This window comes from Lacerta agilis, chromosome 3, assembly GCF_009819535.1.
Source record: "Lacerta agilis isolate rLacAgi1 chromosome 3, rLacAgi1.pri, whole genome shotgun sequence".
Taxonomy (NCBI): domain Eukaryota; kingdom Metazoa; phylum Chordata; class Lepidosauria; order Squamata; family Lacertidae; genus Lacerta; species Lacerta agilis.
This window is the reverse complement of record NC_046314.1, coordinates 40351362-40639719: the sequence shown is the minus strand read 5'-3', so window position 1 is coordinate 40639719 and position 288358 is coordinate 40351362. Positions and strand designations below refer to the sequence as shown.

Sequence of the window (288358 nt, the reverse complement as noted above, 5' to 3'; positions counted from 1 at the left end):
GCCTCTGAATAAATATGCAAAGGATCAGGTGTCAGCTATTCTTATTTTTGCATGTTCTTTATTAAATAAATACTTGAGAAAACATTTAGTCACTTGTGTTTTGTTTTCTTACCACAAATATGTTATTGGCAAGAATGCACCGTGGAGGTAATAGATGGCAAAATTTAATAGCAATTATGCTGGCAGACATAATTTCATACATGTGTAGATTCATTAAGAATGCTGGATATTTTGATCACTGTTGGTGGTTCAATTAAATTAATGTAAAAACTTCCGTTACTTTCCAGATCTCAGGATTTCTATTGTGAAGGATGTGGATCACTTATGAAGGAAGCCCTCTTACCATTAACCTCTGGAAGTGCTTCAAGCCAAGCTGACAAAGAGGCTAAGGAACTTGCCAGGCAAATTAGTTTCAAGGTTGTTTAACTATTTGCTGTCCCCCCCCCAGTTAATTTGAATAGGACCATACCTAGAGGAGGTTGGTTGGTGCAGCTAGCCAGGTCACAGTTCACTTGGAAAGAATGGAGGCAGCAGTAGTTGATTGATTATGTGGTGGGTTGGCCATACTGCTGTATTTATGGCTTCACAGTTTCTTCAGTGGGTTTCAGAATTAATGGTTGTACTGTGCTTTGGCAACCAAATGATGTAAGCATTGCAACTGAGGTCCAGAATTTCAGGCATAAATTGAGAAGACACTTGCTCTGGAAATAACATTGCACATAATGTGTGTGCACTTGTTTAATAACAATTGAATAAATGACGCTAGAGAAGAGAGAAGATGCATTATATAACATGCCTGATTAGAGTTTTTAACTGATGTACCATTTGTGCTCTTTTGTCCTTTTAAGGCTGAAGTTAACTCATCTAGGAAATCTGTTGCTGAACCTGCAGACTTATCGGGATTTAACCACTTGCCCAGTTCACCTGAACACCAACAAGAAAGTACAACTCCAGCATTCCAGGACACCACCCCCAATGAAGTGGTAGGTGTTTCATAAATCTGAGAAAAACAAATGAAGGCAAATACTTGGAAAATCCAAGTAATATTGATAGGATGTCACTTTAGAGCATTTTTAAAAGCTTATTAGCATTCCAGTAAAACTACTATTGCTGAAGTCCTGTCACCTTCCTTTACTCATCTGTTGCCTTCTGTCACTGCAGCTCTATGCAGATTTACCTGAGAGTAAGTTCCTTTAAACTCAGTGAAGTTTGTATCTTGATAGACATAAGTAGGCTTTTACTGTGTATGGCTTTTCAGAGCTGTTGGCCCGTAGAAAATCCTTTTCATCAGTTATTTTAGTTCTGACCTTGCATACTATATTATTTTAACTTTCCTATCAAAATCCAATTTAAACATCTTTGTAAGCTAAGGAGATATATATATATATATATATATATAGAGAGAGAGAGAGAGAGAGAGAGAATATCCTGCCTTTTTGAATCTAAACGGTCCTTGTACAGAAGGTAATTTATTTGCAGCAGTGATATGGACTTGCCCCCAGAGCCACACTTGTTTTATCCCTAAGCCCGAGAGACTTATATAAACCAAAGCAAATAGAGGCCCTGCTCTTTAGTGATTTGCAGCTTTTATTTTATTAAATATGCTTATCATGTACCTTTTTGTTTATAATCTCTCAAGTAATTTTGACTACATAAAGGGCAGTATTAATTCTGACCATTTTAAATAATTGTTTGCTTAATTATGACATATTAATATAGCCAAGAAGAGTGCTTATATAACCCATCCACTTTGGAAGTAACTGAGGCCTGGTATTGTGACAGGGCAGCTGCTTCTATGACTGATGTGGATGCAATCTAAATTCACTGACAAATTGTAGACAAATCCCAGTTAAGCTCGTGTGTGTGTGTGTGTGTGTGTGTGTGTTTTAAAGGTTGATGGAGCTGCAGATTGGTTTTTAAAAATCCTGTCAAATCGCGTCAGACCATCTGTTGCTTGGTGATGAGTATTTTCCAGCTATTTAGAAATACAGGCATGCTAATATTATGTAGATTTCCCCAACAATTTTCCCTCTGTCTGTCATATTCTTACAAAGTTATGTGATTTGATTCCCGCCCCCCCCTGCACGTTTCATAGTTCTTGAGTGTATCCATTTCACTCTCCAGTAATCTTAATTGTGTTTTGTGTTGAGAAAGGGGGAAAGTCAGTAATAGTTTGATTAACCTCACTTTAGATGACATTGTTTTCATCTAGCAGCTCACTAGTTTTACTCCATTTGTGGGGTCATCAGAATGAGTGCCACACATAAAACAACCTTCCATACTTCACACTATGTCATGGTTCAGCACAGGGATGATGATGTTGGACTCCAGCTCCCATCAGCCAGCATGTTCAGTGGTCAAGAGATTATGGGTACAAAAGGCTAGCCACTCTTGGTTTAGCACAACATTCCAGTTCATGCACAACCCGGAACTGGTGTGGTGTAGTCGTTAGAGGGTTGATCTAGGAAATGGAAGATGAGGGTTCAAATCCCCTTTCACCCATGAAGCTCATTGAGCAGCCTCAGTGAAGTTGCCAGGCAATGCAGTTTTGAGCTGCATCTTGTTTCCATTCCATTCTGTGTTCCATTCCATTGTATTCTATTAAAGCCAGAAACTTTTTTTTTTAGTCTGAAAATCAGACCAACTCAGCCACCTCAAGTCAAGAACAACATAACCAGCCTGCATCAAATAATACTTCTATGAGCCCTCGCCAGCGGCGTGCACAGCAGAGAAGGGTGCCGACTTCAACCAACTTCAATCAGGTTCAGCAGCCAAGGGTCAACAGAAACCACATGGGCTCAAATGCGCTGATTCTTCTCCTTGTTTTAGCACTGGCAGCTCTTATATTTAGGCGTATATATTTAGCCAATGAGTATATATTTGAATTATGAGTTTTGGTCATTTTAAAATACTGTGACTTGAATTCTTTATTAAAATGTTCTATGTTGGATATGTCTTGAGGATTGTTTACATGAAATTACTTTTTGTATTTACTCACTTTACGTCTGAATTTAATGTACCATGAGGTACATTAATATCTGCAAGAAAAGCACACCTTGATACTGGTGTGAACATGGACTATTAATGATTAATACAAACTGAGCATATAACCTAAGAGATGATGTACAGGATATATATCTGCATTAGCAGGATATTTAAGGAGTGAGAGGGCTGAATGCATCACTTGTGAGCTTTGGTGGGTAATTTTAACTGATAGACACATAAAAGTGTGGTTTAATGTTATGTGGGAACATAAATAATTATTCTTTTCAAGAGTGTCTATAAAAAATTGCCTGAGAAAGAACTTCTTAAATTGAAGTGCAGGTATACTTGCATAGTAAATATTACAAAACTGAGCAGGGAGGGGAAGTTGTTGATATTTTGTAAGTACATTTATTTCCTACACAACAATTTTTTTGGGGGGATCCCTTAAATTGTAGGGTTTTTATCCTCTGTGAAAAAGAGGGGCAAGAACTTTGTTTGCTTTTCTTTTTAGTTTTTATTTTCCAGAAGGTAGGATAATCTTTTGTGAGGTTTGAAAGTCATTTTCTAATATTCAATTGTGTATATTTTGCTTTTTTTAAATTTGAAGATCCTGGAAATAGTTATAAATATGTAATATTTACCCAGAGCTTATTGACTGTGACTTATTCCAGAAATATATATAAAGCATTGAACTGATTGTTTCATGGGCCCATCATTTAATGAAAAACTCATTAAAGCATTTTCAAAACCCATAAGTAAAAACAAGATATTTTAATCTAACATCATCTATGAAATCTACCTAGTGCCAAAAAAGACCCCTGAAATAGAGTAAAGACTCAGTATGAGTGGAAGCTCCTTTGTCCAATGGGCTTTCCCAACCACTCCAACTCGCCAAAAGCCACTCCTTTTGTAAGAAATCAATTTCAGCTGATTTGAGACACATTCACACACCCATACCATGCTGCTCTGGAACATCTTTGACCTCCAGCAGTAACTGTTCAGGATGCAAAGGTGTTACAGAAGGTAGGCAAGAGCAAGAAAATCCCCTTTCCAGGGTACCTGTACTTCTCTGTATCTTGCCTAGTGTAATTTGCATTTAAAAGTATCATTCTGGGCAGACTCCTGCCTGAGAAAATAAATCTTTGAATGTTTTTCCCCTTGACACAATATGCAACATTTTGTTGCGGGTCCTCACTTGTCTAAACTACAGTAATAGTAAACTCAGTTCTCCGAGTGCTGCTCCTTGTGTAGCCAGAGGAACGAAGCAGCAGGCCTGGGGCAGCCCCAGAGTTTGCAGAAGTACAATATACTTTACTAGGGAAAGCCATAGGAGTGGAATCCTTCCAAAAGCAGACCAATGAGGATTAAAGATGCTCGTAAAGACGGACATAGGATGCTGGCTGACTGCTGTAGGAAGGGGGGAATGGAAAAGGAGTGGAGAGGGAATGGAATGGCCTGCCTTAAAACATGAACATGAGCACACCGTACTGCAATATTTGGTTGTGAGTTCCACTTATAGCGCCTATTCTACAAATACATGCTATAGAATATGTGGCTTACAAAAATTGCCCTTAGAACAATCAAGATCAAGTCTGGTCCCTGTAATATAACACCTAATCTTGGCCTGAGATATGGAGATGCCACATCAAAGTAGAAGCTACACAACTATTAATATTCAAATCTCATGAATTCAAATTATTTTCTTCCTTGAATTTGCTTAACACAGAAATCCAAGTGGCGCTGCCTGGCTATGCAGTGATTCAAAACAACTCTGACTAAATAACATTTTATTTTGAAAACAAAGGATTGTTAAAGTTGACATTTAACTTCTCATTTTAATCTCTGAGGTTCTGAGAGCTGTTATAGCGGCTAGGAGTTTGACCACAGAAATCCCCTTTTCAGAAGCTATCTCACTGTAACAGCCTTAGGGAAGCCACCACACTCTCCCAGCCTCAGTCACCCATCTGCAATATGTTAATAAAAACTGGTCTACCTTATGGAGTTGCTCCAAGGATGACAGAGATAGTGAGTGTATAGAAAGTGTTTGAAAATTAAAGCTCAAAATGTACTGCATAAGCATTATTACCAGCATTTGTTATGACCTTTCAGGATCAGAAACCAACTGTGAGTGCTCTAAAGACAAACAATTTAAGCCATTTCACTTATTTTGTTAACAATCTAGCGTTTTCCTCCTGTTAAAGAAAATGGCACTTGATTTGTTACTTATCAGTTTAAGGTACCTGTATACTGCTTTTCAAGCAAACCTCACACAGCAGTTTACAAAAGATTATTTACAAGCATTGATTAAAAATAGGATAAAACTGAAAGACTATGATTTTAAAAAGCAGAGTGAACAGTTTGCCTGCTGGCAGCTCTTTTAGATGGCTAACTTAACTACAAGATCACAAACTGCAGTACAGTAACACCAGCTATGTTTGCTGCATCATAAATATGTAAGCACCTGCCTCTCATTGAAGAATGCTCTCTGTAAGGCACACAGTCTATCCAGCCTCCCTAATAAAAAACAACAGAGAGATGGTTTTGCAGTCTGGCAGAAGGATTGTGCAATTCTGAGATTAGTGGCTAAAACAAAACTGGCAGATGGAGTTGCATTCTTTTTATCCAATGGCTTTCTGCAAAAGCACTCATTTAGGACCCAGTGGAAATGTTGCCAGATAGGACTAACTTCTTCATGAGTAATGGCCAATCCCTGAGCAGCAAGGAAAGGAAGAGCTCTGAGTAGGAAGCCCTGGAAAGCAGGTTTAAAATATTAAAGCAGAAAAGCAGTTTTCTTTCTAACAATGATCACTCTGATAAATGTGAGATGCTGGAGATACAGCTGATTCAATGTTTAAACCAGCGTGTACTTACACGGCAGGCGGTTACGGGACTGAAGGACAGTGGAGGAGTGATTCCCACGGAATGCCTTATTTTGCAAAAGTAATTTTGCTGATCATTTGTTTGTTCTTCCTTGTGGAGAGCCGAAAGCACAGGAAAAGGAGATGGACAGGACAAGTAGAGCTGCCGCAAATAAGGTAAGGAGTAGCTGATCACTTCCTCAGCTTTCACTATATATTTTCACCAAGAAAATCCTCAATACTTGTAGTTCTGCTATATATTGCATGGTGTGCCTGAAAAGTACATGCACTATAACTGCTGGTGTGAAAGACAGGTAAAACTCTAGTTCCTCAAATAACACTAAATTGCATTACTGCTTTGAGAGCTATTATAATGATTCTTTTTCCAAGAATTTTAAAAGATAATGTGATTATGGATTCTCAGACATGAACACTAAATATTGAAATTGCATCCACTGCTCTGTTACTTCAAAACAACCCATAGGACTGCTTTTTTATCTTGACCAAAGCCTATTGTAGATCCGAAGGTATAAAATATAAGACATAAAATATACTTCTCTAAATATCTTGCCTGTATCAGTTTCAGGATGTGCTCCCTGAAATTATGCATGTCTACTCAGAGAGAAGAACTCTTAGTTCAGTGGTTCTTATTAGTAAATAGATGTGCAGAGGATTACAGCTTTCCTGTTTTATTTGTTTGGTGTTTGGGCTTCTTGTTTTGTTGGTTAAACATCTATTTTTCTTTATGTATAAATGCCTAATACACATATTTATAAATTCTACTTTTTGTTATTGCAAATTATTTGGTGAGCCTCACTTTTTTTTTTGTACTGTAAGCATGTACCAAACAGCTAAAAGGTCTTAGTAAAGTTTTATCAGATTTAATATCACAGTGGCATGGTGAATGGTTTATATTAGAAAAAGATAATCTTCCCCAAACTGCTAAGCAACCCCAAGTATATATTATCCTATTTATACTGAGTTATGTCATCCAGTGACAACTGCATCTTACAGGACCATTTGCCTGGTTAAGACCTTGTAAACAAAGTTGGGTTAATCCATCTTATTAAATGGAAACACTGTGACCTTCATCTTTTTATTAGTTGTGTTTTCTTCAGCCTGACACTGTGAACTTAGAGCATGTTGCTCTCAAGCTTCGCACATGAAGTGATTACTAACTTCGTCCCAGTGGGTAAGAGATTCACAATGGGTGAGCTGATTTATTTTATTGGACCGCCATTGTTGGTGGAAGATTACATTCTCTCCTGCAAAACTAGTTCACCTCATATTGGCCTCATTCTCTTGCCCTCCTGTGACATCTTTACTGTGCAAGTAATTGGGAATGTTGTTGATTACAAAGACTGATCATTTCTTTGCTGTTTAGGAAAGAATTTAAGACAGCATTTATACCCTGATTTTCAAAGGGAGAAAAAGCCTCCACAAAGCAGCTTGTTAATAATTAATTCAGATTTGAAATGTTACAACATTGTAGGTGCAATCATCCAAGCAGGGTCCATTGTTTTTACAGGGACTTACACAGAGATCCCATCAACCTCTGCTTAAATCAATGGTGCACTGTTTGAATTTCACCCTTTATATTAAAAGCTGCAGGACCATACTTATCCAGGAAGGGCCTACAGATGCATAAATGGGCACTGGATTCTTGTTCATAGTTTTGCACAATTTAAGGTTCCTAAGAGCTGACTCTTCAATACATTTTTCTTTTTATGGAGGAATACCCTTTGGTATGAAACAAGATCTCTTGCTTAGATTCCTGTCTCCTGCTCCTGAATCTGACCTGTAATAATCCATGTGTCTATTCCACTCCAGTCATAACATTTCTCACATGTAATCCTCCATGGTGAAAAGTATACACGGGAACTGTCCCATCACTATATCAAGAAATTGCTGTACATTGGTACCTATTGGTACATTTCAAAAATGGGCACTTGACTTCTATCCTATGCAGAATTTTTAAAATGAGAATAAACAGCTTTAATATACCATTTATATGTGGCATTGTGTGTATTGTTTAATGTCATTCATTCAACTATCAGAAACGGAATAACATGGCCAGTGGTCAGGGATGAGAGTTGTAGCCGCATCAGCATCTGAAGCGCCACAGCCCCAGCCCTGCTGCAAATAATGTATAATAATTAATAATAAATAAATAAATAAAATTTGTACCCTGCCCATCTGACTGGGTTGCCCCAGCCACTCTGGGTGTCTTCCAACAAAGCATAATAAAAAATCAAATGTTAAAAACTTCCATATGCAGGACTGCATTCAGGTGTCTTCTAAAAGTTGTATAGTCATTTATCTCCTTGACATCTGATGGGAGGGCATTCCACAGGGTGGGTGCCACTACTGAGAAGGCCCTCTGCCTGGTTCCCTCTCACTTCACTTCTTGCAGTGAGGGAACCACCAGAAGGCCCTTGGAGCTGGACCTCAGTGTCTGGGCTGAACGATGGGGGTGGAGGGGCTCCTTTGGGTGTATAGCACCAAGGCCGTTTAGGGCTTTAAAGATCAACACCAACACTTTGAATTGTGCTAAAAAATGTACTGGGAGCCAGCAAAGATAGGTGGTTAACTCTCACTTCAAACACTGGCAATTGGACAACATCAGCATCCTCCACCACAATTTAGGACAGCAGAGACTGGCTTAGGGGGTGCAGGGCAGGTCATGTGGCACATGTAGCTCTGTCCAACACCTCAATGCCACTGACTGTCTCGGCAACTGCTACCTGAGGTGGCTGCTGCACACAGCCTAGCAGTAGGGACAGCTCATTTCTGGATTTTTGACCTACTCTCTGGGCAGAAGCATCCTAGAGGGATCAAGGTTTCCTCAAAGACCCCTTCTTCCGCATGAAGGAAGGGAGATCCTGCCATAGAAGGAAGGAGCCAATTTGGAGAGCTGGTTGTGGCCTTGTAAGTGGCATTGGGAATGCTCCAGATGGCAGACTCTGATTAATTGGAATTCTATTTTTAATCTGCTATCAAGCTGTTAATCGATTAATGCTTTCTGCTTCAACAAATAATGGCATTATTTCATATGGCAGTGGGCTTCATAAAATCTTCCTTTCCCTATCCTTCCAACATTTCTCAGATTAAAAGTGTTGTACTTGTTTTATGCTGTTTGTAGCTCTTCGTCGTTGTGGGGCACAGAAGTGGAATAAACCAGTTTTTTGTGAGACCTGTCAGCACACAGCAATTAGCTTAAAAATACATAGTTGTTTTTTTAACCCCTGACCACTTTTACTTTAAAATTTAGAAGGCACAATTTCATTTAACATTTAGAAAGCACTAGGAAAACATTTTTTTCTGTGCACCAAACAAATACAACTCCCAATCATTATAATTATTCACAATTTCAAACATAAGCTTGCATACTAGTGAAGACCTACTAAATAAGTACAGTTAAGGTGCACGCTGTGGAAGAAGAAACATAATGTTGGAACATTCAGATTAATGCTAGCTGCGCCCTTTTACTGCCTCAAACAAAAAGCATATGGGAGGAATTGGATGGTCATATTGAGTGGGTGGATTGTAGCCAAGTGATTGGAGGTGGGGGCTTTTAAATGAAGATGTTGCTTCTTCCTCCAAGACCTCCAGCATCTCTCTGTATTCAGTTAAAATTGTTGTCACTCATTTCCTGCTATAGTGATTCTCTTCAAATGATCCAGAAAGCCCTCTCCAACTTCTGTGATCATAGCCTCAACCTCCAATCTCGTTCATTCTTTGCACTGGCTCCCTATTAGTTTTTAACATCAGGTTCAAAAATGTCTCCTCTTCTTCAGGCCTTCCCACCCCTTGCCTATATCCAGAACACACATTATATCCAGCATTTTGACCACATCAGCAAGGCCGAGGTCTTGTCATCTGGGCATCCCAGGACCTCCATACAAACTGTTCAAGCTTGCACCCTGGGGAGGCCACTTTGGTGCTGCAAACACAGCACTTTGACTTCACCCCCAGAGGCACACTCCATTGCCTCTTGCGTCTCGAGATAGATGGATGCCAATAACAACCTCAGATGCTCTACTCATATTTAAAGACAACGCTATAGTAGTCATGTGTGTGCTAAGCTCTGCACCACAGTCTCAATCACTCTCCACAAGTTAGAGGGCAAGCATGGAACGTCCTCCATGCACAACTCAGAATTCTGGAAGATTAGGGCTCTAAATTGTTCCGGGAGCTTCCATGAATGCCTGAGGCTCCCTGCTTCAGAAGTTTGCAATCTGGTTAATGGGAGACAACAAAGGGATCTTAGTGTGCTAATCCATGATTTCCCCACTGGCATGTTGCTTTGCACATTGGATAGCACCCCTGAAAGTGTTTGTGACAAGGACATACTGCCCAAAATGGCATCTCCCATAGCAACCAATTCCCGCTCCCGACTGTAATGTTTGGCGGTAGTACACTACTAATGAAGACTGGGGCCACCATTTTGTAAGTCTCCACACTCCTGCTTCCTGTTCTTAGATGGGCATGGGGAATGATGTGGTGGAGATCTTCACCTATTGAGCTTGAGCATATGTTACTTAACTCACAAATATGGCTGCCCCACAAAGGCTTACAGTGTACTAGCCTCATTCCATATTATGAATACTTCGAAATGTTAGAAATCAATCACTACTAAGAGGCTGTTTGGGGCCACACAAGTTTGGACCAAACTCAATGAACTCCCATCAGTCTCAGCTAGTGCTAGCTGGGGCTGGCAAAAATTTATCTGTTTCTGACTGTAGCAGTAGTATGTACAACTTTGCAGATCTCACTGCTAGAGCAAAGGGCTCTTGGGTCTTAATTTATTCTAATCCCCGCTCTTAAATCAGTAGTGATTAGAAAACTAGACGTTTTCCTCTTACCTAACTGACCCCTGTATACCTTTAGCTGGACTATAATTAAATTTCCACATATGTATGTTATATTCACTTTTATATCAAGAGGTTGCTCTGCTGTCTTTTTGCTACTATGCTAGTTAACTATAAGGTCACTTCCATTCAACCTGTTTACTGAGGATTCATCCTGAATAGTTTGCACAAACGTTGCATTTTGTGCAAGAACACCAAATTCACTTTTATCGTTCAAACTAAATTTGCTGGCTTGTGCTTGAATCCCACCCGCAAAATAGTGACAGTCTGGAAGTACTTCAACTTCCATTGTAATATCCAAGTTATATACTGTAGAATTTCAGTGTTGTTGTTGTTGTTGTTGTTGTTAGATGTTGGATGACTAGGAGTGACAGTTGGTGCTTTTGCTTTCTATTTTAGTCAGATATATAAGAAGAACCATGACATGACCAAAACTCGGACAGGAAAAAGTGAACAGCTCCTGAGGGTAGATGACCATGATTTCACCATGAGGCCAGCCTTTGGAGGTAACTGGAGGGGTGTTGCACTGACCTTTTCTAAACTGCACCATTTATATCTGTAACCATGAAAGCATGTTAGTGGCAGATGCAGTATGCAAGCACCGAGCTGAATTTAACTGTAGGCATGCACACAAAGAAATATGGGTACAACTTTGACTGGAGCTATGGATTTACCATGTAATTTGTGTCAGCAGCTCAGTGTGTTTACCTAAGTGATTGGGTCACAGCTCTTAGGATGTACCTCTTGGGTATCATCCCTACTGTTGTTTAATGTGGTAGCTTCCTGTACTTCAATTAATTCTCCATTGCCCATATGATGCACTCCTCTAAATCACTGCCTTGCCATACTTTCCCCACCCTGAATCTGGATTTTGTTATACCAGGGATACTCTGAAAAGGAGACAGTATGAGAAAATTCGGACTAAGGGGGAGGAAAGTGGTGGGAAGGCATTGATTTTGTGCAGAATATTACATGGACAATGGAAAATGAATGGATGCTGTTTTATTGCTATGGCCGATGGCTGACGCAAATAAAGATTCATGCATTCATCCATCCATCCATTCATAGAGGTACAGGAAGCTTAGTGTCCACATCAAATGGCAGTATAGATGGGTCTTTGTCTCATTTTGGCATGTCCACCACATCCCACCATACAGGATATATGGATCCCATATGAATATATATCTAAAATCTCTCTGTTCACCTCATGCATCTGACTTCTCCTTTCCTTGCATGTGGCAGAGCCTTTTCCTGTCCTAATAGGAGAGCACATTTGATTTGACCCTTTCAGAGTTATCTCAGTGCCAATGACCTTGTCAGAGCTAGCAGATGTTCAGGTATTATTTACTACAAATATTAATATCTAAAGATTATGTAAATGTTTCATTTGGGCTCCCTTCCTCAAACTCTCACTGTAAGCATTTCATCTAGGACATCTCTCTATTTTATAGGGAGTCCATGAATAAGCAGCTTTAGCTGATACTTAAAATAGCTATATCTTTTCCGTTGAAGAACAGCCTAATACAGTTCCTGTGATATGGTTTATTCCCCACCCAGTGTAGTACCAGTCAGTTCCTAGTGGGTGACATTTAATTGGCACATATGAACTAAAAGCAGGTTCTGCCATCTTTTGGGTGCCTGTTGGCATGTTTGCAAGATGGAGAAAATGTCGTGGGCATGACACACAGACTGCAGCCATTAAGCACACTCTGTGGCTTGATGCATTGCCTATGACATGTTTATTTCAAGCAGCATTTGGCAGCAGGAAGAGGCAGGGGAAATGATCCTGTGGGCACCAGGCTCTGCAGATAAAAATGGGGCTGCACTCCCTCTGAAGGAATGAGTTACATAGCTTGGGGGTACTTCTGGAGCCTTTGCTGTCGCTTGAGGCTCAGGTGGCCTCAGTGGTGCAAAGTGCCTTCCATCACCTTTGCTGGTGGCTCAGCTGTGCCCTTATCTGGACAGGGATAGCTAACTTGTGTATATTCTGGTAAAGGTAAAGGGACCCCTGACCATTAGGTCCAGTCGCAGATGACTCTGGGGGTTGTGGCACTCATCTCGCTTTAACTGGCCAAGGGAGCCGGCGTACAGCTTCCGGGTCATGTGGCCAGCATGACTAAGCCACTTCTGGCGAACCAGAGCAGTGCACGGAAACGCTGTTTACCTTCCCGCCAGAGCAGTACCTATTTATCTACTTGCACTTTGATTGGCAGGAGCTGGGACCAAACAACGGGAGCTCACCCCGTCACGGGGATTTGAACCACCGACCTTCCGAAAGGCAAGCCCAAGAGGCCCAGTGGTTTAGATCACAGCGCCACCAGCGTCCCTGGTAGCTTCTATGTTAGATTGATGCTGCATGTGCCTTCCTTTCCGGTTCCTGCTTTTGCAGGTTTGGGGGCACATTGTCAAAAGAAGTGCGTACACTACTTCTGCGCTGTTTAGACACTACAACTGTGCTCCTTTTTGATGCTGTTTGGTCACTGATTCAGTGAAGGAGCGAGCACAACCAAATTTAGCATGTCCTTTCCTTGAAATGAAATCTATAAAACATTCCAAATCAAAGTGGATGGGAGCCACCTTGTACCTGATCATTGGTATAATTAAAACTCTGCTTATTTTTCATGCAAGGTCAAGTTTGGGCTTCAGTCTCCCAGATTATTAATCTCTTGCCTCTTAAAGGAGATCTAAAATCCAATCACTATTTGAAAATAAAAATATAGCAAATGTTGCTCACGGAACGACAGGATTAGCCACCACAGCCTGGAGCCTAGCGGGCAGGTGCAGCAGACGTAAGCTTCTCTGCAGAGCCCTGCCAGCAGAACTTAATCCTAACCTACAGAACCTTCCAGTCATCCATGCTGAATGGCTGACGTAATGTTGTTGTGTACACAAATGTAAAAGCTGGAGTGACGTCAACCCTGCTGGGTTCATTCAGATGTAGGATTGCAGTATATGAAAGGGGCAAGTGGGGGGAGGGGAGAAGCAAGTTCTTCAAAGCACCATGACAGCCCCCACATCCTTACAAGATCTTGGCTCACAAGAAGCTTCTCTGCAGTGATGCAGCTAAGGCTAGACTTTGCAGCTGAAGCCCAGCCCAGCGCCCACTTCCCCAAATGACCACCCAAGGGTGGCAGATGATGTAGGTAGCAGCAAACACACCCCAGTTTGACAACCTGGGCTGCTGTGGGTCATGCCAGGGCCCACCACAGCTGACACTGGTTGCCAGACATCCTTTCTTTATATATATATACATCCCTGTACTTTAGAGTTTTATTTTGTTTCCCCCTCTATAGTGTTAGTTGGTGACAAATTTAACTAATCATCTGGAGCAGCGTGTCCCCCGCTGCCCCGACCCCCCCTTCTACCACTGTGTAGTTTAGTTGGAAGCAGAGACAGGATTAAAAACCTAGCAGCTTTCTAATGACCGCAAGGATTAGCGAGATCAGAAATCTCTTGACATCTTCCTGTGACTCATCACCAGATTGCTTAATTCAACAGTATGGTCTGCAGCATGGACAACCTTCTAAACCCACCCAGGCAGGGCTTGAGGTTGCTTGATTTATATTGTTTTTGATTCTATAAAAAGTGCTCCGCTATGCTTGAACATAAACACTATGTGATTTGTGCATGATGTCAGGATGTAGACTTTACAAAAGTCAAATGGCAATTTAAAACACAGTGCTAACAACTCTTCTTCTAGGAATATTATTAGCAGCTTCTACAATTAACTAACGCTTGGAAGCTGTCAGATATGTAATAATATCCAAAACAAAAGCAGGAAAAAATAAATAAATGGAGTCCAGCAATTCCATTGTTGTAGTATATCCAATTCCATTGTTGTAGTATATCTGTCCAGCTATAGAAAGTTTAATATATTCAGTTACATAGTATATTTTGGAAATTTTCGTGAGATCATACTAATATGTATATTTAAGGACTCTAGTTTTTTAAAGGATATTTATGAAATGCTGAAGATAGATATTAATAGTTAATGTATTAATAAGATATTTATATGGTGTGGTACTGTGTGGTTTCGTATGGCATATTTAATGGCAATTTTATGTAAATATTTGTATAATAATAGGTTTTTTTAATAATAGGTGGTTTTTAATAGTTCAATTTCACTCTGTCATAGGCCCTGCTATTCCTGTTGGGGTGGACGTGCAGGTTGAAAGTTTGGACAGTATTTCTGAGGTTGATATGGTATGTAATTTTCAATTAAGGTTTGATTACTTGTGCCTAGTCAGAAAACCCCCCAATATTTTGCTTCCAGGTAAATGTAAGGTGTCCCACTCTTGACTTTTAATTATTTCTTACAAATAATATCGTTATGAGATTACCACAGATAGAGATATCATTATAGGTTTGACTTTAAACAAAGAAGCAGCTATGTGTGTTATGTGTTCATAAACAGGTAAACAAGTGAGGAGGACAAGAAAGGCATTTCAGTCCTCCGGTATGCTGCTAAAGACAAACAGTGATTCCATACCTGATATTTGGTCCTCAGCAGTGGATACATCATTTGGACTTTCTCCTCATCCATTCTACTCATTTTTTTCACATGTGTGGAGTGTATAATCACAAGACACATTTTCCTCACCCTTTTTCTTCCTCTCGTTGCAGGACTTTACGATGACACTGTACCTGAGGCATTACTGGAAGGATGAGCGCCTCTCCTTTCCCAGTCATACTAACAAAAGCATGACTTTCGATGGAAGGCTGGTGAAGAAGATCTGGGTGCCAGATGTCTTCTTCGTTCACTCAAAGAGATCCTTCATTCATGACACAACCACTGACACACATCATGCTGCGGGTGTTCCCAGATGGCCATGTGCTCTATAGTATGAGGTGAAAGCGCACCAATTAGCTCAATGTGAACAGCACTGTATTGTTTGCCCAGAAATATATCGGAATAGCTCTACAATGTAATAACAATATTTGATGGTTAATATCTGACAGGCGTTTTAACTAACACACTCAGGAGCCCTTGTTCCGCTGTATAGCATGTGGCAAGACAGGAATTAATATAATATCTGAATAAGGAGAAAAACCTAGTGCATGTGGCCTCCACAGTGATCTTGGTTATCTCAGCTCCACTAATTAATCTGCAATTACACTGTAATTTTATTAATCTACCAATTGAATCAATTAAAACTTGCAGCCTGTCCCAAGTACAGAGATTGGGGAGGGTACAATATTCTATATTTTCCCTGCACCTGTGACTCAGTCCTATTCCCTACCTAGCAAACCTGACTTTTCTTTTGGAATTTCTAGGATCACGGTTACAGCCATGTGCAACATGGACTTCAGCCGATTTCCACTAGATTCGCAGACTTGTACTCTGGAGCTCGAAAGCTGTATGTGGCATTCATGTTTCTATCTGCAATGTTTTCCTAGATGTCTACTCAATTCCTTATGGATTTGTTTTGAAGTGTGCATGTTAAAGTGAACATAGGATCCATGGGATCTGCCGATGACTGTGCACCACAAGGCAAAAATGTAGTCATATAAGAGCTGATCAAGCATAGAATCCAGCATATCAGAGACTGGATATAAGTCTAGGTAAATGTCTATGTCACTGTAACCGAGGGGAAACCAGTGGAACATCCTGCAGACCACGGGGTCTAGGAGGTGGAACAGGCATTTTCAGTAATGCAGGTGTTAATGCTGAGGATCCCTGACTCTGGAAGAGATTTAATTGCTGTGTGAACCATAAAATTTACATTCATGTGTCCTCTGGAAGGTTTCCCTCAGGCTGAAAAAAGGTTCACCACTCATGGTATATGGCAAGATCCTTTTTACTATTACTGTTTGGCCATGCCATGTTCCAACAATTTTGTGTATACAGGTGAAACTCAAAAAATTAGAATATCGTGAAAGGTTCATTTCTTTCAGTAATTCACTTAAAGATGAAACTAATATATGAGATAGACTCATGACATGCAAAGCGAGATATGTCAAGCCTTTATCTGTTATAATTGTGATGATTATGGTGTACAGCTGATGAGAACCCCAAATTAACAATTTCAACAGCTGTATGCCATAATCATCACAATTATAACAAACAAAGGCTTGACATATCTCGCTTTGCATGTCATGAGTCTATCTCATATATTAAACTCCAGTAACTAATGAAAGCAGTTGCTTACATAAATGGACTTTTCCATGATATTCTAATTTTTCGAGTTTCACCTATATGCACACTACAAATGATACTGTTTCTATAACAGTGAAATTCTCATGGCTGCTGTGCAAAGAATCCTGGGAACTGTCATCTGCTGAGAGTGCTGAGAATTAACAATTTTTATGTATGTATGCATGCATGCATGCACGTGTACATGTCTCACCCATCTGGAACAAAAGTAACACTCAGGGTAGTGTGCAATGTTTAAAATTACAGTTTCATTTTTAAAAAAAGGTCCCAAGCACATCACACTTATAGATTTGTTATTCCCAAAGTCCTTGAAGGAGAGAGACGGAACCATAAGGTTACAATCCTATGTATGGCTACTTGGAAGTAGGAATAGGGAGAAATTCGGTTTAGTTCGCATTTGAAGGAGAACCTATCTCATCAACACAGCCAATCTTTGAGATTCGCACTTCTCTAAATTTTGCAAAGCAGTTCTCCAGCCAGGAAATCTGTACAAAAATGCATATATGAAGAAATTATGCATATATATAAAGAAATTGCATACAAAACTGTGTATATTGTGAGAAATTAACAGTAAACTCTTGATGATGTGGATAACTTAAAACTGTGAAAATGAGAAACAGAGCGAAGCCAAAATCGACAGATTCACCCAATCCTACTTGGGAATAACCCCAATCGAAAAGAGTGCATAGGATGAAGCAGATTTGAGTGTGAATCACATTGAGCTCACAGGATTTACTTCTTTATAAATGTATGTAGGATTGCCGCATAAACCATTTTTAAATTTGAGAACAGAGATACACTAATCAAGCATGTTTGTATAATAATACTTCCTCCTCCTTTGTCCAATGTTTGCCTGTTTTCTTAAGAACCCCAGTTTAGTTATGTGAGATTATTACTGGTATTATTTATATATAAACCACCCTTTATCTGAAGATCTCAGGGTGGTCCACAAGATAAAAATACAGGAGATTAGTATCAGTACTAGCCAGCACCCAGGTCCATTATATATTTTTTTAAAAACACACAACAGATTATTTTATTGTCCTCACACATTAAGCCATTGATTCATCTGACTATTTCACTATTTTGCTGTTGACCTATAAATGTAATATTATTTTTGTCCCATCACTACCTTCCACAGATGCTTACACAGATGAAGATCTGATGCTGTACTGGAAAAATGGGAATGAATCTCTAAAAACAGATGAGAAAATCTCCTTGTCTCAGTTCTTGATACAAAAATTTCATACAACCTCCAGACTCGCTTTCTATAGTAGCACTGGTATCAGGTTTTCTTTCAAATCCTCTTCTAAATGCCTGCCACGCTTATAACACAGCCTCACAAGTTTGCCTGGTGAAATCCTGATAAAATTTCACTGGTCCCTTTTCGGTCGTTTGTTCATCACCATCACCACGATCCTGCCTTTCCTTGAAGGGCAGGGTTCAAAGCTTTGCCCATCCCCATTTTATCTGCACAACAATATTATGAGGTAGGTTAGGCTGAGAGATAGTGACTGGCCAAAGGTCATCCAGTGAGCATCATGGCTGAGTGGAGATTTCAACTTGGAACTCTCCAATCCTTGTCCAATACTCTAAACACTATACCACAAAAACTGTATGTTCTCTGTGGGTATTTAAAAATGATTGAGCATAATGTTGTTGTAGTTCAGTCATGTCCAACTCTTCGTGACCCCATGGACCAGAGCACGCCAGGCACGCCTATCTTTCACTGTCTCCCGCAGTTTGGCCAAACTCATGCTAGTCGCTTTGAGAACACTGTCCAACCATCTCATCCTCTGTCGCCCCCTTCTCCTTGTACCCTCCATCTTTCCCAACATCAGGGTTTTTTCTAGGGAGTCTTCTCTTCTCATGAGGTGGCCAAAGTACTGCAGCCTCAACTTCAGGATCTGTCCTGAAGCATAATACTAAGGGCCAAACTATGCATGTTGATAGATTTGCATTCAGGTGTCTCTTTTTTATTCTCTAGCCTGGCCTTAATAAGCACCTTTGAAACTATTTGCTTCATGCGTGGATGCAATCAAAGCATGACTGAGCCATTTTAAAATCATCCACACATTCTATATACAGTGGTGCCCCGCTAGACGAATGCCTCGCTAGACGAAAAACTCGCTAGACGAAGGCATTCGTCTAGCGGGAGGCTGCCCCGCAAGACGAAAAAGTCTATGGGGCTTTCTCGCAAGACGAATATTTTCATCTTTTTTTTTCGTCTAGCGAAAATCACGGTTACATTGCCGCTTCGCTAGACGAAAAACCCGCTAGACGAAATTACCCGCAGAACGAATTATTTTCGTCTAGCGGGGCACCACTGTAATGTAGGTTTCAATGTGGAAATGCAAAAAAGGTGTGAAAACACTGGAGATCAGTGGATGGTACTAAGTTTACCAAAAGCTGTGCGCTCTTCTAAGATAATAATGTCCACAAGCACAAAGGCACTCTGTGTATATGTTAATGACCCCAAACCTGCTGTTAAGGAACAACATTTTATATGGTAGTTTAATACTAACAGTATTATGTGCCTCACTCCTTTGGCAAAGTCACTCTCAGTCTCGCTCCATACTGTATTTGTAAAATGAGAATAGAAACTTGTTCTGAAATCAAAATGAATTCTTTAAATTTAATCACACACAGAAAGTGTTATCTATATAATAGGATATTATATTAGTATTTCTCCCTTGTCTCTTTTTCTGTTCTTCTATTTTTGTACTTTCAGAACCATCCTTTATCGCCCCCCTCTTTGCTGGACTTTTATCTCTGTATTACATACTATGTCTCACCTAGTTATTGCTCATACCGCCATAAGGAGGCCTACCACACATTTTTAATAGCTGCTATTTTCTCCCTAACAGGTTGGTACAATCGCTTGTACATTAACTTCACGTTACGTCGCCACATCTTTTTCTTTTTGCTGCAAACATATTTTCCAGCCACACTCATGGTCATGCTATCTTGGGTGTCATTCTGGATCGATCGCAGGGCTGTGCCTGCTAGAGTATCATTAGGTGAGTGATTCCTCTCAACTTTCATAAAAGATGGCAGAGCTGGATACAAGGGAAGGAAAACTACAGAGTCACTATGGGCTATATCCAACCAAGTTACACTCAGAGTAGACTCATTGGAGTTAATGGACCTAAGTTGTGTGAGAGGCAGAGTCTAATTACTGCAGGGCCAGGGAAATTGTGGTCCCCCAGATGTTGTTGGGCTTTAATTCTCAGCAGCCTCAACTAGCATGTTCTGTGGTCAGTAAGGATTATTTGTTTATTGCATTATATTTCACCTTTTCCTCCAAGCAGCTCTTCAAGATGGTGTACATGGCTTCCCCCTCCTCATTTAATCCCCACCAAGGATGGGGTGAGCTCCCGTTGCTCGGTCCCTGCTCCTGCCAACCTAGCAGTTCGAAAGCACGCCCAAAAAGTGCAAGTAGATAAATAGGTACGACTCCGGCGGGAAAGTAAAAGGCGTTTCCGTGCGCTGCTCTGGTTTTGCCAATAGCGGCTTAGTCATGCTCACCACATGACCTGGAACAACTGTCTGCGGACAAACGCTGGCTCCCTCGGCTAGTAAAGTGAGATGAGCACAGCAACCCCAGAGTCATTCACAACTGGACTTAACTGTCAGGGGTCCTTTACCTTTTAAGGTTAGGCAATGACTGGTCCAAGGTCACTCACAAGATTTGAACTCTGGCTTCCCAGGTTGTAGTTCAACACACTAACCACTACCGGGTATACCACACTGGCTTTTGATGGGATGGCAGTTGCAGCCCAGTAACTTTTGGAGGTCAACAGGTTTCTCATTCTTGAATTACTGTATTCTGCAAACTAAAATGGGGAGAGACTAACACCCAATGATAATAACTGAAACAAAGCTCAGCTTCATAATACAGTAGATGCTTGTTGACAGTTATTTAATTCTAAAATAGTTCAGGGTGTCCAGTGTTCCTTCAAGTCAAACCCACTGATCTGCAAGTTCTTTCTTTGAAGACATGTGCCTGGTGTCTGACTGTGATTGCTTAGCAGTGAGGATGTCTTCACATCCTCAAGCGGATTCTGTTCTTTATTATCACTTCACATGTACCACATTGAGCCATAGTTTTTTGAAATCAGGTTCTGTGGCTATGAGACCTGGCTGAAATTTAACCCAATCCTTAACACTTGTGTGGGGCCTTTTCAGGGATCACAACGGTGCTGACCATGTCTACCATCATCACGGGCGTCAATGCCTCCATGCCTCGAGTTTCTTACATCAAGGCTGTGGACATTTACCTCTGGGTCAGTTTTGTGTTCGTCTTCCTTTCGGTGATAGAGTACGCAGCCGTGAACTACCTGACCACTGTGCAAGAGCGAAAGCAGAGGAAGCTGCGAGAAAAGGTGAGAAGCACTTCCTGCACACCTGACTAATATATTAGGGGCTAGTGAATGCGAACGAGGAAAACTGACCCTTGTGTGTCTGTGTGTGTGAACAATTTTTGTCTAGAGCTTTCAAGCTGACTCCGAATCCCTGACACCACAAAAGCAGGAGTTGGTGATAGTAGGAACAACAGAGGGAAGGAAACTAAGATCAGAACTGGGGAAGTCTGCAACCTGGGACTTTGGCAAAGACAATATAGGGAGGGTAAGAAGGGGGAAATTCAGTATGGCATTTCCCTGTGTTTGCTGCATTGTTTTTAGGTACTCCTGATGAATTATGACGAAGCCCTGACCAGTCAGGTGCGCATTTCAAAACTGGATTCAGCCAATATAATAGTAGGAGCTAGACGCTTGCGATACAAAATATAGACGGGCCTCTTGCGTTACACAGAAGTTGTGGCTTCTGTGACTGTAGCTTTGCTTTTATGCTTTCATTGTGTCTTCTGATTTGCATACTGCTCCGAGACTCCTGCTACTGAATGGAGCTTATAAATGACCTTAATTAATTATAATTTTATAATTAACTATTAATTAAGGGGCCGGAACAGATGCATGAATGGCATATGCATCCCATTTGCACTTTCCATGTCACGTGCAAAGGGGTAGCTCATGCATCTTTCCCACATTTAAACAAGTAAACCAGAGATCCACACATACAGCCAATGTGAATCTGATCAGGTGGATCTGCAGCTGAACCACAATCAATGCTCACTTGGGGCCCCCGTCAGCTGGCTTGACATATCATTTTATGCCGATGGGGATACACATCCCTCATCTGAAGCTGATTAGTTGTTGTGTTTTCCACTTGCTGGAGCTCCTCGTGCACGGCCTTAGACTGGTTATGCACGAGGTACCAGTTGCGGGGGAAAGCGGCCAGCGTTCCGCGTGCTTTTGAGCACGGTCGCCGGCCAAGCCTCACAGTCTGAAGGATGATGAGTAAGCCAATTGAAGACTCTGGTGGAGTGTGAGTTCCTAATCGCCTTCTTTAATGAACAGTTGCCTCGTGAAATAAATATATACCCTGACTCTGAATAGGCGGATCAGATTAAAGAAATTAAAATTTTACTTTACTCCCCCCTTAAACCCCAAAGGAAGACGGACACCGGTTGTATCTTTAGTGGCTTCGGCAGAACCCGCGTAGGCTCGTCCCCTAAGCTAAATTCCCCTAAGCTTAAAGACCCTGCGCGCCCAATCTTCCGCGAGGCTAACTAAATAAACTAAAACCGAATATCTTCCGCGGGCCTAACCCTAGGCTAACCTAAAGAAAACCTAACTAAGGCTAAACCGAATGATCTTCCGCGATCTAACTCTAACTAAAGAAAAACCCATCCAACCCGTCCAGCCCGCTCCTAGCCCCTTAAACTAAACTTGACTTCAACTAAAACCCAACTAAAAGAACATGAACGAACTCCTCTGCCTAAGCGGGGTGCCTCTGCCTTTTATTAGGGAACAAACGTGACATCATCATTAGTACTTTAACCAATAAAATCACTGTTGCTGCCCTCCAAAAAGGCGGGAAGCAAGTTTAACGCTCATTAACAACTTTGAAACATGACCGGATCTACAAAATAAAGGCGGATTAATCTCATAAGTGAACCACACTATTCATTCATGCTTTCACTTTCGCTTTTACGCGCAATTATACCAAAAGTAGACCTCGAAAAACTTATAAAATAACCAAATAAATATGAATCCATGGCGGATCCGTGAAACGTATTCCGACATATCATCTTTCTTTTTTTGTTTTAAATTAAATTATTTTGATTTAGTTATATAAAAAAGGAAGGTTAGAGATATCATAAGCATTTATCTGACATAAACATTACCATTTGCTTTGATATAAACCTTGACATGAAAAGGCAAAGCGTCAACAGTGCCGACAGTGTCCACATTAAGACTGTGATATAAACACTAGCAACACCATCAACATCCACCCTTTTCATAGGAGGAAATACTTGTACAATAATGTAGCAATAAAGTCATGAAAATAACAAACCACTAGCCGAACATAAAAAGTGATCGATCCGATACACTGTAAACCTTTTAGGCATATATAAATACTTCAATATGTAGTGTAACACAACAAATCGTCTTATAAGCATGTATACTTTCGCGTGCAGCGTAAAACAACAAATTACTCCCCAAACACAAGAGAGGATCTGGTACAGGTCCAAAATTAAAAATAACGGATAACGACTGCCCAAACATAAGAGAGGTCCCGATCCGGGACCCAAAATTAAAGTATAACTAGAGCTGGGGCTACATGGCCTACCCAGACCCCTCCCCCATTTTTTTTAATTTTTTATTTGGAAACTAAGGAGAAATGGATAAGGAAACATAAAAGGTGTGTAGCACTGAGGCTACAGAATCGAGGGAACTTTCAGGAAGACAGATTCTGGACTTACCACAGCGACCACAGGTAACGGGGAACTAGGGTCCGATTCCAGAAAGGGGATTTAAGGCACCTAAGTACAAGTGGTTTGCGCCACTAGAGGGGATTTAAGCTACCTATATAAAGGTGTCCCAGCCAGGATGAGGATTTAAACCATCTACGCAAGGGTTTCCAGCGAAACGAAATTGGAATTAAACCAGCTACATAAGGGTCTCCCATTAACAGCAGGAAACAGAGTGAAGGGAAAAGCTGGGAACCTGGTTTACTGCCAAAAGGTAGCATATAGAGGGGGAATCTTTAAAGTAAATAGGGGTACCAAAAGGGTAGGATGCCACCAGACTTGACATATATATCTTGAACAAATCCGAGAATGACCAATTCTTTGACCAAAAGGCATATAAATGTTACCACATTTTGAACTACAACTTTTGCAAGCACAACGTGGAGATTTAGGATCATTGAAAATAAACATATATGTATAAACATATCTATGACTAGAACTGCACAAAGATGATGCTTTGACCTTACATAAACATTTCCATATCATCAAAATTGTGACGCTCTAAATGGAAACCATTTCAGAAAAGCTTTGCATATATAAACATCCATATCATTAATTATCAAGCTATAAGGAAAACACATGTAACATGCGAGGCGGATATTTCAAGAAGCATACAAAGGTAGATATGCAATTTTTACAAGTACAATATAAAGTACAAGACAGGTTTAGAACTGCAAAATGGTGTTGGAGAGGAGGATGAAGACGATGAATGAGTTGCCGGTCGTCTTCTTCTCCGACTACACACGACCATGTAGAAGAAATAGTCCTGGAACTCAGGAAAAGTTCATGGAGCTCAGAAAAGTACTGAAACATCGAGCTCTGAAGAAACAACGATACCTGTAGAAGAAAGGAGGTTAAGCAAGCAAATCAAGGTGATCTGCTAGTGAATGCAGGTATGAGAATAACTGGAACAAATCTAGGCAGCCAGGAACCAAGGGGCTGCCCAGAGGCAAACAAAAGGCATAGGTTGAGGATAGTTGAAGAGTTGCTGCATTTGACAGGAAGTTGAGAAGTTAGCGAATAGCTAACAACCAGAGTTAGACATCACGGCTTGTGATGAAAAGGGAGTATCGAATTTCACGCAAAGTTTGACCAGCGTGTTTCTTGAGTGAAGAATGGAGTTGAGCACACAAACAGGTGTGGGAAATAGGGGTTCTTTCCGCAGAAGTAGGGACAGTCCTCCGCTGAGAAGATTAAGCAACAAGGGGTTGTCGTTGAAGATGCAGGCTGGCAAGTACCACGCAGGGTTACATGACTTGATCTTCAGGTGAAGAGTTCCTTGCGGAAGACAGTACTTCTGAGCACAAGGAGGAACTGCCTGAAGAGCCTGTAGTAGAGTTCTTGGTTGATGCAAGAAAAGATACTCCAGAAGAATACCTGGGGAGATGCGGAGCATATTTGCAACCAGGTAGAGAGCAACAGAAAGCAGGTGAAAAGGGTTTGCGGTTTTGGTTGGAAACAGGTATGCTGCAAGAAGTGATGGCAGCAATCTGTAGGCACGGTGAGTACCATTCAAAACCAGCCAACAGAATGCCCATGCAAAAGACAGCACGGAACATAGCAAGGAGCGTCCCATGGCTGACGATTGGATCACTGAGACAAAGGAAAGTTTCAACGGCGTGAGAGTGCTTGAAGATGCTGCTGAACAGAACTTGTAGACAGGAGAATTCACCTTACCAAGCAGTGAAATTCTCCAGGAGAACTTTGCAATAGGTTTTCTGCAAGGGACAGTTTGAAGACTATCAAGGGAACACTCTAAAGTCAATGACTGTGGAGCTTTATCCATGAGGTACTGATGGAGAATAAAGAGTTGCATGTGATTCCGGTGTAGCAGCTCTTTGATTAGGGCCTCTGCTGCAGCGAGCTTTTCTGACGTCAGCGCCCATTGGTCGACCCATACAGGGGGTCCTTCCTTCCATGTGAGTGGAAGAGCATGTACTGGCGCTGATGCAAAGGCCCACATCAAAAATGTGTATGGACAACAGTTCTTGCTTTAGACAATAAGTCTCTACCCCAAAGGGTGATAGGCACATCCATAACAAGTGGACGGAGCTGCACCATGGAGCCTGAGTCTGACTGGAAAGTAATCGGATGCACACTCTGGTGGGCGGGTTCGAAACCTCCGACTCCGAAGACTTCCTGGGTGACAGTCGTTGCCCACTGGTCAGGCCAATCCTTTCTGGCGATCACTGTGACATCTGCGCCTGTATCAAGAAGACCCTTGATCTTTCGTCCACCCATTTCTAAGACGAGATGAGGGCGTTCTTCTGTAATCTTGATTAGCGCCATTGCTGTCTGAGGAGGCAAAGAGTCTACAGGAGCTGTAGGTGTAGAAGTAAGCAAATAGAGTCTGGCAATTTCCAAACCTTTTGTTAGGACACAAGGAACAGTTGAAAATCCTGGAATCAGCAACTGCGATGAATCTGTGATTCGAACTAGGCCTGCAGTCAGTGTGACTGTGGCAGGGAGGCGATCCATCCTAGGCAGGATAAGGCAAATTGAGGTGTCTGGGAATGGACCACGAATGGATGTTGGCAATTGCTGAGCAAACCATGGATTTGAAAAGTAACAGTCCTCTGTTAAGAAGAGTGGTATACCTGGGACAGAAGATTCTTCTTGTTCTTCGTTGGCAGTGTTTGAAGATATCTTTTTGGCTTCGGGTTTTTTGCACTGCTGAAGTTGGCAACTCTGAAGCTGCTTGGCGTTGAGTTGGCAAACTTGGGGTTCTTCCGTTGGTAAGAGTTGCTGATGCTGTTGAATCTGCTGGCATTCAGTCAGTTGTGCATCAAACTGGCAGGATGGAACTTCTTCTTTGAGACGAGGCAGTAGAAGTTGTTGTTCCTGATAGTTGTTTGGTTGTGGCTGACTGAGCTTAAAAGCTGGAGGTGACACAAAGGTGTGGACATTGTTAACTGGAGTGATGCTTAAGCTTCCACAAGAGGGAGCTGTCTCACTCACTTGCATTCTTTGGCCACATGGAAAGTGATCATCAGCTGGGTTGCAACTTGAACACTGCTGTTTCATCAAGGGCAAATGTCCTTCAATGACAGATTGACCTTGACTCAAAGGTGAGTAAAGCTCAGGTGCTGCAAGGTTGACCTCAGTAGGATGTCTTCTCAACGTTGAAGGCAATTCTGCGATCAGAGGCTTGACTGTGATTGCTTGCTGCGAAGCAGGATCAACATCAGCAGGAACTGAAGGGCGGTCAGCAGAAGGTGAACTGAATGCTGTGTTCTCTACTGGAACCCTTTGAATAGGTAAGGCAGATGATGAAACCTCTGGAACCTGAATGCTTGATGAGGTCACATCTTTTCTCTGGACATCTGAAGAGTGGATATCTCTCTGGATCACTCTTTTTCCCTGATGACCTGGATAAGGAGTAGCGTTGTTCACCTTTCTGGGATGGTTGACCTTCATGATGTTCTTGAACTTGCACCCTATTGTTTTACCGGGGCCGGGGCGCGGCCCGCAGAACCGTTTCCCTGAATTGGAGATGAGGTAGGTGATGTGTTTTGTGGATTCAAGCGACAATCATTCGCCCAATGAAATCCTTTCTGACAGATGGGACATCTCTCTGGCGGCTTGGCAGCAGGCCTTGGCGTTGTTGCGCACTGCGACCGGAAATGCCCATCGCCTCCACACCCATAGCACTTCTTGACTGGCGTAGAGCTGTCTTGACGTGGCATCTGTACCGCAGCTGCCAAGAGCTGTGCTTTGTAGGAGTGGGTACCGACATTCTGGCAGACGCGTAGCATCTCAGTCAATGTGGCATCTGGACGAGCTGCAACTGCTGTTAGGGCATTCTTGCAGTCATCATTGGCATTTTCAAAGGCAAGTTGTTTTGTCAGCATGTTTCTGGCATGACGATCTTCTATCTGGCGTTCCACTGCAACAATCAGGCGATCCACGAAGTCCCCATAAGGTTCTTTTGGACCTTGCCTAACTGCAGCGAATCCTGATACTGAGCTAGCATCTGTGCGATTGGGTAGTCTGCGCCAAGCTTTGACTACAATGTCTGCTATGGTGACAAGTGCAGCATCAGGTATGGCTAGCTGTTGATTGAGATTGGAGTAATGTCCTGATCCTGTGAGCATATCTTCTGTGGCAAGTGGCGTTGCACGTCTGGCTGCTACTTCTTTCCACTCTTGCAGGCACAGAAGAGCATCTGTAGGCGACAGGAAGGTGCGAAGTATCAGCTTCCAATCAGATGGCAGAAGTCTACTAGTGGACAGTCCTTCAAGTAAACTTCTAGTATAAGGAGCTTGAAGTCCATTTTCGCGTATGGCTTTTCGCAATTCACGTAGTGTCTCGAAAGGAATAGCTTGATATCTTGCAGGTTGTCCTCCATTAGCACGAATCACTGGAAAGATGTGCATTGGATCAGCACTAAAGTCTATTTGTCCCAAAGCTGCTTCCAAAGCTTGGGTTCTGCAGATGGGCTGCATTGCTGTAGGGTCTGTAGGTGGCATCAGTGAGTTTAAATCTTCTTGATGCTTTCCAAATGATGAGCCACTAGATGGTGCTAAAGAGTCTTTGACATCTGGATGCCTTGAAGATGGCTGACTATGAAGACAAGATGGCTGACTTGAAGTTGGATGAAGACAAGATGGCTGACTTGAAGTTGGATGAAGACAAGATGGCTGACTTGAAGTTGGAGCATAAGGTTGTTGGCTCTGTACTGCAAGTCCTGGCATCTGGATCATCATTGTTTGGCTTTGCTCTTGTCTTGGAATCTGCATTGGCATTGGAGGTGCTGAAGGGTTGGTAAATTGCTGTTGTGCTGCTTGCATTGAGGCTTGGATTGCTGTTGATTGGAAATCAGCTTGCTGCAAAACTGGAGCTGCTGGCTTGAGCGCGGCCTGCAGGGCAGCAGGGTTTGCTGGCAAAAAGGCTGCTTGCTGCTGCTGCTGCTGGATCGCTGGCAAAAGCGCGGCTTGCGATGGAGGAAGCGGGACCGTTGCTTGGAGCGAGGTCCGCGGCTGCTGCTGACTTGAAATCGCTGGCTGGTAAAAGGCCTGCGATGACTGCTGAGCGACTGGCGGTGGGGCAGTCCGCGGCGGGGCTTGAAAGGCCGACGGCGTCTGCTGCACCGGCACAGGCGGCAATGAATCTGGCAACGACAAATTGGACAAGGGCGAGTGCGTGTACGACAACGGGGCCTGAACTGGCTGCTGCGAGGGGGCCGAAAATGGCACAACCGCAAGCGGCAGCACAGGGGCACTATTAAAAGCAGTATTTCCCAAATTCACTGTTCCATTAAGCAAAACATTTCTTGGAGCGATTTGTTGAAAGCAGTTTCTTACTTTGCTCCATACTAATTGTACAGGAATTCCGATTTTCGGGTTGGCCATAAATTCTAACCCGATCCTTTCCCATGAGGCTAAATCTTTCGTTCCCTCCTTAGGGACCCAGGGACAAATTTCCCCAATGGTTTTAACTAAAAGCTCTACTTCTGATTCAGAGACAGGATGACCATTTCTTTTCAAAAGGTACAATAAATCTTCACAAAATTTTACTTGAGCAGTTGAGAGTGAGGAGCCCATTTTTTAAACACTTTTCCAAAACTTTTCCTCCCCCACCCGTAGGCTTCTACTAGGGGACACCGGTTCTACCCGTAGGCTTTAACCGAAAAACCCTGGCACCCGTAGGCTTTAGCCAGAAAACCTCCGCCCCCACCCGTGGGCTTCTACTAGGGGCTACCGGCCCTACCCGTAGGCTTTGACCGAAAAACCTGGCACCCGTAGGCTTTAGCCAGAAAACCTTTCCCTCCCACCCGTAGGCTTTTGGGAGACACCGGCCCTACCCGTAGGCTTTGACCGAAAACCCTGGCACCCGTAGGCTTTTGCCAGAACCCTTCCCACCCGTAGGCTTTAGGGAAGACCTTATTCTGCCCGTAGGCTTACACTAAACTCCTTGCCGCACTACCCGGGGACCCCTTGGGGCAAAATATACGCGCGCGACTTCTATTTACACTACTTTGGGCAAGCGGTGGATTCGCGCTACTGCAGCGAAATCCTGGATAAACCGGGCCGTTATACCTCACCTCTCAATGTCTGTTTCCGAGCCACTTCCGATATGTTGCCTTTAACCGGAGTCTTCGTGGAAGCGATTTTTGACTACGCTTCGCCTCACACGGGGCACCACTTGTCGGGGTTTGGTTGCTGGAGCTCCTCGTGCACGGCCTTAGACTGGTTATGCACGAGGTACCAGTTGCGGGGAAAGCGGCCAGCGTTCCGCGTGCTTTTGAGCACGGTCGCCGGCCAAGCCTCACAGTCTGAAGGATGATGAGTAAGCCAATTGAAGACTCTGGTGGAGTGTGAGTTCCTAATCGCCTTCTTTAATGAACAGTTGCCTCGTGAAAATAAATATATACCCTGACTCTGAATAGGCGGATCAGATTAAAGAAATTAAAAATTTTACTTTACTCCCCCCTTAAACCCCAAAGGAAGACGGACACCGGTTGTATCTTTAGTGGCTTCGGCAGAACCCGCGTAGGCTCGTCCCCTAAGCTAAATTCCCCTAAGCTTAAAGACCCTGCGCGCCCAATCTTCCGCGAGGCTAACTAAATAAACTAAAACCGAAATATCTTCCGCGGGCCTAACCCTAGGCTAACCTAAAGAAAACCTAACTAAGGCTAAACCGAATGATCTTCCGCGATCTAACTCTAACTAAAGAAAAACCCATCCAACCCGTCCAGCCCGCTCCTAGCCCCTTAAACTAAACTTGACTTCAACTAAAACCCAACTAAAAGAACATGAACGAACTCCTCTGCCTAAGCGGGGTGCCTCTGCCTTTTATTAGGGAACAAACGTGACATCATCATTAGTACTTTAACCAATAAAATCACTGTTGCTGCCCTCCAAAAAGGCGGGAAGCAAGTTTAACGCTCATTAACAACTTTGAACATGACCGGATCTACAAAATAAAGGCGGATTAATCTCATAAGTGAACCACACTATTCATTCATGCTTTCACTTTCGCTTTTACGCGCAATTATACCAAAAGTAGACCTCGAAAAACTTATAAAATAACCAAATAAATATGAATCCATGGCGGATCCGTGAAACGTATTCCGACACTTCTGTGACTGTAGCTTTGCTTTTATGCTTTCATTGTGTCTTCTGATTTGCATACTGCTCCGAGACTCCTGCTACTGAATGGAGCTTATAAATGACCTTAATTAATTATAATTTTATAATTAACTATTAATTAAGGGGCCGGAACAGATGCATGAATGGCATATGCATCCCATTTGCACTTTCCATGTCACGTGCAAAGGGGTAGCTCATGCATCTTTCCCACATTTAAACAAGTAAACCAGAGATCCACACATACAGCCAATGTGAATCTGATCAGGTGGATCTGCAGCTGAACCACAATCAATGCTCACTTGGGGCCCCCGTCAGCTGGCTTGACATATCATTTTATGCCGATGGGGATACACATCCTCATCTGAAGCTGATTAGTTGTTGTGTTTTCCACTTGTGTGAACAGAGTTGGGTCCAGGCTGCTGTGCTTTTATGGCGCAACGGAGCTCACCCCCATACACGGATTCAAACCACCAACCTTCTGATCGGCAAGTCCAAGAGGCTCAGTGGTTCAGACCACAGCACCACCCGCGTCCCCCTTGATGATGAGGATGGGATGCTTCTGCCAACCTAGCAGTTTGAAAGCACACCAGTATATAAATAGGTACTGCTGCGGTAAACAACGTATCCATGTGCTCTGCCTTCCGTCACAGTGTTCCGTTGCGCCAGAAGTGGTTTAGTTGTGCTGGCCACATGACCCAGAAAGCTGTCTGTGGACAAACGCTGGCTCCCTTGGCCTGAAGTGAGATGAGCGCTGCACCCCATAGTCGCCTTTGACTGGACTTAACCATCCAGGGGTCCTTTACCTTTACCTTTTACCTTGCTTTTATGGCTAGACATATATTTTTGTTAATTGTAGGAAAAGGAAAAGTATAATTTGTGTGGTCACCATTCTGAGTTCTACAGTCATTTATATAAGTCAGTGTTACTGTATAAAAGAAAGGTTGTCTTTATCCTCAGATATTTTTCAATCAAATTTTGATTTGGATGGTTATTTGAGCTGCAGACTTCCAGAAAATAAGAAAAATATGGTAGTTAAAGGATCTCCAGTATGCCTATACAATTGGTCTTGCACCTTTCCTGCAAGGAAATGTAAGTCCAAATAGATGCAAAATTTCAGAATTAAAACTTATTGTTAATCTTATGTCACACAAATAATATTTTTCACCCTGAATTCACCTTTGCTTAATCCATACAAGGTTTCATGAGCAGATGGATAGCACACCTGTATGGGTTTAGTGTGTCCTGATAATAACTTTGGGAAACTGCAGAAAAAGAGAGAATACAATTTTCAGCTGCAACACTAATGCATTTTCTGTATAAAATCAAGGTGTAATTTTTGTCCCCTGCTCTGTTCTTGCAATGCCTGAGTTTTCATCTGCCTGTTATTGTTCTCTTTTCTCAGTTTCCATGCACGTGTGGAATACCTTCTACCAAAACTATGATGCTGGATGGTATTTACAGTGAATCCGATACCAATAGCCTAGAAGGGTACCCAAGAGGCCAGATGGTGGCTGAGGAGGATAAGCAAGACAAGATGGTGGTCCATTTGGCCCTGAATAATGAGTCCAACTCATCAAGGAAGAAAGGGCTGAAGGGACTCCGTATCATGCAAAACACACACGCCATTGACAAATACTCAAGAGTAATATTTCCAGGCACCTATATATTTTTTAATTTAATATACTGGTCTGTCTTTTGCTGAAAATGCTAAGGCAGTGATTTTCCCAGGAGATACTTTAAAGACCACTGTGAGTTTCGAGGCTTTTTGGCCTCTGAGAGAGAAAGCAATCCCGTCCAGTTCCACCTTTGGAGTGTGAGTGTATTGGAAAGGAGGCACTGCAGCACACAGTGCTATTTGGAGACCGTTCACCTGTGCCAGTTAATTTAGGCTTCCCATTCCTTTGTTAATTTTTGATAGTCTTGACTTTCATACTTGAAAACATGCACCTGTTGGCTTTGGATCTCAGTCACTACATGTGTCTTCTACAAGTGGGTGCTGGAAACAGGATGGCCAGATTTACCCTTTTAAAAGGGATCTGGAGTAGATCTGGGGTTTGTTATGAAATGTTAAAATCAAGGGAAACTGCTACACCCTTAAGGGGAATGTGGTGGTTTTTATTATAAGGGGTAGCAAGCTGACACATGTAGGGTTTGTTTTGCAGCCACTATGGACAAACTACCCAAGATAATCTGCCTGATAAGAAAAGAGGGGCTTCAGATGGTGACTGAAACTGTCTTGAAAACAGCAGGTTTTCTTAGGATGCTGTTTAAGAAGGCTGCTTTTACAAGTGAGGTTGCACATGATATCTAGGTATCCCAGTGTATTTCCACAAGCACTTTTTATCTTTCTTCCCTCCTCACAAACTCCTGCATGTTACTTCCTCCCTATCTTTATAATGATGTGTTGGCTTTTTCAGTCAGGGGTTATACATCTTCTAGGGATTCAGTGGACTAAATGCTATTGTCTTTTTGGGGAGTAGGGCTGCCTAGGTAAACATAAAGGATTATTTCTTGCAACATAAGGGTCATATTTAGGCATGGCCCACAAAGCTCTACATTTTGGTACTCTGGTTTTTCTTATTTATTTGAATTAGAGATAAATAACACTGGAAATATGAACCTGAAGCTCATTCTGAATGCAAAAACAGCAAAGAGTGGTGCCTTAAAGGTGAACAGGGTTGTTGTGACATGATATTTTGTGGGCTCATTTTTGTCAGATGTAGGAAATGTTATCTTCAGTTATGTAATACGCACACATAGGAACACATACAGATAAAATTTTTATAGACAATAATTCTGGACTTTTCTTAAAGGAGGAAATATATAATGAAGACTCCCGTGTAAATATTAAGAGAGGGATATCAAAAGCTGGGAACCATGCAGGAAATGGAGCAGAGAAGTATCAGATACATAGGCTAATTTATCTTTGTTACTTTGCAATATATAAGTACCCCACTCCAGAGATCCTTGTTTGAAGTAGTAAGAAAGGACAAAAGGGAACCCTGGAATTAATCTCCACATCCCTCAACAGATACTAGAAGCTTGTCAGAACTGACAACATTAACCAACCAGTTGTGTATGTAACCTTGTGTGCTGGTCCTGATTTCTCCCCATGCTGCAATATTTTGCACATGTGCAGGATTGTACAAAGAAGGGCAATTCACAAACAGAAGCTCATTTATATATGTAATTCATAAAAATAAAAACCTTTATGAGTCTTCTTCAATTAGAAGGAGAGGAAGGATTGCATCTTGCTAAACTTCAAAGATAACTTTGGGCACATTATTGTGCAATTCCTATACATGTCTTTGAACCCCTGGGCTCAAAGAGGCTTACTCTCAGTTAAGTGGGTATAGGGTTGTAGCTGCACCACATTGTGCCTTAGTTTCCCCATCTGTAAAATAGGGGGCGATGAACTAGCCTACCTCACAGGAGTGTTTTGAAAGCTTGATTGACTAAAAATCAATCAAGACATTTCAGATTCTTTTTTAAGGCCCAGTGTAAATGTAGGGTGTTATTTTTATAATGAATATACAGGCTCAAGTTTGCATATCACAGTAAGCCATAATTAAAGGTTTGTGGTGAACATAGTAATCTAGGCTGTCTTGCTCCATTCCCTGCTAATGCATAGAGGATGCAAACCTAAATCCCTGGTATAACATCATGTCTGAACCAGAGGGATTGTGGTTTATTCTTGACCAGCCAAGTACAAAAACTGGCTTATCATCATGATTTGTTTAGAGCAGCAGTGGCCTTCAAAGTGGTTTGGTGCTGCTTACTTGGCTTCCCAGTGTGGAGGTCACTGCATGGAGGGTCAAGACAGCTGACAGGTTGGTGCAGTGCAAGTTCAGCATCAGGACAAATCTGATTCTCACCAACCTCCCTGCTGCTTCTCCCATCCCTTTTCAGTTACCATCAACAATCTCTGTCTTGGTAAGCCATCCTGTTCTACCCTGCTGACTGCAGTGGTTTTGAGTGAAACAAATAATGATCCCTGGTTTTTATGTAGTGCTAAGCCAGAGACCATGGTTTGTTTCTTCCCAGCACTATGGGACAGAAGAGCAGGTATAATTGATTCATGCACAGTAAACCATGGTTCTGGTTTACTGTGAAGCGCAGATGTGGTCGGTGTAACTTAACTAAGCAGCCTGCTGCTAATTAGTACTGGTTTCCTATACACCAGGCATGTCCGGCCCCTGTGGAAGTTTATTTCCTGGGGTAAAATCCTAAAAAAAAACCTCAACAACTTCAATCCTTAAAAAAAAGGCCAACAACTTTGGTCAGCCCTTTGGTCGCCCCTTATGGCCCTTCACTTCATCAAATCTGCCCCTCTTTGAAAAAAGTTTGGACACATGAATCATTCGGATTTTTCAGGAATAATGGGGCCAAGCTAGCCATGGCTAGCCACAAGCAACACCAGTGGATTTGCACCAGGGATAAATGTTTTCCATGATAACTGTAATAAAATAGTGTTCATACAGGGTAATTTAACTTGCTGTGTAAATAAATATATTGGCTACAGATTGCTATTTATTTTTACAAGCTCTCTTGCTTAACCTATCTAGTGGCAGGAGAGAGTTATTCAGATGCTACATTCTGTTTTGTCGACATAATCTCTCAATTAAATGCTATGTAATGAACTTTGTTCTGAAGAGCTTAGCCTTAGGTAACTTAATATGCACATGTGCATGCATAGAATATAAAACTAAGTGTTTCTAGCAGATGGAGTTATGTGTCCTGGACATGGGTACGGGTCTGGGATTGTCAGTTACTGAAATGACAGTCTTGAGCAGAGGCATAGTATTGTTTGACAGCTCTGAGACTGTATTTGCTGTCTCTGATTCAAAATTTTAGCTCAATAGTGGATACCAATAAAGAACAAGACCTCTTAATTTCCATGCATTTGTGGTCATTCAGTCAACTTTTTATCAATCCAGGCAGTTTCTAGGCAGGAACTTCCTTGCGATATGACCCAGTCACTGATCTTTCATTGCAAATTACAAGTGAAGTTGCAACGGACTTTCCACATTCATGGGAGTATTGTACTTTTCCAGTCTGTACATCTCACTCTGTTCTGTTCGCAACAGTGGCCATGGCATAGTTTCTCTGGGTGGGGCCATTTGCAGCTCAGCACACATCGTTGCGAGTGCCATTTTATTATCTCATTTTTAAAATTTACCTTTCATGATCACTGGAACACTTTTCCAGATAAACGTATTAGGGTTGCCATATTTCAAAAAGTAAAAACATGCCCCAAAACATTTTGGCAATAATGAATTCTGATTAAAATAACAAAAACTGGGCTATAAATTTAATCACGAATGTGTGCTGTGAGCTGTGATAGGATCACTTTCCAAATATGTCACTGCCCATGTCAAAATACTGTCCTAAAGGAGCACAAAAGGCATCCATGCCTCTGAAATTTATCATACTTTTCTGTTCTGACAACCAGAAGACTTTCTGTGTTCAAAGAAAAGATACAAGAACCACAGAGAACATATAGGACTGGATGATTTTTCTTGTGGCTGCCCCATACAAACCTAGAGAACGTAGCATCACAATTCAGCACAAAATACCTCATGTGAAACCACTCTCAGCCTCAAAGAGGCATGAGAGACTTGAGTTTAAATATTGACTCAGTCAAGGATTCACCTTGACACCCAAGGAGAGTTCACTCTCTTTCTGGTCAGCAAAATAAGGATAAAATATGAGGATGAGGAAATGTCATTTGTGTCTTCATGCTTTCACCTCGAACTTATCCTGCAAAAAGAAGCATACTATTGCATTGTTGATCAAATTGAGCGGTTCCATTTATTATGCTGTAGCGTCTCTGAAACGGAAGTGTCTGGTCCAGGAAAACGGCAGGCACAGCAGTCCTACTGAACAGCTTGTGACATCTCCTGCTAATCTGCTTGCACTTCGCACTCATATGCCCGTCTCATGTGACTCAGCTATAAGCTGACAGTCACAAGGGCAGAGCTGCGACCCTGCTGAGGCCACATTACTATCCCCGAAAGTAAGTCAAAGATGACTTTGCTCCTGCTCTGAGCACAACAGACCCTGTCATGCCATTCAGAGTCATAGCAGCCTTAAGCTGCCTGCTTCCTTTGGAAAAGTCCTTCTCTCTCTCTCTCTCTCTCTCTCTCTCTCTCTCTCTCTCTCTCTCTCTGAGAAAGATAGATATAACCAATGATAAAGAGCTTACAGAAATACTATTAAGGCATGTTAAAAGCAGCATAAGGTTGGACATAATCACTGAACTTGTTGTTCCAAAACAGGTTTGTGGGGGGAAATGGGTATTCTTGTAATGTTTTGGAATTTATTATATTTTCATCCCAGTTTCCAATCAGGAACCAGCTCCTAATGTAGCTCATAATTAAAATCCAGTATAAAATGAAGCTAAAGACCCTGTTCCACACTCCTCTGAAAATATCCGGCTCTTGATAGCTCTCTTCCATTCAAAACACTCAAGAAATGTCCAGCTATTTCCTGCCTGTTGGAGAAGAGGTCACCCTGGCCATTCTGGGCCATTAGCCAATAGTCTGCTTAACAAAAGGCATGACCAGGCAAGCATTCATTGCAATGCAATGAAAGACAGAATAAAACATTGTTTTGCAGCTAAACCTTAAAAAGTTATGCTTGTTATTTTTTATTTTAAAGAAATCACTTTTTGATACAATAAACAGCTTGGTTTTGATCTACACACCCAAAAGAATGAGATAGTAGACTCCTTAGGTGGTACAGTGGACTGTAATACTTCAGACTACTGGTGGGGTGTGTGACATTTTTTTTAAAATTAGGTACTAATATATGTGCAAGCTTTCTGCAAGTTAAAAAAAAAGCCCCTCACAGAAAGAGACTGTATCTGAACTCCCTCCCTGCTGTTGCTAGTTTTCTAATTTCAGATTTATTAATTTTTTTAAAAAACAATTTACGGGGCACTGAAAAATGTGACACACACAAATGCTCTACTCACAGTCTGAAATGATAAAGTGCATTCCATCATGTATGGACCCTTCCTTTCCATTACCTCCTTGTCTACTGCATGTGTAGACCAGGCCGTTGTGGGCTTACGTTAAAGAGAGTGTGGAATGGCATAATCCTTGTGCACACAGAAACTCATCTAAACTGAAGTTGACACATTTCTAGGATGCATCCACAAAAGCCATATAGTGTGGAACTGTTACACTTTGTTCACTCAACTTTTTCTTATACGTGATGTCATAATCTGAATGTTGCCCTCCTGTATTTTCTCTGCTGTTCTTCTGTCTTTTCTCAGAGCACTTAGCATTCTATTTTTGTCTGTGTGGAAATACAGTGGTACCTTGGTTTAAGAACAGCCCTGTTTATGAACTATTCAGTTTACAAACTCCACAAAACCAGAAGTAGTGTCCCGGTTTGCGAACTTTACCTCGGTCTAAGAACGGAAGCCAAACGATGGAAGGGCACCAGCAGCGGGAGGCCTCATTAGGGAAAGCGCGCCTTGGTTTAAGAACAGTTTTGGTTTAAGAACAGACTTCCGGAATGAATTAAGTTCGTAAACTGAGGTACCACTGTATTGGAACCGTAGGTAATCACAGATGCAGATGCTTTTTTGGTATGTAAGACAGTGAGGTAGGAAAAAAAGCAGGCCTAGATAGCAACATCAATTTATTTCCAGATAGTTAGCAAAATGCATTCATAAAATGGTACATTTGTGGGCATCCATGATTTTAAAATATGTAGGTATGTGCGTTTCTACTTTTCATATCTAGCTCAATAGATAAATTAAGTATGTTCTGTTGCCATGTTAAGGGAGGGAAATAAACTGTCATCACCAACTGACAGTTGGTTAGTACAGATTAATTCCTAATGAAGACAAAAACTCTTTATGTAATGTAATGCTTTTGGCTGTGGATCAAGAGTTGCAATCATTCACCACTGCAAACCTTTAAATCCGGCTTTGTTCCACGGGGGGGGGGGGGGAAGCCCCCTAAAATATCTTCCCATATCTAAAGTTACTCTTCAACCAAGAAGAGTGGGAGATTCAAATTTGACCAGGCTACAATTTGCCAGAGAAGTGGTGCTATTTTATACTCAGAGATATTTGGAGTAATCAAGTGAGGTAGATAATGGTGCAATTAGTTACTTCAGACTCTGGACTTAATAGTCTTATGGGGTCTTTAAATTGTGATGTGTATCATTTCACTTCAAAATGTTGTAATGCAATCTGGATGCATTTGGGGACCCTCCTGCTTTTTCTGCTAAGAATCATAGAATTGTGGAGTTGGAAGGTATCCCAAGGGTCATTGAGTCCAACCCCCTGCAATGCCGGAATCTCAACTATATCATACATGACAGATGGCTACCCAACAACCTCTGCTTAAAAATATCCAAAGAAGGCACATTTACCCCCTCTCATGGGAGTCTGTTCCACTGTCGAACACCTCTTACTGTCAGAAAGCTCTTCCTGATATTTATATCTTCCATGTGACAGTGCTTCAGATACTTGAAGATGGCTATCCTATCTCCTCTCAGTCTAAACATACCCAATTCCCTCAACTGTTCCTCATAAGGCTTGGTTTCCAGACCCTTTATCATGTTGGTTGCCTTCATCTGCACACCTCCCAACTCTTCACAGAGAAAAACGTCAATTCTTTTAACAACTAGTTCACTGATAACACCAGAGAGCAAACAAATACCCACCCCCCAAAATGCTGAAACTCGACAGGAGAGAACCAAATTACCGGTACTTACTAAAAGACACTGCCTTTCCCCATATACATTCCCATTAAGTGATGCCTGTGGGGTGGCAGGTTTGCACTAAGTGAAAACTGATGAACATGTCAAACTAGTCTCCTTGTAAAATAATGGTGGGTAGGCGTTTTGGTCTGCCATAATCAAAACAAAATAAAAAATAAAAAATTCTTTCCAGTAGCACCTTAGAGACCAACTAAGTTTGTTCTTGGTATGAGCTTTTGTGTGCATGGTATCTGAAGAAGTGTGCATGCACACGAAAGCTCATACCAAGAACAAGCTTAGTTGGTCTCTAAGGTGCTACTGGAAGGAATTTTTTATTTTTGTAAAATAATGGTCCTAGCTGGCCAGGCTAAGTTCCAACATCAGCATCTTAAAGGGTGAACTATGTTGCCAACGTGACAACTAAGTAACAGTTCTTTCCAGGAAGGGGTAGGAATTTCCACACCAACTCACCTGACTGAGAGGACATCATCTTGTAAGTTAGAGGAACAATAGCCATAGTCTGTGTGTGAGTTGGGTGATGCTGGGAGCTCAAGAGACACAAAGTGGGCTGCCCTGCCCTGTGTTGAATTCAAAACCACTGCTAAGATTCCCTTAAGAACCTAATGGGGAAACAAGACCTGTTGGGATTGTGAGGCCTTCCACTGCCTAAACTCAGGTTGTATATGTGTAAATAAACCATACAGTATATCTTAAAGACTCCACAGTCTCAACTGATCTTCTTTCCAAGTAAACTGAACTCTGGGTTGGAACCTCTGGAGTTTGTAGCCACTCAGAGACTGGGATGTGTGCAACATCATTCTCCTCAGGCTTGGGCACAGAGGGTTGTAATACATAGCAGTGAACAGCAAAAATCAGATGTCTTATGTAAGAAGTATTTCTGCTGGCACAAAACCATTATTGGGCATGAGCATTGTTTATTGGACCATTTTAAAATATGAACAGTTCTTGAATCATGAGCAGTGTGTCAGCCTGATAAATGATCAAGAATGTGAATGATCAAGAGATTGCACTGGCAATCTCTTCCTATGGCACAAGATGAGAACTGTTGCAAATTCTTAAGGTGTCACTGAGGAAAAGAAACTGAAATGCACACACACAAAGGTAATGAAACAAGATGAATAAAAGGGCATACAGGATGTGCTGGAGGGGTTGCTCCCCAGTTGCATGCATTTACAATTAGAAACTATGGGAGCTTCAGATCAGCGAAAGAAAGAGGCATAGAGCTTATCCCTTGCATTTTTAGAACAAGGACAAAGGCCAGAAAACACATGTGGCCCAGAACTGATGGTGGCTAATCACCTAACAGTTCAGAACCAGACATTAGCACCAACTCTGAACACCAAACGTGATGTATTTTAAAATGTGGAAAAAAATCAGATCAGAGCAGCCCAGTTTATATCAAAATCAAATACAAACTCATTGTGCTTTACCACTGAGGGAAGAGGGCATGTACTTGCTTTTATTGACATTAGCAGCAAGGATACTAGTGGCAAAGCAAAATGTATTTACTTTGAAAACCTTGTATTGGAACAATAAACACTAGGGCAGTGAATGTACCTGCTGATCTGGTTTGGGGCCTTATTTGGCACCTCAGATTAGGCCCAGGATAACAAAGCCCAGGCCTAATTTGGGGCCTATATTTAATTAGGGTTTTAAATTGGGTTTAATTAGGGTTTTAATTAGGGTTTTAAATTGTCCACTTAAATAGGGTTCAGTAACTCTGGATTGCTCTAAGTGGACCTGGACTGCTCCAGGCAATTCCAGATAAACCCAAATCAGCCCGATTCAGTTCTGAATCTGGGATTTGTCTGGAGCTAGTACGTAGCACTACTAAATACATTGGTAGAGAGAAATAGCAAGCCTTTTAGATTAAAGTATTTTAATCTTGCCAGTTTATTTGATATGTAATAATCACACAGGACAGAATCATAAAGAACAATATTTGTAATTTTTTAAAAGTTGCTGAGTTTGAAAGGATTTTAATTTCTGCTGTGGGCAAAATAGCCTGGCCAGCAGCAACATGAAACTGTGTGGCAAACTTTAAAATAGACTGTATGAAGGCAACCTATCATGTACGAGCTAAATGGTCTTAGGTAATGTGTTTGTGTGTGGAGGGAATATAAGTCCTGGAACAGCAGTGTCCGTTTGAAGGAGCAGCAGGCATTCAATGATGCAAGCAGCCTCCAGAACATGTAAACAAAGCAGCATTCCTCCCAGGCACATTCCCTCAACTCCCCACTACGCAAATGCAAGAAGCACAAGGCACAGCAACCACTTTTTTGTTAAGCCTGGGGCAATCTCTGTCCAAGGCTATCTCACTATGTCTACAAAAATGGGAAAGGAGAACTGGATCCAATCCAAAACACCATTCAAATTGCAATTACAGTATAAGAAAGAGAATGACCTAATTCTCTGTGTTGCAGCAAATGAATCTGTAACAAGGGAGAATGACCTAGCCCATGGAGGCAGGGCAGGGGTGCTTCCATGGTTCAGCATAAGGCCTCCACACAAGTTTCTACTGTCCTGATTTATCAAGCACGACCCTAATTTTTCACACTTGACCCTGGTAAATCACCATTTGTATTTTTGCCTTTTGGGGAAGGCTTGCTGACATTTTTGTTAGTGTTAATTGCTAGCGACGTCATTCTTCAAGACTGCACTCCCTCACCAAAATCTCTAGATGTCTCAGAATGAGACAAGAATCTCTAGTGTACAAGCATGTCCGAATGTGTTTCAAATGTGCATACATGCAAATTCAGGAACATAAATTATAAGCTTGACATCTCTCCCCCCCCCTCTCTCTCACACACACACACACACACTGCAGCTGCTGTGGTATGTTTGATAATATGTGATATATTTGACAATCAAATGTGGGTCAACTATATTTAGCCTGAAGAACACTCACATGGCTTTTAAGTCAGCGACAGACAAGTTAGGCTACTATAGAGAAAATTAATTGAGCATCTAGAAGGAGGCCCTGTCAATGCCCTCCATCCCATCTATCGTCTCCTACTAATCTCCACTTCCTTATTTTGCTTACCTCTCCCCAATTCCTTCATTTTTCGGCTCATCTTTTCTTCTCCTAAACTCACAACAGCTTCCCTGTCTACTTGTTCTCCCCACTAAACAGCCTCTATCTTTCTTATGGCCACAATCCTCTCTCTCTTTTTTGACAAGGAAATATATGAGGCATAAAGAAAGGAAAACTGTATGTGCAAATATAATGTGTTAGATCTTCTAGACTAAGGGAGCAATCCTATGGGCCAGAACCTGGCATAAAACAAGCTGGTGCGATTTAAGCTGGCACAAAGTTATACCAGATCCAAACTCTGTTTAGCAGCAACTTCTCTGCCTAAGTGTGGCAAACCATTAAAATAGCATTTTATGTTGGGTTGCCAGGTTACGTGACCAAACTGGCAGAGTTTAGGACCCCCCTCTCTGGTTCTGCTCCAGCCATGTCCCCAGAGCACACATTTTGGGGGACTTACATCAGCCTTGGCTCAGCAAGTGAAGTCCTGGTTGAATCAAGATGAGTAAGTTATGGAAGTGTATCTTTGACTGAGCAGGGGTTGGGGACTTAAAACTAATTGAGCCAGACTGAATTATAGATCTAGTGCGTCTTGGTTCAGCTCACATTTAAAGGTGAACCTACCTAATTCACTCTTTCTAAAATAATATGTGCACCAAAACATAGCCATCCTTCAAAATCCGCAAATGTGCATAAAAAAATCCATGTGTTACTGAAGATAGCATGCCAAAATGCATTCTATATGGGGGAACTGCTTTGCAAAGATGTGTGTATGTTAAGGGAAGCTGCGCTAAAATGCTGGTGCATTTTCATGAGGGTTATAAAAAAAATGATGTGGAAATGTTGAAAACCAAATTTAAGATTAGAAAAATTAGAAACAGAAAAAAACTAAAAATGGACAAATTCACCCATTCTTATGCCTCAGTAGAAATGTATAGGATTGTGTCATTAATAAAACTTAGGTCCCATTGAAATCAAAGGGACATTGGGAATGGCTTAAATTTCTGTAATTAGGAGCAGCTAGCTAAGTTTGAATCTAGCCCAATGTCTCTAAAAATAATTATTAATCTGCTTTATGTTTTCCCTCCCCTCCCTCAAGTTTAAATCATTTTTGCATGCCACTGTCACAGCACAGGAATATTTTAAAATAATTTGGGGGATAAAATTTGCAGTTTTACATTTGATCCACCAGGGGGAAATAAATACACACACATTTTTTTCACCAGACTAAGAACAGCCCGCTTCTGTTGGATATGCATTTAATATCTTCCAGCAAGGCTCAAGAGTTGGTTTCTTCCCCCACCTTTCATAATCCTGCATAGTTTGCCGGGTGGGGAGGAGAGAAGCGACTCAAAAGATCCCCCCCCTCCAGTCCGAATTTTTAAAATTAAAATCCAATATGGCCTCTGGGAGGGCATCTCCAGGGCATAGCTATCAACCCTCCCTGCTGTTTCCCAAGGGAATTTCCCGCAAAAAAGGGAAAGGTTGACAGCTATGCTCCGGGGGCATAGGACAGACCAAATCTCCATCTCCAAAGCTTGAGCTATAGGTTTTAGGTGTTTAATTCGAAACCACTGGAGACTATTGATTACTTTCAATAGTCATTGTCACAGTACAGCATCATTTTCTAGGTTCATCCTTTCCATAAACAGTTGCTTGCCAACATTTTCAGCTACTGATGAAATAGAACACAGTCTAAGCAGTATTTCCTCTTTGATGTTCTCTTTAATAATACATTGGGCAGGGTCATTTCCTGCCCTGTATGTATCCCCTGCCTCTGCAGTTAGAATTCTGCCCTGCTCATCATTGCAGAAGCAATTGCCTTGGGCTGCTCCAGGGTCCTCCTAGTTCAGCTCCAAGATGGAATTAACAACTTGTATTGGGGATTCCATGGAGCATGAAATGAACAATTCTCCCTAGCAAAGGCTGCAATGCAAGGCACACCACTGGTCTGAAAGATGGCCAGCTGCTCAGGTCTGCTGCTTCTTCAGGCAGCTTTGCCTGAAGGCCATGTTTCTTCTATTCCCAGTGTTTATTGCCAGTTTATTAGCATTTCCTCAATGAGGTCAGGTTATGTTAAAACCACTGCCTTCGTGGACTGATGGCTATCCCATCAACCTACTTTTCCCCTCTTTTTATTTCCTGATTATTCTGACGCAGACACAGGCACACACACAGGCACACAGCACATATTTCCATAAGAAAATTAAGCTATCATTCCGAATTATCTCTGCTAGCAAAATCTGATCATTGTACAGTGAACCCAAGCAGGTTCACAGATCCTCAGCCTGACCTTCTTTGGCAGGGGAAAATAAGAACAGATGAAATCATGCAGAATATGAATGCTGCCTTTCCTATAGCACAAATCGTCTACCATGTTACAGTTGTGCAGCAGCAATCCCTTTCTTATCGACATCTGGCAGTTGCACCCCCCTTTCTGATCTTTCTATTTTTAATATAGTCTCTCTCTCCCTCCACCTCCTCTTCCTCTGAAGATTAAAAAACATTGCTGAGTTGTCCACCTTCTGCTGAATCATCAGTTCAGGAAAGCACTGCTGTGCCATCATAGGAGACCATGTCTGCTCTGCAAGCAATATGGAGTATGATGGCGAATCTTTACAGACTAAACATAGAAGTCAAGGATCAAGCAGGAAGATTCTTTAGCCTGCTTGAAAACAAGCTTGATCAGCAGACTCTCCTTTCCTAGATGCCTCCCTCCCAGTGCTTGTGGCAGATTTTCATTGGGACCATGGCACGGAAGGGTTAAACTCTCCCTCCTCAGCTTCCCAGGTCCAGAAGCTGCCTCCTGCATCCCTCAACTGCTATTTACATTTTAAAAACAAAACAAAACAAAACATGCATGCTAATTCAATCAGGGCCATACTTAATTTTTAAAAAAGGTTACTCCAAGCAACAAGTAGTCTATGCTTTATGGGTGCATTCAGACATGGGGAATATTGTGTTAGTTTTCCTGATTATAATACAAGAGCTTCTGCCTCATTTTCTAATATTCCCAGTACCTGTATAGAACTGTGGCTTTTTGACCAATATGTCAGCATGTCATGCTAAATTTCATTCACAAGGCAACCAACACCATTGGGGCAACATTACTCTCCCGCGCTTTCTGCTTCTGCTCCCCCATGAAAACAGCTGGAAAGAATTGTATGCCAGTATACCGCCCCAAATTCCGTCAATTTACTATCATGGTTTTCCAGGTGAAGGGGGCTACAAAAGCATTTTTCTGGAATCAAACATGGAACCAAGTGCTAAACTTGCATTATATTCCATTAGTTATTTGGAAGTGGCTTTTATGTGACCTTTATGTGGAAGGTCAAATATAATGCGAAAATTAACAGTTGGTGAAATGTCAGGGATATGTGACCATTTGGAGGCTGCTCAGAAAGCCAATTCTCCAGTGTGTAGCCAAGCCACTACAAAGCCCTCAGGCTGTGCACACACTCCTGTTTACTCTGTGGCCAGTGCACTCCCACTGTTGGTTTGGGAAGCAGTGTACACACATTATCTGCAACAATCCATCTCTCTCCTATCATTTCTTATGAAATACTGTGTTTTGATATGGTCTCCCCCGCAAACTAGCTTTGAACCCAAAAGATCAAATTGCTGCGTAATGTGTACACAACCATAGTTGCTTGTCACTGAAACTCACCTTTCTTTTGCATCCAGTATAGCTGTGGCTCTTACTCAGGCATCCCCAAACTCGGCCCTCCAGCTGTTTTGGGACTACAATTCCCATCATCCCTGACCACTGGTCCTGTTAGCTAGGGATGATGGGAATTGTAGTCCCAAAACAGCTGGAGGGCCGAGTTTGGGGGTGCCTGCTCTTACTTCTCCAGCTAGAGACAGACAATGCTTTTTTCATGAACTCCAGGTGCCTTTTGGAATATAGGATACTGACTCAATACTGTCTTCAGTTATGGCAGAGGTTTACTTTATGCATTTTAATTAATTAATTAATTTAAAAATAGTCCATTTTCCACCATGTATGTCTCAAAGTGGCTTACAACAGTAAAACATACAATGCACAACATTCAAAGTTCAAGAATTTAAAATTGCAAAAAAGAAAAGAGAATTTTTTTTGGGGGGGGACACCTGAGAAGCATATACCAAGATTGCAATTGCCACTCACTTCTTCATTCACCTAGGATATGTGTAGGGAGAAAAAGGCTGGAGAGTTTTCAAATGCTCATCAAGTAGCCACACCCATCTTTGTGGATGGCAGGATCTAGAACCAATCTAGATTAATAGAAACATGTTGAGGATGAGCAGGAACTATGTAGCCTACAATCTCTGTACACTTGCTTATGGTTTCAAACCTTCTCTCAGAAACTGGCTAACCTCTGTTACATTATTTAAAATAATCAAATATTCTAAGTTCAGCAGCAGAAGACTCAGACAAGGTGTTATGTACTGAGTTGAATAGGATCCAAACTGTAGCAGTCTGATTGGTCCTAGAACAATAGGATTGAGATTGCAGCAGTCTGACTGGTCCCAGAACAATAGGATTGAGATTGCAGCAGTCTGATTGGCCCCAGAACAATAGGATTGAGATTGCAGCAGTCTGATTGGTCTGCAGGAGCCACCCAATCCAGCTCCAGGTGGAAGTGAATCCACACTCTGATTGGCATACAGGAGTATCCCGGAATTAGCCAATCACGTGGGGCCCATTGTGTAAATAGTGTATATAAAGCAAACGTTTTGGGGGAACTGCATTCCTCACTACTATGAGCTGAATAAAGAGCATGAAAGTCACACTGGACTCCGAGTATCTTTCACTGGCGACGAAGGTGGGATCCCGCTGAGCTGACTGCCACACACAGCACCGCAGCAACGCCACCTGCCGCACAGCTGCCTCGCACCGTGTATCCAGGCTTCAGCTCCGGGTCCCAAGGAACTCAAGATGGCAACGGACAGCAGCTTCTCGCCGTTCAACCCAGCATCAGGAGACTGGGAAGGATACGCCACCCGTTTCACCTTTCTTCTAGAAGCTAAAGGGGTCACCAACGATGCCAAGAAGAGGGCGATATTCTTCAGCGTCTGCGGAGAGGAGACATTCGAAATCGCCCGGGCTCTCCTTGCGCCTGATGATGTCGCTACCGTTCCTTACAAAACAATAGTGGAACGACTGAAGGGGCACTTCTCGCCACAGCCCTCGGTGGTGGCCCGTACTGGACCGCCTCCACCCCGACAGAGCTCAGGATGAGGTAGTGGTGGGTGAAGGCAGGAACCCCCGAACCTTTGTGGCCCAGGATCCAGTGTACGCAAAGAATTTTGGGGCAGGCCCGGCATGGGTACCCGCCACAGTCACCAGGGTGACGGGCCCCGTGTCATACGAGGTGCTAACAGAGGGGGGGCAATGCTGGCGCCGCCACTGCGACCAGCTACGACGACGATTCCCAGGAGAAAACCAGGAGGAGGACAGGTCAGAGGAGTCCCAAGGGAACAGTGGGGCATTGAGACCCATAGAGCAGGAGGGGCCGGCAGGGGAGGCAGAATCAGTAAATACTGAGAGGACCCGCGAGGCTGAAAGGGCACCGGAACCAGAGCCACGACAGAGCGAGCTGGTTGCGCCAGACCAAACAGCCCCATCACAACCAGCAGCCTTGGAACACGAGCCAGAACCAGAACCCCTGACCAGGGAACAGCCCAGGCCGCAACGCACACGTAGGCGGCCAGCGTACCTTGAGGACTATGGATGCAACCTCCCAGGCAGGACTGGAACTTAGAGGGGAGGGTACTGAGTTGAATAGGATCCAAACTGCAGCAGTCTGATTGGTCCTAGAACAATAGGATTGAGATTGCAGCAGTCTGACTGGTCCCAGAACAATAGGATTGAGATTGCAGCAGTCTGATTGGCCCCAGAACAATAGGATTGAGATTGCAGCAGTCTGATTGGTCTGCAGGAGCCACCCAATCCAGCTCCAGGTGGAAGTGAATCCACACTCTGATTGGCATACAGGAGTATCCCGGAATTAGCCAATCACGTGGGGCCCATTGTGTAAATAGTGTATATAAAGCAAACGTTTTGGGGGAACGGCATTCCTCACTACTATGAGCTGAATAAAGAGCATGAAAGTCACACTGGACTCCGAGTATCTTTCATAAGGAATGCTGAAAATCACTGAAGCTGAAAGATAATTTTGGCTGTGAGTGAATATTTATACAGTGTCTAAGGTGAGGTGATGCAGAAACTCCCAGATCCATCCCCTGGCAGCTTCTAGTAGGGCTGGGAATGTTCCCTCCCTGAAACCCTAGAGGACCCTGGAGTGCAGAATGATGCAACTAGACTGGTGACAGGTACAGACTACCATCAACACATGGCTGGTGTTTAAAGACCAGCACTGGTTTCCCATCTGCTCCCAGGCCAAGTACAAGGTTCATGTACTACTGTACATAGCCTTGACTAACTTAGGCCCAGGAGACCTTAAGGACCATCCTACCCAGTAAACTGGAAGTCGATCACTGAGATCATTAGGGGGAGGCCTATTGGTGGTTCCCTATGGGCCGGAAGGACAACGCAAGCCAACAAGGAGTCATGCTTTGGGTGTTGTGGGCCAAGCTCTATGGAACTCCCTTCCTCAAGAAGTTAGGCAGGCACTGTCCCTGCTGAGTTTCAGGTGCCTGGTCAAAGTATATGGTATATCAAGAGGGTTAAGTAGCTTGTTTTACCTGAGTTTTTTTAAATCAGTTTTTAGTAAAGATTTTGTTGTGTTACAAAACAAACAAATAAACAAGGGAAAGTACATATAGTATCTCCACTTTCAATTCATAAAGTCTTACAGTTTGTTTACATTTGGTATGAGACACTATTGTCATAGACATTGTGCGACTGGGGGAAAAGTGAGGGGAGGGGGAGAGAGAGAGAGAGAGAGAGAGAGAGAGAGAGAGAGAGAGAGAGAGAGAGAGAGAGATTGGGGGGGGTAATGATCTTTTGTTCTATTGCAGTGTTTAATTACCCTGTCCACTTTCCTCACAGAAACAGTACTAACTGTCAGTATTCAGTGACTATGACTAACTCTTTAACTTTGCAGTAAAGGGCGTACCCACACTTCAATTTTCTCTGCTCTTTCTAGGCATGCCCTGTGATTTAAAGCTCTGTGCCCTTCTCTTTTTGCTCTAGAGCTTTCCCCATGAAAATTTGCACTTTAATGACAATCTGCAGAAAACCTGAATTAATGTTTTCTCCAATTCAGCTTTAGATTTGACACAGAGCATTTAAGTGTGGACCTCTGCATGAAAAGAGCAGGTCAAAAGGCAAGTGTGGATAAGCCCAAATTTATTAAAAGTCCCATATTGTATCAGTGGCCTGTTCTCATATCCCTTAATCTTAAATTTACCATTCTCCCACATGAATGATCAAAGGAAGCACTTTCTGAGGCTGAAGTTTGGAACTTAGACTTGTAAAGGAAAATTTATTGAGAGAAGACTATTTCCCTCAAAGTGGGACTTCCAAACGCTCAGATTTGACAGCACTCTTGATGTCAGCCTTGGGTGTCACATATAATACCTTGAACACATCTCCCAACACAGCAAGGACTTGTATTGGCCAGTGCAGTTACCTTACATTCACTTGCCAGGCTCCTTCGGAGAGTACCGGTAATTCCTGGACTCTATTGCCCAAGTGGAGAGTTCTAGCACAGTGTGATAGAAGAAGGAGAAACTGAAGAACTGGCAGATGGCATGAAAAGGAAAGCTGCTGGTGAGAAAGAGCAGCCTGGAGCTGAGAGATTTAGAAAGGGAGTGAGAATGAGAGAGCTGGTAAGAGACAGAGGGAATGTAGCATGATGCTCTCTGTAGGACAGACAGCATCTTAAGGGGGAGATGGGGCATTCTGGAAGGGGTGGTCTTTATTGGAGGGAGAGGGGAGAGAATGAATGAAACAGGGTTGACATGAGGGACAGAAGAGAAAAAGGAGTTTGGGTACTGAGGTGAAGAACAGTGTCTGTGGGAGTTGAGAGACAAAAGTGAAATTGAGAGAGAAAGGAGGAAGGGAGGGGAGCATGAGGGAGAAACATAAGGGAGAAAACAGAGGGCCTGCTGTTGTTTGTGAGGGTGCAAATAAACCCAACTAAATATTTGTGAGGGTGCAAAAGGTTACAGTGACAAAAGCAAGATGTGCAACAGCTGCAGGGCAAGGGCAATGTTGACAGTGTTTTGTGTGGAGATGTAAATGAAGTATCTTGGTTTGAATGTTGTTGTTCTTTTAAACAGAGCAGATCTGAGCAACATCCGGCCGCATTAGCTCATGTTGGCGTGTGGCCAATTTTCAGGAGCAGCATTTGAGATTTCTGCTTCTTGACTGCATTCTGTCTTGCTTATTCCCCTTTCTTTATACAGTATACAATCCATTTAGGGATTTACACAGGCTTAGATGCACATGAACTATATTCTGCCTGTGTTTTTATTTTTGCTCTGGTTTCAGGAGACCTGGGGTCATGAGTGTTGTGGCATTTTATTTTCTCCTATAATAACTGCTAGGAGAATTATAAGAGAAGATAAACTGCTCCAACCACTCATATATTGAGAGATACCCCTGGTCTCACTCTATTTTAATGTAGCCTCTGACTATCCCCATTTACCATCGGAAAGCCCCTAAAACAGCCAACAATGGTTTTGAATCTTCCTGCAGCTGTGCAGATATCATTATGGCACCCCTCACCAAATAATTGGGGGGGGGGCTTAAATGAGCAGGATACAGATGTCAGCAGTAAAAAATAAACCAATCAAAACCATGACCACACAAATCTGGTAAAACTGTATCAAACAGGCTGGGGGTGTGGAAGGTATCTCCATGTGGGAAAAACAAATGAATCAGCTCTGTTATAGCATCCCTCATGTCAAGCGCTTTGATTGTTCCTGACCTTGTAAGCTTTTGTCGCTATAATATTATTTTGTCCAGGAGCTAAGGTTGAGTACAGAACAAGGTAATACCACAGCATTTTCAAAAAGATAGCTTGCTTCATATTCTTATCCTAGGTTAAGACTCTCAACCATTTTCTTTCCACAAAAATGCCATCTGCTGGTTGTTTTACTGAATTTATTTATTTCTAGGGCTATAAAATATGTATCTTTTTCACCTGAGCATCCCATGGCATTTCACTAAAGATGTGGAGCCGATAATGCCATTTTTCTCCCTCAACAACTTAGATTAATTAGAACCAGGTAGCTGAAGTGATGCAAAATACGTATAACAGGAAAGAGTTTTATCAGTGTACTACTGTATCAAACAAACAAACAAACAAACAAACAAACTGTACTTCTGTATGTTATTATTAGAGGGATATATGGAAGTCCTAGCACAGAGGTGGGGAATCTGTGGCCCTCTGGAGGTTGCTGAACTCCAACTCCCATCCATCCCAGCTAGCATGGCCAGTGCATCAGGGATGATGCAAATAGGCGTCCAAAAGCAACCTGTGAAGAGTAAGAGATTCCCCATCCCTGACGTAGGTAATAAGGCACAAATAGAATGAATATAGAGACTGCTGATTCCAATTAATTTTTCCTGGAGCATAGAAATGGAAGAATAGTAACTTATGTAAAATGTGGACTATTTCAACAGTGATATGTTAAAATATATTGTCCATTTCAGGGAAAGGAGATAGAGCCTTATGAGGGTTTTTTTCCCCAGGAGGTACCCAGCTTGTGGACTTAGTACTATGGGGCTGAAATAGATGTTCTGGTAGTAGAAGCATTTTCATTGTGAAATTTATAATAATCCGGTTGTGGTTCTTATGGTATAAGAGGTACCTGGCATTGGATTTCCTTCCCCTTCTGTTATGGTTGTATATATGGAAGTTCCTGCTTTTATGTATACTGTAAAATAAAGGCAGGAGGGAAGTGGAATATTCCATGCCAAGTACACATCAGCCATGCATGCCTTTAAGATTACAAGACTCAATGTAATTCCCTCTTAGGAGGGCTTACTACCCGGCTTCTCTCTCGCTTGCAGCTTGTTCAGAAGGCTGCAGCATATTGGGTTGGTGATTGAACCTGTGATGCTTTTCCATTCCTCCATTCCTACACAACAGCAGAAAGCCAGCCTTGGGCACTTGACTGCTCTAAGTGAGATATTAAAAATAATACTAACTCTCCCATTTCCTGGCATAAAATCATGAAGCTAAGAATACTCCCTCCACACCCATATGACCTGGTCCTCTGGCTTCTCCATGCTTTTCAGTAAATCCAGTAAATGGGGTTCAACTGCACATCTGCCAGTCCCCACAGAGTACCTCTTTCTCTTCCTGCCTGCATGAGGTCTGTCTCAAGACCTTAATTACTTCTTTTATAACTAAACTGCTCTTCAAATTGCTAACTTGTGGTGGACAGAGCAACATAGTACATGTCTAAAAAGCTGAGGGAATTAACAATCCATGCAAGAAAGAAAACAAGGGAGCGACTCAGAGAATTGCCAAGTTGGAAGGGACCATGAGGGTCATTTAGTCCAACCCCCTGCAATACAGGGATCTTTTTGCCCAACATGGGGATTGAGCCCATGACCCAGAGTCTCATGCTCTGCTGAGTGAGCCAGCTTGTCATGAGAACAGAAGAAGAGCCCTGCTGGATCAGACCATAGGCCCATCTAGTCCAGCATCCCGTTGGTCAACCAGATGCCTATGGGAAGCCTGCAAAAAGGACCTGAGCACAACAGCACTCTCTCCATCTGTAATTCACAGACTGGTATTCAGAGGTATACTGCCTCCAACAGTGAAGTGTTAAGAAGTGTGCAGTGTGCAATTCTCACAGGCAAACCTAACACTCGGCTTGAAACCTGGAAGCACTCCAGAGTTCATGTGAGAATTGCAGGCTGCACACTTTATAACATGAGATAGAACAATGTTATCATAACTAGTAGTCTTTCCCTTCATGAATTTGTATAAATCCCTTTAAAAACCATTCAAGGGCCACTATTTCTTTTTGGAGCAAATTCGATTGTTTAACTATTAACTTTGTGGATAAGTGCATTCTTTTATCTGTTCTGAATCCCCCATTCAGCTTCATTGTATGTCCATAAGTTTTAGTATTATGTCAAGAACGGGAGAAAATCTCTCTTTCCCTTTACCCACATCATGTATAATCTTATTCACTTCTATCATGTTTTTTTATTTCATTTATGAATCACTTTCCACAAGACATCCCGAAGCCATTTGAAACATCACACACACACACACACACGCCTCCAGTTAAGGTTGAACCCTTGAGCATCCCCGGGCTGTGGACCTGCTCCTTACAGGGAAGTGCAAGCCCACCCAAGGCAGGACATCTCTCCACTTCCTGGACTCAAGAACTTGGGACACATTTTTAGGATTCAGCTTCAATTTACTGGCCCACATCCAGTCCATCAGTACCTCTGGGCACCAGTCTATCACCTCAATTGCCTCTCCTGGTCCAGATGGAACAGAGATAGAGTTGGGTGTCATCTGCATATTGGTGGAACAATCATCAGATGCAACAGCAGTACCGGGAAATTCAATATCATCAATTGAGACTATGATACCAAAGCCAAGGTGAAAGACTGGCAGTGATATCAGTAATCAGATTGTTGTGTTCATTCAGAAACCACCATGAAAATGGATGACTGATCCACTGAACTGTTGCACAAATACCTAGATTTTAAAAATATTTATTAAATATCAGAAATAAATAGATGAAACGTTGTCTGCCTCTTGGGTAACTGTCACCTGTTATCTGATGGTAGGGCTAAACACTCCATATCTTGTTATATTGTGTCGAGGTGCAATGCAATTGTTCTTGTTGAGAACCAGTTCAGTTTGAGTGTTGGACTAGGATCTGGAAGACCAGGGTTCAAATCTCCACTCAACTATGAAGCTCATTAGGTAACCTTGGGCCAGTCACTGCCTCTCAACTGAACCTACCTTATAGGGTTGTGGGGATTAAATGAAGAAGGAATAACCATGTATGCCACTTTGGGTTCCTTGGAGAAAAGTATAGGCTATAAATGCAAGCAGCAGCAACAAATGGGGAAAAAGGTGTGTAATGAAGTCAAATTACATTGCTGCATTTTTTTTTTGTATTTGTAAGACCACGCAAAGTGTGATGTTTGGGGCTCAGTTTCTCTGATAACACAATGTGTCAGCCTTTGCAATACTAATATGATATTGTTGGCCCTTTAAAGTCTTTCCAAAACCTGGCACCTGGAAGGCAAGCTACTACTGACCTGGGCCCAACTGTGACAGTCTGGAGTTGCTGCAAACACCCTTTCCACCATGGCAAATGCAACCAATAAGGTTTGGGATGCTGATCTCCCCTCCACTGCATATTCCATCTCCGGGGTTTGGAATTCTCTGTGACTTATTGGGAAGGGAACAACGGGTGCAGCTCTCTTGGGGTTAGCATCAAAGGTCAGCAATGTCAGGTATGGACCAAGGTCCACACCCCAGAAGGAGGCCCACTCCCAACCCCTGGATCCCACTGGCTCTACTGATGCTCCTCCTTACTGTTATTGTCTGTTCACCTGTCCCCTTTAACAAAGTGAGCAGCAGCAGCAGGAACAAGGAAATGTAGCAGCACCATCTTCTTGCCATGCCTATACCCCTGGACAGTGCAAGAATTGGGCTCAAACGGAGAGAGGCAAGTGAATGGGCAGCGCTGACAGTAGGGAGGGAATCCCCACCCAAATAGTGCTGAGTTTTCTAAATCCTTTGTTAGCATCAATACCCTTTTCATGAACTGCCAAATACTGGCAACAATACTACCCAAGCCTGTGAAAACTCTTTATCACTTTCTTTTCCTATTAGGTTTACTAGTCTACTTTGTTGAGATGATGAGAATAATAAGCTATGATTAGCTTATAAATATCCAGCTCTGGAGATGATTTGAAATTCACTCTGTGCAGATCTTTATCACCTTATAATTGGATGCTTCCTATATCCAGGCGCCCTGGCACACAGTCAGCAATAAAGCATAAGCCACAAGCCCTGCACGTTTCTTGAAGCACATCAGTAATGGCATCTCCATAAACAACAAGGACGGAGTGCTACCAGATCAAAATAGTATCTTTCATGCATACAGTAAAGCAGTGAGAATGAAGTGCTGCTATGTGATGCACCCCAGAATGGCTTCTTGTTAAAATCAGTGCTGGTACACACAGACATCTCAACAGGTGCTCCTGTTACCCTCCCTCCAGTTTAAACTGCTATGCTAGTCAGCCTTTGAACAGGCGGACAATCCTGGCTTTCCAAGAGGGGAATGACAAATATCATTTTCTAAAATACCTGAAATGCTTCACTTTAAACCAATTTGTACAATAGCCTGTTTCAAGCGAAAAAGAATAATTGTTCTGTGCAGATCCATGAATTCTACACTGTTTGAAAATCCCTGCCATCTGACGTAGAGGGATTTATAGGTTTAGTGGAAATTGCTTTCCCCACTGTCCAGATTAAATACTGTGGGATGATTTTTCGTATGAGTAAACATCCTTTCAATAATGAACAGACTGATAATGTCTTAAAAAGAGAAAAAGGATCTTCATTTTGGTTTTCCTCTTCTTTTGTGGACTATTTCTGGACATAAGACCAGAGGATATCATGTTGACTGTTCATAAAATGCAGTTTAGCGTTTTCTTGCTGTTTTGGGCATGGGTTTTGTCCACAGAATGCAGAGCTCACCGGCAAGGGAAAGAAATTCACGAAGTCTACAAGAAAGGCAGGTGAGTTGAATTGTCAATCTGCAGGGCGAGAGATGATGCAGTATTTCAAATGAACAAAACGGCCTTAATGGGTCAAACTAGCTGCCTCACATTTGTACAAGAGATCTTCCGTTCTTTGCTTTTAATGCTTTGTGTTGCTCCATTTTCATTTAGTTTTGTGCATTTTTACAACTCAACATACCAGATGAACAAATGAAAATTCAATTTACTATGGCTTTCTAGCTTTGGGGAAGAGAAGCAGGAGGAGTTTAACTGGCATTTACTAATCAATATTTTAATCAATGTATGGATGTTACTGAAGGACTGTGACTAGATATAGATATAATTTACAGGCAGATTCTAATGTTTTTCAGTTTCAAATTTTGAATACACACCCAACACATTAAGAGGTATGTTGTTTATAACTGCCATGATAATCTTCTTTGACCGTCATGCATTCAACTTTCTATGTATATGCCCAATGCCCATTATAATTATTAATATTTACTTATATTATATTGGTGTTTTGAAGGGGAAATAAGTCAAATCAGATGGCAAACTATTGTGGAAAAATAGGAAAAGTTATAAAATTCCCTCTAGATTCCTGATCTGCTTATTTCTACAATGAGGATGCGTTATTTTTCTTGGGCTGATATAATAAGGAGAAAACATACTATTGTTGGAGATAGGAAGAGATACTGATGGTCCATATAGTTTTATCTGTTCAGTATTTCTAATATTAACTGCCAGTTGCCCAGTTCAACATTTTACTGTGGGCGAGCAGGGTAAGTGCTTGTACAGATTAGATCGGAGACTATGACATTGTAGTTTTCATTGCAAAAACTGTTATCTAAGACATATGCTAAGTAAGATAGCCATAAGTCTCTTAATTTTTAAAACCAGTTTTACATATTATTTTAGCATAAGCTGTGAAAATGATTGTTAATTAATAGAGTTGAGCGTGTTGGTAGTGGGAAGAATCTAACATTTTTAAAGCAATATAACTCCACTGATTTAGGAAGGCCAAGAGGTTCAGTTTCAAAACTATTACTGCAGTATCAGTATTTGTGTTAATAGTTTATATCGTAAGATAAGTTAATTTAAGGAAGTTTGTGGAAGGAAAATCCCCTCTGCATCCCATGGAAAGCCTCTCCAGAAGGCCAGGAGGGCACAACCTGAACAGTGTGGGGTGGGCTTGGGGGTTTTGGGGTAGAGGGAATTGGCCTATATGAAGAGCTCTGCCTGATGTCAGGGTCAAGCCCCCTCCCGTAGCAACCTGTTGAACATGTGATCACACAAGGAGAGCCTGCTGTTTCAGGCCAATGGCCCATCTAGTCCAGCATCCTGTTGTCACAGTGGCCAACCAGATGCCTGTGGGAAACTGGCAAGCACGGCCTGAGCAGGAGAGCACTCTCACCTCCTGTGGCTTCTAGCAACTGGTACTCAGAAGCATTAACACCTCTGACCTTTGGGGCAGGCCATAGCCATCATCTTGCAGTGGAAGGATCCCTGACTCTCTGAAGAGGCTTTTCAGGGGATGCAGGGGATACACAGGGGGATAACTTTTCTTCTACTAACTCCCATAAATTATATTAAGATCCAAGCCTATGAAATGCTTTCAGGGCTGGTATCAAAATAGGTAAAGGAGATACTAGTCACAGCTGAATGATTAAATTGATAAATTGCCACAGATACTAAAGAAAAGTGACCTTTGTTAATTTTTACTGCCAAATAGATTAATACAGTATAAGCAAGTGGAGCAAAATCTTCAGAAACATGTGTGGCAAACACACTTAGGGTGTAGTTCTAATGCTGCTTACCTGGAAGTAGCCTAATTGAATTCAACAGGACTTACCTCTGGGTAGACAGGTTTAATATTGCACTGTCAGGCAGTGATCTATGATGTGACAAGGGTGTGTTATAATATAGTTTTTATTTGCTTTTCAAACACATACACCACCACCACCTGGCCTAGGACAGGCCTTCAAGGACATAAATCGCTGTCCTTATGTTCTCTTGTGAAATGTTGGAGGATATGTTGATGCTTAAATTGCCTGATCCGGTTCATGCCTTCCAATAATCATACTTTTGTGTATGCTGCAGCTGACATCGATCTCAATCACGCTAATTTCCATTTCAAATTGTTTTCCATGGGATGTGGGAACACAGAAAAGAAATGGAAAGCTACAGAAGTCTGTGAAAGAAAGCAGTAATTGTTGGCCCAACAGCCAATTGGCAAGACATAAAGGACTCATCAGGTGCCCTGTGTTTATTCCAGCAGGAGTTCTGAAAGATTCTATTCACTGGTTGCATATTGGAATGACATACACCTGATATAGTCTGGGCAGAGAAACTAGACACAGGAGGGGACAGTTTGTGCTTTCTCCCATGCTCTGCAGGAGACTGGGCAAACTGGACCTAAGAGCACATCAAAAATTACAGATAGGTTGTCTAGTAACAGTACAGAGCAAGAAAACAAATAAGGAAAGCAGAGAGATGAGAATCTTATATATTCCACAGAATAAAGTACTGGTTAAAACAATTCTAGCAGACTTGTTTCACACACACACACACACACACACACACACACACACACACCATGTATGTGACTTGCTAAATATGCCTGGCACGTCAAAAGAAAATTAGGAAGCTTAGATTTGTAAATCATCAACCAAATATGTACATCGTAATATGATGCATGAAGACTAAGGGTAGATCAGGATTTGGCTGTTTTTACTGATAATAAGAAGCATTCCTTCATGAAATGGGAATGTTTTGTTGGAGTGGGCAGGGGGGCAGGACCCAATGTGGTGCTGATACTGATACCTGTACTGAAATCAGGACATTGCTTTTGGAAAGTTATCGCAGACCCTGGAAAAGGGATTGTTCAAACTGGATCAGGTAATGGGTGGAGACAGGGTGCCTACTTTCCAATTCCTAATATAATAAAGCTACTTTTATTTTCTTAGGGCAGGGATGGGAAACCTGTGGCCCTCCAAGTGTTATCACGCATAGGCCTGTCCCGCCCTTCCCCTTTTCTGGTGCCAAACACTGTGCGCGCATGCACAATTGTGCATGCATTGAATATGCACAAAATGGGAGCTGCCTGTACAATACTTCCTAATTTTGCTATTGGTTTCCTTTCAATATTTTGTTTGAAACAAATTATACTGACAACAATGTATCGTGACTGTGGCCTTGCCTTTCTTTTCTGATAGTGACATTTTAAAAAACATCACCACCCAACATAATTTTGCCCCGAAATATTTTTATTTTGCAGCTCCTTTCAACTTTGCCTCTGGTTTCTAGAAAAACCATGAGTTCCATGGACAGCCCCACCATAAGGCTGCTTTTCTTCAGTTAATTCTAATTTGATGTACAGGGGTACCTCAGGTTAAGAACTTAATTCGTTCTGGAGGTCTGTTCTTAACCTGAAACTGTTCTTAACCCAAAGCACCACTTTAGCTAATGGGGCCTCCTGCTGCTGCTGTGCCGCTGGAGCACGATTTCTGTTCTCATCCTGAAGCAAAATTCTTAACCCGAGGTACTATTTCTGGGTTAGTGGAGTCTGTAACCTGAAGCGTCTGTAACCCGAGGTACCACTGTACTTAAATTGTCCCATTCTAGCTAGTGTTCCAATGAGAAGATGCCAAAACTATTCAACTATTATTTACAGCTTTTGCCAACCTGGTACCCTCCAGATAACAGCAAAATAATAATAATAATAATAATAATAATAATAATAATAATAATAATAATAATAATACTACAGTGGTACCTCGGGTTAAGTACTTAATTCGTTCCGGAGGTCCGTTCTTAACCTGAAGCATACTTAACCTGAAGCACCACTTTAGCTAATGGAACCTCCTGCTGCCGCTGCGCCGCCAGAGCACGATTTCTGTTCTTAGTGGAGTTCTTAACCTGAAGCGTACTTAACCTGAGGTACCACTGTACATCGAAAATCCAGCATAAAGATAACAACTAAAACCAGTTCCAAGCCAACATAAAGCCAGCAAGGGGATAAAGTTGGCCTGTAAGTAGGGGTAGGGAGGCACCTCAGCAACAGGTTGTCTCTGACTTATGGCTATTTGTTTCAACATCTGAAACAAGTGTATGCCTACAAGTGTAAATGAGTAGGAAGCTCACCATGCAGTAAGGAAACCTGCAAAAGCAAGGTTCCTGAGTGTGCAGAGGTGCCTGCCATCATCATCTAGATTGCCAGCACCAACATGGACACTGATTTTGAGGGGGGAATGAATCAGGAGGGTCAGAAGAGGCAGTAGCACAACCCACAGGTGTTGGACCAAGTCCAGTAAGCAGAGGCCTTCAGAATCAGACATGCTTGGACCGGAGACCCCTGAGCTAGGACCACCAGTCACTGCAGCTTCCAAGCTGGACCCCATCATGAATCCAGAATCCTTGCCTTTAAGGGCCTCCAGTGCCACTGAGAACGTTCACCACAAAAGGTAGTGTGCTCAATTAAAAAGAATGGAGAGACGGCAGTGTATCAGACTCCAGGACAGAGGGCTGAACCTGTAGGAGTCCTGGGAAGGGTAGTCAGGGCCAATAGAACAGCTCAGTTCCCACACAGCACTTGTTGGAGTTGTCTTATCTCAGGGTCCTGTCCAGGGTCCTGAAATATATATCTCTGGTCACCATTACTTCCTGATTACTATTATTGACCTTTTGAATTACACTGCCTTTGCTTGTCAGTCTTTTGCTCTTGCTACTTGCTCAGGATTACTGCTAGATCTGCTTCTTCCAGACTCCACTGTGGGCTCAGTCCTGAAGTTGATCCTTCTGCCTGTGCTCCTTTGGGAATCCAATCTGCCCTGTCCCAATTTTGTTGGTGCAGCACTGAGAAATAAGGCAATGGATATTTCTAGGGCATTAAAATATATTATTTTCCTTGTGTGTGCACTGCCTTCTCAGAAGCAATTCCCCCTTCCCCCAAGTTCAATGGGACTTACTCCCAGGTATAGGATTTTTTTGGCCTTGGATAACATTAGTACAAATGGTATAGATGTGGTGAAATAACTAAACAAAGTTACTACAAAGGCTAATGACCCTTGGCTTAAGTAAAACTATTTTCTCTCTCACTTAAATAACAGTGTTGTCTCTCAAGTAGGTTCAGTATCATTATCTGTGCCTGGCTGATGGAAAAGTGACATCAGGAGACAGGCTGTGTTGGGGCACAAAGTGGTTCAGCACCCCCTGCCCAAACATCTCTTCTGCTCTGTAAATTGTGTCCCACACACCACTGTCTGTTTCAGGAGGGGGGAACCTCTACCCTTCCAGTTCTTGTTGGACTCCAATACCCACCAACCCCAGCCATCACAGCCAACGAGAAAAAAATTCTGATCCTTAGTTCCTCCAGATGACATGTTTATTGAGCTTGCACATCCCGATCTGCTTGCACAAAGCTTACATGGAAGTTATACCACGTACAGTCTTTATCGAGCATTTGTTCTGATTTGTGGGGAGGCTATATGCCAATGAGCATTCCTTCTGATTTGCTTGCCACTATGGTTATATGGCTCCGTTGATCAGTCTTTTATCCCACACGTTGCATTTCCTTGTCACTTGCCTAACTGCAAAAAGTCCTTTAAATAAAGGTGGATTTGTTGTGCCAGAACACTCACCCTGATCCACTTTATTTGCTCAAAACTAACCTTGTGGTATACAGCTGAATTCCTCCTTTTTGAATTTCAAAAAGTACTGATGGTCTGAAGGCAACCCAGTTATTTTTCTAATAGAGCTTCCTGAATTGCCAAACAGGAGCAGAGCCTCCTTTTGACTGGGTTTTCTTCTTTTACTGCACCCACAGGTGGACTACTTATATAAATGACTGGGTGAGGCAGAATAGTTAATGGGTGATAACTAAGGTGTAACTGGAACGGAGGCTGCTTTGCTTTGCAATTTTCCACCATTGCAACTTCCTGCACACAATCTTGGCTCAAGCTAGGATAGGGATAAGGATGGGGATTTGCCTTAAAGAAGGGCTAGAGGGGTCCTGAAATGAATTCTGTTAGGTGCACAGGCTGGAAAGCCTGCCAAAGGGGAGGAAGGTGAAGTGGGGGAGAGAGGGGGGACTCCCACTACCACAGAGCAGCCCCACTTCGTTCCTGTGCTGCTACTAGAATCCCACTGTGACCCAGATTTAATCTATTTTTACCTCTATTGTTTTATCGTCTTCCTTTTTTCTGCTCTGCATTTTCCTACTGCATCATTTCTAACAGCAGTCACACCTACTAATCTTCCCTGTCCTTAGCTCTTTGCTCTACTGCTGATAGTTATTATTTCCCTTATGATTTGCTTCTCATATAATGTCCCCAAAGCAATTCAACAGTAAAAAATATATGCAATAAAAGAATTTCTTTAAAAGAATTTCAAGTCCAACACAGATACAGACTGGGATTTTTATTTTTATTTATTTTAAATGATCTGCACTTAAAAGTAATGTTGGGAAAGGAAGGTTTTCAACAGGTGCCAAGAAGATAATAGAAATATACACTACGAAAGACTGGAGAAGTGATATCCATTTGCTTTTACTTTTTGTAGGCTGAGTTTATTATTAACTCCTTCTTCCCCCTTGTGATTTTTTCTCTGTGGAGATGGCACTTGGTAAACTACTTGTTCCTCCAGCCCAGGAATGGAAACCTGCAGCCTTGAACGCATTATTGGTCTCTATTGTTGGACTCCAGCTCCCACCAGCCCCACTCAGAATGGCAAATGGTTAGGAATGATGGAAGCTGCAGCCCAATAACAACTGAAGGGCACAGCTTTGCCATCCTTACTCTAGCCTATGTACCACATTTTCTACTTGGTGACATTCCTGATGAGATACAACAAGCTACCACCACCCACTTCCTGCACTTTCTGTAAACAACTGAAGACATTTTTGTTCCAACAGGCTTTCACAGCTGGACAAGTGGGTCTTTACCATGAGTGTCCTCTCGTTAGGGTTTCAGTCTTGTTCTAAATGTACCTGTTGTTTTGTGTTTTTAACTATCATCTACCCTATGTAAACTGCCCTGAGAAATCAAAGATGATGGTGATAATTTCTTCTTTCTACCACTTGCACAACCTAAGCATCTTTCCACTGTCACCATCTTCCCACTTCTTGAATTCACCCTAATGCATCTCTCCATCTCTACTGAAAGGACCTGTCCATCTGTCTTTCCTCCCACCAACGCTCTCTCTCTCTCTCTCTCTCTCTGATTGGATTTTTTTCATCTACTTTTGTCAGAACTGGGATGGGTGGGGGAGGAAAGTTTTATGTCATTCAGAAAGATAGTTGTCAATATTGTGTTGCTTCCAGAGATTATGAAAAAATAAAAGATTATATGATTTGGCTTACTTTTTGCCTTCCTCTGCTGTACATCTTGCATTGCTTGACTGAGCTATTTAAAGTTATTTGCTCATCAGGCACCTTTTGCAACACACTTTCATTGTGGTGTGCAAAACTGAAAGTTATGCTCACAGGATAGGATCCAGAGGAAAGAAGCTTGGGAGCAGTACTGGAGTCACTGTAAAGAACTTGCAAGAGATTGTGCATTTCCTTGTGCAAAATGGAAGCACACCTCAGAATTTCAGTTCCCTTTTCATGTGCAGCTATCCGTTGCTAATTCAGAAAATGTCTCAAGAGCAACCCTAATATTATTTTTGATTAACAGTGGGAAAATTATCCAATAACTTATTTTAAGGTAATGATTTAATTAAAGTAAAATATTACCTTCACGTTCTATTTGTACCTTAGTTACACTTGGGGAAGAGATGATTGCACCAGGATTTAATAATAATAATAATAATGATGATGATGATGATAATAATAATAATAATAATAATAATAATGATAATGATAATTTATTTATACCCACCCATCTGGCTGGGTTTCCCCAGCCATTCTGGGTGGCTTCCAACAGAATGTTAAAATACAATAATCTATTAAACAATAGATTCCCTAAACAGGGCTGCTTTCAGATGTCTTCTAAAAGTCTAGTACAGTCATACCTCAGGTTGGAAACGCTTCGGGTTGTGTACTTTCGGGCTGCGTACTCCGCAAACCCGGAAGTAAAGATCACAGTGCCGCGCACGCGCAGAGTGTTCCATGCAATCTGTGTATGCGCAGAAGCGTCCTGCGCAGTTCGGGTTGCGTACTTTTTGAGGTGCGAACAGCACCCCAGAACAGATCAGGTACGTAACCCAAGGTACCACTGTAGTTATTTTCTCTTTGACATCTGGTGGGAGGGTGTTCCACAGGGCTGGTGCCACTACTGAGAAGGCCCTCTGCCTGGTTCCCTGTAACTTGGCTTCTCGCAGTGAGCCAGAAGGCCCTCGGCACTCAACCTCAGTGTCCGGGAAGAACGATAGGGGTGAAGATGCTCCTTCAGGTGTACTGGACTGAGGCCGTTTAAGAACAATTGTTTCTTAAAGTGCTTGCAACTTCCACTTTATTAAGTAACTATCACTTGTAACACAGAATTATGGACATTTCCTTTCCTTCTCATCACCTCTTTAGACCTTTTCAGTCCTAGTATTGCCAGTGCTTAAAACCAAAAATTCTCAAAGTTTGATGGGCCCTGAAGCATGGGCATAGCCAGGGTTTATGTTACAGGGGTACAGGCTTTATGTTGGGAGGAGGGCAGAACTAAGCTGTCCGCAATGCAATTGGTCAGTTAGTTAAGTATTTTTATTTACTTTATTTTATTTACTTGGCTATGCCCATGCCCAGGGGGCAGAACATTCTCAAGCATTGGGCAAAACGCAGATTAAATTTGGGGAGAGGGAATCCAACAGTTTTTGGTAGGTTGAGTTTTGGGGAGGATAACATAATGTGGAAGCATTTCCCCCCCAGGTGTATGAACAAAGCCCAGCAGTAAAGCTGTCTATTCACTCGTAGAATACAACAGGTTAAAAAAAAAGCTGATCCCCCTGACCTTTCCTGCAACTGGACCATGAGCAAAAACCTAAGTTGGTTGGCATACGTAAGATGGGCGTTTATTGTGGGGTAGGCACACCTTGCACACACTTTTTTTTTACAGCATCCACATGACATTTCTGGCATCAAATAGGCATCCCATATCCCCCCAATCCCACCAGATTTGCCCATTCCAGGAAAACCCCAATGCTGTAGAAAGAAAGAAAGAAAGAAAGAAAGAAAGAAAGAAAGAAATGTTACCAACTAGCGTTTTGCAATAGCAGAACTATCCTTTTACAATAGTAACCTTGCCCCATCTAGAAGTCCCCTCAGGTTCCCCATGTTGGAACATGCAATATGATGCCACTTGTTTCCATATTGCAATGGTCCTGTTTCATAAGTAATGTATGGAGCAACAGCTCAACATAGTGGTGTTCTGCCAAGTGCATGGGGGCAGACTGTTGCTTCATAATGGCTCTAGAGAACAAACCAAAGGCTGGGCACAGCAACTGAGCCCTTGGTGGGATAGCTGTACATGCAAATACATTGTACCAATCTGGTTTGCCTTTTGCTTCTGGCATGTCAATTTTTCCCATGTCATCTGCAATAGCTCAAGATTAATGGATAGATCTGGCCTTACTTCTGCCAGACACCAGGTCTACTGCTCCCGCATAGCTTACCGGATAGACCTGGTCTGGCCTCGCAGCCATTGGGCACAAGTACTGTATCAATAAGGGACGCAGGTGGCGCTGTGGGTTAAACCACAGAGCCTAGGGCTTGCTGATCAGAAGGTTGGCGGTAATCCCCGTGACGGGGTGAGCTCCCATTGCTTGGTCCCAGCTCCTGCCCACCTAGCAGTTCAAAAGCACATCAAAAGTGCAAGTAGATAAATAGGTACCGCTCCAGCGGAATGGTAAACGGTGTTTCCATGCACTGCTCTGGTTTGCCAGAAGCGGCTTTGTCATGCTGGTCACATGACCCGGAAGCTGTACGCCGGCTCCCTCGGCCAGTAATGTGAGATGAGCGCCGCAACCGCAGAGTCGGACACGACTGGACCTAATGGTCAGGGGTCCCTTTACCTTTACCTTTACTGTATCACTACAACTTAAGTTGATCCTTAGACTTGAGGTGCTAAACTAGTATCCTATTTACTTCTCTTTGTTTCTTTGGCTGCTTCCAGGCAACTTGTTCATTAAGCATTCATCTTGATTACTTTGCACAAAGTTTGCAGGGAGGTTATGCACACCAACATTCATTCTGGAATGAATTCATTCAGCATTCATTCTGATTAATTTGCAAAGATGCTATTATATGATGTCACATCAATGAACTGTTATCCTACAGTATCCAGTGCACTCTGCTGTCACTTTCCTTACAAAAAGAGAGTCCAATTTCTTAATTGTGCAACCTGATTTTACTGTTATGTGAGGAGAAATCAAGATCAGTTAAGAAATGCTTCTTTCAGTACATCCCTTCCCTAGGCTCCACTAATCCATGATGAGTTCACATGGTCAGTCTTTGTTTAAATAAGTCACAATCTACGCTCTTGTCGGATGAGCAAAATACAAGATGCAAACCCCATAATAACTAAAAAGCTAGCTCACAACATTATGTCATACTTGATGTCTGAACTGTGCATATAAACACAAGTAGCCCCGGCCCCCAATGTTCCTGTCTGCTCCCCATTCCCTGACCTTCTCATATTGAGCAGGAGTCCTAATCACACAGAGACTTCTAAGAATGTTCACGTGAACATGCGTGAAAAATACCCTTCATACCTTTACACTCAACATGCATGGGGAAAGCATGTTGGGTACAGGGCTAGTATGTGCGCCCCCCCTGCCATGCCCCATACTTGTTTGCATCCCCTGTTCAGGCATAACAGAGCAAGGCTTACTATGTCTAAGAAATTCAGGTAGGGTTTTATGCTACTGCTTTCTGCAGAGCACACTATTGTGCCTCCTGAAGAACGAGTATTTCCCTTTCTGGGAATAATTTATATTAGTGGCTGAGTGGAACACAAACAAAAAATTTATTTGCTAGTCAGGATGAGTACAGAGTGGGAATAGACTCGGATAAGAGATGGGAGCACTAACCCTCCAACATCATTCAGACATGGCGGGTGGAGAGCTATTATAATAACAGGGATACTGGGATGTGTGGGGGAGGGGAGGGGAAACCTGTGAAAGGTAGTTTTTAAAGCACCTGGCAGGCCAAAATCTGACTGCAGAATTGCATTCAGCTTGGTCACAGGTTCTACAGGCACCATTGGCAGGTGTTAAGCTGCTGCTAAGCCCCTCTTTGACACTTTTCTAAAGCTAATTGCCCGCCCAACCTCCTGCACACTGGGGCTTGGGCAGGGGAAGGAATTTTAAACAGGATCATTACTTTGTAAGAACTGGTTAAAACTCCCCTCTCCAAGCACTGCAGCCCTGATGAAAATTAGGAACTTCTGCACTTTGTAACAAATTCCCTGGGTGGTCTAACAATCCAATCCTATTTCCAGGGAACTCCTGTAGCTCTGTGAGGGTCTCCTATCAACTCTCAACACCCTTAACAAATTACACACCCCATGATTCTTTGGGGGAAGCAGTAACTATTTAATGTGGCATGATACTGCTTTAAATGGATAGTGCAGATGTGACATTGAGGCACAGGATTTCTGTGTGCAATGACAATTTTAATTTGTTTATCTGGAGAAGTGTTAAGTATGTGAGCCTTCATCTCTAATCTGAAGTGAAACATCTTGCACACAGACTTCTAACCATTGAGGCATTGTCTTCGTGTTTTTGTTTTCTCTTTCAGTTTTGTTCCTGGGAATTGTCTGATTACATTTTATCATCTAAGAAATGTAGAATGATCAAAGAATTCAGTTTCTTTCTAGTGCAGAGAACAGCAGGAAGAGCTAAACGAAGGAAAAACTTATGAGGAAGCAGTTTAGAGTTCCATTTTAACATGACTGCACTGGTTCCTTCCCCTCACATTGTAAACAACCAGGTAGTAAAATTATTAATTCCTCTACAAATGTAAGAACAGAGTATTTAGGTACTATGACAGCTCACTAGGTGCATAGTTTTGCTTGTCTGTTCTGAGTTGCTGCATTTGCACTCAGGGTTTTGTTCCAGGGGATCTGTTGACTGAGCATTTATCCTGATTTGTTCCCACAACTTTTCAGAGAGGTTAGATGTTGCCTGTGTATTGAGCATTGATTCTGATTTGCATGCATGAAGCAAATGTTCTACCACACTTTCCAGCATGTTTTTCTGTCACTTTCCTTATTGCAAAAAGAATCTGCTGAGGGGCAGGTTGTGTTTGTTGCACACGAGTGCAACCTGAATTTGCCAATCTGTGCTTGAATCCCACCCAATAATGGTGTCAATATGGACAATCCAATATGGACAACTCCTCCTACATGGGTCCCCCACCTCCTCCAGCCACAAGCTGACCTGCTGGTGCCAATGGCAGTCAATTGTGAGTCATGGTTTTAAATCTCCCACAATGCCCAAGAGCAACCAATGTACCATTTGCTCCTGGGCATTGTAGGAAATTTAAAAGACAGCTTGTTGTTGCATGCTGTCCAGGACATTTTTTTGCTGCCAGTGGGCTGTCCAAGTGGGTACCCTGTCCAAGGGTATCAGGAGTCAAGAGGCAATGCTTGTTTTGGTTTATCTTACTGCTGCATTTGGAAGGTTTTCAGTTCCCCTGCAGCTTAGTTCACTTGCTTGAGTCATCTATATTTGTTCTACTGACCTCCCTTCACCTCCAAGGCATCAGTTGGCACATTACACTTTGAACCTTTTTGTTTTCTTTTTATGGTACAATATTAATCTGGATTAGATGGGTTGAACAGTTACAAATGTTTGGCAATGAAGAGCCTGGTTCAGTAAAGGAATTGGCATTGCATGATGCTTGGCTTTCAGAGCCTTACAATCCTATAGGCCAATGGTGGCCAAACTTGGCCCTCCAGCTGTTTTGAGGCTACAATTCCCATCATCCTTGACCACTGGTCCTGTTAGCTAGGGATGATGGGAGTTGTAGTCCAAAAACAGCTGGAGGGCCAAGTTTGGCCACCACTGCTATAGGCTCTACAGTGTAGACAGATGTGTGCAGACAAATGCTCAAGCCCTCTTCTTCCATACAACAACCAGGAGACACTGTCTCTAGCGCCAAGAAGTAAGAAATGGGACCCCCACCTGGAGCATGACCTTAAAGGCCACTTAAACTCCCCTGCAATTTTGGATTTGAAAGATCACCTCATAAGAACAACTTAGGTTCACCTCTCCCTCTCATTGTTTCAGCAAATAGTTTCTTCCCTTTTTCCAATTCTTACCAAACCTCCCTGTATGATTACAACCCCTCGGACTGCTTCCTGGTTCAATCAAGAATGCAAGCAGTCTAGAAGAAAGCTATGACATCTTCAGGCTGACTTGAAATCACACCCCACTCAGAGTAAAATCAAGGTGGTTACTCAATTCCGTACACCTTACAAACAGCTTCTTAAACTTAAGAAACTACTCTTTGCTAAGGAAAGATGTATTGAACTGGATGCCGCTACTACATGCCAAGACGATAAGAAATTTTGGCAACTAATAAACATGGACTTAACCACCGTTGCTCCCCCTTGCAACAATATCTTGGCATAAACATTTCTCCCAGCTATACTCCGCTCCTCCCTCTAATAAAAACACAATCCTTCCGGCTGCCAGCAGGTCCTCTCTCCCCACATGGGATCCGGTCTCCCCAGAGAAATGCATACAGCTGACTGGACTGCTAAAGGGTGGGAAATCACCCAGGGAAGACATGATACCATCCGAGGTTTTTCTATCAAACCAACTCTGGTGGGCAACTACATTAGCTTCTCTTTTCACCACCATAAATTCCTCGTTCACAATTCCGACAAACTGGAAACAGAGTATAATCATCCCAATCTACAAAAGGGGGGAACCGCAAGACGCACTCAACTACAGGCCTATCAGCCTACTGGACATAACTTACAAGATCTACTCCAGACTCCTTCTTGAGAAGCTGACCAACTGGGCTGATGAAATAGGGCTTTTCCATCCAGAACAAGCGGGCTTCCGCAAAGGCCATAATACTTCAAGTCACTGCCTAGTCCTTCAATCATTGATTGATAAGTACCAAAACAAGTTAGCCTTTATCGACCTGTTCTCTGCCTTTGATTCCATTAATAGAACCAGACTCTGGCTGAAGCTTAGCGCAACCAGCATAGACAAAGGGCTCCTTCGCCTGCTAATGGAAATCCACTTAGACATATTGGCCAGAGTGAAATTTGGATCTCACAGAGCCCTATCCCGCCCTTTTCCTCTAGCTAGAGGTGTCAAACAAGGCTGCCTTTTGGCTCCCTTTCTTTTCAATTTCTATATAAACGACATAATAACAGCTATTAAAGCCCTCAACCAACCTGCCCCGTCTTTGCATGAGGCTAAAGTCTCTATTCTACTATATGCCGATGACATGGCAGTCCTCTTGTTGACGAAGCTGGGTCTTAACAATATGATGAGAGGGCTTATGCAATTTTGTGTATCTGTGAATGTTTTATTATTAAAAGATTTCTATATCACCCTCCACCAAAAATAGTCATGGGATGGTTGACAAAAATGAGATGATATAAAAACATGTCACAGAACTTAAAGCAGAAATAGTAAAACAATTCTCATAAGTTACAGAAATAGCATGTTGTAAGCATGTTTCAGCATGTGTTTCTTGATGAGGAATAATAATGTTTCATTAGTTTTGCATAACGAAGTGGCTTTAACATTTTAAAAATCTTGTTTTGGGATTATTATAACATTCTGCACAGTTAATTCTAAGGGGTGGATGTTAAAAGTTCATGCCCCAACACCTGTCTGCTTTCTGAGTCCATTTTGCTAGCCTAATTTCACGCATTAGCTCATCAAATTCCCTAAGAAAATAATATAGACTAGCCTTCTCCTGCTTTTTCCAATGCCTTCAGTTGCTTTCTGTTATTACCAAAAGCTATTTTGATAATGAATTTCCTTTGTTAGTGTGTTTGTGTGCTTACATAAGACAATGCAAACTGCACCTGAATTGGCAGAGACAAGAGGAGAGATTAGCAAATGAGTCTGCTAACATGATGCATCATTTTTCATTCATTAAGCCTGGATTTTACATGTTTAAAAGCTTACTTTGCTTGCTTTGCCCCCCACAAGTGTGCTAATTTAGAAGATCCTCTTTTAGAAGGGGCCCAACTTGAAAGAAGTCAGCAACTGTCAGGGTACATCAAATGACCTGAAGTGTCTCTCTGGGTCATATATTTCCCCAGAATGCACTGTGCATCTTTGACTCCAGAGAGTCCCTTGAATTCACTAGATTGGCTCGACAGAGCCTACTTCAGCCACTGTGGCACAAATAGGTTGGTTCAGTGTTGTCAGGGTAATGTACTCTGAGCCTGGATGGGATGTTGCACCACTCTGAGTATGCCACTTTCAACAACTCTGAGTGTGTATGCACACACGGCCATAAAGTGCATTCACAGTCTTCTGCAGACACATTTTTTTTGGTCAGTGCACCCACACCGTCATCTTCATATTGTTGTTACATTGTTCTTTTGGTGTTTTGAAAGTGCCTTTCAGTGGAACAGTTAAAAGCTGTCTTGCATTTTGTGACACATTCTGAAATGCATTTGGCTTGTGTGGAAACAGAGAACGCCTCCTATCAGGCAGGGTCTTATGACATTGTTAGGCTGCACCTCAGCCATGGAGATTAACCTGAGAAAAACCTGAGCCATTTGGTGTTCTAGTCTACCTGGAAGATAATCAAATTGTTTTAAAATGCGGCTTAAAATGTCTGAATAATTATTTTGAGCACTGCTGTTGTTGCTGCTGCTACTAAAGTGTTAATATCAGTTCACTCACAATGTTATTGTCTCATGTTCTGCAGAGCTCGAATTATGGGGAGAAAGGCAGGGGGCTTTTAATAAGACCCTTATTAAAATCCATCCATTTTAGCCAGAAAAAAATTGCTTCTGTAGCCTTCTAAAAACAGTGACTGGGATGGAGGGAATTAGAAAATGATAGCTTCACCTGTCTCCCATCCCCGCAGGATTCCAACACTGAGTAAAGGCTATGAGAACTTGACTCTATACAGCAGATGTTTATCCTTTGTTCCATGAGCATTACCCAGGGGTTCTGTGTAATTTTACAACCTCCTGCCTCTGATACTTCACTTTCCCCTCTTCTGCAGGACAATCATCTAAGTTTCACACTGCAAGTTTAAAAAAAAAAAATTGGAGTGAGATTCCACCTCAAAAAAGATTAAATAGAACATACCCCAATGTTAGTAGCTTATGCTGGAGGTGTCAATCTATCAAATTTTCCATATTCTCTGGTCATCTTCATAGAGCAGATCATATTGACACCAAATATTAATGGAAATAAGTGAAAATGTGGAATACGAACTGCAACAAGATCCTCTAATACAGTAATATAGTTTGGATACATCAAAGAAGTTGCATTACAGGAAGATTAATAAATTATCCTTCACCTTCTTATGTCACCCTGACTTTAAAGCACATGACTTTCCCCCAAAGAGTCCTGGGAACTGTAGTTCCCATCTCACAGGAGTACAATTCCCAGAATCCTTAACAAATTGCAGTTTCTATGTTTCTTTGGGCAAAGTTATGTGCTGTTGGATGTGCGTTAAATGTAAGGTGTGGATCATCCCTATATGTCAAGCATGTGGAGTGGGGCAATAATAAGATCCTCCAGAAATAGAAAATTGGCTAACCAAGTTACGGTTCAAATGCTCAAACTTAAAAATATAATAAGGATAATAAGGGAAATATAATAAGGGAAGGCCGACAGCAAGATGATTCATTGAAATGTGAGGCTTGTTTATATCATATTAGAATGTAAGGATTCAGGAGGCAACAAATGCATATAGTTTATCGAAGCAGACATAGATTTAAATATATTTGAAGTATAGTTGCACATTAAATATAGATGGCTAAAGTAATCTCTTTTTAGAACTATGATTATTTTATAAATTAAAATAAAACATTGGGTTGTCTTATATTGAATAATGTTGAATGTCTTTGTACAGTATGTATCCAATATTTATATTACACTTCTGTATTTATAGACAAATTAATTTAATAATGGATTTTTGTATTTAGTGCTTATAAAATTTGTATTCATAAAAAGGAAAAAAAGGAAAAGTTAATCTCGAGTGTCAATATAGTGTGTCAAGGATGAAATATGTGATTTAGACTAGGAAGATATCAATGTAACTTTCTAGAAGATTGTGAACATATGCAACCTATCATTTTTGGTTTTTGTTCATAGTCGGCCTCAAAGACAGAGAAGAGAAACACATGAAGAATCACACAAGCAAGGCAGGTATGCTACTAAAAATGGAACAGGCCAACGTCCTTTCCTATGCCTTCTTTCCTTTGTAACCACCCCTACCTACCCTCAGCAGAAGTCTGTACTGATAAAGTTTTCAGATCACACCCATGCCAGTGTAACTAGCAGAGTAACACAGCAGAGCTTCAAGATCTTGGTCCTTTTCCATTGCCAGCTATTTCAGACTTGACAGTGAGGAAAACTCTTTGCCACACAGTTCAGCGTGAAGTGTTTTAGTGCCTCAAGTCACAAGACAATTATTCACACTGTATACATGAAGTTAGAAGATGCTGGTGCATCATAAACTACTAATAAACTAAGTATAATAACCTGGGCTTAGCAGGTTGTAGTAAACATGGCACAAGAGACTCAAAAAGGGGAGAGATCCACACAAAGCTGCTGGATACATCAGCCAACACACATACACACAGGGGAGGCAGGGAGAGAGAGACTTCTCCTTTGGGCGAGAAGTCATGCCAGAAGTCTGTCGCCTTGAGCTTTTTTCAGGAGGCACGACTGTTGTCTGGGACCAATAGCTGTAGCTCAGTGGTAGAGCACCTGCTTTGCACGCAGGAAGTTCCTAGCGTCTTCAGAAAGGGCTGGCATGGAGCCCTGTCTGAAATTGGAGAGCTGCTGCCAGTTAGAAGATATTAAGCTAGGTGGACCAGTGATCTGATTCAGTACAAAGCAGCTCCCTATACAAAATTAAACCCAGGGGCATGAAAGCCAACCGAAGATGCTACCTCTTCCTCCCATTCTGCTGGGTGATACTGGCAATGGTGAAAACAAGCAGCCAGCCAGCAGCGTTCTTGGTCTCAAGTCTATTTCCAATGGTTACATTGGAGCAAAAGTATTTAGGCTCGAGTACCACTACCAAGTCACTGTCAACAGATCAAGTAACCAGCGTGTTGTAAACTTGAAATCGAAGCTGTGGGCCTGAGCAGCAAATTACCTCAGCCTTGCTTTCGAGATAAACCAGGCACACATCCAGCTCAGACAGCCTAGATTGTGCAACCAAATTTGCTTCCCAAGCAGAACTAGCACAACTTTAAACTTACCCAGCTAAATGCAGCCTGCACATCAGCCCTGCATGAGGCCTGTCGCATGCTTGGCAGTTTCCTGATTTGACAAGCCCAGACAGACAGGAAGAACTGCTTTGCCACATCTCCAGTGGGCTTCCCTACAATGCTGATGGGATACATTTGGCTTGTGGGGTATGTGTGTGGAGGTGGGCCTAAGCTGAGGTGACTGTTGTGAAGTAACTGATTCTGTGCTTTCGCCCTCCCCTCTTTAAGGCTCTCTTTGCCTTTCCTAAGATATCTGGAGCAGGTATCTTTTCTCTGCAAACCTGCTTCCGGCCTGGCTGGGTTCCCAACTTCCCACATTTGCTTTGGGCTGCAGCCTGTTGGCTTTTCAGCATTGTTTCTTTAATGCCTGTCACAAAACTATCTTAGACTTGCTTACAATTCACTTCTCAGTGTTTCCTGCCCCTGTCCCTGTTTCCTATTTACTTAGCAATTAGAGTAAAGATACATTAGATAGCATGCTAAACCTTACACAATGTTGTGTTTGTTCAATAGGGACTGAAGAATCTGAAACGTGCTTTAGTGCTCCTGTCACAGCTAGCTGTCTAAAAATACACCAGATCATATGGGGTTATTTTTCAAAGGTTTTGCATAGCTCCCCCCCCCCTAGTCCGTGATTGTTGGTGGGTCCAGTTACTTGAGCAGAGCTGGAGGAGATGAAGTGACATGTCAAATGTCATTTCATCTCCTCATGCCTTTCAGTCTGTAATCTTATATGCTCTTTTCTGAGAGGAGGTTCCATTGAACACCAGGGAACTTACTTCTGAGAAAACAGGCATAGGATTGAACTGCCAATGAACTCGGTGAGGTTATCCACCACGCTAGGAAATATTGGGGCTGGACTATTTTTTAGGCATTTAACCAATACAATTACTTGATTTGTGTCTCCACACACCAGACTGGTGTTCTGTGAGCCCCCTGGAGAACCCACATTAAGGAATAGTGCAGTAGTACAGTTGTGTAATTGTGCTTTTCTCTCTCTCCACATAGTCCAATATTGAAACGAAGTCCTGATATCACCAAATCACCACTTACAAAGTCAGAGCAACTACTGAGAATAGATGACCATGACTTCAGCATGCGGCCAGGTTTTGGAGGTATGACATGGAAACTTCTGTTGATATTCTCTTTTCCTCTCTGTATTTTCTTAAAAACACCTCTTAGTGATTTTTTTTAAATTAAAAGAAGTCTATAGGAATAGTCAATATCTACAAGTAAAGGTATTCCCTTGCTTTCACCCTGAAGTTTAGCTTTCATGCACCCCCCTCAGGAGGGGCACGTCCTACTTTGCCGCCTGAGGCAAAACAGGAAGGTGTCATTCCACATCACCAAAGCCTCCCTTACCTGGATCATGTGGCAGAGTCCATGTGGCAGCGGCAATGATGGTGGGTTCTGGCAAGATCACACGGAGCGCACGGGATCTTGTGAGATCTCCCTGGAAGCCAGTGTCCCTGCCTCTTCTCTGCCGGTGGTGGAGAAAGCAGGATGGGTAGGCCGCCTCTTGGCATTCTGCCACCTGAGGTGCTGCCTCAGCCAACCTCATGAGCAGGCCGGCCCTGACTAACCTCACAGAGTCACTGTGCATTTAGTTAACGCCAGGGCAGGCAGAAATATAGTAAGTGCAGTTTTGTCTCTTGCTGCATCCCGACTCTGAGAAGAGCTGTGCACGTTTCCTGTGCTTCCATTAAGCTGTTAAAGCAGGGCTGGAGAACCTGTGGCTGTCCATATGTTGTCAGGTTACAGCTCCCATCATTCCCTACTTCATTGACCATACTAGTTGGGGATGAGGGAAATGGCACCTGGAGTACCACAGGCTCCTCCCCCTTGTGTTAAGGATGAAACCAGATGGTCGCAGAGGCTGGGGGGGGGGCAATGTGACAAGCAGCTGATGTGACTTGTTTGCTTGAGTGAAGTGGTTATATTTTGATAAAACTCAAGTAATATATTTTTTTAAGAGAGCAAATCAGTGCCCTCCCCCGCTAATCCCAGATGTGGGAGGGAAAGGGTATTTTGAGGGCAGTAGGGAAGAGTATGTTCTGTGGTGCTTTTTCTTATTTCCGTATTGAAGGGCTCAGCTCTGGTTTTTAAAACGGGTTCAGACGCCTGACTGAAATTAAGCCACAAATATGTCTGTGACCTTATTTAGCTCAATATACGTTTGTGTTGTGCTAAAGTGCCTTCAGTTTGGCTCTATCATATTCCTCATATAAGAACATAAGAACTGCCTTTTGCTTGAGGGTTATTATGGATGGTTTAAATGTGATGTTTATTTGGCTTTGCTGGCTAGTTCCTCTCTCTTAACTGATGGGCAGCTGCCTTTTTGAAAAGCTTAGGAACAATGAGCTTTTGTTTGTTTCTGCAGCATATCTCTTGCAAGCTTATTGGCCTATCTGAATTGCCAGAGATTTTTTTTTTAGTACAATGTTATGTACAGATAAGTACAATTCCCTCATAAACTTAAATTATAAGTGGAAGTCTTAGGACCCCTCCAGACTGGTATTTTATTGTGGCTGTATTCTGTGGCACATGTTGGATTAAATCCACTTTGTTTGTGCATTCTTTCCCCAGTGCTATTATATTATTGCTGTCTGAAAGAGCCACAGTGCAGCAGAAACAGGATAACTCCCTACCCCACAATAACATTTGTTTATAGGAATACCAGGAAGTTGCAGGATAAGCATTTATTTGAAATGAAGTCCAGAAACGTGACTGGCAAAATACACTTTGACTGGAGGAGTGTTTGAGGAATAGAGCAGAGTATACTGAGTATACAAAAGCAGAATCCTGAGAATACAAAAAATTATGCATGCCTGTTCTAAAAATGGACATGCCTTTTATTAATAATAAATTTCATGGCATTAGCTGAACCTTACTGCCTGGTTGGGTCATATTTCTCTGCAGATGCCAGTGAAATCCCAAGACTTTATTTCACAGCAACTGTGTGTGTACGTGCACATTCATTTATTTTAGAGGTGAGGAACCTCAGGCCTTGGGGCCAAATGCAGCCCTGTAAGCCTTACCTATCTGGGCTTTGGGAGTTGCCTGAGGCCCCACCTCTCACCAGTCCTGCTTCATACCCTTTTTGAGTGTTTTTGCCTGGCTGGAATGTGCCTTTGAAGACTGATAATGCCTCTTGACTGCCTGGATGGAGAATTCAGAGGGGCATGTGGGTGTTTGCAGAAACTAGCCTACTGTACAATAGTAAAATTTACATTTCTTGCTCCACCCACTTTTGTCTCCAGCCCTGCTCACCACCACCATGTGGCCCCTTGAATGTTGCCCAGAAAATTAAAAATTGTTCCCCAGCCCCAATATATATAATATGTCATCAACTAATGCACCATTTTGCTGACCTGGCATTTTCACTACAGAAAGAATATTTTAGATTGCTCCAGGTTAATGTTTTACTTCCAGCATTGTGGTTGCGTGCTATACAAAATCCAAGCTTTTAGGACAGAGGATTAGGAAAACATGCTTTCTTATGCCCCACCAGATTAAAGAATGTTGTAATTTATCTACCCTTTCCTGGCTGACAGATGGTCATTCAAATCCAAACTACTATTTTACCCCTTGATGAGGGAAGCTTATTGTTACTACATGCTCAATATGCACAATACAAGTTCAATTAGTTGTAAAAGGTTGAGGGGTTTTTGTTGTTGTTGTTATTTTCTCCAGCACTGTTTATGGACAACCTTTATGCTTTTAGCAAATCTCATGTTCCGTAATTGCATTATTAACTCGTGTAGGAGGATTTGCGTATGCATTTTACTAAGATAATCTTTGCTGAAATTGAAATTCTAATATTTATCTCCTAAGTATAAAAAGTGGAAAGTGGTACACCTATTTGGCTGAGTTCAAACAAGTGTATCTGCACCATCATGATGGCCTGACTGTACGAAGTGTCAGATGTCTCAAACCATGTTTTCGTACAGTATTCTCCTCGCTTCTCCTTGAACATGGAACTTATTGATGGAGGCAGACAGGTAGTTACTTGGGGAAGGGCTGTAGCTCAATGGTAGAGCATCTGCTTAGGATGCAGAAGGTTCCATGTGCAATCTTGGCCATCTCCAGGTACAGCCGGGAGAGATTTTTTTGTCTAACATCCTGGAGAGCCCATCGGTCTGACTTGGTATAAGGCAGCTTCCTATGTTCCTAATTGACAGCTAAGTAATAAACCTAAACGTGTGGATCAGCCATAATTGTTTTGCGTATATCAATATCATTATCATTTTTGATGTCCTGGCTTTTTAGATATTGGTCTGCCCATGGGGACCCCCAGTGATTCTTACTTTGTGAGTAGGGGTGGGACATTCAATTTTCATCCTCTCTTGCTGGAGGAGTAAACGATAAGCCTCCTGTGTGTTGCTTTCACTGCGAGAATCAGGCACCCCCACCTCTTAATTAGTTAAGGAAAAACACAATGCATAGTTTACCTGCTCCATATTAAACCAGCCTTTGCCAACGTGGTATTCTTCTGATGTTTTTGACTACATATCCCATCAACCCCAGCCAGCATTGCAGTGTAGTCTAAAACATCTGAAAGCCTCCGGTCTGTGAAGGCCTCTAGTTTGCCTGGGAACCAGCCCAGAGGTGCAAATGGCCTGTGATCTCACCTAGCAACTGTGTGCTTTATGTTAATGTTTCATTGTTAGGAGGTTCAGCTAAGCCCTAAGTTACTTCTTGGCAGCTAATGACAAATAACCCAGGTATGATTTGAAGTCCTTTGCTGTGCGGTAACTGCCTGTGTCCTTAGACATGGCAGCCAGCAAACCATTTTGCACGCTTGCCTTCTTTGCGAGAGCCCTACTGCAAACTACTACTTCATATGTGCTGTTTTAGAAAAATATAAACAATTCTGATGCATTGCATGCTGTGTTTCTTATAGGCCCTGCCATTCCAGTTGGTGTAGATGTTCAAGTTGAAAGCTTGGACAGTATTTCAGAGGTTGACATGGTAAGTGTCATGCCCATGTTTGGATGGTTGTTCTTTCTGAACAAGAGGTTTTATGGAATGGGCTGCTCTGAAAAACAGACATCACATCAGGAGTGGGAAAAGAGATTACTGAGCGGGAAACACTTAGGCTGCATGCGCACCACACATTTTAACCACATTGTTTCCTCCAAAGAATCCTGGTAACAGACCTACAATTCCCAGCACTCCTAACAAACTATAGTTCCCAGAATTCTTGGGTGAGGGAGCACCATGACTATTAGATTGGTTTAAGAATGCTTTAAATGTATAGTTTGGGTGTGACCTAAGACATGGATTTGTACATTAGTTTCAACTCCAGTCCAATATTCCAGTGGCAAAAATGTATTTAATACAGCACAACTTTAACTATGGAATGGGGGCAGCCGAACACTTGTAGGATGTCTTTGCCATTCTACCTGAATCTTACAGTTGCAGTGTAAAACTTATTTCCATTATTATATTGAACTAAGAAATATATATGGATTAAAAAATAGTAATGTGAATTAATTTTCCCGTCTCAATTTCTGGCTTATGCTAGGACTTCACCATGACACTTTACCTTAGACATTACTGGAAAGATGAAAGGCTATCATTTCCAAGTACCAACAACCAAAGCATGACCTTTGATGGCAGACTAGTGAAAAAGATCTGGGTGCCAGATATGTTTTTTGTGCATTCCAAACGATCCTTTATCCACGACACCACCACAGATAACGTCATGCTCCGGGTCCAGCCAGATGGGAAGGTGCTTTACAGCTTGAGGTAAAGTGAAATCCACAAAAATACTTGGTTAAGCTTCTGGAAGCATGCTGACTTCATCTCTTGTATGGCTGTGTGCATGAATTCTCGGTGGGCGTAACCCAGATCAAGAGGTATCACAAGTTTGTGCCACTAACATTATCCAAGTTCAGAATAACAGATGATTTAGTGTACATGGAGAGTCATCTGGTGGATGGAGCCATTGTCAGCTTTAGATTTGGAGGGGCCCTTGAGAATGATGCTCTCAGTGGACCCTCTCCTTTGCCATGGCCATCACTCCCCATTCCCTTGCGTCTTCCTCTGGGCCCACTCTTCACCACTGCCCAGAATGAGATGCTGCTGTTCCTTCTCTTTGTGTTTGTCACTGCTTGCAGACTTAGCAATAGCAACAGCAAGTAGGAGAAGCAGGGCAAGGGTGCTCCAGAGCTCAGCTGTGGACCTTATGCTGGGCTGTCAGGGGTTAGATTCACTAGAGAAGATAAGTAAGCATAATATTTGTTATCAGTCAATTTCACAGCTTGTAACAAAAGTCAAGGATGACAAAGGTCTCCGGACAGTGTTGTCTGGGTGTTGTCCTGCTTTGGAGATTCACATGTGCCAAGTTTGGTTTGTGTAAGATCACCCTTTTTTGCTCCTAAGTCAGCAGGGTATCTCCCACCACAAATCCAGTTCACTTCTTTTCAGTGCAAGCTCAACCTGTTAATTCAGAAGTAAGACCCCATGAGTGATTTATTCCCTCATCAGAGCAGTCACACAGCCTACCCTCTGCATGTTGAATGAGATGTACTTCCATTGAATCCTTGGGACAACTAGGCATAAGCGCCAGCTTCTCCAGATGATTGAGGTGGCCCAATGCAACGTCTTGATGTCACACACATCGTACAATGTCCTGACATCGCGCATAGGGGCCCTCTGAATATTGAGGGGGCCCCATCTTCTAAAAAAAAGATAAAAAGATAGGGGTCCCCATAGTGCCTTGGCCCCCAGGAGCTGGCACCCCTGCTCTTAGGTATGTGTGCAGAGAGCTACAGCCTTAGGGAGTGAGCCTAGTTGAATGCAATGGAATTACTTCTCCGTATGCAAAGAATTGTACTGCCTTGAAATATGTAAGTGTTACGAACTAGGCATGCATCTAACTTGCGTTACTCCTGCTTCGTGTTTTCTTTTTTAAATATGTCGCTTTTGTTATGTATTGAAGTTCTCACCCTAGGCCACTAGAATACCTTTTTAGCCATGTAAAAGGAAGACATTTTAAATATGCTTATTCTGTTTCCTAGGGTTACTGTAACAGCTATGTGTAACATGGATTTTAGTCGCTTTCCCCTTGACACACAAACGTGTTCACTGGAAATCGAAAGCTGTAAGTAAACAGGATTTCTGCAGAAGGCCCAGTGCTGATGCCTCACATTTTGTTTCAAAATAGGGGTTGTGTGCTTTTATTCTGGAAGGGTGTTCCTGTGCTTTCCATAGCTGTGTGCTGGAGAAATTATGCAACCTCAGCTTGAGTGCTGTGTGCACATAATTGGTATTGCTGCCCTAAGAAGAGTGAGCACAGCTCACAATGAATTGTCCCACAATTCTTTTTTCTTTTTCTTTTTCTTTGCTCACAAAGATATAGGAACAAACACCCTGCTTCTTCTCTGTGGCTACTTTAATTTCAGTAAAGCCACCTTGCAAAAGGAGACTACAAACTCCCTCCTCTACAGGCCCCACTGGTCATGGCCCTTGCAGGTCTGTGACTGGATTGGGTGACAAGGAGCCTAAAATAATTGTGGGGTGTGTGTGTGTGTTTAAAATGTTGCGGAAAAGCCTACAGCTTATACTCCAGCAAACAATCTAAAGATAGTACGCTGTCCCTTGTTTTCTTATCTCTTGTTGTGGCTAATTACTGGGATCATAAAGCACTATGCAAAAAAAGTAGTAAGTAAAATTATTAATGTAAAAATTTGTAAAGTAACAGCTGCCCACCTTTTGCTTCCACTTGCTTAAAAAAGAAATGGATATTTACAGAGTTGAAACTGGGAATAGCGGAGAGGCAGAGGCAATACATGTCCTCCACCCCCCCCACCCCGCCTCCAACATTGACATTAAAGACTCTGCTCTCAGGTCCTTTCCTTATTCTCATATATGTCAACAGCAGCTATTCACTTAAATGAGAGAAAAGTAAATAAGAGCTCATATTAAACAGAAAATAAAACCCTGTCACTGGAATATATGGTGTATATCTGTTGACAGTAAGATAGCATTCAGTACATAACTTAGGCCACAGTGCCAACTGGCATCATTGCAATAAATGAGTTAATATTTCCTCCCTCTCTAGATGCTTACACTGAAGATGATCTCATGCTGTACTGGAAGAATGGCAATGACTCCCTGAAAACAGATGAGAGGATATCGTTATCCCAGTTCCTCATACAAGAGTTTCACACTACCACCAAACTTGCCTTTTATAGCAGCACAGGCGAGTGAATTTTGACAATAAAGCCTGGATAAGGCTCAATTATTGTTGATTTTTATGGAAATAGGTTTGATCTCTGCTTGGAGAAACTGTCTTTGGACTTGCCAGAGAGGCTGCTGTGGCATCATGTCACACGTTGTCTTCCCTGCAAAGGCTTGGCAGCTGACGCCAGATTGTGCTCCTGAACCCCAAATTTGGGTTTGTGCACAATGCTGAAACCCAGCATCTTTGGTACTGGGTTCATTCAGAGATCTTATTATTAGCAGGGTGATAATCTCATCCTGTAGCAACTGGTTTTCGAAAAGGCTGTTTAGAAAGGAGTTGCCGTGCAGTAAAAGCTTCAAAGTGATGATTACCACTACCATGCAAACATGGTAGTCATCTTTGGGGACTGTCTCTATTATTCAGGAGTACATCTAAGGTGTGCAAAACGTTTGGATAGTTGTAGTTATACGAGGTCAGCACCCTTTATAAACTACAGTTCCCAGGATTTTTTTGGAGAATGCAATGCCTGTTAAAGTGGTACAAGATCACTTTAAATGTACGGTGTGGATGTGGGCCTTTGTGATTGACTTCTACCTTCTCTGTCTCCTGTAGGCTGGTACAACCGCCTCTACATCAACTTCACTTTACGCCGGCATATCTTCTTCTTCTTACTCCAGACCTATTTTCCTGCTACTCTGATGGTCATGCTGTCCTGGGTGTCCTTTTGGATAGACCGCAGAGCTGTGCCTGCAAGAGTTCCCTTAGGTAAACGAACCAAGCCTCGCTGTGTCTGACCAGCAGGTGACATTGCAATGTCTGAGACTGTTTCTCACTCCTTTCTCTTATTTGTTGGGGGCGTCTTAGCTGGCCATGGGGGTCTATGGCAGGTGGAGTCCTGGATGCATCCACATTCATGGATGGCACTGTAGAAATAGGCTAAGAGTTGCTTATTTATTAGACACTTTTCTGAGCTAAATGCTCAAAGCAACATAAGATAGAGAAATAATATCAGTAATACATCTTGCAGAGTATGAAGCATCAATTGGAAAATTATATTTTAACATTTCAGTGGCTCCATCAGTAGGCATAGCTGTGATTATCTTCTCTGGATTATTATTTATTACATTTGTATTTGGATCTCCTAGTTCTCTCTTCCCTTCCCAATTCATTACTTCTGATATTATAGTTGTACTCTTCTCTAGCCTACACAGAGTCCAATAAATTCATGCCCATTAGGAAATAGGCAGGGGTTTATGGTGTAGTATCTTGAGAGTTTGAGTATATATTTGCAGCACTACATGTGACATCATAGACTCCAAAGGAGATGGTATCAGCTCCTGGTCCTTTTGCTCTTTCTCTCACAAATCTTTAGTCAATGGCACAGGGCCAGTGCAAAGCAGGATTCTGTCAAAGCCCAAGCAGGGAAGTTCTTTTTTGCTGACATAAATGATGAGAAGAGTCTTCACTCACAGTGATAGGATATAAAGTGGTCACTGCGCTCACACTTTCAGCAGCAATTAAACTGCATATGCAAAGCTATTTGGTTATGACCAATATTAATTGATTGGTAACAAATACAGGGTTGTGGCCCCTGGCTAAGGGCTAATTATGCACTACTATGACCTCAGATTGTCACATTTTGTGGTCATCTGCCTATTTACCTTCTACCTGTAGTTGTGTATCCCTGCTATTTCAATCCATAACTTAAATATGTAGGAATGTCCTGTCCTTTAGATAATTATTTATACTTTTCAAATGGAATGTGGAAGTGGCACAGAATGTAATCACAGCTTAAGATTTAAAACATGTGAAACAAACTGGAAACAGTCAGATTTATCCATTCTTCCTTAAAAGAGACTAAATAATTTACAGCACAATCTGCAGAGAACTGAGTCTAAGTTAAATGAGGCTTCTAGGTAATTGTGCTTTGGATTCCTGGTCTGCACTGCAGTCCTACCCAGAAGTAAACCTCAGCGTTTTCAGTGCAGCTTACTCCCTAGTAAATATGGTTAGGAATGCAGCCTTGGTTTAAATCTGTGTCCAAGGGCTGTAACATCAGCCCACAGGTCATCCATGCATCAGCTCATGCAATCCAGTGCACAATCTGCACCAGGCCACAGCCAGAGAAAGGTGACAGCATGGAAGATGATAGCACACCATTCAAATAAGGTAGAGCAGCCCACCTCAAACTAGCATTTCATTTCTTAATGAAACACTTGGCCCTCTGTTTAGGGTAAACAAAGCCAACTTGTCACCAAAATTACATCTCCAAACGGATTATTGTATGTCTCCAGGGATCACGACGGTGCTGACCATGTCTACCATCATCACGGGAGTCAATGCCTCCATGCCTCGGGTTTCCTACATCAAAGCTGTAGACATTTACCTCTGGGTCAGTTTTGTGTTCGTCTTCCTTTCGGTGTTAGAGTACGCAGCCGTGAACTACTTGACTACAGTGCAAGAGCGAAAGGAACGGAAGCTGCGAGACAAGGTAAATGTAATGTCATTTGGTGCCATGCACATAAAATGGCTGTGTATGGTGCTTTTTTCTAGAAAAATAGGTGCTGGTACTAACCATGAAGTTATTACAGTAAGTGCCACACTTTTTAACAATGAAAAAAGAGGTGTCAGTACTGCGTTCCCTTGAGTACCCCCTGGGGAAAAACACTGGCTGCGTAGATTCTAAAGATGAATCAAACCACACACACACACACACACACACACACACACACACACACACACACTGGGGGTCTAACAGTAAAACTGTGTTCTACCCAAGGGTATGTTCAAACCAGTTTTTGTTTTTTTACACGGGTTGGATCTACACATGCAACATAATGAGATGCCTGAATACTACCGGTACTTACTTTTTTAAAAAGGTAGAAATGGTGCAGCTCACTCTGTGGCCTCTGAACGTTTCCATGTTAAAAGCAGCCTGCTAGATCAGGTTAATAGCCAGCATCCTGTTATCACAGAGGCCAACGAGATGCCTATGGAAAGCCCCAAAACAGGACCTGACTGCAACAGCAATCTCCCCACTAGTGATTGCCAGCAACTGGCATTCAGAGGCACGTTGCCTCTGACAGTGGAGGTGGAACATAGCCATTGTGGCTGGTAGCCATTTATAGAATTTGTCTAATCTTCTTTTAAACTCATTCAATTTGGTGGGCTCCCACTGGTTTTCAATTCATTTCCTAGCATTGAAATCACATTTTTCAGAGCTGTCTTGGCACAGCGATGAACACTGCTCTCACTATAGGAAGGATGGTCTGGAAAAACCATCAGTTTCTTCACATGAATTTTAATGCTTATGCTATACTGTATAGCTTACACAAGTACAATGACTATCTCATATTGGACAGAATGAGCTTGAACGTGGCTTGGTTTCGTGATGCCTTGCATTAACAGAAAAGCACTTGCAAAAGTGGGGAGGTGCCCCCCATTTCCACCCTTTTCTCAGCTGCATTAGAGAGTATAGGACAGTATATAAATTCCAATAATAATAATAATAATAATAATGATAGAGGGTCCCATTCTGCGAGCATATATCTGCTCACCATTTGGAAGAGCCAACTCAAAATCTAGTATGGTGTATTTTCACAAATTTACCTTTATATCAGCTATCCTGGCTACTAATAATGTAGGAAATCATAGCCAGGTAAGAGAAACTGTGGTCAGATGAGAGGAGTCCTCACCTATGGATTTGTGACAGAAGCAATAGCTTAAGGCTGCATTATTGCTACACTCCAATATGTCAACTGCCAGTTTTCCCCCTTCTTCAGACCTTCTACCCTATACAGCCAGACATTAAGATTATTCCTGAGTACAACTATCTTCCTTCTTTCCTCTACAGCTTCCTTGCACTTGTACACTACCTCAGTCAAGGCAACTGATGGGGATGGATGGCAGCTATAGTGACGGGGAAGTGAATGAACTGGGACAGTATGTGTCTGAAAATGGAGATAAACAAGACCGAATGATGGTTCAGCTGGCACTTGGCTCAGAAAGGAATTCAACCAGGAGGAAAAACCAGAGATACAGCAGCATGAGGATTGATACACATGCCATTGACAAGTATTCCAGAATAATATTTCCAGGGGCATACATTTTATTTAACCTGATATACTGGTCCATTTTTTCATAGTTATTTCTTTAGCCAGTTTCCATGTGGGTGGGACATGTGTTAACTGTATGAAATTAATGTGCATCAAGAAAATGTGACAATAGAGACTGTTCGATACTCCTGTTACATGAAATTCACACAATGCACTCTCCAATTTATTATACTGAGACCTAAGTGGAAATCTCTGCTGAACTGCCAGTTTCACCAGGCCTCAAAATGGCCATCATGGTCAATCAAAACAATAAAAAGTGGGGAGAGGGAGAAATGAAAATTTGCAAAGTGACAAATGCTTTTATTTCAAAAGACAATATGTGATAGGCATTTTTAAAGTACAGAATATTGTAACAGTGTCGCTATGATGGGAAGAGGAATTTCAGAGCACATCTGTGTTCCAATTACAGAAACGACGGACCATGTTAATATTTTTGTTTCAGTTTGTAAATATATACAATATTGTAAAATTATTTATTCAAGTGTAAATTGCAAATCTAAACAGTGTACTGTACACTTTTACCATCAAGACTCCTCTCAAGTAAAAACATCTACTTTTTTGGCTTACAGGTATGTGTTATTGTTATTAGTCACTTATTGATGTCACACTCTAAGGAAAGTCAGGGACCTACAAGGTTCTTACGCCTTTTTCCTTATCAGGATGCCCAGTGTTGGTTATATGGATTAAACTCACTCACTTACTGAACATTTACCCAAACTGAATATCCTGGGTGAGACCCAATGTTAATCAGATTAGACGCAGTGAAATCAATGGATTAACTAAATTAAAGCTGTTGGTTTCAATGGGTTTACTCAGAGTATGACTGCCATTGGATATCATGCCCTACAAGAGGTTCCACAGGAGTTTTCACAGAGAGCTACCAGGGATGTTGCCTGTGCCTCTCTCATATTGAGGGCATGTTGACATGGAAAATAGTTTCTACAGCAGGAATGCAATTTAAACTATTGTGTTTAAAAAGTAACATTTGATAATACTCTAATTATTAAGCAATCAATATTAGTCTGCTAAAGGAGATCATATGCAGCATCACAGCTTAACAAGCAGGATCAGAGGTCCTTTTAAAATTTCCATGGCCTATGGAATTCTTCCAGTTTAAGTATATAGTCTAACAGATTTTAGTTCATAAATGTTTGAAAACTTTACTGTGTCTCCAAGAAAGGATTATCCAGGCACCTTTATACAATTTTTATAAAAACTATGTTAAGAGAACACAATACAGTGTTTCTGCGCATCTCAGGTGCTCAACAGGTTCACTGTTATAAACAAACCAAGTTGTGTGCTCAAGACTGAAATTGATTTTAATACATTACAAGCTCTTGGTGGTTTTTGCTGGAATGAACATCTTACTATAAAAGCAAGATTGAAAATGGTTGGCGACACATCTCAAGTGGTCAATACGTTGCAGAACTCAGGACTGAGCAGGTAAGATTTTCAATTTGACCTTTAAACTTCATCTGTCAAAATGGCTAAGGCAGACAAGCTTGAAGGCATGACTACACAAGAGGAAAGCTTAACTTCTTCAAGCTCATCTAGGTAACTAAGAAGCGCCAGAATTTCTCTGAGACATTTTAAAGGTCGAAAAAGAAGCATGCATTTATTAGTTTAGCAACATACCCAGAAAGCTTCACTGAGCTAAATTAATGGAAACACATAATATAATTGCTATCATCATCATCGCATACCTCATTGCCCTTGGAAAATGAATGCATTATAGTCGCAGAAGAAGCCCAAGCAGAGGGGTGGCAGTGGCAGTTGCAGCAACAGCAGTAGGACCAGCGGCATCTCCGCCGCTGCCTCAGCTCTTTCAGGCACGCCACTATCCTCTACGGTCAGCTCACTTTGCCAAGGATGGAACTGGGAGGGCGCATGAAACAAACTTGGCCAGCGGCCCTTTAGCTTAACTTCTAGCTTGAACACACTCACCTTTGAACCCTGTCTTTGTCTTTCTAACTACCTGTTATCTGGCACAGAGCCACTTCCTTTGTTGCTTTGATGGCTGATACTTAGGCCATAACATCATCAGGCCATAACATCATCAGGAAGGTTGAATCCGTGCTGGATCCAGGAATTAGAAGGGTCTCAGGCAAGCTATCTCCCTACCTGGTTTGTGGGTCACCCAATTCTGGTGCATGTCAAATAAATGCGCTCCCACCTCCCTCGATCCAGATTCAGGTGGGTGGCTAGGGCAACACAGAAGGGCCCTCGCACAAACATTTGTGTGTGCAACGGTAGAGGCCTGGCTGGAAAGCTTAAAGCCCACTCCTGCTGCTACACAAATGATGGATTGAAGAAATATGAATTGACCCTGCCCCATAGCTTGACCAATTGCGGCTGAGCTAGGTGCATAGATCTTAAAAAAGTGTAGACTTGCACATGCTGGCCAGCTTCCATTTTAACCTGAAATGTTTGTTTTGCACTTCTCAGAAGTGGGTAAAGGCAAGAAGCAGGCAGGGGAATGCCAGCACACAATGGTGCCCACCTGAGAGGTGCCAGAACTGCCCTCTTGTGTGCTCTGGCTACAAAAAACAAACAAACAAACAAACAAACCAAACCAAACCAAACCAAACCAAACCAAACCAAACCAAACCAAACCAAACCAAACCACTGAGTATGTTGAGTTGCTCAGTTGAAAAATTCATACTGTAGGCCTTACAGGGTTTAGTTAAGGATGATCAGCCAAGTAGGGGTGTGTTGCTGCATTTCTAGAGATTTATACTCAGTTATTTGGCAGTTTCTAGCCTGTTTCATAATGGAGCATACCATTTATGCTTTTAAATTATTTTAAACTTTCACCCAGAGAAGTTAAATGACAAATAAATGAATGAAATAGCCTTAATGTAAGGCATAATGTGCTTCCTCAACAGAGATTTAGAAAGCTCTGGAAGTCCTCTTTTTGCTTCTTTAAACCGTTGGGAGCCTCATTACTATCTGATGCTACATCTAAATCGTCATGTGGTGCTACTTCTTAGGGAGACATTTACTGTTAGTTTTGTTGACAATTGCTATTCTGATGGTCTGTTTTATGAGTTCCTTTGTAAGTGGCCTCTAGCAATTATTAAGAGAGGATAAATATTCAACATTAAAAAAGATACAGCTGTAATAACTTGCCTTCGTGGGTTATTCAGCTGACAGCAGTTAACCTTTGACAATGTGGAACGCTGCTGAGTATTTAATAAATTATTGCAAATTCCTTTCTTTGGCAAGCTGCCCTGCCTGATTAAATGATGCTCTCAAACCAACATCACAGGCATAATCTCCAAAGAGTGTTATTTTATCTTACTTTTTCCCTTTTGTCCCTTAAAGTTCCTGTAGTTTTGCATTCTCTGGGACTCAATTTCTCAGCTTCAGCCAAACTATCACAATGAGCAGTCTTCATCAACTTTAACCAGGCTCTTCCTATTTTTAAGTAGCATATTTGTTTATTAGGATATACCTGAGAAACACAATATAATGTGCAAGTCAATTTTATTCTTACAATCCAGAATGTACTTACACACAGCATACCAAGAAAGCTGAATGTACAAAACCAAGTGATAGCATCAACAGTGGCTCACTAGAAAATGATAAAACACGTATAGCAAAAGTACTTTTATATCAATAGTTTATAATGTAGCTCAAGTTTTTATTCAAACGAAACATTCTGTGTACAGATGGCACAGGAAGCTGCTTCAGCCCCTGAATGTATCTTTTCCTCAAATACCTGATTTCACTGCAAAACATTACACCCGCAAAGATAAACCTTTAGAAGGTATAAAAAAAGGAAACCCACCAACTCTTGAAATATACTTGTGCATGTTTGCTGTTACATTTGTTCAAGTAAATTCACCATCCAAGCTACATATACATTTTTACCAACCTGCTGTTGCAGGCTCTTCATTCTTCAAAACTGAATATACAGATTCAACAGCATACAAGATTTGGTGCAGCAGCAATAGCCAAGACACTAAAAAGCAAATATGCCTTTACAACAGCTTTGCAGCCTAAAAGTAATGTTGACTAAAACGTTTGTCTGGTGTCCTTGTCCTACTTAAGATCCAAGAAAAACTGTTGTCTACTGTAAAGTTGCATTCTATTTAAGGAAGCAGTGAAAAAGTTGCTTTTTCTTGTTAATTCAGGTTACAGCAAAAGTGCAAAACCCTAGGACTTAGCAATGTATTGTGTAAGAGGCCACAAATGGCACTAGTGATGAAGCGCACACTATCTAGTTTGGTACATTAGACGAAAAGCCACCTCCTAGTAAGGGGTAGCAGTATATGTCCTGTGAAGTATACAAAAATGGCACTCACGCTTCAGACTTTACTTATGGCTTACTTGGCAAAAAGTTTGTCCAACCTGGCATGCAGAATCACTGCATAACTATGGTACTAGACAAGAATCAGAACTGTAAAGAAAGCCTCAGCGTTATTAACAGAAATAAGCACTGGCGCACTAACAAAACTAACGTTATTGGACAAGACGTTCTGAAATTATAAACCAATGGGACTTACTGCCTTAGCAACTCACATGCACACAAAAGAAATCAAACACCAACCCGTCTGATCTTACAAAGAAAAGACAGAAAGGTCAACCACCTCAGATACAGTCTCTAACCCACAATTTCAACATGCCACATGGTTACATGGAAATAGTGTATCCCTACAGGTACTCCATGCAGCAACCGTCTGTGCAAGAGGCCTATGCAAAGCACTTCCTCTCTGATCATTGGTTGCTGGCATGGCATGGCATGGCAATGCTGCGCATAGACAGCCTCACATTCAATAAGACCCTTTTTAAATGAGAGGGCGGCTGCATAAATGGTTCCAGGTAGCCTTATGTTTATCTTATTATTATTTTTATTTTCCAAATTATTACAAATCAAACCAAATTACTATAATTTAATACAATTGCATGAATCCTCTCTTTCCCCTGCCTGAACTTCCTCGCAGCCCCCAGAGGGGTATGAAGAACAACTGCCAATGATCATGGGTGTGGCCGGAAACCCAGGTAACCTTATGCTGAAACCAAATCTTTTCCTGACACTCCAGCTTTAAAACAACTGCTGTGCAATTAAACAGCTACGCAATCCATGTGGCTTACAGCTTGATTGTTTTTTCTCACTGGATTGTGCTTTGTAAACAGAAAAAGGTAATTTGTACTCTCCCATGACAGTAGCAAGATTCCAGCTGTTTGATCTGTCAAATAACATTTATGCATATATAAAAAAACAAATTAAAACTGTGATATTAAAAACCATACAAGAAACACAGGAACTCACAATAAATCAATTTTCCTCTTTTCTTTCTTGTTCAGATAAGGAATACAGTTTGGTTGGGATGGCATCTACCACAAAAACACTGCATAAGTATCAGCCAAAATCTCCTTGCAAAGTAGGCCTCTGCTAAGGAATCAAGTTTGGAATAGTAAGCAAAATATTGAAATAATGCCCATGACACTGTTCAGCAGTTGCCATCTAAGCAAGTTTTCATTACAGAACACTCAGAGCAACAATCCAAGACCAATGGGTCCATAACAACATTAACCATGCTGACTTGCAACCTTTGGGTTAGTTCCAGACTGTTCATGTCAAGTGGCACGCCTGGATCCAACCCTTTGAGTTTACAATTTTAGCAAGTTTTGAGGCTATAACAGGAGTCTTTGCCAGGTTTTTAAAAGACTATCAGAAATATGCAGCATTCTCTAGGAAAATAGAAGCCAGCCAATCTATCTTGCTCACACCCTGCTTAGGCAGCAACTTGCACAGCTATATGGTTGGAGAAGAAATAGCCCTGAGCTCAACAAAAGATCGAGTTCACCTTTGGTACTAATGTTTTCACAAGCAAAGCTAACACAGTTGAATGAGGAGACATAACAAGAACCTTAAGAGACACTGATCCTTTCAGTCCAAGTACTGATCAGCTCCAAATCCCACTGAGGACAACTTGCCCTTGCTTACTAGAGGGGAAAACAACCTTCCAGAGCCTTTCTCCCTCTTCTGAAAAGATTAAGTTATCGCAAAAACTGTGTTTAATTGGATGAAATAAGCTAAAATACTAAATACAGCATGGTAAGATTATTTTCTTTTGAAGTTGACCCAACTCTTAACAGGATCAAAGTATTGCAGCATAAGTTTGATACAGTTATGCATATTAAATTTTGCTATGTCTACTAACTAGCCCATGATTCACTTGTGTATGATTTCTGTTCCCTGGCAAGTTATGACAGTGCAACATTTGGGGAAACAGCTGCACGTTGGTAAAAAGAAAACAGCTTCTCTTCTTACAGCACTGGTGGTGGGGAAAAATAAGTGCTGTGGTTAATAATTTCCTAACACTGTCTTCCAGTGCTTGCTAATGGATGTTAATTTTCTGCAAAACATTCCAACATTCAAATGTGGAGCTCAAAATGTTAAGTCTTCAGTACAGTTTCTAAAGGTGATGTACAAAATATACATCTCTGTTTCTCCCTAGATAGATTTGTGCATTTGAGCATGTGTGCGCTTCAGTAGAAATGCATATACCTTAAGCTCTGCTAAACTTGCTGCAATTCTTTCTGTTTATGAATAAAAATAATGTAATATATTCACTTAAACCAGTAGAGCTTTTGTAACCGACTCAGCAAAATGTGAATAGCTTTTTTACTGGACCAACTGACAGGTAAAAATTGAGAAGAAAGGCATGACAAAAAGAATAAACAATAACATAATATTGGAAGTATTTGACCCTCAAAAAGAATATTGTTTAGGCAAACAAGTGGGCATTAAGACAACATTTATATTGTTCTAGAACACAAAATTCTGTGCAGAGTTTGCTCCCTACAACACTTACAAAGGAAATTTCACATTATGCTTAAGAGGATAGGAAATTAAGTGTTTTCTTTCAGCATAAGATATGTTTATCTACTATTAGTTTAGGTAACAGGCAGTGGTGTGTTATGATACCACTAATGCAGCTTAGGCAGTGGTGTCTTACATAATTATGGCTACAATCCTGCAACATTTTCCTGGGAGTAAACCCCATTGAATTGAATGGGAGTCACTTCTGCATAGATATGCAAAGGATTGTACTTCAAGTCCATTTTGGTGTGTAGATTAACATATGCCAAATACAAAGACCAGCTTGATTAGAAGACAGCTGATCTTATCATAGGCAAAGAATAATCTAGACAGCCTAGTTAGTACTTGTGAGTTGTCTCAAATGCCTGATTTTGTCAGGTCCAGCTACTCCAGTAGGAATAGTTAAAGGGAGAAGAAAAAGGAACAAAGAACATAGGAAAATCCCTTCCAAGATGGAGTTCCTGCCACTTCTCTTTTGCCATACCTTGGGCTGCTGACTAAGGATCTGCAGTGGAGTTGGCAGGAAATGCAGATAGGAGATTGTCCCAGGTATATTCTCTAAAAAAGTTTTACTTCCTGCCAGTGGAGAGAGGGACAGAGACAACCCATACAGGACCACATTCCTCCCCTACAGAAGTACGGTACCTTTTACCTGTCAAAGGCCCCAAGAATGCACATTCTCACCATCTTTTGCTTGTTCCGCAGAAGAAAAAAGCACATCTATTTTCTCTGCCTTGAAGGACAACATACTAGCCCCCCAATAGTTCACTACTGCTGACCCAATTCACAATGGCAACGTTTAGCCTTTACAAATGCATTTGAGGCTCACCCAAAATACTTGGGTATCAACTCTAACAACCATAGGATTCATCACCCTTTCCTCAACTCATCTGTGTAATCAATGTACACATCTTGGGTCCTGGGGAGTAACTGGTGGTGAAACTGACAAAATTATAGACAATTCTATTTCAGAAAGGAATATGAATTTGAAACATAACAAGTTCTACATTCTACCAATCTACTTTGTACAGCAGCTACATTAATGGACTGAAGCCATTCATTTTCAAAATGCAGCTATGCATAAATAAGACAGTAAAGCAGGGTTCATATACCAGGTTTGCGCAAGTATTTTTTTGATTCTGTACAGTACCCTTAAAAAAACAAAAACCCACTACCTACTGCTTTAACTTCTCCTTAAATGTGATTGCTTAATTAGTGTCATATAGGAAGAATTTTCACAAGAAACTCAGTTTTGGGTTTCATTTTAAAAGCTATTCCTGGACACTCATTTTCATACAAGTTATTTTCTTCTGGTGTATCTGTATGCTGTATAATTCTATACTATGCACAAAACTACTAAAGGATACAGAGTGTTTGGAAACTACAGAACAAGAGGTCAGGAGCCCACCTATGAAACATCAAGTGATTACAAGGATAGTCCTTCTAGAAAAATTTAGATGGCCAAAAGAGGAAAGTGTGGTATGTTCAAGTGTTGAGCTACCAAAGACCGTGAGATACTGAGTGCAAAAACATTCTAATGTGAAAGTCTAGGCACATCTTGAACAACCATCACCTAACCTTTGGTATCTTCAGTTCAAATACATATAGATTTATGAAGCATATTAAGCCTGTCCTGGTGGATTGCATTTGGTTCTGCATACAATAAGATAAACATGCAACACTTCTCACTATTCCTTGGCAAGAGAACAGCTGCTATGAAGACAACCCAACATTCCTTTCCAACCAGAGTAAATAGCATTTTAAAAGTTTTTCCAAAAGTATGCAAAGCTGCAATATTCAGCACATTTTCAATCACTGCAGAGAAATCACTCATTTTGTCTGCCAAATTAAGACCACTACATGATATCAGAAAATAGCAATATTTTTAAAGTACTCTGAGGTCGCTTAGTTGCACCACTTAAAATATCAAGCATCTTTCCTGCTATTAAACATTTCCTAGATTTCCAAGGGGAAAAAATCTTGACGTTCTTTCTTGTTTAAATTTGTAATATGCTGCACTATTTCAACGTGATGCACATGCTGCTCCAATACCAAGACCAGACACCTTTCCATTTTCAGGGATATTCAAGTAACCTTCCTCTTTGAGTTTCACCAGTCTGAAGTCTTCTCTGACCTTTTCCAGCAGATCTGGCTTGAAAATAACATCCAAAGCAGTCATTGCCAAAGCTTTCGCTGTTCGCAAGGCATAAAACTGAGCTTCTTCTGACCCTAGGAAGAATTAAATCCACAAATGAGAACAGAAGGGATCAATAAAGAGGTGGGGTGGCTACATTGGGAGAGGGGACTGGCAAAACTAATTCCCTCCTCATTCTGAACAGAAGCGCCTGCTGGGTCAAAGGGAAACAACCCACCATTTTTGAAGTTAATTTAAGCTGGTCTGCTGCCTTCAGAAATGACCACAAAAGCAGGTCTTACCAAGAGCTAGAAGGGATCAAGACTTATCAAGACTGAAGGGGTTTACTGTATAGCTATACCATAACTGAACGGATTTGTAAAGGCCATTTCCCCTTCCAAAACAATTCAATTTGAATTACCCTGGCAATAAAAATATACTGTCTTCTCCTAAGTTGCTTTATGTTTTCTTTTTCTGCATTAAAACCCACACCTTTCAATTTCAGTGCATCTAATACAGTATAAATATGTGTTTCATAGAAGAAATTCAGGCTCATTGTAAGCCTGAAGTTATTGCTTCTCGTGAGTAAATCAAAGTCCCAAATGTGGACATTTATAGAGTTTCTTCACTACCCTATCATAATTTCTGCCACAAACATACTTCTCATAGTAGGAGCATCACTGGATATTAAGATGCATATATGCATAAGAGATTTCAACAAGTTATCCACATCTGACCACCAGGAGGTTAGGTTAGCTTATTATAAAAACCCCCTATAAAGATTGATTTAAGTCAGCAGCACATTGAGAGACCTGTACTTGCTCTTGCTAGTGTTAGTCAGCTAGCAAGGCATCAATATTTCCAGTTGCTTCAGCTGCAATAAAAAAAGCAAAGACTGTTGGAATAGTGTAGCACAGACTTCAAGAGAAGTGTGAGAAAACAACCTCTGAAAATGTGACTGATTTTAACCACTGAAGTGCTGGCTAGAACAGTTTTATTTGTCACTGCGATTTTATCTTATTATTGTACAGTATATTATATTAATGTAACACACTCAGGGACAATATGGTAAAGGACAACTTAATTTTTTTGCAAATAAACAAATGAATATTTATTACTGACTATTCCTAGGAACACGGTACACAAACATCCAAGACCTAGTAAGAATAATTGCAGAAACATAGGTAAGACACATTAATTCCAGCCCAGAACAATTTAATGTTCCATTCAGCTGCACTAAACATAGGCCAGCTGGGGAAAACCTTTAACTACACGTAATTTCCATCTTAAGTGTTCTTGTATATTTTGGGTGAAGGAGGAATACATGTTTATACAGTGGTACCTCTGGTTACGTACTTAATTCGTTCTGGAGGTCTGTTCTTAACCTGAACTGTTCTTAACCTGAAGCACCACTTTAGCTTATGGGACCTCCCACTGCCGCTGCGCCGCCAGAGCACGATTTCTGTTCTTATCCTGAAGCAAAGTTCTTAACCTGAAGCATTATTTCTGGGTTAGCGGAGTATGTAACCTGAAGCGTATGTAACCCGAGGTACCACTGTACACACAATCAAACAAAACTCACTAACCTGCAGCTGTTGTGTACTGCTCAGTATGGTTTAGTGCATCAGAGCCAATATAAAAATAAGGATGAATCCCAGGAACCACAAAGGTAACATTCCCAAAATCAGTAGAACCTAGGAAAAGGTAGTTTTAAATGTATCAGATCAGGCTACCAAAAGGAATATATGTAAGTACTGCTCAGCTATGCATGCTCTACAGCAATACAGTATAATAATTCAGATCTCATACAAAGAAAGCAGCTTACAATTGGAACAGTGCAACTAGGCACATTTGTTCATTTTGCATTATTATACTGTTCCAAATGTCAGGATCACAAAGTTATTTATTTATTTATTTCCTGCAAAATTGTAGAATTGGACAAAGACAGTGATATGGAGGTAACCAAAAGCAGTGGAAACGAAGTGAAATGAAAAGAATCTGTGTAGGACATTCAGCTCCTGTCCCACGGCATGAGAAAGTATGGCAGAGAAAAGAGCAAATAACACAGACAAAGGCAACAGGTTGTGGGGTTTTTTAGGTGTAAAATAAATATTTTGGGATTAGCAATGAAAGTTGATAAATAATAAGATGTAGAATCAGGCCAATTTCACAGTGCATTTTTCAAGTACATTAGGTAGCTCCCAAACATAAATGTTTCACTTTGCCAAGTTAAAATAAACAGAATGCAGAAATGATTCCAACAACAGAATGGAGGTTTTGGTTGAGAGAATTTAGTCTTCTTTAATAACAGTTCAACAATTCCTCACATAAATGGAAAAAGGCATCACTCTTAAAGGGGGAAAAAACAGTTCTGGAGGAAAAAGTGACACAGTATTCATAAATAGCATGCACATAAACTGGGGTTTTCCTTTCTGCAGTATTAAGCAGTCCTGAAATAATAGTTTAACTAGAGACTACCAATCCTATTCCTTGCATGTTGATGGACAGTAGGGTATCCATCGCCCTTGAATTCTACATCCTAGGTTGGTTTATGATGAAGAACAGATACCATGGAATGGCAAAACCACAGCTGCACTGTTTACTGCCCATTTAACTCAACCTGTCCTTATTTCATGGATCAAGTTGAACAAAATGCTAATAGTATTACAAGAAAATAAGTATATGGTAAAAAGGCAGACATTTTAAGCAGGTACTTCTGAACATGTGCTGGTTACCATGCTTTAAGGAAGATGAATTTAAGTGAGTGATTGAAATTTCAGAACAGCCCCATTACATTTTCCCTTCCCAAATTCAAATTCCCTTCAAATTTGTTTCTGCATTCACCTAGCGATACATGTTCTGATACCCTAAAATATAAAAACTGATCAGACTTCCCAATTGTCGGGAAATTTTTAATAGATTTATAAATGTATTTTCCAGTAAAACAAACAAACCAGAAACAGAGTAAAAGCCAACTTGATAAATGTGAACATGTGGATGTTTTATTATTTATTACCTGACAGCCCAGTCAAGTTATCTTCTGGGATGAACTCCATGCCAAGTTTCTTCCCATTCTCAATGTAAGCTTTTTCCAGGCTCTTGTTGGGAAGCACGTTGTAGTAATCATTTGCACCACCTTTTAATTCCATCTAGAGAAGAAAAATATTCATTTGCTTTGACACAAAAATACCAGATACAGTCTAAACCAAAGGGCCTCCAACTCAATCCTATTTGTCTTACTCAGACGTCAGTCCCATTGAATTCAAAGGGGCTTACTCTCAAAAATGCATAGGACTTAGTGTTAGGCTGAAATCTGAAACATACTTACCTGAGAACAAGCTGCAATTCAGTGTGGCTGACTTCAAAGTAAACATGCAAAGGATTACACTTTTAGGAACTAATTAGCTTTCTTTGGCATCTCACATCCTATTTATACGAAGCATGAATGTGGCATTATCTCCTAGAACAAGCAAGCAATTTTCTGCTTCCTGCCCTTAGACAACTGCAAGCTTCTTGCAAAACAGGGATAAATTAAAAATGTGGAATGTCAGCTTCCAAAGATGCCAAATGGAGGTAAAAAAAACACAGCCAAGATTGTGTAAATTCTTGGAAGGGAGTTCCAACTGAATATGGAAGTGAGCTCCAGTTGGGAATTACTTTGAAGTAGAACCTTTAGAAGCAGGGTTAATCCCCTTTGGCTCCTCTCTACTTTTATGATTTAAAGAAAATACCAAAGAAGGAAAAGTACTTAGAAAATGTTCAGTGAGAAAGGAAGCTTTTAAAAGAAAGAAAGAATGAAAGAAAGAAAAGCAGCCCAATGCTGAATCTTTGTGTATTTAAAAGCATGTGAAAGGTCGCTCTTACTCGGGTATGTTTGCACTTTTGAGAACCAAGACTTGACAAAGTTGAGGCAATACCCTCAGTTAAGTCCAAAATATCAGCTATGCTGAGATGTTAGTTCAACAGGATCAGGGTTTTAGTTCAGAGATGGATAAACCTTTTCAGCCTGAGTGTTGAGGCCAACCCTCCAAGGGCCACATGCCAGTTGTGGTCATGGCCAAGCACACCCTGCTCTCACCACACACAGACCGCCACTTACACACTTACACATATGGAAACACATTCATTCCCACTGCAGCACTGAGCTGTAACTTTTTCTCCAAGCCCTGCAATAAGAGATAGACAGAGGTGACTGGACCATTTCAAACACTTTGACAGGCCTAATCACCCCAATCTAGCCTACTTGGAGCCACAACTATAGGGGGAAACTGTCAGAGGATGAGCTGACATGTAGATGTTATACTTCTTTCAACTAAAATCACTGAATAGGTCCTGGGTGGTTTGGCCAAGAAGTCATCCAGAGAGTGGCTGGGGCAACAGTCAGACAGGTGGGGCACAAATAATATTACCATTATTAGTCAGCTCACATTATCACTTAAAAGCAAAATAAATCTTTATGAACCTTACTTCACACCCTGTGGCCAGGGCTGCAGATTTAAAGCAGTTCTCTGCTTTTTCTGTCAGGATGGAAAGTTCTTTTAACGAAGGAGCACGCAAGTAAAACTCTAATTCAGCATAAGAAGGAATGATATTAGGTTTCACACCTCCATTCTTTATTATACCTAAAAGAAGGAAGAACTGTGTTACTGAAATCAGAACTTTGAATAGTAGGTTTCTGAGGCTTCTGGCTAAAACAGGAAAGCCACACTAGTTTCTGCACCTGAGCCAACTCTCCAGCAGATGTGGGAACAAAGGCAGATTTTCTTGCTTTCTTTAAGGGGAAAAAAAAATTGTGTCTTGAAATTTTATTTGATTTCAATAAAAAACCCACAAAGATTTGCATTCATGTTCTTCTCAGTTATTCATTTGTTGTCTTTCAGGATGAAATAAAACTAGATGGCATTGGAACAAGGGGGATTAAGGGAGCAGTAACACAGAGGCTGAATATTTTTGCTAGACCAGAAGTCAAGGCATAAAAACATCCCTTTCATATTCTAACCCCACGGAAGAAAGACTAAAGTGTAAATTAAAGCTGAACAATTTAACATGTTTTTGTGGCATAATTCAACTTTGCTTAACCAAGTTAGGCATCAGTTTTGAACAGTACACCTCCTAACATCTTTTTTCTGGCTTTTTTCTTCCACATAGTGCATGGTGGAAGACTACTAAAGTAGTAGGTTATACACACCACCAGCTTCCCATGAGCTGACCAAGAGAAAGGGAAGAAATGAAAATATTTCAAACTCAAACAGTATCCATTTTAAGGTGCATTTTTTGTGCAAGCATTTGAAATGGGAATGGGAATGGGAATTCCAGAACACTATCTTTTCCACCCTGGATATTATAAACAGTGTCATCCTTTGTCTGCCCATATATGCACTTTCCTTGTTCTAATTTTGTTAGAACGAGACTACAGTGCTATCAAGGTTCAGCATCATCAAATGGTAGAAACAGGTTTTAGATCAGAGAAGACAAGGTTCTGTATCAAAAGCAAATGTGCCATTTGTTTGTTTTCCTGTTGGTCCAGATCTAACACACAATAGGCAATAGCTGACATTCATCACACTCAATAGACCCATTGAAATTCATTGATTTCAATCGGTCTACTCCAAGTATGATAATTATCACTCAACAGCTCAAGTAAAGTCCCAGTTGAAACCACTTTGAATAAAGTAACTCTTGATCTGTTATATATGCATGTATGAAATTTTGTTCTCATCTGTCATATTATGCAAATGAATCTACTGTCAATTGGGAATTTCAAACAAGAATAAAGGGGTATGATACATTTCCATCTTAAAAGTCTTGCATGAATAGAATCTTGTTTGACTGAGTTCTGAATGACTCCAGCAAGAACAGGCTCTTTGTTTTAAGATAGTTCAAATTGCTACAATATTGTTATAACTCGGTGGTGCCCAGAGCTAACGTGCTTGCAATCTATGGCAATTTTTAGGCAGCAAGTTACAGTATTTTTAGGTTTCTTCAATATACCTGGAATAGTTGCTTTCCTGAATAGTTCTCTAGTTGTCTTGGGCTATTCAGATCACGTGCCAGAATCCATCTGCTACACTACAGTAACTGAACATTGGCAGCAAATCTGAAAGCTGCATTTAATATACAGTATATAAACCATCTAAATTTTATTTGGCCATGTAGATAAAACTGGCAAGCTTCCCTGCTTCAAGAATCAGAAATCTGATGGGAGGAAACAAATAAGAGAAAAAGTAACAAGACAAAAAGACCATGTTACCTTAAATTGAGAGTATTATGGATGACAAATTGCTCAAAACCTTTTACATTTTAGCTTATATGGGGTGAAGGGGAATCTTCCACTGAGAATATCTTTTATGCAGTATTCAGAAGTACTACAACAGTGACCCATAATTCTATCCATTGCTTTGGAAATCAAACAGCAACATAAATCATATGGGTGCTTTTGGATGGAAGCTTACGGTAATTTCTAAGAGGGTCACTGAGATCTCACAAATAGGTCACTGGGAACAGGTTTTTCTTACTTATCAGATTTTCCTGGAATTTTTATGTGAAGAGCATAATGCGCAAATAGCTTGCATGTATGAGCAACTCCAATTCTACATCAAACACCTTATATATACCACAATATGCTGAAAGAGAAAAACCCAGCAAAGTATCACAAATTTAAGATCAAACTGTCTCACTAATAACAGAATCAAAATGGCATGGCTAGCCACTGATCAGAATGCAGTGGAAACAAAAAGCTGAAAAGGTCTGTGCTGTGCAATTGTGAAAGACTGTTCTTGTTTCAGTTCATAGGTGTTTTTTACAAGAGTTCTGCAATTAAGGTTTGAAGCAGTACAGTAATATGGATCCCATTTTATACATTGTTTTCTTTGGCAGTGAATAAAGTATCAATAAGTTGACAAGGCAACATTTAAATTTAGATACCAACTATGCCTGTAAAGGAAAACCAACAAACACCTGCCTTTCAAATATTTATAAGAAACTTCAAAATTTACATGGCTTTTTCTCGATAGCTACATTTATGTCATATTGGGGAAATAAAATAATTCTGAGAAATAAATTTGAAACAATGGGCCTTAAATAAATAATTATAAATGATTAGTAACAATGAATTCATATAGGTCCCTAAACATAACTAGCCTTGAGCAGAATGGCACCTGATTGAACATTCTATGTCCTTTTAAATGTGTTTCGGGGGGTGGAGGTATCCAATGGGGAACTCCTGAGTGAAGCTGATCAAAGCTGACTGTTGGGGCTATGCTTTGAGAGCCTGACAATCAGCTGATAGTCAGGGTTTCAAAGTATCAGCCCAACACACACCAGCAGTGCCTCCAATCTCCTCTGTGGCCCAGGTGCAACTTTACCTGCCTCACACCTGACCTCATGTGTAGGACCAGAGGTGTAGGATAGGTAGCTGTGGATTGGCTAAGACTGCCTGATGGGCATTTTACCATACAGATGGAAAGCAAACCTTTTCACTATTAACTAACTTCAGTCAAGTTAATGAATTGCAAGTGTTTATGGCTAATTTGATCTCTTTGTTTCAGTTACAGGCAGGTAGCCGTGTTGGTCTGCCATATTCAAAACAAAATAAAATAAAAAATTCCTTCCAGTAGCACCTTAGAGACCAACTAGGTTTGTTCTTGGTATGAGCTTTCGTGTGCATGCACACTTCTTCAGATACCTGAAGAAGTGTATTCTTCAGGTATCTGAAGAAGTGTGCATGCACACGAAAGCTCGTACCAAGAACAAACTTAGTTGGTCTCTAAGGTGCTACTGGAAGGAATTTTTTTATTTTGTTTTGATCTCTTTGGTTAGCTGTCTAGATTAGTTGCCACATATTTTTAAACAACATTGCATAAACTAGAAATCCTTCTACAGTTAGACCCATATTATTATGGTCAGTAGACTACAGTGGTACCTCGGGTTAAGAACTTAATTCGTTCTGGAGGTCCGTTCTTAACCTGAAGCACCACTTTAGCTAATGGACCTCCCGCTGCCGCTGCGTCGCCAGAGCACAATTTCTGTTCTTATCCTGAAGCAAAGTTCTTAACCTGAAGCATTATTTCCGGGTTAGCGGAGTATGTAACCTGAAGCGTATGTAACCTGAGGTACCACTGTACATGCTAAAATTCAAGTGTGGACCACAGCACTTCAGCCTTGCAGCTTACAAAACTGTGCCTCTTCCTCACAATAATCGCTATATGTAGTTAACTAGCACTTAATAGAAAAGCTAAACTAGGACGCTACCATTGTATATTTTTATGTGCAAGAATGTTTTTAATATGAAGAGCATTCAATTATGTAACCATCACCTCTTCCAGGACTTAATAAATATATCAGTTGCATGAACTGCAGAGCTTGTGTTACAGACATTTATGAGTACGGTATGTAACTCGTACGCTTTACACATCTGGATGACACAAGCCTGGCACAGCATGCATTCTAACCTCTGACTAAGGGTGAGGGGCAGAAGCTATAAGCACCCCCAAAGCATAAAAAGATGGAAAATAGAGAGTTGCACCAACTGCCGGGGTATGATAACCCACATTTGGGGAAAAACAAATGTGTTTTTCCCCAAATGTGTGTAACTCGCTGTTACAATACACATTATTGCAGGTGCCTGCCATTGTAATACTCAACCTTAACACCAATCACCATCTGTATGAACGTTCATTAACCTTGGCTAATTAAACCATACATGGAGCCTGACTGCTCTCACTTCACTCCACCCTTGGTATGAGCAGATAAATCAGCTTAGCACTACATCCAAACCTGGGTTCATGGTTTGTTCTCCCTAACAAGCGAGGATTTGCCAACAACAAACCAAGTAAACATAGCTTGTTAGGCTGAAACAAATCACAATCCAAACTTCCGACATCATGCTATGTGGGTTCAATTACCAATGGGCTGCATACACTAGCATGCAGCCCACACAATATGGTTTCTTAAGCAAACAACCCTGAGACATTGTTTTGGACAAACATAACCAAAATCTATTAAGTGAACATATCCATACCAAAGTTGTACTGTATAGCTCTTAAAGAACTTTCAACTTTACCCACAGATTGAACATTTATCAGAAAACTAAGCGCATGAACAGCCATTTTTATTTTAATGTTAACATGCCAGATACATTATAAAACAGTGCCTGAAGTATTACTTGCTGGACATAAGATTTAATGAACATCTCACCATGAACTCTCCATGTTGGTTTCATTTGCTGTCTTAAAACTGACAGATTGTTGTATGCAAGAACAGCAGCATCTAATGCATTTACTCCTTCCCAAGGGTAAGCAGCAGCATGAGAAGCTTTTCCATAGTATTTCACAGTCACACTAGGAAATAAAAGCCATCACTGGTTTTTAAACACTTTTTGAAAGGAAAAAGATCCCTTTGGATTCATTCAACGAACTTAAGTTCTAATGAGATAAAGGTCTATGCTATAATATAGGGGTTTGATTTTTTTTTAACCTCAATCCTATATAAAGATAATTGCTGGAAAAACAGACCAACATGATTTTGAGAGTAGGAGGTATTCAATACAGAGCTTTGATACTCAAAGATAATCTTTGTTATCACAAAACCAAGTCTGACATTTATATGGACCACTTTGTACTGAAATAGTTACATACAAGGCAAGAACTAACTTCTGTGGAAATAAAGAATATTAGTATATTAGACAGAAATAAATTGTGTCTGGTAGAGAAATATCTAAACAAATCAACTAAGAAAACAACCATTTTCAAAAGGCGTGAAGCAAATAACAAACTGCAATCAACTGGTGTGATATTTCCTGTCAACTCCACTGAATGGGGGGAACCATTCTCAATGGAGGAGCTCCATGCATTCTGAGATGCCTTAACGAGAACCATTTGGTTTACAGAACACAACAGGTGCTTTACTGTTAATAATAATAATATTGAATATTGAATAATATTGAATAACTGCTGCAGTGTTTTCTACCTTCTTTTTAAAAAAAAAAACCACTGCATTTTCTAAATTTAAAAAGATCAGATGATGGCCAGCTCTGCCATTGAATTGCATTATACAGATTGCAGTTTAGTATCCCTGACAAATTTAAAAACCTTGCCTTGTTTATTTTCATGAAAAAGAACTGTGTTCAAACCAACATAATCCTAAATTAAAATTTAATCACAACTAAGTAAGACCTGAATTTTGAAAAGCAATGTTAAAAAATTAGCATGAAAAATTTACGAGTTCAAGGAACTAGCACCGTTATAACTTTGGCCTATAAAACCTGCTGGGATCAAAAGATTAGTAAGTGTCCTCTTGTATTTATTTATGTATATATTTACTACATTTATATCCCACCTGTCCTCCAATGAGCTCAAAGGGATGTAAGTGTTTCTCACTCTCCAGACGACCCTCACAACAACCCTGAGTGATAGGTTAGTTAGTGAACTTCACAGCCAAGTGAAGATTTGGCACTCTAACCATAATACCACACTGGTTATCTATCATATTCTGGCATATATCATATTCTTCCTAAGATCTTAAGAGATCTCTAAAGATATGAAACCAGCTGCAACAAATTGCAACTACTCAAGAGTCTAGATACCGGTATGTACATCTGATGACTTTATTCTGACCTTGGGAAACTTGAGTTACACTTAGGTAAGATGACTACCTGAGACTTAGTAATAAAGATAATTAATTAGAAACAGGTATTAAGCACACTATGAACTGTGAGCAAACAATCCCAAACGTCCCGCATTACACGAGACCCTTGCATAGGCTTTTGCTTACACGGCTTCATTTCCAAAGCATGACTTATCATCTAGGGTGTGTGAGTTATTCTGTTGCAAACCTATTCTTCTTTTGCTGCAACCAAGTTTGGAGACTGTGCAGACTTTGTTCAAAAATACAGTGATATGTGTTTAATAAAACTTGACAGAAATTATAATGAAAAGGTTAGGACAAACACAAAAGCATGAAGGTTAAGGTGAAGACAGCGGTTTGCAATGTCCTGTGTGAAGACAAACTGACACATTTCCCAACCAAAAACTACAAAGAATTCAACAAAGTTTTCCAGAGTGCAGTTTTTGTTGCTGAGGTTTTCCTATAATCAAGTGTTATAAAAACATTGTTAAATAAATAAATGTGGATATGCTGTGTATCAGCACTATCCACTTTCAACATGACCCAAACATAACCCCAGCAATACTGTACATGCTAGGTGCAACCTATAAAGCTATATCCAGCGACAGCCCAGCCTTTTAGGGTCATGCCAGGCTATGGAGTTCAATAGTATAAATTATATAAAGTAGGATAGAGAAGCAGCATAAATGCTATAGAGAAACAAGAGAATCATACTTCTGTCCCAACTGAATCATAGGGAATACTGTTGAGCTCAGAATGCCAGTGTTCTTCCATCCTTATGCATATATAGTTAAAAGGTCTGTACTATTAGTCTATTGAGAGCAGCTGGAAATGTTGATTCAACACTGTTGTTGAACATAGAAATGGTAATCATGAAATCCTAGAGCTCCTCTCACTGAGGTATGATGTAATGGCAAAAACTGGCAGCAGACTTTGCCTGTTTCTCTCCCTATAACTTCTCCTTTCCTTCTGTGCTGTGATATTCAACTAAGCCATACTTAGAGCAGACCCATTAAAATGGGCTAAAATCCACTGCTGCCAGTGGGTCTACAACATATTTTGACTACCACTGAATATCACTGTCCTTCAGACTGTATGCCTGTGAGCAGGTCATCTTGCTACTGATCTTATGTCATCTGCTCTGGGAGCCTTTTCAACAGAAAACTGGTTAAAAATACTTAAGGTGGCCCAGCTCAAGAACTAGGATAGAATCCATCAATTATTTGACAAAGGCCTTTCTCTTTGCATCCTGAAGTTAGGTGGGTGGCTAGTGGGAGAAGTGCCTTTTCAGTGCTGGAACTCTCTTCTAAGGTATGTTCACCTGTTTCTTCATCATTTACAATTTAGGTAAATCTGTTCTATCCGCTTGGAATGCTAATGGCATTTGGTGGCCTGTTATGATACATGCCCCCCTTTTAATTGGATCACTGTTTTAAGTGTTATTTTCTGACTCAAATTTTATTTATGGCATGAATGGTGTGGTGTAGTGGTTAAGAGCGGTAGACTCGTAATCTGGTGAACCGGATTCACGTCCCCGCTCCTCCACATGCAGCTGCTGGGTGACCTTGGGCTAGTCACACTTCTCTGAAGTCTCTCAGCCTCACTCACCCCACAGTGTTTGTTGTGGAGGAGGAAGGGAAAAGATATTGTTAGCCGCTTTGAGACTCCTTAGGGTAGTGATAAAGCAGGATATCAAATCCAAACTCCTCTTCTTATTTGCTGCTACGTTTTAAAAATTGTGTTAGCCACTTTGAGATGGATGCGAAAGGTGGGGTATAAATTCCTAAAATGAGTAGCATTCAAAAATTTCCTTTGTACAGTCCTCTCTTGGAAATCTCAAATGAGCTCTGAACTTCTAAGCAAGAATTCAGTACTGCAAGTTCAATACTGCCCCATGTATCAAACATAACATATCCTTATTACTACAATGGCAATTTTGAGAAGTAAATACGTAGAACTTTCCTACTAGTTGTTTTGGTATGTGCAGGGATATAGAAGCTAAGAATATAAAAAGCATCTGAAAGTAAACGTTTTAAAATAGAACTCTGTTTTCAGTTGGTCTTCATATACTGATGTCCACCACCTCCCTTCCCGCTAATCCTACTATTACTGTGCAGGAGTAGAGGATCAAGCACCAGGTGTACTGTATCCAGGGGGGGAAAAAGATTATGTTCTGCAAATGAAGAAAATTCAAAGGGCTGTGTTTTTACTTGATGATTCACCTGCAGAATAAGATGTGAAAACATTAGAATTAGTACTGATCTAAAGTAATCTGTTACATGAGACCACGATTAATTATAAAGCTCATAGTTTCTGGCATTAGATTTTGTGCCCATTCTGTTCAAGATGAACAACAAAGGAAGATTAAGTCAAGACAAAACTGAAGAAACTGTACTAAATTTCTATGAAGGGATAACATCCCTACCACACATATTGGGGGTCGAGGGGGGAAAGGAATCCCATCTTAGTCTTTCTCTATAAAGATGTTGTGTGGTTTTCAAAAGAAGTGAGGAAGTGTTCTTCCACCTCTAGTCACAAGAAATCATCTGTGCTGGACAGCTCACTTCAAAAATGGAAAGCCATCTCTAACAATGATGAGGAAAGGCACTTAAAGTTTGTAATTTTTACTAGTGATCCAATGAGAGCTAGGTGGTGAAATGAAGCCACACCTTTTGTTTATTGATTTAAAGCATTTTTATCCTGCTCTTCAGCCACAAAAGGCAACCTGAGTGGCTTAAGATGAGTCTTTCTAAAAATAAAATAAAAAAATTGGGGTGAAAATCCCAACTTTTGCAAAGAATTTTATTTTTGACAATGTACCTTGTTTGTCATTGCAATATCTGCAACACACCACTGCTTTCCTGATACTGCTGGCTACTGAGATGTCAACACAGTCATCATACCCTGGGTGTGAACTTCACTATGGCGGAAAGGCAGTCAAAAAACAGAATACCAAGAGGAATGGGGCACTCTGCATTTCTGGGTTTGTGTGTTAACTGCCAGAAACTTTTAAGAAAGGTACAATGTACAGTAATACCCGGAGGTAGGTGCTCCTGGTTGCAAACTTTGCCCCGGGATGTGAGCAGAAATCGCACTCCAGAGGCACACAGCGGGAGGCACCATTAGTGAAAGTGCGCTTCAGGTTAAGAACGGTTTCGAGTTGAGAATGAACCTCCAGAATGAATTAAGTTCGTAACCAGAGGTACCACTGTATTCAAATCTATATACAATCTAAATTGTATATAGCCGAACATCAGTTTCACTTGTTCTTAATATGCCTATGTGTGGTCATCTTTGCAGAAATGTGAAAAGAAATATAAGTTTTTAACACTCAACTGTACAGCTTTGAGTCACAAGACATTTAGGTCTACATTGCCAGCAAACACCAGATCTAATTTCTGGAGATTTTCATAATGAAATCAGTTGAAACAAACTCCTTTAATAATCACATGAAGCAGGATTGTATAACCAGAATTGCTTCCAACTAAACAGAATGACTTCAAAAACACCTAGCACCATCTCTAGTCCCAATAATGGTTATACAAGCAACTTATGCCCAAATATATTAACAAATAGTATAAACAGTAAAACAAAGAAATTGTGGGTGGAAGGGTGTTTGTTAAACTGCAGCATCTCCTATTCAAATAAAGTTGGCAGTTTCATGAGCGCTATCACGCATCAGGAAATGAAATTTTGAACTAAATTATCTTGAACTAAATTAAAAAATCGTTGTTAGGGTTACCTAGCTACTGGTCCAACTGATTTAAAAACAAAACAAAACAGAAGTTCAGTAGGCACAAGATGATGTTGAATAAAGATGATATGTTTCAAATAAGTAAAAGCCCTTAAAATGAAGCCCTGCTGTAATTCACTACAAAGTTACATAAGTGACATAATTTTGCATGCAATACTTTACCCAGAACGTGCAGATTACTGTAAATATACAGAATAAGGTCAATAACTGAAGATCCTAGGACCAAATCTAGATGGAGGCTCTATCTGCCCCCTCCTCCCAACAACCATGGAAGTAAAAAACATGTAGAGAGTAGCAGTTCTGGAACTAAAACTTGCTGGCAGATCACTGGGTTGGATATAGCTTAAGGAGGATGGGAAGTAACTCAGTGGCACAGCATCTGCTTTGCATTCAGGAAGTTGCAGGTTCAATCCCCTGCATCTCCAGGTAGGACAAGGTGAGCTAGATAGACCAATGGTCTGACTTAATGTAAGGCAGCTTCCTGTGTTTTGTGCATGGATTCCATCACCCATACTGAACGACTGGCTACTGAGAGCAGGTTGGCTTTGGAGGTCCTCATATCTTCTTCACACACCCCAACTTTTCCCAGTGCACAGCTAAGAGGGAAAATACGTAGGAGAATTGTGGGTGAGCTCTTTCTGGACAGCATAGTGAGAAAGAACGGGACCCTTGGCACAAGAGACCTTGGCAGCTGTTTCATAATGCCACCCAGCCTTCCTTTCTTAATGGGGCGCTTTAGGATAATGAATTAATGGTCACGGTATAAAAACTCAAACTTCACGTAATACAAGTTAATTGAGGTAGAAACTTGTTTCGCTTGGCAGCTCCACACAAGCACCACGTGCTCATTAGCGGTTTATTAGAAACAGCAGCAGAACGTTACATAAATTGTTCCAAGTGCGCTTTGGAAAGCCAAACAAGTAACTCAAAAGTGGATCAAAAGTGAAAGGCTTGTTACAATGGCCAAGTAAACAATGCCTCCCATTCCAGTTTACTCACTCATGTTCAGCTACATCGGGCAAATATGCTGCATCTTCTTGGGACGGATGGGCCATGAAAACAACGTCCAGACCATCGAAAGCCCCGGCTTTGATCAAGTCGATTTTGCCTCCTCCGTCTTCTTCGGCAGGGGTGCCCAACACGGTGACCTGAAAGCAAAGGTGACACGTGGGTCAGGAAGAGCAGCAAAAAAACCAAAGCATCCCGGGGTGCGTACCATGGCACTCTTTTTACGGGAGGGTCTTTCTCTATTTGCCCATAGGTTTAAAAGTTGCATATACACCTCCAGAGATCTTTCCAGGGCACTTTGCGAAAACAAGACGCAAAGAATAGTGAGAACTGCAGCAGCGTCCCAGCGCCCCCCCCCCCCGAAAAAAGGAAAGGAAAAGAGGGGGCTCGGAAAGGTTGTGGGTTGAAGGCAGGAGATGCGGGGTGCAGCTTCTCTCCCTCTCCCACCCACCCTGCACCTTGACGGCGGGGACGTGGCGGGAGAGTCCGTCGGCGGATCCGCTCGGGCGAAGGCTCTCCAGGGCGCCCTTCAGGCCCAGCGCGGCGGCGGCGCCCACTTCGGCGATGAGGTTGTGGCCGCAGGCGTGGCCGATGCCCGGCAGGGCGTCGTACTCGCACAAGAAGCCCAGACGGAGGAGCGCCTTTTGCCCGTCCTCGGCGGCGGCGGCAGGAGCAGCAGCACCCGCGGCGTTTCCCTCGCCGCCCCACTGCCAGTCCGCTCGCAAGGCCGTCTCCAGCTTGTAGCTGCGCTGCACCAACCAAGCGCCGGCCGGCGAGGACCCCGAGGCGAGGCCGGCGAAGAAGCGGGCGAGGGCGTCGTGAGCCTGGCGCTCCTCGTAAGCCAGCTCCGGCCGGCTCCAGATCTCGCGGCTCAGCTCGGCCAGCCGCTCCGACGACGCCTCGATGCACTCGGCCGCCCGCCGCTTCAGCTCCTCCAGGCGCGCCGCCAAAGCGGACGCCTCGGCCGCCTCGTTCGGCCTCATCGGAAAGGAGCTCGTTCTGCGGGAGAATAAACGGGAACACCAACGGCGCTCTACAGCGTAAGGAAACGAGCAGCCACCGGATTCCCAACCACCACGACAGCCACCGGCAAATGTCTGAAACCCGCGCCGCCCGAGGGGGGCTTATATAGCCTCGGTTAGCAGCCCAGGACGGGACTTTCTTCCGCAGAGCTTGCTGGGAAAAGTAGTCGCTTTTCTTTAAACACTCCGCGAAGAGTTCTAAAAGGAAAAACAGCTGCCGCCGATGCCGCCTCCTGCTGCTTAAGCTACCCAAGTGTTGTTGCTCAGGTGTATATATAGGGTTTAACCTGAGCCGAGGATCAACACCGAAACCTAATCCTACCTCTTTTCCTAGAAGTCACTCGATACAGGGCATTGTTCACCCACCAGGGACAGAGGTTAAAAAAAGGTTATTTCTGGACTAGGCTCTTGGGGTTGGGTCAATATTATGTTTACTGTTGTAGTACCTGAATGAAGACAGATAAGAGACAGATAAGAGTGGTTTGTGAAAATTTATGTATATCTTTGTTTATATGCAATTTTGATACCTCTCTATTCAGGTAAAGGTAAAGGGACCCCTGACCATTAGGTCCAGTCGCGAACGACTCTGGGGTTGTGGTGCTCATCTTGCTTTACTGGCCGAGTGAGCCGGCTTCCGGGTCATGCGGCCAGCATGACTAAGCAGCTTCTGGTGAACCAGAGCAGCACACGGAAACGCTGTTTACCTTCCCGCCGGAGCGGTACCTATTTATCTACTTGCACTTTGACGTGCTTTCAAACTGCTAGATTGGCAGGAGCAGGGACCGAACAACGGGGAGCTCATCTCATCACGGGGATTCGAACTGCCATCCTTCTGATCGGCAAGCCCTAGGTTCTGTGGTTTAACCCGCAGCGCCACCCGCATCCGCTTCTATTCAGGTACCACAACATTAAACATAACACAAACACAGAAAAGAATCAACTAGTGAGAATCTGTATTGTTTCAGGACTTTGAAGAAACACTGGGAAATGTACACTTAAGTCTGATCAGGTTTGTTTTCCAGGAGCCAAGTGTATTTTTATCAAGAGTATTGCATCAAATAAACATCTGTATGTTTATGCTGGTGGGTGTATGAAGTTCTACAACTTTTCATTGGTCTACGAGAACCACCATCTGTTGGGGTCATAAAGGCTGGGAGATCAAGTTTAATGCAGCCCTCACAAGTCTCATTAAGTATTTAGCTGTGCATGGCTTAATCTGTTCATAGCAAAAAGCTTTTGGTGTGTCTCTGTTTAAAATAGAAGTGCCTGCTTCTGTCCCCAAGGATGTCTTGAGCCTGCTGAAGTCAAAGGAAGAGCAACTGAAATGCAATCGATTGCTGATTGAAACCAACCAGTAGCAGTTTAGATCGCATGTAAATACCCGCAAGAGTTCTATACCAAGGATTTGGCTGATTGTGTCAAATTAATATTCATGCCCCCCTCACCTCTCTGTTCTTCCTAGCCTACCTTTTGCCACATGTTCCCTTGTTCATCCTTTTGTCTTTACAGCCTGTTTGAGCTGTGGTCCCCTAGTTTCTCACTGCTCCCAGAACTTCCTGCCTACTTAACCTCACAAGTTTTGACAGTTTATGAACATTCCCTGTCATCAGAGAAGTTTGGTTAATAGCCAGTTACAGAAGCTATCCCAGACCAAAAGTCTGCCACTGTTATCCCAGAAGTGTCATCTATCTCCCCCCCCCCCCCCGCCAGCATGTTTTGCATCTAATTTGAAAGACTGTTAACATACTGGCACATTCATGCAGAAGTTAAATTTCCAGAAGGATGTTGATGGGTTGCAGTGGAATTTGCTACCAAGGAGTGTGTGGCGGCTCGCTCAACCTGCTCAGGTCCCCCAGACGTTTAACGGTCCGTTGATACCTGCGCTCACCACTTTGTTAATTAACCGCTGCCACCAACCAGTCTGTCTGGTATTTACTTCACTCAGTTCAGTCAAGGAGAATATTGGAACAAAACTGTTTTATTTGTAGTTTAGTACATAAGCATGTGGTTTCTGAATAAACAGTTCTTTCTGGGTTGTGTTCTTGTTAACAACAGTGCCCAACGATTTCTCCCACCCCTGTTCCTACTCCTTCCCTTGCCACCCTCCTTCCAATCTCTCAATACCCACAACAAGCCCCCAAGACAAAGACAAAGACCAAGACCCTGACAAAAGACAAGACCCCCTGCCTTCCCTGGGAGGGGTTTATAGTCCGAATAACTCCGCCCCCTAAAGGTTCTTACTTGTTATTCCTTTTAACTTCTTCTATGCCATTCCTAAGTTTGGGTGATCACCACAGAGTGTGGTGGAGTCTCCTTCTTTGGAGGTCTTTAAGCAGAGGCTTGACAGCCATCTCTCAGGAATGCTTTGATGGTGTTTCCTGTTTGGCAGGGGGTTGGACTGGATGGCCCTTGTGGTCTCTTCCAACTCTATGATTCTATGATGCTGCTTTTTATGTTGTATTTTATGCTGTCTTATGCTGTTTTAAAGTCACATTTTAATCAATGTTTTGTATTTGCTGTTAGCCGCCCTGAGCCCGGTTTTTAAACTGGGAAGGGCGGGGTATAAATAAAATATTATTATTATTATTTATTAATATATATTCAATGGAGCCAAGACAAATAAAATATTTTAAAAGAAAACAAACATTTAGCATACCTAAATTGCATCTATTTATTATTAAAATTAGACCCCTCCTTTAATCCAAGGAGCTCAACATGGCATACACAGTTCTCCTTGCTAACTTCATTTTACTTCACCACAAACCTGTGAGGCTGAGAGAGCAGAATGACTGGCAAAAGGTCACCCAGTGAGGTTCATGGCTGAGCAGGGATTTGAGCCTGGGTCTCCCCAGCCCTCACCCAACATTCTAACCACTATGCAACATTTATGTTATAAATATCTTTATGATGATTATTAATAAAAGCAGTAAAACCTCACTCACTAAGGCTGCAATCATATCTACATTTACTTGAGAATAAGTTCCACTAAATACAGTGGGACTGACTTCTGAATAAACATACGTAGGATTGGGCTGGGTGTCCCTGTCCCATGTCTCAACAAGCAAAACCAGGTCCTCCTTAGGATTATGTACAACTAGAATAGACATGAAAATGTGCTTCCCCTCCATTATTCAGTGAGGTTAACACTGAAGGATACGTTGATGTGCAGTTCACAGTTTCTCTGGCTTCTCCCTCCCTTTGCCAAATTTGATGAAAATTTCCCCCCTTCGTTCCTGAGACAAAGAAATATTTGGTCAGCTGGGAGTCAAAATGGTGTGAGGCCTGTCTGCCTCAGACATGTGGCCTTGTCTGCTTGGCATACTTATGAACATTTATTATATATATAAAAGACCCTGATTTCTTACAACACTTCTCCTTCCTGTTTGTGTTCTAAGATAGCAGATATTTCGCATTTAAGCCTTTCTTCCCTTCTCTGGGGATACACATAAATGCACATAGGTATTTCTGTGCCTAAGGGAAGGCAGAGAAGAGAACCCCAGCCCAGGAAGCCTGTAATAATTGGCTCTTGAAGGAACCATCAGTGGGCAAAATGCTGAGGGCACTGTTGGAGCAGGCCCTTCTTTCCTTTGTTGTTCTTTAGTCATTTAGTCGTCTGACTCTTCGTGACCCCATGGACCAGAGCATGCCAGGCACTCCTGTCTTCCACTCCTTTCCTTTGTTGTTGTTTAGTCGTGTCTGACTCTTCGTGACCCCATGGACCAGAGCACGCCAGCCACTCCTTTCCTAGAACTACCTAAAGACATGTATGCCCTGAGGGAAGGCCAGGCCAGGCCAGACCAGACCAGACCAGACCAGACAGCTGATGTCATCAGCTCCTGAAGGGACCACTAGTTGGTCTGATAGTATTGTTCTATATTTTATACCTTACCCTTTTTTGTAGGTTAAGGTTGGAAATCACCTTGAGTGCCTTGGCAGAAATGTGGTGTAAAAATGCAACGGATAAATAAATTTCCATTAAGCCTCGTGGTTTTCCTGCTGGCAATAATGATAATAATAAACAGGCTAAAGCAGTTGAGACCAACAATGCACAGTTGACATGATGTTTGTATATGCTTTAAATCAGGTCCTTCCACAATCAGAGCCATCTCTACCATGGCCCTGGGACCTTAGGGTGAAGGGGTGGGCAATAAATAAATAAAACTATGAAGCAGAGTGAAGTGGCCACCTTGGGTTTATGAGGGGTGTCATTAAATGGCAAGCAGGCAGGCTATTTCTACAACTTCTACTGCTGTCACTTCATCATTGGCTAACCCGCTCCATCCTATTTATGAGATATGAATTAATAGAAGCTATTATGGCGAATATAATGTTCTATATCTCAGATAGCTCCAAATGATGGAAAGGTATTAAAGATGGCTTGGCATTAATATTACTCTACAATGTGTTGGCATTTAAGAACATAAAAATATTCCCGCCTGTGGGAAGCTTTGCAAGCAGGACCTAAGCGCCACAGCACCCTCCCCTCCTGCAGTTCCCAGCAATTCAGAAGCATATGTCTTTCTTAACACTTGTGTTATTGACTGTTCCCCATGCCTCTGCTCTGATACATGGTTCAAAACCAGAAGCAAAGTTGTAACTTATCTCCCAGGCATTACTGATGCTCCAGATGCTACCATCTTGGCATGGCACTGAGCCACACCCCTACAAAGCCCTAGCTTGAGTGAGGACATAAATAAAGCTTAGGCAGAGACTCTTCAGCTCGCTGAGCCCATTTCTACAAACTCTAGAATTATTACACTAGCTCCTTCCGTGGGTTATTGAAATGTGAGACCTGTCAGTGTTGTCACTTCTCTCAGCTCAGAGCGTCGATTGTGTGCAGTTCTACATTTCCAGGCAGCGGAACTGGAGCGCCTCAGCAGGCCTCGCCTTTTTCCAAAAAAGGGGGGGGGGAGAAAGGAGGAGCGGCCCATGATCCCGCTACGTGACACCCTTTGAAAGCAGGGACTGAACTTGGGGCCTGTTGAAGGCGGCAAACTTTCCCGTGGCGCCAGCGCCGGCCTTCCCTCGGCGAGCCCAGCAAACGGCCTCCCCCACGGCGTCTGCCGTGGTGCCTTGTCGAGCGAGGCGAGCAGCCCGCGGGGAGAGCGCTCGGTGCTTCTGCTTCTTCCTCCCCTCCTCCATTGTTCCCGCCCCTTCTGGTCTCCGCCGGCTGCCGCCGTTGCAGCTTCTACCTCCGGCCCCTTCCCCTTCCGCCGCCTCCATCTCAGGCTCTCCGGCGGCTGAGCGCGGAGAGCGCCTCGCCCTGCCCAGCCCCCGTCTTTGTGGGGAGGAGAGTCCCCGGGCCCCCCGGCGCCATGTCCCGGTACACGCGGCCTCCCAACACCTCGCTGTTCGTCAGGAACGTGGCCGACGCCACCAGGTAAGCTGCGGCGACGAGGGAGGCGGCCTGCGCGCACCGAGGGGCGGGCGACGGGGACCTGCCCTGGGCGGAGGCCTCCTGCGAGGATGCTGGGCCTCTGGGGGGCGGCGGGAGCAAGGCCTTTCCGCTTCCCCTTTTTGGGGCAAACGCGGTGTTTTGTGTGTAAAATGGCTCAGTCCCAGCGGAGAAACAGGCAGACAAGGGGCTGGGTGTGGGTCCCTGGAAGATAGAAGGGGCGCTTTCTTCTCCGGGGGGCTGCTCCCCAGAAAGGTGTGCGGCAAAGATGTGCACAGCGTGGCTTTATGAGCCAAGTAAAACGCCATCTGCTACTTTTTCCTATTGACTTTTGTTTTCTTTTTTAATATATCTAGCTATATATAAAATATTATATATATATATAGTATGTGTATATATATATATATATATACACACACACACACACACACATATATAATTGTTTCCATTGTTAGCCGCCTTCGGTCCCACTTGCCGGAAAGGTGGGGTATAAGCGGAAGCAGGCCCCGGGTTGTTTTTTGAAACGTTAGCCACCCTCCTTGTTATGGAAGAAAATTGATCTTGTTCCCAGAGGGCAACCTGCCCTGGGAAAACCAGTGCAATGATATTTATAGCAGTATCTCTCCCTCCCCCTCCACCCCCACCCCGCTTGTACAGGGTGTCGCTTTCTGGCTAATCTGTGGGCGAGGAGGAGGAGGATTTGGTTCCTAGGACCTCCATACACACTGTCCAGACTTGTGCCCCAGGGAGGTCACTTTGGTGCTGCTAACCCAGCACTTTGATTTGACTCCCAGAAGGGCACTCCATTGTCTCTCTAGACAGACAGGTGCCAACAAGTGATGTGAGCTACAGGCACCCTGTGGGTTATACTTACGTGGCTTGAAAATTTGCCATAGACTTATGTTCCATCTAGGCCATTACTGTCTATTCTATCTGTCAGGGACCACAGTAGTATGAGACCTGTTGCCTGAGATGTGTTCGACTAGACATTTAGCCCAGACCTTTTGCATCATAAGTGTTACCCATTTATCCAGGTCTTTGTCATATTTTGTTATATTTGCAATTATGTAAATTTATTCATGTTAGAAGCCGCCTTAAGAATGTTTTTTTTAACTATGGAAAGGTGGCATACAAATAAAATGATCATAGATCATAGAAAGATAATTGTAAGGGAGCCTGAGGATCCTTTAGTGTCTAGTGTCTAGTCCAACCCCCTGCAATGTATGCAGCTGTCCCATACAGCAGTGGTTCCCAATTAGCTAATTACTCAGGACACCCTATTTTTCAAAAGCCAAGCCACAGACCCCCTACTTTTGAAAATTTTGATAACTCTGTGCTAGTTACCTCTCCAAAACATTTTTTTGAACAAAATGGGGTGGCCCTAAATAAGCAAAGGATTTTAGATATACTAAAAAACAAACAGATCATAAAATTTGTGTTATTACAATGCAAAAATAACAAAAAATTAGTTGAGGGGGAGGCAAGGGATGGGGCCACGGACCCCCTGGGTGCGTTCTCCAGACCTCTAATTGGGAACCACTGCCATACAGGGATCAAACCTGCAACCTTGGTATTAACAGCACCATGCTCTAACCAACTGAAATGTATGTGTGTATCCTGTCTGGCTATTTTTATCTGAGTACTTTAAAAGCATGTTTTCAGTTAGTTCTTCCTTGCCACTTTGCAACCCCAGTAATGAAATTAAATGAAACGCCACATAAGGTGACAGGATGTGAACGAAGCAGGGCAGTGAATTTTGATAGTTTCAGCTAGCTATTAGAGTTATGGAGCACTCTCCTCCATTGCATTTGCTTGCCTTATACATTTTTGTTTTGTCTCGGACAGGCTTCAGTAGTTTTGTGGGTTTCAAAAATTTTTTTTGCTAAAAAGTCTTCCCATATTCAGTTATGAGATTCCTCTCTTCAGGAGAGAGCACTTTGTAGGGAAAGTTTATTCAGATAGCAGAATACAGCTAGGACTGCAGCGTTTAAACCATTAATTAGTTAGATGAATCACTTTCATAACTCTTTAATTGACTAAAAAGGTGCCCCAATTAACTGAGCAGCATTATTAAAATATGACATTATATTTAATATACGTACTTATAAATAGAAATGGCAAGTAGCATATTAAAAAGGTATTCCTCCTTTTTTTTAAATCACATTAGGAATGCCTCTTCTAATATCAGACCAACATCACACAGCAAAGCATTACTGTATCTAAAAACCAAAAAGCAATACTATTGTTTTCCTTATATGCAAAATTAATGATATCTGTCTGCTGGCAAAAAATCCTTACCCTGTGCTCCAAGCATAGTAGGATTTCTTTTGTTCCTTTGTAGGGCGTGGAAGACTGTTTCCCGCATGAGAACCCAATATGCAAAGAACTGCAAATAATTATCCTTTCCCCCTATGATTGAAAGACCAGCCAATGAATGAGGCATATAATATAAAAAAGCTAGGTATTATATTGTATAACCTGATGTTATCCATTTTAACAAGTGTCCAATAATTACTGACTTGTGTGGAGTCTTTTGATATGTATGGAGTGACACCCCTACTTCCCAGTTATTCATTTCCCAGAAAGGAGCAAATTTGTGCATGCTCTTCTCTGTGGGTTTGTGTAATCCTCACCACATCTAGTGGCAATGAATTCAGCATAATATTATTCATTGTGTAAAGTTCTTTCTTTTGTTTCTCCTGGTACTTCTGCCTATGTGAGGATGTTTGTCTTATGTGAGGGGAAATGTATCTGAATTCATCTTCTCCATTCTGTGTGCTATGTCATTATTCCCCCCACCCCCATGTCCAACTCTTTAGTATATTTGTTTTAAACTGAAAACTCTCATTTTCTGGTGCCCCAGTCCCATGCTGAAAAAATAGTGGCATTATATTCAATCAAGTTGTTGGCCTGTTTAGCTCAGTCAGTACAGCATGCTTTAACTGGTGTTTAATATCCTGAGTGATATTGTAGTCTGACAAAAAAGCAGGTTTTCCAGAAAGAGAATTGTGCCTTTGGAGAATTTTCAGTTGCAGGATTGTTGGCATTCATTTTTGGGTCTGCCCCATTTCCGCAAATCGCTAATAGAGTAATCCCAATGAGAATGATCCATTACCAGGAGAAATAAATTTAAGTGAACCCTAAACATACTAATAAGTTCCTAGCTCATTTTAGTTTCAATAATTATATATGTTCAAAATTTATGGCTATGATTCCCCAATACTGATAGAATTATTGAAAGTGTGTATTTAATAGTCTTAATAAACAAGAGGAGTCTGCTGCAGCTAGGTATTACTAAAGCAGGTACAATGATAAAGAAACACTCATTCTTTTTGCCTTATTTCTAAAACACTTCAGGCCTGAGGATTTGCGTCGTGAATTTGGTCGGTATGGCCCTGTAGTAGACGTATACATTCCGCTTGACTTCTACACAAGACGCCCAAGAGGATTTGCTTATATACAATATCCTTTATGTCATTGTATTTTTTATTGAGGTGAATTGTTGTTATTGCATCCTAACTTAATGTATTTATTTCTTTGTCTCAGAAAATGTAAAGCAGTCCACAGTGGCTGGCAAGCACCCCAAAGTTTGAATGAACCTGGTTAGATAGAGTCCAAGCAGGCAAGCCAAAAGACACCTTAAAGTTCAAGCTTCAAGGAATAAAGAGGGAGGGTGGAAAAAGATAAAAAGAAAACTGGAAGAGGGGAAGTCCTTTTTCAAGGAAAAGACAAAGCCACAACACCAAGTTAAGGCTTCGGCTTTCCGACATTTGCTCAAGTTCCAAAGTCAAAGCCAAGTCTGATTTGGTTGGTTCTCCGGCCCTTGTCAAGTCCATCTAGCAAGCCCTAAAGAGTAAAGGTCAAGATCAAGTGACGTGGAGGTAACTGCCAAAGTTTCCTTTTGTATCTTATCGCTCAAGCTCTTACGTTGCAGTCAAGAATTTGTTTGTTTATAACTGTTTTAGTTTAAAATATTGCTTCCTTAAATTGGTACAAGAGAACTGTATGCAAATATTTGTTCGCTTTTCAATGAGTCATTTCCCTAACAGAATAGATTTCATTGGAATACTGAAATATATCAGTAATTAAGATGATCTGGTGACATTTTTTGTGGCATTTACAGCTATTTGTTTTAAATATTGGGAATAAAGGAGGAGGAAAAACAAGCCAGCTGTTTATAGATATGAACAATGTCTGCAGTAAATCAGAACAGAAGTAATGAACTGAGGCTGCTTACCTGAGAGTATGCCACATTTACTTCAGTAGGACTTCCTCCTTAGTAGATATGGTTAGGAGTACACATCTAGATAGTATTATTTTCCACATCTAGGTAATATTTCCTATTAATGCGTCAAGTTTAAAGGGCCTTCAAATAAGGTGCACACCTTAAATATTCTTGCTTTAGTTCAGTTATGCATTACAGATGTAGGGACTCCAAAATACACAGAGAGTCCCTTCCTACCATTCTTTTGCCATTCAGATCTGTAGAGAAACAACTCTGTGTGCCCACAGACATGACATTGAAATGGAGGGTAAACCACTGTGTGTGGGAATTTCATGTGCATTTCAGTGTACACATGAGTTTCTGAATAAGGGCACCTATTTTTTAAAGGCATTTATTATTACCTTGTTTCTGCATGTCATTGAGCTGCCTCATACTTTTTGTGGCAGTCCAGGTATACTGATTGGTACTTGCTGTGACACACATACAGAGTGCGAAAGGAAGATGCACATCTTGCAGAATTTTGCGGGCCTTGACACTTAGTGGGTTCCCTTGAGAAAGATGGGGCTTGCAAAACAAAGCGGGGATGACAACATGACTAGGGCAGTGGGCCCTGGCAGATGCCTGAGTTTGCCATTCTCTGGAGTCAACACTGTTTTGAAATATGCATTGTACCTTGCCGGGGAGTTGTGGCTAATCCTAGTTTCCCAGCGTCCTTGTGGTTGTGTGTCGTCCTTCCATTCATCTATGTATATACCACCAAACACACTGCTGGAGTTCTGCTGTATTTGAGTGGCAATATAAAGTATGAAGCAGCTCTCAGCTTAAGTGGCATATCAAAATAACTCTTGCTTTTTAAAGTATCTGGAGTAATTTGGTCTATGTTACATGATACAATTTTTTGCTTTGTGCATGTTTAAAGCGTCCTTAACAGACAGTCATGTTTGAAGATGTTCGTGATGCAGAAGATGCTCTTTATAACCTCAATAGAAAGTGGGTATGTGGCCGGCAAATTGAAATACAGTTTGCACAAGGTGATCGCAAAAGTAAGTGAACACCACCTTGTCACTTACTTATTCTGCAAAGCATTTCTTTAAGATAGTTGCCTTTCATATCTCTTAAGATTGAAAAATAAAACAGGCACAGGCTTATAAACTCTAGTTTTTAAAATTGCATGCATGCTCAGTATGTAAGACGCTGCAGTTTTCTTGCTATCTTCCAGTTCTGCTTTAAATTCTAGCACCAGGTCAGATGAAATCGAAAGAGCGCCGCCAATGTTCTCCGATGGACTATAGAAGGTCAAGAAGCCGTAGCCGAAGGAGGACACGTAGCAGAAGTTCTTCATGGGGCTGGAGCAGGAGACATTCTGATAGTTTTAAAGAGTAAGTCTGAGGATCATGAGTCAAAAATTCAATTGCATACTAATGATTGTGTATATTATGTTCCAGGAGAATGTTTGTGAACAGCAACGATGGTAACCAGTGAGGATAAGGTAAACTTGAGCTGGTCCTGCAAAGGTTCAGTCATCCTGGCTCCTTTGTAAATAATTTGAACACTAATACTGTACAGGTAATACTGTACTTGTTAATCTGGTAATAAATCCCATTGAGTGCAGTGGGGCTTACATCTGAGTAGAAATGCATAGCATTGTGCTGTGTGGCTGGATATTCTCCCGCAGGCAGGCAGGCAGTGAGGTAGTATGGCTTCAAAATTCTGGCATTGCATTTGTAACGATGGATTAAAATGTAAGTATTAAAATAATCTTGCTGGATGACTCCTAGTGAGCTCATTCTTCTTGCACCAGGTTTAAAAAATAAAGTTGAGACAAAATGGATTTTGTCTGAGATAGTAACCATGTGTAGATAATTTTTAATAGCTTGTTATTCCAGTCTGCAAGAATAGAATAGAAGCATAAACCACAGGAATCCTCAAAACTTACTCTTTAAATTTTCCTTTAAAAGTTTTGGGGTACTTTTGGCATACAATACCGTTACAAAAACAAACAAACAAACAGTACCTCAAACAAATTAAGCAAATTGTTTGGGTTACAGTGCTCCTTAAAAAAGCAGGGGAAGATCAAATATCGCTTCTAATGGAGCTTTGGATGATTTTCAGGTCAAGGCGTAGACGACATTCTTACAGCCAATCTAAGTCTCGCTCAAAATCTCTTCCAAGGCATTCCAGCTCGCCCAGACGATCCATCACCCCGCAGAGAAATTCTAGTTCTAGGGGAAGGTCGCGATCCAAGTCACCCCACAGAAGTTCCAAATACGTTGAAAAGTCGCCATCCAGTTCCCATCGAAGACGTTCCGGTTCGAGAACAAAGTCACGATCACATCCAAAACGATCCGGCTCAGCTACCAGATCCCTGTCGAAATCCCCTCGGAAACATACTAATTCCAGTTCTCGCTCACACTCTAGGAGCTTCTATCAGAGAAACAGCAACCAGTCAGTATCTGAAGAAGATTAATGCCTCTGTTTCTTTAACACCATTTTTTTATGAGCACAAAATAAGAACAGAAATTGTCCAAAGCTTATATGATATGTAAGGTAACTGATAAATGAGAGGTCTTGCTATGTGCCCTTTCAGTCCCTGCTTCAGTGTGCAGAACTCCATTTTTTTTTTAAAAAAAGAAACATTTACCTAGTCTAGATTCTATTTCCCTGTACCTGGAACCCAATAGTAGGCAATCCTGTGCCCAAGTTAAGCTCCCTGCATCCATGGAAGCTGTCGTTAGTCCTGGCAGTGATGTAACTTCAGCTGCTGAAAGGCCAATCAGCTTTCCTTATCAGAATTGTTATTGCCCTTTCTTGCAGTTGGCAGAACCTAATGTCAGTTTAACATTGTGCTGGATAGAAGCTGTATAAGAGGTTTCCTCCTGTTTATGTGGGGATAGAGGCAGAGCCATTCAACCATGCCCTCCTTAGCTCTCACATAATGCTTTTGTAGATATTGTAGTGCAAGCAAGGCTTGTGCTGCATATCTCCACCTGGAAAAGGGCAGAGCTGCTCAACAAGTAGCCTTTTGCTATTCGTTTTAACGTGACATGAATTAGATTAAGCTACAGGTTGATTTGCTTCATTTTGCTGTTTTCTTTGGCATTATTTTTCTGCCTGCTTTATTGTCATACCAAGAATAACCAATTCAAATCTGAGTCTACTGTTCTTGTATGTTCTTTGGGTAATTAGGGTATTTTGTTGAGGGTGGCATAATGTGTGTGTTGAGTTTGAAATGCCATTTCAAATTCAGGTGGTCTAATTGTTTCAGATTAGAGAAGTACATTAGCAGGCTAGTATGGGAAATTTTGTATAACATAGGGTAGTTGGAATCTCACATCCTTCCGAGTTTATGTTTTTTAAAATAAAATTTATATTTAAAAGCCTAGCAATTTATTTCCATTTGGGGCTCCATTTTGAAAGAGAAGTGCTAACTGATCTTAATTAACTTATATCAAAATCCTGATCTATAGATCTGCAAGCACATTAAAGCTTTTGGAACTAAATTTTCTTGTCAAATAGATGATAGGCGAGAGGGGGAAGGAGTACCCAGGTATCCTTTCCTTTCCTTCACAAACGTATAAGCTGTGCATGCAGATTTGGCAATGTGTTGGGTTGGGGTGCATTTCAGTCTGGTCTGAATATGCAGCAGAATGAGGTATAAGTAAAGGGCTGGATTAGATTGTACTGCTTCATATGGGCAATACCACTTTTGAATGCTCTCCCTGTTTTTTTAATTCCCAAAGGCAATGAAAATAGAAAGTCATATCAGGCAAATAGTTTGGCTATAACCTACTCCCTGTTGTACTTACCTTCTATTGGTAGGGAGTGTTTAACATAAGGGAACATTCAAAATGTGATTTATCTACAAACCGGAATTGGTACAGTTCACTCTATGAAAACATTCTGCTGTATATGTAAGATACAGCCTTTGATCCTGTACAGTGGTCTCTTAGCATTTGCAAAGTGGATGATTATCACATTGTCAGTCACTGGATTGTGACCAATCTTAGTAGAAAGCAGTCTAATAATACGTAATGGAAATTAAAAAAGTGATAATTGGTTATATAAAGTCATTTTGTAATACTGTAATATAAGTTGTTAAGCACATGCTTTTCATGTGTAGTCAAAACATTTTTGTGAAATCCTTAAAACAGTAATATTTGTAGTGTAAGACTTGCTACATTATATATTTTCAAACTGTCATTGTATTATGAGATTAATGTAGAAGACACCTTCTTCAAACATTTTAAAGTTCTGAGCCCCTGAAACTATTGAACTATTGAGTATAAAATAATTATTGGCTTGTGTAACCCAAGTAACAGAAGGTATTCTGAAAATATTTTGTATTTTATAATACGTTACGTTTGCATTGTGTAGTAATGTTTGGGAACCTATAATTTGTGTTTAAGTGTATAGTACTAGCTGTGATGTCTGTTACATGGTACAAGCATTGTATTAAGTAACTGTGGTGGCAGTAAAACCACGTTTCACTTCATGAGCAATTATACAATTTTGTGTTGGAAATAGCATTATTGTTATTTCATAACTTAAGATATTATTTTCAATAAAACACATGAAGTTCTTTGTCATTCCCTTTTTCAAAACAAACAAACACTTCATAACAACTGTGCACACTAGCATAGCAGAGTGTTTTGCATAGGGGAAGAGTGACTTGCCCAAAGCAACACAATTTATCTAGGATTGGGTTCTTAGTTTTGTTCCACACTGCAGGAACCTGCTTCCACACTACTCCTCACAGTGCCAGGTTGGATGAGAAGTTCAGAACCATACAGGAGGGCTCATCTGGCAATACTGCCCCCTGCGACATTAGCACAATGTTTGAGGGTTGAGGCTATTGTGGGGAAGTGTTGCAGCATGGACCTCTCCTCCTGTATGGTCCCAGGTAGATCTGCACATAGGAATAAGATAGTAAGATGCTGGGCTACTGCTGCAGTTCAGACTATAGAGTGGATTTATTTATTTATTCATTTATTTGCTTTCCCCATTTTTGGTAAAATGCACACATTTATCCTTGCATGCAGTGGTCAGAACACACAGAAGAAAGATTAATTGTAGCTTTCTCTGTGTTCAGTTTACTACATATGTAGATCTTTTATTGTTCGGAGCATTAAAAAAAAAAGAATCTGCAACTCCTGGACTGTACTCTAAAGTGTAGTCTTTACTACCTCATCGCTGAGAAACAAGAGGGAAATAGCAACATAGTCTGGGAAATACTAAGATTTGTGGATGTATTAAACAAGATTTGGGTGGGAGACTAAGGGAGGAACTCTAAAAAAAAACCACACAGTGAGGACTGAGCACAGTTAGTGACCATAGAATGTGTAAGAGGTGTTGGATCAATCCATCAACCTCTGGTGGATGATTTAGAATAATTGGTTCCAGCATCACTTTTGTTGTGCGTGTATCCATACTCGGCTGTTACATCTCAATGCAGCTCCTTCCTTGGAAGCGTCTTCAGGTTTTAAGCTACACACGGTAGGCAATAAGCGCTCATGGATGTTATAAAGATTCAGTCAAGTGCAGAGGTTTACTTGACAGGGATAAAAGCATACTGGTAGCAAATATATACAGACGTTTACCACTGCTGTGGTCAAGGCATGCTTAAGAGTCCAACAAGAGTCCTAAGACTCACTGCTGCTCTCACCACAAGGCGCAAGCAAGAGACTGAACAAGTTACAAGAAGTTTCACAGAACCATTGTTATCAGTTCTTCCTGTTACACTGTGCGTGTCCTTGCATAGACAAAACAATCTCAGGCTTCTGCTGCTTCTTGAAACTTCCCTGTTTCTGGAACAAATTATTCTCACACACAGAATATCCAACAAGGGGAAGAATGGAAAACTAGGAGAGAAGGAATGGAAGGAAGAGTACATTGCTAACTGGCAAGAACCTGAACAGGAGCACTCCACTCAGCAACCTTCTGTTGCAGGTACAGCTTGTTCTGTAAAGTTTGTAGATAAGTTATTAATTAGTACAAACTAGTTTTTAGAGTCTTGGTAGAAAGTTAAGCTCACTTAAGTATATAGTAGCAAAATGGTAAGTTCAGCGTTAAGAACTTTTTGAAAGAGATTGAACAGCAAATACCTGTTCAGCACCAAAATGACCTCCCCAGGGTGTATATAATCATCTTAATGCCATTACAGTGGTACCTCGGAAGTCAAACGGAATCTGTTCCAGAAGTCCATTCAACTTCCAAAATGTTCAGAAACCAAGATACGGCTTCCAATTGGCTGCGGGAAGCTCCTGCAGCCAATCAAAAGCCACGGAAGCCCTGTTGGATGTTTGGGTTCCAAAGAAAGTTCACAAACTGGAACACTCACTTCCAGGTTTGCAGCATTTGGGAGCCAAAATGGACAAGTACCAAGGCATTCGGGATACAAAGTATGACTATATACATCCATTACATGCTGATATTTGGAATATTGTGCAGTTCTGGCTTTCCTACCTCGCTCAAAACAGCCATCCTAAACCTAGAAAAGAAATAAAGCAAGACATGTAAATGTCTATAACTTACTGAATTAGATAACAGGTGGTGTATTACAAATGAACATGTCAAGCTGCCTTAAGTAAGCTAGGGAGCCCATTGGACAATCTAGTTCAGTCTGTATGTCACCAAGTTTCCAAGGTCCTGGAGGAAGTCTTTCCTAGGTTTGTTCCCCAAGATTCTTCAGCCTGGAGATGGAACCTGGAAGCTTTTGCATGCAAAATACTTTTTCTACCACTGAGCCATGAACACTGTGCCACTACTGATGGCTACTAGCTCAGAAAGCTTTAAAGAGTTAAATTCATGGAGGACTGTGCTGTCGATACCTATGGCAGCTGAACAGAATCATGCATGTATTCCTCTGAGAAGATACCTGTTGCTTTCATACCCTTTTTGTGAATTTCAAGGGAGAGCTGTGTGTTGCTTTTGGAAAAGGGTGGTCCCTTGTAGAAGTCTCATGCTGCATCTCATTTCTTGATGGGAGGTGTGCCCATAAGTGCCCTTGGCCATCCCTTCCCATTACTTACCACAAGGGCTGCCAACTGAAATACATCTCAGCTAGTTTTACAAGCCTATGAATGGCTTATAAACTCTCTCAAACGACGTTGTACAGAAGAGAGTGGAAATGTTCTGAATGTTCTTGATAAGATGGATAGCTAGCAGTCCCAACACCTCTCAGATCTTACGTTGCGCAGCAGAAAATGGAAATTTTTGATAGTTCTGAATGTTCTTCATAAGATGTTTTCCCCATTGGCTCTTACATGCTACTTAATTCCATAGCTTTCAGCGTTAGCATAAATGACTTCTCTCCATACCTTTCTCTCTTGTTTTTGTATCCAGTTTGAACTGTAAGTACCATTCTTTTTCTCAGGTTTTTATCTTATGCTGACCACCTTCAGGTGTTTTTTCTTCCCCATTTACCAGGAAGACACCAGGAAGATAGTCCGGTATTTACCAACAGCTCATAAGTGAACTTTCTGTCCAGCATTTTTATTTGCATTAATCTCTGGGACTTTTAATAAGAGCAATACATTTTTAAAATAAAAAATATGTTATGCTTTTTTCAAACCAAAATAATTTGCCATCATGGTTTTTCAGTTTAGATATATGTCAAAGCTGCTTATAAAATCTGTTGAGAGCTAATGTAGCTTTGCATTAAACTGTCCAACAATGATAAGAAATGTGCCAGGCAAAGCACCTTCCACTTGTAATTTCCTGAGAATGCCTCTGAGCCATGCACTGGCTCAGAAACATCCTGAGGCTGCTACAGCTGCTTCATTTAGCACTTTTTCTTATCAGGACAGGGTGCTGAAGAGTTATATATATATATACCTAAAGGGGTGCTGGCATCAGATCCAGGGGGCACTCTGGTCTATCATTTACTTCTCTATGGATTGGATCCAGGGACACACTTATGGAAGAAATTATTGCACTGATGCCATTCCATTAACAGTTGTGAATGAGCTAGTGGAAGACTGACTTTCTACAGGAGATTGTGCAGGACTTTGTGTAAATGAAATCTCTTGATTTCAGTTCTCTTGCATAAGGATCTTGAGCTAAGTCAGAAAGAAGTCCTGCTTGCAGAAGTCGGGACGCCTCTGGGTCTAGTTTTCTATGCCAGTCCTAAAATCCCAATTACAATGGTTCTGGTATATGTTTGTGCTTCCCTAGGATTAAGATACACTGAACAAAGTAGAATTTACCCCTGTAAAAACATGCATAATGTGCAGCAAATTTTTATCTTACCTTTCCTTCGTTGACCAAAACACACTTTTGAGTAAACATGGTATATACACTGTTAAAACAAAGAAGAGACAATTTTTAACCTAACCTTAAAAAATTACAAGCTAAAAATTACGTACTGGAGCAAATGGTTCAGTGTCTGCTTTTTTAACTTGTCATGCCCTATGTGACTAATTCATGCAAGTCAAATCACTTTGCAGAAGCATGGATTGAAATGGATTGTTACGGTATGCGGTTTAACTGGGACATAGAACAGAATGTTAATATTATCATTTGCAGTCATTCTTGTTTAAAGATTGTTCCGAGACTTGGAATTTTGCCTGCATAATTGTTTTGAATAAAGCTGAATTTAAAAGAGATTGTTGCTGATCCCTATTAGAGAAAGCTAAGAGTTGTCTGCCAAAACAAGGTCTTTTGATCTGAGGCTTATTGTAGTATAGCTGGCAAAGGCAACAAAAATCCACTAGAGGGTGCTCCAAACTTTTTGTCCATCTCAGCAGACTTACTGTGAACATGTCTCCTGCTTATTTACATTCCTTTTTGTTTTGAAGACGCACTAGGAACGGCGAACATTTATTGAAGCAGAGAAGGGCGTACAGTTAGAAATGCAATGGAATATTTGCTGTATGCCAACTGGAAAAAGAATAATGTGGAGATGGGATACAGCAGACAAGAAGCCTAGGAGGCAATAAGCTGCTCCTGAAATGGCCAAGACATGGAGTCTGCCTTAAGTCATGTGGCAGCAGCTCCTCTTGATCTTTTCCCCCCATGCAAATTCAGTTCTATAAAATGATTTGTCTCCACACTGCTGCAAGCTGCTGCCATCGACACTGGAATGTCTGGATTTAACATCTTTTGTTGTTTTTATAAACAATTCAAAAGTTGTCAGCCAGCAGCATTCCAGTGCTCCCGTGTCTTTTTTTAGACCCAGTTTCTGGCAATGCATGTTTGTGCATGTTTTTCTTATGTATCCACAGTACTAGCCCAATGCAGATTGACAGGAACTAGTGAGGGGTTGTTTTTTTAAGCAAGGGGGTGGGGGTGGGCAAAAAGGAAGCTACTAAATAGGGAACAATTGAAGGCTGAAGTAAAACATTTTGTAAAGAAACATGGGCTCTCGCCTAAGGGACAGGCATTGTTATGTTTTTAATGTGGGGAATGAAGTTATATATTTAAGTGCCTTGTGGGAATACCATTGTGGAAAAACAGTGCCTCAGTAGTGCTAAGGGACTGTAACACCGAAGCACCCAATGTTTAGTAGAAGGGGATGTGGTAGACTGTAGTTTCTTCTTTTGTACGAAGATCAGTGGGGGAAACCCCACCATTAGAGAGCTCTGGAATCTGGTTTGAGACTCTGAAGATAATCCAGCCTAAAAACCAGGAGATTGGGGATTTGTACTTTGAGAAGACAACCATCTGACCATAAAAAGCACTGTCCCTAAAACATTCCCAATCAGAAGACTGTATCTGAACTTGATGAAAAACATTTAGAATATGTGGTACATGCATTTGCCATCTGTTTTTCGTAAGCCCTTAGATGTCATATAAGAGGCAGGCCTAAAGAACCAGCCTCTTGGTGTGTACATTAACATTCCCCAGAACAGCAGATTTTGGCAACCTTCAAGATTTATCTTGAGCAGACAGCTGGTTGTGTAGTATGGTATTAATGTTGCAGTCTATCATGGGTTCCATTTCAGTTCCATACTGGATATTACTTTGGACAACTTAAGATAATGGAAGACGTGTGAGCTGTTTTTCTCTCAACAGTTGTTTTACTGTGATTCCACTCGTTTCCTTAGCTTAGGCATTCCTTGGAACTATAAATAACTAATACAACACAATATCAAGGAAATGTAAATACTATCTTGGTTGGTCTCCAATACAAATGTACAGGGCTGTATCATATGGCGATATGATCTCAGCTTTATCTCAGCTGATAAAGGCTTCCATCTGCAGAAAGAGGAAAGCAATTTTTGGTGTATTCCCCTTCTGCAGCAATCTTATATCCCAGAGGGTTGGGAAACTTCCAGAGATTTAAGGTAGAAAGTGGGCTTTGGCAGGGAGTGGGAATTGCTGAAAATTGCTTCTCTTCCCATTATGCTGATGGAAGCCTTATCATTGCCTGATTGTCACAGTTGGATGCAACCTATAATATTTATGAGAAAGTAAATTTAATTGATGGGCACTGTCCAGTGTTAACTCATACAGTCCCACTGAAATTAATGTACTTGCCAATTGATTTAAATAGGTCTACTCTGAGCATGGCTAAATTGGATATCACCCAACTGTAATAAAGACACAATTTGCAGTTTTACCAGTCTGCTGTATCCACATGCGAGAACATAGTTCTCACCTGAAGACATGGAAGACAGTGATTTTACAGATGAACCAAGGTTAAACGAAATAAATACAAGGTGGCACTGTTTCTAGTGTTATTATAGCTATGCTCTTACTGTGAAGGGAAACTTTGAACTGTGATATATTATTGCTGAAGGTCAGAATGCCACAGGGTAAAGTGAAGTATGCTTTGCTATGATTGAAATATGCCACAAAAGCTTTATTTGGGGCATTTAATAAATTAAACATCTCCAATTTTGGAAACTAGATCAGGGTAGATATTTGGGCTATGGCTACAAAATTTTGCATGGCTTTATTATTTGTTAGTGCTAGTATTTGATCTGGAATAGGGCTCATGTCATCCCCCCCCCCCAAAAGGAGCACATTGTTCTTGCAGAATGGGCTAATCCTCCCAAGTCACAATCAGTAATGCCTCATTCTTTGCACATACTGTATTTAACAAAAGCCACTGTTCTATCTCCATTCTTGTGTACTGCAGTCCACTTGCTATTGAAATCAGTGGGCATATCTGTTTGCTTCAGGTTGTGAGCAGCACATTTTGTGTTTTGCTTCTTTATAGGTTTTTTTTTAATGTACTTGTATACACCTAGCAATATGGAATCTCAGCAATGAATACTTCATGGTAGTCTGCACAAGAGTTCTTAAAACTGTGATGGAATTTCAGAGTTGCCTACCTGTTTCCTGTAACTGAAAATAATTACATATTTTCCAAGGCAAATGGAAGTATCACTGGGAAGGATTGTGGAGAACTTTGTGTTGGTGTTTAAGTAATTTCAAGAGCAGGGTGTAAGGAAGATGTTAATCTAGAATAAAAAGTATGTCCTACCACTGACAAAGCACAGCAACATTTAGTACGTGCTACAGCATTTCTGTTTAGACAGAGTAACTCAGAAGAATGACAACCAAGTAAGGGGAGGCCAAATTGTTTTATTTAAGTTCTTTTTTTTAAATAGCCAATTATTTGTGGCAGTTTGCTCTGCTACTCTCTGTTAGAGAATCAACAGAGCTAAGTTTCTGGGCTAATTAATCTAATCAAAAATTTATATTTCCAATGAGAAATTGAACTCCATATACTGTTTCAAGCTCATGATTTTATGAGCGCTTCTTATCCAATGAAGAATTGTGCCAAATTGTAAAACTTTTCAGTAATGCATTAGCAATGTTTTCTTTCACATTTCCATCTGAACATTGAGATGAGTTCTTCTTTCAAAATCTCAGCACCTTGTGCAAACGTTGTCAGGTCTTTCCATGTGTCAAGCACACATTAGAAGGTGTCCGTTATTATATACAAAAAACACTTACGTGGGCAGTGTAAAATTCATCCTTTCATAACAAAACTAAAATGTACTTCAAAATATGAATATACACATTACATGATATACACTATTTACACAACCATAAAAAATAGAGTAAAAGTTAGCGAATTTAAGACTTGACAGTCTTTCGCACTTCATGTTGCAACAAGGCAGGTTTCAAATTCCTGGTATGCTCTGTCAATATCAATCCATAAACTACGCTTGAACTTTTAAGAGAGTTTTTAGATGGACTGCGATCATCTTCCTGTTTTGCTCAGAATATTCAACAGGGCTTCCTACCCAATGACTGGGAGGCTTTGGAAGGACACTGGGTGAAGGAGGGTCACTAAACTTTGCCCCAGCATAGTTTTCTTTTTGGTTAGCTTCAATCAGAAAAACAGGTTTCTTTGATTTCACATTTTCTGCATTTTTCAGAGGCTTTTTCTCCTGCTTTTCAATGAGTTCAGGTGACATGGATTGTTGCCAACAGTTATTTTCACTTTTTTTTGTAGGTGGAATCTTGTTTAGTGGTATATTACATTTGTTCCTCTGTCTGTTAATCTTTGATTGGTCACAAAGGTGTATACTGTGAATAGGTTGACTGTAAGGAATGGTAACCTTCTCAGACTTTCCCATCCTGTTTCTGAACAACTGCAAAGATAAAAGATAATTTCATAAATATATTTAACTACATTCACAGTTATTGTTTCAAAGTTAGTTGTCCTTCACATTCACTCTTTATTGTGTTAAATGATTCTGTGATGTCGAAATACCTGACATAGAAGCATGCAGATGCAACAAACACGCAATCCCTCCAGATGCCCCATTTACTTAGCATTCATTCTGATCCATCTGCCGAGAGATTACGATGAGCACTGTTCTGAAATCACATTGACTTGCTTGTGCAGTGGTTGTACATCTTCCCATTAGTCATGTACACTTTTCAGTGCATTTCCCTACTGCTATATCCCTAACACAAAAATCAGCTTGTGGGTGTGTTACACCAATGTGACAGATCTAATAAACTGGTTTAATTGTGCAAACCTAAATTTCTGGCATGTGCTCAAATCCCTTCCCCAATCTACAGATAATCTGGAGGCAATCTAACTAGGGAGTGATTCCAATTGAAGGCACCAGGAGTTAAGTATGCACAGGATTGTGCTATTTTCTATGGGGCTGTGTAATTCAAATTTCAATAAACAACAAACAAAATACAGTAAACAAGAATTTTTTTAAAAAATTTTTTTTAAAGTTTTGAGCTCCGTTAATATGGAGCAATGCTGCTTAAATTTAAAGGGATTTGGGGAGTTTGCTCCAGAAAAAGCGACTCTTTGATCCCATAGCTATACTTCAAAGTTCTCCTACAAAATTCTATAAATCTAAGGAAGACCGGAAGATTTTTGTAAAAACCCTCTCAATCTTGGTTATGCAGGAAGAACTACCAGTCAACTTGACGTCAACACTGGCTCCTCGCCCAGTACGGCTGCGCACACAGCGTAGGCCTTCCAGGCGAATGCGGCGCTTGCTCCTCCCCGTCCTCCCCCAACCCCGTTCACTGCGAAGCAGTCTAACATCCTCTTCCACGATGCAAGCCCCAGCCCTTCCCCTTCCCCCATTGGCCACGGCGTCGTCGTCACGTCTCTTCCCCCCCCCCCCGTTAACAGCCACGGACAACGGGCTAAATCGGGCTGTTGCTGGGGCGCAGCCGCCAATCCGATTGGTGGATTCCTTCAACCTATCAGACCCGAAGGAATCTCACTTCGCCCTCTCCCACTAAAGAAAACAGACGTAACGGAAACTTCCTCACACTCCCCCCCCCCAACCGTCAAACGGAAACTGCGCAGGCGCGTCCCTTTTCGAGCTGAAAGAAGCGGCTGGCTTCTTTTTTTCGCCTCACGAGCAGTAGCCCCCCTCGCCCCGCCCCCACCAAGCCGCGCTTAATATTATTTACCTCTTTCCTGAGGGGTTTACTGATACCGACGGGGGCTGTTCTCGGCGAAGGTGCCGGCGGTTCTGTGCTCGGAACCGTTTCTAGCCCTGGCTCTGAGGAGGGGACGGGGACATCGTAGGGGTTACGCGTCCCCTGCGCGGTGTTCCTTCGCGTCAAGCCGGCGCGATGTTGCTGGTACTGCTGGTAGCGGCTTTGCAGGAGGCCGGAGGGAGCGGACCGTATTTTCGCTCTTCGCCGCCGCACTCTCTTCAGCGCCGGCCGCGCGCTGCCTCCTGGTCCCCCCGGGCAGCAGTTGGGCTGGTGGCTTTCATCGCTGCAGTCTGCCCGCATGAGGCGCTGGAACAGGGATGCAGGGAACTGCCGGGGGTCCTCGGTAGCGGCCGAGATCCGGGCTAGAAACGGTGGAGGCGCCGTAGTAGTCACCATGGTCGAAAGGAGTAGGATTTCGCGCAGCAGCGCGGAGGTGGTTAGGGGAAAAAAAAAGTTGAGTTGGTGGGCAAAGGGGAAAAAAGAGCTGGGGCGCAGGGGGGTGAGAGAGCGGAGCGTCCGCTCGGGATTTTAAGTACTGTAGCTGCGCTGGTTAGGCGATCAGCTCCGCTGCTAGGAGAACATGGCGGGGGAGTGAAGAGAAGTCGCCACAACGCCCCACTGTTGTTACTCGAGAAGGCCACACCCCCTTCCCGCCGCCTGCCTATCAGAACGGAAAGCTTGTATGGCAGCCCGCCTTTCCGTCGCCGTTGCCCAATCAGCCCCGAGCATGTCCTGTGAGGGCCTCCCTACTTTCCCCAATGAAGACGGACACAAATACTGTGCGGGAGGTCACGCCCCCTTTCTAGAACGAGCCTTTGCTTTTTCAGCTTCTCGCTTAGCTTTATGAGCGAAATCAGGAGAGGGTGCTTCACCTCTCCACATATAGCCCTCTTAGGAGTGCAGACCACCTACCCTTTATTTGAGAGTAAGCCCCACTGAAGTCAGTGGGATTCACTTCAGAGTAAACAAGCACAGGGTTGCGCTGTTAGGTGGCAGCCGCCAATCAAGCGCGACAAATCGCGTGGGCCACGCCTCCGCCTGCGCGCCGGCTAATCCGAAGCGCGTATGCAGGCCAAGGCCCGCCTCCTTTCTAAGCGAGGGGGCGGTTGATATCTCCGGCAGTTCTGAGTATCGCGCAGGGGAATGGCAGAGGCGGCGGCGGGAGTTTCCCCGCGGTGCGGCGGTGCGGGTAGCCTGTCGGAGGAGCCGCCGAGCAGCCTGGAGCGCGAGGGCACCGTGCGCTGGGACGGGCGCCTCACGCACTTCGTGGCCAGCGACTTCGAGCAGCAGATGCGGCGCAGCGCCCCGCCGGGCTCCGGCTGCCTCATCCCCGCCGTGGACCCCGCGGCGCTGCAGGACCTGGCGGCTCTGGCCGTGCAGGCGGCGGCGCAGGTGGACGAGCTGCTGCGCAGCGTGCACGGCGCCCTGCAGGCCCTGACGGCGCTCAGCGTGGGTTGCATCCAGACGTACCGCGACGGCGTTGAGAGCCTGGGCGAGGCGGTGGACACGAGCATCCGCTCCATGTACACCCTGATGGCGCGCTGCGAGGAGCTGGACAAGGCGATGCAGCCGGTGCCTGCCTTGGCCCGGCGCATCCGGGACATGAAGGGGGCGCTAGAGAAACTCGAGGGGCTCTGCAAATAGGCCTCGCGAGGCTCGCTTGGTGCCCGGCGCTGAAACGAAGTAAGCTGGTTTCCGGACAACAGCTCCTTTCTCCTCGGCGCTGGTGGCTTCCCCGTCAAAGCCCCTCTGGCCTTTTTCTCTGTTGATCTCAGGACAATTGCATAGCTTTCTCTTAACCAAGCTTTTGTTCGAAACTGCAAAATCAATTGTGCCACGTAATAAATACTTTCTTCTCCTGAGGCCCTCCCTCTTGCAACAAACTGACACAAATCGCCTTTCCAATACATGCTTAAGTGGCTTTGTTGAACAGATTTTCTTAGTGTCCCTTATATTGCCATAAAAAGCCATAGAATGGACTCTTACCGATTGATCTTATATATATTTACTCAGAAGTAAGTCCTTCCTAAGTAAGGGATTCCTAAACTTTCTGCCTGAGGCTGCAATCCTGAAGATGCTTACTAGGTAGAAAGTCCCATTTTGAATTTTCCAAATAAAACATGCAAAACTCTGTCTACTGTATCTGAAATTTTATGGCTTCAATTATGTGGATACAGTTAAATTAATTGGAATATATGGGTAGTTCTGGAAGGACAAGGGTGGCTAATATATTCACTGGTTCAGAGACATTGTGTTGCTGCATAACACACAGACTTTTGTTACAACAAATATTCACTATCTTGCACTTGAGCATAATTCACAAACTTGTGTTTCTTCTCATTAATAAAATACTCAAAATAGATTATTAGCAGTATTGGTTTTTATAACGAACTAGAGATTAACATTCAGCTTCTAACTTGAGGTGGCAATTCCCAGCCACTTAACTCTGGCAGACAGTAAGCCCACACACAACTTGTGTACATTTAACTTGTGTGCATTCAGGTTTAAGCATGTGGCAAAACTTTAAAAAATTAAAAGGGGGTGGGGCTCTTGGAAAATGATAATATCAATCTCACCCACTACTGTGCATGATTTTGGTGTTGGGGATGATCCCTGGAAGGTAACCCCTGCGTAAGTTGTAGGCCTGCTGTAATTTTATCTGTTTCATAGAGGTTTTTTGGCTCAAGTTTTAATTCTGAGCAACCAAGCTATGTTTCTTGGATTTAAAGCCGCTGACAGAAATGCGGTAATGTGAAACTAGTGAGAGCTAGTGTGCTGTGGTGAACTTGGAATTCCCAGCCTCAAACATGTCCTCGCCCATAAAATGATTTGGCAAGGCCACATTCCCAGGGCAAGGAACGATGGCACATGATGCAGGAAATGTGCTGAAGATAAGCAGGTCTGGATCTGCTCAGAGCTTAGATCAGGGGTCAGCAAACTTTTTCAGCAGGGGGCCAGTCCACTGTCCCTCAGACCTTGTGGGGGGCCAGACTATATTTTTTGGGGTAAAATGAACGAATTCCTATGCCCCACAAATAACCCAGAGATGCATTTTAAATAAAAGGACACATTCTATTCATGTAAAAACACGCTGATTCCCGGACTGTCCGCGGGCCAGATTTAGAAGGCAATTGGGCCGCATCCGGCCCCCGGGCCTTAGTTTGGGGACCCCTGGCTTAGATTATATATACAGTACTGCTTAGAGTTCAATGGAAGAGTAGGATGGAAACACCATAAAATGTCTCCGACCATACCTTTTAATTACCCTGACGCAGTGTCATTATAAGGCAACTTCAAATATTCACAAGTAATGCCACCGGTTAATGAACCCTGGCAGTGGTATCTCCCGATTAGCATCTGCCCTCTAGTAGGGGTATTTCCCAAGCCTTCTGTCTGACAGGCTTTTCAATGGGAATGTCAATGGTAGAAACTGGGACCATACATACATGGTGTATGCTCTTACACAGAGCTTTGGCTTCTCGCCTCATCAAGCACATTTGAAGCCATACACTCAGAAATACTAAATGCTTCTTATTTTTCTGTCATCATTGCACTCTTCCATTTCCTATTCTGGATCATATTTTTAAAATGACATAATAATGCTCTAGTAACTGAAACCTGTAAATTCTGACTTCTGTAGCACAACCCTACCAACTGTATTGTCAGCTATAGAAAGTGATATGGTTTTTATGGACATAGACCTATGCACTTTTATGACACGAGCTATAATGTAAACTCATTAAAGCGAGAAACAATGACTTACTATTGCCCGCAAAACAATACCAGTGGAGCAAATAACAATTCTGTGTTGCTCATCACTGACACTTGTTAAAGCTCCCTGGTGCTACTCACAGATAGATAAGATTTGGGCTGCACTGTTGCTATCATTAATCCCACTCTGTTGGGGTTGGGATTTTAAAGGGCTTGAAATAATACATGTTACTGTAGAATGCAACTACAAGAATAAATACTATTTGGTTTTAATCACCACTGGAGTTGCTGAAATTAAAATAACTTTAATGCAACATAGACTGAGGCAGTAGTTCTGCCTACAATAATAAAAATACCTATTTAATATTAGAATGACTTTGTATAACTTTACAATTCTGAAGAGTTATATGTCAAAGTCCTTGTTGGTTGGTATAATAAGATGTACAGTAACATTTTCTTTCACCACCAACGCTGGGGTGAGGGGGGGGGGAGAAATGTTTGAAATTCCAGGTTGTAGTTATGCAGAGGAAAAAGTTTCATATTTGAAAGTGCTAGCATTAGATTTCTAGTGCATAAGCAAAAATGACATGAATCCCCCCCCCAGCCCTGAGAGGAGTAGTAACTATGATACAATACTTTGGACTGCAATCCTAGAAGCTGGAAATATGCAATCTTTATCCTTCATTGAGACCTATTCATTTCATTGTATATTCAGACCAGGTTTGCAACACGAGGCAGTAGCTAATAATACTGGTGTCATCCTGTGATGAGGGCTTCATTTTTATACCATAGCACATTTATAGTTTTATTTATTTAATTTGTATACTACCCTTCATCTGAAGAACACAGGGTGGATAGTGTATTTTAGGGAAAGGCTTTTCATTTTAGGAGAAGTTGCTTTTTCTCAGTTAATTCTCGTAGCAAATAATTAAGTGGATTTTAAAACAAATTTAAAGTGCCATATGTGTGAGAGAGTATTTACCCTTAAGGCCTTTTCAGGAGTGTTTAATTATGTCAACAACTTGGTAGCAATTACTCTAATCCAGTAGATTAAAAAGTGTGCTTTTTCTTGTTTTATTTGCATCTCTTTGCTGCCAGTCAGTGAGTTATGAACTCAAGGCCCTCTTGTACTTCGATTTATGAATATTATTCTCACTGGTTTAAGGTATATTAAAGACTGGGTTGTATCCAGTGCCCCTGTGAGAATATCCTCTCATTTCCCTGCATACCTCCAAATCTGCTCCAGAAGATCCCCAAACCAGAGTAAATTCTGGAAGTATATAGGGGGAGAGTGAAGGGCAAATTCCATTATTTGAGCAGAAGGTCTGTTCTGCTTGTGCATGGGGTGTCATTGGGTACAATCTATTGCCTCTAGTACATACCTTTTTAAAAATAATCCTGATAAAATTATGATAATGAAGTATGTAATAAAGGTGAGGAAGCCCTCAGTGACTTGAGGCAACGATTTGTGTATCCATATCAGCTCTCAGCTTATTTTCATTTCAAATCTGGCATAAACATATATTCTTTTTTTCCCTGTACCTGCAGGGTTTTTGTTTCTGTTTTTGCTTACTGATTTTGAAAAAACAACAACTTTATTTTGATACTTTCTCATTTGAAAGGAGAATGCCATATTGTTTGACCCCAAGATCACTTTGTTTTGTTTTGTTATAATGAATTGCACCCAATCCTCTTTCTTTCTTGGAGCTCTCCATCAAAGGCATTTGCACCTCTATTGCATTTCTTGTCCATTTCTTGCCTCTTTTCTGACAAACTGCTTTTAGAATTAGGCTGCTTTGGTTTAGTAGGCAGAACGTTGGACTTCAACTAAGGAGACTGCTTCAAATCCCCCCACCTCACTCTTGCTACAAAATTTGCAAAATTTGCAGTCACTCTTTCACATGGTGATTATAAGGAAAAATGAGATAAGCCTGTGTGTACTTTGAGGTCCACAGAGAAAAAACAGAATTCAAGTGTTATTCCTTCTTTAGATGACTTCATCTTTTCATAGTGGGGTTTTGTTTTGTTTTTTTGCTACTTTAAAATATCTCAATCTCTCTTTTTTACATTACAGTATTTCCTTAAAATGGTTCCAGTAATTATCTCATTTGCATTCTCTCCCTTGTCCTTCCCCTCCTTGTTGCTGTTTGCCTTGCATGGAATGCCTTTGACACTAGAATTGTCTTTTTCTCCGAACCTTTAATTTGGGGAACAGATTTTACAAGCTGAAGTCCTTGATATATACAGTTGTAATTTTGCCAAGTGCTAAATGTGACTGCATCCTTTAACAGAATATATTGTTTCCCTGTTACATGAAGTAATATGAGAACTCTGTTGGCATTTTGATGCAATTTAAATATTTGACAAGCAGAAACATGTTGCAACCCTAAATTAAATATGCTGAGCACTTTGAAAGTATACCGATAAGGGGGTTGTCTGCTATAAATTAAAGGCTGTTAGAAGAGAGAAGAAAATTAAGCAGCTGCTGCCTAGGCTTGCTCTTGAGGATTATATGCAAGAACACTAAATGACTCAGCCTCATGTGATATGGAGAAAGGGGTGATGTAATTGGTATGAAATACACATGAGTTCCTAGGGGATACCCCCCCCCCCCACTGCCACCCTGCAAAACTGCCTGGTTAAAGCTAATTCTGTTATTCTGTGCTGATAATTTGGCTCTTGTTTTAGTAACAGCAAAGGAAGGAGGGACTAGGTTGATAGTACAAAGTTGATTCTTCTAAGTATATATGAATGTGGAAAAACAAGAGTTTGTATATCAGCAAAGATGGAGATTCGTTTTAGATGGTGTGGTGGGTTAAAAAAAAGAGTTACCGGGTATTCAACCATAGCCTGTTTATTTTTCGCAGCAGCCCCTGGTGCAACTTGAAACCGAAAAGATACCTAATAGACTCCATTATTAATAGTACCTCATTTGAATGTCTGCTGTCTCTTTCCCTCATTTCATCTTAAGGCTGCAGGCCTCATTCATGGCTGCAGCAACAGCCAATGTTTTTTTCCCCCCTGCTCTCCCTGTTTTGTTTACTATCCACCCAGCCTGAAGGTGGATGGAGAATGGAAAGCCTGCATGCTATTTTGTAGCATTTTGTTTGGTTTAACAAGGCTGGTTTTGGAATCGTATTTATAAGTGTTTGTTTGAAATGAGAGATTAGCAAAATGAGAGATTCTGGAGTAGAAAAACGCTTTTTGCTCTGGAAACTTTCAAACATTTTTGTCAACTCGCTTGGTATTACCACTGTTATAGGAATTCTAAAGTCTCATATATAAAAATCATATGTTCATAGGAAGGAAATGGGAAAACCCTCCCCATTGTCTCTTTGCTCACAAATTCTGTCTTAAGGGCGTATCTGTGTATGAATAGGTTGAGCCTGTGATCTGGATTCAGGAACTACAGTGAAACTCGAAAAATTAGAATATCATGGGAAAGTCCATTTATGTAAGCAATTGTTTTCATTAGCTACTGGAGTTTAATATATGAGATAGACTCCTGGCATGCAAAGCGAGATATGTCAAGCGTTTGTTATATTTGTGATGATTGTGGCATACAGCTGATGAGAACCCCAAAGTTGAAATTGTTAATTTGGGGTTCTCATCAGCTGTACACCATAATCATCACAATTATAACAAATAAAGGCTTGACATATCTCGCTTTGCATGTCATGAGTCTATCTCATATATTAGTTTCACCTTTTAAGTTGAATTACTGAAAGAAATGAACCTTTCCACGATATTCTAATTTTTCGAGTTTCACCTGTGTTTACCATCACAAAAGAATGGCCAGGATGCCCAGGTAAAAGCAATCAATGACCATTATCAGGTATCCTGGCAGACAGGTTTTCTGCTGTAGACCACCCCTTCAGTGATGTATGATATTTTGGGGGGTGTTCTTGAGCTACAGGGGAGGCAATTTTCAAATATCTATATTAGAGCTTGCACACCTTTCTTCTAGGTTTCTCTCCTCCATCCCTACGTGGGGTGAGCGGGGGAACCTGTTGCAACAGTTTAATAAAGATCATGCTTACTAGCTGCTTTGCTTCTCAGTATTCTCTGGTTGGCCTCTGTTATGTTCTCCTACCAATAGAGAACCTACTTAAGGACTCTATATGGGCTCTTAGATACCCCATAAGGGAAAGGGAGCAGTATTTTTCTTATAACACCATCTTGTGATACAGATATTCCCTCCCTAGAGGAAAGTATGGACATTATTTTACTATCTTCGGGATCTGCTTCTTGAAGCTCAAAGATAACAATGAAACAGTTTAGGATTTCTTTTTTTTAAAATAATGCCAAGCTGAAATCTTAACCGTAGCAAATTTAGATTTTTATGGGAGGTTGCCTTAGTAAATAGTGCTTCATTGGAAAATTATTTCCATGTAGATATGTATCAGAACCTTAAACTGAGCAAGATGGGACAGAATATCCATGAAACTATGCTCAAGGGCTCGGTTTTCCTGTTGTGTTCAGACAGAAGTGAAACTGCAAAGCTTGTGGATTATTGCTGGCATTTACGTAGTGCTGGGAAAAGTCCCGATTGCAACATTCATGCGTCAGCCAAAGAGAGAAACTCTATTGGCCTCACAGAATATGTGCAACAGAGCAGCAGAAAATGGATTATCCGGAAACCAGCTTTGCTGGGGGCGGGGTACATCCTGCTGGTTTTTTCATTAGGAAATATGCAGCAGGAAAGGTAGGGGGAGGAAATCTTTGACCCAGTTTCAGTTTTGAACGGAAGCAATATCATGCAAATACTCCAGGAGCCTTAATTTGCTTCTGTTTTGGAAATTCCTGATTTGGGAATGAGTGAGACAGCAGCACATATTTAGTTAGGACATTTAACTATTCAGTGTACATTTATGAGATAACTTCTTTTGAGTTTTAAGACTAGACAAAATTAAGCAGTATGGAAAGGCATCTTGTAAGCCTGCTTCCTTCTCATGGGCAATTTTCCTCACACACTCTCCCAGCCAGAAACTATTTACTTCCTTCTTTTATATTTATGCAATATTGTAGCAGAGTTTTTCTTCCGTTTTCTTGTAATGTTTGTACGTTATGCTATCGAAAGCAGTATAATCCCACTAGTACTTCTACATGGCTTGTGACAAATAGGAAAAAAAAGCAAGGGAAATAAACTGAATATAGTAAGCCCACAATTTACATAGGGATTACGTCCTGGGGATCGCACCTAAAGCCAAAATTGTGTATAGTCAAAAGACATCGGGTGCAATGGTGGGTGGAATTGCCAAAGTGTTTTTTCCCTCGATGCCCATCCCCTTTTATATATTTTTTTAACCAACTGTGTAAAGCTGAATGTGTGCAAGTTAAATGTGCATAAAGTTGCAGGCTTAATGTACATCAAAGGAAAGCCTCTGGTCTGATCCAGGAGAACTGTTCTCACGGTATAAGGAAGTGGCAGGCATTGTCCTCAATTGTTTACAGGCACCCTGAGTCCACTGGAGACCCATAATGAAGTCACAATTGGTTTAGTTCTAATTCACTCTCTGTGGATCCCTTATCTATTAAAAGTGAAGAAACCAAGCTGATTCCCTTCTTCTCTCTTATTGCAGGGCCGCTAATATTGGTGTTCCAACTCTTTTAATTGCCTCTCTTCTGGGTTTCCCCCAGTTCCACACTAATCAGGCTCTCCAGAGACAGGAGAACAACTACTTTGCATATAACCTTTTCGCCTTCCTGTTTCTTTTACTTTCTGCACAGCAAAGCTGGGTCTTTAAAGACTTTGTCTCATGGTTCCTTATTAGGCAATTTGCTACTTTTAGTCTCGCTTCTCTATCTCCGCAATAACAATTAAGTAAATGGTGTGGGTGAGCTTGCCTGTGTTTGGAATATTAAATCCATCCTTTTCTGTGTTTTTTCTGCAGCTGCTATTGAATCATTTTAGATTTGCATACTGTCACCTTTAAGCATTTATTTATGAATAATTATAACTGCAGCTAAGGTGTGTTAATTACTGTCACTGGGATGTGGGTGGCGCTGTGGTCTAAACAACTGAGCCACTTGGGTTTGCTGATCAGAAGGTCGGCAGTTTGAATCCCCATGATGGGGTGAGCTCCTGTTGCTGGGTCCCAGCTCCTGCCAACCTACCAGTTCGAAAGCATGCCAGTGCATGTAGATAAATAGGTACCACTGCGACAGGAAGGTAAACAGTGTTTCTGTGCGCTCTGGCTTCCATCACAGTGCTCCATTGCGCCAGAAGCGGTTTAGTCATGCTGGACACATGACCCGGAAGCCTGTCTGTGGACAAACACCGGCTCCCTTGGCCTGAAGTGAGATGAGTGCTGCAACCTCATAGTCACCTTTGGCTGGACTTAACCATCCAGGGGTCCTTTACCTTTTACCTTATTACTGGCTCTCTGGAGCATGGAAGCTAAGATTGGTTTGTGTCAAACCCCTAAATTAAGCAAAGTTGTCAAAGCCATTGAAATTCTGTCTGTCTACAACTGTTTCCAGTAAAAATCCCAATAACAGTATTGCTAATTCCTCAAAATTAGACTTTTGGACCAAACACTTGTAGGACATGCATACATGTGTGCAGTGGCGCACTAGCAAATGTGGTAATAACACACTCTTTTGCTCTAAAATCAGATCTCTGCTTACCCATAGGAGCTAGATACACTGTGATCAGGGCCAGCCCTACCATTGGGCACAATGTATTGTCTCAGGGAGTGGGGTTGGGAGGCACAGTGCAATGAGACCCCCCTGACCCTGCTAGAATGACTGCACCATGACAGCTGTGCAAGCCCTCAGGCTCACTCTGCTGGGCTGCGAAACATGTATTTCAAACAAAAGAGAAAGCAAGCAGTGCGAGATGCCTGGCAGGCACTCCATAGCTTTCAAGAATCCAGAGAGATTGGACAGCAACTGGGGCATCGTACAAGGCAGCAGCCAACCATAGATTATAAAGGCCTCTCCCAATTATCACCTGGCCAAGTCTTTGCCACAGGCTTTGCAAAGCTTTGGAAGACTTGCGGTAGCTTCTTTGAGGAATCCGAGGTAAATAGCTGTTGCTAGCAGGGTGAAACATCAGCCTCTGGCAGCAAAATAGCTTGGGCCAGTCCTGAATTTTTTCCTAAGGAATGGAGACGTGGATTGAAATATAGGTAGGGGTGTGTGTGTGTGTGTGTATGTGTCACATTGTGCTGCCCTCCCTCAGTGGTGCCCCTGCCAATTACAGTTGCAGTATTCATATGTGAGGCCTTCTTTATTCCCACATAGCAGTCACATTTGCTTTGGGCTGGCAGCTAGTGCAGCTGAGCACATTATGTTCAGAACAGAACCACTGAGATCATAGGCCTCAGCCGTAATTTGCAGAATAGACATGAGCATGCTTTACGCTTAGCTCCTTGGACAGCTGAACTGTGTTTAGGGAAGCAATGGTTGGGCTCGTTGCTGATGCCAACAGTTTCAAGGTCATGCAGCTATCTTCTAGTGTCAACAAGGCCTGGAAAGTAGGTCACATTTCTGAAAGCAATAGTTCCATTGTTTACCTTCTTGAAGGTTGAGTTTTAGAGTCAACATAAATAGTACAAACACAATGTTTGCTCTTTCAAGAACCTCCTCTAGAGCATTTTATTTGTACAAAGGTAAAGGGACCCCTGACCATTAGGTCCACTTGCGGACGACTCTGAGGTTGCGACGCTCATCTTGCTCTATTGGCCTAGGGAGCCGGCGTACAGCTTCCGGGTCATGTGGCCAGCATGACTAAGCCGCTTCTGGCGAATCAGAACAGCACATGGAAATGCTGTTTACCTTCCCACTGGAGTGGTTTACTTGCACTTCGTGCTTTCGAACTGCTAGGTTGGCAGGAGCAGGGACTGAGCAATGGGAGCTCACCCCGTCAGGGGTATTCCAACCGCCGACCTTCTGATCGACAAGCCCTAGGCTCTGTGGTTTAACCCACAGCACCACCCGCTTAATTTTGTATAGCTTAATATTAATAGTTAAAATCCTTTTAAATTTTTTAACCCCCACAGAATGCTAATAATTATTTTAACTTTTCCTGTAGCTTTATAAGTTTGATGTTCAGGGAATTTTCCCTTAATGCTTCAGCTCAAAGCATGTTTCTTCTTAAATTATGGAGATACAGTTGTCCCACTCATTACTGACTTTTTGTTGCTATCTAAAGACATTTCTTTACACAGGCATTTGGTGTTGGAGGCTGAAACCTGACACGGCGTTTTGAAATCTGCTGATGAATCATTTGACAATTGTTTCTTTTGTTCCTGTTTTTGATATATTATGTGTTTATGAATTGTGCTTTATTCATACACCAATGAGATGAAGCTTTGCAATTAATGTCGTGTGAGTATGTGAGATCTTTGCGCCACCTACTGACTGAAGGCAGCATTTAAATCAAACATGAAGGATCAGGGTTTTTTTTTCGTTTTGTTTTGTGTGCACATAGACTTGACTCCAAAACAATGTGAAACCTGATCCAGCTAATGAACTATATTGGTAGTAGTTAAAATTAAAGACACACTTACTGTTTTAAATTCCTATCCTGTCCTTCCTCCCAAAGGAGCCCAGGGTAGCAAATATATAAAGTTAAAACTAAACAGTTATGAAGACAGGGGAGACACCTGCTTTGACCCCCCGCTCCTGAGGTTATGCTTAATTTTTAGTGGCTCCATGATTTTATAAAACTTCCTTATGATTGGAAGATGATGGCTAATTTGAAGTTGAAGCATCAGTGTGACATTGTGTCTGAATTTCTGTGGGGTTGTATTTGTTTTTTTTATGTAGCCTATTCATGATGGATAATTGGTAGTTTCTTCAAAGTGGTATCAGTTTCAGCCCATGTCCCTTACAATGCCTGTTCTCTCCCCTAATGTAAAATTGAGTTTGGGTGGCTGCCATTCAGCTGGTGGAAGCCACCCCCCCCCCACTTAGGACTAACCCACACAGGAGTGGCATCACAATGTCACCATGCTGACCATGGTGTGGTCACTGTTTACCTGAATTGGTGCATAAGGCTGCATAAGTGCGTGGGTGAGAGTGCTGGATGGGCTCTGCAAGTGCATCCCTGACCTCACCACCACTCGCCACTGCACTGCCCAGGCAAGTAGCAGCAAATGCCAGTGCTTGGAAGATGGCTTTGACTTTGAGGCACTGCCCTAGCACCTGCTCCTGAGCAGATCCCAACGAGAGCACTTTGCTAAGCACATAAATGCAATTTGTCTAAAATCGTCTGAAAACGAAGACGTGTCTTAGAAAAAGGGGACACATGGCAACCCTATTTTAATTTTTTTAGCCTGGCCGTTTCTTGGTCTTCAGAAGGGGTTTCCCAACTGCTTTTGATGGCTCAAAAGTAACTTGAGTCTTTTGCAAAAGCCAAGACTGTTTCTCTGCCTTCGAGGCTTGCTAAGATAGTAAAAGTGAAAGCTGCATACAGGAGACAATTGAGAAGTTCACGATTTACTTTCAAACTCAGGTCTTCTTTGTGGGCATTATTTATTATTATTATTATTAAAAACGCAACTTACATCTTAAACGTGTCCTGTTAACATATTTGCATTGCCACAAGAAGCAGTCCATTTTGGTGCGAGGAGCGAGACGATGCTAAGCAAACCTGGACAGGATCCAGTGGTTGCGTGTAAATGTAATTTAGTCTATTAAAAAAGTAACATATGGCGCAACAGGACCTCCCCCCCCCCATCTGCTCTGCGGAGTTTGGGTGAGCTGCGTTAAATCCCACTCTATATGTATTTTACAATACAGTACAGTATAAACTTTATTAAATTAAAACTCCTTGCTTGCAGAAACCATATTTTACTTGAAAATCCACCGCATTAATAGAGTTAATAATGACTCCCCGCTCCCTCAAGCCTGATATTCCTGTGCTTGTTTCGTACTTCTATGGGGAGAAGCGCGGCGTCTCCGCTTTGACAACCGCGCTGCCACAGAGAGGACGGGACAACCCCCCCATTCCTTCCTAGAGTGGCCAGAGCAAGCGGCAAGCTCGATGGATCCCGGAAGCGGAACCGGCCGCTCTCGGCCGCGGTGCATTGTGGTCTGGCGGCTTCCGTGCGAAGTGGCTGGGACTGCTGCTGCCGCCGCCGCCGCCGCTGCTACTGGCGCGGGAGGGGGAGCTGTCAGGGAGTCCTGCCTCTCCGAGAAGCGAGGCGGCTGCGTGAGTCTTCCGGCCTCGGGGCCGCCATGTCTTTCAACAAGATCCCGCCGCGGTGGCTGAGCTGCCCGAGGCGCGGGCAGCCCGTGGCAGGTGAGCGGTGATCTGGGTGTCCGGTGTGGTGACGGCGGTGCGGGACAGGCGTCGCTTTCGCGCGCAGCAGCCGTGCCTCTCCCGGCCCCTGGACACTTGCGCCTGTGCCTCCTGGCGCGCCGGTGGGATCGGTGTGTTGCAGGCGGGTAGAGCAGGACTTGTGCGCCGCTTGGTGCGTTGTTATCCTTGCCATGAAAGATTCGGCCTTCGCGGAGACAGGTCCTCGGGTTTATTCACGCTCCTCCAGTCCAAAGAGATAATTGTCACAGTTTCTCCTTGACAGACGGTGCGCAGGTTACATGGGCTCCTCGTCCGGACACAGATCAGGTTCACGCAGCTTCCCCGTTTACGTAGGACTTGGGAGTCCCTCAGTCATATTCACAGGTGTATGAAAGCATTTACTCATAGTTCTCGATATGACGGTGCTGCCAGGGTTTGGTGTCGTTTCAGTTTGGTTTGGTTGGTTTGAAACCGAAACGAAATCTCGTAAACTCTGCTACAGTTCTGGTGAAAGCATTTTAACAAAGATTCAGGCCGACGGTCACACATGTTTATATGATTCCATGTGCCTGCTGTAAGACGTAAGATTTTTTTTTTTGATTTTGTTGCCACACAGGAAAGTTTTTGCCCCTGAAGACAATGTTGGGACCAAAATATGATGATCAAGTTGCCGAAGAGTGTCGTTTCCACCCCAGTATGTTATCAAACTACTTGAAAAGTCTTAAGGTAAAGAATAAAACCAAAGAAGTGTTTCCTTCACTGCATAAACATTTTATCCCCCCCCCCCCTTGATAAGTATAATAATAGAAGATTGTACATAATGGTTGTTTGGGACAGTGGTACATAATGGCTGTTTGGGGACAGTGGTAGTGGGAAATCACAATTGCGGAGGGAAGATGTACAGATAGAAATAACTCACTTTCTCTACAGAATCACAATCCCTTTGCACTGGTGAAACATTATACATTAACTGTATAAACTCTGTAAGCATATGTGCAGCAGCACATCAGAGGATAAATGCCCAGCATGTTTCCATAGCATATATGTAGCCTCAAATTCACATTTAAATTTGGCTATGCAATTGTTTCTTGGTACTATCCTTTTTATTACTGTTGTTGCCTGGCAGCCTGGGGCTATAAATCCACTTTACTAATATCTACACTCGAAGTTGATGTCTACATTTTTTAACCAAAACAATTGCTAGTTTGAGAGGAGTGAGGCAAGGTATGTTAGATGTGCAGAGGATATGCATGCTGAAGATAACAAACGGAAGGTAAAAAACTTAACTTTTGACGCAAAAGTAAAAAAAATAACAATATGCACACAGATTTAGGAGTCTGTTTTTGGGATGAGCTTCTCTATGCTGTGGTGGTGGAGACTGCTAAAATCACTTTTCTCAATAGCAGCATTAAGGAGTTGGAGGAGGGTTGAGACAGTGTGGAGTGATTGATAAGTTCTTTTTTTGGGGGGGGGAGTTAGTCCTGGGAAGAACTGTGTGTGCCTTAAACACTGGTTTTATTATTTCCAGGTTAAGATGGGTCTACTGATAGACTTGACAAATACCACTAGGTTCTATGACAGGAGTGATATAGAGAAGGATGGGATCGCATATATAAAACTTCAGTGTAAAGGGTAAGTTGATTGAATTCACGAGTATTTGCTTTTACACAAAAGGAGTGTTTCTATAACTTTGACTGTTTTGTTTTGCCAGGCATGGTGAGTGCCCCACAGCTGATAACACAGAAACATTCATTCGTATATGTGAACATTTTAATAATAAGAACCCAACAGAACTTATAGGTACGTGTTTAATATTTCTGTTTTTGCCATTCTTCTGCCTTGTTTATCTCTCTTTTCACACAACACCCTTCCATTCCTTTCCTCACCATATACCAGTTTTATTTGGGAGTGAGCCATCTCCCGTGGTAGTAGTGTGGACAGTAGTACTTATGTGGGGGGGGGGGAGAAGTTATTTAGTACACTTACGTTATGTTCCAAGTAAAAGAACCATCTTCCTTTAAAGGCAGTAAATTAATTTGGCCAGCATCACACAACTGGGACAGAATAAAATAGGTGTTAGTCAACTAAGTTTTACTCGGAGTAAACCTATTGAAATTAATGGGCCTAACAATCATGCTTATTAATTTCACTGGGTGTGCTCTGAGTAAAACTTGGGTGAATCCCACAATTTGAGAAAAATATAGTTGTTATTACAGTGGTACCTCGGGTTATGTACTTAATTGGTTCTGGGGTGCCGTTCGTAACCCGAAAAATACGTAACCTTTTGCGCATGTGCGGACCATGCGCACGGCGAAAAACACTTCCGGGTTACCGGAGTACATAACCCGAAAAAACTTAACCTGAAGCGGACGTAACCTAAGGTACAACTGTACTGGTAATGTATGTACAGGCCTGAATGTCTAGTCGAGTATATCTAGTCTTGAAGTTTACCTACTTAATTTCTACAGTGTAGTATTAGCCCTCTTGGCTACATTACTTGGTGGTCTCTATAAAGCACAGGCATTGTATAAAGCAGTGGTTTCAAATTGGTGGTTGTCTGCGGAACCCACTCGGGGTTCGTGGCACCATTCACATAATAAAAAACTACCATAGTGATATCAACGTTTTCAAAAGTAGGGGATCTATGGCTTGGTGTTGCGACCTGTAGAGCCAGAGGGTTCACAGGCATTCAGATTTTGCAGAAGAACCAAGGAAGAAGCCTAAAACGCCAGAGTGATCAGTTCTAGTGTTTTATTAAAGAGAAAGGAATAGACTTGGCAACACCAACCTGCCACTTCCCCTTGCCCCATCTCAAAGTCTACTGTGGGACTCCACAGCAAGGAGATGGCCTGTCTGATGTTGGACTGTCCACACCCAAGCAAACGTGCATACATTCTTTATACAACAGAGCAGCATACATCACATGGAAACAGGTGACTGATACCACAAACATTACAGAGGTTTCCCCTTTCTGGGCTCTGTGCCCAACCTCCCAAGCCCACAAATAAGAGTACTATATCCAGGCAGGCCAATTAGTGGATATCAAAGTGAGCTGTGTATGAGCTCAGTGCTACAGCTACTAACAATCAAGGATGGGGTCACCTTGACTATCAATATGGCATAAGCAGGGCTTCCGGAACACACCACCTTTGGTTCAACACCAAGGTGGGGGGTCCGCAGTACTTAGCTAATTGGGAACCACTGGCATAAAGCATAGGCTCATTTTTTAACCCCCCAAATTGCCAGTTTCAGAGGAGTGAGTAAAATTAATGAAATACATTAGTTGTTACATAGTATTCCAAGTTCTCCACAGGAAAATATAAGTGTATACAGTCTCAGTGGGTGGGGGCGTAAATTGTAGGAAGGCACATTTCAACTGAGCATTAGGAGAAACATGTTGACAACAAAATCAGTCCAGCAGTAGAACCAATTTCCTAGAGGTAGGAGCTTTAAGGTGAGGCTGAACAGCCATCTGTTGCAGATGCTCTAGTTCTGGCTTTTCTGTATTGAGCAGGAGGTTGGATTAGACCAGTGTTTCCCAACCTTGTGCCTCCAGCTGTTTTCAGACTACAATTCCCATCATCCCTGGCCACTGGTCTTGCTAGCTAGGGATGATGGGAGTTGTAGTCCAAAAACATCTGGAGGCCCAAGGTTGGGGAACACTGGATTAGACAGCTTACAAGTGCCCATCCACTTCTGTAAGTCTTTCCACTAGTGAATTGATCTGAAGTGCAAAGAGAATGTCCCTATCTGCTGTCTGCCATGGCGTCTGTGGGTGGTATTCAGCTAAGTTTTACTCAGAGTAGACCTATTGAAAATGCAGTCTCAGACAGTGGAGGTAGAACACAACACTTGTGGCTAGTAGCCTTATCCTTAATCACCTTTTAAAGGCATCCAAATTGGTGGCTATCACTGTTCCTTGAGGGTGTAAATTCCATAATTTAACTATGCTTTGTTTGAAGAAGTGCTTTCTTTTTTCTGTCCTGAAACATTAAGCATTTGGCTTCATTGAATGTTCCTGTGTTCTTAATCTTATGTGAGAGGGAGAACAAATTTTCTCTGCCCACTTTCCCCCACCCCATGCATGCATTTCTACATCTGCCATGTCTCCTCTTACTTGCGTTTCCTTGAACTAAAAAGCCCCACCTGATGGAATCTTTCCTCACCCCCTTGATCATTTTGGCTGCCTTTCCAGCTCCACAATATGCTTTTTGTAGGTGAGGTGATTACAACTGTACTAGAGATGTAAAATTTCCGGAAATTTTGAAGCTCGGAAAACCCCCCGTTTTTTTCTTGTTTTTTTTTTTTTTTTTGAAAAAAACGGAAATTTTTGGAAAAATTGAAAAAAATGCTACATTAGCGCTTCTTTTTTCTTTTCCAGATTGAAAGTCATTCTGTTACTTTAGAAACATAAAATATAACTATGGACAATTTTAATGGGCATAAAATTATCACAACTAGCATATTAAAAATATAGTGTATCCAAACAATTATTACAAACAGAATTTACTTTTAAAATAATATTTATTTGTATTTGTAACAAATAGAGCAACAATCTCCTGAACTGTTTACTAGTTTATGTGGAACAAAAAAACCTCCACAAAACATTTTTTTTTAATCCAGAAGTAACAATTATTCATATTTCCTCTCCACAGTATTAAAAAAAACATTCTCATAAAAAGAACTGAAGAACTGGGACTAAGTTTCAATGAATGGGCATGAAATTTAATCAGAATCATTTTCTGAGCTGTAATGATCAGTATCAGTTTCAGTCTCTGCTTCTGCATCTACTCTGTTGTGTCTGTCATTATCACAGTTATTATGGACTTCTAAAAACTGAAGGTTTGCTTGGATTGAAACAAGCTTCTCTACCCTTTCACATGTCAGCTTATTTCTTGATTTAGTGTGAGTGTTTCCAAACCTTTTTCTTTTCTGGTGACAACAGAACCTCCTAAAGGAAGAAATGTATCTTGTTCTTGCATTGGAGAGTTCAGTTTGTAACCCAGGACTTGCTTGTCATCACAGAAATTAGAATAATCTGATACCATACATATTTTTTAGAAATGATTTGTAAAATATTTGAACCCCTTACCTTAAAATATTTTAATCATCATGTTAAAATAAAACATTCCATAATCTATTTTTTCTTTTTTCAATTTTCCCAATTTTTCAGAAAAAAGACAATTTTTCAGGGGGGGAAACGGAAAAAAGCGTTTTTTTCCGAATTTTTCCGGTTTTTTCCCTAGGCCTTCACATCTCTAAACTGTACGCAGTATTCCAAGTGTGGTTGCACCATAGATTTGTATAATGGCATTATGATATTAGCACCAAGGACCTTTGTGTTAAGGCACTGTGGAACTGCTTATTGTCAGATAAGTTGGTACTGAGCAAGTGGACAGATAATCTCACCTGGTACAAGGCAGCTTTCTTGTGCTTAAATGATTAGTGGTTTCTTAATTATATAAAATGGGGAGAGGGCATGTGTGTAGCCTCTGTGGCATGGTTCTGTTTTAAACACAGAACTGGGGTATAGTGTGTGTACATTTTCCTCCATTAGAAGGAGAAGTTCGCTACCCAAATGTCTGTTTGAGGTAGTTGTTACTTTCCCCAGATGAGCAGACAAGTGATACATTGCATAGTTCTATTATAGAGATTAAGTTGGGGTTGATAGGAACATCATTTCTTGTAAGAAGAAGCACAGTTTTCTTAGAAGCTTTCTGTGTGTCCAAGAGGGTTGTGTTTGTTTGTTTTATTGGTGTATGTGTGAACAGTGCACATGTGTTAAATTTATACAGAACAAATCAGCTTGTCTTGCAATCAGGTGGGTTTTAAAAAAAAAGGGATATTTGATTTTTATGAGCAGTTAAAGCGCTATTGGTTGGATCGTAAAGGGCTCTTTACAGAGGGAACTGGGATTGAGCAGAGGCTTGTCTGGAGTACAGAAGTGGAGGGGCATTTTTTTTTAACCCATCTTCCTTCCCCCCCTCCTATTACCTCTCATGCCTCTTTGGGGGGTTCCTCCACGCTTTGGATCAGATTTTCAAGGGGATGAAGGAGGTAAGGGGAGATCAGCAAAATATGCTACCTCACTTCCAGAGGAATCAGAGTCCTTTGAGCCTGTATCTTTTGACCTAGGATAACTTGTTCACAGCAATTGTAAATTGTGGTATAGAATCATGTTGTGTTGGATGGCACACAACTTTTCTGTTGTGAATACATTTAGCATTTAAAAAAAGTTTTCTGTTAGTATATAACAAAACAAAACACACAAAAAACAAATTCAGAAACATACAGCAAGCATGTTTTTAAAATTACCCATAGAGCAAAGTACTTTATTGGGCTCATATCTATTATGCGGTTCATGTGTATGGTTGGGATATTGCACTGTTATTTCTGCAGCACACAGTGGCTAAAACTGCACATTCAGTTATAGTGCAGAAATGCCTTGCTACTGGATAAGCAATTTGCATTGAAACTGGGTATTGTTACCTGGTTCTAAAACAGTTCTTAACAGATACTTGTTTTAAATGTCATTTTCAGTGATGGGCTGTAAACTTTTGCTGATAGGATACAGGGAACATATAGCGCTTCACTCTGTTTATTTTATGCTGCATAAATCAAAACATATATTTGAGATGGTTCACAAGGCTGACATTAAGTTTCATCTTGCCTGTCAGGGAACTGTCGTTGGCTCAGTGCAGGGTGGTGGCTCAGTGCAGGGTGGCCACTCCCGGATTCTGCTAGCGACTGATGCGGTCATGTTTTTCAGCACTTTGCACTGTAAATAGTTTGCACAATAAAACTGTTTAAAAGACAGTTCGGACTCATGCCTGCTTACTCGTGAGCAACCCAATGCAGACCTGACATTGCCTTAATATTTTTTACCTCTTTTTCTTGAATATTAGCATATTAAAAACTTCACATCTGGTAGGTTTTCTGAGAACATTGCTAAGGGAAAATAGGTGATACTTCTGCAGGTAGAGTCAAGTATAATTGAGAAGTGCTGGAGAATTGTAAATATCATCATGACACCATTCCATTTGTTCTGTGCATTGGACCTTATTTTATTATACCTCGCCCCTTTCCCTGATGGACCAAAGGACCAACAGTGAAATAATTAAGTCTCTAAAAATGTTTTCAGCAGATGACCAAACATCATTGTAGGTGCCTGTCTAACTTAAATAGGAACATTGTTAAAAAGTCCTTGCTGAAACCATAGACTAGTTCTTTCCTTCTGAGGTGAATTAACTACCGGTAAGCTAGTTGAATTTTTGCTTGCCTTTATAGAGAGACTTGATGGAAGTGGGGAAAACTGAAGACCTGGATTAATGTATTTACATTAAAGGAAATGCAATTGGATAAGTAAATGTCAGACCATATGGCTCCTGAGTAAAATGAAGCAAAAAACAGAAATAAGGCAGCAAATCTTTCACTTCTGAAATACTGAGAATTAAGTAGGAACTGTAAAGAGCAGAACTATTTGCTTTAATTAGTTATTGTCTTGAATAACAAAACCAATACAAACAAAGACATCTAAATCTGACAGTTGTATTTTAATTTAGACTCAATATAAAAAAATGAGCTGGTTATAATCAAGAACTTTGTAGTTTTAATATATTTTTAAATTGGCCACTAGATGGAGATATTGCCACAGGAATAATACTCTTAAGCGGTTTCGTTTTTTAAAAAAAACATACTGCAGATATAATACCGGTAACTTAAGTAATAAATCTAATACTTCAGGAATTTTATTGTAGCTGATTGCTGATCTTTGACCTTTATTTTAATAACAAAGTGCAATGTGCAATAACAAAGTGCAAAGTCTTAAAATGCAAGCTATTATTGAAGGTTCCCTAAAACATAGGGAGAGCTCTGTTGGATCAGACCAAGGACTCCCCTAGTTCAGCATCTCATACCTGTGTATGAGATGTGCCTATGAGAAGCCTTCAAATGGGACATGAAGCCTTTCTCCTGGTCACTGGTATTCATAGGCGTATTGTCTCTGAACCACGAGGTTCTGTTTAACTTCTCATAGCTAGTATCTTTTGACCCCATCTGTACTCTGTGAATTTTCCTGATGCCCACTTAAAGCCATCTAAGCCGGTGACTGACATTACATCTTTTGAATCCCATAAGATAATCATGTATTGATTGAATATGTTACTTCTTTGCCTGCCCTGTTACTCTAGTCAGTAACACTAAGTGAAGAATCTTTGTCTATTAGTTTGATAGCAAGTAAAGATATGTAATCTCCTTTCCCCTCCCCACACCGCCAGGTTTTGGATCACTAAATTCTTCATAGTCCTTTCTTTGCTTCCTACAAATATTTATGTTGGAGAAATGGAATACTTGCACCTGTTAATCAGTACAGTAATTGATGTTAAGCTGCTTCTGTGCAGGCTACTGATATGGATGAGTATTAGTAATGAGATTTTATCAGAATTTGTGTTAATAAGAATGGAAATCTTTTGATGGAGGTCATTCAAAGGAAGACAAAAAAACCTGACATTCTGTAATGTGCAAAAGCAGTCTTCCTTTTAGCTCAGGCACATTTATTTGCATAATATTTTGAAACAGAAGGATAATGTTGGATTCTGGAAAAAACTGTGGTTCGAAATATTGCTTAAAATGTGTCCAGTTACAGATCATAGCACTGCTGTGGCTGCTTGTGCTCTTTGCACATTATAGTGGAACAGGGAGGAGAATGGCAAAGGACAAAGAAAGATGTAGCTGGATATAGCTGCTGTGGCCAGGGTAATTTGGGGAAGTTTGAGTAATACAGTTTGGAAGACCTAAAGCAGGGGTAGGCAACCTAAGGCCCGCGGGCCGGATGCAGCCCAATTGCCTTCTCAATCCGGCCCGTGGACGGTCTGGGAATCAGCGTGTTTTTACATGAGTAGAATGTGTCCTTTTATTTAAGATGCATCTCTGGGTTGTTTGTGGGGCATAGGAATTCGTTTGGTTTCCCCCCCCAAAATATAGTCCGGCCCACCACATGGTCTGAGGGACAGTGGACCAGCCAACGGCTGAAAAAGGTTGCTGACCCCTGACCTAATGGGTTGGGATTGGGCACTGTGACCTTGGCAAGTGCCTTGTACCAAATGAGAGCAGAGTTCAAAGTTCTCTCTCTCACTTTTCCTGAAAAATGAAAGATCATCATCTTTGGTGGGAAGGAAAGAAAAGCATCTTCAAAATAATGTAGGGCCTGGTGCTTGCATCAAGGAAGCTCGAAGCCGTCATTCTTGGGAAAACTGCATTCAGGAGTAATAGGTTGCACTTCTGCCTTCAGCCCCTGGCTGAAAGTAGAACGTAAAGAAATGAAATGCTTGTTTACTCATGGAAGCATTTATAGCCTACCTAATCCAGCTTCCGCTCTGATTTCTTCCAGCGCAGAGTTGCTGTTCCAAATATGTGGCAGGGGGAGAGAAATGTAGCAGTCAACTGACCTCACCCTGAAGGGAGAACATATTTGAGGGCTGAGTGTGTCAGAAAAGAAATATTGGAGCTTTAAAATAGTCTCTGTAACTGCAACTGTATTTCTTAATTTTTGTTTTTTAGGTGTTCATTGTACACATGGTTTCAATCGTACTGGTTTTCTCATCTGTGCCTTTCTGGTTGAGAAGTTGGACTGGAGGTAACTTTATACTTTTTTAGATTTAAAAATGGATTGTCTGTAAACATTGCATTGTTTTATGGGTGGGCTGGTTGCTGTAATTTGTAGCTTAATCTATTATAGCACCCTTCTCTTTTAGTATACAAGTTTCAGGAATGCTGATCATAATATTAGATGCTGTTTTCCAATATCTCTTTCATTAATGTGGCAAATGTGGAATAGTAGTTGATAGATCGTAGTTTTGCCAGGGAGGAGTTAGTTGACTGCAACTTAAGAAGAAGGAAGTTTTTAATGTTTGAAGTTTTATTCTGTTTTAGTGTTCTGTTGGGAGCCGCCCAGAGTGTCTGGGGAAACCCAGCCATATGGGCATGGTATAAATAATAAAATTATTATTATTATTATTATTACTACTACTACTACTGCTACCACCACCCTATGCACCCTCCCCCTGCCTCTGCCTCCAGGAAAATGTGTCTTGAAATTAGGAGCTGATATGATTACAAAGTCCCTGCTGATAATAAGTTGGATGTTACAAGTTTTCTAAGTGAGATTTTGGCCCTTTTATGTCATAAAGCAATACCAGCAGATGTGAGAGTGCTGCTACTGGCATTCAGTAGGCACCTAGCAAGACTCCTGGAAGAATCCTTGTGAGTGGGGTATGTGTACTTGAACAACCAGTTTGGTCTGGTTTGGGTACATAGTAATGAATGATACATGGTAATATTAGTTTATGTGCATTTTAATCTAGTATTATGATTTCTGAGGCCTTTTCACATCATAACAAGAAACACAGTTTCCTTTTTTTAATGGTTTAAGAATTATATTGATACATCCACCACCCCCCTTTTTCTACAATGAAATGCTCAAATCAAGGTAGATAGTTTTCAGAGCTGCTCTACTGTGCTCCCCTCCAATAATGCAGGCAGCTGGGTTTTATGCACCTCTAGCTGCTGCTCCTTTTGTGTTCCCTGCTTGGCCCTCTTTCCAGTTGGATCAAAATATATACAAACAAGTTTTTTCTCGCCCACAAATGGTGTAGTTCTAGTAGAAAGAAGAGCTGTCCAATGGCTACTGACAAACTGCCAGCCATATTAATTAAATTGGAAATAAACAATAAATTCTGTCTCTTCCCCTTGCCTGAAGGTGGAAAACTGACACAGTTGCCCCTTAAGGAAGTTTCAGGATTGCATCCAACACTTCTGTTTTGCTTATGCAACAGACTGGGGGTTGGGGACCCTTTGGAGCAAATTTTGGGGGCACATTGGGAGAAGAGAGGAAGGAGTGTCTGTGCGGAATGCTGCTCACATGGTACTGGATACAACCCTTAGTTTTTAAACATTTTGATCCTGTGAACACCATTGCATCCTTCAGCTCCTCTTTGAATCGTGATCTTTCATATACAGTACACATCTTGTTGAACTGGATTGTATCTTCTCTTAAGATACTCTGTTCTGATTCTATGGGCTTAAAGTTACGTAGCCTGCTGTTGCTTTGCTTTGATGAACAGTTTCAATGGATTTTATGTATACCATGTTTCTAGTTTTAATTTTCTAGCTTTATCTTTTAGCCATTGGGCATGTTTGTTTTGCAGCTGTGAAAAGATTCTTCTGTTTATCAGAAAATTGTTTTTCTGTGGCTGCCTTCATAAGTTGTCCTGGTATTATTTCTGCACTGACAGGTTTTTAAGGCGTCACATTACTAATAGTGCCTTTAAACCAGAAACATGAAAAGCTAAACAATACCAGGTCTTTTGCATTTGGCAACAACATCCAATCCTTCCCCCCTAAAAACATGCATACAAATACCTTTATTTTAACACAGGAAGCTTTTATCCCAAGGTCTTGCTGAAAAGAGAGGTCTTTCACTACAGGAGTTTGGATTTGATATCCTGCTTTATCACTACCCGAAGGAGTCTCAAAGTGGCTAACATTCTCCTTTCCCTTCCTCCCCCACAACAAACACTCTGTGAGGTGAGTGGGGCTGAGAGACTTCAGAGAAGCGTGACTAGCCCAAGGTCACCCAGCAGCTGCATGTGGAGGAGCGGGGACGCGAACCCGGTTCACCAGATTACGAGTCCAGCGCTCTTAACCACTACACCACACTAGCTCTCTATTCACTAAAATATTAAGAGCAGGAATGATTTCACTCTTCCAAAATCACATACATGTTCTCATACTTTTAATTGCTAAAAAGCATGTATGTATCCTTTCCATGCTTTTACAGGATACTTTACAGTTTACAAAGTCTCTGAATAGGGTGTAAGTTTGACAGGAGAATGTTGGTGTTTACAAACTTTGCCAACAAATCCAGTGACAACAAACTTCGTATGCCATCTGACTGTGCAATTGTTATTCCTAAATCGATTTGGCAAGTCTACATACCACAATGTGTCACTTGAATGATTAGTGGTAATGTATGTTACAGATTTTGCATTTTTGTAGCTATCCTTGGAGCTGTGCGTTGGAAGATTCAGGGCAGATAAAAGAAAATATACTTCTTTACTCAGTGCATAGTTAAAACTGTGGAACTCTCTCCCACAGGAGGCAGTGATAGCCCCCAACTGGGATGGCTTTAACAAAGGATTAGACAAGTTCATGGAGGAGATGGCTATTAAAGGCTACTAGCCATGATGGCTGTGATCTGTCTCCACCGTTGGAGGCAGCAATGCTTCTGAATACCAGTTGCTGGAAACACAGGAGTGGGCAAAAATCCTGCTTGCTGGTTTCCCATAGGCACCTGACCGGCCATTATGAGAACAGGATGCTGGATTAGATGGGCCATTGGCCTGATCTAGCAGGCTCCTCTTATGCTCTCTGTTACTTTGTGAATCCTGAAGGTGGTTGTGACCCACTGCTTTTTGCCCACTGTTCTTTTTCATTATTGACATAGTTGCCAAATGGCTTGCTCTGAAGTTTAAAATGATGATGTTTGTCTTGAACCTTGCTGTGGTATTTTGTGATGATGAAAGCATCTTTAAACACATACTCTTTTTAGATGTAATAGATGCATGCAGTGGTGCTGTACCTTAAATAGCTAACAAGACAGATAAAATGGAAGCATTTGAATCAGGAAGTCTGATTATTTAAAATGGCTGTTTAAAATGAATTGGAATAAATAGATATGTATGTGTGTGTGTATATATATATATGTGTGTGTGTGTGTGTGTGTGTGTGTGTGTAAGCAATATAATTACAACCAGTTAATTACTGTTTTGTGAACTGCCTAGGTATTTTTTCTTGAAATGAAATGGGGTATATACTTTTAATCATAATACTGTATTAAATGTACTTTGAGAAACAATAACCAGAAAAATAGTTTATAGTAAAGGTGAGCCATATGTTTCTGGAATAAGTGCTGACAAAAACCCAAACAGCATTATTCCACCAGCAGGTTGATATTATCAGCAGCACATTGAGTTGTATTCCCAGTGAAGTTATACTCATTGAAATCTCTAGACATAAGTCAATACTAACTTAAATCCATTCATTTCATTGGGTCTACTCATTGTGTCTTTGCTGGATACAATTCATTATGGACAAACACTATCCCAGGAATATACTTGTGTGTGTGTGTGTGTGTGTGTGTGTTTGAGGAAAGGTCTTAGCACATCATGTTAGATAGCTTTCCTCTGGCAAATAGTTAACTAGTAATTACACTTGTTTATCTTGCCAAAGGCAAACCATTGTGGGCTAATGCAGCAGATTTAAAATACAGTTTACTAAAAATGGGGAGCAGGGAGACTCTATTAGGAGAATTTCCTTAATGTGACAATTATATAGAGTGTGTTCATTACCATTAGAAAAGTCTCCTTTGCTACATTGTTCTTTAAAGCTAGCAGACATCATTTACTGGTGGAAAAATGTAGAATAGTCCATCCAATATCATCCCTTTAGCATAAGAAGTAGAAAAGCTGTAGATAAGTAGTGGCTGCTGAAATGAGTTTTAGAGCTAGTTTATGGAAAGGTTGTCCAGTTGTCCAGATGGAGAACTTTCCAGCTAATCAGTGGGAGCCTACCTCAGACTCTCCTTTAGCAATTAGCTTGATCTCCCCCAAGGCAGTTGTACTCCATGAAAGTACCAGGCTGTTTCTTAATACATGATAGGGCTGCCAAATGCCTATTATTTGTCATTTTCTGCATTTGCAGGGGAAAAGTACAGTATTGAGGAAAACTGGGTATTTTGCCTAAGATGCAAACATTGAAAGTTGTTAGTATCCACTGTTCCTCTTGCCAGTTTTCTGCTCCCTTGGCATATCAGTAAGATACTGAAATATGCCCTTTCGCCAGGTGCTGTTCTATGGGGAATGTCCTTTGAATTGCCTTGAACTTCAGTGAATATATGTCTGTGGACTCTCATAGGCTCAGTAAGGTATTGCCGGGACCCCAGGGTTTGGCCACAAGAACTCCTGTTCAGCATTACAATAACTTGTATGCCCTGTGGACTATACAGTGTTCTGAGTTACAGTCCTGTAGGCTGAGGCTTGTCATAGGTTTGGAGATTTTCTGAATCTACCCTGCAGAAATGGGTGGGCAGCACTGAGCCTTGCTGTGGCATTTTAGTCAGGCTCAGTTGGGTAGATTCCTTGCATTCTTTCTTCATTTTGCAGCAGGGCTGTCATTTTGTCATCGTAAGGAATGCACTCTTGTGTTTAAGGTTCTTTCTGAATACTTAATTATATGCTTACTTAACTTGGAGCAGAATATTGATTAAATTTTATGGTGAACTATGGTGATACCTTGTTGGGGATCATAATGATTGGGGTTGCAAAAGTGAAGCATTTAACATGCTAAAGTAATTCCCTGACAATTTCTGCTTTGTTGCAGCATTGAAGCAGCTGTGGCTATTTTTGCCCAAGCCAGACCACCTGGTATTTATAAAGGTGATTATTTGAAAGAACTCTTCCGTCGATATGGCGATGGAGTGGAGGCGCCGACCCCTCCCCCTTTGCCAGAGTGGTGCTTTGATGAAGATGAAGAAGAGGATGAGGATGATAACTGCAAACCAAGAACCCCCGAATCAGAAGCTGGGTCATCAACTTCATTTTCAGGCAAAAGAAGAAAAGAACACTTAAAGCTGGTAATGTTGTCCCAAGAGAGCTTAGCTGTATTTGAAGTTAGCTAAAACAAAGTTACTCTCTTGTGCTGATCAGAGTCTGATACACTCCTTTGAATTGCAGAGATTTAGGAACCTGTTTTCATGTTATTTGCTATACTAGGACAACACAGTTGCTCATGAAAAAGTAGAAGACTCTGCATAGAGTGCAAACAGAATGGGTTGGGAAAATGGACAAACAAGATGTCCGGGTTGCAGACACCAATCTTTTGGATTTAGCCACACATTCTTTTAGGCAACTTCTAAAATGCATGTGGGGTCGGGGGTGGGATGAGTTCTAATGTTGACAGAAGGAAAGTTAAGTACCTCTGGGCACATTTAAGACTTTCAGGTCACAGGGTGTCAGTGGTCAGGAGTGGAGGCAGCAGGTCTGATAAAATTCTGGAAAGTGGGCAAAAGGGCTTTGAAATTGTTCCTTTTCTGCTTTGGTTGGTAGTCCTGTGTTTCCATCCTACTTTTCAATGCTTTCTTTTCACTTCCTTTTCACCAGCCACCAGAACTTCATTCAGAAGGCCCTGATTTTCATAATAATCCAATACAAAAATTGATAGCTATTTGCATCTAGTATCCTATGCAATTTCCTTAGGGTAGAATTAGTTGCTTAATTTTGAAATGCTCTGGAATCTAATAATTTTGCTACATAATTAGCACTCTGTTTTTTTGTTGGATAACTCTGGGGTGTAAGGGAAGAATAGTTCCAGTACAAGGAACCTGGATACAGAAGATGATGGAAACTCTTTTTGTTTTCTAAATTTGGGGTATGAAAGTTTAGAATTGTGTTTCTCTAGGGAGTTAGATGGGACGCAGGTGATGATGTGGGTTAAACCACAGAGCCTAGGGCTTGCTGATCAGAAGGTCGGCGGTTCGAATCCCTGCGACGGGGTGAGCTCCCGTTGCTCGGTCCCAGCTCCTGCCCACCTAGCAGTTCGAAAGCACTGTCAAAGTGCAAGTAGATAAATAGGTAAGGGAAGGTAAACGGCGTTTCTGTGTGCTGCTCTGGTTCGTCAGAAGTGGCTTTGTCATGCTGGCCACATGACCCGGAAGCTGTACGCCAGCTCCCTCTGCCATTAATGCGAGATGAGCGCCGCAACCCCAGAGCCAGACACAACTGGACCTAATGGTCAGGGGTCCCTTTACCTTTACCTTTAGGGAGTCATGTAAATTCGTTGCTGGTAACTTGATGGCTTTTCTGTGAATAGTTTTTCTTTCAAAGAGTAGAGCCTTGGGACTTAACAACTCATTTTTAATTAATGGATGGAAATTCACAACTGTGATGCTTTTCAGCTAGCCGCGAAATTGAAATTCTGAATGCTTAAATTAGTAAACAGATTGTACGTAACCTTACCTATTTTAGTTGACATGGCAAGCAGTTATGTGAACTTTCAAAACTAGATTTCTGTGACTAATGGTTTAGCTAAACATAAACTTTCTTTGCATGATGCAATTGCAGCAAATGGACTGTTTTGGTATTTGATTACATAGGGTTTCACATTCTATATATTTTATCTGCTTGTTTTGCCATTCTCGGCATATTGGAAAATAATAGTGAGGTTTATAATCTTAAAACATCTGACTTTTGGCCAGTTGGTGAAGCAGCAGGTCAGATGATGTTGAGGTTCCTTTTCCTGACTGCAGGGCCGTTGGTTCTGAATGGCTACTAAGAGGTGGAGCTTAGCAGTGGTTCATACTCAGTGGTAGGAGTTTTTCAACATCCAGAATTTTGAAAGTGATGCTATACTACAGATGTGTGCATTATTTTTTTAAAATTAAAAGTTCCTCTGTCATGGGGCAAACCTCCATAAGCATAACTAGAATGGTTGTGGCAATGGTAGTTTCCCTCCATTATCCCTTCTTCAGGAAAGTGTGATCTGCCATCAACACATTAGGCTGCATCCTCTTTTATTCAAACTAAATTCTCATCTGTTAATTCAAAACCGCAGTAGAGAAAGAGATGCAGCTCCACGACTGTCCCTCGTTTTATCACCTAGTCATTTGAAAAAAACCCAATAAAGCTAAATTGTGCGAATAACCATATTAATAATTGAAGCAGAATTCAAAGATGAAGAGATTCGAGGGAGTAGAATAGTTCAGTTAATATGCATATTCATATAATTCAGTTTTACAGCTTTGGATGCACTCTCTTTGTCAAGGAGTGTAGGGAAGAAGATTTCTGTTGACAGCTTTAGCTTTGCCAGTAGCTGAATAGAGGAGGAGGCAGCACTGTATCTGACTGAACTATAGGAATGCAGAAATATGAGGAGAAGAGCTTGTCAGGTATCCTTTAGCATTTTGGTTGTTGAGGTCACTGAAAAATAAAAGCTACCGTTAGCCGAATGTAAGAGTGGGGAACCTTTTTCTTGCTAAGGGGCTGCATTCCCTCAGGTGTAATATTTTTGGCACTGCATGCCAGTGGTGGGCAGAGCCATGGTTGGCAGTGGGCAAGGCCAGAGCCATTCATCACTGTTCATCACTCATACCTCTTGCAACATACATGCCTCACCCCATCTGTTTGTCTGTTCACACACATTTACCTCTCATTTGATACACACGCATAGTTTATCCTTATGTCCATTCACAGACACTTATCCAATCCAAACATCTGTTCACACACCCATTCCCAGTTTAATTGAAAGCAGGCAGGTGACAGGGGGAGCAATAGAGCCATCTCTTGGAAAGTGGCAAACAGCCGAGAAGGCGGCGGCTGGCCAGTTGGAAATGTGCTATGGGCAGCATTTAAAATTTGTCAGGCACATTTTACACCTGGCTATTGGCCACTTAGGACCAAGTGAAGATGCCTGGGCGCCAGGATAGCACCTGATATCTCCGCTATCTAGAGGTGCATGCCTTGGGATCATTAGACCTTGCCTGTTTTCACGCACTAGCAACACATTCTGTAGAAATCTGTCAGTTATTTATTACAGTATCTGCACAATCAGAATGAATTTCAGGAACCAAAAAGTCGTATCGAAAAACATGACTTTCAAGCTATCTGGCCCCCAAATGGCAACTGTTTTGGTGATTGTAACCCTGAGTTAAGGAGCCATTTGGTGCCTAGGTTATATATCTGAGTTTCTAAGACTGGCAGTGGTTCAGGTTTGACCCAAAGTAAGGAGGAGGTTCAACAGTTCCCCACACATAGCCTAAAGATTAAGGGCTGTCCGAACAAATTAATAGTCTGATAAGTTTTGAACTTCACAAGATGTACGGAGAAAATATTTATTGGAAACATTCCAGGATATAATACCTTGCATATCATTTCCTGTATCTAGCAGCCAGCTACAGGAAAGCTTTTCCATTGCTTCCCTAGACTTTCAGGACTGTTGTGTTGGTCAGTTATCAAGAGTTGTTAATGCATGATAATGAAACCGTAGCAGCTTCATTGGCTGATGTTTGAATTCTGTAAGGGCAAAATAGTTGAATTCTGATTGTAAAACACACTTCTGTGTGCTAGTTGATAACAGGCAAATTAGGCTTAGAATATTTTCTTTGCAGTTCAATCCTTATAAAAGCAAAAACTGAGAAGCATGTTTGTCTAATGTGAAATCTTGTGTGTTTTGAAGCTTAACTGTGCATAGCGTAGCTGAGCTTGCAGATGTATAGATAAGAGAAGATAGCATGACTTTTGGAGTGTGCAAAATATGGGTATCTTTGGTTAAAAAGGTCTTTTCCTGTTCTGAACTTCCTTTGTACAAACAGCTTTATAAGATAGGCATAGCAGAATAAATAGTATACATTTGTTCAGAAAGGTCACATGAAGCATGATGTGGTTTCTGAGCAGCGTCAGAAAGAAAATCAATTTTAGATATCGCCTGGGTCCTGTGCTTGCTTTCCTGGTATGGATTTATTGTGATTTTTTTTTTTTAAAAGGAGATGCAGGGCGGGTGAAAGCCTTGCAGGTAGGTGCTTGTGAGGTGCTTCAACCCACTCACAATGGTAGTACACTTGGTGATGCCCTGCTTGGATCAGGGACACCTGGGTTCATATGATCTGCACAGCCATGGAGCTCAGTGGGTGACCTTGAAAAAATTGCTGTTGGGCTACAGCGGTGGTGTTTTGTGAAAAAAAACCAAGGTGCACCCTATAGTACACCTTGAGCTGCCTTGAAGAGCACAGTAAAAATGATACACACACACACACACACACACACACACACGGCACTGCTTCAGGGGAACCTAGTTGGTTTGTTATCCTTGTTAAACAGAGCATAATATGAAGATATATTGATCTTGCTATTAAACAGTAGGCACATTTAAATCAATTATGCAATATCTACATCCAGAAGTTACCGTATTTTTCCATGTATAACACGCCAACAGGTATAAGAAGCCCCCTATTTTGGGGGACTAAATTAACTCACCCGCCTGACCAACACTTCCTATTGCACGCGACAAAGAAGCTACCAGTCGTCTCACTGCTTGTAGACAGCAGCCGCAAATCACCCACCTATTGCACGCGACAAAGAAGCTACCAGTCGTCTCACTGCTTGCAGACAGCAGCCGCAAATCACCCACCATATTGCCGCAGCAGCAGCCAGTTGACAAAAACCCTTGCCACAGCAATGAATCACCCGCACTACCGTCGCTGAAAGTTTCCTGCTCACGGCAGCAACCAATCCCTAGTCCCAGCTCAGAACTATCCGTGTATAAGACAGCCCCAATTTCAAAACATTCTTTTAACGTAAAAAAAACTAATCTTGTACACGGAAAACTACGGTACTTGGGAACGTTTGGTAGAGATCAGAGGTTGAATCTAAGACAAACTTAGAGCAGACACATTGAAATCAATGGGCATGACTAATTTTGGATTACATCATCCATGTAAAATTTAAAATTGCATCAGTAGAAATGTGGTGCTGGACAAAAAATGGCAATGTAATCTAATTTCTTATATCTTACTTCAAATGTGAATTTGATCCCACTTAATGCTGAAATCTGGATAACCATATCATCAGATTTTCAGGCTGTTGTTTGTTGTATTCTAACTGTTCTGTTCCGTGTATTTATTTTTAGGGTGCTGTGTTCTTGGAAGGAATATCAGTTAAGCATGTAACCCAAGTAACAAGTCAACCAAAGTTAGGAGAGATACAACGCAAATGCCAACAGTTTTGTGGCTGGAAAGGGTATGGAAACACATATTTGAAAAAAATAGTTTGTATAAACTAGAAGTAGGTATATCTGCTATACCTCTAACAATACTAGGTTTCTTAAAAAGATAAAAGTGAAATATTTCAGTACATGGCATCTTTAGATAAATGTTTCCTCCTTTTTGAAGTGCTTAATTAAAAGATGCTGATCACAAGATATGGAAATAGAAATCTTCATCTAAACTTTCACTGAATTGAAATGGTATCAGAAGTTGCATGGAAAAAACTATCAAAGATAGCAATTGGGAACCACTGTTTTAGGGTGATGTTAGTCATACTCAGAGTAGAACCATTGAAATCAATGGACTGGTGGGTGTACACTGAGTTTGACTTAGTTGGATATCACCTTTGAGCGTATACCAATTTTACTACCTGCATCAATATTTTTGAACTTGCTTCGGAAACTCACAAGACCCTTTCAAAAGCTGTTGTCCCAGATGGGGGAGCCCAGTATCCAATCGCTTTGAAATATTTAATGGGTGGATATTAGCTACAGCTAGTATACTAAAATCCTAAAGCAGCCATTTTGGCCACAAGACGGAAACATTTTGCAAGCACTTCCATCTTCCAAAAAAGGTGATTCCTGTTTGAAAGCCACTATTGCAGGAAAACTGATTGCCAAGAAGGCTGATTTGTAGAATGATATATTATCATTGCAATATATTAATAAGGATTCTTTCCCCAAACTTTAGAACTGGATTCCCCGGGGCACAACCTGTTTCAATGGATGAGCAAAATATTAAACTCTTAGAGCAGAAGCCATACAAAGTAAGCTGGAAAGCAGATGGAACTCGGTAAGTTGAAATTTCTTTATAAATTAGTGTTCCAAACACAAATTATGAATTGTTCTGACATGCTACCTTTTTGATATGTGTGATGCATGTCCTTGTGTGTGATTTTTTTTATAAAAAAGGGTTGGGTTTTTTTTTGCTGCACAGCCTTACATCTTAGTGAATTAGAAAACATTGTTAATAATACTGCTGCTAAAACTTCATTAGGATGACTTTCAGCTTGCTCATTCTGCAGGAGACCCAACCCAACTGATCTTCCCATAGTTTTAATTTATTGTTTTAACTGATTTTACAATGCTTTGCAGTATATATATTCATCATACGTATTATGTAATACCACTCATAGTACAAAAGACTTTATAACTGATTGAATAAACGCCTACCAAATGAGAAACAGAAAGAAATATTAGCAAATCTGTAATTAAAAAGGCTATTTTAATTTATATGCTTTGGCTTTTGTTGGGATTCTTTAATGGTACTTATAGTTTATGCAAGAAGACAGTATACTGTTTGCTTAGACTTGCTTATACAGGGTGAGTCTTTTAAAAGAGGCCCCGTGGAACATATGTACTCTGTATCCACAGGACCTCTTTTGAAGGACTCACCCTGTACATTAAAAAGATTTGTTCATTACCCCCCCCCCAGCTCTCAGTTCTATTCTTGTGCTAACCTTGGGTGTTAACTACTTGAATCTTAACAATACTGTAATGAATTATGTGTTTCTTCCGCTCTCCTGCTGTGTTATGCTGAGGAAGACGTGGTCTTCTTCAAAACTCTGTTGCCTTGTTATTACCTGCTGCATTTGCCATATGTCCCTGTCATTTGTTATTGCCTACTCTGTAAACCCAAAGTTTGCTCTCTCAGACAGTCAGCATTGCCTCCTAGGCTGGGTTTCCTTTGACTTTGGGTACAATCTAATGTACAATTTTCCTATTAGAAAGGTTAAGAAATGTATGTACATACTCTAGTTTATTTGAGAATTTCTAGAGTATAAAAATACATATACATGCAACATCAAAACAATTGTGCTCTCTCTTTTTGCCACTCTTAAGCCACGAATAGACTTGCTGGACCACCTGGTAGTCATGTGAGCTTTCTCTGAATTTGTTCTTAGTAAATAATCATTTTTAACTAGGGGCTAGGATCTTGTTGGCTGGAGTTGTTGGTTATTGGGTGATAGTTAAGTCACCTTTGGTTACTGTGCTGTCCTACCAAGACTTTTGTCCATGTTTCTAAAAACTAGAAGCTTTGCATATGCTAGGTGATGGGGGAAAACTGAGACTGCATTTTCTGACAGGGTGAATTGATTGCTGCCATGCAGATTTCCTGTTTGCGTGTTTAGACCTTTTACCTTTCCCCAAATAAATTCACACCAGGGTCAGATATTTCGTTTGGTTTTTGGCAGAAATTTAGGCCACAGCTTTATTGATTACAACCAAGTGAGTGGTTGCATAGGTTCTGGTTCGACTAACTCCCTGCACCTTTGCAGGCAGTACTGTCCCAGAGCCACGTTCGTAGGACAGCCAAGGATGAACACCAGGGACAGCTGCTGGGAGGAGTACCAATCAGCCACGCTGATGTCCCCTGGACTCGGGCGTGGGCTGGACCCCTTTCGGGGAACACCAAACCAATGAGTCCATGGATTCCTCTACCAGAATATCCTTCATTTGCCTAGGTGTGGCCACGTCACATGCCATGCCTATCACCTGAACCAGAGCTTATCCGCAACTTACAAGTTGTGACTATTTGCTACGCGGCAGGCGAAACCCAAATGGCACCAGCCAATCAGCCAAGTGGGGAAAATTCCTGCTGTGCCCCGGCCCCAATGACAGACAACACACGACGGCATAGCAAGGTCAAGCGCAAGCCCTAAATATAGAGAGAGGTGGGCGGGTGTTCCGATGTGAAAGCCCTAAAGAGGACGCTCAGCAGCCTCGCATGGGCTTAAATAGGTCCCGTGTTGCTGCTTTTTGCGACACCCCATTTGTCAGATTGCCCCCCAGCAACACGAGACCGACCTGTCGGGTTGTGGCTGATTCCAGATTACCCCCCACAACACTGGGTCAGGTGGCCAGGTCACACCGCAACACGTGCCCTCTTTTATGGAGGACACGCTTTACCACTGAATTCTATAGGCTGTGTGGCTGCTTCGTTTACACATTTCATAATAGAAAAATAATAATAATGATAATGATGACAAAAAGCCCAGCACACCAAAGCACACACAGAATATAGTACATTGATTTACAGATCTGTTTCCTTTCCCCACTGGGTTTGAAGATTTGCAGTAGCAGTCACAAACGTTAATCTAAAAACATCATCCTGAAATCCAAATAAGATTAAGGGTGCTACACAAATGTTTTAAAGAAATAAATATCAGGGATGTGGGACTTGTGCTTTCACACATACTGGAAATCTTTGAGTTGGAGAAGGCAATTCCTTTATAACTATGAATATATTCTTGCAGAATACATGCTGCACTTAACTAAAATATACGAACATGCTTTAATCACACCGTGCTTACATATTTATGTATAATTCATCTGTGTATATCCTCTTGTTTTCTGGCACGGAGCTCAGGGGGAAAGAACTTACTCTGATACAGTTTCAATGTCTGAACAATTTAGCTTTTAAAACTTTGCCTCTAAACGTTCCATGAAATGAATTGTATAATGAATTTACCGAAATAGATTTTTATTAGGCTGCTGCTGTCTCTGAAATGTTTTTATGCTAATATATTCATGAGAAAGAGATCTAAAAGGCAAACTAATTTTTTTCTATTACACAAATTATTCTTGTGGTCCTGATATGGGGTACAATATTATAGGTTAGGAGTAGCTAAGGGAAGTATGGTTTTACAAATGTACCCAATTTGGAAGGATGAGGTTATTGAAATTGAAATTGTATGAATAAGATAATTATCACAATATGGTGAGGCGGGTTCTATACTTGCTGCTGCGATTGGCTTTTGTAATGAAAAGTATAATTAGGCCAGGTGGTTAATGGTTCGCTTCAATCCCTAGATACGTATCTCATTAATAATGTTTGTAGCAGATGTTTGTTCTAATGAGTGGAGGTGAATGCTCAGACTGGAATAGTGTGGGGAGGTAATGAGACACCCATCTTTGGGAGACTCAAACAACCACTGAGAATATTACAAAAGGGTTTGGGTTGTAGTGAAAAATGCAGTTCTAAATTTTATTATTAGAAAATTTGTTAGCTAACAAAAACTGTTAACTGATGGTGGTTTTTTTTTAAGGCAAATATGATAATTTTGTTTTTGAGATAACACATGTAATTTTTTGAAATGATTCTGAGAGATAGACGAGTGTTCTTTAGGTTGAGGGAATTGTTCTCAATAAAACATCCAACATAAACTGTTATGGGAAATGGCTATTATATTTTAATAACCAGTGCATGCTAGCTGCCAGGTAAAAAACAGAATTGTTCAAAAATTGTTCTGAATATGACTAGGCAACCTTAGTCTGTCTTTCCTTACAGCCACAGTTTGAAACCAATTAGCATGTGACTTGTTCAAAACAGATCTTTGCAACTTTTGTGTATTAATTTTGTAAACGCTTAAATAGGAAATCACATTGCTTGCACAGTTTTGCCAAACACATAGAATTTTCATAGATTAGTAAACTCAGTGAATAAGGTAGTATTTGTTTCTTGGAATAAAATGAATACTGGAACACGTTAGGTAAGAGAAGTCTTTTCTTATCCATGCTGTTGATGAAATTTGGTTTCTGTAGATTCATATTGTAACTGCATTCCTGAAGGTGTTGTGCTTCGGTGTTGCTCTGTGTAACTGCATCCCTGAAGGTGTTGTGCGTCTGGGTTGCTGGTTATAATATTTTAATGAAGGTGGTGATTGCAAGGTAGCACAAAGCAGATTGGTAATAGGGTATGGCAGATCAGGCAGAACTGTAGGAATATCAGCGAGTTCCTATTTCTGGCATCCCTGACAATACTGTCTGTGCATGTTAGACTATCTCTGTGTGTATGTGTGTGTGTGTGTGTTTAGTAATAAATCCCCTAAAAATCCCCTTAAAAATCCTAAGTCCCTTACAGAGAAGGAAAGATAAGGCAGTGTTTTTCAACCTTTTTTGGGCAAAGGCACACTTGTTTCATGAAAAAAATCACGAGGCACACCACCATTAGAAAATGTTAAAAAAAAATAACTCTTTGCCTATATTGACTATATATAAAGTAATTCTCTTGAATTTTTCAATTTTCCCCACGGCACACCAGGCAACATCTCGCGGCACACTAGTGTGCCGTGGAACAGTGGTTGAAAAACACTGAGATAAGGCAAACTCACAGTCTTACGGACACAATACAAAACTTGGAAAGGCATGGGGAGGGAAGAAGAAAGCAAGCAGATTTAAGCAGGACTTCTTGAGATTATACAATCCGAGTGGTATCATCTGATCTTAACCAGTGAGCCTCCCTGCTTTTAAGTACACTTACAGGACTCTTTGACATAACTGGAATTAGACAATTAACCAGTGGGTGTGTTTGCTTAAGACCACCCAAGGACAACTGGGGAGACTTCTAATTTCCCTGGCTTTCACATTAGAGTAAGCAGGTTCATTTTGGAACTAAAATGATCCTGACTTTTCTTGGCTTTGAAATAGTTTCTTATTCAGAATTTTTTGATGTATTCTACTGCCCCTATTTAGTTTAAATGTGCTGTTTACCCAGGCATACCTTCCAGGGACCCATGCCAAAAGTGGACAGGGTCAAGATTTTGATTTTCATCAAAATGAAATGATAATTAATAATGAGCATACTAAACTTGTGGTATGGAAGACAATCTCCCCCCTCCCACCGCCAGTATTTAGATGTGACTAGTTTTAAACGTTCAGAAGTTGTCTTTAAATTGCTTGAGTTGTGGCATTAACAAGACTATGCAGCTCACCATGATTAAATGATACTTTTTAAAAGTACGAATCATCATACATCAAACCCCCTCACACGTTTAGATGGGACTAACAATCATAAGAAATCCTACGCAGCTCACCAAGATTTAATGATTATTATTTTTAAAGTGACACTGGTGAAGTTGCTTAAATTTATCTTCAATTGATTAAGTTGCTTTCAGGTTCTGACTAGGAACTTTGGAAGCAAGAGGTGGGCAGAGCACTGATTTTGATGGTGTCCAAACACTCCATAAAACAACGCTCATCTCCAGTGAAGGTTTCCAAGAGCAATGGAAGTTGTTGACCAGAAAAGGCAGGAAACCCAAGTGGCACAGAACACTGATGAGTGGTTGTTTTGTGTTTCTCTTTGCTTCTGTCACTACTGAAAGCTCTCACCATCATCAGGCCTGGGAGTGCTTGACCAGTGCTCAGGAAACATTGGACACTTCCAAAGCTTATTTATTATTCTCTTTATGAATTGCTTCCCATAAAATATATTGAAGCTGGTTGAGCTTCCATTTCCCTGCCTACTTTCAGGCCGACAAATATTGGACAGGCATTGGAAGAAATCAAGAAGCATCTCTGATGTATGTTTAGTGCTGTTTGAATGCACATTCCTGGGCTTGTTTGAACACCATCAAAAAAAGGCAGTGGAGGCCCCTGACGAGGGCTAGAACTTGACTGATTGGTCCAAAAAGTTTCATAGGTTGGATCCAGATTCTTTGCCTCTGACTTACATGTACAGATCTGATGGGTTTTGGAGATCTACGGGGTGGTGGGGAGGAAACAAGCTTTTAGATCACTTGAATAGCCTAGATGTTTCAGTTGCAAAAGTTAGTTTTGTTAAAGTCTGTTCATAATTATGTAGTGCTTTTTACATTTAGTACTTAAAACAAACCAATACTTTCCTTTTCCTTGGGGGTCTTTATTCTCATAACTGAAGGAGAAAGGAAGTTTGAAGTTTGGATTGCATTTATGCGTAGCCTTTATTTTATGTACTGCATTTCATGTAAGCTGTCCAGATGGTTACTGCTGATTCCAAGTTCATTTGAGTATCCTGCTGTGGAGTAAATGCTTAGTTATAAAGAACAAACATTTACTAAAAAATAATCATTCTTGATTTTGTCCCACATGAAGTGGTACATACTTTTTGGAATTGGATTGAATTGAATTATTACCTTTTTATGGATTGTTGTAAGAGTTCCTTGAGGCTTATGAGCAGCATTGTTAATCAGCCAGGCTGAAAATGGAATAACCAATACAATAATGTGCTGTGCATGCTCATTCGATTATTTACAAAGATACAGTACATCAAAATGCTAATTATCTTGTTTGTGTTGTGAATAATAATCTTGTAGTCCTATTGTCTTAGTGTACTCTAATTAGATCAAGATAAATGGGATTCTTGTTTGTACGCAATGTTCAAGTTGCATAAGTGTAGACGACTATTTAATTTCATATTATAGAACATTGAGAAAGGGATACTAAGCTTAGTATTCAAGAACCATCCAACCCTTAAGTGGAAGAGAAGCTAAGTGAAAGCCATCCTCCTAGACCAGTGCTTCCCAAACTTGGGTCTCCAGTTGCTTTTGGACTACAACTCCTATCATTCCTAAACTAGCAAGACAAGTAGTCAGGGATGATGGGAATTGTATTCCAAAAACAGCTGGAGACCCAAGTTTGGGAAACAATGTCCTCAACTAAGAAACATAAAAGTAACACAATGTTTATGGAGAGCCAGTGTGGGGTAGTGGTTAAGAACGGTAGACTCATAATCTGGTGAACCGGGTTTGCATCCCCCCTCTTCCACATGCAGCTGCTGGGTGACCTTGGGCTAGTCACGCTTCTCAGCCCCACTCACCTCACAGAGTGTTTGTTGGGGGGGGGAAGGGAAAGGAGATTGTTAGCCGCTTTGAGACTCCCTCAGGTAGTGATAAAGCGGGATATCAAATCCAAACTCCTCTTCTTCTTCTATGTACCATAGCTTGTGATTTTTGGGGAATTGGCTTTACTACCTGGGGGCCATCAGGTACATCATCATCAAATTTATATATTTCCCTTCATCTGAAAATCACAGGGTGGTTCACAACATAAAAATGCAAAATTAGAACACAAAATACATTTTAAAAAACCCAGTAACCCTGCTCCCACAAACATATTTAAAAGGACATAGTGCTTTGATTTGGGCCTGGAAACTAATTGTCAGCCAGTGCAGTTGGACCAGAATCAGTGTAATATGCTCAAATTGTCTTGCCCTGGTGAGCAACCTGGTTGCCAAATTCTGCACCAAACGATCTTCAGAGGCATTAATGTAACTTAGAGGTTACCAGAGCATAGATGACAGAAGTTAGGCTATCCCTGTGATGACAGAAGTTAGGCTAACCCTGTCCTGATAGGGGTGCAGCTGGGCCACCACCTGAAGCTGATGGAATCCTTACTAACTGAAACTCATCCAACACAACAGGACTCGACAGTGCTCTGGACACCCCTTGAGATTCATCTGCTGTAACAGTGGAGTCAAGATCCCAGTGGAAGCAAGCAATTTTATCTTCCAAATGCTCTGCAAATAAGTCACAGTGAGCTACTGTCAGTTCTGCCACCTCCTTCAGGCCATGATGTAAGAGGCCCCACACTACCCAGAAAAGCTCTGCCAGACAGCACAATGAGGATGCAATAGAGGCAGCAAAGTATGCCTTCTCTGCTGCCTTCACTGCTGCTAGGTAGGCTTGATTATGAGCCTTCACAACTGTTCAATAGCATTTGTCCAGAGTTTTCCTCCACTCACATTTGAGCTGTCTCCCAGCTTGTTTCTTTGCCATAAGATCCGAAGTATACTAGGGAACCAAGCAGGCTCCACAAAGTAGGAGAAGGGTGTTCTGGAATGATTGTTTCAATGGCCCATGCCATTTGAACGTTCCAGAGGTCAGCTAGGTCTTCGACAGTCATATCAGCTGGAAAGCCCATTTGAAAGCCCATTGGATCCATCAGCCTCTGAGGGTGAACCATTCTAATAGGTCCCCTACCACTGCAGAGGGGAAAAGGTGCTAAAAACCTAAATCTCAACAGGAAGTGATTTGACCATGACCATAGACTGTTGTCAGTACCCCCCCCTTTCAAATCACCCTCTTCCTGCACAATTGAGAAAACAAGGTCCAGAGTGTGGCGTGCCACATGTATTGGGCCAGTGACATGTTGGGACAGCCCCATGGTCTTCATGAAGTCCTGAGCCACCCCAGAGCCAGTTGCCTCAGCCGTCTGAGAGGCCTCAACACCACTTCCGAGACAGCTCTGTCAGCTCAGGCAGGGCAGTGAGGCAGGTAAACCAGTAGAATCTGCCCTGATTGCCCAATGCCAGGACCACACACTCTAGATTCCCCCCCCCCCCACCGGACAGAGAGACTAGAGAGAATAACTCCTCCTTCTTGACCATCAAGTCAGCTCTGATGCTACACTGACTACCCAGTTTGAGGGAGAACAGAGGGAATAGAATCATCCCCAACCCAAAAAGGACATTCTGTTGCCAAATAGACCTATACAGATAGTTGGAAGTAGTCATTTCCAGGGAAGACTCCCTGGAAAAGACCCTGATGTTGGGAAAGATGGAGGGAACAAGGAGAAGGGGACGACAGAGGACAAGATTGGTTGGACAGTGTTCTCAAAGCTACCAACATGAGTCTGACCAAACTGCGGGAGGCAGTGGAAGACAGGAGTGCCTGGTGTACTTTTGTCCATGGGGTCACAAAGAGTTGGACACGACTAAATGACTAAACAACAAAAGTCATTTGCTATATTTCATTATCTTTCAAAACAAAACAAAACCAAACAAAACATGCAGATGTTTTTTTTGAACTTTTTTGGCAGTAGGTATACATCACCTGAATGTTGAGCTTTATTTTAATAGCATCAGTAGATGGCAGTAAATCATGACTGATTTTTATCCTTCCAAGATGACAGATTTATTTCCAGGGATCCTACCACCTAATGACAAATTCAGCCAACGTGACTATTTATTTCATGTATTAGTTGGAAACCAAAGAACTATTTTAGGCTTGCCAAAGGGCTTTGATATACCCAGGGGAATATTTGACTTTTCTTTTGTTGAACAGCGGGCCTCTGTGCCATTTCACAAACTGCATTTGAAAGTCTTAATTGCAGGCATGGAGGGTTTGCTGTTTGAGGAACATGAGCCCAACGTTCTTTGTGATATGCAAAACAACCCACTTTTTTGGATTCTGTCCTTTATTAAATAATTTCTTTCCCCAAAGATGATAGAGATTGGTCTTGCTCTTTTTGGGGATTTAAAAATAACAATACACTTGTTTTCTGTTTACATTGATCTGACTTGGAGGGTGGGTTGGGGAAGGTGTGTTCAGTGCCTGACCTAGGGCAAATTGAAGTTACCATTTCTTAAATCCTCATGTTTACAGTAACCAGAAAGTAGATATGCAATAAATGGACCAAGCACATAAGGTACCTGTAATGCACAGGGGCGGATGCTGGTGACATCATTTAGGAAGTAAAACTTTACTGGAAGCAGGATGCATTTTATATATTTTAAAAATGGTTTCTAGAGTCATGTGCCTTTTATAATTTTGTACTATTGGTGCCACTGGAGATGCCAAACAGGTTAGATTTCGGGATTGGAGTAGGGAGACATCCAGTGGTGCACAACCTTTTACTTGTGTAGTCCTCCTTCTCCTCTTCTTCTCCGCACTTCCCTTGATGTGCTGGGAATCTGCTCTGGAAGGCTAGGGGACCTGCAATTTTAAATATTAATATGGCAGTATTGCTAAAGTGTATTAAAGCTGTTTAAACCTGGGACGCACTGAAATACTTGAGTCTCTAACTGTGTAATTGAATTCCTTCCCAAAAGTTGCTTCAGATCACAGCTGAAATCTAATTGCATTTGCGACTTAAGCTATGTGATCTCCTAGACTAAATCATAGTTGCATTGTTCATTTGGTTTAAACTGCAGGAGACACACAGGATCAATAAACCAGCAACATGATATTTTTAAAAATAAAGTATCCTGGGGAAATAATTTCAGAGGTGAATGGCATTCTGAGTATTCCAGCTGCTTAAGGGTCTTCTGAACAGTCATTGTCATAGAGCCAATGCTATGTTGCTTTACTTACCAAGTTGTGGGCGGCATGTGTGGATATGTGGCCATAACAATGACCTACATTCAACTTTCTTGGCAAGTCCTAATTTTGCTTTCCCTTCCAAGTTCCTGCTGTCTCCTCCACCTACTCCATATTTTAAAGTACACAAAGTTTTCTAAGTGCTGTACAGAGGCGAAACAGCACAGTCCCTTCCCACAGGCTTATAAACTATTAGGTGCATAACCACCACCACCACCATCCATTTCAACAGTTGGAAGTGCAATTACTTGTATCTTAAGATGAAATCTGTAAGTAAAAGTCTCATTGTTAATATCAGATATATTTGGAGACAAGTGGCAGATGAAATTTTAGCTCCCAAAGAAGCTTACTACCTGACCTTTCAAAGTGTCTCTGTACTCAGACGGAAGAACATTCAATCTCAGGCATGTGCCTGGGAATAAGCAGGATGGATCATCACATAATTGCCTTGTGTTTGAAAGACTAGTGTAGAATGATGGAATACTGATCTAGCTGTGGGTATTTAGCAGAGGTATCACCGACTTTCTACATTCACATCTATCAGAAGGCGGTAAACAAGTGACAGTGCACCCACCAGTGCAGCAATTTTACAACCATTTCCCCACACATTCCATTAGTAGCACTTACATTTGAACTAATAATTAGCTCTGCTATTTGTCCATCTAGCCTAGTATGGTCTAACGTGACTGGAAGCAGCTCTCCCAGGATGTCAAGCAGAGGTGTTTCCCATCATCTCCTACTTGATCTTTCTGACAGCAGATACTGGGATTGAATTTAGGACCTTCTGCATATTTTTTAAAAAAGTGCTATTGTGCCAGTACTGAGACATGGTCTCTTCCATAAATGGAATTGGTGTGTAAAAGAGAGAAACACATACAGGACAAGGTTGGCAAGGGGTTCCTCTGCAGACATCACATTTAAAATCGCTGTACCCTTTACGATGACATTACAGGCACCCCCCCTTACACACATCTTACTCACATGTGATCATGTTTACGTGGGTTGCCGTGAAATAAATAAACAGATTAGCCTTCCTTTTATCAGGGCTTCTGCAATTTCACTTATGCGTACAAGGCCCTGGAACATAACCACTGTGTTAGTGGGGGGATGCCTGCACTGAATGGGAATGTCCTTAGCAGTCAGTCAAGGCAGCAATGGGATTATACCCTATCAATGGCTTATAATTTAATATTTTTAGGGCAGAGCACAATGCAGAAAACACATTTAAAACTGTAATTACAATAGTTTATAACATATTTTTCATAGTACAGCTTATCTTGGGATCTCAGTATGTTGGGCTTTCCCCAAATGATTAAGAAACTCCGCTTTCCTCTTAGAGCAGTTAGAAAAGCTGATAATAGGGCTTCATTCCGGACGGGGGCGGGGCTTTGCTGTGAGTGCAGGTGCAGCTGCCGTCGCAGGTTGTGCGCCATGACTCTGGAGGCTGACTTCAACACTGTAGCAGAAAAAGTAAAAAAAACTAAAGACCAAACCAACTGATGGTGAACTAAGAGAACTGTATAGACTGTACAAGCAGTCGACCGTGGGAAATATTTATATTGAGTGTCCTGGGATGCTGGATTTGAAGGACAAAGCAAAATGGGAAGCATGGAACCTTAAGAAAAGTATGTCAAAAGAAGATGCCATGAAGGCTTACATTTCTAAAGCAAATGAGATGATAGAGAAATATGGACTGTAGATTTTCTTTGAACAATCAGTTCAAAGGCAAGGGCACTACTCATTTTCAGACTGATATGAACAATCATTATTTGCAATAAACTTTTTTTTCTTCGAAAAAAAGAAAAGCTGATAATACTTTGGCATCAGATATAACTAATGTTTTCTCTTGAACAGAGCATTACTTTAGTATTTGAAGATGTAGTTTGCAATGATAGGTTTCGCTGAAGAAGCCAAAAAACGGAAATAAATTATGTGTCCTGACTGTTGTATTTTCTGCCACTGGAGTTTTCTTTCAAGTGACATAGACAAATGTTTCTGTACTGTATAGACCTGTGCTATCATTGAAAGAAATACATGGGATATTGTATATTTACTGTAGTTACCATATTTTTCCCCATTCTTGAATTCTGCTTATGCTCCTTAGTTCCCAAAATATTGGGAGCAGATTGTTGGGACTTATTTCGGGAAATGTTTTTGTGTGTTTCCTTCTTAAATTCTGCTGCAGATTCAGAGCTCTCAGATTGCAAACTGTCTGGACAGTTTTTGGTTTCATTTGGATGTTATGTAGATCTGCTTTGTTAATAATCCAAACAAAATATGACATACACCGAACAGCATATGTAAAATTTTGCCTGCATCTGAGTGTTACACTGAAGAATAATGGCGTACACAGGAGCATAGCATAAAATGAAATAGGCGAGTGTTCATTTCATGCATAAAGTGGTTTGAATATATTTTACCCTCGGTAACAATAGTAGCTTATTTGACTTGTTTGCACAAAGGGATTTGGGAATATGAATATATGCTCAATTTTTTTCCTAGAGTCAAATAAGCTTTCGGTTGGTACTTCATTACCCCTGGTAGAATCCTAATCATAAGTGCTGAACAGCCAGTAAGTTTCTTCCTTGACATGTTATGAATGTAAAATTTAGATACTATGTCTATCCATACTCTCCTTGGGGAGAGACCCGGGGGGGGGGGGGGGAGACACATTACCTTTGATAATTTAAGTTTAAGAAGCACCAGATACTTGTAGTTTATTGAGCGTAACTGTATGGACTCAAGGTATGAGCAGTGTTGATCCCATATAGGGTGGGTGCCATGTTTTATTGGACTGACCAGGAATTAAATATTTTACGTAAGATTTTGAACTTTGCAAAGGTTGACTTTAAGCAATGTGAAGAATAGAGGAAAGGTTGGGCATACCCAGTGTGGTTTTGGACAAGGGTGCATATGGCTGGTTCATTAGGTTTGTCCTGACTGCATTGGTGAGCTGGTCTTTATTGTTTCTATATTTTTACTTTTTGGTTATGTGGCAAAGGTATGTCTAATAAGAAAACAAAGTACCTTCATCCTTAAATGAAGCTGTTAAATATTTGTGTTAACTTAGTGAATGCCATAACGGTAGGAGATGAATAAAACTGGGAGACGTCGATGCTTTTGGCTTAAGCTGTATTTAGGAAGCATACCAGGTAAAATTAGCAATTAGCTAAGAACTAAATACGACATCTAGGAAAGCAAATATGGCAGCATTTGCCAATCTGATACTCTCCAGATGTTTGGACTGCAACTTCACCACATTAGTGAAGGCTGAAATAGGAGGTGATCAAATATGTGATTGCAAAAATGACTTTGTTGTTGTTGTTGCTTAATTTGTAGTTCCACCAGAGAGCTCTGAAGGCTCCAAGTTAGAACAGTACAGTGGTATCTCTAGATACGCACACCTCTAGTTGCATATCTTTCAGGATGTGAACGCGGCAAACCCGGAAGTATTTTTCCAGGTTTCGCCGCACGCGCAGAAACGGCACCTCCGGTTGTGAATTCCTCGGGATGTGGCTAGACCTCCGGAACAGATCCCATTCGCAACCGGAGGTACCACTGTATTTGGAGCAAATCTGAGGTTTTACTCCTAAGGACAACCCTACTTCCTGGGGACAGAATTGGGTGCATCTGTTGTACATATTGAGTAGGACCCCTAGTATAGGCAGTGACCGCTTAGTCTGGAGGTTACGTTCCTGACCCCTGCGTGCATTGGCGGAGCATGCATAAACCCCTTCTGACCCCGTTTCCTCTCCACTCCGCTCCACTACCTTTCCCGGCCTCTTCTGGGTTGCAGTGCTGCATGTGTCGTCACACCATACTTTCTCCTGCTGGGACTTGAAAGGGACCACCTGTCAAGCACTGTGCCACCATAAGTGGGCACACGACGTAGCTTTGACTGAGTCATCTAGAGTGGGCTCTGCTGAGGTAATTGGTACTGAGATATGTGGCCTTCCTGTTGATGAGAACAATCTTGATCTAGATTGTTCAAGGAACAGACCTGCAACAAAGCTGTCGGGCGGGGATAAGGAGTTTCCAGGAGCACAGTTTCAGTAGCTTGCCTTCTCTGCTAGTAATCTGGAGAAAGTTTACCTAAGCTTCATTGTGTTACCCAGTGAGTAGAGGACATCTTCTATGCACATAATGTCCCAGCTTCAATTCCTAATACTTTCTGTTAAAAAGATCTCAAGTAACGGGATTGAAAACACTTGGCTCTGAGACCTTGCATTGCTGCCGCCAGTCAAAGTGAACATTATTGGGGTCAATGGACTGGCAACATAAGTTAACTTTTTGTGTACTCAGGGTTATTGACCAACATAGCTGAATGGGATGATAAACGTTGCAACTTCTGTTTACATACCGGTATTGGACACATAGGAGCACCTTCCAAACAGCAGGGCAGAATTTGTATGCATCAAGAAGATTTGTTCAACATGAGGATGTGAAAATCTTTTGATATGTCTTGTATCTTGGAACACTAAACAAGCTCTGTCTGCTAAACAAATGCATCAAGATGCCTGAATATTTTACCTTTCCTGCATTTCAGTTTATGCTATTCTATTTTGCCTATAAAATAAATAAAAGGAAGAGACAGTGGAAATTAAACGGTTTGATTTTAAAATATTTTCTCTTTAGAAAGCTAAAAGCTAGATATGGATTCGCTGACATAGAGGGATCCATTGTACAGTACATCATCCAGATTTTTGGAGCCTGGTCACTAAAATAGCCATATTCATATTTTATCTTTGTTTCCAGATGTCCTAGCTCTTTGAACCAAAATAAAAGTTTATCCTCAAAAGAACATTATAACAAAGGACTTCACTTTATGAAAGACTTGTTCTGTCAGGGAAAAAAATATATAAAAGCTGAATGCACATGTGGATGTGGCTTGTTAACTTCAGAATATTACCACACGTGTTGGTATCACCCCTGTATTTTTTCCTTCCTTCCGTAAAATTTAAATGCCTCGTTTCTGCTGGTTTGTATTTTGCCCTATACTTATTTGCTTTTTAAGATGGCATTTTACAATAGTTACTAATTGCATGAGAATTATACTATTCATTGGACTCAAAGTAACTGAAATGTACACAAGTAATTGGACAAATCTGCTTTGAAATATATAGAAGATTTTTTTTGTTTGCTGCGCTACACAAACATTTTCTTTCTTCCTAGAATGTTGTGTATGAAGTATGAAAAACAGCTGTATGGAATTCCTTATTCATCTAATATGGACAGATGGAATTTTGCAGCACCTCATAGGCAGTTCAGTTAGTAGCATAAAGATTTATGCTGTAGTTCTCATTGCATATTGGCTTTCATAAAGAGATAGTGGCATCATACCCTTTGAGGCCTGTTTTGCTACAGTGGTATGTGTTCCGTACAGTTGTGTCAAATGCAGGACGAGAACTTTGTTCCTTGCCGACCTAGAACAACTAATTTAAAGCCTTTTGGGGTTTAACCAGCATGAGTTATTATTTGGATCCTGGCCTCTTTTCTCTGAAATAATGCTGCTTATATGACTTCAAACAAACATGTCACAAGGTGCAGCTTGTTTGTACTGTAGTAATTGTACTGTTTTAGATTTAAAGGATGTAAAGTTAATAAAAACTGTTGCTGGCTATGGGGTAAGTAGTGCTTTGATTGTCTTTAATTTTTCTTCGCAGGTATATGATGTTGATTGATGGCAAGAATGAAGTGTATATGATTGACAGAGATAACTCAGTGTTTCAGGTATCAAATCTGGAGTTTCCATTTCGTAAAGATCCACGTGTACACTTAGAAAATACTCTGATGGATGGGGTAAGAGGCTCTGTCTTTCTCTACCATATGCATGCTGTTTTCATTTCAGTAGTTTTAGAATTTAAGATAGTGTAGCAACAGCGAGGGAAGCCTAGTGTCCAATTATTTCTAGAATTTGCCCATTCTGTGGTTTCAGAAAAAAATTGCAGCTGGGGCTCTGTGAAGGTAACCCACCAGATTGCCAGTGATGACAGTCCATTGTTCAAGTCACTTTGGGCTGACTTTGCAGAAGGCAGAAGCTCTCTGACCAGCCCTGCACAAAGTAAAATGATACTCCACTCTTCCACTGAGTCCTTTGGCATTTGGAGAAGAATAAGGAGGGCAGGATCTTTTCTTTTATTTCCGAAACAAGACTTTGGGGGAAGCAGCACTGCAGTCTTCCTCACCACTTTTTCTTTCTCACTGCCTGTGTAGGCGACATGTAGCAGGGGAGGGAGGGGTCAGTGACAACCACACATAATAGCTTTCTGTGCTGCCATTGGTGATCCTGCTGCATACAACAGTTTCACCCCCAAAGAGAGATTTATCACTGTCTCCAAAATAGTCACAGTGTAAATAAAATTAGCTGTGAGGAGCTAAAGGAAGACAGGTTCTTTTTAGCTCAGGGTTGGGGAACCTTTGGCCTGTGGGCCAAAGTTGGCCCACGATGGGTTCAAATTTGGTCCACAAGACACTTCCCCCCCATAAACCATGCCCGCCTGCCTCACAGGACGAGTGGGAGCCATAGAGTGAGCTTCTGATTATGCAGTGGCCAAGAAAAGCACCTGATGGGTGGGAGATCCAAAGACTGCTGGATCGGCTGTGAGAGAATGTTCCCTGTAGGGAACTTGTTCATACAGACAATGCCTGCAAAAAGCAAGGCAAACTCAGCCACAGGAGTGAGACGTGAGTCTTGTGTGCACTTTACATCATTATTTTTCAAACTCTTCACTGAATGTAGAATGTGACTTCCGTGCTGGGAAAGTCCAGACTTTATTTGAAACTGGAATTTCCCTGAACTTAACAGGATAAAAACCTACTTAGTGGCCCTGGTTGTTTTAATGTCACAAAAATAATTTTGTGGAAAGCTTAAAATTTGCAGTAAGTGATTTCCAGTGTAGCTGTGTTTCTAGCATATATTTTCCCTTTGGAAATATTATAATTGGCCCTGGTCCTTTGGTTCTGTTGATTTAAATCTGATGCTGCTGTTCAGTTTAGTGAAATGAGTATCTATATACTGTTTTATATCCATAATAACCTCCATCACTTAGAGCAGTTACATATTTAGGGTGATGGAAAATTGATGAGGAATGCCCTTTTGGATTTTTAACCCATTTGTGCCCTTTGTGCTATAGCTGTCATTCCAGTAGATCCTGTCTATATCTTCTTTCTGGTGAACTGCTCAGTCTTTCCAGGAACCATTTAAATACAGTGCGAGGTGGATTTCTTTCAAAAGTCAAGTGTTTTCTTTCCATCTTGCGAGGCTAGGGAGCAAAGGATTTAGAATGTGATGTAAAATAAAAACATAAAATTCATAGCCATGTGAAAAGCAATTGAAATATATAATTGATATTGTAGCAGTGATGGGAAAGACTTCGTGTCCTTTCTTCTCGTGGTTGTTTTTACTCTTTTAATATTGGCCTGAGCAATGGTTTTTGGCCATATTAAATGTAAAACAAAAACAAATGTCTTCAAAGTAAATTTGGTACAAAACACACACTTTATTAGAGATGCTGTCTTCACTTTACAATGAAAGCTATTACTTGTTGTGAACATTACACCAGATATTCAAACTCCTCGCAGCAACTCTAGCATCCAATGTGAATATACTCATTTTTAGTTTCCATGGCAACACAACTGTATAACAGAAACCCCCCAAAGATGCATTTCTGGTGTCAAATGTTGCCCCAGAGCTCAATAATGCTCCTGGTGTTGTGCTTGCTTATTGATTTCATGTTAGTGTGAAAGCTGCAAGGAGAAAAGTGCTACTCAGACTTTAATGCTGAGGGAGAAGAAGATGAATTTCCAGCAACAGCTTTCCTTCAAGATGGCAATGTCCTGTTACAATCTTTGCAAGCTCTCAGCCAGAGCTATCTCTCTTTCTGCCACAAGCTCTCCTTGAAGGGCTAGCCCACACCAATATATCAAGGAAAGGATATTGGAATTTCAGAACAAAGACCAGAAGTGATGTTACTAATATCCCCTAAATTGTATAGTGAAGACCCTAGCACTAGAACTCAATGCTGAAAAGAGAGTTTATGCACTGCTACACCCCAGTACATGCCCTACAAGAGATTTACCATTTTTCTAGGGTGGTTTCATTGATGACCAAACAGTGTCTACCGTCAGATATATATTTTTAAAAGCAAAAGTTCCATTTCCTCATTCACAGAAAATATTTCTGTAACTTGGAACATGTCATCTACTAATTTCTGGAACAATATGGAGCAGCCCTGAAGTGTATTCAGACTTTGATTGGATGCACACATCTCCTCTTTGAACGATCAGTCCCAAACCCTAAACATCTGTTTTGTTTGCATGAGTTTGTTATCTATATGCTAATAGGAATATTCTGGATTTCATAGTAGTAAGAGCTTTATCATTACGTTGGCGCTGCAAGCAAAAGCGAACCATATAAAACCAGCAATCTGGTGTTCATATTATTGTAAGAGCCTGGTGGTGTCATGCATTATCCAGGTTTTGCTGATGCACTGCCATGCATACAGTATGCATTTAATTTACCTGTCTGTCCTGCTCAGCTCCACCCATCACCATCCATCAGCTGCCACATGGCTTTTGGCTTTTATGCAGTGTCAACCCTCCTCCCAGCAAGAAAATTTCATGAAAAATGAATCCATGCTGGAAAACTGAGGGAGGGATCCTAATGGTAAAGCAAAGCTAGTTAAAGTACTGCTTGCAAGTTTTGCAAAAATATTAAGATATTATTTTGTTTTGTTTTTTCAGGAAATGATTATTGACAAGGTAAACGGCCAGGTTGTTCCTCGGTACTTGATATATGACATAATTAAATTCAGTGTAAGTATATCATACTTTGAAGCATTAGAGCCAGTTCTAATAACCATTTGTATAAATGTATAAACTACTTCTTTAAACCAAATAAAAACCTCTATATGGTGAAGAACACTAGTATTTTTAGACAGCAATGAATACTTGAAAGTCAATTACTATCACACCTGTGAAGTGAAACTGAAATGTATAATGGGCTGCAGTATTGTTCAGCATGGAGACTGTTGAATACATTTGTGGATTTTTCATGTGTGACTTGGTAAGAGTGTGCTCCCTGGAGTCTTCTTCACTCAGTTTTTCTGAGCTTTTCTTACAGGATTCTTTGGGGGGGGGAATCTTTTAGTAAAATCCCCCCTTCTCAGGGAGCAGAAAGGAGAACTACAAGGAAGGTTTGCTGCAGCAGTGGCAACCACTGGAATACACCCCCCCCTTCCCATTTCATAGAAGTAGTCTAGGAGGATACCATGATCAATGGTGTTGAAAACCACAGAGAGATCAAAATAGGAATAAAGTCATACTCTTTGCACCACCTTCCTCAGTAAGGAGATATTTGTGGCTGTTTGGAAGCTTTTCCAGTCCAAGGGTCCAAGGGTTTATTTTGCAGTGGCTCTACCCCATCATACATTGCACATTCTGGATCCAACCAGTCAAACCTCTTTTGCTAAACCCCTAAGGAGTCAAGAGGGCTTGTGTTTGGGCATTTAGCAGGAACATCTTGTCCTCAGCAGCTGGCTGCATCAATTGAAACGCAACACATCATTGGCTATGGCATTGGATACTTCATCTGGAACTGCAATAACTGCAGAGTCAGGGTTACTAGGTATGAAACAACAGGATCTGAAACCAACTTCATATGAAACAGTTATGTTTGTTTGCTGGTGGATTTGATATTGCTTCTGCAAAAGGATTTCCTTTCCCCCTCCTCTTCCTTGTAACCTTCCATGTACCCCCCAAATATGCTCCAGACAGTTGGGGAACCATCAAGCATATTTTGAACTGGATGGAAGGCTGTATGGGGGAAGGAAAGGAAGGAGAAGTCACTTATCTCTGTTATTTTAAGATATTTACAATGGTTTTTAATACTGTGTATTAAATTTTAATGGTTGTAACCTGCCCTGGGACCTTTGGGTGAAGGGTGGGTTGAAACAAACACCAACCAACCAACCAACCAACCAACCAAAACAATAAATTGGGGGGGGGGAGTCAAAATCCACTGGAAATGACTCAAGTTTTCAGTTCCTGTTTTTACCTCCATAGCTGTAATTATGGGTTTCCTGTTTGGATGCAAAGAGAAATGATGGTTAATTAAATTGGGAAACATTTAATTGGGGTCTGCCAAAAAGGCAGGAGGGAAGACGTGCTTCAAAAATGAAGTGTGTGGGCACAAGCATTTGTGTGCATATCATAGCTTAAGAAACTGAACTGGACCCAATGTATTGCCCTGCATTCTGTTTCATTGATTTACTGTTCTGGGTCAACGAACTAATTTTTAAATTAATGAGTTGTTTATTTCTTTACCAAAAGGCAGTTTCTTTAGCAGCACACATACTTCAAACAAAGTAGACTATTCTAGAAGTTTGTGTGCTTATTTTAGGAGGAAAGGAACACCTATGCTGATAGGGTAGATTTCAGCCATCAGGAACTATATTAACCCTGGTTGTGATTAGTAATGCTTGAAAGTCAAAATACTTTAGGTTGCTTAGAATATAGTGGGAATCTGAAAAGGGAATTTACTAAGCAGCATTGTGCTTCCAGTTCAAGGACAGTTCCAGACAATGTGTTATCAGCAGGAGCAGAAGTAAGGCTTTATCTTCAAAAGGCCATTAACAGTAGCCAAGCTGTAAAGATGAAAAAAGCTAACAAACTGTCTTTATGATAATTATAGAAGCCTAATTACAAAAATAGTTTAGCTGGAATGTTTGACTTGGCAAGAAGAAGCATAGTTTTATCAGAGTTATTAGGTACTGAACAATGAAAATCAATGGGACGCAATGACTTGTCGCAGAAGAAAAGTGCTAGTTGTTGCTTAGTTATTTATTTTTAAAATTCTGCTCTACCTAATGTTTGGAAGGGGCCCAATGGGTCATTACGAAAATGGTATAAAAACAGATAGCCACTCCCAATTTAGACCCAAGTACAAAATCAGAATATAAACATTAACACTAATTTGTGCTGCATTGAATTATGTGCAGTCAGTAGTAAGAGAATGTATAAAAGTAGAGTTTATAACAGTTGCTTTAAAAGTTTTTTTTAATACATTATATATTCATGCCATTTTAAAAGAATATTCTCAAACTGGCTCATACAAAAAAGTGCACAATATCCTGTTTTGTGCACAAACTAAACCTTAATTTAGCACTATGCATAAGCAGTGGTGAATCTTATGTGCATGAGCCTTGTATCCAATTGTGGGCATGAGGAAGAATCTGCTTCTGTTTTTAATCTAATTTATATACCTTAATGTCTGAAATTGGGGAAAATCTGGTTCGTGTAATCTATAATTTGTTCAAACAAGCCATAATTGTTGATTTAGAAGTCGGCGGAGAGAGCCACTGCCCATCAGTGTAGACAACAGTGAACTCGATGGACCAATTATCAGCTTTCAGATAAGGCAGCTTTTTTACGTTCCTAGTTATATGTGAAATGGGCCATTGCTGCTGATGGGAACTGTACGTAAATGAAAGTAAGACACCAGACAATGTTTACTAATGAAGCAATGAGACATTGAAGGTGCGGGGTGTGTGGAAGGGAAAACTCACAAGGGACTTTGCAAAGCTAGAACAAAGAGGTAAAGTGTTATAATAGGCAGTAGTTTCCAATTCAGGTCAGTTACTGCTGTGCTGTACTTGAGGTGTTCCATAGGTCTTTAATCTTGTAGTTGATGATGGGCTAGAATGTCTCTGAGAGGGAAGGGGGAAGTAAACTCACTAGAGATGCTCACTTTGACGTCCCCCAATGGGGTCAAGCTAATCTTCCACTTGCCACAAATGGTGTTCTTGGGAGGTAAGAGCTACACCTACCCAGTGGCCCTTGGTTCCCTGGCTGTTGACAGAAGCCAACATGATCATCTGTTTGCTACTGCACAGATAATGCAATTAAAAGTTTTAAATATCCTTCTGTGGGAGAGTCTTTCCTATCAGCGTGTTATTTTGTTCTAGGTAAAGAAAGGAGGGAGCATGTAAAAGCTTAGGGGAGGAAAAAAAGAACAGCAACTGCTACTACTACTTTGTGTGAGTTTGTAAATGCATCAAGAGAGAAAGCAATGGTCAGATTGATCACATATGTTTTTCTCAGACAACTTCTGATTAAATACAAATTGGATGGGCTACATATTAAGTAATGGGAAGAAATGTAATTCATTGTGCTTTACAAGAGGTCAGACAAGTTAATCTGGTGTATTCTGGCTTTTAAAATCAAAGTCTGACTTGATAATGTAGTCTATATGTGGTGAATTAATTTACCAAGTTCCCATCCGTAATCATTTCTACAATAAGCTTTTTAAAATATTGCTTCAGTCTCAAAAAGACCTTCAGAATCTGAAATCCAAGCACCTAGATAGAAATGTGGTTAAAAAAGAATATTGTGTGAAATAGAATTAAGGGTTGATTTCATAATTGAGTTAAACTTTGATGGAATTGATAACTAGTTTATGCCATAATAAGAGTCCTGTTGTACCTTAGAGACATTCTGACCCATTCAAAACTTCTCTTTTACTTTGAATCCTTCCTTTTAAAATGTCCAGCAGTTTTGCCTTCACTATGTGGGATTTTTTTCAGGATGTATACAAGGTCAGGTTCTAGCATTGATGTGTCCAGGATGACAATTTTTCACTTGCTGCCTTACCAATAGTGAATGAAAACTGGCTTCAGGTGAATAGCCTGCTCAGTTGCTGTTCATCCTCAGTGGTGTTTCTGTGGACATATAAGCTTTTCTTGCATTGCACATGGTGTGCAGTTTGAGGGAGCAAGTGCAGGGGCTACTTATCTGCTGGGTTGAATTAGTAGATAAGAAAACACTCAATAATCAAAACATCACTGGAATCATTGTAATTTCAAATAAAATTACAGCCTTCCTTAGTAAATTGCCTCTGTAACTTGAGGCAGCTTTTGTGAGCAAATAACTTCCCAGCCTTATGATTCATACACACATTTGGTAGAAGGTATTTGCAGCTGAGGGACAACGTATTTGAATGCACTTCCACATCAGAAACTGGTGGTAAGCTAGCACTTAAGGACAAGTTCTTTTTTAAACAACAACAACAATACTTTTTATTAAAACATTTTGATTGTTTTAACAGGCAATACTATACCGTCAAAATGTAACAAGACATAAACCTCAAAATTAATTACCGTACTTTTCGGTCCATATGATGCACTGAACCATAAGATGCACCTATTTTTTAGAGGGTGAAAACCAGAAAAAATTGGTTTTCCTCCTCTAAAAGGCTGGGAGGGGGCGCTGGAGTGGGAGCGGAGGAGGCAGCAGCGGCAGAGCCTCACCTGCCCCTGCTGACACTGGTGAAAGTGGGGCGGAAAAAGGGGAAGCCCGGTAGTGATGCTGTTGGGTTTCCTGTTTCTCCTCCCCCACTTTTGCCTGTGTCGGGGGAGGCAAGCAACACCCGGTAGAAATGCGTGGGGTGGTGGAGGAAGCAGCTGGAATGCTGCTGCTTCCTCCACCACCCCACGTGCAGTGCGCCGATCCCAAAAGCAGGCTGCTTTTGGGATTGGCGGGTGGGGCGGAGGTTGGTGGAGCAAGCAGCGGGGATGCTGCTGCTTCCTCCACCACCCCACGCCCTGCGCGCCGATCCCAAAAGCTGGCTTGACAGGGAGCCTTCGCTCCATAAGGCACACAGACATTTTCCCTTCCTTTTTAGGAGGGAAAAAGTGTGTCTTAAGGAACAAAAAATACAGTAAATAAGAAAACCCAAGCAAACAGAGGCTTCAGTGGCTAGCTGCTCCTCTCTCGTGCTCAGGGGGAGCCAGCCACCAAAACTGCTCTGCGCTTGGCCTCCTCCACCCCCTCAACATTGAGGGCCCCCGGTCCCCTCCCAACAATTATTGGGGGGCAAAGACACCCTGGCGCCTTTTTGGACGCATCAAACTAGTTGCATGCTCCTTGGATTCCAAGTGATAGAACACTCGTGAGTCCAAGCTAGTGGGAAGGAGCATTTTAACCTACCCAGGCTGCAGTGGAGCACCAGTCATGAGAACATTAAGTAGTCTGCATTAATTTATACTGAGTAAAAGGATGCAATGTTGGGTAGATGCTGTCAGTGAGCACATAGCTGTTACAGAATGAACTGCATGCATTCTGTTTTTATTCCTTTGTGAATATTGACATTGTTTTGTGGACATCTCTGCTGTCCTGAATGGCTTAATTGGCAGAAAATGTTTTTTTTAAAAAATGTTCTTGGCGTTGGTTAAATTGTCCCTAGATTCCCATTATACATATATGTCATTCATCTACTATTGTCTGTCTTCAAACTGCACTCTGCTGGTGGGAATAATAAATTAAAGATCTTTGACTGAAATAGTTTTTTCCAAGCACTTCGTGAGTAGGCAAGCTAAAATGATTGTTTTATGTCTTCCTTTATAAAGGGGCAGGAGAGGGAGCAACTGAGTCAGACACCTGCTTTCCGTATCTCCCCGAGGAGGGAAAAGCAGTATATAAAAATGCCAGTTAAAAGGGTAAAACAAAATAAAAAATAAAAAAATTCCTTCCAGTAGGAAGGAATTTTTTTTATTTTTTTATTTTGTTTTGACTATGGCAGACCAACACAGCTACCTACCTGTAGTTAAAAGGGTAGCTTGAGATCACCTGAGTTTTTATAGAGAGGAACAGAGCCTTTGACTTGCTCTTCCAAATTTGCTTGTGGGAGATGCTTGGGTTGCCAATACGATCCTTTCTAATTATTGTTGGGCCAACCCTGCCCATTGGCCATCTGTGTGGGGTTGATGTCTAGCAACATCTGAAGGGCACCACATTTCTGCTTCAGTCCATGGTGGCCTCGATTGCCATCTATGCCTACAATCTTCATAGCAGAGGCACCAACTGAAATTGTGTTAGCTAGAAGATCTATCCTCTAACTTGGAATGGTTAACTAAAATGCAAAATAAAATGGGGGGGGGAATGATCTGAATTAGGACATGGCAGGTGCATAATGCTAGGTTTTGTTGGTAAATGGTCATAGCTTGCAATGATTGGAATCAATATGGTAAATATACCAAATCCCACCTGTTATTAGAATGCATAGACTCCCCACAAGAATCTACACATTGTGGATGCAATTTGCATTTGTAATGTAACAGTAATAAAATTTAGGACTAAAAAACACTCCAGTGTGTTAGCAAGGACTCAAGCTTTCCTATTTGTTGCTTGCATGTATTATAAAGAGAAAGCAACAATCTGTAAGGTCCAAAAGCATTTTGGAAGAGGCCTCCCTATAACTTTGTCATATGAGTACTCCATGGCAGATGACACTGTGCTATCCAGGTTCTTGAAGTTTTTTAAGAGGTTGCGATATCCATTGTGCGGTACTGTACATACAATCTTCCACTTCAAAGACATTGGATTATAATGCAGTTTTGTTTCACATTTCCCTGAAAGTTGCTATTTAATGTACCGGTAGCAAGTTGACTAAGAGCAAATAGTTATTTTGCTGTCTCATGCATTATTTATGAAGTGACTGTGGTTTTGTGTCAAGCTTAAAGATGCTCTTAATAGGATTCTAATAATTTTAAAAGTAGGTTAAATTGAGCTTAAATAGGAAATGGTTTTTAGCTTTGTAGTCATGTAGTCATAATTGCTATTTGGATTGAGTACTTGGTTTTGTATTTTTAAAATCGTTTTAAATTTGTGTTTAAATAAGCATGTTTTATTTACAATATTTATGAATTTCACAAATTAGTCTTTATAGGAAAATCAGTTGTAGTCTATAATATTAGAGGCTTTATGTATTGATTTTAAATCAATTCATAGTACAGGTATAAGGTTTGTCCTCTTACTGGTTCTCTAATTTGGTCAGCTTGCAGACTTCGTATACATGGACTTTCCTTTTTATATAAGTTTTTGAAATATATCTCTTTAAAATGGAAAAACTATAATTCATGATAATTATTTGTTCTCTCCTTACATACTAAATAGATTTTCCATTGCAACTTTTTTTTGTTAAACTAGCTTTTAAAAATATAAAAGCTACTCAATGGTTTTGAGCATATTTTTCTTATACAAATGATGCTTGAAATATTAAAAATCTTTGTTTTTGAGATTTAGTAGAGAATTACTGCCTAAGGTCTTTGAATGCTTAAGGACATTTTTGGGATTCCATAATAGTGATTTTACAGAAGTGTCATAAAGCCTCAAGTCCAACTTTTGGTAAGACGGAAGGGCAGCCTTCAATCGTAACAACAACCTCAAAGAAAGCTGCCCTTGTTGCTAGTCTGGCAGCAGCATTCTGTAGTCAGCAGCTATCTTAAACAAGCCTTTGCTCTGGCATTGTAGAACCTTGGTCATCTATTGGTTATGCTGGACGGTGAGTCAGACACAATTTAAGAGAAAAAATGGATAATTCCAAAGGCTTTACCATGCTATTTCCATTCCAATAAATTATATTTCATCTTCTTTAAGGATGTTTAGATTTATTATTATGACACTTGAAAATGCAGATGTTAGCCATGCATGCTTTGAATTATCATTAGTAATGCTGCCAAAAGCTGATATTTCAGCCTGTTGGGTTACAGTTTGGTTTCAGAATAATAAAACTTGTTAGGAAAGTTATGGCATATGCTCTGCTTAGGCTAAGTAAATTAAGGCAAGGACATGCCTTATGTGCCTAACTTCTTTGGGTGTATTCTCTGCCTAGTAAATTATTCATGTTACTCAAGGTATAACACTTGGGGGGGGGGAGTGACTCTGTTTAGGAAGCAGCTTGCCCATTTTGAAATTTCTCATTGCAAACATAATAACATACCAGTATTTAGCTGTGTATGAATAATCCAATGCAGTGTAATGGGTCTTGCAAACATGGAAGCTTCATACTAGCTGAAAGTGCTTCCACGCAAGGTGATGCACCTGATTTTGGCATATCCCCAGGGTGGGAAACCTTCATTAGATGGAGAGCTGGATCCACCCCAATTGGCCCACCTTCTGGAGGCCAGTTTTGATAGGTGGGTTAGGCCATTCACTTGACAAATCATATGACAACAGATGATTGAACGGTCAAGCAAGGAGCAAGCACAGACTTATCTCTGATCTTAGAGCTGTGGAACCAGGAAGCAGAGGCTTTGTTGTTGTTGTTAAGTCTTTCAGTCGTGTCCGACTCTTCGTGACCCCATGAACCAGAGCACGCCAGGCACGCCTATCCTTCACTGCCTCTCGCAGTTTGGCCAAACTCATGTTAGTAGCTTCAAGAACACTGTCCAACCATCTCATCCTCTGTCGTCCCCTTCTCCTTGTGCCCTCCATCTTTCCCAACATCAGGGTCTTTTCTAGGGAGTCTTCTCTTCTCATGAGGTGGCCAAAGTACTGAAGCCTCAACTTCAGGATCTGTCCTTCTAGTGAGCACTCAGGGCTGATTTCTTTGAGAATGGATTGTTGTTCAGTCGTTCAGTCGTGTCCGACTCTTCGTGACCCCATGGACCAGAGCACGCCAGGCACGCCTATCCTTCACTGCCTCTCGCAGTTTGGCCAAACTCATGTTAGTAGCTTCGAGAACACTGTCCAACCATCTCATCCTCTGTCGTCCCCTTCTCCTTGTGCCCTCCATCTTTCCCAACATCAGGGTCTTTTCCAGGGAGTCTTCTCTTCTCATGAGGTGGCCAAAGTACTGGAGCCTCAACTTCAGGATCTGTCCTTCTAGTGAGCACTCAGGGCTGATTTCTTTGAGAATGGATAGGTTTGATCTTCTTGCAGTCCATGGGACTCTCAAGAGTCTCCTCCAGCACCATAATTCAAAAGCATCAATTCTTCGGCGATCAGCCTTCTTTATGGTCCAGCTCTCACTTCCGTACATTACTACTGGGAAAACCATAGCTTTAACTATACGGACCTTTGTCAGCAAGGTGATGTCTTTGCTTTTTAAGATGCTGTCTAGGTTTGTCATTGCTTTTCTCCCAAGAAGCAGGCGTCTTCTAATTTCGTGACTGCTGTCACCATCTGCAGTGATCGTGGAACCCAAAAAAGTGAAATCTCTCACTGCCTCCATTTCTTCCCCTTCTATTTGCCAGGAGGTGATGGGACCAGTGGCCATGATCTTAGTTTTTTTGATGTTGAGCTTCAGACCATATTTTGCGCTCTCCTCTTTCACCCTCATTAAAAGGTTCTTTAATTCCTCCTCACTTTCTGCCATCAAGGTAGTGTCATCAGCATATCTGAGGTTGTTGATATTTTTTCCGGCAATCTTAATTCCGGTATGGGATTCATCCAGTCCAGCCTTTCGCATGATGAATTCTGCATATAAGTTAAATAAGCAGGGAGACAATATACAGCCTTGTCGTACTCCTTTCCCAATTTTGAACCAATCAGTTGTTCCATATCCAGTTCTAACTGTAGCTTCTTGTCCCACATAGAGATTTCTCAGGAGACAAATGAGGTGATCCGGCACTCCCATTTCTTTAAGAACTTGCCATAGTTTGTTGTGGTCGACACAGTCAAATGCTTTTGTGTAGTCAATGAAGCAGAAGAAGATGTTTTTCTGGAACTCTCTAGCTTTCTCCATAATCCAGCGCATGTTTGCAATTTGGTCTCTGGTTCCTCTGCCCCTTCGAAATCCAGCTTGCACTTCTGGGAGTTCTCGGTCCACATACTGCTTAAACCTGCCTTGTAGAATTTTAAGCATAACCTTGCTAGCGTGTGAAATGAGTGCAATTGTGCGGTAGTTGGAGCATTCTTTGGCACTGCCCTTCTTTGGGATTGGGATGTAGACTGATCTTCTCCAATCCTCTGGCCACTGCTGAGTTTTCCAAACTTGCTGGCATATTGAGTGTAGCACCTTAACAGCATCATCTTTTAAAATTTTAAATAGTTCAGCTGGAATATCATCACTTCCACTGGCCTTGTTGTTAGCCAGGCTTTCTAAGGCCCATTTGACTTCACTCTCCAGGATGTCTGGCTCAAGGTCAGCAACCACATTACCTGGGGTGTATGAGACCTCCATATCTTTCTGGTATAATTCCTCTGTGTATTCTTGCCACCTCTTCTTGATGTCTTCTGCTTCTGTTAGGTCCTTTCCACTTTTGTCCTTAATTGTTGTAATCTTTGTACGAAATCTTCCTTTCATATCTCCAATTTTCTTGAACAAATCTCTGGTTTTCCCCATTCTGTTATTTTCCTCTATTTCTTTGCATTGCTCGTTTAGAAAGGCCCTCTTGTCTCTCCTTGCTATTCTTTGGAAATCTGCATTCAATTTCCTGTATCTTTCACGATCTCCCTCGCATTTTGCTTGCCTTCTCTCCCCCGCTATTTGTAAGGCCTCATTGGACAGCCACTTTGCTTTCTTGCATTTCTTTTTCATTGGGATGGTTTTCGTTGCTGTCTCCTGTATAATGTTACGAGCCTCCATCCACAGTTCTTCAGGCACTCTATCCACCAAATCTAAATCCTTAAACCTGTTCTTCACTTCAACTGTGTATTCATAAGGGATTTGATTTAGATTGAATCTTACTGGCCCAGTGGTTTTTCCTACTTTCTTCAGTTTAAGCTGGAATTTTGCTATAAGAAGCTGGTGATCTGAGCCACAGTCAGCTCCAGGTCTTGTTTTTGCTGAGTGTATAGAGCTTCTCCATCTTTGGCTGCAGAGAATATAATCAATCTGATTTCGATGTTGCCCATCTGGTGATGTCCATGTGTAGAGTCGTCTCTTGTGTTGTTGGAAAAGAGTGTTTGTGATGACCAGCTTGTTCTCTTGACAGAACTCTATTAGCCTTTGCCCTGCTTCATTTTGAACTCCAAGGCCAAACTTGCCAGTTGTTCCTTTTATCTCTTGACTCCCTACTTTAGCATTCCAATCCCCTATAATGAGAAGAACATCCTTCTTTGGTGTCATTTCTATAAGTTGTTGTAAGTCTTCATAGAACTGATCAATTTCAGTTTCTTCAGCACTGGTAGTTGGTGCATAAACTTGGATTACTGTGATGTTAAAAGGTCTGCCTTGGATTCGTATCGAGATCATTCTATCATTTTTGAAATTGCATCCCAGTACAGCTTTCGCCACTCTTTTGTTGACTATGAGGGCCACTCCATTTCTTTTACGGGATTCCTGCCCACAGTAGTAGATATGATAGTCATCCGAACTGAATTCGCCCATTCCTGTCCATTTTAGTTCACTGATGCCTAGGATGTCAATGTTTATTCTTGCCATCTCATTTTTTACCACATCCAGCTTTCCAAGGTTCATGGTTCTTACATTCCAGGTTCCTATGCAATACTTTTCTTTACAGCATTGGACTTTCCTTTCACTTCCAGGCATATCAGCAACTGAACGTCCTTTCGGCTTTGGCCCAGCCGCTTCATCAGCTCTGGATCTACTTGTACTTGTCCTCCACTCTTCCCCAGTAGCATGTTGGACGCCTTCCGACCTGAGGGGCTCATCTTCCAGCGTCATATCTTTTATATGCCTGTTGTCTTTGTCCATGGAGTTTTCTTGGCAGGGATACTGGAGTGGCTTGCCAGTTCCTTCTCCAGGTGGATCACGTTTGGTCCAAACTCTCCACTATGACCTGTCCTTCTTGACCTGTCCATAGCTTCCCTGAGTAATTCAAGCCCCTTCGCCACGACAAGGCAGTGATCCATGATAGGTTTGATCTTCTTGCAGAGGCTTACATCTGATCTAAGTGTTGTACAGTCTTTTACCATCCAAGAGTAATCAGCCTCCCATATTGTTCCAGGGGCTCCTCAACCCTCAGAAGCAGCTTGTGTCTTTGCGTGTGGGGAGAAACATGGACTGCAGGCGGTTGGAGGAATTAGTGAAAATCATGTGCAGTACCTTATGTTCTATTAGTATAAAACAGGCATAGGCAACCTTCGGCTCTCCAGATGTTTCGGACTACAATTCCCATCATCCCTGACCACTGGTCCTGTTAGCTAGGGATCATGGGAGTTGTAGGCCAAAACATCTGGAGAGCCGAAGGTTGCCTATGCCTGGTATAAAACCACCATTAGACACAATCTGTAGCTTTTGGGGTTGAATAGCTGATACCACGTGTTGAAAGAGTGGTGTGTTTGTCCATGTTGCAAGGAGGGATGAGAAGAATACTAAGGGTGAATTTTTGAGAAAGGTCCATGGATCTTTCTGCATTTACTCTCCTACTGCTACCAGCAAAGCTTTCACATTTTCTGTCCTTGTGATTAGGTATTGTTGCATGATACCGTGTGGATTATGTAGACAGTATCAGTAGCGTGGTATGGGAGCAACAGTGGAGTAGGTAACAGCTGTGCTGTTCCAGGAAGTCTGTAAAGAAGGTATTACTACTTTACTTACAAGTTGGTTTTGTCACTTAATCCTGTGTGTGAATATATATGTACACACTCCTTTCTCCAGCAGCTATACTATATCTCAAAGATGAATGTGTTAACTCTATTCCTTCCCATTCCACACTGTAATGTTGTGTTATGCAGTGCAAAATTTTGATGTGTGAAGTAGACTTTTGCAATCTGGCACATATACAAGGGGTCAAGAGTGATTTTTGATGCTACCATGCCTAAAAGTGCCTCTTTAGCACAAAATTGCTGGGGAAGGAAGGACTAGACGCGAATATGAAACATTCTCAATTTTTGTGTCAATTCAGTTTCGAATAAATTAACTTGATCTTTTGAAAACCACCATACTAGCAACACATAAATATGTGTGATGGATTGAAAAATTCAGTACCTTCAAAATACATAAAGTTCTAGGGACCAAATATAGCACTTGCTTTTTCTATATAGTTATAGCACATATACTTGTATCTTAATTTCCGTTAAATCTTATTTCAAAAAGCTAGCAAAACGTTAAACCAAACCTATTCCAAGCAAGGTAGCAATCCCAGTACTATGATTGCTGCAACAATACCTTGATGAAAAGTGCTAGAAAGGTGATGAATGTTTTTCAGGAAGTTGCGAATGTTATTACTGTTTGAAATGTCAACACCCTTTCAATGAAAATGCTGAGTATGTAGAATTTAGATTGCTTTCACTTGAATCACAAAAATGTCTCAACATGAAAAATTGTGAAATTGCTTTTCATACTTGGATATTAACAGGACTTACAAAAGAGACAGGGATTCTAGATCTGAAATACTTAGATGGTACTTGAACATAATATGAAACACTTTGGGTTACCCTGTTCTAAGCAGATTCACTCCTATACATGAGGCAATTAAAGACACTGGCCATCGTCTGCCTTAAAGAGCTGATATCACTGTCTTAGGCTCAAGAAGGGGCTGAGAGAATCATGACATTTCTTGCAGTGAAGCCTCAAAGGGAGCTGTAAGCAGTGACAGTGGTCAGTAAAGAGGGGGGTCTATGGTAAGGCTGCAGGGAGCTCAGCCAGGGTGAAGACTGTAAGAGAAGCTCCATAGAAACTCCTTGTGTTTCCAGGAGGCAAGTGATATCCAGGAAATCCTCAGCACTCAAATCCACTGGGATGAGTGGCTCAGGATAATTGGCAGTTCAGCTGAAGCAGTTACAGTGGAACTGTCATTTAGAGGAACAGAACCCTGGTTAATGTAAACACTAACGTATTTTAGTAACCTTTTGAAAATGCACATTTTTCTTCTTATAGTTATTTGATAATAAAGTATAACTGTTGGTTACCTGCGATTGAGTCTGACCTGCCTTGTGTCACACCTAACTCTCACAGCTCTTTCTGTAAACAAAATAAAAAATAAGAAAATCCTTCCAGTAGCACCTTAGAGACCAACTAAGTTTGTTCTTGGTATGAGCTTTCGTGTGCATGCACACTTCTTCAGATACATTGAAACAGAAGTCACCAGACCCTTATATATAGTGAGAGGGTGGGGAGGGGTATTACTCAGAAGGGTGGTGGGAATGGGTGACTGGCTGATAGGTGCGGTAAACCTGTTGACGACTGTTAAGACTGTTTGTGTGTAAAAACAAGGTGTTGTCATTAGCAGATCATTTCAATATATGATGGCCGTGGGCAAAAAGGTTTAAAACATACCTGGTAGGTATAAGTAGAAGTGTTTGAGTGGGAATAAACGGGGTCCCTTTTACATATTTAGAGAATCAACAGTGTGAGTAGAAACTGTTTTCTCCCTGGTAGCCCTTGTGCTTTCTCTACCTCTTTGTCTCTTGAGACAGACTACTGCTGGCCAACCATAAGAACCGTCTAAGGCCCACAGAAATGGAGGGAAGGGACGAGCATTGCTTTTATCAGTACATCTGCACCTTTTCTGATTCAGAAGTGTGTGGTGGAGTTGGCTTAATTTCTTCAGTCTATTGTAGCCACCCAGCCATGCTGCCCACCCACCTGTGTGCCATGCTCCTGCAGTTTCTACATTCCTGGGAGAGTGAAAGCCTTGTCAGCTATCACTGTCACACACAGCATTGATAGGGGATCAGAATCAGCCAAAAACAAAAAAGACTTAGAAGAAGGAAAAGGAGGTAACTGGTGGGGTGTGTTTGTGTGTGCAAACGTGTTTAGGAGGGAAAGATATAAAGGTGGGTGATATTGCATAAAAATATGCAGTGGCGTAAAGAGGAGAGTGCTGTGGGATGGAGAGAGAGAGAAATGAGCAATATGGAATGCATAGGGTGGATCAAACTGACTCATTCTGTCAGCGCAAGGATTTCCTCTCATGCAATGGAACCCCTTGCCCTGTACCCTCCCCAAGTCTCTCGTAGGTTGGGAGGACCCCCAGAACAGATTCAAGGGGGCATGGGGGGAGGGGGAAAAAGTTCTGTTGCGCAAGTGGAAATTCTTGCACTGATGGAACAAGTTAATTGGATATTGCTCATAGATACCGGTGGAGGGATAGCAGAAAGAAGGGAGTCTAGTGAGTCCTGTAGATGAGGAAGCAGAAAAAGAGGGAGTAACCAAGAGATGGTGCTGTATGGTACAGAAATAAAAAGCAGGTTTTGCAGAGAATGGGCAACAGTTTAACTTAGTGGTTTCTTTGGAATATTTTTCTGCAGCTGACTGTGTGATACAGCCCTCTTGAATTGATAAAATTGTAAAGTCACTCTGCTGATTTGAGTAAAAGGGTTGTGGCATGGCATACCTCCCTGTTATTTCTTTGCTTATCATTTTATTACTAAAATACTGTTTAGTTGTAGATCATTGTTGGGTGATATTTTAGTGCATGCCACTTAGATTTTTATAAATGTGCAAACATTAACAAATTGTGTATTTTCTTTTGGCAGGCACAACCAGTTGGAGAGTGTGATTTTAACATTCGTCTGGCATGTATTGAAAAAGAGATTATATTCCCACGACATGAAAAAATGAAGACTGGACAAATCGACAAAGCACAAGAACCTTTTAGTGTTCGTAACAAACCATTTTTTGACATCCACATTTCAAAAAAGGTAAACATGTTTTTAGATTATTTAACTCTTGTGTCCTTTGAGTAGTCATTCTCTTTGCATATGGTTTTTAATCTCTTTCAAGATATCCTTGCATTTTAAAATATACCTTCAAACATAAGTTCTTTTTGTTTTATATCCACTATTTTATTTTATTTAAAAACCTTTATTGATACAGTAGAATGTGCATTTTAGGGGAGATTTTTTAAAAAGTTACTTAGAGAAAGGTGATGAACAAGAAAAAGGGTTGTCTCTGTGCTTACAATGTAGTGGTGCAGATACTATCGTTGCTTTATTGGGAAGTCTAGAGCTATCTATATGTGTGTTTGAAATGAGGATCATTCATAGGAGGAGAATATATTGTCTTCTTCATTCTAGTTAATTATTGGAGTGAATTTTTCATTAAAACATTTTGTGGTTTGTTTCTTCTGCTGGCCTTGGGTGTTTGAATGGGACACCCTGTTACGTTTTTCTGCTGTAGACAAAATACGCCCCCCTCTGATCTGGGCCTCCGCCCTGTCCCTGATGTTGTGCCTGTGTTGCTGCCTGCCTTGCTACCGCAGCTGCACGTGCACTCCCACCATGATGCAACAATAGCGACAAGGGTACAATATTAGCAGTGAGGGCAAGGGTGCTGTGGCAGGGTCAGATCTCCAGCCTACGGCAAATTGCTTTGCCTCACCTCATTGAAGTGTCAGCCTTGCTGTTGAAACTATGTAGAATACTATTCTACTTGAAATGATTAGCTGCATGGGAATTCTGTACTGCTTTGGGGGCATGTTGGTGTCAGGATTTCCTTTAAAACAAGTGACAATCCTTCATGGCAGTGATTCTGGAGAGGCCTTAGAAGTAGACCACTCTTAACTGCATTCCCTCCCCTTCTGCTTGACTGCCAAAGTAACTGAGAGACAGAGATGGGATCTGAAGGTAATTATGTGACAGTCTTTTAAGTCTCTGAATGAAAAACTGCTTGGGAATCTAGTGTATGGTACTTTAAGTTCTCTGAAGTGTTAGAGGGATATAAAAATAAATAATACGATTTTGTGATTACATGCTCTTTTAGAAAAACAGTCTCTCATAATTGACAATTGCTTCCCCCTCATCTTCTAATATAGATTTGATTTAATGTCTCGATATAGCATCTATAACCACACACTGAATGAAAACAAAATTTATTTAAAGAATTAGCAGAACAATTCTGTAATCTTTCTCTGCCACTTCAAGAAAAGTCACTTCAAAAACTCTTAAATTGCTCCCCCCCCCCAGTTTGCCATGAGTTTGGGGAAGCAAAACATGACTGGCTAGGCAGGAATGTCCTTCACCTGATTGGTTCCTGGCAGACTCAAGAGAAGCATTTGGCCTACCAGCTTTTCCTTGATACAGAGAAAGAGGCAAAGGAACTTCAGTAGGAACTGCATGCTTGGAATGTGAAACTTTGGATTTCAAACTGAAGGTTTAAGATGAATGTGGATCTGACCACTCTCCTTGCATTTAAAGGAGAGACAACTCTCTCCTCCTATTCCTATAAAGTCATATTGCTGTGGATTCTATACTCCATAGATTCTCATCCATTGAACAGGAGGAATAACTAGAAGGGTATTTATTGAATGCAGGTGCTAGTTTTAGCCCTAGTGCTGTTCTGTGTCAGGGATGTACTTTTGAGATATTGGTAAATAGGAGGCCTCAAGTGTGTCAAGAATTTGTAAAATATTTTGAAATAGCATCAGTACGCTGAAGGCAGGATGTAAATAGCATGTAGCATATATTGTTTGCCAAGTAGTCTTTCATTGTAGAGGCAGATGAGACTCATGTTGGGTTTTGACAGAACAACAGATAGTGGCTGTGAGATTCCTACCCTTTCCTCTTCTATTCCTTTCTTCTTCTATCTCCAGTTCATATGGTCATGATTATTTCCCCCTTTTCTAACCAGATGGTCTGCAACTCCCAGGTAGCAAAGAATGGTAGCAATATCACATTCCTGCAGAGAATGGGCTATGTGCTTGAAGGTGATTTGGAGGGCGACTCCTCCCTCCCTCCCTCCCTCCCTCTCTGGCTTTCAATGAATGTGAGAATTACATTCTCACTAAAATTTCCCCAATTCTAAATCTAGAAGTAAAGAGAGGCAGTGATGTTTTGGGGAATGGTTAGCTCTGGACTCTGTCCAGACATATGGACATTTCTCCAAAGCTAAAAATGAGCAAAATTTATCCTACGGGGAATGTCCTTATATATGTTTCCCTGGTAGAGAATATGGTGCTTTGGCAGAGTCCACTACATTATTTTACAGTGTAAGCATCCTGTTCTGCAGGGACTTGAGGCTTGCAGAGAAGTAGTCACAATTCAGCTGAGTTTCTTCTTGGCAGGTGAAGTCAGTCAGCGTGAACTTCAGGGGTGGGGAACCTTTGGCCATGGGCTAAACCTGGTCTGCAAGGCATCCTCATCTAGTATATGAAGGCACATATTGGGGAAGGCACATGCATGCACCCTACTCCTGATGTCATAGATATGCGGGGTGGATCAGGGCAGTTCTTCAAAGGAATAATTGGGAGCTTGAAGCGGGCTTCCGATTGTTCCTTTGCTGGAGCAAGAAATACTCTCAACTGCTAATTAGCTGATGGGTTGTAGGAACATGCCTTGCTCAAGGAAGAGGAAGTGTTTCCATTAAGTGGAAACTGCTTCTCCAGTTCAGCACTGCTCTTTGAAGCCACCTCATGCTACTTCTTTCAACCTCTGAAACAGGAAGTTGAAAAGATAAGTGAGAAGCAGTTTGCAAAGCATAGGTCTGGCAATGCATTTTGAACTGTGGTTCCCAAGCTTGGGAACCTTATGCAAGGGATTTTGATAGGTGGGTGGGAGAACATACCTGTCAGTCATGTGTCATCAGAATGACATAATGTTATTGGCTGGTGGGTTGCCCATCTCACCTGTTGAACTTGGCCTGTGGGCAGGACCCGATAGAGACCTGACCATTGGAGCCAAAAATGTCCTGGCCCTGCAGTAAGGTAAAGTCATGGAAGGTCCAGTCCTGTTAAGTCATTCAGGTAAAATCAAGGGATAAAACAGAATCCTGGACAGCTTCAGTGAGCCCTGTTGCAAAGATAATTGCCTTAACAGGGAGCTGAAACCACCGTGGGAGGGAAAATCTTCTTCCCAATACAGCATACTCTCTTGAAAGAGATGGCTGTGTTTCTTAAAGGGCCTTGCCTGATTCTGTATCCTTTGGCTCTTGAATGGATCTAAGATACGGACTTCTGGGGATCTATCCTGTGAGTTCAAGGTTAATGGGAGGGAACAGATGGAGATAGTAAAGGCTGTCCAGGTATAGTAGACTGAACCACCATCTTATCCAAGTCTTCCTCAGAGCACTGTGAGACTCCAGGGTCAGGGGCCATGGCAATTGACTTTTGGATTTAGAAAGTACCGTTCAAGTGGATGATTTTTGTTTTTGTTTTTAAAGGAGAAGCAAGAGTGATTTTCTTACCCTGGGAACTCTTGGAAATTGAAGGTGTGCAGTATAAATCAAATCAATCAATTAAAGGGCAAGCCAAAGTCTTGGTAGATTGTGGCCTGCCATTTGTAACGGTTGCTTAAATTGTGCTTTCATTAGAGAGCATTTCCTCTTGGGTCCTGAGCTGCTTGTGAGAAGCAGATAGTAAGAATTCACCAGCTAGGCCTGCTTGAGAACCTACTAATCAGAAGTGACAGGCACATGTGGGGCTGCTTCTGGTCTTACATTGTGTCCAAGTAGAAACGATAGAGAAAACTATGCTTTGCCTGGGGAGGGGAGTAAGGTGTATGTTTTGGCTATTTCTGGCTGGAAAATGAGTTAAGTTTAACGGATAATTTCATTTGTGAAACTTTTTTCTTCCTAGTTTTCCATTGAAAAAGCAATGCCTAAGATAATAACCAAATCATAAAACATAAGGAGAAACAAAGCTGAGAAGCAGCATGTCGGCTCTGCTTTGTAAATTAAGTTGCATATTAGGGGACAGGGGAGGACCTAGTTCTGAAAAACAGACTTGTATGAAGAATATGTTTGATGCTATTACTGACTTTAATGGGTTCAAAGGGGATGAATAGCTTGTCTACTGTATGTAAAACCAATAAGTGGTTAAAAACAGTGTTTGCCAGTGATTGTAGTAATCTGTGTTTGATTTGCCATACGTTTCAGCACATTAAGTTAAGCCGGTGATGAACATAATTTAATTAGATCTGTAGTTGACCATTTCAGATAGCATTTACTGCATGGGTGGGTAGAATTGGCTTCCTTCCTCACTCATAGATACAGACACAACCTCCCCCTTCACCACACAAATACCCACCCACCTTTCCTATGTGGCCTGTCTCCCATCACTCTGTGCTGAAATGGTGAGATCCAGTTGTATCCCTTGTCTCAGCCAAGCTGATTAGCGCATGGAACAGCTGAAGAATGCTCCAGTCTGAGCTCTCCTCAACGCTAATCAGCTGGGCAGTGAGAGCCTCTGGACCACACCAAAGCTGGCTGAGGCTGGTGTGATTTCTAATGTACAAATACCAACGATAATTTTCAAAAAATAGAACAAGCTTGTTCATACAATTAGCCAACCGATTTCCCCTCCAAAATCCAATTTGTTCTTTTATATTTTTACAACTGTTTAAATGGACAGTGACATTATTATTAATCAAATTTGTATACTGCCCTTCATCTGAAGATTTCAGGGTGGTTCAAAACCTAAAAATACAAAAGAGAACACAAAATACATAATAAAACAAAAACAAACCAAAGGGCAGTGACATTAATTTTAGTTTCTGAAGGACACTAGTTTAGTATTTTGGGGTGATATGCTAATGCACCAAACATCTAGATATCCAGCAACCATTTCACTGCTGTCAACAGGCTTTCAGGTTTTAAGGTCAGAATAAATGCCTTTCTGGAATAAATATTTTTATTTATCTGTACTTTTGAATTTAACTGAATCAAGGGTCAGCTACAAGTGTCCATTTATGTGGCCTGCCATCCATTAGACTGGCATATTCCCAAGATTATCTTTTTAATGACCTTTTTAAAATATGGAAATAGTTGGGTAAAGAAAATATGTAGGAGGCACTGTAATACGGATATGCAGTGCCACTGGGTTGATGCAATGGGCCTCAACAGCAGCAGAAAATTTGGGGGCTTTTTGCTATTTTTACTGATTCAGAAGGCCTCTGAATCAGATCCCCCAAACCTCAGGAGCTGCTTTTCAGGTTGTAGAGAAGGCTACCAGTTTTACATTTAACTCTGAGGAATAATAATAATAATAATTGTTGTTGTTGGAGTTGTTGTTGTTGTTGTTGTTGTTGTTCAGTCGTTCAGTCGTGTCCGACTCTTCGTGACTCCATGGACCAGAGCACGCCAGGCACGCCTATCCTTCACTGCCTCTCGCAGTTTGGCCAAACTCATGTTAGTAGCTTCGAGAACACTGTCCAACCATCTCCTCTGTCGTCCCCTTCTCCTTGTGCCCTCCATCTTTCCCAACATCAGGGTCTTTTCTAGGGAGTCTTCTTTTCTCATGAGGTGGCCAAAGTACTGGAGCCTCAACTTCAGGATCTGTCCTTCCAGTGAGCACTCAGGGCTGATTTCTTTAAGAATGGATAGGTTTGATCTTCTTGCAGTCCATGGGACTCTCAAGAGTCTCCTCCAGCACCATAATTCAAAAGCATCAATTCTTTGGCGATCAGCCTTCTTGATGGTCCAGCTCTCACTTCCGTACATTACTACTGGGAAAACCATAGCTTTAACTATACGGACCTTTGTCAGCAAGGTGATGTCTTTGCTTTTTAAGATGCTGTCTAGGTTTGTCATTGCTTTTCTCCCAAGAAGCAGGCGTCTTCTAATTTCGTGACTGCTGTCACCATCTGCAGTGATCATGGAACCCAAGAAAGTGAAATCTCTCACTGCCTCCATTTCTTCCCCTTCTATTTGCCAGGAGGTGATGGGACCAGTGGCCATGATCTTAGTTTTTTTGATGTTGAGCTTCAGGCCTTATTATTATTATTATTATTATTATTATTATTATTATTATTATTATTATTATTATTATTATTATTATATACCCCGCCCAGCTGACTGGGTTTCCCCAGCCACTCTGGGCAGCTCCCAACTAAATATTAAAAACACAATACAGCATTAAACATTAAAAACTTCCCTAAACAGGGCTGCACTCAGATGTTTTTTAAAAGTAAGATAGTTGCTTATTTCCTTGGCATCCGATGGGAGGGTGTTCCACAGGGCAGGCACCACTACCGAGAAGGCCCTGGTTCCCTGTAACCTCACTTCTCGTAGTGAGGGAACCACCAGAAGGCCCTTGGTGCTTGGACCTCAGTGTTGCAATAGAATATACAAATGATTCTATCTTATTCATCTTTCACATCATGTATTTCAATCTTGATACTATGTGTTGTTTTCAACATGAAGTTCCAGATTCAGTGTATTAATGTAGAACAAGTATCTTATTATCAAGCAAGCACCCATATATGTACATCCACCAACTGAACAATCGGACTGACAGGCTTGTTCTTAAGATTCTGTTCATCTCAAAGATAAAGCAACATACATCATCATGGGGCATGTGTGCGAAGTGGGTTGTAAAATAGGAAAGAGGAGGAGACATGGAAATGGTAGGCAGTCCGTGTGAAGTGAGAGTTGAAAAAAGGAGGAGGGAAAGGGGATGGTGGTAATAATGGTATGTGTGGAGGTAAAGTGGGACTGCGGAACAGAAGAGAGAAGTGGCTTCAGAAATAGAGTTGGGAAGGTGGAAAATGGAGCTTAGCCATTCATTGCAGGGGAAGGGAAAGTTGTAGGGGGTTAAGCTGAGGGAGTGGTGGGGGTTGGCGAGTGGAGCAAGCTGGGACTCAGGCTCTAGTTACTGCATTTTGGGGATGTGACATGTTGGTAAACTGGTGAACTGATGGGGGTGTAGACTATGTGGATGTACTGTAATGTCCACTCTTAACCTAAAAAGCAAAACAGAAAACTTTTGGAATACTTGGTGATTTGTTTCTGTCCTCATTTACGTTTTCCACTGCAATAGTATACTTTTATTTTTTATTTAAATGTCTTTTCTGTTGACACTTGTAAGTTCATGTATAAAACATAACACACTATTATGTCCTCAACTAAAATGTCACTCGGGAAAGCTCATCAACCCCGGCGTACGATTCTGCTCTACCATTCCAATTGGTAAATGCCTGAGTGAACAGAAGAGCTTTGCAGCATGCCACAAAGGTCATCAGACAAGGAATAAAGCTTCACATTTATGGAAGCACGAACTCTTGCTGCATTTGAATGCTGCATGTACTTTTAACTGAAATTATCAGATATTCTTCCATTCTTTCTTTTTTAGTCTTTTGTTTTTCCTCCCTGCTAAGTAACAGTGGTGAATATTGTTTACATCTACCTCAAGATGTCAATATGGAAATTGCTTCTCAGTGGCTATTAGACTTTCAAATACACTTGAAGTGTAACCCTGTTCTTATAATGGAGTATATTAGATCATATTATCAATCTGTGCTCTTTGTGTCAGTGACTGTAGCAGGGGTCCCCAAACTAATGCCCGGGGACCGGATGCAGCCCAATTGCCTTCTAAATGCGACCTGCGGATGGTCCAGGAATCAGCGTGTTTTTACATGAGTAGAATGTGTCCTTTTATTTTATAGAATCATAGAATCATAGAGTTGGAAGAGAACAAAAGGGCCATCCAGTCCAACCCCCTGCCAAGCAGGAAACACCATCAAATCATTCCTGACAGATGGCTGTCAAGTCTCCGCTTAAAGACCTCCAAAGAAGGAGACTCCACCACACTTCTTGGCAGCAAATTCCACTGTCGAACAGCTCTTACTGTCAGGAAGTTCTTCCTAATGTTTAGGTGGAATCTTCTTTCTTGTAGTTTGAATCCATTGCCCCGTGTCCGCTTCCCTGGAGCAGCAGAAAACAACCTTTCTCCCTCCTCTATATTACATCCTTTTATATAGTTGAACATGGCTATCATATCACCCCTTAACCTTCTCTTCTCTTCTTTCATTGCTTTTATTGTTTGATTGTGTGTTGGTATGCGTGTTTGTATATTATTGGAACCAAATAAAGATTATTTAATTAAAAAAAACAACCTTCTCTTCTCCAGGCTAAACACCAAGCTAAACATACCCAGCTCCCTAAGCCGTTCCTCATAAGGCATCGTTTCCAGGCCTTTGACCATTTTGGTTGCCCTCCTCTGGACTTGTTCCAGCTTGTCAGTATCCTTCTTGATTTAAAATGCATCTCTGGGTTATTTGTGGGGCATAGGAATTCATTCATATTTCCCCCCCCCAAAATATAGTCCAGCCCCCCCCCCCACAAGGTCTGAGGGACAGTGGACCGGCCCCCTACTGAAAAAGTTTGCTGACTCCTGGACTATAGTAACAAATGATTTTCTTCCATTAAATACATTCAAGTGAGACCCCAGAAAAAGTTAAAAGTATGGAGTGTTATTGTTCATTGTTCCAACCAGTCATGCCCCCCTTTTAAAGGATACTCCCATTTCTCCTCCTCTTGATTTCTTGCCCCCACTCCAACAATAAGTATTCCATAGACACTGAGCATACTCAGTGCTTATTGGGTTGTCTTTCAGTTCCCCTCTTGGGTTCCCGCCTACAAAGGTTTATTGTACTGCTGCAAACCTTGGAGATCCCCAAGCTTGCTGATGCCTCCCTCTTGCATGTAGACGGTGCCATTTGGTATACATAAGCACCATAACTCACCTTTGAGCATTGGAAAGGACAAGGGACAAGTGAATACCTACAACAAAATGTTGCAGTGTAGAATGCTTCTTCTCAACGTTTCAGTCATTCCATTCAACTTCCCCAACAGTCAGTTGGGTTTGTGCTCAATTCTCATTGGGTTTTAGAGTGTGGAAGGACATACTTGATGCCCTATCCTGTTGCTTTAAATTCGTGGATTTCTCCATTGATTTCTGTGGGCTGCTCTGCAATCTTGAGGGTTTCCTTGAGGATACCTCTCCCTTGTGGCCTGGAGCCATTTTGGGGACTGCAGTCAGAGAACTGAATCCCAAGTATAGATTATAAGAACAACAGAGTAAGTAACTGTCATTCTAATAGGCATTTTAATCTTGCTTAATCAGGTTACATTGTACCAACGGATCTTTTGCCTTTCCACCAAAATGATACTTGATCACCAGCCATAAAGTGTAAACATCTTGAATTTCCCCCCTCGGCTTAAGGGAATGCTGCTTCATATCATGTTTTTGTTTTTGTTTAATAGGTATAAGGTTCTTTGGGAAAGGCCATAGCTCAGTGGTAGCCTTGCAACCAAAAAGTCTCCGGTTCAACCCACAGCATCTTTATGTAGTGTTGGGAGAGACTCCTGCCTGAAATCCTAGAGAGCCACTTCCAATCAGTGTAGACAGTACTGAGCTAGGTGGACCAATGGTCTGACTCAGTATAAGGCAGCTTCCTATGTTCTTGCTTACTACAGTATTTATTATTACAACTTCAGATTACTGTCCTTTTACTACGTACTCCCTTTAAGAGGATTTATAAAGTGTTCATCAGTGAATGGGTTCCCATGAGTGATTTTGCTTTTAAGAAACCATTTAACTCACAGGGAAGTCAGCAATTTCCCCCCTTTTTTAAAAAAGGAAAAAAACTACATTATGTTATGTGTCCGTCGTCAACAAGTTCTCATAGACCCAGTATGGGGAGAGCTGGAATTGATCTGAAATCCAGTTCTGCCTAGCCTGTATTTTTAAAAATTAAAGGAGGAGAGAGGGAGGTGTTCTTGACATGTTAGAACTCAAAGAGGGGAGAATGACCAGAATGAAAGGGAAAGAGTTCCTTATCAAGAAGAACACAATTCCTACTTGTGTTCTTCTTGATAACAGTGACCAGAGAGGCCAGTTAAGTGACATAGATAAAGGAAGAAGGAAGGAGTGTGTACAACTCCTGCCACCCAAAAGTTTCTTTCTTTCAAAATGAAATGTTTCTTCATACAGTGAAAGAAAAATGATATAAGTTTGGGCATTTCACCTAACTGGTTTTTGTATAAGAACAAAAGGGCTGTGGAAAGCACTCCACCTACTCATTTTGGATCGAATAATTAGTCCATTTTATTCTGAGGAATATATTTGTCCTTAATATATGAAATAAATTCAGGGGGCACTTGAGATATGAGATCATTTTATGAAACAAAGGGGGAATGTGTGCTTAACAATAATAAAGTAATTTAATAATGTGTAATTATTTATTGCTTCTGATATTACTACTGGAATAATTTAAGCTACAGTGTAATTAATTTCTTCAAATTAAAACTTTGCATAAAGCTCACCTATGTGATTCTTATAGAAATAGCAATTTGCCATTTGCCATTCAGTTTATCCAAAATATTACATACCTCTCTGGTGGTCAGGAAGTTGCTTTAGCAATGACTGTTTGGGGTGGGGTGAGAAAGACAGGTGCTTCTTCTTGACTATGGTAACTAATTTGTGAAGCTTTCTCTAAAAGTCTAAAATATTAATACTTGAAAACTGATACATTTATGGATAAAGTAATCCTAAGAAATGCCAGCGGTAGCTACTATTGCTAAGTTGAGTTGCATGGAAACATTGGGGGTCACAAATATCACTTAAATTGTATTAAATTGCAGAAGTTTTAGACTTGTCAGGGCCAAATCTTCAAAAGCCCTGCCTCATCACTTCTTCTCTAATACTTCCATTTTTTGCATCCCAAGTCCCTCATCAGACGACATTCCTGTACTCTCCCATTCTTACTCCCCTAGTCATATACTTCTTGTACATTTTTCAGGGTGTAATCTTCTCTAGCTAGAATATCTGGGCTTCCTGGACACTTGTATGCATAGTTTAAGCATTTGGGCAGCACCGAAAGGGAAAGAAAACTTGTTGCTTGGCTACTCCCATTATATGAAATGAAGCTCAATCTTTCTTTAATTATTTCAAGAGTTTATATACAACTTAACAATGAAGATTCCAAGATTTAAAAATGCATGCCCTGGATAAAATTAATAAGGAAAACAATGCCTATGGAAATAGGAAGATCTTTGTCAAGCATCTGATCTCAGTTGGGAGGGAGTTCTTTAGATTCTGTCTTTGTAGGTAAAGTCTTGCTTGAAATCTTGAAATTTTCAGAAAGCTTAAGAGTTGCCAACCACATATGGCGTATGGCCTTGCTCTTTCATGATCTTTCAGTGTTGTTTTGTCATGGTTCCAGACGGTTAAATCAGGAGGATAGGGTGGGGAGGTGCACCACACTTTTGCTGTTGGGTGCTGCAGGGCACCATTTTGTCTCCAATGCTGCTTAACATGAAGCATTGGGGAGCTGTCATTAGATGATTTGGCTCTGCTCACTTCTGGTATTCAAAATCAATTTACTGGGCTCAGATTTCTTTAATTATAATGATATTGCCAGGTTTAGCAAAATAATACAAAGTAAATCCTGCAAGCTTAAAACATGCCTACCCTGGATGTAGGTTGCTGTTCTTATACAGTGTATTGTAAGCGAGATAACTGAAAACTGGTTCACAAGTGCACGTTTATGACATGAGGATTTGGCATGATTTGTTACTTGCATATGTGAGTGAACTTTCACATAGCAAGGCATGACAGATGGAACTTAATATTTCCTTAAATTTGATGTTTTCCGTAGGAATCTGTTCACATATTCAGCTGTCAAATCATGTGATGTTCATACATGTGTGAGCCATTGTTGTGCATGAGTAGACTTAATGTTCACATTTTTGTATACATTTTTATAGCATTATTAAGCCAGTATTATCCTTGAGAAATAGTATTATTGACATTTCCCCTCTGACATGATGATATAAAAAACTTTAAAGACTTATTAAGACTTTCTAGCATAGGCACATGATGGTTTGTCTCCTTGTGCACCCTGCAGGGGTATGATCCCGTGGAGGATTATTGTAGATCACAGTGAGCAAAAGAGTAGTGCAGAAAGTTAAATAATGACATTTAAGTCAACCTATGCAACTTTTTTCAAATTCCACAATACAGTATAGCAATGATGTGTTGTTTCTAAGAATATTTTGTGTTTAAAACATGACAGCTGGTCCTAGCACGAGACAAATGGAAGTGAGTAAACTCTGTCTCTAAGAGTAAACCATAAAACAGCATGGTTCTTTCTTCAAACCCTGAGGCAAGTATACATTCTGAAGCTGTACACCTCCTGTTTTTTCCTGCTTTGTTTAATGTTTGCACTATTGTCATTTTCTGAAGTCTTTGTCGTCTTTAGATAGTACCATATTATTTAATAATGTTCTGTCCTCTAGCTCTTAACAGTGTAGGGAGAGGTTTTAAATGATGAAATTCCAGTCTCATACATTTTGAATTAACTGTAATTAATATAAGTTGGAAGGCTACTTTGGGGGACTCCAATCCATCAACGTAAAGTGAAAAATGCAGCAGATAGGGAATAGAAGTAAAATTACATGAGAAGATATGTGGAGAAATGTGTGTATTTGCTGGATGCTTCCAAGCTCCATATTTAGGTGGAGAAACAATTGACACCATCTGGTGATATTTTTTTTGCCAAAACTGTGACCCCCTTTCTTTGTTTGATTTTCAGTTTTGTTTTCATTTTCCATGCCTTCAGGAAGGGCTGAATCACCTCACCTATCAGCCCTCTGTTTCCTGCCAGAATTGGCATTATTATTCTCCCTGCCCTTCTTCCAGCTCCATCTGTTCCTTCTTGTTTTTTGCCCTATTTGTCATCTTCTCCTGTTTTCTCTCCTCACTCTGCCTTCCCTTTTTCAATATTTCTGCTTTTCTCACTCCTTTATTTTGTCCAGTTGCTCTCAAGAAAACTAGAAGATGTGCACCTAGGATTAAAATCAATACTGTTCTGCTATGCTATTAAGTCTTTCCATTGCTCTACCCTTTAATGCATTCTTTCACTACCCTTTCCTTTTGCATAGTTCCTGCTTCATCGAAAATCATGTTTTGATTTCAAGTTTTTGTTGAAAAAATGGCTTTGATTGGATCATGATTAACATCACCAACAGCAATCTTTCCAAGCCTAAATAAAGTACGCTAGAGCAGGGATGTTTCCAATTTGGCGAGCCACACATGATTGTCTTGTATCACAGAGAACTGCTCCCACTTCTGTTGTTTCTTCCTAGCTGTCTTCTAATGGCTGCTCCCCCCCCCCCCGTTTGCTCTTCTGTTTCCTGTCCTAACAGCTGTCCACACTACTGGTCAATTCTTCCTTTGAACAGTGCACACTATGCATCTTCCACCCACTGCTGCTTCCCCTGGCAGCTTGGCCAACTGTCCTCTGGCCCCTCTGTCTTCTGCCGCTGTGGATAAGGTTGCTGTGACCTAGAGTTCTTTCTCTTTCTAAGTTCGCTTGATGCTAGTCTAGGCTGGAAATAGATTCCTATATCTTTATTTAAGGTTCATTAATGATTAATATAAGCAAAACAGACACATATCGTAGTTACCTGATAAAAGGAAAGGGAGCAGGGTTGTCTGTAGGAGGAAGAAGCATGGTTGGGTATTCCAGATCATATAAGCATGCTAGGACAAGTACATATCTTCACCAACCCAATATTATCAAGCCAACATACTTTTAATGTTTTTATGTATTGAGTCAAATTATCAATTATTATGCAAAGTAACTAATTCTCTGCTTGGTATCAAGTAAGGATTTAGGTCTCTCTCTTGTGTAATAAACTTGGAACTTGGACTTCCCTCTTTATCCAGACTTCTGGCCTTTAATTTGAAGTGTTTTGGGTATCTGTGGCCTCTTTTAATGGGGTGGAATCTGTAAGACCTGTATTTTATCTGAATAGATGTCTTTTTAGGCTTTTATTGGTCATATTTCTTTTACTTGGTTTTAATATAAGTTACTGAGTACCTGAGTCTGTTAGACAGGAATACCCAGAAGAAGCTTCTGGACCACTAGAGCCTGCAGGGCCAGATTCTGGACCCCATGGGTGCGTGAGGAACCAGATGCCTCCCATTGCAGTTCACTAGCCCAGCAGCCAGGGGAGCATACCATGAGGGAGGCTGTGGAATAGAGGAGGGCTGCTAGAGGATTGTCCCTTGAAGGTGCTGAAGTTCTCCACAAGGGCATGGAGCCTGAAGGAAGTAGTCTAGAAACAGAAACTTAAAAGGCACCAGTCTGCACTCAATCTTTGTTGGAGCAAGTTGCTAACTTGGGAGCTATCTGTGGTCCTGAAATTTCTGATCAGCCTTACCTTGTCAGCAGCTAGACCAGGGATGAGAAGTCTCAGACTTCAGGACAGAATGCAGCCCTCTAGGCATCTCTGCCTGGCTTCTCCCCATAGTATCCAGCAATGGACCAAAACATGACAACTGCAGGCACACAGGAATATCATCCCAGTTGGTGAATAGCACATCTAATTGCCAAACTCTGCCACTTTGCATTTTGCACATTTTATTTGGAGAGAAAATGTATCCACTGACCCTGATACTTTTATGGCTACACAGTATGCCAACATCATGGGGCTGACTTAGATTAATGCTTCTCACCTCCAGCCTCTAAAAGCATTTCCTCTGCCAAAGATATACAGCGGTACCCTTGGTTTGCAACAGTTTTGGATTACAACCGTTTTGGATTACAACCATGTCAAACCTGGAAGTGCGTGTCCCTTTTTTTATTACAACCCATTTTTTGGGGATTACAACCATTTTTTTGGGGGGGGAGGCCCCATTGGCAAAAGCGTGCTTTGGGTTACAACCTGTTTTGGTTTACAACCAGACCTCCGGAACGGATTATGGTTGTAAACCAAGGTACCACTGTATTGATGGCTTCTTTATCATCTCTGCATATGGGCAGGAGATATTTGAGAAGTTCCACCAGGATTTTGATAAGTTTCACCCCACCACCGCCAGCTATACCAGGGATGAGAAGTCTCAGACTTCAGGGCAGGATGCAGCCCTCTAGGCATCTTTTTCTGGCTTCTCCCCATACCACATCCCTCACTGGCCCTGCTTTGCACTCTCGTCGAGTGCTTTTGCCTGGCTAGAATGTGCCCTTGAACTTTGATAATGTTTCTTGTTTCCTTGGATGGAGGAAGAGAGGACTATGCAAGTAAATTAGCATTTCTTGCTCACCTTTGCTTCTGGCCTTGCCCACCACTGGCCTGCCCCCCAATGGAAGGTTGCCTAGAAGCTCAGACTAAAAAGGTTTCCCAATCTCTGAACTTTTTCATTTTGTGGACATTATTGTGCAACTACATAATGGACACACAAGCACTACCTTAAAATGGAAGCATTACTGACCACTACACATGCCTACATGCTTCCAGCTTCTACCCAGGGCATATCACGAAAGCCATTGTTTGCATCCAGTCCTTATGACAGCATTTGTATTTGCTCAGAGATATTGGACAGAAACTCAAACTTGAGAATTCCCACCATGTATTCCTCAGACTACAATACTCAACAAATGAAGTGAAAAAGCAGATCAGCAAAACCAGACTCATACCCAGGAATAGTACATGATAGGCAATGAACAGAGCTGCTCTTCTTCTTCTTCTTCTTCTTCTTCTTCTTCTTCTTCTTCTTCTTCTTCTTCTTCTTCTTTTATTCTTACTCTAAACCAGCATGTGCACCGCCTCCAGACTTGCTTTGAATTTTGGCATTACTGGTAGAGTCATAATGGAACAAAGAAACTAGGCTATACGAACCACACCCCAAGTCCTTGGCAGCCAACAGTTTTGTCCTTACTGCAGCAGAGGAGTCTCCATGTCTCACTCCTAACTTATCCTGCCAGCTACTGATGCAAGCAACAATCAAACATGAGTAAACCCATAGGAGGATTCCTCTAGCAATACAGTAAGGTCTGTAAGGCCCAGCATAAACTGGGGCATCTTTTCCAGCCAAGCCATAATTAAGATTAACCACAGTTTGTCTGGGTCAGGATGTCATGAAAAGTTGCATTTAATATGAAGAAGAAGTGAAGTTTCTAGCCTCTTCCTTGCAGCTGTGCTGGAGTAGGAGGGAAGGGTGCAAGAGCCTGAGGTTCACTGTTGTTTGTCCTTGTAATGTGAATGGGCAAAAGCAGCCATTGTCTGATTCTGATTGATAGGTTTGGGATACACAGTAACGAAATCCTGGAAAATGTTTTCTTTGAAATGGTGCTTTATGCCCTAAGTAGCTCACTTCCTTTTGAAGTGTTCTCCAACATCTTACAGCAAAATCATCTCAAAACATGTTTAGTTTTCTTATTTGAGTAGCTCTTGAAACCATCTTGGGGAAATTAATGGAAGAATTTTACCTTTTAAAAGAATAACACACCAACGCACTGAATTATCGCTCTAAACTTAATAATGTGATTGCACACTCAGTTTAAACTTCTCACTACATGTATGGGGGATAATTTCTTGGAGGCGTTAAATATAACAAGGTACCCATAATCTTAATCCCTTTTGCTCTCAGGTTCAATGTAACATGTGACTTCTGTTGCCTGGATTTCAACTGATGTGCCATTTAAAAAATAGGTGATAAAAAGGTGTCCATTCTCTTTAGGCTGCAATTGTTTAGGCTACAATTCTGTATATACCCAACTGAGAGGACACCCTATTGTAAAATTGGTGGGACTTCCTTATGAGTAGATAAATTTAGGATTGTGCCGTTAGATAATTATTTTGAAAGTTTCTGAAGAACAGTTGAGCAGTTGAAAACTCCCCCCTTTATAAGATCAAGGACGAGAGAGAACCCTTTTTGACATGTAAATATAGAGGCTGCAGGGTCCATTTGGGAGGGGTGCATTTGGGCAGAGACCGTTTTGCCTCAGGGCACTGACTAAATAGGCCGTGGGGAATGCTCCTAGACTTGCAGTTTCATCATTCTGTAAATCCAGGTCTACAGTTTAGGATTATTTGTTGATTATAAAAAACCAGGTCTGTAAATTGAACACTGCTCTAATACAATGTTTTATAATTGCTTGGAACATGTTGAGTGTGATTCATCTATAGTTAGTAAAAATAATAACAACATAGGCTTCTAAGATCAGGCATGCTTCATTTCTCATGATTGTTATATGAAATCATATGCAATTTATATGAAAGACGATGGAGTAGTAGGAATAGCCTTTAAAGCAGGCAAACATATGTCAGACATGCTTTCTAATGCTGTCAAATGTTATTAGTTTAAGTGTCCTGGACAACTTTGAAAGCATACATTAGTGACTAGCAGTAAGTCAGAGTTACCGGTGTTCTGACTTATTTCTACATGTAACAGATGGTGCTCGCTGTGAAAGACTGACAAGCAGTGGGATAGCAAAGCATTACTAATAAACCCCGTCATATGTTAAACTTGACCTGACATTAATCAGGTTTGGAATGTTTCTAATGAATCATGGATAGTAATTAGTGAGCTGATGCTATTAGTGAGCAGCATTTCCATACTGTTTTCCTTTTTTTCAGGAAAAAACCACACAATTATGTTGCAGTTTATAGTTAGTGATAATAACATTGTGCTATCTTTAGAGTTTTGTACAGTGAACTTTTCTTCTCTCCAACAGCCAGCCTGACCTAGTATGTTGAAAAAACTGGCCAGATACAGTAATTATATTGCAAGTTGGGGTAGTGGACTGGCAAGTCACTAGTTGAAATTTTACCTCAGCAAGGAGCTCTCTGGGGGCAGCTTGGGGTGGGGGCTTTAGTCTTGTCATCAAAATGGGAGTACTATCTCGCTTTTCCTCCTCAAGAAAAAAGACAAAAAGAAGTGGAAAACGCAGCCGTTCTTCACTCTGATTTGTTACAATGGCTGGGAGTGCTACAGTTGCTTTGTTCTATGTTTGTCTTAACTGGAGAAATACAATGGGTTGTTGTTGTTTTTTGTAATTGCTGCTGTTCTTCTTTGCTTATTTTGTTTGAAGTTTGTTTGAAACTGCCTTGGTCGCGCTGGTCGATGATCTCCGGTGGGCTAGGGACAAAGGTGAGAGCTGTTTCCTAGTTCTGCTGGATCTCTCAGTGGCTTTTGATACCATCGACTATAACATCCTTCTGGACCGTCTAGAGGGGGTGGGAGCTGGGGGCACTGTTATACAGTGGTTCCACTCCTTCCTCCTGGGCCGTGTTCAGAAAGTGGTGGGGGGGGGTGAGTGTTCAGACCCCTGGGCTCTCACTTGTGGGGTGCCTCAGGGTTCTGTCCTCTCCCCCATGCTTTTCAACATTACATGCAGCTGCTGGGAGAGATCATCAGGGGGTTTGGGCTGGGTGTTCATCAGTATGAGGATGACACCCAGCTCTACCTGTCTTTCAAATCGGAACCAGTGAAGGACCTGTGTGAGTGTCTGGAGGCGGTTGGAGGATGGATGGCAGCTAACAGATTGAGGTTGGATCCTGACAAGACAGAAGTACTGTTTTTGGGAGACAGGAGGCTAGCAGGTGTGGAAGACTCTCTGGCCCTGAATGAGGTAACTGTGCCGATGAAGGACCAGGTGCACAGCCTGGGAGTAATTTTGGACTTGCAGCTGTCCATGGAGGCGCAGGTCAATTCTGTTTCTAGGGCAGCTGTTTACCAGCTCCATCTGGTATGCAGGCTGAGACCCTATCTGCCCGCGGACTGTCTTGCCAGAGTGGTGCATGCTCTAGTTATCTCTCGCTTGGACTACTGCAATGCGCTCTATGTGGGGCTACCTTTGAAGGTGACCCAGAAACTACAACTAATCCAGAATGTGGCAGCTAGACTGGTGACTGGGAGCGGCCGCCGAGACCACATAACACCGGTCTTGAAAGACCTACATTAGCTCCCAGTACGTTTCTGGGCACAATTCAAAATGTTGGTGCTGACCTTTAAGGCCATAAATGGCCTTGGTCCAGTATACCTAAAGGAGCGTCTCCACCCCCATCGTTCCGTCCAGATACTGAGGTCCAGCGCCGAGGACCTTCTGGCAGTTCCCACGCGAGAAGCTAAGTTACAGGGAACCAGGCAGAGGGCATTCTTGGTAGTGGCACCCGCCCTGTGGAACACCCTCTTACCAGATGTTAAAGAGAAAAACAACTATCAGACTTTTAGAAGCCATCTGAAGGCAGCCCTGTTTAGGGAAGCTTTTAATGTTCGACGCACTATTTTATTTTAATATTTTGTTGGAAGCCGCCTAGAGTGGCTGGGGAAACCCAGCCAGATGGGCATGGTATAAATATTTTATTTATTTATTTATTTATTTATTTATTTATTTATTTATTTATTTATTTATTTATTTATTTCCTGCTCTTAAGGTATGAAAAACTCTTACATTTGGTTGTGCTTGGTGTCTTCATCTACCTATATTCCAGCCTCTGTATCTTTGTTGCTGAGAACTCACTGGTAAATTAAGGAACTGAACATGAGAGTAAGACAATGCACATAAGGAAAATGGTGCCTAATGCTCTGAATACCAAAGAGTTACCTGTAACAAAATTGGAAACTCGGCTAGGATAGCTGAAGTAGGGCCACCTGACATCATGGTGATGCCAGAAGATGCACATGTGGGTGGACCCAGCCGCCTGTCAAAACGGCCTGTTGGGGTGGGAAAGCTAGCCAAATCCTATTGCTCACCCCAGATGTCCCAATAATCATTGCTTAGTTTATCTTTGTCTTATATTTATTTATTTAATTTAAAATACCATACCTTAATCACTGGAACAAAAAATTGTATCACATTTATGTATCTTTCCAAGGATTATTTTATAATCTATTGCCAGATGCCAGATTAGTTTTGCCTCCCATCTTCAAGTGCACTGAATAGCATCCTCATTCTCTTCCTTAAAGTTTTAGAAAATGTGTATATCCCCTATAAAACTTTCAGAATTCAGATAGGTGGAGACAGAATGTATATTTAAGCCCTGTTCATTTGAGCTCAGTGGTTGAAACTGACATATTCCTTAGTGTGAATTATATTTCATTCAGCAAGTATTTGTAGTATACGTATGCTTTAATCAGCAAGCTGCTGAATCAATTATGCTTTGTGATGCCATTTTAGTGTTTTTTTCAAAATCTTTGAAGAAAGTTAGTTAGTTTTTAGTTTGTTTTTTACCATTGCCATGGGTGTTCACCTTTCATTTTTTGCAGAATAAGATCAGTAGTCTATGGTGTTGTTGTTTTTTTAAAATGTGAATATTCTTTAGTTCAGATGAGGGCTAGGTTTTAAGAGTTCTGTTCTCCCCACAGATTGCTGTGAAGTAATTTTTGTCTCCAGGGGCTTGTTTTGAGGACATCATATAAAACCACAAATAACAAAATGTTCACCTCAACAGACTTCTATCTCCAAATATTTGTGGGTTTCATAACAAAATCTTCACAAATAAAAGCTTCCAAGTTCCACAAGCTAACAGGAATAAAAAAAGTGGTGTAGGGATGGATATTCAAAAGCATGACCTAGAAAAAGGAGAACACATTGTGCTATGAGTGGCATGGTTGGGAGAAGTTATTAATAGTAAATCATTGTTTACCATTATGTCACCTCAATCATTCACATGAAATCGGGAGGGGGGGATAATGCAACCCATATAGGGACAGTTAATATGTAAAATGGTTCCTATACATTTTCCTTGGAATCACCCAGGACTTTTGGCGGCTGCCTCTCATGGAGGCAAGGTCAGGGTACTTGGTTGCAAGGCTTGTTCAATGTCTAATAAGATGTGCTTTATTTATGGAGGATTGTTGAGTCTGAATTGGCCGTATGTCTTCTTGCAGTGCAATCTTCAGCTTGTGAACTTTAGAAAAAAGGGAATTAGTTCATGGCTTTCATTGTTCTGCTTATCTTCTAAACTTACCTGTTTGTTTATTTAATGAGAAGTGAGTAGTAGATGCTGGAAACCAGTGTTTTCCAGTAAATGCTTTATTGCATTGATGTAGATGTCTATGTCTTAATTTTTGGCATGGCTACTATTCTTATGATTGTAAAACCAAATAACTCTTTGATGTTTTTTACAGCTTCTTGAGGGGAATTTTGCTAGAGAAGTCAGTCATGAAGTGGATGGACTAATTTTTCAGCCTGTAGGAGTAAGTTGCCATGATTTTGACTTTTTAAATCACTGTATAATGGTTTCAATATGAGGGGTTCTTGTAGGTATAAATGTTGTTTTTCAAGTGTACAAATCTTTAAAACTTTGGAAATCCACCATAGAAAATGGGGTGATTTTGTGCTGTTGTATTATTCTCTGGTCTATATCCTTTCCTATGTACAAAGTCCATCTAAACACAAGAGCCCACATTGCCAACATGATCTTATGAACTATAGATTACCACTATGGCCAAAGTTTCAGACCTTTTGAGCCATAGATGCCAACCATCAAAAGTTTGAGAGCCACAAGATGTGCACAACCTTTACACAGGAGTTAAACATCAGTTCATTTTTAGATTGATATACAATATTATCAACTGATTTCAGTTTGGCCAGCTACTCTAATGAATGCAGAAAGTCAGGTTTGTTGACTGCTTAATTTTAAAGTGTTTAGATTATTTCTCCTTAACTGTGATCCAGGAAGGTATTCAGATAAAACATTTTTGTTGTTCTTTGATCATAGTGGGACTTCAAGTTGCTTCCTTTATTGTGAGTGATACATTTCACAGGGGTATGCCTCCTTTAACATTGAATACAATATCTTCCATTCTGGCTTAAATTTTGATTTTCTTCCTCATGCTTGCTTTTTTTAAAAACATCTTGATAGTATTATGCTTAAAGCTACTTTACATATATAAATGGCATTTCACAAGACTCTTGCATGAATAGAAGAGAGGATTAGATGCCACTGCAAACTCCATCATCAAATTAGAAAATGTTACTGCAGGGTGGTGAGGTGGGTCCATCTCATTTCCTGCAGAAATAGTTACACAAGATCCTTTTTGAATGCTACAAATAAAGATTAAGGGGTGTTTTTTTTAACTTGGAAGGAGGGAGACAAACACCGTCTTAAGTGAGGCCTTAATGCCATGGGTGGAAGGGAAAGTTCTAGGGTAGGTGCAGATTAATTCTCTCCTGTATGTCTTAATGCCCTTTGAAAAGCCCTTGTAGAGAGCAGAGTAATAATCCCCCTTTCTAGGTGTGGCCTGCAGATCATGGGTGGTGGATGAATGGGGGAAGGTCCCATAAACTGGGCCTCACTCCTGCACGGTGACCATGAGCAACACTGATTGACAGCTTACCCTTTTCCAGGCCTTGATAGACTCCTTTTTTTCTCTCTCTTCCCTGGGCTTGTTTTCATTTCTTCCCTTTCTATGGTGTTCATACTACCCCGGCAGTCTTTAGAAGCCAGTGATGTTCTGCTCCTTTCCACATCTTTAGACAGCTGCTTCTCTCCCCCACCCCATGCTACTTCAGCATTCTTGTCCCTCTCCACTGTATAGTATTCTCCCCGCCCTTCTGCCTCTTACCTTTTCTGTCTGCTGAATTCCTGAGACTTCCCCTGTAACGCCAGTGGCACCTGCAGCCCAAGTGGTTGCAGAGGGCAGGGGATGCCTTGTGTGCTAGGGAGGATGCCAGTAACTCCAAAATGCATAGACAACCTTGTTGGCTCAAGAGCTACAGTTAGATTGGTCAAAGAACCACATGTAACCTCTGAACTACAGTTTGACCATCCCAGTACTGTTATTTTATATATAGCACTATCGGAGTACAAAGATATTTCTGATAGCATTTAAAATATGCCAAGTGCCTTGATTATAGCAGAGGGAAGTATTTAAGGCTATCCTGCCTGCAATGTGCACATTTTTGTTGTTCAGTCGTGTCCGACTCTTTGTTACCCCATGGACCAGAGCACGCCAGACACGCCTATCCTCCACTGCCTCCCGCAGTTTGACCAAACTCATGCCAGTCGCTTCGAGAACACTGTCCAACCACCTCATCCTCTGTCGTCCCCTTCTCCTTGTGCCCTCCATCTTTCCCAACATCAGGGTCTTTTCCAGGGAGTCTTCTCTTCTCATGAGGTGACCAAAGTGCACATAGTTGACGTTAATATGCACTGTGGGGACAGAAAATGAGATGTTCCTTCCTTCCTATTTCTTCTTCTCCTTTCTTTTTCAGACCCTTTGCTTTTATTCTGCTCATCTCTTTTCTCTGCTCTGCCACTTGTTTGGAGAGGGTAGACAAAATGCCTATGTCTACAATGAGAATGCAAACTTATTTATAAGTCTACAATCTTTCTTATAGGGAAAATTGTACCAATTTAGTGGTAGTTTTTACTATTGGAGCATTTTTCAATCTAAACAATACTGCAGATTTATAAATTCACATTCACATGTCCTTTTGCAAGTGTTATCCTTTTTTTTGTTCAAACCGATACTTCAAAAATCTTTGCTTCTTTTTAAATGGTACCTGTCAGAGAAACTCATAATGCTTACTCTTAAGGAAAATTATTTAGGCTAGCTGCTTTGGAAATTACAGCCTTCTGTGGGGTGTCTTTTTGGGCTTTTGAGGCCACTTGATATTTAAGTAAGCAGTCTCTGCAAAATTGATTTACCTACTGCTCAGAAGGATTATTGACTTCCTCTGAAAAGGGAAGACAGCTTATTTTCATTTATAAAGCTTTCCTAAAGTGATTTCTGACTCCATATAAAGAAAGATGAATTAGAAATGTGCATTCTGTAATGAAAGTTTTTTTTTTAAAAAAATTGGGAACTAGTTTCAAAATACTTTTTTTTTTTACCTTTGGTTATTTTAGGGTTTCAGTATCTAAGAATTTTTTTGCAGTAGCACCTTAGAGACCAACTGAGTTTGTTCTTGGTATGAGCTTTTGTGTGCATGCACACTTCTTCAGATACCAAAAGCTCATACCAAGAACAAACTCAGTTGGTCTCTAAGGTGCTACTGGAAAGAATTTTCTATTTTGTTTCGACTATGGCAGACCAACACGGCTACCCACCTGTAATAAGAATTTTTTAAAATACATTAAATCAACTTTAAAGTGGTGCATTTTCCTAATTTTTCTTTTTAACCAACATCTCATTAAATTAAACTAGCTATATTATCCAGAAATAAGCTAGTAAATTTCAATATGCCTTCAAATTCTTTGTACCTTTGAGTAGAAAATCTTTCACAGCACTTTTAAATACATTTAAAGGAGTAAAGGAGTAAAGTTAGCTTTAAGCCACAAATATTTCATAATACTCTTTAACAATATCAGCTAGCTGGAATCCATAATGACCTATTAGTTATTTACATCATACCAAATGAAGCAGGGCAAATTCATCAGTGTGCTGCATTGTAAAAATGCACTTCAGATTGTACCGGTTAATAATCTATTATATGGCTCCAAAAGGTTATGTTTTGTGCTACACCACAGAAGCAATTTCCCCTAAACCACCTCCTAGGGTATAATTGGTGCTCTATGTTTCTTAGTTCTTTATGATTTTTAAGAAAACCATTATGTGAGCTGGCAAGAGATTTTTCAATAATGTTAATTAGAAACTGTGCGTGCAAATCTAAGATTTGGCTTTACTTACCATTATTAGAAGTAGATGTCCTTGCATTATTATTATTTAATATTGATATCACTGTAATACCCACTGCCTGCAATCAGTGTCAATTGATTAATGTCCTATGCAGATATGTATGACTCCTTTATATGAAGAGCTGTTTAAAGAAAAAATGAAGACAGACAAACACAATATAAATGGGGCAGTTTTTATTATTGGTTGGGAGTGAGGGCACCTTATACATTGCACTGTTCCCAATACACATACAAATTTACTACCAGTCAGTCTTATACTCAGTTCTTGTGGAGCGGAGACTCCCCTAGAATCTAGGGTCTCACAGTGGTTTTCGTTTCAAACCTAAATTGAATCCTGCCAATAACTCTTTTCTAAAAATGTATTTTAAAAATAAAGAGAAAACATTCAAGCTTATATTTTTCACCATATACTGAATATTAGCACCCATGGTACATATTTGTACCATAACTTGAGCATTTTAGACATACAACTTTGGTAGATATTTTCTGCTTTTATAGTAAGGTTCTCAGTGGTATTGTAAGCTTGAACATCATTAGCATTTTTAACATTGTTCAGGAAACAGCACGTCTACAGATGGCATTAGTTTCCCAGAAATGTGCTATTTTATTGCTGCCACTGATAGACTTTTTGAGTTTTCTGTGCTATAGTGCTTCTAGTAATAAGAACATCCCACAATAAAGGAAAGATGTCAAGTGGAATTGGGGTGCTGTGGAGTTTATCAGAGAATCATAGAATTGTAGAATTGGAAGGGACCCAAGGGTCATCTAGTCCAACCCCCTGCAATGCAAGAATCTCAACTAAAGCATGCATGACAGGTGGTCATCCAGCCTCTGCTTAAAAACCTCCAAGGAAGGAGAGTCCATCACCTTTCAAGGAAGCAAGTTCCACTGTCAAACAGCTCTTACTGTTAGAAAGTTCCTCCTGATGTTCAGTTGGAATTTCCTTTCTTGTAAATTCAAGCCATCTGTTTGAGTCCTACCCTCCAGAGCAGGATCTGAACAGATGTGATTATATTGTAGGACTTGGCTGTAGACCATGGTTTTGTCTTTCTGGGTAGAAGCTAAAAGAAGCAGGTAAACATGGGTCAATGGGTTCCCTATATAAGTTGGTTCTTACTTGTCTATTCTGTAGCAGCACAGTAATATGCAGAAAGTGATCCTTGTGTGTGGACTGGTTAAGGCTTTGATTGATGGTGGGTTTCTAAAATATGCAGGGAGCTTCTACAAGTGCAGGAAGAACCCCACTTGAGAAGATTGCCCTGCAACTTGTGGGCATTATGCACAGAATGGAAGCAGGGGGCAGAGCTAGCTTGTTTATTCCCATAGCTCCCCGCCATGTGTTTACCAAACATAGTTAGAGTACACCTAAAGAGTAGCTTATGTGTGCACGCATGAGCACCTAGTTACAGACCAGAATCGATACAGTGCAGTTCGGTTGATTTGTCATATAAAGCACAAGAGACTTGGCTTTTTAAAACCTGCCATCATTTCAGAACTAAAATATTCATAGACATTTTAGAACATGTTTGGGCAGACTGATCAGGTTGTGAATATTCTGCAAATGAAAGGGAGCTAAACTTGTCATAAATTATTTATAGTAAATCATTAACTGAGCTCTAATCTTCATATTGAGCTAGTTCATCTATATGGATTTCTTGTGCAAGCTGCGTTGAGGTTTTATTATTGTTATTTTTATTATTATTGAAGAAGGAAGGATAATAAACATATTGAACAAATGTTCTCTGTAGTTTCAAAAGCCCTGAAAGGTAAGTGTTTATTAAGTTGTGGATGACAACATGCAAGTCTCTAGCAAGTCATCATCCTCATGATATTTATAACTTTGGAACAATCGCTTTGCTAGATCCATGTGTATAAAGAAATTGAAATGATGTCCCTTGGCAACCCCAAATCTCAAAATGTGAATTCTGTCACATGTAGACATGATGTAAACTAAAAATAATTGAGTGATTGAATGATGCAAATAAAGATTAGGGTTTTTTTAACCTGGAAGGAAGTTGTGGTTGCAAAATAATAATTTTGCAGAACTCCGGCTTTTCTGGTCATGGTACCAAGGACAAGAATGCTGGAGAACTCCCCCCACCCACTCACCCGCCACCTCAAGCCGACCTCTGAAAATCTTATTGAATCATCTCTCTGATTTTTAATTACAGGTGGGTAGCCGTGTTGGTCTGCCATAGTCAAAACAAAATCGAAAATTCTTTCTAGTAGCACCTTAGAGACCAACTGAGTTTGTTCCTGGTATGAGCTTTCGTGTGCATGCACACGAAAGCTCATACCAGGAACAAACTCAGTTGGTCTCTAAGGTGCTACTAGAAAGAATTTTCGATTTTGTTCTGATTTTTAAGATTTTAGCAAGCTTTGTTCATATACTTTCAAGCATACATTTAAAAGCTATGGCAGCTAGAAACTGGCTTTTAAAAAGTGGGGGAGGGTTTGGGGCCGAGAGTCCCAGGAGTGAATTTTGTGCCCGTACCCCTCTGTAGTATTGCACCACAGAGAGAGCCCTGAACTTTGCTTGTGTAAGAGGTGGTATACTTTATGAGTCGAGCTGAAACATGTACCTAAGCTTTAATGCTTTAAGGACCAAGGATAAATAACTTTTGTCAACACCTTGTTTTCTTCACGCTTGTCTTTTATAACAGCTCATCAGCTTCCTCTTGTGTATATTCAGCTTCAGACTGAAACTTGTGTATTTGAAATTTAATGGATTAAATTTGTACAGTTGTCAGGCACATTGAATATTGTGAGTAGTTTGAAGAATAAAAAAACATGTTATGCTCCAGGACAAGGTCACAGTATGTTCGATGTTGTTGTGGCTAGGTGCTGTTCCAGGGATGATGTTACCATGGAGAGAGCTTTCGTTTCCATGACATTTGCTTGCAAATGTTGATAGGCCTTCAACCTGCAAAGGGTTTTGTCCTCTGACATGCATAGTGGGTGGTGGAATATTTCTTCTCAAAGCTTTTTGTGTGTTTTGCATTGCAAAATTAATATAGTGGAATATTACAGAATACCTCTGACACCCAGGCATTGTACTTTTGTTTTTCCTTTAAAATTAAATTGTACTTTTTGCTTCTTCAGTATTAACTTAAGAAAAACAACAACAGGTAGATAGACATGCAACTGAAATCTTTGCTTTATTGCAAAGTTGTGAGTTAGAGAAAAGAAAGCCTTTAAACTGAGTTGCCAGACGATATTTTGTGAAGTAATCAATAAATTGATGTAAAAGACTATAAAATCTTAATTTTCTCTGTCTTTTTTTTTAAACGACACCTTGAGGTGAAATAGTTAGGTACATTTATATGGGTGCCACTTTATATGGTAACCATTTTCCTAGAAAGGTAATTATGACAAATGTGATAAGAATCTGCCGGCAGCTCTTGTAATTCTTATATGTAGAAATTATTCTAATTGCTGTCACAAGTGCATCCTCTATATTGTAAATAATGCTTTCGTATTGGTTATTGATGCTGGCACTTAAAGATTTTCTTTTCTCCTTCCTATTAACAGTTTTCTTTCCCCTCTAGAAACAAAAAAGTCACAAACTTACAATTATGTTGCTTCTTTTCAGCATTTCTGTATTGTAGAAGGAATGGAGAGGAAAAGGACAAGATGATAACATTTCAGATTAGGGATCAGCAATATTAAATTACTGGGTTTTTAAAAAATGTGAATGCAACAATATTACCCCTTTTTGCTTCACCACTACCTTTAGGATTAATTTAATTTAATTTCAGCCACCCCACAGTGTGCATTATCCTTTATTAGGTTATTAGGTCCAATTATTTGAAATGTTCAGTGGGTCCTACAGTCTGTCCCATAATGACTTTTCTGAAGATCCTGATGGTAAGCTTTTCACTAAAACACAGTATTGCCTAGAGAGATCATGAAAACTCTTACATCCAAATTTCACTTGTGAACATCCAAAATATCAACATCACAAACCAAACATTGTCCTGACCCTGTACACTTGTAGAACTATTGTGGCATGACTGGTAAACAACTCTAGTAGCTGCTGCTTTCCAGTCCCTTCATTCCTTCCAAACCTGTTGATGTTCATGAAGATCCACAATCAGTTTTTTGACATGAACATGTAGCAATTATTGTAGCTCTTCAGGCAGATTTCCATAACTTTTGCATTATATCAAATGCAAATGCAAATAGGGTTTTGTTTGGCCAGACATTTTAATAACCCAGAAAAAAATTAGATTAATTGGTGGAAATATAACCATTATGTTTTTATATATGCTGGAAGTCATATATTATTAATATATTATTATTATTATTATTATTATTATTATTATTATTATTATTATTATTATTATTATTAACCTAGATTCAGGTGTAGCAAAAGAAAAGTAAGACTTTTTAACTAAACCAATTTCTTCTGTGTATGAAAACAGATAACAAAGGGGGGGTTTCCTATCTTATATAGGCATGTAGATAATTTTCAAATAGCTGTTTTGCTCACAGTTTGCTCACAGTGATTGTTAGCAGGGTTTCTGTCAAGTGGTCATTTGAGCATTAACAAAAATGTAAACTTTTACTGCTATGAGTCACACTGCAAAAGACTTTTTTTTCTTGATTTGGAATAATTTCTCAGCCCCTTATGTTTAAAAGCTTCCAGCTGCATTTTAAGTTTTATGTAAGTGTACATTATTAGAACTTCAGTACAGAGGTTGTCCTGGGAAAAGGTAATTACATTTTACAGATCTTGTTAGCATAATTATCCCATATTGTACACTCACTGGAGTCTGACAGGGTTGCTCAGAGCAAGGGGAAGGCAAAAGTAAATTAAAGTTGAAAATCATTTGGTATACATCAGAGAGAGTGAGGGCACAATAATTTGGAATACAGACAATAGCTAACATTTTAATTCACAGAATTGGCCCATTTTGACCCAGCCATCCACCTTACACAGCAGTTTTAATTCAACTTCACACACAGCAGTTGATATTTCTATAGCATGGCAGGTGCTGATTGTTCTGCTACTTGGTAAAAGTTACATTTAAAGCAGCCCTCAGAGGAACACACATTAAAAGGAAAGAAACAGAAGAAAAGCGTCCATAGAATGTCTTAGAGAGGTTCTCAAACTGTGGTCTGTGAACTCCATTCAGGTAGTCCATGAAAAGGTTATAGAACACTTTGATCACATAAGCAGGCACGTCTGGTGCTCTAGAAAGGCAATGGTTATGAAAATATAGTATGATCTCATCTTACATTTAACTTGCACAATTTCAACCATACAAGGTTGAAAGCAGGCTGGTTAAAATTGCACAAGTTAAATCTAAACAATGAGGAGAGCTCAAAAGCCCTTTTTGCACCAGGTATGGTCGAGATTCACCTTGCTTGCAGCGCAAGGCCTGCTCAGTATGCCAGCTCTGGGCATACAAATCAGCCTTAGGATTCCAGAGCTGATGTGCTGAGAGAGCCTTGCCTAACAAGCAAAGCAGGAGCTTAAAATTCTTTTTGCGTCAGGTCCTCTTGGGTTACCCAAGGCAAGAAAGAGCTTTTAACCCAGGCATAGGCAAACTTTGCCCTCCAGATGTTTTGGGACTGCAACTTCTATGATCCCTAGCTAACGGGACCAGTGGTCAGGGATGATGGGAATGGTAGTCCCAAAACATCTGGAGGGCGAGTTTGCCTGTGCCTGTTTTAACCTCTCCATCTTGCTTGCTTGCTTGGAGTACTGGGACTTCTCTCTCCCTTTTACTCTCTAGCTGTGGAGTGGCTCCAAGGGTTAGTTTATACATGATTTTCGTATCTGAAACCCACACATAATAAATGATTCTACTGTATTAGTAAGGCACGTGCTTTGATTCATAAAACAAAAATCATTAAGTGATCTACGAAGACCCCCAGCCATTCTCAAATGTTCCGTGATGTGTGGGAAGAGGGAAGCTTGAGAACTGCTTTGTTAGATTTTTGTTTTCATAGAGGTAGACCTTGAGATGGAACCATGAAACAGCTGGTTTGAGCTTCAGTTCTCTTTGTCAGATGCTGCTGGACAATTTAATCTGGTATGCTGAATATAAGGCTATATTTGAGGCCTTTGCTCAGTCAGCTCTCCTGCCCTCAGCTGCTCCATATCTTCTTTGTTAAACAATTCTACCAATTCTCTTTTTTTGGTCCTTGCTCTCAAAGCTTCCTCCTGTGTATTAATTCCTCGATTCCTTTTTTTTAAAAAAAACACAACAGCAACCCTTTACTGCAAAGCCGTTGAGTTAACGGTTAACCGCTAACTTTGTGTCCCACATCCCCCCACTGAAATGAAACTTAATTACATTGAATTGCATTTCCTCTCATCCTTCCCTTATTACCCTTCCCCTCACACCTTTTTCTGTCTTCACTTCACTTTAAAATTTTGACTGCAAACCCTTAAATAGCAGTGACCTTTTTGTTGTTGCTTGTATTACCCTAAAAGTGTGTGAATGGCACTAAATGAAGATGAGCTTTTTTTGGTCTTAGGCTCCAATCACTGAACTATATTGGCTAGTAGATAGATCTCCACCCCCACCCGGCTTATAGAGAAGTCTTGCTGCCGTATCTTCCTGAATGTAATGATTTAGCGGTGTAAGTGGGATGCTACATGTGTTCCCCTCTAAATTAACTATTTGCCTCTTGAAGACAGATTTATTCCTGTAGAATTAACCAAGGTTAAATTTACCCTTTGCAATTTTAATCTAGATCTCAGCATATGAATTTAATGCAATTAAAACTCATCATTGCGTAATTATACACCAGAATATGCTTTTTGAAAGGATGATTTTGTTTCTGCTGTGAGATTATTTGAATTTAAGTTGTACAGTGCTTCAAGAATATGAAACTATCAGGGGACAAGGTCCTCTGGTGATGAAAACAGCTTGTCCCTTGTTTTCTGCAAATCTAGCCGTAATTTGGGCTCTTTGTAAGAGAGCAGCACACAGTGCTTAATTATCATTGTTTACGTAGGTCTTGTTTTTATTTATATATTTATAATATATAAATAAGGTAGTCCAGTAATCATTCTGATGCTTTTGTACTCAAATTAGGAATGGACTGCAGTGACTAAAAGGCAATCTCCTTATTACTTGAGTAAAAGTAATTGAAGGTGGGGAGCCTTTTATTCTTTACCTGAAGGTGATGTCTTTCCATTTTTGTTTGTGGCATCACTCTGCCAGTACTATACAGTGTTAGACTACTGACTAACTAAAGAAGGTTGGCACAAGGATGACATACTGTACATTGAGGAGGAAAGCCAGATGATTCAAATGCGTATTTTGGAGGACCTGCAGCCAATCCATCACTTATTCTCCTTTCCATAAATTGTTGTTCAAAGTGGAGGTACAGAAGGAATGGTAGATATAATAACACCTCCTGTGATTTGGGTGAGAATAGTGCAACCAAAAGGACAAAGTATTCAGATTTAATAGCTTGCCCTTTTCTGAACCAGGGACACATGCTGGAAATACAGTGGTTTCTAATTGGTGGGCTATGGCTCTGATCTCTGCATCAAAACAATTGTCAGTTGAGTCGTTGTTTTGTATTTTGTATGCTTTCAGATCACTTGAGATGGTCTGAGAGCGGTTTTGTGTTTAATGGGGCTGGGGTGACTAATTTGTATTTCACGATTGTACTCAGATGCTGCTATTGAAACACATACATGGTTAGGATTTTAATACACTAAAGAAGTAAAATATCAGTCAAATGATACTGGCTTGAAAAAGTCACTTTTAAGGCAAAGTGGCAAACTAATGCACAGAGCCATTTTCTTAAGGCTTTCTTAATGCTGAAGGTGGTGAACTTGAAAATACTTATTACTCATTTTTACAGTGAGATAAAGTGGCAACATTCATAGCTGTAGCTGTACAACCGAGCACACAGTCAGCAGTGCAGGATAGTCTACAGTTACTGCCAGAGCCCTGCATATGTGTGCAGGCTGATATTTCAGAAAGATAAAGAATATGTCGATGACTGAATTTGCACTCTGTGGTGGCAGTAGATCATGCAGCCGTTTTCCACTAGTGGTTTTAGCTACTAGGGGTCAGCGTGTTATGTACTTTAACCAACTCTATAACCCAAACATAACTTCTTAACTTTATCTCCCCACCTCATCTTTGGGGATTAACTAATGCAATTAATGACCAAATTGGGAAGCATTGCACAGGATTGTTGGATCTTAACCTTATTCATAACTCAGGGAAAGAGTGCTTGGCAAACTGGCAAATCAAATTAGAATGGAGTTTAATTACTCAGTTTTTAACAATACTAACACATTTACCTTACCTGCTTATTATTTCATTTACTGGTATCTCAAAGCAGCAGGACTATCAGGCTAGCCAGTGGAATTAAGGTGGCACTCATCTTGTTTTCTATCCTTTCTCTTACTGAACAGTTTCTTCCTGTTCCTACTGCCATTTGTCTTAATGATGAGATGGGATAGAGGACCAATCATCCATTAATACAAAAATATAAAACAAATCAACTAAAAGAAAGAATTTTAAAAATCTAATATAATAGAATAAAGAATATCTTCTTACTTTACATACAACTTCCCATCCACTCCATATTTCACATATTCATTATTAACTTATTGCAAAAACTTGTCAGATTGTTATCAAAGCCAGAAGTATAAATAAATATTTAATTATCTGTGGTCTCGATTCTTACTACCAACTACTACAGATGTTATTTGAATGCTACAACAGTTTAGACTGCGACAATTAAACAGAAAACCTCTCCTATCATATCAAATAAATAATGGGATTAATTATAATATTTAAATGAAGGTAGCTATGGAGAAAAATTTGTCATGTTTTTGTCATGCTCAGTGGAATATCAAGAAAAGCTATTAGTAGGCTTTTGAAATGAGATGTTTAATGAGGCCTGAGCTCTGAGTTTAAATTATGGCACGTAAGAAGCAGACATTTAACTGCTGTAATTACAAATATAATGTACAATAAAAATGTGTTGATCACATGCTTTTTGCCTGAAGACTAAGGAACAATTGAAATATCTCAAAGTATTGACAAGTCTAGTATATACACAAATAGTGCACTCAGTTCCTTGTGTGTCACTTCCTATGTAGCCTGTCAGCGCCATCAACACAGGTTGATACCAGCAGGTTGGGGGGAACCTCTGCAGAAGTACAGAAGATATTTAGACACATAACCTTGAAGGTAGTGGTGGGGAGCCCAAAAAAGCTTATGGAGGACTAGGTGGGCTCAAGGGGTATGGAATGCTGACTGACCATTGCAGGCACTGTAATGGAGTGCTTGTAAGTCTGAAAAGAAGCACTGTAGACTTCAATATTTCGTTGCAAGTCCAAGCTGTAATAGCTACCGGTACTGTAATTTTCTAAATATTATTTGCTTGCCATTGCTGTTTGGAGACCCTGCAAATCCAACAAAACTTTTTACATACCCCTGACTATTAATGTATATGATAAAGGTGCATAATCCTCTCTAACTGATGAAATTCAGTCATGCTTTGTGCAATTACTGGCACAATAGACATTATTTTATAATCATGTGTGTTCATTTTTCTCTGTCTGACATTCTGAACAGTACAGACTCGATCTACCATGAGGATTACAATGAGCAAGTCTCTAGACCCACTAGCTTCCCTATACAGTATGCCACAAGCAGAAGCATTTTTTCACAGAGAGATGCATTAAAATGTATCACTTCACTCCCTGTGACACATAGTAAACTTTCTAAAAGATCCCAATAAATAATGCTTACCTCCTTCCTTTATATGAGGAAGAGAGATGCAAAATGTACATTCATATATTTGTGATTCTTTTCATTAAGAACTACAAAACTAAAATGAATTTTTTTAGACCTTGTATCTCTAAAATGGTGGCGCTGTGGTCTAAACCACTGAGCCTAGGGCTTGCTGATCAGAAGGTCGGCAGTTCGAATCCCCACGATGGGGTGAGCTCCTGTTGTTCGGTCCCTGCTCCTACCAACCCAGCAGTTCGAAAGCACAGCAAAAAGTGCAAGTAGATAAATAGGTACCGCTCCAGTGGGAAGGTAAACCCCGTTTCCGTGCGCTGCTCTGGTGTCGGTATTCCATTGCGCCAGAAGCGGCTTAGTCATGCTGGCCACATTGTCTGCGGACAAACGCTGGCTCCCTTGGCCTATAGAGCGAGATGAGCCCCACAACCCCAGAGTCATCTGCGACTGGACCTAACGGTCAGGGGTACCTTTACCTTTACCTTTATCTCTAAAATGTATATATAAAATAGTGTGCACCCTAATCTCTGAGCAATGTAAGAGATTTCATGGGGTACCACTACATACATAATTTTTCATTTTCTTACAATGAAGATCACTTCAGAACCTTGTATCTTCATGCTATATGATTTTATTTCTACATATATAAAGGTTTAGCATAGGATGGAAGGTCTTTGGCTTTAACATTCTAACAAATCTTGCTCCCCATTAATTTTGTAGGACCCCACCCCCAAGCCATAGCTTTGGATTCAGTTCAGGAAGCATGTCAAGCCTCTACTGTCTCCTCCCTGCCCAGTTCAAAATTCCTGCTGCTTTGTACAACTTTAACACTCTGAAAGCCTGAATGATATAACCTCCAGCCAGGGAAAGGCCTCCCTCTCTCAACCCACTTTCTGGAAAGCGCTCCAGCTCTTTAGTTTCTATGGCCTCACAAGTGCAGTTCTTTAGCTATGCAAAAAGATACTTAACAGACATGGCTAGAGCCATTAACTTAACAACAGTGCTTTTTTCTTTCTTTCTAAAAAAATGAAGATAAGCATCTGGATGTTGTTCTTGCAGTTATATTCTAAATGAATGTTTTAAAAAGGTAAAGGTAAAGGACCCCTGACAGTTAAGTCCAGTTGCAGATGACTCTGGAGTTTCAGCACTCATCTCGCTTTTCAAGCCAAGGGAGCCGGCGTTTGCTCGCTCCACAAACAGTTTTTCCGTGTCATGTGGCCAGCATGACTAAGCTGCTTCTGGCGCAACGGAACACCAAAACCAGAGCAGTGCACGGAAACGCCGTTTACCTTCCTGCCGGAGCGGTACCTATTTATCTACTTGCACTTTTTGCCGTGCTTTTGAACTGCTAGGTTGGCAGGAGCTGGGACCGAGCAACAGGAGCTCACCCTGTCACGGGGATTCGAACCACCGAACTCCAAGGACATCAGAGCTGAAAGATAATTTACAGTGCAATCCTATGTGTGTCTATTTGGAAGCAAGTCTTACTGGGTTCAGTGGGATTTATTACTACATAAGTGTGTGGAAGATGGCAGTCCCTTGCAAAGTAACATTACCCTGCACCACCATTTAACTATATTTCTTGCAGTCAAAACAATCAAGGAAGGGAAATAAACCATAGTCTCCTGTGCTAAATTTGCAGGTTGTGATGATCCAAGTGCATAAGTGTGGGGACTCATTTCACCCTGTGCTTAGAAGCATGGAGTTAGGGAATGGATGGAATGCATAGCAGTAGGCAGCACCATTGTTACATTGTGAGAATTTCTTTCATTTGTGGTATCTGCAGTTGAATGCCTAAGTATATTTACTGGGGATCTTCACCCTCCAGAGGCTGTTTGCCAAAGGAACTTGACCAAGTGAGACTAATGAATGGAAGGTTTGGCTTTTGTCTTCCTGGAAGGTTGGGCAAATTAGGTAATCATGGTAATGGCTCAGCCTTTGAGAGGAAGTAATTTATCTTGTGTGTGATTTCCCACTCTCCTCTCATAGACAGTTAAGTGTAAGGACAATGGAATCCAAGGCAGATTGCTGCTGATTAAGGCTAGCTGTCATAATTGTAGGTGTATGGGCAAATTTTTGTTTAGATAATAAAGCAAAGAAAGTGCTTGTCCAAAACATTTTTCAGCCTAAATGATTTGATTAATCTCCAGGATTTCCAAATCCCAGGAGTGCTATTCTAGTTGTGGAATTCTGCTTCCAATCTAAAAAAAATATTTCCAGAGGTATAAAGCTTTAATATGCTTTATCTTAGATGGAGATATATGGAAACGCATTGCAGAAGTCAGCAGGGTTCTAACATCATTGGAGGTAAGTGGTTGCCACCAAATCAATACCTCTTTGGGCCTTTATTTGGAAGAAGAAGAAGAAAGTGTGGGGCCCATATTTGGCTGGTTTCTTTTGCCCAGACTTCTAAAATCCAAGCTAAAGCCAGTTTCAAGGCTGACCTTGATTGCTGGTGCAATGGAGAGTTCTCAGTTGAAGAAAACACCTTTTAACATGTTGTTTTTCCATCATAATAACTCTGTTTATGTAATAAAACTTAGGCTATTTTAGGATAAGTTCCAGGAAAGTTGGTGATGAGGAAAAGTAAATATGTAATTTTCTTTAGAAGCCATGGGGCAAGGGAATGATACACAAAGGATCTAAAAAAAATTGGGCAAAAAGCTTATATTAAGGTAAAGCTAAAGCAGAAGAGGCTCTCTAGGGAAGGATCCCTAGCAATCTCATAGTGGTTGAAGGCCCCTGCCACTGGACCTTTTGGCAGCAGACATTGTTCGTGCTCTCTTGTTAAAAAGCCTGTAGTCATTCAGGAGCTGTCAGTGTGGCGTTCTCTGTGTGTGGTTGGATGACAGCACCCATCACCCCCTGTCAGAATGGCTATTGGTCAGGGATTATGGGCACAGTAGTCCAAGAACCTCTGGAGGACACTATGCTGGCTGTCCCTGCTATAGCATACTGTAGGGCTTCTGACACACTTTTACCTTCACCAGGGATACTTTTACTATCAGTAACATTCACACTGATGTGTAGTGTGTGAGATTTTTTTTTAAAAGCAGGACATTGATATCATAGACATGGATAAGCCAAAAAAGAACCTGCAGGTAGCTACCACAAAGAAGCAATAAGTGAATTTTCATTCAGGAATGGTGATAGCATATCCTGGCAGCCTTACCCAGAGTTCTGTATAAGCTCCTATAAAATGCCCCAGAATTCTTCCACTGAGATAGCATACCTCCAATATAAGAACTTTTACTCTCTCCCAGTCAAGTTGAACACTTTCTTTTTTTAATCTTAAATTCTACATGGACTATATAAGATGAATAACTGTGTTTAATTTTTAAGGTTAGAAATCTCAGGCATTAACTAATGTAATGTTACAGTAATAATGTTCAAGCAACATTTTTAATTAATTGATGTCATGTTGCATGTAAAATCTCCTAACAGCTGTTTAAATAGGACTCAGAGGAATATAGTAGTTCAGGTGGCAAAAATGCAGACTTAACTATTGCATGTAAATGAGTTTGGATAGGCTTTTGCCAGAAAATTGGGTAGTGCCTGTTAGGATACATTCTTAATAATGACTGAATATTGTGACCGGCAATATTTTTTGTTGTTGTTGTTTAGTCGTTTAGTCATGTCCGACTCTTCATGACTCCATGGTGCCTGCCGCAGTTTGGTCAAACTCAAGTTGGTAGCTTCAAGAGTACTGTCCAACCATCTCGTCCTCTGTTGTCCCCTTCTCCTTGTGCCCTCAATCTTTTCCAACATCAGGGTATTTTCCAGGGAGTCTTCTCCTGAGGTGGCCAAAGTATTAGAGCCTCAGCTTCAGGATCTGTCCTTCCAGTGAGCACTCAGGGCTGATTTCCTTAAGAATGGATAGGTTTGATCTTCTTGCAGTCCATGAGACTCTAGAATCTCCTCCAGCACCATAATTCAAAAGCATCAATTCTTCGGCGATCAGCCTTCTTTATGGTCCAGCTCTCACTTCCATACATCACTACTGGGAAAACCATAGCTTTAAATATACGGATCTTTGTTGGTGGCAGTATTTAGTAGATGGAAATAAAGGACTATGCTCAAACAAGTTAAATTCAGGAAGAAAAATTTCTGTTGGAGTCCAGGGAAGAACATCACAATGTGTTGGCTGTTAGTTTGCTGGGGGAACAAATGACTGCATCCGATACATATTTTGGAAAGTTGGTTGTCTCTCTGTCTCTTCTCTATGTAGATATCACAACCAAATCTACATGGTGGTTCTGAGATCAAGGAACAGGTTTTGTTGTATGTTTGGTTATGTTTGGCACCATTTTGAATCAAGATGATGAACTGAACCTTTCATAACAACACTGACTTTAACCTGTGATTTCAAAACTGCACTATGTTTTTGATTTCCTAGAATTCCCAAACAACACCAGGCACTTTTTGTTAGTTGTCTAGAGAGACCAGTAGGAAGGAAGTGACATTCTCTCTGCTTTTTCATAAAGTCATACATTGGATCGTACTAGGTTCTAGCTAGTGGTGACCCTCCACTGACATAAGGTAGCCTACTATGATTCAAGAGACTTATGTCAGTTAGATGGCGAGGGAAGTGACTGTTGTAGACCCAACAGATCCCTGCACCACCTTCTATGCTGTTCCAAAGGATCCCCCAACTCTGGTGCAGACCGGGGTGCATGGACTTGCCAAAGTAGCCTCATTGTCTGTCCTGCTGATTTAAACTTCCACTGCATTGAAGAGCCTTCCATCCGTGGAAGGACATTATTGGATACAACCCATGGTTAGTAAACTGTGCATAATTGTTGAACATCTTGGTTGGAGGTGGGGCATGTGGCAGCAGGCTAAAGCACTGATGCACTGAAGGCTATAAAGAATTAGGGGCATGAGCATGTTCCATGCATAGCATACTATATTAACCTGTTAATTGATTTTTTAAATGCAAAAGTGGCAGGGAGGTTCATAGGCTTTTACCCAATGCAAGAAAAATCTGTGGCTATTTCAGCTGCTCACCAAGAACATGCCCAGAATGACAGCTGCAGTCAAGTCTCTATAAATGTGCTCAGCCAAATACTGCTTCAAGAGTCTACCTACGGATTTCCATATTTTGTATGGAGAGAAAGTATAAGTAGCAGCTTGCATAACATTTACTTTGAGAGCCATGCAGACCTTGAGATTGCATCCAATGGGATTTGCTTACTCTGGTTCACTTCCTTAGTTTCTTCTGTTGCATGGGTGAAATGAGTCTGAATATGATGAGAGAGAAAGATAAGTTTCTTTATCTGTTTCCCACTTCTATAATCATGCAGGCCTATATCATGATTTCCCCTCTCCCTATCCCAGCCATCTTTTTTCTAAATTAATTTTTCGTTGTAAGGTAGACATTCATTTGAGTTCCTTGTTTTCATACCTTTTCCAGATACTCTTTTTTTTAGATGAGCTCACTTCTATAAGACGATGTAATGACCACCAAGTTAGATGGCTTTAAAATGGTTTTAAACAAATTTATTATTGTTATTTATTGAATATATATACCACCCTATACCTGGCGGTCTCAGGGCAGTTCACAGAACAAAATCAAAATATAAAACCACAAAATACATAATCAAAATATAAACAACCTAATAACCCCCCTAAAAAAACCCACATTTTAAAAGGAACATTTTTGCCTGGCGCCTATAGGTATATAATGAAGGCGCCAGGTGAACTTCCCTGGGGAGAGCATTCCACAGACGGGGAGCCACTGCAGAGAAGGCCCATTCTCATGCTGCCACCCTCTAGACCTCTAGGAGAAGGCACACGAAGAAGGGCCTCAGAAAGTCCAGGTAGGTTCATATGGAAAGAGGCGGTCCTTGAGGTATTGCAGTCCTGAGCTATTTAAACACTTTGAATTGGGCTTGAATTTATGGAGAATGGCTATCAGTGGCTGCTAGTCATGATAGCTGGGGACAACTCCAGAAATGGAGGCAATATGTCACTGAATACCAGTTGCTGGGGAGCACAAATGAGGAAGAGTATTGTTGTGCATATTTCCTACTTTCAGGATTCCTCTATGCATATAGATTGCCACTATGAGAACAGGATTCTGGGGTAGGTAGGCCCAGTGGTGGAAGAAACCTCTGTGCCGCCTGGGGCGGCAGCGTGGAGACACCCCCCTGGGGGTGGGACGTCACAACATGTGCGTCGTGACAGGCTGCGCATGCATGGGAATGCCGTGCATGCACAGTCCATCCGGCCCGGCGCTGCTGCGACCGGGCGACCCGCTGAGTGGGCGGCGGGGCGTGGGGCTGCCCCATCCCCACAGGCCACCGCTCGCTTGGCGGCTCGCTCGGTCGCCACAGCAACAGCAGTGCCGACTTGGATGCACAACTGGGGCAGCCCCATGAGCCGCTGCTCGCTCAGCGGTTCGCTCAGTCACCACAGGAGCAGCAGCGCCGACTCGGATGCATCCCACCTGGTGCTGCTGCTCCCGCGGCGACCGAGGGAACCGCTGGGTGAGTGGCAGCTTGGGCTGCCCCGGCCATCCGTGGAGCAGCACGGGCGGCGGGAAGTGGTGGGAGGGGGCCTCCAAGTGTCACCCCCCTCCCCTGGAACCCGGGGCGCCCCGCCCTTGCTATGCCACTGGGTAGGCCTTTCGTCTGCTTTAGCAGGGCCCTTTTTGTATTAACATGTGGCTCCTCCAAGAGTATTCTGTTCCATTAACCTACATTTTGGTGTGTTTGGTAATAGGTGTATTCTTGTTCCCATACAGGAAGGTGGTGGTTGTTGTCAAAACTGCTGTGGGTGTTACTTAGGAAGCTGTTGCTAGAGCCAGAGCTGTTGAAACACTGACTTGTGGCTTCCTACAATAATTCACACTGTGTCCTATGAAATCATAATTGAGTTCCAACTTTATGCACACACTGCTTAGAATTCCAGTCACTTTCATGACTCCTCCCTGAAATGGCAAAAATGCTTGCAAAATGATTCTCCCCACCCAATTTCAGCTTTCCTTATGACATGAATTTTTTTTCTAGACTTGGTTGAATTTCAAACTTCCATCCCTATTTTGACACACTTGTGCAAGATTTTGAAATAATCACAATGTTATGAAAGCTGATTCTTATCTTTAGAAGATATAATTTGTGTGTTTTATTATCCAGTTACCTTTCTGAATTGCACATTGTATAACAAACCAGTTTGGGATAAAGGTACGAACATCCATCGTTAGGCATATCAGGTTTTGCTTAGTAACTTAATGGGTTTGGCAGGGTGAGGGCAACTCAGCCATTTCATGAATTCATTTATTACATCTGACCATTTGGACCGCATGACAACTGTGTGCACTGTTCCCCAAATATCCCCCTTAGCAGATTAAGAATAATAATAGGGACAACATATATTTTACAGAAGAGGCTTGTAAAATCCCATATAGCCATCTTCTAGTAGGTCTGATTACTTCCTGCTTCATGTAAAAGCACCAGGCATGAATTTTGGGATGTTACAGTACAGACATGGCCATTCTGAAATATCTGACAAGCTATCAGATGCTGGATTAAAAACAAAACAACGTTCCTTTAATTTTTATTCTTTTTTTTTTTTAAGAAATACAAGCCGGGACGATGTGATGACATTTTGAAATGGAAGCCACCCAGTCTGAATTCGGTGGATTTTCGTCTAAAAATAACAAGAGTTGGTGGAGAAGGGTATGTAAGCTCTTCCCATTCATCTTATTTTTAGCCTCATTTTTATATATAAGTGGACTGTGTACTATTAGGTGTGTTGCAGGCAAGTGGACTGCAGATGAGGAAGCTGGGTGAGACAAGAGTTATTTCAAGTTATTCCTCTTCAGCAATTCTTCAGACTCTTTGTAGGTTCCAAATAATTTCTAGCCTTGAGGAAGCATATGCTTAATTCCAAGCAGCAATGCAATTTTTTGTGTTGCTGTAGCAGTCCCCCACCCCATCCACAAGTTTTCTCTTACAAAGCTTTCCCTTGTGCCAGGTTAACAGACCCAAATTTAGAAAGCCACTTTTGAGTAGCTGCATCATCATTGCCAGCAAATACAGCAAGGCTCACAAAGGAAAAGCAACCACAGCTCTTACACTAGAAAAAACAAGCCTATCTGGAGGATAGAGACAGCTTAAAGAGGAGGTAGAGGCACACCCAGCAAACACAGAAGCTTTCAGAGAAAAGGGGAAAGTCACAAACTTTGCTCTGCCCACTTTTGTCATGCCACAAGGGCATCCACAAGGGAGTGTGACCCCCAGGCTGAAAAAGACTTCTCACTTCTTCAGGATGAGGGTAGAAAGGCAATCATGGAATAGTGATTTATTTATTTAGTCCTGATATTGCATTAGGCTCTGTGGATTTCTTTTCAAGCCCTGCCAATGGCTTTAAGTTGGACTTCCCAAGGCACAAGGAAGGATTGAGAAAGGATGGCTAGATGCACTGCTTCAATGGATGGGCACAAAGAAGCATTCTGTAATATTGAAAGTGTCAGTGGAGGGGCTCATCATTTTAATATTTGATATGCTAGAGCTCATGCTGTCCTGGAGCTATGCAAAAAAATGGTCTTGTTTAATAACCTATTTGGGGAGGTGATGTATAGAGATTGCAGATTAAGTTTGCTAAAATTGCAATGTCCCAAGTAGCTTTTTTGCTTGTGTTAAAATTAGAAAAGTTATATTCCGGTCTGCCAAAATCAAGTGGGTACCTTGAAATGATGAAAAGGCAGAGTTATGTGGTAGATATTTCATTCAAATTAGGGAAAGGAAGAAAGAAACTGTCAGTTTCTTTAAAATAATAGCAGTGGTAGGAATAAACTAGCCTAATAACTGCAGGTTTGTCATAGAAGGGTTCTAATAAGTGTGAAAAATCATGTGCTTGTCATTGTTAGTGCTAAACTACATATGTGTATGTAATGCAGGAACTGGAATAACTTCAATTTTTAATGTGAATGTTTAACGTGGTAATCAGCTAGTTTTAATTATTTGAAATAATTTTCTTTTACAAAACTTATCAAACAGTAATTGTTGATAATCGTTTATTGCTGCAGAATTTCTGCTTCTGTTCAAGCACTGTAAACCTTTATATTTTGCAAAATATTACAGAATTCTCAGGAACCAGTGTTGCCACGATAAAGGCATAATAATATGGTTCTGTGCCTACACATAGTAGTGTTTGGAACTCAACCCCGGGATATGGACTTCTCACTCAAAGAAGAAAAACAACTTCTTCCTTGCAAGTGATGATCTTTGGTCATTCTGTGCAGTCTTACATCCTGTAGCAACTGAGCAGAAAGGCTCATGTCATCTGTCTCTTGAGGCATGTATAAAGGGAGAACTCTCTCCCTTCAAGAGAAGGGTACAAGTACCACCTCATAGATGACTACTGAACTTGCATCAGTAAACAACCTGTTAGCATTTTTGTTCACTACTGCAATGTATAATCAAGCAGAAGAGACAGTGAAGAATGCAACCAAATCAGTCTTGAGTATGTGGAATTTTAAAAATAAACTTAACATTTCAGACACACTGGACAAATGTTGGATAGCTGTGGGAGAATGATTCTCTCTCTCTCTCTCCCCCCCCCCCACTAGTATGGAAGGTATGCTTCACCTTCTTAGATGGAGGTGCCAACAATTTCAGTATCTTTAACATTTTTTAAAGTGCATTTCCATGTTTTCTAGCTCAGATGGGGAAAAGGTTTATTTTATACTTAGCAATTTAGGATTTTAACATCTGATGCCAAATTGGGCTTATAAAAAACATTTTGCTTTCTTATCTTATAGTTTTAAATAAGTTCCTACAAAGTATCAGATTTAGTTATAGCCTGTATATTTCTGAAAGTGCATGTTTTTAGTGACTAGCCACTCAATAACTCTTTTTTTTCTTTTTCATTCTCCTTTTAAAGAAAACTACTTTTTGTTAATGTAGGGGTGTGGGCTGTGCCATGGATTTAAATGGGTTTCCATCTGTATTGCTCATGCTATAATTTAATGATTCAGTGCTAGATAGATTATAGATCAAACAGAATAAAAATGTACATTTTCACAATGGATTAGGGTATGACTTTTTACTGCCTGTGTAATTTAATGCTTATTTTCTAAATACATTATTTCGTTAATTGAGCTGAGTTTCCCATTTCCCAAAGTTTTTGTTTTTGTTTTGGCATGCCAACATTATTAATACACAGGCCACAAATTACTGCTTTTATAGCATCCCAGAGCAGAGCAAGTGACCTGGTTGGACCAGCATTTAGCTGGAAATGAGAATGAATGCCATCTCGGAGTCTTTCTGCAATGAGGAATGTAAATTGTTTTGCTCCAATGGCGTGAAACAAATTGGAATGCACAATACTGTGAATACCCTAAAGGCTGATTACTTATGATACTCACTAATAATATTGAGAAGGGAATCTTAATTGGCCAAGTGAAATATGAATTATTATCTCATTGACCAGTTTTTAAGCAAAAAATAAAGATGGAAAATGTTTATTATCATCCAGTGTGAGTTAGATCTTTGGGGTGATGTCTGAGGTGGACAAGGCAATTTCTCTGTAGTACAGTTTGGTCATGAATAATTTAAATTAAGTAGAAGTCCTCAATCAAGTACATTGAGGTCATTATGGTACCAAACTGAACAATCAGTTATCAGGCACCATCTGATAGGTGCATTTTATTTGTTTACATGCGTTTGGAGATTTTTTTTTGCATGTATCTCACAATGTAATTCTGTACGTGTCTACTCGGAAAATGGAACTATTTCATTGAGTTCAGTGGGCCTTACTTCCTGGTTAGTGAATGTAGGATTTCAGTTTTAATTGCTCTCTTTTGTTCCTTACCTAATTGAAAGCATAATGGTTAAGCATAGTAAACTTAGAAGTATATTTGTTGTAATGGTAATATAGCAATTTATTCCATATTTTCCCAACTGAATTGAAAGAGATAGGTTTCCTGGATGCTTTAAGCGCCCCTAAATTCAAAGTGATCGTCCTTGTCATTGCATGTGGAACAAAATGAGTTTATAAAAAGCTGCTTAACCCAAGATTTGAAAACTCAAGTAAGCCTTATTAAGACAGGAAATGGGAAGGGGGTGTCACAATCCTATACCATTCTCCCGTCTGCACAGCCCATCCCACCACCAGCATCAGTGCCGATTTCAGGCAGGATTTGCGCACTTCACAGGTTCTTGTGCGATTTTGGCAAGATTTTGCTCAGCAAGGTTTTGCCCAGCAGCAGCCTCACAAAGCCCAATGGGGTTTTCCTCATCCATTGGGAGTAGATTTTGGGGAAGGGGGCATGGGGAGATGAGAGGGAGGGGAAGTTTGGTTGCACAAGTGGAAAGCCTTTTGTGAGTGGCATGACAACTCTAATATAAATATTCTGTTTGCTTTGATAGGATTTTCACCTCCACTAGCTTCTCAAATTTTGTGTTTCTTTTTCTCAATCCCTGCCCTGGAATACCATCCTCTTAACTAAGGGTCTGTTCCAAAACGACACATATTACATCATAACAGTTTCTGTAAATTTGGAGCAGCACAGGCTAGTGGAGAAAGCGGACCAGAGCTTGGATAACAAAAATAGCATGCTTCCAATAGGGACAGCAACAGCAAGTTAAAGCAAGACCTTAAAAACAAACAATTCACATGGCAATTGTTACATGCACTGGGTGTGCTGCCAAGTGGATATATACAAGACTGGCATTTGGTAAGGGAGCATTTGAGGAAGTTGTGCAAAGGATTATGTTGCAACAATACTTTACTTACACAAAAGGTAGAGCTACAGATAGCAAAACTACTTATTTCAACACTGCAGCCAAAACCTACAGCTTTTCTGGACTGCATATGCACAAACACATTTATCTTGATACATTTGCACCAAGGAGGGGAAAAGCTCTGGATTAGAATAATATAAACTATGAGGATGTAGCCATTAGGATGAATAAAGTATTGACTCGTGGGAGACAGGAGAAAGGGACAATATTAGAATATACTTCTAAAATATACAAGGATACGGAAGATATCAAATGCTGTTTTTCAAATTCATTTTTTATTACCTCATTCATAAACTAGAGAGGAGGCAAAGGAATTGAAATGTGTCAGTCCAAAGTCACTTTTAAATACTGTGGAAACCCCATGAATAGTTTCCATATCCCCAATTGGATAAAAACAACTTTACAAAGAGATGAAATGGAGAGAGAGAATTGAGAGTTCACTGGGGGGCGAGGGGAATCTAACAGCAGTAGCGATTAGACTGTGCAATCATATCCCAAAGGAATAAGAGAAGATCAATTATTTGAATAATTTATAAATAGGTGGAACAAAATGCTCAACACACTATAGGAAATCTGTCAATTACGGGTAAGGACATGCTACAGCATTATCTAGGCATCCTTTTTCACATATTTCACAAACTGTAATAAAAATGAAACAATAACTGTGACCGAAAGGTTAACCAACTGGCATATATTTATAGAAAATGTTCAAATGACTGCAAATGGCATTACTAAACCATTTTTAAAAGTGCTCCAGAAAACATCTGGGCAATGTCCACCCTAATTATGACACATACTCATTTGCTTCCTATTAACAACCTGCGACTCCCCAGGGGTGCATGTAAATAAATAACAACAAACACCTGTCCTATGTTTATTAATAATAAATAATGATATTGCAATTTCCCTTAAACTTGAACTGTTATCAACTTCAAGTGTTCATGCTCATCTCCTGTGAACATTGCCCTAAACTGAAGAGGCAACCATTGTAACTGAGAAGTAAACCTTGTGTTTACTTTTTATAAAAAAAACCTATTTAATATTATGCTTTGCATTGCTGAATAAAACACTCATACAAAACATGCTCAGCAAAAATGTGCTCTTTCAGGAAAATACTGCCCTCTGCAGAAGTCCATCAAACCTTAAGTTATCTTGAAATGTTGATCATTAGAGCATCGACTGCTGACTTGTTGCACTTTTCAGTATTCAATTTGTGAAGTAATTGGAAATAATAGACCTTTAAATGGAACTTAAGTGTCGCCTGGTGCTTGTTTTGCCGAAAAAATGCAACTTCTTCAACTGGGTAGGATGAAGAAAGACTGTTTGGGAAAATATTCTAAACTGTCCTAATGACTGTATTACTGTGAGAATGACTAAACAAAATAAAGCATATAAAATTTTAGAGATGACTTATTGCTAAAATGATACTTTTGCAATCTACAAAGGCAAGCTCATTCTAACTAGACAAAAAAATGTTGATATGAACTTTTTTTTTTTTGCTTTGGCAAACTGGATAAAGAATTATTGCTTTCAGGCCGAGTAGCTAATATTGAGTGGGTTGTAATAAATCTATAATACTGTATCTATGTCAATGTTAGCATTGTAATTGTACTGCATGTTTACAGATCCTGGTGAGAAACTCAGATGTTACTAATGATGCAGATAAAGTTATACAATTTTAGACATTTGCTGCCCTGGTCTATAGTATTAATTTTTAGATGACTTGTGAGACTTCATGAGGTAGGAGTATTCACCAAAATAAGAGAGAACATCTTGTGCATTCTGAATCAAAATATGTGTTGATGACAGTGGACAACACCTGCCTTGTGCAACAGGACTTCTCCTCACCTGTGCCCCCCCCCCAGTTGTATTCCAGGGGGTTCCTAAACCCCCCAGAACAGTTTGGGCATTGGAGAAGGGGGGATTCCACTAAATGTATTCATTTTTCCAGCGTGTTGATTTTGTGTGTGTGTGTGTGTTTGTATGCATGCATGTATGCATGCGTCATTATTTTGAGGTTCTTGTTGTTAAAAATGTCTTGGGCATTTATTGATTTACTGTTGCACTACTTGCTTTCAGCAACAGGAGTATTACATTATTAAGAAACCAGCTTTTCTTACACATAGCCTAGGGCTTGCTGATCAGAAGCTCGGTGGTTCGAATCCCCGCGACGGGCTGAGCTCCCGTTGCTCGGTCCCAGCTCCTTCCCACCTAGCAGCTCGAAAGCATGTCAAAGTGCAAGTAGATAAATAGGTACCGCTTCGGCGGGAAGGTAAATGGCGTTTCCGTGCGCTGCTCTGGTTCGCCAAAAGCGGCTTAGTCATGCTGGCCACATGACCCGGAAGCTGTATGCCAGCTCCCTCGGCGATTAACACAAGATGAGCTCCGCAACCCCAGAGTCGGACACGACTGGAACTAATGGCCAGGGGTCCCTTTACCTTTACCTTACTGTTCTTAGCAAGGCATGTAACGCTGAATAGACATTTCTTAAAATGCATTTTCTTTTCTAGGCTTCTTCCGCAGAATGTTGGACTGCTTTATGTTGGAAGTTTAGATACTCCTTTTGCACAAATTAAGGTAAGAGAACTTAACTGTCTCTCTCTGTGTGTGTTGGTCAAACTCTTTCAGTCCAATTCTTTTGCCTTCGTTAACATATTCCGAAGCAGTGAACACTGTGTTGTTGCCTTAGTTACTACTAAATTTTTGTTTCTGTTTCACTTCCTCTTGTGATTGCTTAGTTGTATCTCTAATAAAGTTGAAAAAAATATTTTCCAAACTTTCTCAGCCATGGAATATATTAGCAATGAAACATTTGTAAAACATTTTAGGATGTATATATTCTTCAGTACTTCAGCGGGTGGATATTTTCAAACATTCATGAGCTTTATTGCTTTCTTGGAATGTTGCGGTTCTTGCTGATTTGTAGAGCTGCAAACTTGCATTTGGGGGCTGATACAGGTTTCTGTGGGAGGTATTTTAGTTTATGCCTCAGTCTCAAATATAATATTATGTACTATATATGCTATTTCCATTGTAGTGACCAAGTTTACAGATGACACCAAATCATTTAGGCTGGTTTTTAAAAAAGCAAAAATGTGTGCGTGCAGGGAGATATTGTGAAGTGTTCCAAATGAATTTCTCCAAACTGGGTGACTAGGCAACAAAATAGCAAATACAGTTCCATGCTAGTGCAAAGTGAAGCTTATTGTGACAAAAAAAATCCTAACTCCACATATATATTGGTCTGTGTACAGGACTCAAACCATGGTTAACATTAAACATAGTTTAAGCTGAGATCTCTGGCAGATGATTGTTTAAACCTTGGTTTATTAGGTCACCGAATAGTTAAAAGCACCCAGATGCATGTATTAGCATGTAAATTAAAGACTTAAAAGTACACACCCATAATAATAATATTATTATCGTCAACATCATTAAAATTTCTATACCACCCTTCATCTGAGGATCACAGGATGGTTTACAGTATAAAAACATAGTAACAACCAAAAAAATACCCCCAATTTAAAAGGAAATAATAATAATAATAATAATAATAATAATAATAATAATAATAATAATAATAATAATAATAATAATACCCTGCCCATCTGGCTGGATTGTTTAATTAGCCATTTAGTCAAGTTTAATGATGTTCAATCTTATGCCGCTTTCAGTTGTTCTTGTAATGCCGTTAGTATTTGTAAATGGATGTCTTCATTTACATTACTGTACTTTATTTGTTAGAATCTATGATTTTGCTGTTTTAATGATTTAAATAAAAAAAGAATCACATATGTTGTCCCACCCACTTTGGGCTTCTGGTACAACCCTTCAAAGGCAATTCCTGTTTTCTAGAACCCATCTCCCCAAAATATAGCTGCACAAATTTTGTCCATACTTTGCCTCTTGAGGAAAATATTGGGAAGTCTATTAGAAGTGAATCTGCGCAGTAAGATGTACTCAATTATTTTTCTTCCCATCTCCAAGAACTGCAGTGTAGCTAAAGTCCATGGGTGTGCAGATAGGGATGGAGAACAGATGGCCCCACAGACCCTGTCAGGATCCAACTTCCATCAACCCCAGCCAGCATGGCCAATGGTCGTGGATGATGGGAGCTGCAGTCCAGCAACACCTGGAGGGCTACATGTTTCCCACCCTGCTGTGAAGCATTCGCTGCTTCAAGCTGCTAGTTCTCAGGTGCAGGCAGTGCATTTGTGTTTCTGGCCACGGAGCCACAGAGAATAAGTCTTCTCTGCAGGAATCAGTTGAGCTGGAATTTGGAGTTCATGGTGTCCAACATCTTTGTGTCTTCTCTGGTGCGAGTCGTGATATGTGGCAGAAGCTTTCCATCACCACCCAAGGCAGTATTGTTTCTTCTCTTCCTTGTTTTATCCCATTGTACCATTGCCTGTGTAGAGCTTTTGATGTATGTAGGTGGCTAGCTTGCTAGTAAACCTGAAGGGCTTCTTATGGTGAGTCTCCTTGTGATGAATGAGGCTTGAACTGCTGCGGAACCGTGCCCTGCAGTCGTTGCACCCGTCGGGTTTTTCTCTTGGGAAAGATCAGGCCCTCCCTGTGTCTGAATGACTACTCACACTCAAGACACTCATAAGGCTTCCTGCCTATGTGAATCTTCTGATGTATGAGCAGCTTTGCTTTTCATATTCTAGTTTGAAAAGCATAATAAGTGAGAACTTTCTCAGAATGATGGGGGGAAATGCCATGGCCTCATGAGCAAGCCAAAGGCAATAATGGCAAAACATTTTAAAATACAAGAGTGAAATGGAAATTCAACTCATAAAATATAATTTGCATCTTGGCTGAATGAAATATATGCCTTCAGATGGTATCATTTTGAAATAATAAGCCTGCAGTTGTTCCTGATCTGTTTCCTAGTAACGTTTATGTGACTAGGTATTTAATAAAGTACATATTTCTTAGTTGCCAACATTGGCTATTGGAAATATACCATAATTAGCCTTTTGAGATCACTTTTGTTCTTTTAGCTGCAACCCAGATGAGAGAATATAAAGGAAACTGAAAATATGTGATTCAATCTTCCTCTTTTTATTGAAGAATGTTCCTATATAGGGAATATTGTGCTATGGGGAAAGCAGAGCTCCTATCACACAAATCTGGGGCTTTGTTAGGCATAGAAGTCGACCCATGCATATTATTACATGTAATTATCATAAAATTATGGACTAGAAATTGAAGAGTCATGCTGTTGCATTTTAGACAGCATATTTGTAATAAGCTGTAATAAAGTAAACATTTTGAATGGATATAAGAATAGGCCTTACTTGCAATCACAAATGTGTGCTCAATTGAAATGCTTTTGAAGCTCAATTTAACAAAGCAAACACATTTTCTGGCAGGATTAGCATAATTGTTCCCAGTGTTAAATTCTCATTTAAATTTTTAAAAACTTGAATAAAGCTAGCTGTTTAGAAGCTAGGCAGAGTGGAAAAGTACTATTTCAGATACCTAGCATTTCACTGTTTTATGGTATGTTAGTAAGTTAAGAATAAGTGCCAAAATACTCACGTTAATTATTCCCTGCTGCAGTCTATGATTCATATTATTTGCTGATATGTGATGACTGACTTTTTAAAGATATATAGTTATTCTACAAACTTTACAAAGGGAATTTCACCTACTCTACAGTGCAAACATCAAGCATACTCGTGGGGAAACGGAAACCTGTCCTTCCTTGACAAATTCTGAATATAATGCATGAGTTGGACATGTTCATTGGTAATGTGTTTATGTATACCCTTAAAGTATAATTAATGAAGTAGCCTTTAGGCCAAGACCTCAGTAAATCACAAAGAGGTGTGATAGTGAGTAGAAGCAGCAATTTAGTTGACTAAAATGATTTTGTATAAGAGTGAAGGGCAGCTGTTTTGCAGGTGAAGAGATCATTAGTGATTATTATTATTATTATTATTATTATTATTATTTGAACTTATATACCGCCTTATACCCGGTAGATTGCAGACATATCATATAGTTGTTTACCTGTTCCTGTGTTAGTGGGAGAGATTTGATTTATTTTTAAAATATGTCTTTGAACTATAATTTCACGGAAAGTTGTGTAGTAGAAATCCACACTAATTCTTCTGCTTATTCCTTCTGTTTGTGCATGATTTTTTCTTGAAAAGAATAGAAATTCATGTAGTTTACTACTGGGTTGATACATTAAAGCTGCAATCCTAAGGCCATAATCTTGATTTTCTATTTCACATTTTCATAATTAAATTATATGTGTTTTTAAATTACAAGTGCTCATGGTTAGTAAGAAGAGAACATAACCATGAGTCCTGGTCGGGAAATCAGGCTAAGTTAAACCATGGCAGAATTATTTCACTTTTAGAATATTAATTTTTGTTCCCCTAAACTGAAATATATTGCATAAGCTAGTTTAGATCCCTTTTTGTATAAAAGGTATGGTAAGAGATGCATTGCTCCTGTAGGAAATAGTGTGGACAGTTAACTATGTGAAGTCCTCTATACATGAAGAAAACTGCTAAACTTTGGGTGAATTGCAGCCATTCTAATAATAACAACACATACTTATTTATTGTTACATTTATATGTTACATTTCCTCTGTGGAGCCAGAATGTGGCATATAGCATCTCCCCCTCCCAATCTTATCCTCCTCACGAAAACATTATGAGGTAGATATGGTTGAGAAACAGTAACTGGAGCAAGGACACCCGGTGAGCCTTATGGTTGAGTGGAGATAGGAACCCTGGTCTCCCAGGCCATAGTCCAACACTGTAACCACTATACCACACTGGCTCTGGTTCTTCACAGAACCTGAGGTAATTTTTACTATAATTGATAGTAGTTTTTCTTATGTACTCCTTGCTGCAAAGAAAATCCTCATCTTAATTTTTGTAGCCATGTAGTCTTATGGTCAATATTGAACAATTGTAATTTTTAGGCCAGGGGCAATTTGAAGAACAATTTTAGGATATTTAAGCCTGTTAGGCAGCTAAAGAGTTGTATGTCTGTTTAGTTATTCTTGCCAAGTATGTGTTTCATTAGTTACTAGGAGCTCTGACATTATTGAGATTATTGTTGTGTGAAACTAGTCCTCCTCAACATTGTGTGAGGTACTTTTCAGAGGATGAGAGCATGTAAATTCACTGCTACTAAGGAGGATTTGTGAGGCGAATCCTCCCAGTTGTGGCATGGTAACATTACCCCAGAAATGCAGGTTTGCTAGCCTTGCCAGTTCTGGCTCCATTAAATGTGTATCACCACTGCAAGACCAGCAGTAGCTCATACAGTGATCGTTCTGCTCTCATCGAATAGATAACTGAAGGATGAAGTAAATGGAAATCCAATTCTTTGAAAATAAATTCACAGAATTGCTTGGATTTCTTCTGCAGCTGAAAGAACCCTTAACTCAGCAACATGGAAGACCCAAGCTGCTTCATGTTTTTTTGGAGGAAATATAGCAGTGTAGTAGCACACAATTTGAATATGTCCTGTTATACAGGTAGATTTTAATCACTAGAACTTAGGCATGTGGGAATGGTCTAATTGTCCTCCCTGTGCAAAAGGGCAGGTTGAAGTGGTTCTGAACATGTACAAATGACCATGCATCACTTTGTCTTCCCACTAGGTTTATCATGCAGTAGTCGCTTCAATCCTATACCTGCTTACCAGGTACTAGTAAGCCATTTGAATTCAACTGAGACTTTCTTTAGGCTGGCATGTATAGAATTATACAGTTAACCTATTATTATCATCACCTTGCTTGCTTTTACTGCTTGCAAAATAAGTGAGTGATATGGTAGACAGCAGTCACTTAAAATGATACAGGGTATAATTAGCCCAGTGTTTATTCTTGCCTCCTCCCATCCCTCCTTCCATGTTCAGAGTAATTATGGTAACTTTTTATTGTTTTAAACTGATCAGCAGTTTCTGTTGGGAAAATGGATTTAGGCCATTGCACTGGCAGATGTTAGCATTTTCTGGAAAGATTTGTCTTCCAGATTGCTAATGAATGGCCAAGCAAGTTAGTACATAAGATAGTTAATACTGCTTAATTGTCACAGTCAAATAGAGCAACCACATAATTTTCTGCTATTCTCATCCTGTGAACACTGCAAGAATGATCAATGACGAAGCCTTACAGAGAGTTCTAGTTTTGTGAAAGTCTTTGGCTGCAACAGAATATCTTCCCTCACCCCCTTCTTTCTCCATCAAGCAGGTGGTTCACTAACAACCTTTTCCCGCTCCAACAGGAAAAAATGTATATAAATACCAAATTTATTTGGCAGCCACTGCCAGTTAATATTCATTTCCAAGTCATTACACAGCCTCAAGTTTCTTCCTGTGTTTAAACATATTCACTGTGGATTAGAAAAGGATGTTGTATTTTCCTGAGTGTGACTTTTATGCTAGCCGAGTCCATGGTTGCAAAACATCTGTTTGAAAAATGCTTTCCTCACACATAGAGGAATGTGTAATGTTCTGTACAAAGGAGGATTACTGAGAAGGAAAGATCGACACACCAGGGAGTTAAGCAAGCAAGATGAGAATGATTCTACAAAACTGGGCTTGTAGTAGCTCCATGGCTGTGTAAAAGCCAAACGCTTCTCATGGTATCACCTCTCCTAGAAAAATAAAGTTCCACAGTTTCCTTTTTCAGAAATCAATTTAGCCATCCTAATGCCTGCTGAGTAAATTACTGTTTTGGTTCTTTGGGGTGGAGGAAGCTTGGCCAGCAGAACTAAGGGAAGAAAAACAACATTTTAAACCAGACTCTCAATTGTGCATCATGTACAGTTTTGGTCAGAATAAGTTGATAATATGCTATACCCTACAAAAAATGATGTGGAAGTTTGTAACACACTTTCAAAACAAAATAATGCTCACATTATTCAGCAGCAAAATCCTCTATTTACTTGTGTGTTGATAGATAATATAGATCAAAATGAATGCTAGTGAAATTGAAATATTCATTATTGTTTGTTGGTGAGGAAAAAATACTTCTGAAATACACTGTTCAGTCTAGACTCTTCTTTTCTCAAACTGCAGCACAGCAAATATTTCATCAAGTGGCGATGGACCCAATCATAACGACATTCTTGTTAAGAAAAATGAAATGTTCTCAACAACTGGAGTTGCCATAGTTACTCAGAAATTTTGCAGTGGCTAATAACATGCATAGAGTATGGTGCCCAAAACAAAAAGGAAGCTAGTGAGCTTAAGCGGTTCTCTGAATAATTTAATAGTAAAATAATTTTTTGGAATATATCTGTCTCTGGTTGGGAAGTAATGAATGATTTTTTTAAAAAAGCCTGTGGAGTACTCCAGACATTTGATATGTAAAGACACTAGGGGAATTTTCACAGCAGAAAGAAAGTTGGTGTGTGTGTGTGTGTGTGTGTGTGTGTGGTAGAATGGTATAAGGTAGGAAGTATAATGCATTGAGGCTTTGAAACTAGGGGCACGCTGACACTGCTAAGGTTCAGTGCCAGGTTGATCCACTTTTCTCATTGCTAGTCTGCGGTATTTATAGCTTAAAACAGTTAGCATTGTATCCAACACTGAAGTTCAGTTCACACCACAGAGTTCCATGTGTGCAACAGAACTTCCCCTTCCTCTCCCTCTCCCGCTCCTGCTGCCTGTAATCCCCTATGTGCCATCATTATAACCCCTTGGAGTTATTGTTGGCACAATTCATGACCACTGCAACTACAACTTTAAAACTTCGGAGCCAATCAAACAGTGATTAGAATGCAAAACCGCAACTATCACATAGCGATGATGGAAGCAGAAATAGGTCCACTTGCATACTCAATGAGCCACCCAGCAGAGCTCTTTTGAGTGGTTTAAAAGTTGGTACTACTTGCTCCAGTCAGTGGGGCACTGGAACCACCCTACTGTGATAAGTTCACTAGGCATCGAGGGCAAAATTGTTCACCGTCAGAGTGATATTAATTCCTAGTGAACTTATCACAGCAGACCATAGACCAGGTTTGGCATGAAATCAGCCCTGACCACCCTGGCAAATGAACTCCTTTGAGGGAGAGATGGGGGAGTGCAACCCTGCTGCTGCTGCTGCTGCTGCTGCTGCTGCTGTTGCTGCTGGATATCTCAGTGGCTTTTGATACCATGGACCATGGCATCCTCCTGGACTGTCTTCATGGGTTTGGAAGTTGGAGTTACTCTTTTATGGTGGATCCACTCCTACCTGCATGACTGTTGCCAGAGAATAGCATTGGGAAGGCTGCATGTCTACATCTTGGCAGCGTAAGCTGCAGGGTACCACAGGGCACAATTCTGTCCCCAGTGCTATTTAACATCTATATGAAGCTGTTGGAAGCAACCATCAGGGCACAAGGCATCAGTATGCTGATGATGCTAAGCTCTACTTTTCTATTAAATCTGACTCAGGAGATGATTCTCATATGCCCTACTGTCTCATGTTCCGGTGCAACAACAGAAATTTGGGGATTTGGGTGGCGAATAATGATCAGTCTCTTCCCTGTGCTCTGAATATTCCTGCGACTTTTGGAGGGCCTGTGGTTGATGCGGAGATACATGTGCCCACTCAGGAATCCAGGAGTTTTCCATTTTCTCAGGGCGGAGCTCACTTTGCAGCAGATGAACTCTTATATGCCCCTACCGCATAATCTGGTGCAGTTCTTAACGATTTCAACAGCATTGCAGGGGGGTGGAATAGATGATTGATGGGGGCCCATCCAACTCTGCAATTCTATGAGATGTGGTGGGGGGTTGATGTTCAGTCTTTCCCTTGTTATCTGGATAGTACTGCTGTTTCTACCCTTATGTGCATTTTCTAGCAGGAGCCAAAAATAGCTACTTCCTGGTCTTGTCTAAAACTCCTTCATATTTTGCTGGCAGTGGGACGGGGCAATATCCATAGTATATTGTACACATTGGAAAAAAGTTTCATAGCTATGTGAAATGTGCATTGGTAGTTTTAAGTATCCTGGCTTAAGAAAGAAATGTTTGACTTTCCCCATCTTTGACAAATGTAAAACTCTTATTTATTTATTTATTTATTTAAACAGGTAACAAAAGACTTGAAACAATATGACAATAAGATTATAGAATGCAAGTTTGAAAACAACAGCTGGGTCTTCATGAGACAACGGATAGACAAAAGCTTTCCAAATGCCTACAACACTGCAATGGGTGAGTGCAATAATTGGTCCAATATTTCAGCATTTTATATTTGCCCTGCTTCAGTAAGGGCATCTTTTCAAGGACTTTATACTCAGCTAAATTGCTTTAATAGCATCAATGTTTTAATGACACTGGTTAAAATTTGAGTTCAGGAGTTCCCGGCGTGCACAGCGGGAGGATGGCGGACTTTAACATCTTTGCTATCTATCACGAGTTAATTTGGCGGCTGCGATGGGAGTAAGCAGCCTCCCACCTCCCCGGGACGACGGGGAGGGCTGCCTTTGCCCGCGGTACTCCTTAACCCGCTTTGGGTCCTTCGGGACCGGTGGGGGAGTCTGGGCACATAGGGCTCGTTTTCAGATGCAGCTCCTGGAGCCGGCCCCGTTCGTGCACGCTCCCTTTAATTGGATATATAAATTTGTTTAAAGATTTTGGGCATGTCTCGGACAAAGGAGTGGGAAGAATGTTGCTAACTGCAGCCCTGAGTGATTAAGAATGAAGATTGGAAGAAGACGCGGACTTTACATTGGTATGTGAAGGAGGGAAAAGAAGGGGGGGTAAGCTCTGGAATCTCCGTTTGTTTTGCCTCAATATTTACTTAACACGGGCGAAACCTCCCCCTAGAAAATCCACTTTCACAGGCAAATGGCAAGTGGACTTTAAAGACAGAATGGAAATTAGAATGGAAATTACAAAAATAAACTGTGTGGAGGTGAAACTTGATCTGGACTTGACTCAACAGAAATGGAGGATCCTCGGCTGGCTGTGACGCAGCTAGAATTAACTGCCGAGTGCTGATGATAGCCTGTGGAGCTGTACACCACTTCAAAGGGAGAAGCCGGATTTGATGGACGATTGATAGTGGAATTTACGAGGGTCTGGCCCTCCCGGAAAGGAGTGGGGACGGCTCACAGGGAAAGAAATTGGTGTGTCGCAGTTTGATTTACAAGTTTGATTTATGAGAGACTTTCAAGATGGCGTCAGCCGAAATGCGATATTGGGAGAGGATGGCTTTTTCCACACAGAGACATTATTTACTATAAGAGTGTCTGCTTGCTGGCATTTATCAGAGGCTGTGAAAATATTGACTTTATGAAGCAACTGGAAAAGATCATAAGAAAGCGCTCCGGAGTCCGAGACATGGGGAATTCACAAGTTAAAAATTTGGCATAATTGGAATTGTTATAATTGGAATTGTATAATTAATTTGGCATTGTAATTTGTTTGGTAATTGGAAATATATGTTGGAAAATCAATAAATATGTTTAAAAAAAAAAAAAAAAAATTTGAGTTCAGAACTTGAGTTTGAATTGCGACTGCTTTAAAATAACCATTTTTGTCTAGGGTGGACTGACAAAACATATTCACAATGTTGGGTTGTGTTCCACTGATGTACAGAGAACAGGTAGCTTGGCACATGAATGTACTATATAAGCTGAACTTGTGGAACAAAAATCCTTGATAATTTCAGTTCTATTCAAAATGGCGCAATCATTGTTCACCAGATGGAAGAAGACTAAATTAGGAGGAGAAATAGTAATTTTCAGATCCCAAAATAGTATGCAAACAATAGGGAATAAAACAAATGAAGGCTGCAGGGGTGGGGGTGGGGGAGTATGTCCTTTATGAGACTGTGACATACTCTAATTCTCCTTCAAATAATAAAAGGACATTATGAAAAGTGCAAGGCAGCAGCTTTCATTCTCAAGGCAAAAATAAGAATTTTAAAATTAATGCAAGCTTGTGTGATATAGGTATTTTAACTATTATTCTTTGTGTCAAACAGACTACAAGACACAAATTTATTAACTCCTCAGTAATGGATTTCAGCTCTGCACATTTCAGATACTATTGAAACTACTGAAAAATTCCTCTGGGGTAGCCATGTTAGTCTGTTGTAGCCAAAACAGCAAGTGTCTTCTGTTCTGGCACCAAAAAAGGCTAACAATTCCATTGTGACATAAGCCTTTGCAGGCTAGAGCCCACTGATATTTACTCACATATACAGTGGTACCTCCAGTTATGGACTGGATCCGTTCTGGGGTGCCACTTTCACCCCGAAAAGTCCGTAACTAGAGCGCCGCTTCTGCACACGTGCGCAGTGTGATAGAGCGGTTTCCTGCGTTCGCAAGCTGAAAAGACGCAAGATGAACCTAACGCAACACGAGGTATGGCTATACAAACAGGTGAGAGAGTTGGTAATTGCTGGGGCCAATAAGAATGGCACAACTCATAACAGCAGTTGCACTCCTTTTCTTGCTATGCCAATTGCAACCTGAAGAGAGGCCATTTCTTTAATGAGAAGGATACTTCCAATTAATTACCGGTAATTCTGACCTAAAATTTTGATTCACGTCACTGATCTGGGAGTTCTTATGACCCCTACTCCCAAGGCAATTTTGGGAGGCACAAGGGGGAAAGGGGAAAGCCCTGTTGCACAAGCAGAAGCCCTTGTTTGTTAGGTGAATGATAGCCTTTGTGTTTACATTTTCATAAAGCAGATGCAAAGTTCAACCATAAGTCCTCATCTCACCTTTTTGTGGTTTTACCATAGCAAATCATACTGCAGGGCCAGGAAACTAGAATGATGGGCAGATCATACCTGACTGATGATAGGGAGGTGTGGAGCAGAATGGAAGATCCTCTCCCATGTCTGAGGCCCTGCCATCCAGGGTAGAATGGGTGGGGTGGGGTGGATTTTGTGCCTTTTTTGCTGTTATTGCTCCAGGCAGAGGTGGCTCAGCAGATTGAAAAGTCTCCAGTGCACCAAAATGTTTTCTACTGGACACTGATTGTGGCAAAACCACCGGTGGTAGTTTACTGGCTGCCATGCTGGAACCAGTGGGGCTCTTCTCTACCAGTGTCACCTGACAGAACAACATGGTAGGGGAGCAAAATGAGGGCTCAGGGAGGGCATTCATGCAAGGACTTCACTTTTTGCAATGGAATGTCCACTTCCTTTCCTCCTTTGTGCACCCTCCAGATTTGTTCTGGGGGTCTTTCAACCCTCCAGAGCAGATTTGGGGGACTCATGGGCTGGAGTTACAGTGAGGGGAAAAAATATTTGATCCCCTGCTAAATTTGCCCATTTGTCCTCTGATGAAGAAATCACCAGTCCATAATTTTAATGGTAGGTTTATTGTAGCTGTGAGAGACAAAATAACAACAGGAAAAACCCCAGAAACCCAGAAGACAAAAGTCAGAGATTGATGTGCATTATAATGAGTGAAATAAGTATTTGATCCCCTACCAACCAGCCAGATGTCAGGCTACCTGGTATCTTCACTGTATGTAATGAGCTGAGATTAGAAGCAGCTGCTGTAAGGGAGAGGTTTTACCTGTAATCCCAGCTCCTTACAGTACCTGTACAAAAGACACCTGTCGACAGAAGCAATCAATCCAGCAGATTCCAAAGTAGCCACCATGACCAAGACCAAAGAGCTGTTCAAGGATGTCAGGGACAAGATTGTAGACCTGCACAAGGCTGGACTGGGCTACAAGACTATTGCCAAGCAGCTTGGTGAGAAGGTGACAACAGTTGGTGCAACAATTCGCAAATGGAAGAAACACAAAATAACTGTCAACCTCCCTCAGTCTGGGGCTCCATGCAAGATCTCATCTCTTGGAGTTGCAATGATCATGAGAACAGTGATGAAGCAGCCCAGAACTACACGGGGGGGAACTTGTCAATGATCTCAGGGCAGCTGGGACCATACTCACTATGAAAACAGTTGGTAACACACTACGCCGTGAAGGACTGAGATGTTGCAGAGCCCACAAGGTCCCCTTGCTCAAGATAGCACGTGTACAGGCCCGTCTGCAGTTTGCCAATGCACATCTGAATGACCCAGAGGAGAAGTGGGTGAAAGTGTTGTGGTCAGATGAGACCAAATTCAAGCTCTTTGGCATCAACTCAACTCAACTCACCATGTTTGGAGGAGAAGGAATGCTGCCTACTACCCCAAGAACACCACCCCCACCATCAAACATGGAGGGGGACATATTATGCTTTGGGGGTGTTTTTTCTGCTAAGGGGACAGGACACCTTTACCGCACCGAAGGGACAATGGATGGGACCATGTATCGTCAAATCTTGTGAGCACCTCCTTCCCTCAGCCAGGACATTGAAAATGGGTTGAGGATGGGTATTCCAGCATGACAATGACCCAAAACACATGGCCAAGGCAACAAAGGAGTGGTTCAAGAAGAAGCACATTAAGGTCCTGGAGTGGCCTAGCCAGTCTCCAGACCTTAATCCCATCGAAAATCTGTGGAGGGAGCTGAAGGTTCGAGTACCTACACATCAGCCTCAAAATCTTACTGACTTGGAGAGGATCTGCAAAGAGGAGTGGGACAAAATACCTCCCGAGTTGTGTGCAAACCTGGTGGCCACCTACAAGAAACATCTGACCTCTGTAATTGCCAACAAGGGTTTTGCCACCAAGTACTAAGTCATCTTTTGCAAAGGGATCAAATACTTATTTCACTCATTATAATGCGCATCAATCTCTGACTTTTGTCTTCTGGGTTTTTGGGGGTTTTCTTGTTGTTATTCTGTCTCTCACAGCTACAATAAACCTACCATTAAAATTATGGACTGGTGATTCTTCATCAGAGGACAAATGGGCAAATTTAGCAGGGGATCAAATACTTTTTCCCCTCACTGTAACTCCAGCCCATGAGTCTCCCCTCACTGTATGTTGTGTAGGTGGGATTACTTTGTTGGATACAACCCTGTGTAATTAAGGGAGTGTGATTCACTCCAAAATATGACAATTTTGTGACATTTGTGTTCATCATGAAATATTTGGATCAACACTGCTTTTAGGGTACTTCCATACTGTACATGTAATGTTTATAACTTACTACAGAGGTCATTTGCAAAACAAGCCAACTTCAAAATTGGCTTATAAAGCTGGCCTGTTTCTTTTAAATGATAGTTCCTGATTTGTGTATAATGACCAGAATCAGACAACAGGAAACCAAATTTTGGTTTGTACAATCTCTTGGCTGAGAGGGGAACAGGAGTGCTACTCCTGGACTCCCTGAGGCTTGTTTAAATCACATGATATCCTGCCATAGTATTATGTGTGGACTGTGCCAATGGCTTACTGCTTAGGACGGATGCCCTAAATTGACTAGCTATATTCAACTTAGGAAAAGTTGACTTTATCACATGACTATTCAAGTGTGTTATTATCACAGTTATTTGACTGTGTTTCTCTCCCCGCACCCCTGACAGCTGTGTGTAATAGCATACGACATCCAGTGACAAAGGAAATCCTTTTTGACTTCATTGAAAAATGTACAGCAGCAGCTCCAGGACAGACCCGCAAGCATCACCTGGATCCTGACACTGAACTCATGCCACCGCCACCTCCTAAAAGACCACGGCCGTGATTTAAAGACTGAGAGAATACCATGTTGTTTACAGTTCTACAAAACAATGTGTGTGGGACATTTGCAAAAAGTTATTGTAAACATCCTGTAAATACTTATGTGCATTTTTTTTGGAATGCCACATCATGGACTCAGATTTGTTTTGTACTTGACAAGTTGAATTTTGCTTTGTGGAAACTGAGAACAGATTTAATCCAAAGGGTTAGATGAAAAAAAAAAGTGTAGAATCAATGGAAAGCCACCTTGTTTGATAGGTACCTTTCAAATCTAACATTTTATACAAGTAAACTGGAACTGTGAAGCCATGACAAAGCGGCGCTTTTCTTTTTCCAAGTAGTGTTGCAAAAAGTGTGATGTTGCCTCTAACCAATTAAGATTTGTTGCTTTGTTTAGTTTAGCATAGTTCTCTTATGTTTCTTAGGCTCCTGTTTAAAGACAAACGATGGCAAATGTTCATGCAGTGTACTCTTTAAAATAAAAGTTTATCAGGTTTCATTAAGTTTTTTAGGGGGAAAAAACATTTTTATATTAAAGAAGTAACACAAGTTGTGTAAATCCTTTTGGATAGGTGTTGGGTTTTGTTTTTTGTTTAGTCTGAACAACCACATTCATCTGTTAACGCTCTTTTTAATATCACATTTTAGGTTTTATGCTTTGGTAGGCACAATCAATCCTCAATATGAAAAAGCAAAGCTTAATTTCTGTACAGCAGCTGTAAATGGATTATGTCAAAAGATGTTCATCATGTTGATGTGTACGCTAACCATGTTAATGACACTGCAATAATTCTGTGGAGAAAATGTTGGGGGGAATTCCAGGAGATACTTGAGGTGATGAATAGAAGTGAAGTGTGGTTTCCCTTCCAGGGAAATGGCCTCTTATAAACTTTAATAGAAAAGGGTAAAATTTTGTTGCTGAAAGTAGCTTTAGGAGCTCCCAGACCTCCTATTTTTAAAGCAAGAGCCATGTTAGGTACCAAACAAGAGCAGTCTTCTTCCCTAGCCTAGTGGCCTTCAGTGGTTTTGACTTCAGCTCCCCCCCCCCCGCCCCCAGCTAGTCTCAGATGTATGGAGGGCACTAGGTTGGCAAACGCTGGTTATGAGTATTCTCATCCAGTGATTGTAGTTTAAAAATATGAATTAAATAGTTTTCCTGGTTTTTTGCTGATGTATAGCAAATTCATTAGTTATTCCGTCACTACGGAGAAGCCACATTATTTAGACCTTGAGCAATTATTACATGTTTAAGATCTAGGAACAAATGTAATAGCATTTCACAAGCTGACTGTAAAATAAGCCATCTAGTATTTTGATTGTTTATACTTATTGATATGTATAAGTCACTTAGGCATTCAGCTAGCTACTGATCTGCAAAAACTTTATTTGTTATGTAATGATAACCAAATGGTGTTTATATTAGGAAAGATTTAAAAGTTTTAATACCCCCCACCCCCGTTTTTATACATGAAAATGCATTTTATGCTTTGTTCAGTAGCCATTTTGAAACCTGTCTATTAAAATGTTGCATTTATCTTTCTGGGCACTGAACAGATAAAATAAGTTTATTCTTCTTGAGAAGCTGAAATTTGACCAAAAATTATTTTACTTACATATATTCCTGTTCACCTATAGAAGATAGAAGCCACTTAAGCAGTAGTTTCCCATTAGCCTTATAAATAGATGTGAAAAGCTATGCAATCACTTTGCACTCATGGATAAAAGTTTCTAAATGGATAAAATTGTTTTGCCCTAGATTTAAAGCTCTGTCGTGCAGGTACAGCATAACATGATTTCTAGTGCCATTTGGACACTTATGGTAATAGCAACCTTTCAGCTATGTTGCAAATAATACGTGTAAATTTTAAATATCTATTACTAATATTTATCCTGTCTTTCAGTATTCTAGCATGCTGTAACAGCTGGTTATCACTTAAATGCTTCTAGATCCATAGCTTCGTACCAGTATTTATTATTTTCATAAATTATGCCCATTGCTTGTGTCCTCATTCACATTATTAATGGTTATATTGAATTAATGAGATTTCCATTTCACTTGTACAAATGCATTTTGCCTTTTAAATTTGCTCTCACCCTTGCATTTGTGGGTTGGGGGGAGTTGAATAGATGCTTCACATTTTTTCCAAAGGGTGAAAGCCTTGACTTAGCTGAAACTATGAAAGAACAAGAGGCTTCCATGAGAAACAGATGAAAGAATAATCCTAAACACAATTTCAGTTGGACCAGCTTGCCTTAATCAGTGCAAGGCCTCCATTTGTCTGAGACCGAAGTCATCAGCAGCAGAAAAGTTGACTGGACCACATGAAAGGAAGCTTGAGTGGGCTGGTTTAAAAAATAAAGTAATGCAGAACATTTTCATTCAATGACATTCCAGGAAAATGTCATTGCATTCTGCTGCAAAATATATTTTAAATATTTGAGGGAAGTCAGTTATCTAAAATAATGGTAGTTCAGTTTAGGGGGTGGAAATAGGTCTCATTCACAAATGGGGGCACTTTTTTTTGTTAAGCTTCACTGCTGGGTGGGGTCAAGAAGGGGATGCCAGAGCCCAAGGCATTGTGGGCTGGAGGTTATCCACCCCAGATTTATACTATGTTCCATCTTAAGGCAGAGCTTTCTCTGAAATGAAGTTATTACTTAATTTATTCCAATTATTTTCAAGCCTTCTGATTTGTGTACATGTACAACATAATCTAGAAAAACTGAACAGCAAGCAGTAAGATGAAATAATTCAATTCTCTGCAAGAATAATGGTAGAAATAATGGCTGCTTAAATGGATAAAATGAGCCAAGCCAATCTGTAGCCACAGACTATATTCCAAAGAGGAATTTGCATTGGCAGAGCTCATTTTCAGATAGGATTGCAGAAAAGAGGCTGAAGAGAGCTGACAGATCCCAGCTGATAAAATTGTCTCTCCTGCTAGACAAAAATGAGGAATAAATTAAGTTGCCTGATTAAAGGAAAAGATTAAAAAAGAAAACCCAGACCCATTCTTAGTGATAACCAGTCACCAGTGTCATGTATAGAGGTTGGCAGGATGGCAATGAAACTTTTAAGTTAGCTTTTCTGTGACTACTGGAAAGAGAAATGGTAGTTATATCCGTGTTTCTCCTAAAATAAGACACCATCTTATACCGGTATATATTTTTTCGCTCAACAAAACACAGTATGGCTTATTTTCAGGGGATGTCATATTTTAACCACGTCGCATCAGTACGCTGCATAGCCATGCCTCTCCAGGCTGTTTTAATGGGAGGTGCCACGTCACTATGGCTTATTTTCAGGGTATAGCTTATATTTCGCAAATGCATAGAAATCCTGCTATGGCTTATTTTATGGCTATGTCTTATTTTAGGAGAAACATGGTATTGAGAAATCCTATGACGGGTAGGAAGAGCCAGATGCATCTGTAAAGGCTCTTGGAAGAAAAGGGAAGAAGGCTGGGAAGAAACTCAAAGGCAGAGTCTCTTCGTTGGGGTTTTCACCTCATTTTGTGCCCCAGGAGATTATTTTATTTTGTAATGAGAGCAGTCACCCTGTCTATACTTTTTTTTTATACTGGTTTGGCTCCTATGCTGAAAAGCAAGCCTGGCATGTGACTTCATTGTGGGTGCTGTACCCAGTCAAATCTGCATGTTTGAATCGGCCATGAGCCAACCATACTGAAGTGGAAGCGATTTCATTCAGAACAGACAACTAAATAAGCTGAAAATAAGCTATACTTCCCAAAGAGGCTTCTGGATTTATTTTCCTGTTTCACAGCCAAGCAGTGGTGTCTGGTAAGATGCTGACTTGGTAGGGCTGCGATTTTTATTCTTTCTGTTTTCATCACAATAGCACTTATTTATCAAAGTGTGCCATTACCAGGGCTTTTTTGAACCAGAACTGAGCTCTGGCAATTCTCAGGTGGGCACCATTGCCATTATAAGAGAACAATGAGTTCATTTTGAGTTCCAGCACCTCTTTTTCTGAAAAAATAGCACTGGCCATTACACATGCACAGAGTACCACTGTCTCCTCTAAAACACCATCAACATCACTAAAAACAGGTACAGACAGACATCTCCTTTCTAAGTAAATCACCCATTCCCACCACCCTTCTGAGTAATACCCCTCCCCACTCCCCCACTATATTTAAGGATCTGGTGACTTCTGTTTCAGTGTATCTGAAGAAGTGTGCATGCACACGAAAGCTCATACCAAGAACAAACTCAGTTGGTCTCTAAGGTGCTACTGGAAAGAATTTCCTATTTTGTTTCGACTATGGCAGACCAACACGGCTACCCACCTGTAACTATCACTAAAAACAAACATCAAATTCTTCTCTGCATATCTAAGGACAGGAAAGAGCTTCCATGTAAGAGGGCTCATTCATGATTTTCAGACAAGATTGACTCCATACCTCTTATTTAGAAATTAAGTCGTACCAAATGATGTGTACATTTTGGAATTCATTTATTGTTTATACATCTGTTGCCAAAAAGCTAAACACAAAAATGTTTAAAATGTGAAGAAAATGTGCTTCCAGTTGCATGCAGTTTTCCTCACTCCCAAATCAATCCGGCTTTTCATTATCCAAAATATTTCCCCCCTAAATTAAAAGGATGATGTAGTCCCAAACAACAGACCAAAAATGATTGTTTCATTTGAGCCAGGGCACATCAGAGCACAGCAGAACATATTTGCAATGCATGGCTCAGTCCTGAAAATGTGAAGAAATAATGTGTGCTTATGTGCAGACTTCATCACATCAGACTAATCATAATCAACCTCTATTATGTCTGATATTTGGGAGAATATCTTCAGGTTTGGAAAAGGATGTATAGTCATATCCAGACAGCCACAGAGCTGAAGCTCTCTGTTTTAGAGCAAGGTAGAAATAGGGTTGCCATACTCCTGGACATTTCCTCTTTTTCAAAGGTATACAGTAATCATCCAGGCGGATTTTTAACATTTTGCAAAATGTCTGGGTTTTTATTTTTATTTTTTGTACTATTTGTACCAGGGTCTCTCTAGGACTCGTTGAGGTGAGGCCTCGTGTGGCCTTCCGGGGCTCACTTAGACCTTGTGCTGTCTTCCTGGGGCCGCTCTAGGATTTGTATTGTGTCTGGCGGCCGCCAGGCCTTGTGCAACCTCCTTGGGGCCACCTAGTATCACATCTTCTGGAGACACACTGTCTTGTGAGCAGGAGGCCGAAGACAGCAAAGGTAAGAGGGGAGGGAAGGAGGGAGCAAGGAAGGGGTTAGCAGGGAGGGGGTGACCGATGTGAGATGGGGAGGTGCTCTGAATTTTTCTCAGAAAATGTTGGGAGGGTATGTCATTTTCATTTTTAGTTACCATTATTAAATATTTCAATACACCTGCACACACACTATTACTACTATTTTTCTTACTTCTCTTCCCCCCCCCCCCGGCCCACCTACAAATGTGTGTCCTCTTCTTTGCTCTTTGGAATATGGCAACCCTAGGTAGAAATAATTGTGTAACGGCATTCTTCTCCATTCCTATGCATTCAATATATATTTCCTACTAGGGGAGGGGCTGGTTGGAAGCAGATCCACACACCCTTTCTGGAAATGCTGTGGCTCGGATCTACCTTACCTGCTCTATTCCACCCAGCAGCCGCAGCAGCTTTTAATAAGTGAATATAGGGAAATTGCTAATACTGTACAGAGTTGTTGCAACACAGCCACAGGCCATGTCTCTCTCTCAATTGCTGTTTGCTTAAAACTCGGACATTGGGCTTTAAAGTGTGGAGTGTGCCTGGAAAGCGTAGAGGAAAGGTAACTAGATAGGCCCTAGGGCTACCTTTCTTAACAGCTTGATCAGTCACCTGGTTTTCTGCTTAGAGGACCTCATTGCTATAGTTGTACTTTTTGTATTAGGAGTGGTAGATAGAGCTAAATGGCCAGAGGACAATAAGTTAATGCGAGTTCATGGAAGTATACAGTGGGGGGGGGGGAGATGGTGTGGCTGTGAGATTTGAGGGGAATATTTCATTTTCAGTAGGGGGTGGCATTCCCCATTAATTCTATTAGACCAACCTTCACTGCGTATGAGGTAGATGAAGTACCATTTATGAAGGCAAGGCTTCACACACACCCCGCCGGAACTCTCCGGAACACAGTTCTGGCTCCTCACAGGTGGTTACCATTGCCATTCTAATAGAAACAAGGGAGTCGTTCATGGTGAGTTCCTGCACCTCTTTTTCTAGAAAAATACCGCTTATGGAGGCAGGTATGAAAGTTAACATTTCCCCAAATGGAACATGACATAAGGCGATCAACTCAGAACAATAATACACAGAAATGGGATTTAGGGTGGCATCCTGGGCACCTATAACAGGAGTTTTTGTTTTTTGTTTTTGTCCTACTGGGCTGCTTCATTTTAGCTCAACTTTAGTGGTAGGCAGTGGCTGTGAAAAACTGGCTTGTGTTTAAAAGAAGCAAGGGACCCACATGAGCACATCCCTTCCTTCAAGAGAATAGTGAAGGAAACTAATAGCTCTGATTAGCTGACATCACCACCCATTTGGGTGGCAAAGTGAATCCTAGAGAGGGAGAATTATATCCACTGAAAATGTGTCAAGTGCTGTAGAAAAGGGAATCTTAAAAATATGGCATACAGAATTTTTCTATATGAATGTGGGATATAGATTTTTTTCAAATATATAAACACAGAGAGAAAAATAAACCTACATTAAAATTATGAAAAACAGTTCATTTTGGGATATTTTATTTGAAGTTGGTAATATATTCTGAGTGTGTAGATGGTAAAATTAAAAAGACAGAACTGCCAGAAATGTTGAAGGCTCAAAAATAAAAATGGGCTTGTTCAAAAATATCTATAGATACAAAAGAAATTCATATTTATAGAAACTATTCAGGAATCAGCATATTTAGATTATTTAATTTCTCCCAGACACATTTTTAGGTGTGCCTACATGAGGGGAGGATATGCAATGAGATCTGCTTTTTAAATGTGGCAGATCTATTAAAAATGACAATTGTAGCATAAAGGGAAGTTCTGTGTTTCCAGTTGCATGTTCAGTTACAGGAAACTTGAAGAGAGCATTATCCATATGTTGTCTTCAGGAAAATTCAAGATATCTCTAGATACCTATTTATTTTATCTATCTTGTATGCCTATTCAAGTTGATAGCCCTATGGCAATTTCAGTTATGTCAGACAGTCTTAACACAATCTCTCTCTCTCTCTCTCTCTCTCTCTCTCTGTGTGTGTGTGTGTGTGTGTGTGTGTGTGTGTTTGTTTGTGTGTGTAAGTAGAAAATGTTAAATTATGTTTCAGCATAAAAAGCAAACGCATGAAATGAAGAGATTTCTAGATAACTGTTGAGGACTACTAAAAGATTGGAATATCTGTGGGCTATATGAGTGGAATTTTGAAGTATTGGGTCTCTGAAGTCAAGTATCTTTTGGAAAATGATAGCCTGGGGAAATAGTAGCATTGCTTCAGATTCATATGCTTTCATTCCCAATGAGATTTGGAAACAACATTTTTCTTTGTCTCTACTGTGCGCTGCAAACTTAGGAACTATAGCAGTATTTTTGCACATAGATCTTTAGATTTTGCTTAATCAAAATGGCTGCTGGGTTCTTTAGGGTATGCTAATATTAAATTTCACATAGTCCCTGGGATAGATCATATACACATGATGGATAAGCTGCATTTTCTACCTTAATTGTTACCTCATGCTACTGGGTGCTTCCAGATGGGTACCGTATTTATTCTGGGATCGCTACTCCTCTCATACATGGAAGTTTTTTTGCAGCAGCCACATAACATCATTGGTGTAAAAATGCCACCCTAAATTTCCTCCTGTTTAATCTCAATTTACCTTTCTGGAGATAATCCAATACATTCTGTTAAAAAAACTAAAACATGTTGCCAATGACCTATTTGTAATACCCCCCCCCATTCCTTACTTCACAGTTCCCATTTCAGATTGGTGCCCCCATAATTGCTTTTTATAAATGAGCCATAACCATTTACAGATATGACTCGGAAATGTGCCTAAGGATGCCTATACTTCATGTAGATAGATGGATATATCTTACTGGTAAAGCAAAAGTCTGGTTTAAAAAAAAATGACATTGGTAAAGCTGCCCTATTCCTATGTTAAGCACAGAGAGTGTGTAATCCATAGACATTAACTAATACGTGCTGGTGGTTGTTGTTGTTGTTGTTTTAAATTAGGATTTCTTGGGCAGAGTATACTTAACAATTTGAGTCTTTTTCAATTTGGGGAAATAGATTAGCTTAAATGTACTCGCATTTGTATATTGAATCCCAACATGTTTGAATTCAACTGCTTCTTACACTCCTATAGCTCCATCTAGATTAGTAGCACAGTAAGGTTTTGAGTAAGGTCCAAGTAAAGTAAGTCAGTTACTGGACAAGCCTATACATGTTTACTCAGAAGGAAGCCAAACTTACGGTAAGTTGAATGGGGCTTACTCCAAGGTAATTGTCCATAGGATTGTGGAGCTTTCCCCTCATTCTTCTTGGATGTTCTTCCTGTTGTTTCAACTAGTTCCATCTTTCATGTAACATTGTGAATGCTCATCAGGTACTGTGATCATAGTTCCAGTTACAGGTAGGTAGCCGTGTTGGTCTGCCATAGTAAAAAAAAAAAAATCCTTCCAGTAGCACCTTAGAGACCAACTAAGTTTCTTCTTGGTATGAGCTTCCGTGTGCATGCACACTTCTTCAGATATACTGTAATTTGAAAAGGGAGTTAATGGGAAGAATACAGAATCTGTCATTTTCTTATGCCTTGGTTGTCACCCTAGGATGATAACTGACCTGTTAAATGACTGTAAGTCAAGCAGTACACACGAAGAAACATTTCTGGCATCTGAATTCATGGGGAGGAGGGCAAGGTGCATAGTTCCAAAGCCATTAAGCTCCATAGCCATGTAAAAAAAGGAAAAAAGAACAATGACTCAGGACTCTTCATTCTGGCTTTACCTGAGCTTTGTATAGAGAGATGCTTGTCTTATATTTAATAAACTTGTACTTTCATGACACAGAGGCTGTCTGCAAATACCCAAATGTGGTAATAATATTCATAGCTGACTGTTAGATAAGATCAGCCATCACAGGGACTTAAAATACCTTCTCGTTAATTTCGTACAAGATGCAAAGTTCAGTGTGAAGAATATCCTTTAACAATTTGCCCTTTTGACAGTTTCCTGTATCTTGAATGTCTTGATTTTTTCTATGCTGCCCTTGATTTCTTTCTCGGAGAATTGCATTTACTGAGCAAAGCCTAGCTCATGGGTAAGGAACCAGTGTAACCCTCCAGAGTCCAGATGTTGTTGGACTCCCATCATCCCTGACCATTGACCATGCTGGTTTATGCATATATCCTACTGATGGGGGCTGAAGACCAAAACATAGAGAGGGCTACACTTTCCCTATCCCTGGTCTAGGTGATTGGAATTTGTTCAGCTTGGCGTGGAAACAACAGTATGCACTACAGGGTTTAAACATAGTTTCTAGACAAATCTGCCTTCCACAGTGGCAATATTTATATTTATTTTTGGCAGTGTTCTTGTGATGTATCTACTACAAATTTATAGGCCAGTAGATTGTGAAGAAGCTACCTTGGGAAAGGTGACAGGGAAAGGAATGGAGACAGCAGTGAGTGTTCCCACAGATGTGTGGAGATTCCCCCCCCCCCATTGAGTTGGGATGTGACTAGTCCCAAGATCCCCACTGAGAAAAAGATGCTCTGTACAACTACATCTATGGAACCACTTGCCACAACTACCCTGCTGTCTTCCCCAAGGTAACTTTTTTTTTGCCTAGGGGGTAGTAGTAGGAGGAGGCAGTAGCAGATGCTCGAGGGGCTCAAAAACCCAACATAACTACCCCATTTTGGAATAGGGAGGTAATCACTCCTCCCTATTTCCAGTCTCAACCTATGGAGTGAAATTACACTGAGTTTTCTAGTCACAGAGTCTAGCGGTTAAGTTTGACTATGGTGCATAATTAAAACCTCAACCCCTATCTTTCCCAATGATGAGTATATTCATAATAGCCCTCACTAAAATGATCTGCCACTGTGATAAAATGCAATTTACTGTGAGACAGTGGGATGCTTCTAACATTGGCAGTGATGTGCATGAGGATTCAACTGTTCAGAGCAGGTGGGAGAGCAGGTGGCACTCACTCCCACACCGGATGTGCCTGCCTGCTGTCCACACATTAGATGTGATGCAATAGGAGCTACAGTGCAATGGAAGTTGGGGCTAAACTGACCCTAAATCACTGTTACCTCCAACATGTGACACCATCTTTCTCTCCCACCACACCTTGGCAGCCTTGCATGAGCAAGTTTTAACCATCTCACAATGCCCTACTGGGCTAATTTGATAATATTCTGAAGAGTCAATATTTTTAGTTTCTGTTTAATTCCAACATGGGTGAGTTGCTTCACATCATTTGGCATTGTATTAATGTTAATGCCTTGCTTAGCATTCATTTTAAACGATTGCGCAGAAGAAATTTGCCATCTTCACAGCAAGCGGAAGCTTTCTGCTCCTTTAATTACCCGTGGATGATTCCTCCATGCTACGCGTTGGACAAGTGTGTCAGCTGCTGTGAAGGATAGGTGCTTAATCAATTATGGATTACAGAACTTCACAAGAAGACTTAATCGCAAGGGACTTGGCATTGCTTTGAAAAGCTCTAACCAGCTTTTGTTTTAACTGAGTAAATTTTCCAGATTTTCAATTTGCCCTCTTAGAAATATTAAGCGATCGGGTGGGGTGGGAGAAGCTTCAGTTGTATAGATTCCATTTGTCTGTTTCAGTGTACAGACAAATCTGGCACACGGGTCCACTCTTCTGCCACTGACAGCCACCCCCCTCCAATATAGTGGTGAAGCAGCAGCATTCCATATCATGCCATCTCCTTATGGTCTAAATAATGCATCCGCTAATGGTGTGGCCTTTAGCTGCAATTTCCTGACATTTTGGAGTGTCTGTGAACATCGAAAGCCCTTAACACAGCATGCAAAGCAGAAAGCTTTTTTTTGTTGTTGTTAATTGAACCATCTCTGTACCCAAGACTACTGGGGAAAGGGCTTCAGAGGCAGCACTCAGATTATGGAATGCCCTACCAGAGAGGCAGGTTATTTGTGTTCCTTTTGGTACCAGATGAATACCTTTTTATTTATGCAGGCTTTTAAATGGTGAACTTTTTGAATCCATCCAATTTTAGGTCCGCTGTATAATTTTCATGATGCTGTTTTACCCCCTGCTGATGGTTTGTGTTGTTGTTTTTTAAGTGTTTAAGCTATAATTTGTTTGCTGCTTTTATTGTTCCATTATTATTTATTTATTTATTGTATGCTTTATTATTTCCAGAGAACACTGTTTGGGGCCAGCACATACATGGCTGTTAATACAAAAATAAACAGTATTTGATTTATGGGCCCTAATGTGGAGATCCTAATGTACAGCATCATCATAATTTACACATTGTTGCTTACAGGGATTTCTTGCCTGCTAATTAATTAAGTGATTGATGCTGGCAATTCAGATGGCAGCTGATGCAGAGGAGACGGGCCTGCCTTGGTTAAATGTCTCCCATGCCCAAAGAGATTATCAGAGCTCCTTGGTGCACCTCCAGCCCAAAGGCTATGCACATGCATTGCCTTCTGTTGCATTACCCCACTTTCTGTTCTTCTTCAGGGGGTTGAAATCCAAAAAGAGAAATCTAGCTCCTATTTCTGCATGTGGATTGTCTTTGCTTTGTTGGTCCTCTGGTCTTCAAATTTGTGAATCTAATAAATTTTCACTCACAAGAAAATAAAACACACGACAATAAAATAGCCATTAAATAAGATGAATGTGGGGGAGGGAGGAGAGGAGACCATTCAAACAGAAGACAATTGAGGAATTGAATTTTTTTTAAAAAAATTAAGTCAACTTACGCTTTGCTTTCTGCTCCACAGAAAATGTATTCCTTAAAAAAAAAGATTTAATGCATTGCTGGTGAAGAGAAATCAATTCTTTCAAATCAATGGTAATTTTGTAGGCAGTTAGTACTTATTCACATGAATGAGTGTGCCTCTGCTGGTGTTCTGCAAAAATAATCAGTGGCAGAACAATATTAAACTTTGGAGCTTAATTTGCAAGTACGTAGAATAGCTTTTAGTTATCTATTGATGCTCATGCCTCTTTTATGTCCTTATTTAAATGTATGATCTCTCCCTTTTCTACAAGCGCAGGACAATGGACAGCACTCAGAACTCTCTCTCTCTCTCTCTATCTCTAGGTAATGAACCCCTTTCATTCTTTGCCTGGGTAGTTTAGCCTGGGGGTGCTGCCTAGGAGATCTAGGGTGCGCAAGGTGCTGTAATAACTAGTAGGGTGTAAATTCTTTGGAAAATCATACAGTTGACCCAATAAACTAGTACCATACCATTGCTTAAAATGTTGGAATAATTTTGGAATGCAACAATCCCATACGTATGCAGCACAACATGTGCTAAGTCAGAGGTGGTTCAGCTGGTGACTGAAAGAAGGTTAGGGCAGTGCTACCACCACCATCACAGTTTTTAAATGTTCTTGCTCCTTTTGGTATCATTGCCTTTCCTTTCAGCCAAGACTATGCAAACTTGGTACATCATGAAAGGAAGAGGAAAAATGTATTTTGATCCAGTATGATGTCCACCATCAAAGGAAGTGATGGGCCAAGCAAGATGTAGCCCAGTAGGCCTGTGGTTGTGTAACAAAGGAGCATAAAAGAAGATGAGGAACTTGGACAGGGACCAAAATATTGGTTCAGGAGGACCATGGTTAATAGTCCTGCAGAACATGTTGCCTGAGAAGAAATTGGCAGAGCTTTATAATCAAATCCAGATGAAAGCCCCACCTCACCCTGGAGTGCTGCATCTGCCTGGTTAAAGGGCTGGTGGTTTTTCCTGCAGCTGGCAGCTTCTTTTAGGCAGTGGTCTGCACAAGAAAAGTGAGCGAGAGAGATGTGCAGATACCGAAAGGGGTGGGGGGAGGGCAGAGAAAGATAGAGCCCATCTGAGCCTGGCCAGGGGCAGCCAATATCAATGTAGGTTTCCCTACACTTGGCACCAAGCCAAGGGGGTGCAAAATGTTGATCACCACCTATATTTATACAAGTACCTACTGAGAGATTAATTTTAAAAGCAATTTCTGTCCTTGCTCAGGACATCACCAAAGTCCACCCCCCTGGATCACATGCTGGGGGAAAGACTTCTGTCGTAGTCAAGGGTGATTGAAGTTCTATAATTTATTTACTTAGATCTATTGAGGAAGTCATTTTGTACAACACATTATTGGGATGGGTACTCAGAACTTTGAGACTTGGTCTCCATGGCATAGTGGCAGTTTGAAAAGACTTCTTTTAAAAGATAAAGAAAAAATTGATTTGATTCAAGGGAGATTTCAGTGGCGATCCTGGTGTGTGCTTTCATAAGTGTAAATCTCCCCCCCCCCCCAATTGCTGCTGGTTTCTTATCTGTCAAAAGCACACACATCTTCATTCCAAATTGGGCAGAAAGTGGCTAAAATATTCATTTGCAAAGGCCTCCAACTGTAAGCAGGCTAGCGTTGTAGCATGGCTGATATGAATAAATGTTTGGCAATAACATTATTAATTTTCTAAACTTGCTGAAAATGAAAGAGAATACCAGACTAAGCTCAATGTGATTAAATTTAGCTGCTTTGATGTTTCTTAAACAAATCTTTGGCAGAAGGTTATATTCCAGCCTTGCCTGTGTGTCCTGTATAATTTAATATCTTGACAGCCTCACTGGGTTGCAAATTTCAGTGATATCTAGTTGGCCTTATATTTTTGCTCTTTTGGTTCTTTAGGAAAAAGAAAACCCCAAAGCAATAATCCCTCTTTCACTGTACTCTGAGCTGCTGGTTATCCATGCCTCCTCCAAGTCTCCTTTTCTGCCACCCATTTCTATTCATGTTCATATTCTCTTCTTTTGACACACTTGAAAAGCTCTTAATTCAGATGTTGATTCTTCCATCAACTTTCCGTTGCAGAATATTTTCTTTTGCCATTTGTTCAGCCTGTATTCGTAAGTTGCTGTTTGCAGATGAGACTATCAACCCAGTCTCTGGGTGACTGGAAACATTTTGCTTATGTTTGCATAGAGAGATAGCAACAGCATCTGAGACCATGGAGCAAACTGAGTTCTTGGTAGGGCAGATTTCTTACAGCTCTTTTGATCAGAAAGAAGGAGTCCAAAAATATTGTAAGGTGAAGATCAAAAGGGAATATTCTTTTCATGCTTTAAGCTGTGCAGCATCCTGCAGGCATTTCTCCTGCACAAGCCCCATTGCAATGCATGGAAACTGCAGGATGCTCAAGCTGTGTTTTTGTACAGTTCCCATTCATGTCAGTGGGGCTTGGAGCAGAAAGAGATTATTTCCTTCTAAGGGAGACACTTTAGGGTTGCCATATTTGGAAGAGGAAAAAAGAGGACACATTCACTGGCTTCTACTTTTAACTATGGATCGCTATGACAACTCTACCCATGGAAAAGAAGGATGTGTCCAGGAAAAAGGACCTATGGCAAACCTAACGGTTTGGGGAACCCGTGGCCCCCCAGATGCTGGGCTCCAACTCCTATCAAATCTGACCATTGGACATGCCAGCTGGGGCTGATGGGAGTTTGAGTCCAACGACATGGGGAGGTCCCCAGAACAGCCCCCTTCCTGCCCTAAAGCTTGTAGTGCTTTCTTTTATTGGACCCGATGTAGAAAATTCTGACTCAAGCCACAATGCTCCTCAAGAAGATGGGACATGTTGCCAAGTCATCATTAGCTTATGAGAGGACTTAAAGAAAGAAGCTGCTTAATCAAACCCATAAACTGTGTTTTTTTTAAAGGGCACACAGTACCAGCACTTCTTTTGTTGTTGTTAAAAAGTGTGGCACTTACTGTAACAACCTCATGGTGAGTACTGGCACTTATTTTTCTAGGAAAAAAGCACTGCCCCTGAGGCTTATTTTTTGACACTCCCCAGCAGGACTGGTGAACAATGTGCTTGGGGTAGAAGGGTGGTTGCCTGGAGATAATCCCAAAGCCCATATAGAGAGGCCGGGGGGGGGGGGCTGCATTTGACTCCTAAGCCTGATCTTTCCCACCCCTGCTCTAAATGGGAAACAGTACAGTTTGGTTTTCCCTTTATCATGTTCCTATGCAGGTGAATGCCCTTCATTGTATGAGAGAGATGAAGAACGAGGGCAAGTTGTGTTCTAGGCTGATAGGGCATAAAGTCCTGCATCTTAATTGATCCCAGGAGAAGTCTCCCATGTCCTGGTGGCCTCTGGGCTTCTTTGGGGTGGGGCTTAAGAACATGGTGAATTTGCATCCTTTAGCTGCTGTGGTTCCCCGATGCTCTTTCAGTTGATCCTGTGTTTATTGCCCTAAGGGTCCCCTCACTACTGGGATCCATCACGGAGCTCTAGCAAAGGGGGTGAGCTAGCGTTGCCCCTTTCCTACCTTCATAATGATGGACAGCTTGTATATTGGCAAGTGAAGTGAGGCAAGCGATGGCTAAAGAGTGGACCTTTTCAGGCTATGAAATAGCCTTGCCAGAAAGGCTCAGCAAGCACCATCTCTCTGGACTTTTCAGTGCCAGGAGAAAATGTATTTGTTCACTCATATATTTAATTTTGTTTCAAATCTGGACTGTGAACTGTTTATACTGCCTCTGCTGCAAGGGAAGATGTTAGCTGTTTCTTTCTGACTTTTAATAATTCTAAAAATAACTTTCTTTCTGATTTTAATATTTCTATATTATGTTTTTAATATATTTGTAAGCTGACATGGGAATCTTGATTGATGGGTGGCAATATAAAGTGAATGAGTGTGATAATTGATATGAAATGATTATTTGAATTGATAGGAGAATATTATGGGGGTGGAGCTGGTCATGTATATGTTCTGTTGCAACCGTCATGGAGTACATGGCTTAGAAATTTAAGAAATATACTCAGCCCCTGTCCTGCACTTGTGCCTCTTTACCTATGAGGGACAACAGGATGGACAGAGAGGAACTCCTTATTGAATTGGCACTTGGGCTCCTGTTCTTTCATTTGAAACCATGCCTGAAAATTGTAAGTGGGATCTGTGTTAGAGCTTATTCACACTTCTGACACTCATCATAACAACTTGTCCTTTTTATATATACAGAGATCACTGTAGTACCTGGACTGAATATATATGTGAAAGTTGAAAGAAAGGAAGACTCCTTTCTTTGTTACATTTTTGCATTTTCATGCTCCAAAGGCTGGTGACGTTAGCATTTCATTTGCTGTGCACCAACAAGACCTTAACTGCCTGAGTTGCATCATATTTTATTTTACATAGAAATGTTATACTTGGGGCAGAGAGATGCTGCTGCTATATATGTAGAATGGCTGCCCTATAGAATGTTCAGGGTGGAAGGGAAGGCGGGGTATTCTGAAGGTAGCCCTGTATTGGGAAGTTCTTAAATATCTGACGTTTTATTATGTTTTTATATGTACTGTAAACCAGACAGATGGGTGGGGTATAATAATAATAATAATAGGAAAACACATACAACCAACATTTCCCCTATGAAGAAGGGCTTTGGGGCTTTTTAGTCTTATAGTTTAGAGAAAAGGTGACTAAGATAGGCATGATAGAGGTGTATAAAATTAGGAATGGTAAGGAGAAAGAAGGCAGAGAGAAGATTTTCTCCCTCTCTCATAATACTAACACTCCAATGAAGCTGAATCTTTGGAAGATGCAGTTCAGACAAAAGAAGCTACCTACCGGTATTCACACAGTGCAAAGTTAAGTGGACTATATCTCTTATCTTCTTTGATCCTTGATCACGCTGGCTAGGGCTAATGGAAGTTGGAGACCATCAAGATCTGGAAGGCACCCATTGACCTCTCCTCCACTATATCTTTCTTAAATCTCTCCATAGTTCAGAAAAATGAAGCCTTGTGACAGTAATGTGGTGTTCCATGGGTGTTTCAGGGGATTTGCCAAATTCTGAAGGCCCTCAGATACAGGATTGGACCCTATTTTTTATATATATAAAGATATGCCTCTGAAAACCAAAGACGTTCTTGCTCTGTGCCTGAGTGCCTATGTGGTTTAGTGGTTAGTGTTGGACTAAGACCTGGGAGACCAGGGTTCAAATTCCCACTCAGCTGTGAAGCTCACTGGATGACCTGGGCCAGTTGTTGCCTCTCAGCCTAACCTACACCATAGGGTTGATATAGGTATTAAATGAGGAGGAGAATAGTATATCCACCTTCAGCTGGTGGGATATAAATACAATAAATAGTAATGATGATGATGATAATAAATAAATAAATAAATAAATAAATAAATATTCATTGTGGATTTTTAAAAAAAGAAAGGGGGGGGGAAATGAGTCCCAATCCTTTGTGGCATTAATAGTGGGCAAATTGTTCTACAAAACTAGTGACTTGCTCTTGCGCCCCTTTTCTCTTAAATTATTCTTGAGTAGATAAAAATGATGTGAATAATTACCTTCCGAATGTCTAGCTCAGGGGTCTGCAACCTTTAAGACACAAAGAGCCACTTGGACCCGTTTCCAAAGGGGAAAAAAACAACTGGGAGCCGCAAAACCATTGCGACATTTAAAACAAATATAACGCTGCATATATTGTTTCTTACCTTAATGCAATAATAATAAATAACGTATAGGAGCCAATGCAAAGTATAATTAGTAAAAACAACAAGAATAAGTTATTACTTTTTTGCATTGACTCAGGGGCGTACCCAGGATCAAAACTGGGGGGGGGGGCAAGCCATGGTCGTTCAGGTTGTGACATTTCAGCACGGAAAGGCGAATGAAACCAAAATTTTAGGGAAATTATATATAATTATAGCAGTGCTTTATTACAGTAGTTATTACAATTATTTGCTTGGTTTTTTTAAATTTTTATTCTAGTTACATGTCTTATACCAGGGGTGGCCAACTCCCAAGAAACTGTGATCTACTTTCAGCAGTGATCTACCCCCGTTTTTGGGGTTCAGCTCAAAGTTGTTTTTGGGGGGTGTGGTGGGTGGGAGAGAGGGCTTCCACCTCTAAGATAGGTTGGCAAGCGAACTAATAAAGAAAGAAAAAGGAGGGTGGAATGGAAAGGTGGGGTGGAAAAATATAAATTGGGGGTGGGGTGGGGTGGGGAGAATATCTATTAAAATATGTAGTAGTTTAAAAAATAAAAATAAAGGGTGAAAATCTTTTTCTTCTTTTTCCTTTTTTTGAAAACAAAAACAAAAGGGGAAGAGAAAAGAAAAAGGGGGGATAGAGGGAGAAAAGGGTAATAATAAAAATTCAAATAGAGTGGCTGCAGCAGCTGTGGGGGTGTTTGTTTGTTTTTCATTTGTTTGTTTGTTTTAAAAATGGGATTTCTCCCCTTGGATTAAAAAAGGAGGGGAGGAAGAAAAAGAGAGGGGGGTGGGAGAGCAAGCCAAAAAGCAAAAAAGCAAAAAAAAGGTTTTTTTTGGGGGGGGGGAATCACGCCAGGCACTGCAGCGCGCCGCCCTTGGGGCTCCGGGCCCCCGAGCCGCCCTTGGGGCCATCTTGAGCATGTACACCGCCCGCAGCGAGCGCTGGCGAAGCACCGGTTGGCGGAGGTTTCAGAAGCAGCCCGGACGTTTTCGCCGCCGCCTCCCCAAAGCAGCTCTACTTCATCCTGTCAGCGACCATCACCGCCCTCCCGTCACGGCGACGCCTGGCCCGCTTGCTCCGCCCTCCGCGCGGCCGCTTTGAAAAGGATTCCGCCCGACAGGGGCCGCTCAGAACAGGGGCCGCTCCAATCGCCGCCACCACCTCCCGCCGCCTTTATTATCCCGACTCTTTTCTCTCTCTCTCTCTCGATAACTCGCAAAGCCCAGCTCCTTCTTCTCCCCGCCCTAACGCCACCCTCATTGGCATGTTCCCCTCAAACAGGAACAGGCATCCCGGCGGCTGATTGGCCGGACGAAGCATCGCTCTCCCGTGCCCACCTCCCGCCTTCATCCTCAGTGGCTACCTTGGCGGTAAGGCCCCGGCTCCGAGCCTATGCGCCAAGGCGGGCAATCTGTCCAGCCAATCGGCACGCCGAGGTGGTAAAAGCTCAGCCCTCCCCACACGCTTATTGGTGTGAAGAAGTCGCTTCCTCTCTCTGGGAGTGGTCAAGGTGGACATCAATCTTGGGTCTGTCCTCGGGAACCCCGAGAGGGCTGAGAAAGACCACCCAGCTGTTCAACGTTGATGCGGATTATTCATGGGTTTTTTTGGCCCTTTTTTTTGCCGATAACCATTTAATTATTATTGAAAGGGCATTGAAAGGGGGCATGCCGGAGCCGCGGGAGACCTGTCAGAGAGCCGCATGCGGCTCCGGAGCCGCAGGTTGCTGACCCCCGGTCTAGCTATTGTGCTGTAAGAGGGAATGTTAGATATATGGCTCATAAACTGAGCAGAGCAACTTAATAAAAGAGTTTGATTTATTAATTTTTCTAAGCTGTATAACATCTGACATTGTGGTTTCCTGTGATAACAAGCGGTTTTGATGGATGTGAAATCCTTTTTTTCCTCCTGGCTCGGTGTGGTCTCTAATTAAATGATACACTAGGGCTCAATAGGCTCAGATGCCTTTTTAGCTCTTCCAGATTTTTTATTTTAATAGATCCAGAACCTCTGGGGGAAAAAAGTTTGATATTGTGTCTATGTGCTGTAATGGATCTTTGACTGATTCATGTCTGCTAATGGCAGGGTAAAGAGGTTCCATTGTTCAGCCCATTTTTACCATGATTTGGTTCTTGAAAGCATCTTTTTTTTTTGAGAGGGAGAGAGCCATTAGCTCAAAACTGTCCTTTCTCAAATAGCACATTTTGCAAGCAATGCTCTCAGCTGTTCGCTCCAAAAAGGCTTTGTTCTTCCAACCAGACTTTTTTGTGTGTGTATGGGTGTGTGAGGGGGGGGGGGGAGAGAGATCATGGGCAGGGGGATAGAATGATTTTAAAGTAATCACAGGATCAAAGCACACATAAATGCAGATAGTCCCAGGTATGGTGCTGCCAATTGGATCAGGGCTTGTGTGAAAAGCCACCAGAGCCTTCAGAACTGGCAGCCAGCTGGAGTTAATATGGAGGCAGAACATCTGATATAAACTACAGCGCTTTTGTATGGAAGAATGTTTAGTCCGTCAGCTTCACAGAGAAATGCTTGCTTACCCCTCTTGGAGAGGGAATAAAAGCTCTAGGGTGGGGTGGGGTGGAGAGGAAGAGAAGGTGAGGGAAGGGATCGCAGGTGGATTAAGGTCCACTGAAAAATTAGCCAGGTAAGTATGTCTGTGTCCACATCGGCACTATTCATTTAAAGCACGATTACATTCATAGCTTCCCCCAAAGTATCCTGGTTGCAAGGGCTCCAAGAGTTGCTAGGAGACCCCTATTTCACTCACAGAGCTGCAATTCCCAGAGTTCCCTGGGAAGAGGGCCTGAGTGTTAGTTCTGTGAGGGGAATGGGGGGTGTCTCTTAACATCTACAGCTCCCAGGATTCTTTGGGGGAGCCATGACTGTTAAATTGATAGGACTGTGCTTTAAATGCATGGTGCAGATGTTCTCTGTGTGTTTCCCTGCCTGCTTTCAATAACGTGTTCACTTGCTTTGTTTATTTGGAAGGCTTTGACGCAGCCTGAAGTTGAATGGCTCCTCCATGAGCTGTTGCTGAGAGAACGCAGCCCTTATAGTACTCAGTGACAGCTGGATCACTTAGCACTTTAATCAGGATCCAAGTGGTTGCCGTAACGACTATTTGACCTTCTGTATCGTAAAAACAAAACAAAAACCCACTTGGGTTTTTCTTTTTTCTTTTCTTCATTGGTGCATTATGATATAAGTCCACCTTGGAAGTCAGGACAATTCAGGCCTTTCTTCATGTTCTCTCTCTCTCCCCCCCCCCCCCAACCTGGTG

At 41.1% G+C, this 288358-nt stretch overlaps 9 protein-coding genes across 15 annotated transcripts in view; 7 read left to right on the top strand and 2 right to left on the bottom strand.

Moving 5' to 3' along the window:
- Positions 1 to 3631, top strand: part of LOC117043583 (ubiquitin-conjugating enzyme E2 J1-like) — a 13503-nt gene extending 9872 nt beyond the window's left edge. Inside the window, exons 6-8 of the mRNA XM_033143410.1 lie at positions 288 to 417; positions 849 to 983; positions 2628 to 3631. Coding sequence (XP_032999301.1) covers positions 288 to 417; positions 849 to 983; positions 2628 to 2891 — 529 coding nt within the window. The 3' untranslated portion in view covers positions 2892 to 3631. The remainder of the gene's footprint in view (positions 1 to 287; positions 418 to 848; positions 984 to 2627) is intronic.
- A 1748-nt stretch (positions 3632 to 5379) lies between these two features.
- On the top strand, positions 5380 to 33206 carry GABRR2 (gamma-aminobutyric acid type A receptor subunit rho2). The gene is given in 10 exon segments (XM_033143408.1): positions 5380 to 6020; positions 11114 to 11220; positions 14850 to 14917; positions 15338 to 15511; positions 15513 to 15562; positions 15989 to 16071; positions 18010 to 18150; positions 19736 to 19888; positions 21057 to 21253; positions 32239 to 33206. Coding segments are annotated over 10 exon segments (1461 nt in total). The 5' UTR covers positions 5380 to 5832; the 3' UTR covers positions 32539 to 33206.
- Positions 33207 to 55877: 22671 nt separating this feature from the next.
- Positions 55878 to 87495, top strand: GABRR1 (gamma-aminobutyric acid type A receptor subunit rho1). 2 transcript variants are annotated; one of them, XM_033143406.1, is made up of 10 exons: positions 55878 to 56293; positions 73517 to 73570; positions 75652 to 75758; positions 79547 to 79614; positions 80171 to 80394; positions 81669 to 81751; positions 82712 to 82852; positions 83447 to 83599; positions 85129 to 85325; positions 86688 to 87495. In XM_033143406.1, the coding sequence occupies exons 1-10, from the start codon at positions 56172 to 56174 to the stop codon at positions 86976 to 86978; spliced, it is 1440 nt and encodes a 479-aa protein (XP_032999297.1). In that variant the 5' UTR covers positions 55878 to 56171; the 3' UTR covers positions 86979 to 87495. The 2 variants fall into 2 exon arrangements, with proteins under 2 accessions (XP_032999297.1, XP_032999298.1); XM_033143407.1 differs by lacking the exons at positions 55878 to 56293; positions 73517 to 73570 and adding an exon at positions 74668 to 74746.
- Positions 87496 to 90418: 2923 nt separating this feature from the next.
- On the bottom strand, positions 90419 to 112341 carry PM20D2 (peptidase M20 domain containing 2). Its single transcript, XM_033143405.1, has 7 exons — positions 111759 to 112341; positions 111292 to 111440; positions 105111 to 105253; positions 100383 to 100537; positions 98932 to 99064; positions 97502 to 97609; positions 90419 to 96010 (listed from the first exon to the last, which is right to left on the bottom strand). The coding sequence occupies exons 1-7, from the start codon at positions 112281 to 112283 to the stop codon at positions 95805 to 95807; spliced, it is 1419 nt and encodes a 472-aa protein (XP_032999296.1). The 5' UTR covers positions 112284 to 112341; the 3' UTR covers positions 90419 to 95804.
- A 5090-nt stretch (positions 112342 to 117431) lies between these two features.
- Positions 117432 to 126521, top strand: SRSF12 (serine and arginine rich splicing factor 12). Of its 4 annotated transcripts, none has more exons than XM_033143401.1 (5): positions 117432 to 117702; positions 121075 to 121179; positions 122882 to 122985; positions 123180 to 123321; positions 124055 to 126521. In XM_033143401.1, exons 1-5 carry the CDS (start codon positions 117638 to 117640, stop codon positions 124407 to 124409), a joined length of 771 nt encoding a protein of 256 aa, XP_032999292.1. In that variant the 5' UTR covers positions 117432 to 117637; the 3' UTR covers positions 124410 to 126521. The 4 variants fall into 4 exon arrangements, with proteins under 4 accessions (XP_032999292.1, XP_032999293.1, XP_032999294.1 ...); XM_033143402.1 differs by having other exon boundaries at positions 117435 to 117702; positions 124115 to 126521; XM_033143403.1 differs by lacking the exon at positions 121075 to 121179 and adding an exon at positions 121264 to 121598 and having other exon boundaries at positions 117436 to 117702; positions 122862 to 122985.
- Positions 126522 to 133491: 6970 nt separating this feature from the next.
- PNRC1 (proline rich nuclear receptor coactivator 1) lies at positions 133492 to 136333 on the bottom strand. The gene is made up of 2 exons (XM_033143398.1): positions 135791 to 136333; positions 133492 to 134490 (listed from the first exon to the last, which is right to left on the bottom strand). The coding sequence occupies exons 1-2, from the start codon at positions 136214 to 136216 to the stop codon at positions 134056 to 134058; spliced, it is 861 nt and encodes a 286-aa protein (XP_032999289.1). The 5' UTR covers positions 136217 to 136333; the 3' UTR covers positions 133492 to 134055.
- A 588-nt stretch (positions 136334 to 136921) lies between these two features.
- LOC117043578 (BLOC-1-related complex subunit 6-like) lies at positions 136922 to 137953 on the top strand. Its single transcript, XM_033143399.1, has one exon. It carries the CDS (start codon positions 136964 to 136966, stop codon positions 137462 to 137464), a length of 501 nt encoding a protein of 166 aa, XP_032999290.1. The 5' UTR covers positions 136922 to 136963; the 3' UTR covers positions 137465 to 137953.
- Positions 137954 to 149587: 11634 nt separating this feature from the next.
- On the top strand, positions 149588 to 267842 carry RNGTT (RNA guanylyltransferase and 5'-phosphatase). Of its 3 annotated transcripts, XM_033143394.1 has the most exons (16): positions 149589 to 149783; positions 150400 to 150509; positions 151312 to 151415; positions 151495 to 151583; positions 159342 to 159417; positions 164220 to 164472; positions 169518 to 169627; positions 170344 to 170445; positions 186172 to 186307; positions 189251 to 189322; positions 204671 to 204835; positions 225766 to 225834; positions 246596 to 246696; positions 253278 to 253344; positions 261829 to 261952; positions 267186 to 267842. In XM_033143394.1, exons 1-16 carry the CDS (start codon positions 149720 to 149722, stop codon positions 267341 to 267343), a joined length of 1800 nt encoding a protein of 599 aa, XP_032999285.1. In that variant the 5' UTR covers positions 149589 to 149719; the 3' UTR covers positions 267344 to 267842. The 3 variants fall into 3 exon arrangements, with proteins under 3 accessions (XP_032999286.1, XP_032999285.1, XP_032999287.1); XM_033143395.1 differs by lacking the exon at positions 225766 to 225834 and having other exon boundaries at positions 149588 to 149783; XM_033143396.1 differs by lacking the exon at positions 150400 to 150509.
- On the top strand, positions 181926 to 182281 carry LOC117043576 (acyl-CoA-binding protein homolog). The gene is given in 2 exon segments (XM_033143397.1): positions 181926 to 181981; positions 181983 to 182281. Coding segments are annotated over 2 exon segments (267 nt in total). The 5' UTR covers positions 181926 to 181939; the 3' UTR covers positions 182208 to 182281.
- Positions 267843 to 288358: the final 20516 nt, after the last annotated feature.

Excerpts from the sequence above, each read along its gene's own strand:
- GABRR1 (XM_033143406.1), top strand. The coding sequence starts at position 56,172 with ATGTTGACTGTTCATAAAATGCAGTTTAGCGTTTTCTTGCTGTTTTGG. Across the intron at positions 73,571-75,651 it reads GAATCACACAAGCAAGGCAG|TCCAATATTGAAACGAAGTC; the intron begins GTATGCTACTAA and ends CTCTCCACATAG. Across the intron at positions 82,853-83,446 it reads TGCCTTTTATAGCAGCACAG|GCTGGTACAACCGCCTCTAC; the intron begins GCGAGTGAATTT and ends TGTCTCCTGTAG.
- PM20D2 (XM_033143405.1), bottom strand. The coding sequence starts at position 112,283 with ATGAGGCCGAACGAGGCGGCCGAGGCGTCCGCTTTGGCGGCGCGCCTG. Across the intron at positions 100,538-105,110 it reads ACCAACATGGAGAGTTCATG|GTATAATAAAGAATGGAGGT; the intron begins GTGAGATGTTCA and ends TCCTTCTTTTAG. Across the intron at positions 99,065-100,382 it reads CCCTGGCCACAGGGTGTGAA|ATGGAATTAAAAGGTGGTGC; the intron begins GTAAGGTTCATA and ends TTTCTTCTCTAG.
- SRSF12 (XM_033143401.1), top strand. The coding sequence starts at position 117,638 with ATGTCCCGGTACACGCGGCCTCCCAACACCTCGCTGTTCGTCAGGAAC. Across the intron at positions 117,703-121,074 it reads AACGTGGCCGACGCCACCAG|GCCTGAGGATTTGCGTCGTG; the intron begins GTAAGCTGCGGC and ends AAAACACTTCAG. Across the intron at positions 122,986-123,179 it reads TGCACAAGGTGATCGCAAAA|CACCAGGTCAGATGAAATCG; the intron begins GTAAGTGAACAC and ends TTTAAATTCTAG.
- PNRC1 (XM_033143398.1), bottom strand. The coding sequence starts at position 136,216 with ATGGTGACTACTACGGCGCCTCCACCGTTTCTAGCCCGGATCTCGGCC. Across the intron at positions 134,491-135,790 it reads GTAAACCCCTCAGGAAAGAG|TTGTTCAGAAACAGGATGGG; the intron begins GTAAATAATATT and ends TTATCTTTGCAG.
- LOC117043578 (XM_033143399.1), top strand. The coding sequence starts at position 136,964 with ATGGCAGAGGCGGCGGCGGGAGTTTCCCCGCGGTGCGGCGGTGCGGGT.
- RNGTT (XM_033143394.1), top strand. The coding sequence starts at position 149,720 with ATGTCTTTCAACAAGATCCCGCCGCGGTGGCTGAGCTGCCCGAGGCGC. Across the intron at positions 159,418-164,219 it reads GTTGAGAAGTTGGACTGGAG|CATTGAAGCAGCTGTGGCTA; the intron begins GTAACTTTATAC and ends GCTTTGTTGCAG. Across the intron at positions 169,628-170,343 it reads CAGTTTTGTGGCTGGAAAGG|AACTGGATTCCCCGGGGCAC; the intron begins GTATGGAAACAC and ends CCCAAACTTTAG.